Source organism: Podarcis raffonei, chromosome 7 (genome assembly GCF_027172205.1).
Source record: "Podarcis raffonei isolate rPodRaf1 chromosome 7, rPodRaf1.pri, whole genome shotgun sequence".
In the NCBI taxonomy this organism is placed as follows: Eukaryota; Metazoa; Chordata; class Lepidosauria; order Squamata; family Lacertidae; genus Podarcis; species Podarcis raffonei.
Window position 1 is genome coordinate 42,434,526 of NC_070608.1, and position 288,358 is coordinate 42,722,883.

General features: G+C 41.3%; 5 protein-coding genes and 1 non-coding gene across 9 annotated transcripts; 3 read left to right on the forward strand and 3 right to left on the reverse strand.

Moving 5' to 3' along the window:
- The first annotated feature begins 6,232 nt into the window (after positions 1 to 6,232).
- B4GALT6 (beta-1,4-galactosyltransferase 6) lies at positions 6,233 to 20,674 on the forward strand. 2 transcript variants are annotated; one of them, XM_053396312.1, is made up of 9 exons: positions 6,235 to 7,247; positions 12,184 to 12,300; positions 13,129 to 13,242; positions 14,264 to 14,388; positions 14,695 to 14,811; positions 16,168 to 16,355; positions 17,826 to 17,948; positions 18,932 to 19,033; positions 19,777 to 20,674. In XM_053396312.1, exons 1-9 carry the CDS (start codon positions 7,133 to 7,135, stop codon positions 19,922 to 19,924), a joined length of 1,149 nt encoding a protein of 382 aa, XP_053252287.1. In that variant the 5' UTR covers positions 6,235 to 7,132; the 3' UTR covers positions 19,925 to 20,674. The 2 variants fall into 2 exon arrangements, with proteins under 2 accessions (XP_053252288.1, XP_053252287.1); XM_053396313.1 differs by lacking the exon at positions 17,826 to 17,948 and having other exon boundaries at positions 6,233 to 7,247.
- A 3,669-nt stretch (positions 20,675 to 24,343) lies between these two features.
- Positions 24,344 to 28,312, reverse strand: TTR (transthyretin). Its single transcript, XM_053396314.1, has 4 exons — positions 28,187 to 28,312; positions 26,778 to 26,923; positions 25,919 to 26,054; positions 24,344 to 24,625 (listed from the first exon to the last, which is right to left on the reverse strand). Exons 1-4 carry the CDS (start codon positions 28,253 to 28,255, stop codon positions 24,518 to 24,520), a joined length of 459 nt encoding a protein of 152 aa, XP_053252289.1. The 5' UTR covers positions 28,256 to 28,312; the 3' UTR covers positions 24,344 to 24,517.
- A 15,257-nt stretch (positions 28,313 to 43,569) lies between these two features.
- LOC128417524 (desmoglein-2-like) lies at positions 43,570 to 73,950 on the reverse strand. Its single transcript, XM_053396316.1, has 15 exons — positions 73,606 to 73,950; positions 61,730 to 61,765; positions 60,452 to 60,574; positions 59,459 to 59,620; positions 59,181 to 59,325; positions 57,423 to 57,589; positions 56,576 to 56,710; positions 56,286 to 56,471; positions 55,056 to 55,318; positions 53,669 to 53,811; positions 52,108 to 52,335; positions 50,656 to 50,883; positions 48,962 to 49,092; positions 47,709 to 48,053; positions 43,570 to 46,499 (listed from the first exon to the last, which is right to left on the reverse strand). The coding sequence occupies exons 1-15, from the start codon at positions 73,642 to 73,644 to the stop codon at positions 45,552 to 45,554; spliced, it is 3,279 nt and encodes a 1,092-aa protein (XP_053252291.1). The 5' UTR covers positions 73,645 to 73,950; the 3' UTR covers positions 43,570 to 45,551.
- Positions 73,951 to 83,601: 9,651 nt separating this feature from the next.
- On the reverse strand, positions 83,602 to 210,098 carry LOC128417525 (desmoglein-1-beta-like). 2 transcript variants are annotated; one of them, XM_053396318.1, is made up of 17 exons: positions 210,012 to 210,098; positions 206,817 to 206,868; positions 104,926 to 104,964; positions 104,321 to 104,449; positions 102,697 to 102,852; positions 101,621 to 101,768; positions 100,869 to 101,032; positions 99,607 to 99,741; positions 97,822 to 98,007; positions 96,572 to 96,855; positions 95,335 to 95,477; positions 92,809 to 93,030; positions 90,788 to 91,495; positions 88,924 to 89,075; positions 87,344 to 87,407; positions 85,895 to 86,106; positions 83,602 to 85,324 (listed from the first exon to the last, which is right to left on the reverse strand). In XM_053396318.1, exons 4-17 carry the CDS (start codon positions 104,423 to 104,425, stop codon positions 84,284 to 84,286), a joined length of 3,720 nt encoding a protein of 1,239 aa, XP_053252293.1. In that variant the 5' UTR covers positions 104,426 to 104,449; positions 104,926 to 104,964; positions 206,817 to 206,868; positions 210,012 to 210,098; the 3' UTR covers positions 83,602 to 84,283. The 2 variants fall into 2 exon arrangements, with proteins under 2 accessions (XP_053252293.1, XP_053252292.1); XM_053396317.1 differs by lacking the exons at positions 206,817 to 206,868; positions 210,012 to 210,098 and adding an exon at positions 117,213 to 118,059.
- A 3-nt stretch (positions 210,099 to 210,101) lies between these two features.
- LOC128417526 (desmocollin-2-like) lies at positions 210,102 to 235,637 on the forward strand. 2 transcript variants are annotated; one of them, XM_053396320.1, is made up of 17 exons: positions 210,102 to 210,199; positions 217,695 to 217,779; positions 218,821 to 219,023; positions 219,717 to 219,827; positions 220,315 to 220,470; positions 220,974 to 221,118; positions 223,104 to 223,279; positions 224,119 to 224,253; positions 224,653 to 224,838; positions 226,273 to 226,532; positions 227,331 to 227,470; positions 228,931 to 229,143; positions 229,241 to 229,489; positions 231,116 to 231,243; positions 232,654 to 232,923; positions 233,478 to 233,523; positions 233,605 to 233,717. In XM_053396320.1, the coding sequence occupies exons 1-16, from the start codon at positions 210,122 to 210,124 to the stop codon at positions 233,511 to 233,513; spliced, it is 2,571 nt and encodes an 856-aa protein (XP_053252295.1). In that variant the 5' UTR covers positions 210,102 to 210,121; the 3' UTR covers positions 233,514 to 233,523; positions 233,605 to 233,717. The 2 variants fall into 2 exon arrangements, with proteins under 2 accessions (XP_053252295.1, XP_053252294.1); XM_053396319.1 differs by lacking the exon at positions 233,478 to 233,523 and having other exon boundaries at positions 233,605 to 235,637.
- Positions 235,638 to 267,887: 32,250 nt separating this feature from the next.
- Positions 267,888 to 267,970, forward strand: TRNAT-UGU (transfer RNA threonine (anticodon UGU)). Its single transcript has one exon. It is a non-coding gene; the product is annotated as a tRNA-Thr (tRNA).
- The last annotated feature ends 20,388 nt before the right edge of the window (positions 267,971 to 288,358 follow it).

Genomic DNA, 288,358 nt, shown 5'->3' on the forward strand with positions numbered 1-288,358 from the left:
CTAATTAAAAAATATAGCTAGAGGGGTTGGGGGATCCACATGTTGCTTGACTCAAACTACCTTCAACCCCAGTCAGCATGGCCAATGGCTAGGGGTGATGTGAGGACCCACAATATATGGAGGGCCACAGGATCCCCAGTCTATGTAGTGCACTTCTGAGAAATAGATTCTAGAACAAATTCTTAATAGTAATTATTATTCTCAAAAAAATTCCCTACTCTGTTGTATTTTCCCCAGCTCACTTGAAGCTCACTAATTTTTCACTAAGAAAGCTACAAAATATACATTCTCCAAATCTGATAAATGGCAATGAGAAATGCCCCATTTATTTTTGTACACTTTTGATCCCAACAAGTACTCCTGAAAGCCTTTCAGATAAGAGAAGTCTGATAGATCATCATGCTTAAAACTGCTTTGTGTTCTCAAGGCTGCTTGACTTCTTGTTTATCTTTGGCAATGAACAGGGGAGATCACGCAAAATGAATTCAGTTGGAGCATGACTGTACTCATTTCCAACAAGAAGATGTTTATTATGATTGTCTTCCTTTTTCTGGAGAGATGCACTGTGTGTGAAAGTGAGGCCTCATGTGACTTGATTTTGAACTTGTTACTAATCTTAGCCAGATGGTCAACTGAGAGAGGTTTGCAAAAAGGTTGATATGTATCATTTGTTTTTATTTAAGAAGCAGGAGATGCCGACCATGAAAGCCAGAAAAAACATGGCATGAATGTTTAGTTGCTCAAAACTTGAGAATTAACTGTGACAGTTAGAGGCTATAAGTGCTAGAAATTGTGCTAAGGGCATGGAAACTAGCCCTTTCCTAAATTTCAGTAGTCATGATTCTTGTGACTGATCTAATTTGATCTGCCATGTACTGATTCTGCAGTCTTGCTAAATTAAAGAGAGGTTCTTCAGTGGAGTTGTGTTGATTTATATCACAATTGTATGTTGCATTTTCCACATTTTTTTGGCCCAACGAAAGGGAAAAACTCAAAAGGAATTTTGCAAAGAGAGACATCCTGGTACAAATGATTGCATCAACTGAAAAGGGATACATACACACATAGCCCTGTTTGGTATTCATACCAATAAACAATCTGGTGTGGCATAGGGGAGACTAAACCCAGCTCTTCTGCCTGAATTAGCTCAGTGTTAGCACATATTCTCTAACAGAAGAAGAAGAGTTTGGATTTGATATCCCACTTTATCACTACCCGAAGGAGTCTCAAAGCAGCTAACATTCTCCTTTCCCTTCCTCCCCCACAACAAACACTCTGTGAGCTGAGTGGGGCTGAGAGACTTCAGAGAAGTGTGACTGGCCCAAGGTCACCCAGCAGCTGCATGTGGAGGAGCGGAGACGCGAACCCGGTTCACCAGATTATGAGTCCACCGCTCTTAACCACTACACCACACTACACCACATGTGGACAACCGTAATAACAGAATAAGGGGAGGAACTATAAACATGGCACCTATCTCCATTGGCCGGTTATTCTTCCACCTAGGAATATGCCCACAGAAGTGTCTTTTGTGAGCATATACTTCCTAACTTGATCAGGCACCAGGGTCAAGAAGGGCAAAGAGAAAACTTTATGCAGAAATAAGCAACCCCCCCAACCCGCCCCCCCAACCCAAAACCTTTCTGATCTACAGATAGGCTATGTAGACACTATACCTTTAAAGTACATTCAAGATATTTCCCCACCCCCTTTAAAAATTCTGGGCACTCTAGTTCACCTGTCACATAGTTACAATTCCCAGCAACAAACTACATTGCCCAAAATTCTTTGAGGCATAGGAGCCAACTCCCAGGAGCCAAGGGAGCTCTGCTCTCCCAATAAAATATTTGAGGGAGTTGAGCCCCCCAAAGTTGATGGACTGCCATTTAAATGGTGTGCATGCACTGTGTCATGTGATCCATTATGTATGGCGAGGGTTACCTGGGCCCCCCAGTGTTTTGTTCAAGTTGGCACCCCTGCTTTGAGGTAAAGAATGTGCTTCAAATGTGCTTTGTGTTGCGTACACAGCAATAAACAGCAGATCAGGCGGCAATGCTGTTTTTCGTGGGGGAACATGTGAACCTTCACAGTTTGAAGGGGCATTGCTGAGGCATGGGTTACCAGCTCAATAGCTGGATCCGATCTGATCTATAGATTATTTATTTATTTAGGACAGCTCATGGTTATACATATATTCCTAATTTACAATACTTACAAGAAACAGCCACTCAGTCACACAGCAGACTAACAAACGCAGGGACTAAACCTAGCAACAAGCCTACATGCTAACTCTGTCCTCACATGTACCCAGACAACTCTGCTACAGGATCTAGTAATATTTGCTACAACATTATTCACTTTCAGATGGAATACATGTTATCACCTGCCAGCCTGCATTAAACAATAAAAAGATACAAGTCAAAAGAGTAAGACACAAATCTCACAATGTAAATTGTAATATCAAGAAAGCATGGTGAGACAATTTCAGCATCCCAGTACACACCAAAACTGATCTGAAAGCTGCCATTTTTTTAACAAAGGATTTTCAGAGGGAGATTCTAGCATGGAATGACTGGATTTAAATGTATTAAGTACTTTGGCAAAATATTAACAATATTTATTTAAGATTATTATTATTATATATATATCCAGCCTTTTGTCCAAGGAGCTCAAAGTGGTGTACAGTACATGCTTCTCCCCATTTTCTCCTTACAACAGCCCTGTGAAATAGCTTATTCTTGCCTAATGCCATCATGTGGTGGTAGTGGGATTTATTTGGCAAACAATGGATCCTGGGCTGGCTCAGCCCCACCCACTCCCTAACTCCAGAAACTCCTGACTTCATATCACCGTACGGTAGCTTTGTAGCCAATTGAAACAAACAAACAGCCCATAATTTATATAAATTCCACTATTCATGCAACAAGGAAGGGTGAGAAATCACAGTGTAAATGTCATAATTCAGCGCCACGTAGAGATGGAAAGAGAATATGAGTGAGCCTTAAATCTTTTTTTAAATTATTTTTTATTCATTTTACAATACAAAAATATAAAAACACATAACACAATTTTTCACAAATACATTTTTTGGAGTTCCCTCAGCTCTTCTGCAAATCCTCCATTTTAGTCCTTCTTCTGCATTTCTTAATCTAATATTGCCTTTTATTAAAAACCTCCTCCCTCTTATTCCCTTTTTTACAATATTTCTAATATTATTTTCTTGCAAACCTACAAACCATCGCAAATACTTTTCAAATAGTGTACAAATTTACTCCAGTCTTCAGTGAATCTCTGGTCTCATAGGCCTCGGATCTTTCCTGTTAGTTTATCAAGTTCTGCGTATTCCATTAACTTCATTCTCCATTCTTCCATCGACGGTAATTCTTCTTGTTTCCATTTTTGGGCTAGCAGTATTCTTGCCGCTGTTACTGCGTATAGAAAAAGCTTGTAATCTTTTCTGTTTATTTCATTTCCTACCATTCCTAACAATAATGCCTCTGGTTTCTTAAGAGTGAGCCTTAAATCTGACAAGATTATCTTATTGTTTCTTCAGTGTTCTACTGTGCCACTTCACATAAGATTAATTTCCTGCAGTGAAGACACTTCTATGTAGGAAACTGCAGGAATCATAGGTGAAGACTGATCACAGGTGACAAATCCATGTGCAACTATTTCATTATGCACACTGTGCTATGTGTGTGGTAAAATATCTGTCAGATATTTAATGCAGGGTGAAGCAGACCCCAGCCTTCTAGTGCTCCGAAGAGCACAAAATGCTATTAATAGAAACTCTGCTTCTGAATAGATGTGGATAAAAGCTGAATGAATTTGCTACCAGGAAAGGCCTTGCCTCTTTCATGTTAAGGAAGGTTGTATTTTCTCTCCTCCCACTCATGAATTTAAAGGTTGCCTTCCGGTTCTTGCATTACTTTTATCCACATGTCCTCTGCTGGAGGAACATTTCAGGCAGGCACGTGGAGCCACCTGTCACTTGTGTCGGATGGTGGCTGCTGAATGAACGTCACAGCCTATGAAGTCAAGGCACATGCTCAACCTACATTTCTCCTCATGGATAATTAATAAGTGTTCTTGGTAGAAAAAAGGTTATTTATACCCTGCCTCTCACTTGCATGTCAGTGAAATCTCACGTGTAGGCAATTATGGGATACTGTCATGAGCACCCAGAGATGTCTGCTCTCAATGGAAAATAAAAGCCTTCAGGAATTTACTTTCTTTTTTTAGCACTCCACTAGGGACTAGCTGATGATCTCCAGTTGCAAAGCTCACGTGGAGTTGGGAAGTACGAAGGATGTTGCAGATGAGAAACTTTAGTTTAGAGCCGTGCTTAGAATAAATGAGTGCATCTTGTCTGACGGTTCTCCTTCCAGATTTTCAAGGAATAGGTTGTGTACAGGGCTGATGTGGCCTCAATGGCTAGAAATGTCCTTTACCAGCTGTGCCTGGTGTGACAGTTGCTACTGTTCCTGGACTGAGAGAGCTTGACCCCAGTAGTTCAGGTACTGCTGACTTCAAAATACCATTGCCATTATCAGAGAACAAGGGAGGTGTTCATGGTGAGTCCTGCACCTCTTTAAAAAGAAAAAAGGGGAAATGCGCTGCACATTACCATCCCTTTTGAATGAACTTACAGGGCCTTACAAAAAGTGAGTGCTGCCATACTCACATCCCAATAGATAAAACCTCTGTTTTCTTCAATGAAAAACACAGATTCCCACAGCTCAAAATTCCAGAATGTCTATTATCTCCTCTTAGTGCAGAGTAACCAGAGGACTTTGGGTTGCAGAACTGTCTGTGTCAGTCTCTATCTTCCTCCTGTCCTGTCACATCATTTCTTAGAGTTTCATTTCTTATAAGCAGCATGCGAAAAAGGAGGGCTGCATATTTCAAAAATGATTATCAAACTACCGTATTTTTCGCTCTATAAGACGCACCAGACCACAAGACACACCTAGTTTTTGGAGGAGGAAAACAAGAAAAAAAATATTCTGAATCTCAGAAGCCAGAACAGCAAGAGGGATCGCTGCGCAGTGCAAGCAGCAATCCCTCTTGCTGTTCTGGCTTCTGGGATAGCTGTGCAGCCTGCATTTGCTCTATAAGACGCACACACATTTCCCCTTACTTTTTAAGAGGGAAAAAGTGAGTCTTATAGAGCAAAAAATACGGTATATAGATCTGATCTTCATTTGTATGTGCTGACAATAGTACTGCTTTGATAACTACAGAAAAGATTACTGCAAGTTTTCAAAGGTAAAACAAAACATATTGTTCTTTATAAAACTTTGGAGTACGTATGTTAAAATGGTGACATCTAGTGGTAGTATCAAATATTGGCAATGCTTTCAATCCTAGCTGCCCAGTTTCTGTGGTATTTCAGTCTGTTCTTCCTCTCCTTCTAATTAGAAAAGGTAAATTGATCAGATTGACGTCTTAAGCACTGCTTACCCCTCTTCAAGTGTTCCAAATGGGGTTAATTAAACACATGATAGGTAGGCAGTGGGAATGAGTGAGTTAATTCTTGTCTAGTGTTAGGAGCCTATCTTCAGTGGGGAAACTTTTCTATCTGTGGGGGCTCCACACACATTTTTTTGTTGGTTATAGTCATGCTAGTACAGTGCTACCTCAGGTTACATACACTTCAGGATACATACGCTTCATGTTACAGACTCCGCTAACCCAGAAATAGTGCTTCAGGATGAGAACAGAAATTGTGCTCCGGCGGCGCGGCAGCAGCGGGAGGTCCCATTAGCTAAAGTGGTGCTTCAGGTTAAGAACAGTTTCAGGTTAAGAACGGACCTCCGGAACGAATTAAGTACTTAACCTGAGGTACAACTGTATATGTGAAAACCTTCTGGTTTTCCATTGCATCCTCCCCAGTCAGTGAGCTTTGCATACTCATGCATACTGAGTATACTTAGTCCTCACTGTGACGTTTGGGTCCCCACCCATTCTAAGGTTTTCTTTTCCCTATTCTTTTTTTTTTTTAAGTAGTTTTTAGTGCCTCTGCAAAATCTTGTGCTGGGTTCTGCTTCCAGGCTCCCCACAGGCATTTGGTTCGCCAATGTGAGAACGGGATGCTGGACTAAGAAGGGCTCTCTCTCCTTTCGTCGCAGGTTCCGCATTGGCCCGGGGAGCGGGCCGGCGCGCGCTTCCTTCCTCGCACCCGCCCGCCTTTCCAACCCACGCGAGCGTGAGCGGCGCGCGCTCCCCACCCCCATCATCCCCCGCCGCCACCCGCGCGACACGGAGTTCTGCAGTTCCCCTTCGTCACGCCGTGGAGCCCCCCCCCCCCGCGCGCCACCCCGGGCACCCCGCACTTTCCCTCCACCGCCGCAGTCCGAGAGAGACCTGCTGGTGGGAGGAGGCGGTCCTCGGGAAAAGGGAAAGAGCAGCAAGCCGAGCGGAGAGAAAGCGGCTAGGGATGCCCGAACGCTCCCAGCCTGCGGCAGGATGGCGAGGCGGGCAGCGTCGGCCAAGGAACCAGCAGCGGGGGCTTCCGGTGGGCTGAGAGGACCCGGAGCCAAACGGCAGCAGCTTCCCCTCAGGAGGCGTTGCTGAAACACCTCTCCTTCCCGCCTCACAGGGGGAGCGCCAAGTTCGGACTGCAGGGAGGTGGGGGCGGCCTAGAGGGACCACAACGACACCCCCTCCCACTTTCCTCAGCGTCTTTCACCTGCGTCATGAAGCATCGCCCTCCTCCCTTCACGGCTGCGGGCGCTCGCCCTTTTCCTTGACGCCTCCCTTTGGGGTGGCGCGCGCTGCCCCCCTCCCCGCCCTCCGCTTCGTTCTGTGCCCCCCCCCAGCGCGCCGGACCTTCTCTCCGTCCCCAGGTTGGCCCATCCTGTGTGGGATACCCTCGCCCCGCTGACCATGCCTGGGAGTCCGTCCCCGCTGGTGGGGCTTCCCGCTCTCCCGAGGCCTCGCTCTTGGCATCGCGGTCTGTCTTAGCAGCTGGTGGTTTGGCTTGGCATCCAGTCTGTGGGCAGCCTGCTTTTTCTTTATTTTCATTTTGGTGGGGGTGGAGTTTGCACCTTCAAGCCTGGGAAGCGCAGCCGCCACTTGCAGCCGGTGGGAGGGAGGGGGGTGGCCTGCCTCTCTGCCCCGGAACAGGAGGATGTCTCTCTTTACGAAGGCGCTGCGAGTCTCCAACCGCTCGATTTTCGTCTTTCTCTTCTTCTTTTCCTTCTCCTCCTCTTGCCTGTATTTCATTTATGTGGCACCCGGAATAGGTAAGAAGGGATCCCCGGCTTGCGTTTTTTCAAGGTCGGTGGGTGGGATTAAAGGGCATGTCGCTCCAAAACGGCTCCAAGGATTCACCAGGGACTTGGTTCATTCATACATGTGCACATGCGTGTTTTTTCTTTCCTCCTCACATGCGATTCTCTATTGAAAAACATTATGTTTGAGATTGTACTAGGAGCCGATGATCAAAAAGTCTATGTTGTTTGATCTTGTGGTGGCTGATCTCACACTTGCAAGTCATTATTACCTGATGCTGCAGGTGTTGAGTGAGAAATGCACAAGTGTGAACTCATAAATTGACATGCTACACTGATGCAGTTTCATTGTGTTGGGTGAATGGCAAAGCATACGGTGGTCAAACATTCCTGTGTGTACACAGTCAATAAATGCATTTTGGAAGTACATATGTTTTCAAAGGGATGGATTGTTCTTGTCCTTGTGTTGTGAGAGATGCACACTTGTCTGTTATAACATGCTATTACAGGAGTAGGGCTTCTAACAAAAGAAAATACCAGTTTTACCTGCAATCCGTTTTGTAATTCTAGTTGGTGATGAAATCCGATCCACTCTTCTGCTCATTATGACACTTGAATATGTAAGACTTGTGAGTTATGGGAGTGTGTTGGACAGTGCTTGTGACATAGTTTCTAATGCGAACAGTCCATGCAATTATGCTGAGAGAGCTTTGGACAATTTTACATTTTATTTCTATAAAGCCTGAGTTCTCAGCCTTTCCACACAAATACTCTATAGCAGTCATTTAAAAACAATTCCTTCTGCGAAAAATATTGTGGCCACATCTACTACTTTAATCCACTTGTAGATGATTTGAAAACTTCACTTGGTCCAAATTACAACAGCAAGATTACTGGGTGGGGTTCCATTTAGATCTCTCATAACTCCTGTTTTAAAACAGCTGCACTGGTTGCCATTTCACTTCTGGACTCATTTCAAGGTACAGTCGTACCTTGGTTGCCGAATGCCTTGGAACTCATATGTTTCGGCTCTTGAACGAAGTGAGTGTTCCGGTTTTGGGAAGCTGAACATTTGGCGTGGCTTCTGCAGCTTCTGATTGGCTGCAGGACACTCATGCAGCCAATCGGAATCCGCACCTTGGTTTTTGAACAGTTCTGGGAGTCAAACAGACTCCTGGAACGCATTCTGCTCGAGAACCAAGGTACGACTGTACTCTCATTAGTTCCTAAATTCCTAAATCAGGGGTGGCGCATCCCAATTCACTACTTGAGGTGAAATGGAAAGTTCCAATTTGCCTTGCTGCTGCTGCTGCTCCTGGCACCACCTACTTGGCTCCTGCTGCCCTATCTGCTCTGCTGCCACCACGCACCCTGCCTCATCTGACATGGGTGGAGAAATGGCACAATTTTGGGAAAGATTTTGGCCAAAATGGCTTCAATTTTTCCCCAATTCAGCCCCGATGGTGGAAGTGGCAGGGCAGGGAGTGCTGCCTGGGAGGCTTCTGCTGCCTGAAGCAGTTGCTTCACCTGCCCTGTCTGGGGCAGCTCTGCCCTAAATGACTGGGGCACCAAATACCTGAAAGACCACCTCCTTCCCTACAGACCCCCTTCAGGTGTTAAGATCAACAGAGGGGCCATATTGGTTCCGGATGTGGTCTCCCAAAAGAGGAAATTCTCTGTAGCAGCGCCTAAGTTGTGGAACTGTCCACAGAGGTGCATCCAGCATCTTATTTGTACAGCTTTTGGTGAGTGCTGAAGGCAATACCTGTTTAGCCTGGCTTTTGACATATTAGATGAGAGTCTTTTTAAAGAGGTGGTGCTCCACTGTCTCTTTAAAGGCAATTTCTTTCTCTCCCTTCTCCAATGAAGTATTTGTCACTCCATGGATCCACCCTGTCAATCCCCTAGGGCAGTATTGGCCAAACCTGGGTCTCCAGCTGTTTTGGGACTACAATTCCCATCATTCATGACCACTGGTCCTGTTAGCTAGGGATGATGGAAGTTGTTGTTCAGAAACAGCTGGAGACCCAGGTTTGGCCAACACTGCCCTAAGGCTAGCTCTGAGAAGCTAAGGTGGGCCACCTTCTCACAGTACAGTAATCTAAACTGATCCAGTATAGATGGAACTGACAGTGCTCTAGATGCCTCCATTGGACTGGCTCCAACTCTGACTGTAGTCACCAATCCTCCTGTGTACCTGAAATACCAAAGTGATCTACATGCCCCACAGTAATGGCAAGGGCATTCAGGAGTGATTGTTTTGGTGGTTCTACTTCTCATCATTCTACAGTAAGACAAGAGCCTTGAAAGGGGCACCAGCCATGTCAGCCAGAAAATCCCCCAGGGCACTCAGGAATCCATCTGGTTCCATTGGTCTTTGAGGGTGAACTAACCCTTGCGGAGTGGAGTTACTACATTTAGCTCAACCCGAGAATGATCCACCCATGACAACAGACTAACAGCAAGCCCCCAACCTGCTCTATGGCAAGACTAGGTTGAGAGTGCCCACCCACATTTGTTGGACCACTGATGCAGTGAGACAGCCCCATGGTTGTCACAGAGGCCATGTGGTCCTTAGCTGGCCCATTTGTGGCAGCCTTAGCCTGAATATTAAGTTTCCCAACACCACCATAAAAGGGTTCTCCAGCACCACATGTCAGACAAGCTATGTGAGTTTAGTTAGGAAGGTTGAAGGGCAGTGGGGTGGATGGCACACAAAAAAAATCCCCTCTTTCTGGCCCAGCACCACAAATTAGACTACACACCTGCAGTAGAGGACAACAAACATCAGGAGAACATCCACTAGTTGACACTTTTAAAAAAATGGACATAAACTACCTTCAAACAGAAGTGATTACTTCATATGCTTCTTGGTACAGTTAAGTAGGAAATCTGGAAATAGATTTGGATATGAACTTGTCTCAAAAAGGGAGAATATAAAATTGAGAAGATCCTATATGATTTAGGATGTATCAGTATTCATGATAGTGCATAGTGTTCAGTAGGAAAATGAATCTTTCTTTTCTGGCATAAGTCCTAATATTTACTTGCACTGAACTTTCATATTGTGGAATGGCTACCTATTTTTAAAATCAAGTTCACATTTCTTTATACAGCACCCTTTAATTACTAATTGAACAAAATTGATTTCACGTTGGTTTCAAAGGGAATATGTTTCCTTAGAGGATGTCTGCCTGTGGATTAAACTGCAGTGCAGTGGTGCAATAACAAGTTTAATTGATTTAAGTAACAATAATCTAGTTGTGAAAGCCTCATGACTTTATAATACCTCCTTACATTTTCTTTGGTTGTGATGTGTGATTTGGTTACCATATTGAAGTGTTTTACTGTGGTAACTAAGGAAGAAATTCATTGTAGTGCTATGGCAAAAGTTCTATCAGCACAAGCGTTTCAGTTTGCCAGATGGAATGATCCTCTGTCTCCTCCCACTGTGTGCTGTTCTGGGGGTTCTCCTGACCCCCTCAAACTAATTTGAGGTGTGTGTGCAGGGGGCTCACAGGGGAATGGGGAGAAAGCCCTGTTACGCTAATGGAAGTCCTTGTGCAGGCTTCCATTCACATGACTCGTGAGTTGAATCCAGACCTAAATTTGTTGCCATGTTTACATTCGGGATAATAATTCTGGATTACAGGATATCTAAAATGACATGGACCAAACTTACACATGTCCAACTAGTTTATGTGATATTTTGCATTCTTGATACTAGCATTGACATTTCAACTAGCTGAAAACACAGTTCGAGTTCTTCTTACAATTTATGTTACAACAAAGGCTGCTTTGGGTAAATAATATTTTTATGTACAGTTGGGCCTGATTCATATCCAGCTTTTGCATGGTTGTCCTGTGGCATGCCAGTAGCCACATAAATCAAGCAACAATGTGTTTTTTTCTCTTGGGAAGATAAAATGGCATAAGAAGAAATCATGACAGCGGGTTGGCAAACTTATTATGCAGGTTTCCCATAAGCATCTGGTTGACCACTGTGAGAGCAGAATGCCAGACTAGAGGGACCCATTGGCCTGATTCAGCAGGCTCTTTTCATATTCTCATGCTTCCTCATTATAATGTCACTGTTGTATCATGATACAGGGGCATGCAGAAGCACATCTGATGGTATGGCTCTCTTCTCTGCTTTCATATACTGTATTTTTCGCTCTATAAGACGCACCTAGTTTTTGGAGGAGGAAAACAAGAAAAAAAAATTCTGAATCCCAGAAGCCAGAACAGCAAGAGGGATCGCTGTGCCGGGCTCCCTCTCACTGTTCTGGCTTCTGGGATAGCCGTGCAGCCTCTTCAGGGCAGCGGGACGAAGGCTCCCCGCTGCCCTGAAGAGGCTGTGTGTGGCTAAGCCAGAAGCTAGAACAGTGAGAGGGAGCGCTGCGCAGCGATCCCTCTCACTGTTCTGGCTTCTGGGATAGCTGCGCAGCTTGCATTCGCTCCATAAGACACACACACATTTCTCCTTACTTTTTAGGAGGGAAAAGGTGCATCTTATAGAGCAAAAAATACGGTATATTATTTGGCAGAATGTGCCAGCATTGTCAATGCTGACTGCATCCATCACTTTTTAAAACAGAGAGATGCCAGATGTCAGGCTTATAAGTAATTCCTCCTTCCTTCTTTCCTTTGCATAAAGTAAGTTCAAAAAATATATTACCATGTTCTCATATTTAATTGATTCTTTTCAGAGTTAGTGAAGAAAAAGACAGGTACTCTACACTGAATATTGAACTTTGTACATTTCACTTCCAACTGTTATCGAGGTTCCACAGCTTTCCCCCTTTTTTTCAGTGCCTTAATTTATATTTGGAAATGACTATATATATTATTATATTTGTCAATCATGTAATTGTGCAATAATGAGTAACATTTATAGTTTCAGTTTCAAATTGAAGCCAATTTTGAATGATATTTCATCTCTCAACAGCAAATACGTATCTATTTATGGTTCAAGCACGAGGTATAATGCTGAAAGAAAATGTGAAAACAATAGGGCATATGATCAGGCTGTACACTAATAAAAATGCTACTTTAAATGGCACAGGTAAGAACGTTATGCTTTTCATTTTTTATCTTAGAACATTTTCATAACCATCTGTTGAGTGAACCGTAGATTACAATGCTTTTGTTTATTGTAAAAATTTCTAAAATGGCCATGAAATAGATCCTAGAATAGCGTACAATAAGATTGGAATAAGAATAGAATAAGAGCAGCAAGAATAGAACCCAATAAATGCAAAACATAGAAGAATACAAACTAAACAACAGCAGCTGAAAACAAATAAAGACAAACTAAAGACAAATGTAAACCTTTTAAAATGTCCAGACAATCAGAAAACCTTAATCTGGCCCCAAAAACATTGTAATGTCAGAAACAGATGATTAATAGAAAGGAAATTGTTGATGTGGTGTAGTGGTTAAGAGCACTGGACTCGTAATCTGGGGAACCGGGTTCATGTCTCCGCTTCTCCACATGCAGCTGCTGGGTGACCTTGGGCTAGTCACACTTCTCTGAAGTCTCTCAGCCCCACTCAGCTCACAGAGTGTTTGTTGTGGGGGAGGAAGGGAAAGGAGAATGTTAGCCGCTTTGAGACTCCTTCGGGTAGTGATAAAGTGGGATATCAAATCCAAACTCTTCTTCATCCAAGTCATTTATAAAGATATTGAACAACATCATTCTCAGGACATAACCCTTTATCATTCCGTTGGCATTTTGTTTTTCTATTGTATCTTTCTGAGTTCCTCAGAAAGTATATGAGAGAGATGTTTTAAAATTAAATAATATGCAGATGGCAATGCTACCTTATAAACATAGAAACAATTCTGTTTTTTCTTTCTCTTTTAAATTGAAATTGTATTTCTTTCTATGAAGATTACCCTGAAGGCAACAATTCAAGTGATAACCTTGCACAAACTGTGATGTACCTTCCAGAAAATTTCACTTACTCTCCTAGCCAACCTTGTCCGGAAAAGTTGCCCTACATGAGTAAGTTCACCTTGACATATGATCTGTTTTACTACAAATTGCTTTGAAATAGTCTCCTTCAATAAAGTGTATTAAAATTATTTCCTAGATGAGTATGGATATAATTTATATTAAAACTATTTCTTAGATGAATATGGATATAATTTATATAACTAGAATCCTCAAAGTAGAAGAAAAACAGGTTAGATTTATTTATTTTTAATAATGAAAACTGTTTAGTAGAAAAATAAGTTTTGGAAGTTCATACCACAGTTCAGAGCTGGCTACGAGAATTCATTTTTTGAAAGCAGTGCATTCAGGTGCAGTGTTCTTTTCAGTTAGAGGATTCTGTCATCTTGCAGGAGAGAACTTTTACCCATTGCTGCAATTAACCACAATTTATTTTATTAATTAATAAAAATATTTATAAACCACTATTCATGAAAAATATCAGAGTGGTTTACAAAAGTTATACGTACAGAAGGCCATACAGTGAAAACCATATGATTTCATTTTTTTTAATCAGAAATCAGCTAATTATTATGGAAATTGCCTGATGGAATAGAAAGGTTTTCAGCCCACCTTTCAAAATTGAAACATTCTGAAATAGAATGATCCTGTTGAATCTCTATTGGAAGAGTGTTCCACAAGACTGGGCCGATGACACTAATAGCTTGAACTCAAATGGGGACTGCAAAGGAAGAGCCCTGCTGTAAGGGGGTTGCAGTTGGTGGCAATAAGCTTTCGGAAGCTCTGGGGTGGATCCAATTCTAGCAGGGCTTGCATTTGCTGCCAAACATTAGAAATGTCAAAGAAAAATAAGGAGTGCTCTTAAAGGCTCCCAATTGTTCCTTTTGTAGCTGCATTTTTACCTGCCCCACACTTAATTTGGCCCGTATTTCAGACGTTCCCCATGCCTGACCTATGGAGTTTATATATTTTAGTTTTATCACAGTAGTGTTCTATTTTAAGTGATAATTATTAATAACTTCAGGTTGGTTTTTTAAATTCACATTAATACTTCATTCTTTTCACAACTTAGGAGGCTTTATTGATGTCAATATGAGTGAAATTGGTTTGGATGAAATTCAGAAGATATTTTCAAAAGATTTAGACATTGAACCAGGTGGTCATTGGAGGCCCAAGGACTGTAAACCACGGTGGAAGGTGAGGTGAAGGTGAAGATGATATTTTATTAACATCTAAAAATACTTCTTAAATGTTTCAGTCTATGTGAAGCATGATCTAATAAAGCTAGGTGATTTTCTCAGTCTTGACATGGTTTTTCTTTTGCAATACTGGAATACATCTTCAGAATGATATAGAATGTATATGTTATGTATATGTATAATTTGTGTTTTTCAGACCAGAAGCTGACATTGAACTGTAGTTTAAAAGTAATACTGTATGTATGATAGATGCAGGGTAACAAATGCACACATACTTATACACACTTACTCATTGTATTTGAAGGTTGCAATACTCATTCCTTTTCGGAATCGCCATGAACATCTTCCAATATTTTTCCGACACCTGATACCAGTGTTACAAAACCAAAGGCTGGAATTTGCTTTTTATGTTGTTGAACAGGTGAGCGGCTTTATATTTGTTTTAGAATGAATTCAAATATATTATTGTAAATAATGCATTGTATCTATGTTAATCATGGTTTCCAAGGTGGAATCTACACACATATAAAAAACGCTATGAAAATGCTTTTTTAAAATAAATGTTTTGAAAAATACATTGAATTTTGCATAGCTCACTGTCACCATCTAGTGTCAGATTTGTATATTGCACTTTACAACACATTTAAAACGTTTTATTTGCAGCTGTGTAACTGAGTCCCGGCTGGCGCTGTGGTCTAAACCACTGAGCCTAGGGCTTGCCGATCGGAGTGCTGTGACGGGTTGAGCTCTCATTGCTCGGTCCCAGCGCCTGCCAACCTAGCAGTTCGAAAGCACGTCAAAGTGCAAGTAGATAAATAGGTACCACTCCGGTGGGAAGGTAAACGGCGTTTCAGTGCTCTGCTCTGGTTTCGCCAGATGTGGCTTAGTCATGCTGGCCACATGACCCAGAAAAACTCTCTGTGAACAAATGCCAGCTCCCTCGGCCAGTAAAGTGAGATGAGCGCCGCAACCAGAGTTGTTCGAGACTGGACTTAACTGTCAGGGGTCCTTTACCTTTACCTTTTAGCTGAGTCCCAAGAAATAATACTCTTGCAAGGTTTGGGCAAAATCCCTTAAAATGTTTCCTTTAATCAGGTGAATTAAAAACTAATTCTTTTGCTTCAAAATATTGTCTCTTAGTTTATATAATTTTAACTGTGGCATTGCATATCTGGTTTTGTGGGTTGTTCCAAATCAGCTGTGATCAATCAGTCAGTAGAGCATGAGTCTCTCTCAGGGTCATGGGTTCCAGATCGGCATTGGGCAAAAGATTCCTGCATTGCAGTGGGGTTGGACTAGATGACCCTTGTGGTCCCTTTCAACTCTACAATTTTATGATTATATCATACTATGACTTTAACAATGTTTCTGCTACTCTGCTGTTAGAAGGAATGTAGCCAGGGGTGTCAACTTGATTAAAATATTTGGGCGGGGGTCCCGGGTAAGCCCTGCCCTGCCCAATCAATCACATGACATGTCACACACACCATTCAAATGGCAATGCCCATCAGCTTTGGGGGGCCTGGACTTCTCAAATATTTTATGGGAGGGGGATGTTTGCTATGAAGTAGCAAACGTTATATATTAAGAAAACTTTTTATGTTAAAGTTTTGTATATATCTAGCTTATGTCAATAGTCAATCCTTTTATGTCAGTTCTTATTTAACACATTTACAGCACTATCCTAACCATATTGCCTAGAAGTGCCATAGAATTCAAAGGTGCTTACTCCTGGGTAAGGATTACAGCCTTAACCTCTTCCCCCCCTCTTATTAAGACTGGGACACAGCCATTTAACCGAGCAATGCTCTTCAACATTGGTTTTAAAGAAGCCATGAAGGATGGTGACTGGGACTGTGTAATTTTTCATGATGTGGATCACTTACCTGAAAACGATCGAAATTATTATGGATGTGGTGAGATGCCACGACATTTCGCCGCAAAGCTGGACAAATATATGTACATGTAAGTAATGAATTCAATTAATTTGTGATTGTAGAAAATTCATTCTGAATCTCTATAGTTATAACCAATGTTTACAATTAGACAAAGCTTTGCCATTAGGAAATGGCACAACACTGGAAAATAAATATTTAAGTCAGTCATTCCTCCTGCTGTCCCACAAGTATGGGTTAAATTTAGTACTACTAGACATTCCTTGAAACAGTATAAAACAGAAAAGTTAGTATATGTGTATAACAAAAGTTAAGCAGTTCATGCAGATGATCTATGGATTAAAAGGCTCATGCATTCTGTATATCTTCTATATATGACTATGGGTTTTTAAGCTTTGGCATAGAATTTGGTAATTATAAATATGGATATGGCAGTGAAAGTGTTTTGGACTGTAACTACTTTGAGGTACATCTCATATCTCAAAAGTTCAGCATTAACTTGCAAATGTGAAGGTTTTAAAACACTTTTAATTGACAAAATATGTACAGTTTTATTACCTAGCCCTTTACTGAGGCAGTTTCCTTTCTATGAAATTGGGCTCTCTAAGAAGTTTCCTTGTTAACCTTATTGACATGTATTGCATTGGCATAGCTATGTAGTTACGTTGTTGTGCAAATAGACTGAAAGTCACTCCCTATCATTCTTTGACAAACAACCCTCCCATAATAAAACTTGCTTACTAGATGAAATCACAAAAAACTATCTCTTCTCAGTGATGTATGCACTTCTGACTACATTTCTCCCTTACCTAAAAATCTGTTCCCATGGCTTAATCTTGCAATGGCCACGGCAGATTTAGTTTCTATCTTCTAAAGCTCCTGGTCTTTGTGATTCAGCTGCCCATTTACTCCATGGCTGTCTTTTATTCCTATGGCTCTCAGCCTACATTTTCCCTCACACCTTGCATATGTTTATTGCTCAGCTGCTTTATATCATACCTCCTTGCTCTTCTTTTCTTGCATTTGCAAGGTTGGGTTCTATAGGTGCATACCCAATATGATTTTTGCTTCCTCCCCTATGCTTTGTAAAGTAGATTCTCATGCCATATCACAACCTGCTTTTGAAAGTCTCTTTATTTTTGTTTTAAATACATGTGAATAGGGGCTGCTCCTAAAACATCACTGCTTTCATGGAGCTAGTTGTGCCATTCTATGAATCCCAGCCCATATTTCCAAAGCTTTATTTTACACTTATATGCCTAAATCCAACCTCCTGACTGTGTGGTTAGTGTTTTCCTTGTGTGGTTTCTATGAGATGGTGTGTTTGTACACAGCTGTAAGATGATCTTATAGAAATACACTTGGCCTCTGTGTTTATTGAATTGATTTAACAAAATTGTGAAGGCTTTGATTTTAAAAGGTGTATTCATTTCTTCAAAAAGGTTAATTGTTTGTCAAATGTGGAAAGTTGTAGGAAGAAATATTTTTTTTTTACCTAAATGCACTAAAGAAAATGAAATTTGCCTGCTGTCATTTTCAGTCTTCCATACAATGAGTTCTTTGGTGGTGTAAGTGGACTAACAATAGAACAATTCAAAAAAATCAATGGATTTCCAAATGCTTTCTGGGGATGGGGTGGAGAAGATGATGATCTCTGGAATAGGTGAGTGTTTATAGAATGTATAGGTTGATCGCCTAGATGGAAGTGACTTTCAAGTTATCTTCTGGCATTGAGATAGAAGATTTATTCAGATGTGCAGGTGCCTATTAGACACTTGTAAATTAGTATCTAACAGTCATTTAACATCATGCTAATTCCTATCACTTTAATGGCACATCAAAGCATTTTCTATTAAGTTATTTGTTATTAAAATTTATATGCTGCCCTTCATTATAAAGCAATCTGAGGATGGGGCACAACACACAACATTCTACATACAAGGCATCCTATTAGGCAGTCCAGATGGTAGTCTTTTTTAAAGAAACAACTAGGATAAGGATAAGTTTTAAAAGTGAAGTAAGCTCAGAATATGTTTGGGAGAATTTTCTTTAGTTAATAAGTAGGCTATAAACAAAAGAAATGTTTCATCTGCTCGTGTTTTGAAAAGTGTGACTGGATCTGCCTGATGGAACTGATGCCAGCATGTTGGAAAACTCTTCCATTCTTTTGAGTGTTCCTGCTGTCTCACTATTGTTTTTCCAGTTTGCAGTTGCAGTCAGTTGGAAGATGTGTGTTTTTAAAGACTCTTTCCAATGTTTCTCTCATGACATTTCCTCTTTAGTAGGTTGTCTAAAAACATTTATGTGATCTTCAGTATAATCCGAGAGTGAACAAGTAAATCAAAGTTTATTACCCTTCCCTAACAGCTTAAAAATAAATAAAAATAAAGACATACATGTTCTGTATAGGTCAGAGACAAACAGACATGTTGCAGGATGAATCTTGCACATTCCGATGTTTTGCATAGCTGACCAGATAAGCTATGTTCAGTTTAAAAATGTCTGACTGTGGTGGATATCTCAAAGATACCTTGCATCCACAAGATTTACTCCCGTTTGTGCAAATTGTTCGTAGGATTGCAACCACAGTCAAAATGGCTTTACAAATTTTAAGTTTTTCTTACCCGTTAACTATTTCAATTGTAGGGTTCACTATGTAGGATACAACGTATCAAGACCAGAAGGAGAGCTAGGGAAGTATAAGTCTATTCCTCATCATCACCGAGGAGAAGTTCAATTCTTAGGACGGTAAGAAAAATGACTTAGTGTCAAAATGCTCACAGGAGACTTTGTTTTCAGCATATTATGCTGTTAGCTGCAAAACATAACAGTTGCAACTATTCATGTATATAGTTTCTTCACATGCAAAACATGTCTCAGGTTTATCATTGTGGAATATATACCATTGTTATTCCCGGTGTGATGAAGATACGATTTAAAACCCTGAATGATCACAGTTCTAATTCCTGTGGTGATCTTTCATGAGAAGAAGAGGACCTCCTCCTCTTCACATGAGTGGAACTCAAACTCACGGAGGGCTGTCAGCACAATAAAGATGGCATGACAGGACCTGCCCTGTTCTTGGGTGTGTGGACAAATATCCAAGTGGGGTTTATGTCTTGAGTAACACCATGGTTGGTCTAGGATTTGAATTGGTTGGTTCTGATGTCAAAATAAGCTCTAAATAGCATTAGCTTATTTTGTGTTCACATATTCCCAGCCATAGGCCACTAGCCTATATCTGGAAGTAAGCCCCATTGAATTCAAGAGGACTTACTTCCTGATAGAGAGGTATATGGTTGCACTGTTGAAGTTGTTGTGCTGTGTAAGTATGTTCATATATCATCAAAGTTTTTTTAATTTTGAATATGTTTACATTTGATAAACAATTATCTGCTTGTTTAAAGGCTGAAAATCACTTTCAGATTGTAGCCAATTAAACATGACTTTCCATAGCTTTTACTTTTACTCCTTACTTTTGCTCTCCACAGGTATAAACTATTAAGATATTCCCGAGAGCGTCAGTACATTGATGGGTTGAATAATCTGCTATATACACCTACTGTCTTAGTCAGCAAATTGTACACAAATGTAACAGTAAACCTTATGCCAGAACTAGCTCCTGTCCAAGATTATTAATGGAACAGCAGAATAAATGGATCAAACGTTTGAAAATATTGATTTAAAACTGCAAGTTAAAGACATCACATCAGATATTTCTGAAGACTTAACAAAAGAAGTCAAATGATTGTATGTATGACTTTGTGCCAGTTTGTGAAAAGAAACCCGCCTAGTGGCTGCTACTTAAAATGTTTACGTCATGAAACCAACACTATTCAAGCCTTGTTTGGGTACGTTTTTCACAACAGAAACCACTCGTCTCAGCTGTAATTAACAGTCGTGTTGCTTGTCTAGAAGCCAAGAAAAATCATTTTCACCCAGGAAATATGCTTTCAAGAAATCACAGTTAAAATGAAGTTTTTAATATTTTTCATGTTATGTAAATATCTTTTAAATTAACATGCTTTTGAACATGGTAGCATTCAAGAGTTCTGTATGTGCTTGAGAATACTTGTGTTCAGTCTCTTGGATTTTGTTTATTGGCATGAGATAACATGTAAGCAGTTAATTCTGGACAAAGACTTTGATTGGTTTACAATGAAGGACCAATTTGCTGCTTATGGTTGTAAACTATTTTGAGCTCCTATATACCTACATACGTGATTTTACCACTAATTTTTCTGTGAATAATCTTTAATTTTTTTATTCTATTTATTACTTAGGCAATGCCATGATTCCCTGATTATGCTTGAAATAATATTGTTTATGCATATTGCATGTACATTTTGGGAATCCATCAAGGATGTTACTGTGTGCCAATAGTGTTGGTATCAGTCTATTTATTAAGATATTGCTGCTTGTAGATTTCTTTTTAAAACAACTCCTTCCCTCCTCAATGGAAAGTGCAGATATATGTGCTCATTAGAAGAGATTAATGAGTGATAATAGAAGGGGAATGATGGCAAAAAGACTTAATATGAACAGAATGAAATTTTCAGAACATTTGCCATTGGTTCAAATTTATTTACATTAAAGTCGCTGGAGCTGGAGTTACCCCAAGGGGGAATGTTTTGAAGATTTCTCACGTAATAATTGGCATTAGTGTCAAAAGCTTCTCTTTTTATAGTTCTGTGCATTTTCTGCAACAACCTAAGACTCTTTCCTTCATGACCTCTAGAAAGAATGAGCATTCTCTATGTTCTCTAATTTCACCAGTTTTTGTGGAATGGGTGAAGATCACCATATTATGTGCTATTATTTAGTATATTCTTATATTAGTGCAGTTAATACCACATGAAATTACTTCTTTAGAGCCTCAGCATATGTATTTTTTTATTATATGCTGTGCATAGTTAAACTGTGGCACTTGTTCTCCCAGGAGGCAATGATGTCCACCAACGTAAAGGTAAAGGTAAAGGGACCCCTGACCATTAGGTCCGGCCGTGGCCAACTCTGGGGTTGTGGCGCTCATCTCGCTTTATTGGCCGAGGGAGCCGGTGTACAGCTTCCCGGTCATGTGGCCAGCATGACTAAGCCGCTTCTGGCGAACCAGAGCAGTGCACGACGCCGTTTACCTTCCCGCCGGAGCGGTATCTATTTATCTACTTTCACTTTGAGGTGCTTTCAAACTGCAAGGTTGGCAGGAGCAGGGACCGAGCAATGGGAGCTCACCCCGTCGCGGGGATTCGAACCGCCGACCTCCTGATCGGCAAGTCCTAGGCTCTGTGGTTTAACCCACAGCGCCACTCGAGTCCACCAACTTAGATGGCTTTAAAAGAGGATTAAACAAATGTATGGAGGAGAGGGATGTCAATGGCTACTAGTCATGATGGCTATGCTCAACATCCACAGTTGGTGGCAGCAGTGCTTCTGATTGCCAGCTGCTGGAAACTACAGGAGGGGAGAGTGCTTTTGTGCTTGAATCCCACTTGCTGGTTTCTGAAAAACACCTGGTTGGCCTCTCTGAGAGCAGGAAACTGAACTAGATGGGCCCTTGGCCTGATCCAGCAGGCTTTTCTTATGTTATGTCCTTATGTTATGTTATGTAGATGTTGCAAGAGACACCTAAATAGTATGTGAAATTCAACTAGGCATTTTACACAGTTAAATATGAAGAGTTCTTGCTGAAAAACCAATGATGTCAGGAAGACATGATGTAAACCGGGCATTTAAAAGAGTATTTAAACTTTATCTAGATCTCTACACTGGGTGTTCTTCTTTCCCTCACCCCCAATTCATTAGTGGACTTTTACGAAGTTAAACATGCCACACGTTAACCACATTTAATATGGCCACATTATTTGAATGCAAATGCTTAACTTTAAAATGTTGACAGCTTGTTGCATAAGTTTTATATAGGTATATATTTATAAATATATTATGCCTTCATTTTTAATCTATTAAAAAAATCCAAGATACATTGTACATTATTTCCTGGTTGAACACACCATTCTAGAGCAGATCTTAATATGCCATGTGCCTTTAAAGTAGCATAAGACTGGAGCTGGGAGCCGTTCATATTCTTTATCCATGGCCTCTTGTAAAACCCCTAAAAAGTTGAATTTGGTCTCTGGTTTCCAGTAATTGACAATTAAAAATGCCTGTATTTGGAAATATGATTTTTAAGATTAAAAAGAGAAATTATAATTAAACAAAGTAATCATGATAATCATGTCACTTTGAAGTCTGCTGAGAATACTAACTTTACCCCACCCCACTTGGTCCTTTAATATTTTGGGCTAAAATTAGAGGTAATTGATATATGGATAATAAAACATGCTTTTCCCCTTGGATCTCTGAGTCTATTTCGGAATCTTGCTAAAGAGTTGAGCTTGTATTTTTTCATGTAAACTATGTGAATTGTTAAAAAAAATGTACTTGCAGCATATCAGAGGGAAGTGTACTTAACATTATTTTACTGTTCCAGCTGTGAGATGCTCATTTAATGCACTGAAAACTAATGTTGGAAATTGTAAAGAATCATGCTATGACATTTTATTTTGCACATTAAAATGTTTGTACTTTTAAAATACGTTGTCTCTTGAAATGTAGTGTGCTAAAAACTGATGTACTGTTACTTTTAGTATTATAGCTTTTATTTTGTTTGAAATAGTTTTGATATAGCTTACACAGTGTATTCCTTCAATTTCTTTTCTTTTAAAGCACAGGTTTTAGGAGAGCTCTGCATCATTATGTTCTACAAAGTTTAAATGAAAAGAGGTTTTAATCTTCTATTATTATTTTTCCTTAGAGTGGATTCCGACCAAGTCATATTCAGAGTAGATCCACTGAAACATGTGTTCTTATGTGAGTCATTTTTACCTTAAGTCTCTTGATTTCTAACTTAGTCACTGCAAGCAACAACACTTAGTGCCTGGTTTTAGAAACATGCCCTTAATTACCCAATATACAATTCAGTTCATTGCTCATGCAATTCCTCTTTGCGTGCATGCCTAGCTATCTTCAGGTTCCTGAAGGTGCTTCTCAGGTTAACTTTTCCTAAACTACTGGTAGTTTGAGCACTGATTTTACATGGGAATACAGTGGTACCTTGGCTTTAGAACAGCTTAGTTTATGAACAACTTGGAAACAGAACACTGCAAACTCGGAAGAAGGTGTTTCAGTTTGTGAACTTTCCCTTGTAAGTGGAACATGTTCCGCTTCCTGTTGAGTGTGTTCCGTTTGTAAATTGAGTCCCCTGCTGCTAATCAGAGGCTTCCTGTTGAGTCTGTCGGCTGTTGAGTCCTGAGCACCCATGCAACACAGAGGTGATATTTGGAACTTTTGTTTTTGCTTTTTTTGCGTTTTTGTTTGTGTGGCTTTTTTGTTTTTTTGACTTGTTCTTCATGCATATCAGTGCACATAAGAAAAAAAATAATTTTAATTTTTGTCATCTACAATACCGTCTTATTTATTTTACAGTACAGTACATTGATTATTGCTTTCATTTTATGGATCAGTGGTCTCGTTATATAGTAAAATTTATGTTAAATTGCTGTTTCAGGGGTTGTTTTTAAAAGTCTGGAAGGGATGAATCCATTTTGCATTCCTTTCTATGGGAAAGCATGCCTTGGTTTTAGAACAGACTTCCAGAACGGATTAAATTTGGGAACCAAGGTACTACTGTAATGGCTTGGACCCTACATTTTTGCTCCTTTCACAGAAGGCGAGTTGCACTCATAGTGAAAACTATTTTAAGAATTCATTCCATTCTCATGTGTGTGTGTGTGTGTGTGCATGTGCATCACTAAGAGCACTGAGTGAGATCTTCAGTACAATGTCTCCTTCCCTGCCACTTCCCTCTGCCTTAAGTGTGACTTATGTGCCAATGGCACTGCATTCCTCCAGGCTTCCTGGAGTGAGCATAGGTGTGCCAGCAGCTTGATGTGCAATGGGTATAGACCCTATAAAAATTGAGAAAGGACCGTGGGTGCCTCATGAGCTTTTTAAAACAAAACCGGAACTTGTTTCGTAACACAGAAAATGACGCTGAAACTATTTAGAGAAGAAATATTTATTGATGCATTAAAAAAAAAAAGTTTTAGCCAAGATGTTAATGCTAGATGCTACTTTAGCAAACAAGCCATGGGTTATACAAATTAACTGCTGCCTCTAATATAATCCTACAAAAGTGGAATAGTAGAGAGAATGTTGTGAGAATAAAGTATGATGTCATTCCTTTGGGTCGCTGACAACAGCTGTGGTTGAATAAGAATAGGGACTAAGAAGAGCAGCAATGGTGTAATGACGATGACCAGAATCGTTAGCAGTAAAAACCACCTGCAAGAAGAAAATACTTAAGTTGGTCATACAATGCTTTTTTTCTGTAAAAACCTGTATTAAAAATATTGATTCATCATAAGTTGCCTACAAACTGTCCAAGTGCTCTGATTTGTCTGGTATCCTTGGACAGGCCAATTCATTTCAATAGAAGGAATACATCTGTATACAAAAAAAAAAGAATATAAAGATTGACTTCATCTGTTAAAATGAATGGCAAACCTTTGCAATTTGGGAATCATTATGTGCACATACTTGTGAAATAACCATTGGGTAGGGACAGCTTTGTTTAGATTTCAGTTAAGAAGTTAATGAAAATGCTGGAGGGCATTCAGTGTGATACGGTGACTCCATAAGCATACTAAATTTGGTTGCAAAATTTACAGCGACTTTTTAGTTCTGAGAATCATCTTGTCATTGATCGGTGAAGATATGCTTTTAATGTGGTTAGTTAATTAAAAACCACTGAATGCATTGCACAAAAAACAAGTTGTTTTTATAGAAGTTTTAAGGAGTGTCCGGCTTTAACCAATATACATATTGTTTCTTTCTAAAAATGCATGTGAAATTAGAGAGGCACTAAAAATATTTATGCTGTTTAACAAGAAGCACCATAGAATCTTAGAGCTGGAAGGGACCCAAGGGTCATCTAGTCCAACCCCCTGCAATGCAGGAATATTATACAATGCAAAGAATATTATGACTTGGGGGCTTTCCTAATGTTTTGCACTTTGAGAACCAGCAGAAAAACTGATTTGGCAGAATCCACTTGTTAAGTCATGATGGCCTATTTTGTCTACATTTTTCAGGCACTGTGCCCTTCCTTATGCATGTGTGAGAAAGTTAAGGTAAGCCTGTAAGCTTACAATGTCTAACCAACAGAAGTTGGATTGTAACATTGTTTTAATTTTTTAAAAAAGTTTGCTCACTGTTTAAGGAAAGTATACTTGTAGTTCAGCTGGAAGTTCATGTATACAAATGCAAGATTTATTGGTTTTGTACAGGTTGAAGTTCTGATAGATTTAAGGGCAGATTTGGAAGTGGCTTTTTTAGGGGATCGGACACTTAAAATGCAGCCACTCCTGTAGTCTACACATACTGAAACCTTCAGCTTGCATCCTCTTCTCTCCCCAGTCTTGCTGCATAGTCGATAGCAGTAATTACCCAATCAATTGGTCCCATGATAATATTTGACTCCGAAAACTTACTATATTGTGGGATTTTAAAAACTCTGCCAGTGGTTTGCATTATTGGGGGGGGGGGGGAACGACGACGACCCCCCCAAATACTCACATCAGCATATTCATGAAATGGAGCAACGCCAGCTGCCTTCCAGTATGTATTGGTGTCAAACTGGACCTTGTACAAGCCTTCTGTAAATTGTTCATCTGTTGTAAGCTCATGGATTTCCCCAAATTCATTTGTTTCCCTGTAATACAGGTGCGTAAAAGTAGTAAGGATGGTATCTTTTTATGTACATTTTTTCCCCATACAAGAAGTGGGTTGGGGCTGCCATGGAGCACCAGATTTTCTCAACAAGATTTCTGTGTAGTCATGTATAAGACTGCTTTAAGTTGCAATTCAAAGTTCACTTGGAAATTCATTCAGTTTCATTTCAGAACTAGCCAGATGTCAGGGATATGTGCAGTACCGGCACCTTTTTTTACTAGAAGAAAAGCACTGCATCTCCCTCTTATCGGCTGACAAGGCTCTAGGTGTTCTAGAGTGGGTGAGCAGTTTGCAGCCCTGTCTCCATACGTAGCTTCCTGTGAGGATATTGAAAAGGTTAGTTTTGATTCTTTTTAAGAGAGCAAACATCTAGTCTTCATAGCTGCAGAGACATATGGCTTTCAAATGCAGACTATAGTACTAGTCATGTTCCTAGGAAGGTGTTCTGTGGTAGGTCATGTAACAAATAAGTTCACTTTACAAATACAGGATGGGTGTGATGGTGCTCCACAGTGATACGGCAGAAAGTTGTTCCTGTTGCTGTGAGTAAACATATATTATCTGTATAAACCCTTGGAAATAACAGTGAGGCATGGAACAGAAACTTGGTTGGTGGTAGTGTTGTGGATTCACACAATTTGGAGGTGCCGTCTCAGCAAGGCTGACTTGCTCCTCAAGGCACTTTGCATGCAGGGCAACTTACCCAGTAGCAAACTCCTTCCAGGTGCCATCTTCAGCTCTTTTGGACACTTTTACCAGTAGGCTGGTAGCTGGTCTTCCTTTAACTGCATCCAGGACTTTCACCATAAGAGGACACTTTGAGTCAATGGAGCCATGGGAAACCTTGACCTGGCAGAAGAAAATATCTATCAGAGTGTCTGTGGGCCATAGCCTATTTCATGGGCATAAGGAACACATTACAAATTCTTCAACAGCCTGTACACATCCAAGCGCTGTCAAACAAACAAACAAATAAGCTTGGGCTAGGAGTTACTGCAAACATCATTTATATACACATAGACATGGGATGCAGCTTAGAGAAATGGTCTGTTAAGAGTATTTAAAAGCAAGCACAAAAGAAAATGTTATGCCAGTTCAAGCTTTGCTTTTAACAAATAGATATTCCTCTTATTCCTCCCTCCACACTTTACTCTGATTTAAAGGTTCAGTGGGTCTATCATTATTAATGAATATTCAGCTAGCACAGCAATATTCTTGAAGTTGACATACATTTGAGCATTGCACTATTAATTTTTAATTATTAACTGTAGTCAATTGAGAATCAAACTTTACAACTCACTGTAAATAAAAGTAAAAATGATTTTCATTTTACAGAGTAAGAAGATGAGCTGCAAATAATTATCAGATTTGCCACTGTCACAAATTGCCTTGAGGCATTTGCTGTATATGGTAACATATTGCATGTTTTTAAATAATGATAAAAAATAATGAATAGTGTAGTAAAATGGAACAGACCTCTTACAAACACTTACCTGTGCGTAAATCCCCTTGAACCCAATGGGACTTACTTCTGAGTAGACATGTATGAACAGAATTGCACTAACGGTTGCTTAAAAAGCAATAGCCTTGTAAGATTTTATGGTAACATACATTTAGACTATGCATATATGAAGAACAAATAGAGAGCTATTATTTTTTTAACGACAAACTTAACTAACAGATATAGTTTTCTAACTATAAATGGCATGTGCTAAAATTTTCTGCATTGTATAGTAAGAAACATTGGAATTTATGGGTACCTTTCCTCCAAACAACCAATATCTTGAAACGTGAAATGGTCTGCAATTCCTAAGAGACAGCCATGTATCACACTGTGGCAGGCATGTGACAATATCTTGGACTACTATTTTAATTTCTTCAGCATGATTAAATTACCAGTTGTCAGCAGTTTGGTACGTATTATTTTACAAATAGAATGTGTCTCCAGCAACCTGAAAGCCATTCTAAAGTACCTTGGTAAACGATGCAGCCATCAGAAGATATGGACAGTTCACTATGGATCAGCATATGTGGTACAAATTTGGTAATAAGCTTGCAAGAAGATTGTGCTCCCCCACCGAGAAACTGCTGTACCACTAATGCAATACTTACCAGTGGCGTAGCTTCAGTGATGTACACCATTGCAGCCAAGCAAACGAGAAGCAGAGAGGAGGAGGCCATGGTGTTATATGTGTGTGTGCAATCAGCAAAACCCTGCCAACAGCTATAGGCCGGTGAGGTTTGAGTTTTTATACTCCATCCTTCTGCAAAACAGCCTACTTATCAAGTGCCCGTATGACTTTAAACCTGCTGATTCTGATTATTTACTTAGTAAGCAGTCCAGCTGGGCAGTACTTCCATCCATTGGCCTTTTGCAGAAATCCGTGGGATTATAGTATATGGAAGGAAAGACTCCACAGGCACTGTGAGTAAGCCAATGAGTAACCCACACAAACATGAACCTTGCCTATTGGGATTAGGATATTTGGACATAAGTGTGTGTGTGTGTTGGTGTTGTGGGGGGCAGGGAACTCTTAAGCAACTGTTGTTTGCTTACATTTTACGGGCCACAGAATGTCCATTGCTTGTGGAAATATCCAACTTAGGAGTCAGTCTTCCTTGCATTCTTACCTGTAATGGGCCATTTGGGCATGATAGATCTTGCTTTTCTGCAGTGCGCCAAGTACTGTCATGATTCCTATCTGCCATTCTATAAAATTCTGGGGTTCTCCTTGGGGCTTGTCACTGCTTGTCACTGCAAGATGTTTAACTGTTTTAGTACCTGATCATTCACATTAGGAAGCAGTCTGCATTGCAGAAGCTGACAGTTACCCCCACCAAAGCAATGATGAGCTGATTGTGGCCGTGTGTCTCCATTAGTACCAATATGTAGCACACATGGGATGAAGTCTAATATGTAGAAGATATGTGTTCCCTGCGATGCAGAATGCTGCTGAGACTTACTAAGAGAGATTCTCCTGCCATGGACAATGGAACTCTTTCTCCATGTCCTATAATTAGCAACTCCTCCCCTACTCTCTTGATCCACTGCAGTTTAACAGCATCTGCTGCTGCTGCTAGCAGGTGATAATGGTTATTTACATGCTGTGAAAAGCTCTAGCTGATGATTTTGTAGATCAAGTTGTTATTAAAGGCTCAACATCAAGTTAGGCTTTTATCATATTTTGAAATTTTTTTTTTAAAGTTGTTATTGTACAATACAGAAATAATTTCTATAAGGTTACAGTAAATAAAATCCATCATACGGTTGAATGGTGTTTATCATTTTCAAACATAGAGAACATAGCCCATTTCTCAAATTGCTTAGGTTCTGACAGAAGAAGCATAGTTATGTCACAGGCCTTCCTTCTATAATCTCCCATGTAGAGACAGATGATTCAGTGATAACCTATACGTATTTGTGGTTACAACATTATTTATTTGAAGTATTTTAACTGCAATCTTTAACCAAAAAGGGCTCCTAAAGCAGCTTCTGAGCTTCAATAATAAGACAATCCTTACTCTCTAAAAGACATGGCACAAAAAGAAAACAGATTTGGAGGAATGAGAAAGAAAGCAAACTTGAGCACTAGATCTTAGTTACAAAGTGCTTATAATGGCCAGCTGGAACTGAAAAGGTTTAAGTGAAGGTGGAGCTAGCAGGTGTTGATCTTTCATCAGAGTTGATAGAGCAATACTGCTTCTCTCCCTCCCTCCCTTCCTCTCTGCTGTAGCTTGATGGCAGCCTGCTGCCAGGTGACATTGATGAAGGGAGGACCCTGATTGAGCTGGCTTATCAGCTGATGGTGGCCCTCTTCCCTTACCCCTCTCTCTCCTGTAGTCTGATGCAGTGGCTGCTCTCCATATGATAGCTGAGGGATGGGAGGCCCAACAGAGCTGAACTTTCAGCACAGCTGCTTGAGGCCCAGCTTCTCTTCGTCTGCTGTAGATCAGTTGCAGCTAACAAACAGCAATCCTTCTCTTGCAGAAATCCTGCAGGATTCTACACAACGCCCCTGGTTTCATTGGAGAAATGTTGAAGGCCTTGGAGTTATGTGATCCCCGAGCCAAGGAGATAAGTAACTCTATAACTTTTAGAAGATATCTGAAGGCAGCCCTGTATAGGGAAGGTTTCTTTAATGTTTAATATTTTATTGTGTTTTTATATGTTGGAAGCTGCCCAGAGTGGCTGGGGCTACCTTGTCAGATGCGTGGGGTATAAACAAAAATATTATTATTGTTGCTAAAGAATAGGATGTCCCTATTTTCATCAGAGAAATGTTGGAGGGTATGGAAGACTCTCTTTTCCACCTCCCGTCCCTTTCTTTTTTCCCTTCCATGTCGCTTAGAACATAATGTAATGTAGGGGTGGAGGACCTTTAGCTCCCACCAGGGGGTCAAATTTGGCTCACAAGGCCTTTTTCAGGAAAGAGTGGCCACCTGCAACATCACTTCAATGGAGGGTGACAGCGGCAGATTGGCATGGTAGCGGGGATTGATTCAGCATTAGCTGCTCATACCAGTTGCCCTGCTGGAAAATAGTGCACACAGCCACAGCAGCAGGATTTAGTGCCTGCTCCCTTTGGCTGTGCGTGCCTGTTCCCCTGCTTGAAGCAAGTGTGCACAGCCAAAACTCAGTGCAGGGCTGTTTGAAAGCCCTTTTGCTGCTCTTTGAACCTCTGAAAACCAGAGCACTGGACAACACTTGCTGGGCTTGGTGGGCCTTTGAGCTGACTCAGCAGGGCTCTTAAATTTTATGATATGCTATCACTGAGTATTTGCCGCCAGCTTTAATGTTTGTATATGTAAGTCTTCAGTCTGACACTTTAGTCCTTTCCACTTAAAATATTCCCTTAAAAATATCAGACCCATTTTTGTTTCCTCACACTGAGTCTGTTATAAATACACATCTGGTTGGATTGTATATGGACCAGATAGAGAGAAAGCTGGCTGAGCTTGCATCCTGTTGAAATCTGTGGAGTAAGTTTTGCTTATGACTAACATAAGCTCCATTGATTCAATGTGGGTGAGCATATTCTGAACTGGGGCTTTTACTGGGTGTGCTGATGCAAGTAGAACCAAAAACAGGATCCAAGTTGATCTTGACAGGCTGGAGAACTGGACAAAACTAGCTAAATTTGGGAGTCGACAGAATTAGGATAAGAGACATTCAAGGAGTGAAGGCTATGAACGGCTAGTAGCCTTGATGGGTCTGCTCTGCCTCCACAGATGGAGGGAGTATGTTTCTGAACACCAGTTGTTAGAAGCCACAGGAGGGGAGAGTGTTCATATACTCAGGTGGGCTTCGCATAGGCATCTGGTTGGCCACTGTGAGAGATCCAGCAGGTGGTTCTTATGTTCTTAAACAGGGATACATGTAAATGTCCACACTTAGGTCTGATCAGATGCACAAATACAGGATGGGCAGTACATGTAAAAGGTCTTGGAGCTTAATCTAAACATGTGTCAACAGTATGATGTGGCAGCAAAAAAGGACAGTGTAATTCTAGGTTATATCAATAGGTGTATAGTTCCTATATCATGAGAAGCAATGGTGCTGCTCTATTCTGCTTTGGTCAGACCTCGTCCAGAATCTTGTATCCAGTTCTGGGCACCACAGTTTAATAAAGCTATTGCCAAAGCAGAATGTGTACAGGGCAACAAAGGAGTCCTGGAAACACAAGCAAAGTCCCACAAACAAAGGCTGAACAAGTTGGGTGTGTGGTTCACATGCAGAAGGGGTGATGGGAGTTGTAGTTCAGCAGCCAAAGTTTCCCCTCACCTGCTGTAAGTAGTGGATTTCCAGATTAGGTGACCTCTGGGGGTTCCTTTCAAATATATCACTCTGTAACCCAGGTTGTACATGTGATTAGAAATCTGGAAGAGGTCAGTTGTGTTTAAGTCTCATAGAACATAGTGGGGCAATTTAGCAAATTGTGTGGGGCAAATCATATTTTCAAAGCAAACCTCCATTTGGGCTCCCATTTGTGTTGGCTTGGTGCATGCAGAGGAGAGCATAGATGGAGTTAGTTACTTGTGCTGCTGAAGTGAACAGGGAAGCCTTTGTGGTTCAAGTGTGGAGCTTCCATGCAGATAAAAGGAACCCTAACATTACGATGTGCTAACTTTGATTCCAGTACTCATAAGAGTTACCTAGATTGTCAAAGGAAGTGTCAGTTCATAGTCTACTTGTTGCAAAAGGTGGCTTAAATCAGTGCACCTGGGAATGTGACAAAAACAGTGGCCTGTTGGGAATCGGACGAAAGCAAAGTATTAGTTTGTATGTCGGGAGTCAGCTTACTCATCGGGCGAAGGAGGGAGTATTTATGGAAATATTCATTATTGAAATAATCCACAAATATTTAAACACGTAGTGGATTATCTAGATTCCAAAGCATTTGAAGTCCACCTGCTGCTAGTTAAAGTAAAAAATTCTAATAACAGGACCTCCCTAGAAGTAATTTTTGTTCTTGAAATGAATTCTTTCCCTTTTCTTTTGGTTAATTCTCTTGTTTGCATCAAAGCTGTTTTGCTGTTGCTATGTACTTAAATCTCATATCTCTCCCCCACCCCACAAGTAAGCCTAGTGGCCATTTCTCATTGCAGTTGTTTTACAAAGGTATTATTTTGTATGAATAGTTTCTAAGATGACGATAGTAAGATGCCTGCAGCAGACTGGAGAAATAGCATAAGCTATACTTATATCTATGAAAGGTCTTGGAGTCAGGTTCTTTTTTGTACCTGACATCCCCCAAAGTAAGGTTTCCATCATGTTTTGTTTTAACATAGTTATGTTTCTTATATATACTTTGTATTTTTATTTTGAGGATTTAAGTTGCTCTCAAAGTAAATAAGGTATCAGACCATCGAAGGCTGTAGTACTGTACCCACTTAGCCAAGTATGGTAGGATTGTGATGTCAATCAACTTCAGGATGCATCAGCTTCAAAGAGACTCTGGTCTTATCCACTCTTTCCAGGCATGGCTCTTTGACACATGGGATAAAAGTGAATGTGGCACAAGTCACATGTATAGGTTTATTTATCAAGGAGTTTCCGCCCTGAGATTCAAATGTCAAATTTAGATTATGATGAAAAAAACGAACAGGGTTTCTGCCCCATTGTTAGTTGTATACAAGAGGGAATTTCAGCTGGTGTGTGACAAGCTACATGAAAGGCAGTGGAAAAATGAAATGAAATGAATGAACAATTAAAGGTGCGGCAGCTCTGTTCTCCCTTTCACCTGGTTCCCCTGTGTGCAGCCTCATCTTATGCATATTTGCTTATGTGTAAACCTAAGTTAGGAGTAAGTCCTTAATTGAAAGGGGCCTACTCGCAAGGAAGCATGCACAGGATTGTAGCCAATTTGGGCTTTGGTGTGTTGAGACTTGTACTTTGCTTGTTTGTGCTTCTTGCTAAGATCATAAACTGCTTAGTCAATGGATCTGTCTCAGGCCCTGTTCTGGTGCTTAAAACCACTACAAATAGCAACGTGGAAATGGCTGTCTTATTTGCTAGCACTTGAGAGTTCTGCAGTTTATCTTGATGCATCTTTAGACCTTGTGTAAACAGTGCTGTTAGGCTGACAAATACTGAGCCACATTAAAAGCCATCGACACAATTTGCTGTGTGTGCAAGAGAATGTTCTGATAGATTACAATCAGCTGTATGATAATGTCTTGGTCTCAGTGTTCATTCTCATAAAGCATAGCTGAGAACAAGCTATATCATGTTGTATGCATAACCTGTACAAGTGGTCAAAATAAGGTGTATGTGTGTGTACTCATACCCAAACTATAAGGTAAAGGTAAAGGGACCCCTGACCATTAGGTCCAGTCATGACTGACTCTAGGGTTGTGGCGCTCATCTCGCTTTATTGGCCGAGGGAGCCGGCTTACAGCTTCCAGGTCATGTGGCCAGCATGACTAAGCTGCTTCTGGCGAACCAGAGCAGCGCATGGAAACGCTGCTTACCTTCCTGCCGGAGCGGTACCTATTTATCTACTTTTTACCTATTTATCTGCTTTTTAATATCTATATGAAGCCGCTGGGAGAGATCATCAGGGGGTTTGGGCTGGGTGTTCATCAGTATGCAGATGACACCCAGCTCTACCTCTCCTTTAAATCAGAACCAGTGAAGGCGGTGAAGGTCCTGTGTGAGTGCCTGGAGGCAGTTGGAGGATGGATGGTAGCTAACAGATTGTGGTTGAATCCTGACAAGACAGAAGTACTGTTTTTTGGGGACAGGGGGTGGGCGGGTGCGGGGGATTCCCTGGTCCTGGATGGGGTAACTGTGCCCCTGAAGGACCAGGTGCACAGCCTGGGAGTCATTTTGGACTCACAGCTGTCCATGGACTCGCAGGTTAATTCTGTGTCCAGGGCAGCTGTCTACCAGCTCCACGTGGTATGCAGGCTAAGACCCTACCTGCCCGCGGACTGTCTCACCAGAGTGGTGCATGCTCTAGTTATCGCCCGCTTGGACTACTGCAACGCGCTCTACGTGGGGCCACCTTTGAAGGTGACCCGGAAACTGCAGTTAATCCAGAATGCGGCAGCTAGACTGGTGACTGGGAGTGGCCGCTGGGACCACATAAACACCGGTTCTGAGAGATCTGCATTGGCTCCCAGAATGTTTCCGAGCACACTTCAAAGTGTTGGTGCTGACCTTTAAAGCCCTAAGCAGCCTCGGTCCTGTATACCTGAAGGAGCCTCCACCCCCATCGTTCAGCCCGGACACTGAGATCCAGTGCCGAGGGCCTTCTGGCGGTTCCCTCATTGCGAGAAGCGAGGTTACAGGGAACCAGACAGAGGGCCTTCTCGGTAGTGGTGCCCACCCTGTGGAACACCCTCCCTTCAGATGTGAAGGAAATAAGTAGCTATCCTATCTTTAAAAGACATCTGAAGGCAGCCCTGTTCAGGGAAGTTTTTAACATTTAACGCTGTATTGTTTTTAATACTTGATTGGGAGCCGCCCAGAGTGGCTGGGGAAACTCAGCCAGATGGGCGGGGTATAAATTACTTGCACTTTGACATGCTTTCAAACTGCTAGGTTGGCAGGAGTAGGGACCAAGCAATGGGAGCTCACCTTGTTGCGGGGATTTGAACCGCTGACCTTCTGATCGGCAAGTCCTAGGCTCTGTGGTTTAACCCACAGTGCCACCCGCGTCCCGAACCCAAACTGTAAGCAAACCCAAATCAATTCAGACTGGTGACTATGTGTTAACACACATACTGTACACACATCTGTCTGGTGAATGGTTGAACTCATCATAACTGCCCACCCATAGCCCAAATTGCCCTTCAGACTATAGAGATAGTAGCAATTTGTTCAACCTATATTATGGAATATTCATGCTTTTTTAGCAATTCCTGCATGCCTTTTTGCTGCCCTCTGTCACTTGTTAGTGGTTGGGATATTTGCAACAGCATGCCGAAATGGAGTGGCTTGGATGTACAAACAAATAAAGCGAATGCATGCACATTTAACCAGTGAGAATGTATATACAAGTAAACAGACATGTATACAGAAGGATTCTTCACATGCTGTGTTCACATATAATGCAGGGGGCATGGCAGGACAGAGTGAAATCATAGCAGGAAGCCCCACTTCTGCCCCTACTTGCATTCACATAATGTGAAAGAGACAAGATGCATATAAACTGTAGACATGTAGGCTTTTGCATGTGCAGAAGGGGATTCTACCTATTCAAGGCTCCCTGATCCCTTGTGTACATTGCCTACTCGCATATACTTTTAGTGTACGTAAGCTGTTTCACAGGATATGCCACACATGTGCAGGGGCAGGAACAACAGGAAGGACCCTGCTCCCCATTTGTAATGTAATATGTGAAAAAGTCTGAAGAGTACACATGTTCCGTGTAATATCTGTACAATGTACCTTCAGTAGTCACACCCGTGATAGCTATTTGGATTCATCTGAATGTGGTCTTCTGGTAAGTCAGAAGTCTTGTTCTAAAATTAATTTAAGAATGCCAGTCACTGACTAATCACCCTGTTGATCTCCTTAAACCCTTCTCTCAAATATTTCTCTGCCCTACATTGCTCTAAAGCTATTGGTCTTTATTGCATACCACTGGCAATTTGAGCAAGATATAGTGGCAGTTTCTGGACTCAATGGTCCAAAATGAGGATAGAATTCGTGGGGGAAACTTCACGTGTTGAATTTCTGCATGTCATGGTGTTGAAGTCTCATGAGCTCTGCCCCAAAAGCTTTTCCAGGGAAAATGGCAGGGCAAACAGAAAACCACTCAGACCTGCACTTTCTAGTCATGGGACAAGCAAAGTGTGGCTGGGCCCTGGGAGGGTGGCTGGGGAGAGAGAAAGACAGATACTAACTTTTCTGAGGTGTGACACTTAAGTCCCTTAACTGAAGGACTGTCACTCATAATTTGATTAGTAGTATGTCAAGCTGTTCCTTTCAGGTATTCCTCATTAAGACAGATGTGTACATTTGGCAACATGTATGTTGCTGTTGTGGAGCAGAGATTTACGAACAGCAAAGCTAATGAGGAAAAGTATTCACGAACATGAATATAGAGGCAGGAAACATCTGAGAAATGTGTTTTCCCTCAAATACCAATTAAAGATTTTGACTTTTCACAAGTTTTTCTAAAAAGCTTGGTCGTAGCTTTTTGAATTGGTCCTAAAGCTCATAAAGCCTTTCCCCTTTACCCAAAAGTAAACTTCCAAACTGAGCCAGAAAGCTAAGAAATGATCAAATCCATTCTAGATCACAATGTAGCCCAGAGATAGCCATTGGCTGGACAACAACTCCCATCATCCCCAGCCATTGACTATAATACCAGGGGCTGATGGGAGCTGTAGTCCAACAATGCCTGGAGAACACCATTTTGTCTACTCATGTGTAGCCATTAAAAAGAGGGAAAGAGCAGCAAATATGAGACTGTAGAGAATGTCTCCAACACATTCCACATTGTGAAGATTCAGCTCTCCTTATTCCTACTTGTGGTTATCTGTGTGAAAAGGTGCAATCTACATTGTCTAAACCAGGCATAGGCAAACTCGGCAGCCCAGATGTTTTGGGACTACAACTCCCATTATCCCTAGCTAACAGGACCAGTGGTCAGGGATGATGGGAGTTGTAGTTGGCTCCAGCCTACCCTCTCTTGGACCATGCTTTGTTCATTGCTGCGGCTACACCTTTCTTATCTTTCCTTCCCTACTCCTTACTTGCTCTTGTGCTGCCCCCTCAACCATACTGAATGCCAATTCTTACTGACTTTTCTGTGCCCAATCTACATGCACTTTATTGTGCCTCCCCAACCTTGGTTTGAAAACATTAAACCTCTGAGAAGCGATCAAACTAGCTTAGCTACAGAAGGCAACACACTTGCACTCCCCCCCCTTTAAAAAAGGATTACAGTCATTGGAGGTGAGAGGTTGGCGTTTTTATTTTCATTTTGATTTGCAAAACCAAGAAGGGAGTACTGGGTAATTTTTATTTTATAATACCAAATTTGTTCTATGTTTGCCAAATTGCCTTTGAATTTATTGTTACGTTCTGTAAACTGCTTTCTCCTGCGACCTCCATAGAACACATGTTTTAAATGTAATGATAAGTGGGTGTTTGTGGTAAGCTGCTTCGGGCACAAGTCACTGTGGAAAGGCTACATAGAAATAAACTCGGTCAATCATCTAAAAACATCTTTAAGGATCTCCTTGGAGACAGCAACCAGAGGGGTAGACATGTGCAAGGTATTTTAGAGGTTGGACCAACCACAGAAAAGGCTTTGTCTCTGGAACTCGCCAACCTAAGAGCTCTCACTAGTAGACCAGTAGCAGGGTCTCAAATGCTGATCTTAAGGCTTGGGCAGGCGTATCTACACATGGTGTGCATTATCCCTCCTACCCTTTCTTTTTGTGGTGGACAAAATTGTATACAGAGTTTTTATGGATGCTTTGATCATATGTGATGGTTACTGCTCAGTGGAGCACATGTATGAACGAGCTTTAACCTTGCTCCCATGTTGCACCACATGTACAGAGTGTGAGTCTTGAGACGGAGATGTGTAACCGATGCTCGGTCAGGTAAAATGCTTGTGAAATTGGCTTATTTGCAGGGATTGAGTATGTATAAATAAATAAAATAAAATCCGCCTTGCCGGCTTCAATCCGTAAGCCTGTTCCTAAGTGCTAGCCAAATAAGATTAACAGATCATAAATTGAATTAGATTGGCAGTCAGTACCTTTGAGTAATTATAAATTTCATTTGCTGTTTGCAGTCTCTCTCTCTCCCCCCCCTAATAAACATTTCTCACTTCCCTACTGGGATAGATTAATTTTTCTGGCAGTCAGCATGACTTCTCTATTCATTGCCCTCAGGACTGTTACATAAAATGCTTTTCTCCCCCCCCCCCAGTTTTTTTTTAATATAAAAAGGGATGGTAAAACTATTCGGTCTTATAACCTCTATGCATGTTGTTATACAGTACTTGCTGCCTGCCTGGAGCTTGTGGGGCTGCACATGGTCTATTAGTATGTTTAAATCTGAAATGTGCATAATGTTAACAGCAGAGCCATTCTTTCACTAAGACCAGGGTTCCAGAATGCTCTGGGCCAAGAATAGATTAGTCCACCCCATGACTTAGAGTAGGGAGATGGTGAGTGGGAAGGAGGAAGAAAGGGAATTTTGGAAGGAAGAACACCAGAAGGACTGAACAAAGCCTGGGAGTGGCTAGCCATTCTCCCTTTTGCAGAAATATGGAGAACCGAACTTAAGATTGGGGGGGGGGGGAAGAACCTGAAAGAAACCAAAATTGACAGATTTGCCCACCTTTAGTTACAAGAACTGTACAGTAACTTAACATGTGTTTGAGCTTGCTCCCCCCCTTTCCAATTCCTCTTTACTTGTTTTCCATGCCTTCTTCAGTTGTGTGCCTGAGGCAAGTGCCATATTGGAAAAGTTTTTATAAGTTGCTCTGGGAACTTTTTTGGATAAAGGACAGGATTATAAATGCCTTATATGAATAAACTTCAATGCCTCCGTATTTCCAATCTGTCATCTTAAAAGTATGGCACCTGAAACAGGGCACAGGACTCCATATAAGGTCTGCCTAGTGTGGAATAAAGTGGAACAATAACTTCTCGTGACTTGGAAACTATGATTCTATTAATGATGCCTTAAATTACATTAGCCGTGTTCACAGCCCCAACATGCTGTTAGCTCATGTACAGCGAATATGTCACTGGGTCAAATCTCAGCCTTCAGAAAGATGAATGTATCAGCATGTAGGCATAATGCCACTACCTTGGTGCTCTTGAACCTCTTGCCCCACTGTCCACTCTAAGTACAAAAGATGTTTCCAGGGCTGGCTCATGTTAGAATCCTAGAATTGTAGAGTTGGAAGGTACACCAAGCATCATATAGTCTGACATCATGCAATGCAGGAATCTCAACTACTAGATCATATATGATGACTATCCAACCTCTGCTTAAAAACCTCCAAGGAAGGAGAGTCCACCACCTTCCAAGGGAGTTCATTCCACTGTTCATCCCACCTTTTACTGTCAAAAGGCCTTCCTGAATATTTAGACTCTCCTTTCTTGTAACTTGAAGCCATTGATTCAGGTCCTACCGTCCGGAGCAGGAGAAAACAAGCTTAAAGGTGGCTATCATATCTCCTCTCAGTCTCCTGTTTTCCAGGCCAAACATACCTTCCTCACTCAACCGTTCCTCATAAGGCTTGGTTTCCAGACCCTTGATCATCTTGGTTGCCCTCCTCTGCACAAGTTCCAGCCTGTCAATATCCTCCTTAAATTGTGGTGCCCAGAACTGGACACAGTATTCCAGGTGTGCTCTGATCAAGGCAGAATAAAGCGAGACTATTAATTTCCTCGACATGGACACTATACTTCTGTTGATGCAGCTTAGAATAGCATTAGTTTTTTTTGCTGCTACATCACACTGTTGACTCATATTAAACTTGTGGTCTCCTAAGACCCCTAGATCTTTTTCACATGTACTACTGGCAAGCCAGGTGTCCCCCATCTTATTTTGGCGCAGCTGGTTATTCCTGCCTAAATGGAGAAAGTTACATTTGTCCCCATTGAAATTCATTTTGCTAGTTTGGGCCCATTTCTCCAATTTGTTAAGGTCATATTGAATCCTGATTCTGTCTTCTGTGGTATTGGCTTGGTATCATCTGAAAATTTGATGGAGCACCTCTTCAATTCCTTCTTCTAAGTCATTTTTAAGATGTTGAACAATGGGCCCAGGACAGAACCCTATGGCATCCCATTTGTCACTTTTTTCCAAGATGATGAGGAACCATTAGTGAGCACTCTTTGGGGTCAGTCAGTCAACCAGCTACAAATCTACCTAACAGTTATTTTGTCCAATCCACATTTTGCCAGCTTTTCCGCAAGAATATAATGAAAGACATTGTCAAAAGTCTTACTGAAATTCAGATACACTACCATCCATAGCATTATCCTGATCCACCAAGCTTGTAACTCTTATCAGAAAAAGAATTGAGATTTGTTTGGCATGACTTGTTTTTGAGAAACCCACGATGGGACATAGTAATCACAGAATCCTTTTCTAAGTGTGCACAGACAGTTTAATTACCTGTCAACGTCAAGCTCACTTGTAATTTACCTGTGTCTCATCCCCCTGCCCTTTTGAAAATGAGGACATTTGCCCCCCCTCCAGCCTGCAGGGACTTCACCTGCTCTTCAGTAATTCTCAAAGATTATAGACGGAGGCTCTGAGATTATATTTGCAAGCTCCTTTAGTACCCTTGGGTGCAGCTCATCAGGCCCTGGAGATCTGAATTCATTTAAAGTACAGTCATACCTCAGGTTAAATACGCTTCGAGTTGAGCGCGTTCGAGTTGTGCTCCTCGGCAACCTGGAAGTAACGGAGTGTGTTACTTCCGGGTTGCACCGCTTGCGCAGACGCTCAAAATGATGTCATGCGTGTGCGCAGAAGCAGCGAAAAGCGACGCATGCACAGATGTGCCGTCGCTAGTTACGTTTACCTCTAGATGCGAACAGGGCTCCGGAACGGATCCCGTTCGTATCTAGAGGTACCACTGTAACTAGTTGTTCCCTTACCACCTCTTTTCCTATCTTGGGCTGCAGCTCCCTCCTTGCACCATTTATTCTGTTATCACCAGGTTGGACACTGCTTTCCTAATGAGTGAAGTCTGAGGCAAAGTAGGTGTTGAGCAGTTCTGCCTTTTCCCTGTCATCCAATAGCATTTTGCTATCTTCTCCATGCAGAAAACCTACTACTTGATTGTTTTTGCCTTAAACTCTCTTGCAAGCCTGAGCTCATTCTGAGCTTTGGCCCCCCTGACCTTCTCCCTGCAACTGTTGGCTACTCGTGTATATGCCTCCTCTGTGAGTTCCCCTTTCTTCCATTTCTATACATGCCCTTCTTAAATCTCATCTCATCTGTAAGCTCCTTATGCAGTTTCCTTAGATGCTTCCCACATGGCTTTAATTGGAATTGTCTGCCTTTGTGCCTTCACACTCCCACCCATCTTGGACCCCTTTCTCTTTGACTATTTCTGACCTTGAGATCTCACCCAGTAGTGTCTTCAGCTTTTTAAACCGGCCTTCTTAAAGTCCAGAGTGCATATCTGACTATACTAAGCTTTCCCTCGCCTATGTATCATGCAACCCAGGAGGACATGAGCACTTCCTCCCAAGCTTCCCAGTATTTCCACTTCGTCAATCAGTTCCTTCCTGTTGGTGAGGATCGCTTCTTCCACCTTCTGGCAAATGAAATCATCATGCATTATTTGCTTCAACTTTTTGCTTTTGTTATCTTTCACAATGGAGCAGCTCCTGTTTCTTATTCTGCCTCCCTGCTGAAGGTTGCTTTGAAAAACAGGGCATTCCTTACATATAGCTGTGTGCTGCAGATTGCTTAGGCTTTTAGGCACAAGTCCGCCTCTAGTATCCTCCATAGTAACTCCAGCAAGCATGGTAATTGTGCCATCTAGTGGTGCAAACTAGGAAGGATGGTGATGTGACAGGTTTGTATTGAGACCGAGGAACTTTGGTGAATGAGGCTTACTACTTGACTTTGGCCTAATTTATTTTATCTCCAGCTAGAAACACAAGCAACCAAACCCTGAGAGCTGAAAGCTGTTGCTCTACTACTGCTTGACTAAGAGGCATTCTAAGAAACGTATTTGAGGGCTGTATGCAACTCTGGATGGCTCTACCTGACATCCTTGCCCCCTAGGGATGCTTTCAGATAGAAGGCTCTTTGGAATGCTAGATGTGTTTAGTATGCCTGAGACTCATAATCCATATGGAGTTTATGCTGATCTGATCATTGCTAGTCCTGCCTAGTTCTCAGCGATGTGACAAAATATGACTTGGAAAGTGTCTGCCTGTGACAAGAAATGTATTAACTGTGCAATCCTATGCATGTTAATTCAGAAATAAGCTCCTATAAGTTCAACTGGGCTTGCTCTCAGGTATTATTATAAATAATATTTATTAAACTTTTATACCACCCTTCATCCAATGATTACAGGGTGGGTCACAACATAAAAATACAAAATGAAAACACAAAATACATAATAAAACAAAAGCAAAAAAACCCAGTAATTCCCCTGCCATAAACACAATTAAAAGACAATCAGCCGAAGGCCTAGTTAAAAATACATGATTTAGCCTGGTGCCAAAAGGTATGTAATGAAGGCGCCAGGCAAGACTTCCTAGGGAGACCATTCTACCAATGGGGAGCCACTGCAGAAAAGGCCCTGTTCTTGTGTTGCCACCCTTCAGACCTCTCCTGGGGGGAGGGAGTCCTTCAGGCATTGCAGTCCTGAGCCATTTAAGGCTTTATAGGTAAAAAGCAGCACTTCAAATTGAGCCCAGAATCTAATTTGCAGCCAGTGCAATTGGTTCAGGATCAGCTGAATATGCTCAAACTATCTTGTCCCAGTGAGCAACTTGGCTGCTGAATTCTGCACCAGCTGCAGTTCCTGAACTGTTTTCAGAAGCAGATATACATATAATGCATTGCAGTGATCTAACCTAGTAAACCCCACTGAGGAAAGCAGGACTCCAGTTCAACCAAAAATGTATTGAATTCCACTGATGTGAAATTTGTGCACACTTTGTCAGTCACGGGCTTATCATACCAGCTGAGAACTAGACCCACATCTCAACACTTTAATCAATAATTGGCTAAACGTTCAATTTAGTTTCTCAACAGAAAATTTATTTCTCCCTTGTGTATCGTTAATTTGCAATTCTATCAGAAAGCAACAAATTCTTCCTAAGGCTGCAATCCTGGGAGCGAGTCTGATGAAACTCAGTGGCACTAATTTCTGACATGCATAGAATCTGGTTGCATGTTATTACGTTACTTTCAACAATGGGCTCAGCAGTGACTACTAACCTTTGGTGAACTGTCCTCAGTAATTGTTACAGCTGTCTGAGTGGTTAGATAGGGTGCATTTTTAACCAGTTAAAATAACTGAGCAGTGCAATTATAATTTCCCCCTTTTATTTGAAATTCCACAAAAATACATAATGTAATCCATTGACACCTCAAACTAGAGATCAGTGCAAAACCACAGCTTGTTATCTAAAATAAAAATTTACCGCAAAGCTCGAGATCTGCAAATTCCATGATTAACCCTTGAAAATGAACAGGCTATACTCCCATTCCAAATGGAAAGGTACATGGGAATTAACTGTAAACTCTGCAACAGCTACCAGTGCAGTCTTAAATCTCAGTTCATTAGATACAACTCTCCACAGGTGAAACTGTGAATTAAAACCAAAGGAAAGCTTAAAATAAGCAGTATTTCTGTCATATAAAATGTTCCTTAAATGTAAGTTTATCTTGTCCAAAAAGATTAAAATACATTTACCATTATATACATTTTCATCCCATTCATTTTTGCTTTTCTTTGAATTATAAAATAGATATGTACAGAATAATTGACGGAGGAAAAAGGGACTAGGGCAACATACATTTATAGCACACACCCCCTGCCAAGAATCCTAGGAACTATTTGTTGTGAATGCTGGGAATCGTAACTTTGTGAGAGACAAACTACAGTTACTGGGATTCTTTGAGGGTGTGTGTTGTGCTTTAAAATGTATGGTGTGTATGCAACCTAGTTCAGTGGCAGTACACCCAATCCTATTTATTGCTTTTAGCAAAAGGGCCTGAGAAAATGTAAGATACATATATATAAAATATAAGGCACTAGGTGGGTTTTATGGGTGAGTAGGGAAGGGGTCTGAACGCAGTCCTCCTTGGTCCAAGTCCAATACTCTCTCTGCTACACCACATTGGCTGTACTATACAGATATACACAAAATTACTTACTGCACGATTGTGGCATTTGAAAAAGCACCCATCCTGCATGGGTGGGTTCCATTCATTTCAATGGATGAAGCCAATCACTGAATATGTGAAAGGATCAGCTGCCTCCACTGAAATGAATGGGACAGCCCTTGTGGCTAGTAGAGTTGAATGAATACATCAGAACTCTTAAGGATCCTGATTCAGAGATGTCAGATGAGCACATGTGTTTCTGGTTTTAAGTTATATTTTTGTACTGTCCAGCAGCTGCAACTTGGGCTAAACCTATGCTTATCCTACATGTTGCAAAAGGAGCACAATGTCTGCTAAGCGTAGGAAGGAAAATTAGACTGTGCATTCCTGTTTTCACTCCACCTCTTTTTACACTCATCTTTGCTTTTTTTTATGTAGAAGGACATTATTTTGAAAAGCAACTTAAAAATGAAGTGAAATACCTACCCTTCTAGAGAACATACGTATTTCCTGTTGATATTAAATAGCCCAAGCAACAAGCCATCTCAGCTGTATTGTACATTTAAAGCTGCAATTCTAACCACATCCGCCAGTGAGTAACCCCCTCTGTGTTCAACCTGACTTATTTTTGAGTAAATACATTTAGGATTGCACTGTTTGACAACTTAACTTTGAAGTCAATATGACTAATTAAGTTAATACTTTGCTATTGGGCTAAACGCACAAGGGAGCAAATCCAAGAGCGACTTAATCTTGAAGCAAGGCATTTAGGATCACACAGCTAGTTAAAGTTTGCAGATAACCAACTAAACCAGTTGGACTGCCACCCAGGTTCTAGCAATGTATGCTAGAATACAGAGGCTCAGGATGTTAGCTACAATCTTTCTGGCTATGCAGCTGGAGTAGTTCCTTGTTACTACAATCCAAATTCTTTTACACTGCAATGCTATGAATCTTATACTCAGAGGTGCTACTGTATTCAGTGGGGCATACTTCCTAGAAAAGTCTGTTTAGGACTGCATCCTTAATCTCGGTATCTCTTCTCTGGGCTTTGTGTGAATTTTCTTGTACAGAAACTACTGCAAGGAAAGGAAAGCAATTCATTTAGCCCCTGAGAAAACAAACCACTAATCCCTACCACTGTTAAATGCAAATAAAAACTTATGGATGAAAGCATACCATCTATGAGCGTGTGTACTGCACAGTGCTGTATTTAACCCTTGAGGACTTGCTCAGGGTAGAACCAGGGGGAGGTGCTTCCTGTGTGCTGCCTTGGTTAAAGAAAGCATCTGCAATCAAGATTTGTCCCTGTCTATCACTCTCAGGGTAGGTGGCTTGCTCTGATGTGCCCCACATGCCAGGGGTGGGTGTAACCACCCTCTCAGTCACTACCACATTCTGTCCTCCTGCTAAATTGGGGATGCTCAGGGAACCCTTTAGCTCAGAACTAGGTACAAGGACCCTCTCCCTTTCCCTTACAACAACGTAGTTTGAATCTGTAAGGTCTGGAAAGGCTCCAGAAGGCATTTCTAACACATCCTGCAAGTTAGAACCTGGAGCAAGCACTCTCTCTGTCACTACCACATTCTCTTTAAACTGGGGGTCAAAGATTACTGGAGGGGGTATTGCCCCATAAGATGTTTCTGTCACGACAACATTGCTGCTGCTGCTAACCAGAGGGTTGGGTATACGTCTAACTTGCTGCAAGCCAGGTGTAGATTCAAAGGTAGTCTCAGTTACTGTCTCCTCGGCCACCATTTCTGAACCAAAGCCTTTTGTGGCGTCAGGTATTTGGTTGCCAGAGCCTGAAGTATAGGTGTGCTCTGCATTCTGCTGATGCAAGTATTGCACATCAGATTCACTTGCTGCAAGAGTAGGAGTTGGGTCTTTCAGGCCTTGAGAGGTGTGTAGTCCAGCTTCCATGCCAATGCGTTTGCCCATGCAGATCTCAGCCAGAGTCTTAAATTTATCTCCCAAGTCATCCAGGTAATGCTCATCAAAGTCGCCCTCAATGAAACTGCAGCAGCCAACAGAACCATGGGGAGAATCTCTTTCTTCCTCCTGAGAGTAAACGAGTAGGCAGTCTTTTGCGAGGTGCCCTTCATCCTCGTCGGCAAAAGCATCAGCTTTCTAAAAATGTGGAAAAACAAGAACTGTGAGCGCTTGTGTTTCGGAAGATATAATTTTCTTTAATGAAACAGCAGTCAGCTTGGTTGGGTGTGACACAAACTCCTTCTGGCAGAAGGCAGTGATTTGGAGCCTTTTAGCTTAGTGAAAAGGCAACATGACAGAAGTGTATACGATTATGCAGGGCATGGAGAAAGGGAATAGTGAAAAGATTAGCCCCTTTTCTCATTCCTAGAACTCATGGACCCCTGTTGCATCTGGACATCAAAAGAGTCAAGACAGACAAAGGAAGTGCACAGCCAAACTTTGGAATCTGTTCCCACAAGAGGCAGAGATGGCTACCAACTTGGGTGGCTTTAAAAGAGGATTAGATAAATTTGTGGAAGATAAAACTATCAAACACCCTGCTGGTAAGCTTCCCATAGGTATCTGGTTGGCCACTGTAAGAACAGGATCCTAGATTAGATGGGGTCTGATCCAGCAGGCTCTTCCTATGTTCTGGGATGGGCATTTACGGGAGAAAAGTGACAGCTGAATGTCTGCATCTTATCTTCCCCACCTCCACTCTGCTTTTTAAAATTGTAGTTTGCCCACATAGTGGTAGCTCTCATTACTTTTGGAAAGGAAAGGGTAATGGGAGAAAGACAGCTATGACACTGCTTGCAAGCTCCATGCCCCAGGGAAAAATATGCAATTTCCCCCTCCTTAGAAATTGATGACAATGCCATCCCACTTCTGGGTAATAGAAGTGGTGGCATTTTTGGCTTAACTCTGTCAGAGACAGCAGGAGCAGTGATGTAGGGCAGAATTTCTTTCCCCCAATGCTTTATTTTTCTATAGAAATTTCCCCCTTTTCATATGTTCCTTAGTAACAATGAATGAATGCCCATTGCAAATTAAAGGTAAGCATGGCAGTCTTCAAAGTGTTTAGATTTGTTTAATGAACACAAGTAAAATAAATGTGCTATATTAGATCACTTTTGAGGACATTGGGAAAAATCCTGATGCAAACTGAGAATGTTAGGGAAATGGTGATAATTTGCATAGGGAAATATTCACATTTTCCAGGAAACCCACAACACTGCATGTGAGAGATGCCCAAACCAATCCTAAAAAAATGAGTGGAAAATACAAAGGTCCCAGAATTAAACAAAACAGGGGAAGGGGAAGTCAACCAAGAGAGGAAGCATCTCACAAAAGTGGAAATCTTACTTCAGTGAAGTAGCTCCTTAAGAATTCTTCATTCACAGCTCCAGCATGTTCCATGTATCTGCTATCCATTGTCAGGATTTTCTGTGCTGCCATGTCTCCCCCTCCTACTCCTCTTGCTCCTGCTATGGTTGAGCCCCCTCCAAAATCCATGCCTTCATGATGTGCATGAGACGTACGGGCCTCCTCCCAGCGCCTTTCGATGGTTGTGGTGTTACGCTGTCCAAATGCAGAAGAGCCAGAAACCACAGCGCCTCCTGCCACGCCTAAGCTTGACGATGCATTTCCATTTCCCATCCCTGAGGCCGAGTTGTTCACAGAAGTCATGTGGCTTAGGCTGACGGCAGCCTAACGTCAAAGAGAAAAATAAAACTGTAAAACTACATTCATTTAAGGAGGCAGGCTGAAGTCACAATCAAACAACATGCAGCAGGCTGGGCTGGGCGAAGCCAGCTAGGAGACAAATGTGATTCAGGAACAGATAGTTTATTTGCTTCCTACTTGGAGAAAAGGAAGAGCAGATTTGTAATACGCGAGAGGAACAGATCCCAAAAGGTTTGGCTACTTGCATGGGTGTCTGCAGGAATGTTACCAGGGTGGGGGAAGTAAAGTATGGAGTGGCCCAGTGCATACTGTCTCAGATTTCAGGTTCTACAGATGCTAGAGATCTATGATTTAAAAATGAAATCTGAGAATCTGGGGATTATGGTTCATCCAGCAGGGGACAATGTCCCCCTTGCTAGAGCACCACCCCATATACAGTTACTTGTGTCCCCCCCCCAAAAAAGCTCCTTTCAGAACAACAGAGTTTGTAGTTAGGCAGCTTTCCAGGTCAATGGGAATATCTGCTGGATAGCAGAACTTCTTAGCAAACTTCCTTCCCAAATGTACAGCTGCATCAGAAAAAGTAGCCTGAGAACAGCTGCCTCAGCCAGATCCTGCCTATTTACAAGCCCAGAAACTGCACACTCATCCCACCTATGTTTGTACAACTGTTTTTACACACACACTTTTTAATTATGTAAATTAATTACCCCATACCTATTTAAACTGATAAGAGAGTAAGTGCCATATTGTTCTAAGTAACTCAGCCCATTGTTGTCTAAAGCAGACTCTTCTGCTGCAGCCCTACATGCCCGTCCTTGGAAGGACATCCTATTTAACTCAGCAGGATTTAAGTCTTAGCAGACATGCATTAAGCAGGATATCAACATTCCTTGGTGCCAAATACAAAATCAGGGCAAAACACAAGATACCTTGTCTTCAGGGGCTGCCCCTTCATTGTTCCATATTCGCAACATTTCTTCGCTGTTATCGGGTATTGCCACAAAGCCTTTTGAGGCACCTGATCCACCAAAGCCACACGCCAGCAGTAAGAGAGGCACCACTGCAAAGGAACACGGCAGATCAACGAACCGTCAAAGGTTGAACTTGCAGAAGCAAATCCTAAATATCCGTCCATAGCCCATTAAATATAACAAAATACTCCAAAATCCATTCAAAATATTACAACGTTCTCTAAATAGAGCCATGTAATGCAAACATTGCACCACAAACAACAGGCTGTGTACCAATCCTGTACTAATCTACACTTTCTGATGGCTTAGCACATTTTAAAATTCCAGTGAGGTGAGAGCACTGGAGAACCAAACATGAACAGCAGCAAGCAACTTCCATTTGCTTCAGCTTGCAGGCCTCACACATTCAGAGCTGTGCATGTTCCACAACATTACCATGAAAACACAGGATTTAGGTACAAATTTTGGCAACTTCAGGTTTTTTCCCCTAGCTCTCAGACAGTGAAAAGAGGCTTGCAGCTATGTGGGAAAGCAAGCCTGCAAGACTCCAGCAGAGGGGCTGAGCACCCTTTCCAGTGATTGGCGGGGTAGGCATTATAGTCCCTTGCATTTTTAGCAAAAACACAATTTTGCTAGGTAGGCAAACATGGGTAAATCAATCCCCCAGCTGCAGTGGTTGCGAGTTTATTTCCAGGCCAAATTCATGGTGCCCACCCCTGGGGTTTAAAACCCTGAATGACTTGCGCTCCAAATATCTGAAAAAACCACCTCCATCCCTACAGACCGTCTTGGGTGTTAAGTTCAGTTGAGGGGGTTCTCTTAGTAGTTCCGCCATCCGTATGGCAAATGTTGACTCAGGAAAGGACTTCCTCTGTGGCAGCCCTTAAATGCTGGATCTCCCTTCACACAGAGGTATTCCTACCATCTTCATTGTGTAACTTCTGCAGTATGCTGAAGATACACCTCTCTCCCCAGGCCTTTGACAATTAAAATATTTATGTGGGACCCACCTCTTCAACCTTTACTGTCCTGCTCTGTGGAATGGTAACAGCTGCTTTAATAATTGTACAAAATGTTTTACTTGTTTTTAATAGTACAGTTATAATGTTGTAACCTGAGCAGGGGCCTTGTGAGGGGTGGGTAATAAATCTAATAAATACTTTGCAGAATTCATTGCTTCTTGGAACATTATTTTGATTATTATTTTAAATGAACAGTGCTCTTAGTCCAGACTTTAACTAGCTGCTCCTAGTTTGGAAGGCCTCGTGGCTTGTTGCCTGTTTTTTGGTCAAGCTGCCAAACAACATTTCACCTCATATGAAAGTTGAATTTTTGATAAAAGATAGGAAGAACAAGGATCAAAAGTTTTAAAAGAAGTGGGAAAGGTGTATCAGAGACAAATAAAATTTTAACAAAGTTCCTTAAATGTATTGCTCTACTCTTTACTGCACCATATGTAAAAGGTCAGAACATTAAGCTCTCTCTTAAGTCCTATTGAGTCTAATGGGAGAAAACCACAAGGGGCTTAACTTTGGTTGGTTCATGCCCATAAAACTTGCATGAAGATTGCAAGTCCCTGCAAGGAGGAGTCATTGTGTCAGAGTGCACAATGGAACTCTGCCAATTCTTCTGGAATAATGCTAGTTACTTACACAGCAGCAGCAACAATGCCAGAATTATCAGAGCAATCGCTGCAGGTCCTAGAAAAACCGATGAGCCGACGATTGCTGCTCGGCAACCACCACCTTCTGCACATTCACAAACATCCAGTCTTAGAGTTTGATACTCGGGACAGCTCAGACCTTGGTTATCTTTCACCAGCAGTGGAACTTCATATGATCCAGGCTTCAGATTCTCTGGTATAAGCTGTACTCTAGATCCTTCACAGGGAAAAAGACAGTAACAATAAATATAAAGCAATGTAATGTAAGTAGCTGAATGTATGACAGAACTGTGAGCAGATACTGACTTTAGGGTTACCCACTTGATGTTCTGAAGTAAATAGTTATATTATGGAGACAAACACATCAGTTTCTAGAGTACCTAATTGTTGTAAATCCCCTTTGGCAACTGTATTTTTGGCACCAGGGATGGGAACCTGTGGCCCTTGAGATGGTGGTCTACAACTTCCACCAATGGGGGCTATAGGTCCTCTTATATATGGAGGGCCACAGGTAGACCCCCCAAGTCTACACAGAGACATCAGCACAATGTTTAAAGAGCTAAAATGATCAATGGGTACTAAATAGTCTTTAAAGGAACATCCCTGGTGTTACAGCAATTCCACAAGTACCCAGTCTGTCAACCAGACAGAATATGAAGAACAGTTTTCCTAGATGTGTGTTAATTCCTTGCAGTAGAAAGACCACAGAGGATTTCTCTTTCTCTACAACCTGTGCCCAAATGAGGAGAGGGGTGGTATCTTACATCTTTTTCAGGTATAGCTGAAACATTTCCACTGCCTTTCAATGGATGCTTCAGAATCTGGCTTAATCTGAAATGAAGTCGCTCAACTTTCAGATAGCAGTAAGTGCAGAGCATTTCTGGCATATTTCAGTGGGAGAGAAATCTTGAGAGAGATGCTCTCCCAGCATGAGAACTGACCACGAGGATCTAAGCAACATAGTGGTGGCTGCTCTTCAGACAAATAATCTCAGCCACTCAGCTTCAGATGTTTTATTCTCTGCCTCTGGTGAAGCTAAGCCCCTACTTCTGAAGCTACACTTCAAAGCAATGCTACTTTGGCCAGCACATGTTATCCAAGAGAGGATTAGCCAAGTCACAACTAAAATAACAGGCTTGTACCCAATGGTTGTGAGTTTTAAGCTTGGTTTTAATATTGGTTTTAATGCTGCAACCTGTCTTGGGATCTAAGGGGCAAGTAATAAATAATCATCATCAACAACAGCTGTCCTTCCGGTTCATGGCTCTCCGCTTGCACAATGGGACTGCCCCCCCCCCTAAATCTGTTTTGGAAATGCACGGGGGCACACAGGAGGCAAAGATGGGTAGGGTAACAAATGCAACTCTTACCTAGTACAGTCGACTAGTTCCTGCACACCCTCACCCCTGCTGTAAACCATGTCATAGTGACTCATACTTACCATCCACTCTGATTATCCTCCACTTGTCTGACACTCTTTCAGGCTCATCAACAATAGTGAAAGTGAAAGGGCCACGATTTAGATAACCTCCTCGATTAGTAACAGAGACGTTAACAAACTTTGCATGGGTACAGACAGTTTGACGTGGAGTCACAATGGTCGGGCAGTAGAGAGTAGTATTCTGTACCTGAATAACAATGGTACCTGTAGCCGTTTTTGGAGGCTGGTCTGCAAAATATGTAAAGTAAAGCATTTGTATTTCACTGCTTAAGAATGCAAAAACATAGTTTTATCAATGTAGAATTTCATTTGCTTCTTTGAGTGTATAAAAGGTTTTAATGTGAATTCAGTGTTCGATTTGCAATCCATTTCAACAACACAATAACTGAATATAGGATGCAATTCAAACTCATGGAAATGTTTGCTTGGCAATTATTTGAGTTGCTGGAGATGACTACCATACTGTTACTCCAATTCTTTGGGCTCTGTGGACCGTCAGACACTTTATTCAAGACTAGCAGCCTTGTATCCAGCGTTTCTAGGAAATTTTACAGAAGCAAAAATATCAGTGCAATGTTGAAAGGTCCATTCTGCCATCTTAATCCCAAATGGCATCCAACTGTATCCAAACATAGATGGAAACCTGCTCCTTTATCTTGGGGACCATCCTGCAAAATTGTTTACAATATCTTAAAGAGTTGTCCATGTGCTAGCGAATAAACAACTTTCTAAAATACGTATTAGATTACAGGGACTCTAATGTGAAAAGCAGATACATGTGTGTGAAGTTTGCCTCCTGGCCTTGGATTAGCAGCACATAGTGATGGAGCATTGACATTTTTGTGGAATCATGTTCACATCATCATGCTAATGCATGTAATCCATCAGGCTTTATTAAAAGCCTCTCTACCACTACAACATTTCCCTAAATGCCAATGGTGTTCCAGGTACTTACTGAAGGAAAAACAGGCTCAGTCCCTACCATCTACTCAACAGAGGTAAATGACCCTGGTTCTCTGCCCAGTCGTGAAAAGCAACACCACTCTCTCCTTAGCATGGAGAGAGAATCCTGATTTTTGCCTTCTCCTTATCCCACCTCAAATGAGGGAAGAGCCTGTATGTCTCCCAAGCCCCCTGTGAATGCCAGAGGATTTGAGAGAGGCAAGACAATTGATTGCAACCATGATTCATGTCTGGCTAGTAAGTGTAGCCAAGATTTTTGGAGCTGCTGGTCCCTGTTGGGAAGTTGCTTTATACAGAGACAGACCAGTGGTCCATCTAGCTCAGCCTTGTCTATGCGGACTGGCAGTGGCTCTCCATGGTTTCAGGTAAGGTTCTCTCTTAGCCCTATCTGGAGACACCATGGAATGAAGCTGGGACCTTCTGCACGCAAAGCAGATGCTGCACCACTGAGCCACCACCCTTCGCCAAAGCTTACAGGTCAGATGGTTGCTGCCACTTTCCAAATCTAGCTTTGGGCTTTAACAAATTAAGATGTGGAGTATGAATGAAAAGCCTGATGAATTACTCTTAAGGAAGAAATGGAAGAAGCATCACTTACCCTTACTTATAGCCAAAATTGTTGCAGTGTAAGTACCGTTGACAAGAAAAGATGAGTCATAGTCAATCACTCGGTTAAGTTTGATTTCAGCAGTCCTAGAGTCTACTGTAAACCAGTTCGCAATGTCCTGGCCTTTAACATACCTGTGCAGATTTTTAATGTATGTTAGAATGGTCACAACAATCGGTGTATAAAGAAAATACTTTGCTCAAAGACACACATGGAACCAGGCAGAGGGCCTTCTTGGTGGTGGCGCCCGCCCTGTGGAACGTCCTCCCATCAGATGTCAAGGAAATAAACAACTATCTGATGTTTAGAAGACATCTGAAGGTAGCCCTGTTTAGGGAAGTTTTTAATGACTGATGTTTTATTGTATTTTTAATATTTTGTTGGAAGCCGCCCAAGGGAAGGGCGGGGTATAAATAATAAAATAAAATAATAATAATAATAATAATAATAATTATTATTATTATTATTATTATTATTATTACTACACAGGCTTGGTGGATGGTGAAACATCTTCATTTAGTTTCATCCAACAACTCAGAGCCATTTTGCACATTAAAAAAAATCATAGAAACATACGTTTTATGATGCATGTCAGTGTAGCACAAGAAGATAACACAGACATACATTTCTGATGGAAGTCATGCATTTATAGGAGATGCCTGGAAACTTCATGTCATCCTAAGTCTGCACAGGAAGAATGTGAATTCATGTCATTTCTTTTGCTTCCCCATCAGGTCCCCAGCATGCCAGAAGACAGAAATGGGGAAGAAGGGCCACATCCTGTTCTGGGCAACCTTCTGGCGGCCACTTTTGCCTCTGGCCCCCTGCCCATTACAGGGATGTAACCAGGGGCAAAAGTAGGCAACGAAACGAATGAAAAATTCACCTTTATACAGCAGGCTAGTTTCTGTACACATTCACACCCCTGTCTCCATCCAGGTAGACAACAGGCATTATCAGAGTTCAAGGTCACCTTCCTTCCATCCAAGTGAAAACACTTCCGGAAAGGTGTGGATTGGGGTTGGTGAGGGATGTGGCCTGGGGAGAGTACGAAGGACCAGGCAGAGAGCCTGGAGGACTGCATTTGGCTCCTGGACTGGAGATTTTCTACCCCTGTCATAAGATGTACAGATGTATCATAAGATGACATGGGTGGGTGCAACAGAAATAGAGCCATTCTATGCATAAAATCATTGCATCTTGTGGGTGCTGCTATTTGTTTCTTAAGTGTGTGACTGCGACCTACAGATACTGCAAGCAAAAGGCAGTGGCACAAATGAGGCATAGACTGAGGCCCGTCTTCACTCAAACTGAATGCTGCAGTTAAGCAACTCTTCAGTGATTTGCCTTGGTAACAAAGAAGAAAGGCATCTCTTACCTGATGTTTTGTGCTATCTTTCCGGTATCTTCATCATAAGCTTCAAAGCGCCCAATAACCTGGTTCACTTTCATTGTTCTATTTGCTTGAATTGTAACTCTGTTGGGCTTAAATACAGGGCCTTCAATCACATTTTCCACCTTAATTTTAACTGGAATTGGTTTTGCTTGGAAGCCCTTAGCAATAATTGATTTGTGATATGCTGCTTTGTTAGAAACAACAATATTCAAGTCAATGTTCTGCAGCTCTTCATAATTAATTTCCTGTAGGGAGAATGGAAAAAAAACCCCAGCAACAAGTCAGAAAAGGTGCACTCTGTATTCCAAGCTGGAGAATAAGCGTTAAGACTTCACTTTCATTATCACCAGGGGAGGCCCTGCTGGAGTGTCACCACCTCCTGCAGTCCAAAGGGCAGCAGGATATGGGAGGGCTTTTCCTGGCTAAGAACTCCCTTCCCTTGGACTTGCATATGGCACTGTCCTCTTTTCATTAGTTAATCAAGATGCACCTCTTTGCCCAGGCAGATGAATGATTTAGAACAGGCTATGATTTCTACTGATGACTTAGTTATGGTTTTAAGTGATGTTTCAAGGAATGCACATATCCTGCTCTGGGACCCTAAAGAACACATAACAAATTCAGTCAGTCAGTCAATCAATCAATCAATCAATCAATCAATCAATCAATCAATGCTCCATGTGTGTGTTTATACCTGCTCTGGTTTTGGGCCAGTTCCCGGACAAGTGAATGATATATGCCAAAGTCCCTAGATGTTTAGAACATTATAAAATATATTTGTATTTCTTTGGTATTCACAGTGGCATCATGGAAGTCCCACATACACCCTCTTTTCTTCACAAAACATTAAGCTCTGGGCATTAGTGATCAGAGGAAGCTGCATTTTCCATTTGTAAGATTTTGTCCTCTTGGTAGAATGCAAACAAAGACAATATATCTATGGTTGCCACAGCAGGCTTTATCACAGGGTTGTGAAACATTCGCTCCCTTGACTAGAAGGCAGTATTAAGCCTCTGGATTGGCCTCACTGAGTATATGTAGCCATATGGTATTACAGCCAGTTTGGAAGTATATCCTGACTACTTTAGGTGCAGAAAGCTTATCCACATCAGCTAGCACCCTCCCTTTCAACATTTATTCATGCAGTTAATTTTGCATGTCTGCATTGGGATCAATGATTCAAAACACAGCCTCCGCAAACTAAACACTAACCTTAACCAGAATCAAAACTCCTTCATTGGTATGCGAATCTGTTTCTATACGGAAATAACCTCCTTCATTGCCAGACACAATGGTGAAGTTTGCCAGCCAGTTATCAGTGTACTGCTCATCGTCGTCAAAGGCCCTCAGTCGCATAATCTCCACATTAGCTGTATTTTCTCGGACGCTTCCATCATACTGTAAGTATACAAGATTTTAAATGTCTCTTCCATGTTATCAAGGCAGTAAAGGCTGTTTAGCACAAATGCATGCAAGCCTTCCAGTCAGATCACTTCACTTACCATGCTTTTTTCAAGATAAGGGATATTGTCATTGACATCCAAAACCTTGATCTGTACCGTTGTCCGTTCACCAAGCCCTATTGCATCTCCATCTCGGTCTCTTGCTTCTACAATTAAGGAGTAGCTACTTTGCACCTGCATGATATTCAAGCAGCTATGCGTAAGTGAATGCAACAGCATACCAAAATAAATCAGTATCTACCATCAGTTGCCAAATAACCATCGTTTGGAGCCAAAAGAGATCACTGCCCAAGACCTGGGAGGCTCCAAGAGCCAGGTAGTGGAGGTTTATGTACAAAAATATTTATATACCATCATTTATATATAACAATATCAACAATAATTGTTACTGCTCTTTTAGATACATTTTGCTGAATTTAATTTTTTTGACTATTTATTATTAGTAGACATGTCTGATGAACAGCATTTCTGTGTGCTCTGGCACTCATCACAGTGTCCCGTTGCGCCAGAAACGGTTTAGTCATGCTGGCCACATGACCCGGAAAGCTGTCTGCCTCGGCCTGAAGTGAGATGAGCGCAGCACCCCATAGTTGTCTTTGACTGGACTTAACCATCCATGGGTCATTTACCTTTATCTTGCCTACATGCTTGATACCCTCCCCCCATTGCTTTTGTATGCTGCCTTGAGCATTTTTAGAGTAGATGGGCAGTTTATACTATTTCCTAATATCAGAATCAAGCAAGCAAATCAGTTGATCAGGATTACGGTCTTAAAGTTTATGTTCTTCTGAGGTAATTTATAAAGCAACATCAGTAGCATTTTTACCACATAAATGAAAAACTGGATAACACAGAAGAGGAATCCAGGACAGGAAAAAGCATTTACCTCCCTGTCGAGTTGAAAATGTGAAGTCCGGACCTCGCCTGTTGATCTGATAATTTCAAATGCAGGCGGATTGCTAGGTTCTTGAGAAATAATCTTGAAAGCAATTTTGGAGTTGAGGTTGCCTGGCTCATCTGCATCGGTTGCTTCTATCTTTATCACAAGAACACCTAACAATTCAAATTAAACTTAATTATAAAGTCCTATTGGACAAATTATATTGAAATGAAGGTTTCCAAATGCCCCAAATACTGTACTGAATTTTATATGGTACACTCAAAGATTTAGCTCAGGTACAGATGCTTGGTCGAATAACATACACTGGACCAGGGATAGCTCTCCAGGTGTTGTTGAACTCCAATTCCCAACAGCCCCAGCAAGCATGGCTAATGGTCAAGGGTGATGGGAAGTACAGTCTAGTAGAATCAGGAGGACTACAAATTTTCTGTTCCTGCACTAGACCAAGACATCTAAGTCCCAAGGATTTCTACAATTTAAGATTTTATAGATGAAATTCCCTTGGAATAAATTATAAAGAATGCACTAAAATTGTATTTAAAAATAAACACTATGTTAATACCAAGACTGAATAAAATAATATTTATCCCATGGTTTGACTAGTGCTCATGGCAGTGCCAATTTTCCTCCTCCCCCCCGCAACATTGTTCTCAGCTCCTTATCCCATAGCTTCCTTCTGATAAAGATGTTAGAAATAGATGCAAATCAATATCCTGTCCGAAAGAGCTGAGCTAATACTACTGTGGCTTTTCAAAACAGGCAGATTTAAATCCCTAGCCATGGTAGTGGGTAACAGCTTGTCTTTCCTTCCTACCCATTTGGCATAGCTATCCTGCCTCCGACACCATTGTTCTACTTGGGCATTCTCCCTCAAGCAACCGCATGGCCATGCTTGTTGGCCCCACCCCACTGTCCTGTCCCTGTTGTGCTTTCCATGCATTGGGAGGGAAAAGGTCTGAAGCAGAGAACCTGCCCTAAGCACACAGACTCCCTGTACTATTTAGAGCCCCAAGTTCTAAAGCACCATTAATGACTGGCTTGCATGTAGGGTGTTGCAGTTATTTGGGAGTGCAGACCACGATTTTCTTAAGACAAACCACAGCATGTAAGCATGTAGGAAAGGTGCACTCTTTCCCCTCTGCCATGAGTAGACCTTGAAAAAATGTCCTAGTCCACCCCTATCCCCACTATGCAGCGAGCTCTTTTGTCCAAGGGACCATTACAAAAAGAGACCTGCTAGCTGTAGTCGGAAGTGGCACAATTCAACATTCTCATTCTCCAGGGGTAGATAATAAAGCCTGCACAGTCAGAGTGTAAGGCAAATGCACTCTGCCTTTCCAAACTACCATAATTTTCTAGGCAGCGTCACATAACAAAAGAAAGCTTTGGTTTATTTTATCATTCGTCCTGTGTGACCAGGGCAAGGTAGGATGCGAAAGAACAGGGCTCTTGCATCTTTAATAGTTTGCAGAAGAAAGGATTTCAGGGGTACCTTGCACTATTAATCTCTGCTACATTTTCCAGCATCTTCCCCTCTGACAACCAACCTCAGATCAAATGCGTGTGATGTTCCTAATCTATTGCAATACCATGACCCTGCACATCTGCTACTAAGTACAGGATTTCAACCATAAACAAGGGACCAAGAGATAGGGTAGTTCGGAAAAAGTACAAGGATATGCACAGAAAACAAAATTGCTATCAAGTTAGAATGAAAGTATTAAATAAAGCTCCAGGACTTACCTACTTCAGACAATTCTTCAACAGAGCCCATAAAAACTGACTGTGAAAACTTTGGGTAGTTGTCATTTATGTCTTTAACTTTAATTCTCAAGTCTAATGGTTTTTCCATGTGATTACCATACTGATCCATTGCATAACCTTTCAGCTGGAAGAATATAGGCAGAAAAGTAAATAATCCATATGTGTGAATTCAAATCAATACAGTAAAAGTTGAATGATGGCAATTGACATCAATCTGAGTGCTTAATAAGAAAAGGAAGTCTAATTGCTTCACTTACATAGAACATTGGCGTTTGCTCCCGATCAACTATTCTTGTTATGTTCAGGTCTCCAGTTTTTCCATTAATCACAAACAAATTATATGGTGGTTCGGTGACTCCTGTGCCTGAAATAGTGTAAGTAATAACTATCCCGGGTTCACCTTCATGATCAGATCGTATCTGTAAGGAACATGATTAAAATAATGTTCAGAGTTTTGGGGAATTAAATGCCCCTGTACAAATAAACAAGATAATTTTTTTATAAGTAGAATATCTTGTGCACCTTGTGCATTAGAAGCCTCTTGAGGACCTAACCAAACAACATGGGAAAGGTAAGGGGGATGACATACACAATCATGCTGCGGGTTGGGACAGCACATGCTCCTGCTTTTAACCATCACACTATCAGGCAAACACCTGAACATGGCTAAAGAGGTGCGATTACATAGGAATTGTCAGAGAAAACTTTAGGTAGAAGGGAGAAATGTGGAGCTCAGAGAGACAGTAGGAGGAATGGTGGCCATAGTTGGGATATTTATTGGGAAGTAAGGGTAGGAACAGGCTTTAAAGTGAGGACAAAGTTAGTGGAGGGTGTGATACCTCATGTCACCATTGAAATGCTATCAGTACAGAACAGTTTGATGTAAAATCCAGTATTTAATCAGCAATCAATTGACTCGCGTTCCCTATTCCTTTGTTTACCTATGCTGCTTTCTAGAGCAAAGCCCACACAAGGTGACTATAAAGCAGTCATAGGGTTACAGCCAACCAAGTTTTACCCAGAGTAGATCCATTGAAATGAATCAACCTAAGTTAGTTATGTTAATTTCAGTGGGTCTTCTCTGAGTAGGACTAGCATTAGATACAACCCACAGAAATTAACTACCGGTATTTGTTTTTGCTAAGAAGACCAGGAAGGAGGTGCTATATGATGTTGTCAAAGAGATACCCATTTCCATAGCAAGCCTGCCCCACATCTCTCAGGATTCTGTTCATTTGGCTCTGACTTACTTTAGCAATTGGGTTCTTATTTTCACTCTCTTCGTTGAGGAGGGCAGGTGGGACAATCCATTCCCGCTTCTGTCTAATGTGACCATCCGAATGAAGGAGCTGCTTGTTTCTACCTCCAGGAATCTGTCAGGAAAGCATATATTTTGATTAATTTTATGTCCATTAGTTTTTCCAAGTTTGTTTCTGTCAGTATTTTTAGTGAATATTTTATATTATTCTATATGAACCGCTTTGAGGTTTTCGTTGACTAAGCAGCATATAAATCTTGTTAAATATAAAAAAGATGGAACACTGTGTGCATGTCAACATCCTGAATGAACATCTATAATGAACAAGGCTATTTTAAAAGTGCATTTTTGTATTTTTCCATTTAACAATAATGTGGGGCTCGTTAGAAAAAACAGATGAAACTAATATACTGCGCAGACTAACGGCACAATCCTATGCACATTTTATCAGAAGTAAGCCTCTCCTGGCTTTTAATACCATGAAATGGTTTCCAGTGGGAACCAGCCATGTACTCTCCACCCTCTAGTATTCAATGGTAAGGTCTGAAGGGGCCTTGTAATCATTCTTGTTTGAACACACTTACAAACGGCCTATGGAAACTTGCTGCTGAATGCAGCAAAGTCAGGAGTAGAGGGGATGGGGTCACTGTGCACAGCCCCCCCCCCAACTGAACACACTTTCAATTTAATGATGGACCTCACTGACATGTTATTGCATTTTCAGTGAAGCCCTACAGATGGCAATTTCAGGGAGGAATTCAATGTTGCATTCTACTGATGGTTCCATTTCTGCTTTCCAGATGGAATGATGCCCCCTCTCCTCCCATGTTCTGTTTTGGAGGTCCTCACAACCGTCCAGAGAGGATTTGGGGGAGACATGGTGGGGGCAGGAAAGCCCTATTGTACTAATTATGCTTCTTCTAATATGCTGGGTTAGTTGAATGTGGTGCCAAATTATTTTCAAAAGTAATATATTTTATTTTTTGTATACAATACCTGGAATATCTTATTTTGTAAATAAATGCAACAATACTTTTCCTTAAGGCTTGAAAAGCTTCCTGTGTGTTATTTCAGTGTGTTTATTTATTTTGTGGAAGTGGTTAGACATTTAACATTCTTGTTTCCCCACCAAAAACACCACCATCCACGCAAGATGACACCTTATGTACTACATATATTCCCTCCTAGCTCAATTCATTCCCCCCCTTTTTGCAGCTTCATTTTGGAAGTATTTTTGTTCCATTCATTACAATTTCACACAATCTCCTACCTCTATGTGAAGTCCATTCCCAAAGATGGCACAGCTCTGAAAATAATAATAGAGAAATGTATTTTTTTAAAAGCTACAAAACAAGCATGAGAGTTAAAATAACTGTGCACAGTGTCAGAGAAATTCAGCAAATACATTCCTCCTTGTTTGTCCACCCAGTAATGTTAAAAATGAATACAATAGAACAAACAGTAAAGCTTAAAGATTATCTTATTAAAATCCATCCAGGTACCAGCTGGTCCTGCTTAGCTTCCTGGGTCTTGCTAAGTGTAGTATGGCCAAATTCAAAACAGGCTTAATTTAATTTCATTCCACATTTAAAAGAGTCATGAGACAAAACACTGCTATTTGGCTTATCAATTCTATGAATAAACCACCTTTGGAGACTTTGCCCTTGCTTCAACTCAAGCTTGATACGCATGTTACAATAAATGAACAGCTGCTGCAAAAGTTTACAAAATGGCAGCCTTATACCAAGTTCCTTCCTATAACAAAAATTATAGAGATGCTAGTATTAGAGAGATGTAATTATGGATGGCTCTCCCCTTCACACAACTGAATGATTATAGCTTAACAAGCTGAGCCAGGATGTTAGGCTGCAGTTCTCCTTGGGCCATTTCCCATCCTGGGCAACTTCTCATCCTCCATCCAGGAATGCTTAATGATTTTCCTGCCACTTGCAACATTTTTAATACACTGTGCAAGATGCTGTGTGATATGTGGCTGTATTTTTATTGCTTTTCTTATATTATTTTTTATGGTATTACAATTTGAATTTAACACAGGAAGACAGAACACAAGAATCAAAAGAAGCAATAAAAATACATTTACAAATCAATATATTTCATACAGATGTACTGTGAACTACCTGAAAGCTCACAGACCACTAACGATCTGTCAGCCACAATTTGGGAACCCTGGTATGATTTATCAATGTTTTAAAATGTAAATTGCTAACAAGTGATTAATAAATGTAATTTATTATCATCATCATGCTGCTCTTTAATGACCTTCTGCCAGGTGATGGTTAAAACCTTTCTGCTTAGCAAGGCTTTGGGGACATAAATGATGTTAAGCCCCTGCACTAGACTAGGTTTTAACTGGCTGCACTGAATTGTTTTCATTGCTGAATGACGTCTAAAATAGCTGCCTCATTCATATATTTCTATATTGGGCTGCTTTTAGAAATGTAGATGAGAAAGAAATATTTAAAACAAATAGATGGTGTTTTGTTTTGGAGAGCTCAGAGTGCTTTATACCCAGAGCAATAAGATAAAGTTGGCCATTTTATTACCCCTTTTTTAGGTGGAGACTAGGGAGGCCATCATGACAGAGATAAGATCTGAACTAGGGACTTTGAACTATGCAGTAGTATTATGGCTGTATACTTCCTACAACAAGCCCCCCCCCCCACAGAGAGAGAGCGCTGAACAAAGAAAGACCATTATTTACAAGAATAATTTCCTGTCAAGTCCCACGTTTCCATAACCATCTCTTGGCAAACTTTACATTCAACAAACCTGCATTTGCCTCTCCATGCCCAGAAGTAAGAAACAGGGCATGGGTGCTATGTGTTAACACTGATCCAATCAAACTGAATTTCAACAGGCAGGTGAAGACTTCTTCAAAATCTTCTAGTAACCACCCTAGAAGCCTGTGTTGTAGCCCTGAGCTGTGGCTCCTCACATAAGAACCAGGAAGGAAAGACTCCTTCATTGCCAAGTAAATCTTGGGTATTGTCCCCACATGCATACCTGGCCTCCGCTGTACGGCGTTCACCCAGATGTGCACCTGGTCAGGCCTCAAGGAGCACCTTCCAGGATAATGCACTGGCAGAGACCTGAATTGGTGCCCCCAATCCAATTCTGCTTCAGTAAACCTAGGCTTTTTTCTGCTTCCTCACCTGCCCGAAACCAATGCAAATCTGGCAAGCAAGCCACACCTCTTCCTGAATGCAAATTAAATTTGCCCCACAGTATGGAGCAGGCAAAAAAGGAGACCCTGTGATAGGGTGCTCCCCAAATCCTACTCGGCCTACAGCTCACACTGCTTAAACGGAGGGTAGGCACTTTGAATGCAAAAAGGATGAGGTCAGTGGAGGTGCAGCCTTAAAAAACCTCATCCTATTGGCTCACAGGGGGCCATGTGACCACCCCCTCACCTTTCTCCAGGGAGGGGTGGGGTCAAACACTCTCCAGCTAAATTGCAGGAGTGACATTCTCCTATTCTGTATATCAAATCCATTTATTCATTTCTGCCAACTCCTGATACATGGATAGCCCTGAACTGGAAATTTTCCGTGTGGTTTGAGAGTCTACTAGCCAGCAAGTCGTGCAATACTTGCTTAAATAGTGTTTCATCCAATATAAGCTCTATTGTGGCACCTGAACCTGCACCAACCTTGTGGTTTGTGTACTGGCCACCTGTGTCAGCAGCAAGTCAGCAAAGTAAGATTAGATTTCACAAAGAGAATGGAAGGCAATCCATGCACAAGTCGCATTTACCACATGGCAGTATGGTCAACAACATGCATCTTTATAAAAAAACAATTTAAGTTAATCAGCTTTCATTCATTCAGATCATGAGTTCTGCTGACTTTTCTTTCAGAACGGGATCATAAACATGTCAGGGCGAAAACAGAACTTTCAAATAAAAAGGAAGAGCTTATTCCCATATCAACGTTTCCTGATGTTGGGAAATATGCTTTACATTCAGACTTTTAACATCAGAAGACACACACCCTTTGTAAGCAACTGTAAACTGTGTTGCAGGAACTGGCAGCCTATACAATAAGTATTCATTTGGGCAGCTCCCTAACTTCAATGGAGACATTTGTGTGTGTCCATATTAAATCATTGTTTTGCAAGTCCCAGCACGCTTTCAAGTTGTGTTTTTAACCTAGGGGAGGTTTCTGTTCCAGGGTGGATTTCTTTGTTTTGGGTGAGAAATGCATTTTCTTTGTCTTGTGTGAAAGCTACCCTGCCCTTGCATTACTAAACGTTCTGTCATAACACAGTTAAAACTGATTCATGCATTTTCTCGGGATTGTACAGGTATGAACCAGAAGAAGGTTCTGTAAAGCCTTCTGAGATTTAGCTCAAAATGGAAGTGCTTTAAGTACACAGACGACAAAAATCTTTTTTTGCACACATAGAGAACTTTGCACACCTTTCCTTACAGACATTTCTTATGAGATAAAATAAAGCAGATGTAAATTGGGATTTTAATCCCACGAGCAGGAGTGTTCTATCATGTTGAACCAACTTGGGAGTCAACATTGCAAATAATATTTGTACAGTTGCTAAACATCAATGCCAAATGGGCTGGTCAGACTAAGCTGTCACACAGATTGCTTTCCGAAGTATTTCCACTATCTAAAACAAACCAGAAAGCAGCCTTGCAATGAAACAATAAAAGCTCCACCACACACTACAGTTCTCTTTCAATGCACTGTCCTGGCATCTGACACTTTTCCTTTGTTTTTTACATGCAAGTGGCTCTTGAAGGGCCAATCTAGAGAGGCAGTTAAATGTGTCTGTAACATGCATGTTTTAAAAACAACAGCAACAGCATGAGGCTGGTGTGGACTGATGAATTATGAAGATCACAGCAGACACACAGAGAGAATTTAACACTTTCATCTGTACTGCATTCCTACAGAAAAGTCCTCTTTTGATGCCAGTTTTCTGTTCAGGGTGGGAAGGAAAGGCATCATTGGGGGATTTCCAATGCAAACACCAATTGCAGAGGAGAGATTAAATGCAAGGAAACTTCTAATGCCTCATGTAGATAACCATCTCTCCTCCCTCTCTTTTCCTTCCTTTTTACTTTCCTCCCTAAGATGCCTGCAGACTTACTGGCTAAAGATAAGGGCAATACATGTCTTTATTTCTTAATTTTTGAACAGAACCTAGCAATTTTAGGTGCCTTCTAAAAACAGCAAGGGTTGTACACATACAAATGCAGGATGCGAATGATACAAATGAATGTATCAGACGCATGAAGAGAACCAGTATGGCTACAATTTTGTCTTGAGCACATATATACTTTGTGGCAAGCAGGGGATCATGCTGCCATGTGTTATGCCAAGGGTGGGGCACCTCTGCTCCATGAGTCAAATTTGGCACGATTCCCAATTTTGGCCCATGAGGCTGTTTTGCCCAAACCACACCCACCTGGCTCACACCTGATAGGTGTGGGGCAGACAGAGAAGCAGGTGCAAAAGAACAATTGTGAATCAGCCCCAATGGGTTTGGCTGTGCTATGGATTTCCTGATCAGGAATGCAGCCATTCTTGCCCAAGGTACTAACAGCAAGTTGCCCCAGTGGGATCAGCTGTGCTACCGAGCTCTCAAGGAAGGAGACCTCCCTTCCCTGCCCAGCTGAACTTCTGACTCTTACCTGCCTTTACTCACCATTCATGGAGTTGCCAGTGCTGGCACTGGGTCCAACTGAAAGGCTACAGCTCAGCCAAGGGCTCCATGCAACCCTCTCCCTCGACTTAACCCTCTCTCAAAACAAGTTCACACTAAGCATGTGTTTGGAACACCCTTATGAATTCCCATTAACCTCAACCACGAAAAATGCCTTTTAAATAAAAACTACAACCATGTAACACTACTATTGGACAAAAGCACATACTAGATTATCTCCTTGACTTTGCACAACCACTTGTTTCCCAAATCACACAGCACAAATGGAGGAATCGTTCCAGAAAAATTAACCCAGCAAATTCTATGGAAGTAAAACACACACCGTCTGCCAACTTGTCTCAAATGTTTAACTGGTTCAAAATAAGCCAATTCTTATCCTTTCCACCCCAAATTTGGCACGGACCATCCTCAAACCCACCACTCATAAATTGACAAGTTTCAGATCAGTCCACTAAACCATTGACCTAACTATATGCCATAGAATACGCCCCCCTCGATCTCTAATCATAATGGTGGCACACAAACCAGCCGATTCACTTTATTAACATAGTGCCATAACTGTAGCCCTAGAATTACCATTCAATAAATTCAAACATTACTATGCAACAAATACAAAAAAACAGTGTGTTTGACATTCCCTCCCTAGTGGGAGGTCATGGGAGCACAGAGCATGTGCTCTCTCCTCATCCTCATTTAGTTTCAAGCCTTCATTTATCTGCACTGTCACTGCCTTGCTACAGATTTATGATTGTTCAATAAAGTGTTCCTTTTATTCCATTTTATGCATCATGCCTACATTTGGGGGTGGGGATATCAGCATGCCCCTTGTCCTCACATGATACAGGTAAAATCTTGTCTGAGGCAGGAAATTAAGGTCTGCCTATATGCAGGTGATGTAGTATTAACAAATACTGAAGCTGAAATATGCCTAATAGAATGTTTAAATATTGTTGATGGATTTAAGCAGACAACAGAATACAAATGACAAAACTTTTAGCCTTTCATCTTACAGATGAAGAACTGAGAGACTTAGAAGATAAAACAAAAATTCAAGTTAATAATAGATCATTTAGGGATTGCCTTTTCTAAAGCAAACAAGCAATTATTGAGATGCAAACTATAGACTAGAGGGCAAGATCAAGGAGAAATTAGAGAGGAGACATTTACATTTTCTGGAAGAATTACAGCAATAAAGTCAAATATTCATCCACCCCCACCCCCCACATATTACTTTAGCAATAAAATAAAATTGGATTAATGGCAACAGCTGATAAAAAAACATGAACAAAACTAATGTGTATAAACAGGAGAAAAGGGACCCTTTCTTTACTGGATATGAAGCTACTTTCAAGCTAATTGTCTAGTATGGATCTGTGAAGTCTTTCTTCTGTAAGGTACTTAAGATATTCTATATCAAAACCACAGGAGCAGGAAACACATATATTTCCCAAAAAAGAAAAGAAAAGAAAACACTGGTTGTCGTAGAAACAGATCAAATGTTAGTGTCGACTGAAAACTACCTTACCTTTTATAAATAAATAAATATAATTGCCATTTTACATTAGCAGTTTCATCTTTGACCTGAAGAGTGACCTTTCCATGTTGGCATGCAAGATATGAGTTTCTGTTTTATTAAGCATTTACATCAATGGCATGGCAGGATTAAATGAAGGTCACTTGCCACATATCTTCATGTAAGGATTTACGGGATAACTAAATGATAGGTAATTAGACCCAGAAAACTAAAACCAGACGGAGAAGTAAATAACCCTGTGCTGTGGAAAAGGAAGTGAAACAGTTCCGTATTTACTGAGGAAGGACTTGCATCTATGCATATTTACTCATGAGAATCACTACTGTAAGTTCGAGAGTAAGCTGTAGTGAGTTCAAGTGAAGCCTCTGAAAGCTGCCCCTGCTATAACAAGAATGTCAAAGAAACCCGCAGGAAATGAATATCAGAAGGGAGCAAAGAGATGTGTGTATGTGCATATGTATATAAATGTGGGTGTGTGGGTCAACTGAGTTTTTTACCAGAGTGAAAGAAAGCATAATTTAACCCCTACAACATGGTAACCAACAGTAGGCCTAGATGCTCTTGCTGTGTATAAACATATCAGACCTCAGTAGCTGCCATGGAATAAATAATCAGCAACATCTCTTGAGCAGCAAGAAGTTCCAACCACTGACCTTACAAGAAGTATCTATGAACATGATTAACATATAGCAAATGGAAATCACAACATTTCTCTAGAGCAGCCTTTCTCAACCTGTGGGTCCCCAGATGTTGTTGAACTACAACTCTCATCACCCCTAGCTAGCAAGGCCAGAGCTCAGGGATGATGGGAGTTGTAGTCCAACAACATCTGGGAATCCACAGGTTGAGAATCGCTGCTCTAGAGCATGGTTTTCCAAATTGGGTCTCCAGTTGTTTTTGGACTACAATTCCCATCATCCCTGGCCACTGGTCCCGCTAGCCAGTCCAACAACAGCTGGAGACCCAAGTTTGGGAAACCCTGCTCTAGAGATAACACACGGACTAATGTGCCAACTCTCCACTCTTAAGTCAAGGGGGAATTCCAATACTGGGGAAATTACATAAAGGCTCAGTTTGCACCTAACGCTAAGCACAATTGTGAATGTGAGAGCATGTAGGCTCTTGGGGAGGAAGGTGCAGGCACTTTGCTCCTCTCCTCCAGTCCTGCCACTGCTGTGAGCTAAATCATGCTTTGGCTTAGTGCACTGGCTTAGTGTACTCTCCTCCAGACAAACCATGAGCTGTAAATCAGCTCATGGTTTGTCAGGAGTGAGATAAAGAGTGAGCCTGGGTTTGGATGACACACAAAGCTAAATTATGGCTTAGCTTGCAGAAGTGGAGGTGAGTGCGAAAAAGGCTATACTGTTTCTCTCAGACTGATACTCAATCCATTCCTAGAACAATATGTAACATGTAGTTTGCCCTTAAGCAAGTCAATGGCATCTCAGCATTATCAGTTCCAATACTGAACATATGATGTATGAAGAGGTCTACTGGAGCAGATCTAGGCTCCATCTAATTCAGGCCATAGGTTTTCCATCCCTACAATAGCTTATCCACAGTTGCTCTCCAGCAACTGCTGTTCCGTGACATAATACCTCTGCAACTGTGGACTCTATTTAGTTATAGCTACTGTACTAGTCCTCCATGAATTTATCTAATTGGCTTGTAAAGTTGCTAAAGATAGGACCAAAAACACACCTGTCGCAGAGAATGTGATAATAATTATAATTAAAATTATCATGTCTTGTGTGAAGAAGTCCTTCCTTTTGTCTGTCCTGAATCTAAGGTAAAGGTAAAGGTACCCCTGCCCGTACGGGCCAGTCGTGTCCGACTCTGGGGTTGCGCGCCCATCTCGCTTGAGAGGCCGGGGGCCAGCGCTGTCCGAAGACACTTCCAGGTCACGTGGCCAGCATGACAAGCTGCATCTGGCAAGCCAGCGCAGCACACGGAAACGCCGTTTACCTTCCCGCTAGTAAGCGGTCCCTATTTATCTACTTGCACCCGTGGGTGCTTTCGAACTGCTAGGTTGGCAGGCGCTTGGACTGAGCAACGGGAGCACACCCCGCCGCGGGGATTCGAACTGCTGACCTGACGACCGGCAAGTCCTAGGCGCTGAGGTTTTACCCACAGCACCACCCGCGTCCCAAATCTACTTCCAATGAATTTCAAGGGGCTACTACAAATTATATTATAGTGTAAGGGGTGGGGGAGGCAGTCTATGCCCACTTTATCCATATCATGTATACATATTTTTATTGAAATATTTACAAGCTACACTTCCTTAAAAATTCAGGGTGGTGCACACCATACAGATGTTACAATAAAACATTCACAAAATGTTAAAACAAGATTAATAATAATAATAATAATAATAATAATAATAATACATTACTCATACCCTGCCCATCTGGCTGAGTTTCCCCAGCCACTCTGGACGGCTCCCAACCAAGTATGAAAAATGCTTTGAAGGCCTGTCTAAATAACACTGTTTTTATGTGACATCTAAAAGAAAGCAGGAATGAAACCTGCTGAATCTCTATTGGAAGGAAGTTAGAAAAATGCAGTCACAAAAAATAAGGTGGGTCCTGAAAATAGACATTTCAGGTGTCAAAGGGCAGTGGAGAATCATCATTCCCATCAGCAAGTTGCAAGAGTGACTTGTCTACAGGTAGGGATTCTCTGTATATGTTGGGAAGTATATTCTGTTCTTTATCATTACATCATTTTTTCTAGGGCTGAACCATGACATCAGTAAGATGTTCCAGGGCAAGTTGAATGAAACCAGTCAGACAAATTCCCCCAGGGCACAATTTAAGGAATGGTGGTTGCATGGTGTCTATTGCTTCACAAGATGTGTAGGAACCAACACCATTTTCTGGAATCTTTGTCATTTCCTCAAAGTTTTATATGAGTCAGGACAAGCCTGGGTTCAGTTTTCCTATGCAAAGTACACCACTTGAGGAGGAGGAGGAGGAGGAGGAGGAGAAGAAGAAGAAGAAGAAAAGTTTGGATTTGATATCCCGCCTTTCACTCCCCTTCAGGAGTCTCAAAGCGGCTAACATTCTCCTTTCCCTTCCTCCCCCACAACAAACACTCTGTGAGGTGAGTGGGGCTGAGAGACTTCAAAGAAGTGTGACTGGCCCAAGGTCACCCAGCAGCTGCATGTGGAGGAGCGGAGACGCGAACCCAGTTCCCCAGATTACGAGACTACCGCTCTTAACCACTACACCACACTGGCTCTCAAGAGATGTTTCCAGACATGTAGATACCGAAGTGTTTTAATCTGCTGTATTTTCCTGATAATTTTAATTATTTTAAAATGTTTTTAATTGCTTTGAACTGTTTTTAATTGGCAATTCTAATATTTCTTGTAAACCACATGCTACTATCAAGAGGTATATGAATTTTGTAAAATAAATAAATATTTGCAAAGCTGACAGAAACAATGATTTATTATTATTATTATTACTTTGAGGAAGGAGTGGTTTCAGTTCCAAACTTGTCTATTTCAAGATGATCTTCAATAAGATAAAAGATGTGGAACTGAGTGTCTGGTATTTCCAGCAGTAGGCGGGCGAGGAAAAAATTATTTCTTCTAAGAGAGAGAGAGATCTTGAACTATCTTGGGCAGCATAAGCCAGAGAAAACACTAATTGCTTTTACAATGATCTTGCAAATGCCCATAAAAGTAGAAACAGAGTTGGAAGGGAATCCAAAGGCCATCTAGTCCAACCCCTTGCAATGCAGGAAATTCAACTAAAGCATCCACGATAGATGGCCATCTAAACTCTGCTTAAAAACTTCCAAGGAAGAAGAGTCCACTACCTTCTGGTGGAGTCTGTTCCACTGTCAAAAAGTTATTCCTGTTGTTTAGTCAGAATCTCCTTTCTTGTAACTTGAAACCATTGATTCAGGTCCTACCCTGAGCAGGAGAAAACAAGCTTGCTCCATCTTCCATGTGACAACCCTTAAGATATTTGAAGGTGGCTATCATATCTCCCTCTCAGCCTGCTGTTTTCCAGGCTCAACATACCTGACTCACTCAACCGTTCCTCATAAGGCTTGGTTTCCAGACCCTTGATCATTTTGGCTGCCCTTCTTTGCACATGTTCCAGCTTGACAATATCCTTCTTAAACTGTGGCACCCAGACCTGGACACAGTACTCCAGGTGTGGTCAGAAAAAGGCAGAATAGAGTGGTACTACGTATTACTTCCCTTGATCTGAACACTATACTTCTGTTGATGCTGCCTATAATAGCATTAGTGGTTTTTGGGTTTTTTTGCTGCTGCATCACACTATTGACTCATCTTAAGCTTGTGGTTCACTAAGACCCCTTTTCATATGTACTACTAGTAAACCAGGTATTAGTTTAAATGATTAGCTTAAAATGTTTTACTGGTTGCTAGCCCACATATTGATTCTTAACCATAAGAACCTAAGAGAAGTCCAAAGTGAACCAGACCAAGTGTTCATCATCTAGTCTGGCATCCTGGGTTGTATTCAACTAAGCCCTACTCAGAGCAGACCCACTGAAATTAATAAACCTGAGTCGTGTTTATAAAGTTCAATGGGTCTACTCTGTGTGAGACTAGCATTAAACACCACTCACTGTTTCCTGCAGTGACCAACCTGATGATTCCACCAAGCAGCTCACAGAGAGGGCATGAAGGTAACAGATTTCTGCCCAACAGTGCCCTCTCCGTGCATACTGCTTCTGAATATGGCCATTCCATCACTTAAAAAATAAAATATTTACATTTACATCCTGCCTGTCCTCCAGGGAGCCTGCATGAGACTTCCCCTCCATTTTCTTTTTCACAACAACCCTGTGCAGTAGGATAGGCTGAGAGGTCATTCAGTGAGCTTGCTGGCCAAGTGGGGATTCGAACTTGGGTCGTCTCCACTCTAAGGAGCTACCTTTTACTGAACGGGACTATAGTTCATCCTAGTACTGTCTGCCCTGGCTGGCAGTGGCTTTCCAAGGATTCAGGCAGGAGGAGCCTCTCCCAGCCCTACCTGAAGGAGCCAAGGATTGAACCTGGGCCCTTTCACATGCAAGGCAGATGGCTCCTTGGCCTCACACAACCTAACCACTACACCACACTGTCTAATGCCTGGCAATAGATCTCCATGTCATGCAGGGAACACCACAGCTATAACAAAGTAAAACAACAACAACTCCTACAGTTACTTTCCTATTTACAAAGACTTTCCTTCATAGCTACCTGGCGGTGACCAGACAATAGATTATTATTGTCGCTCCACCCCTCACCCAAAAAGGCTCTTGGCGGAACTGGGAGAGACGGCCAAACTAGAGGCAACTTGCCTGGAGGGCTTCAGCTCCCGCCACCCAGACGGCAAGTCAAGTCCCCCGCCCCGCCAAGTCGAACCTCTTGATAGAACCTTCCTCCTGAAGTTGGTTGAAATAAAAGCAGGGCTCCAGGTTGCGCTTTTTAGAAAAACCAACGAACGCGCGCGTGGGGAATCCCCTTCCCCCATGCGACGGCCAAACCTCCAAGCCACCCATTTCCCAACATTTCCCTCGAAGGCGAAGTCTGTGACCCCCGCAGGCCGGTTGTGACCCCGAGAGCCCCTCGGTGAGGGGCGTTTCCGGGCGGGCGCGCAGCCATTCCTGCCCCCGCGCAACCTCCTCGCCTAGGTTCCCGGGCGTGGCGCGCGCTTCTGCGCTCCAGGAGCAAAAACCCTTCCGCCAAGCAGCCGCCAAGCATGTTATTCGCCTGCGGGGCGACTTTTTCCCTCCCTATGCTTCGAAGTGCCGAAGAAAACTGGGAAAGTTAAGCTCTCTCCACACTCACTCACGCACGCACACACATACACACACCCATATATATTTCTCGGGCAAATCTGATCGTGGGGAAACTCCGGGTGGGCTTCATAACTCACCACGAGCAGCAAAATCCCAGGTCCGAGATGGCAAGCCATGGCGAGAACCCTTTGCTGCTCCCCTCCGGCTCCGAATCCCAAATCAGCAGAAGCAGCGGCCCGCCCGGAGAGGAAGAAGTCTCGGTGCCTTCTTCGCTGCGGGCGTCCAGCTATCCCTGCTCCTTCCCCCGGTGCTGGTGATAAGAAAATGGGGCCGGCCGCAGCTCCGGCAGGAAAGGCGAGCCGGCGAGGGGCGGAGTGTAGCGCTTTGGGAGGGTTCACCTGGAGGGTGCGCGGAGCTACCTCGCCCTCTGGCTCTGTGTGATACGGCCCTACCCGGTGCAGAGGCTTTTGGCTCCGGAAGGCAGCCTTTCTCCAGAATCGTTCCCGCCTTTGATTTTTTTCCGAGGGAGCGAGAAAGTGAGGAAAGGGGTGTTTGTCCGCCCTTGGATTCGCAGCCTAAGACCTTTTTGCATCCAGCAGAGCCTCACTCTGAGAAAACCTACGCAGCTCTCTCTTATTACTCTCCCAAATTCCAGATCACCAACAAAAAGAAGACCTTAAGCTTAAGGCACTTTGATCTTTCCCAGAAACATCCTGGCATCTCCTCCCCACTCCTCGCCTTTAACCTTCCAGCCGGAGGAAGAGTTTTGAGGAATCCCGAAGCTTGCTTACTTCTTTGTGACTGTATGTAGTCCCAGGAAACATGCAGGATGTGAAGGAAAGAAGAAAGCAGAGAAATTGCTGTGAAATGGGTAACACTGGAGTGACTCTGGACCAGCCACACTCTCTCGCCCAACCCTATCTCGCAGGGCTGCTGGGAGGATAAAATGAGATAAACCCTTTGCATGCTGCTAAGTGCTCATCTGAGGAAGTATGAGACACAATTTAAATTAATAGAAAATGAAAGAAAGAGGAAGAAAAGTGAATAGACTGGAGGAGGAGGAGGAGGAGGAGCAGGGAAAGAAGGGTGTTCAAAAATATATATATAAATGACAAAGGTGAGGAATATTGATGGATGGGAGGATGCTACTGTGCTTGATTATGCATGTCACATTTTTGTAACACATCAAGGGTACACTGATAAATGTATAATATTGGTTAAATGTTCATCAAGTATTGTATCACACAATCCTAGCTGAGTGGTTAGAAGGTGGCTGCAGTGCCACCTTCTGCCCATCTGCTGGGCCACAGGACTTCTGCCACAGAGAACAAACCAGCCGTTCGTGCCTCTTGCAGGCTATCACAGTGGAACAACAAGTAAGGCTGTCAGAGTCCCCAGCCAGAGACCCCTGATGCCTTACGTAGGCAGGTTTTTCCAGTAGCTTATAGTCAAGAGGCCTCCAAAGTTTACACAAATGTGCACGGCAAGTAATTACAATAGTAATGTACACTACTGTTTTCAATGCTTGCATCTCACTCTTGGTTCACTACCCCATGGAATCAGAACTGCAGGGGGCGAAGTTGAGATCAGTTAAATTATAAACTCTGAAGCTGTTGGAATAAAAGATTATCATTTTGTTACCATGTAGTATGTATAACAAAGAACCCTGTGTGATCACTGAGTGTGTTTAGTCTCACAGCCATTGTCTGAATTGTGCAGGCTGTGATAAAGTTCTTTAACTTCATGGCTGATTCACCTTTATTCTGGCATTTGAGCTTGCCTGGGGCAGGTGCATGTCTGTAAACACAATGAAGTGCCGGGGGCTGAGTTCAGTGGTGTCTGTTCCTTGGTGTGTGTTCACTGTTATGTTCCTGAGTGCTTGGAAATGAATGCCATTCCTTCATGTGTGCACTTAACCACCACAGCAAACTCTCCTTATAAGTAACTGATGAATAATGTATGGGTTGGCCTCAGCCTCAGAGATTTGCAGGTGCGTAAATGACAAATGGGACAGAGTAGTGAACTCCCTCCCCTAGTCACCCGCTAACCACCATTTAGTTGATGAAATCTTGTGTTTCAGACACATGATTCTTCTTCACAAGTGTTCAACTGGATCGCTTCAGTAACATTCAAAGCTCTCGTTCATGGGTGGGCAAACTAAGTCCTGGAGGCCGGATCTGGCTCAATTGGCTTCTAAATCTGGCCCACGGATGGTCCAGGAATCAGCATGTTTTTACATGAGTAGAATATGTCCTTTTATTTAAAATGCATCTCTTGTTTATTTGTGGGGCCTGCCTGGTGTTTTTACATGAGTAAAATGTGTACTTTTATTTTAAATGTATCTCTGGGTTATTTGTGGGGCATAGGAATTCATTCATCCCCCCAAAAAAAAATATAGTCCGGCCCCCCACAAGGTCTGAGGGACAGTGGACTGGCCCCCTGCTGAAAAAGTTTGCTGACCCCTGTTCTAGTTGGTTAGTGACTCTTTTCTCCCTGTTTTTATTCCTGCTTGTTCTTATAACTATTGTACCTTGTTGTTATAATTATTGCATTTTTACCCATTTTTATACTGCTGATCTATTACCATAATAAACTGATTGATTGATTGAATCTTAAATAAGTTTAATAGGAGTGAATTAGTGAACTTTAACAGGTTATTAAACTTAAAAGAGCATTTGTAAATACTATTGTAAATAGCAAACTAAGGTAACTTTAGACAATTGTCTTACCAGGGCCCCACTCTTAAGATGGCCATGTGCATCACTTTGCTTATTTGAAAATGTAGCAAGCCATGGATATGCCTGGTAAGTTTAAAGTGAAAAACTGCAAATGGGCATAGTGTTTCCTTTTTCTTTTTTAAAGTCAGGGTTGACAAACTGTTTAGTAATGTTAGGAATGTAGGAACAGTGGCAACACATGGGATGGTGTGGCGGGGGGGGGGGAGAAAAGAAAAATGTGTGCTACTTATGAAGGCTGTGTATACACTATACCTTTAAAACCCATCATTCTTGGCACTGTAGTTTGTTAAGGGTTGTTGGGAATTGTAACTCTGAGGGGGAAACTACACTACCCAGAACTGGGGGTTCCCTGTAAGACCATTAAATCCAGGTTCTACTTGTCCCACTGCCCCAAAGTCTTACCCTGAGGGTACCACTGATAGACTGGGCTTAAAACTCAAGTTCAGATAGATTCATGAAATGGGCCCTGCTTATTTCTGTTAACTATAATGCCCACCTTTTCTATCCTCTTGAATCTCATACACTCCAACTTAGCATTAACAAACTAGCACAAAAATCAAACCCACATCTTTTCACTCGCTTTCCCAAAAGATCCATTTGTATTGGCTGACTTCTCCAGTCTCAGTGAGACCAGGTTAAAATTTAATATGAAGGAGCCTTTTTTGCATGGAAAACAATTCCTGCTTTCCACCTCAACTGCAAACATAATGGTGAAGTCATTTTCTTTTATGAATGCAGATTGCTGTGTTGTGACTGAATGCTTACAACAATCCTTATATTCTCAGTGAAACTTTTGCAGATCGTCATTCACAAATGCCACACCCGTCTCTAGCTGAGCAAGCCAAAGAAATGGCATTTGCCATCACGTAGATATGATTACCGGTAACTCCTTCTCAGGGAGCTTGGGAAAAAGACCAGGGCATATCTTAGACTGACTCACCTAGTATCTGATTCTGATGACTCTGAAAGGGGGGGGGGGATGAGTTTAAAGTTCTAATCTAGGGCTACATATGCACCAACCCTTTAAAGTATATTCAAAGCACATCATTTCCCTCAAAGAATTGTGGGCCCTGTAGTTTGTTAAGGGTTGCTGGAATTGTAACTCTGTGAGGGATGAACTGTAGGACCCAGAATTCTTTGAGGGAAAAGAATGTGCCTTGAATTGTGTATTCCCAATTTGAGCTTCTAGCTCTCTCGTTTATTACTCTATGATTATTTTATCCTGTTTCTAGCTTATTATATTCAGTGCTATTTTTCTAGAAAAAAGTGCCAGAACTCACCATGAACGCCTCCCTTGTTCTCTTATAATGGCAATGGCACCCACCTGAGAGATGCTGGAACTAAATTTTATTGAGTTTTCCTTTTTTACATTTCAAATTAAACATTTTGCAAACTTTGAAATATCCAGTGACTTCCCTTCTTCTCCTTCCATGGTTCATATTACATATCATACTTTCCTGCATATTTTATTCTAACCATTTATATCAATTTTCCACTTTTACATCAATCAAATATTATTTACTCTGTTGAATTTATCTTAATGCTGCCTGTGTTTTCAGCTGTGTACAATTATTTTCCATATATTCAATAAATATTTTCCACTCTTCTTTAAATATACATTCTTCTTGCTCTCTTATTCTATGTGTTAAACCTGCAAGATCTGCATATTCTAACATCTTAAGTTGCCAATCCTCTTTATAAGGGACCTCGCTCACTTTCCATTTTGGGGGTAACAAAACACAGGCCACTGCTGTTGCATACATAAATAAACTTTTCTGGCACCTGGAAATTTCTGTCAGGGTTATTCCCAACAAAAAGGACTCTAGTTTTTTGGGGAAGGTAAATTTAAACATTTTTTCAACTCATTATAAATCATTTTCCAATATTCTTTCACCTTTCTACATGTCCACCATGTGTGGACCTTTCCCAGTTTCGTTGACTGCTAAAACCTATTTTGCTTTCACTCAGTTTCCACAGGAATTGGTACATGCTGCTTAAGCTGCCTGTTTACCAAACAAACATTATCTACTACAGTGGTACCTCAGGTTACATACGCTTCAGGTTACATATGCTTCAAGTTACAGACTCCACTAACCCAGAAATAGTGCTTCAGGTTAAGAACTTTGCTTCAGGATGAGAACAGAAATCGTGCTCCGGCGGCGCGGCAGCAGCAGGAGGCCCCATTAGCTAAAGTGGTGCTTCAGATGAAGAACAGTTTCAGGTTAAGAACGAACCTTTGGAACGAATTAAGTACTTATCCCAAGGTACCACTGTATTGCTGACATGCTGCGTTAGGAGCATGTTGTGTGTTGCGCTTTTGGGTGTATGGATGTATGCATATCCCCATCCACCTGTGACGTGATCCATACATGTGTCCTATTGTTCTACTACCATTGACATCACTGGCTTGCAAAAGAGATCATACTCATTAGGATTAGCATATATTGCTCCATCGAGATCCTCAGGCCAATTGAAATTCATGGCATATGCAACTCCATTGCATCATGTTAGCCCTGCTCCCACCTTTCTTAATCCCTTTTAATTCATCATTGAACTCATTGCCTTTCCTTCCTGGAAGTTACCCTGGAAGTTGCCCAAGCAAAATTGCCCTCAGTCCATACCTCAGTTTAGCCCTGCGCAGATATGTTCTATGTGTGCTACCTTTCAACGTAGTGTGCTTGTGTGTGTGTGTGTGTGTGTGTGGATATGTGTCCTCATCAGTGTTTGCCTGCTGGTCCCAAGCCCTCACAATGCCTCACCTGCACATGGTCCTCATAGGGATACATGTACATACACCCTGATGCTCCATTTAAAGGGGTCTTGGGGTCCAAAACCAAGCATGCTGCAGATAGACCATAGAGCTTCCAGTGGCAGCCTTAGGTCGGCCAGTTCAGTAGATCAGTGTCTTGGGGAGGCCACATTCCTTGGCACGTCCCTGAAAAGGTTTCAGCCCTCCGGCAAGAGACTGAAACGGATACAATGCCTGAACCAAAAATTCTACCTACACCTGTAATCAATAAAGTTGTGGCCATTTTTAATCCAAATCGTTGTCTGTTAAATGTTGTTCTATCACACCTCACTTGGGTCATTTGCTGGGAGGAGTGGCACTGCGACTGGAACCAGGACTCTCCCTCTCCTTTTTGGACCCCCCTCCTTTGCTGCAGCTCTCAAGGTTGGGCTTAGCATGTTGTCTGTAAGGTGTGTATGCAGTACAGTAGTACCTCGGTTTTTGAACAGCTTAGTTCTCGAACTACTTGGAACCCGAATACTTCAAACCCAGAAATGAGTGTTCCGGTTTCCGAACATTTTTCGGAAGCCGAACGTGATCCGATTTGAGTGCACACTTCTGTTTTGAGCGAGCGGCTTTGCCCCAGCAGTGACTGCAGCTTCCTTCCCTTTCCTCTGCTGGGAAGCGCCTCTTTCCTAGGTACAAAGTGGAGCTGGACGGCTCCTCGGAATGTAAGTGACTCCAGAGTAGGGAGACTTGGAAGCTGGCGACTCTCCCCCATGGCGCAGAGAGGGGCGGTGGTTTTTTTTTTGGGGGGGGAGCGTGTGGTGGGGGAACTATGCTGGGCAAGTTGACCTTCCCGTCCCCTCGCCTTTCCTCCTCCCCCGCCGTCCCAAGCCCGACCCCATGCGTGGTCCAGGCAGGCAGTGTGGGCACCGCATTCCCGAGCAGGCTCTAGCCCACCTGGCTCAGCGTCTGGCGGCTAGGAGCGCAGCCGAGAGCAACCGCCTCCACCTCTCCACGTTCCGGTGCTGCTGTCGCGTCCAGGTGCCACCGTGCGAGGGACTGGGCAGATCATGATGCCGGAAAACATGCAGGAGAGAGGAGGGGGATTGGTTTGGGCGCGGGGAGAGAACTTTTGCCTCCCTCCCCGCCCCACTTAAACTCCATCCTCTCGCCCGGATCCAGTTAGCCACCTCCTTCTCCACACGCACTCCACGCGCTGCTCGTTCCTCCAGTTTGAGTGTTTCCACCCCTCCACTTAAACTCCCCCCTCTCGTCTGGTCCCTCCAATGGCAACTGGTAGATCACTGCCAGTTTCTGATACTGGTAGATTGCATGGTTTATTGCTTTCATTTTATGGATCAATGGTCTCATTAGATAGTAAAATTCATATTGAATTGCTGTTTTGGGGGTTGTTTTTAATTGTCTGGAGTGGATTAATTCATTTTGCCTTACTTTCTATGGGAAAGCGCACCTTGGCTTTGGAATGCTTTGGTTTTGGAACAGACTTCTGGAACCGATTAAGTATGAGAACCAAGGTACCACTGTATGTCTTATCTCACTTTGTAATTTCCTTCAACACCCTTTCCCCTTAGAGTATGAATACCTTTCCCACCCCCTTCTTTGTCTTACAGCCATTTTTACTCTTCACCCAAGGAGCGCGGGTGGCACTGTGGGTTAAACCACAGAGCCTAGGACTTGCCGATCAAAAGGTCAGCGGTTCGAATCCCTGCAATGGGGTGAGCTCCCCTTGCTCGGTCCCAGCTCCTGCACACTTAGCAGTTTGAAAGCACGTCAAAGTGCAAGTAGATAAATAGGTACCGCTCCTGTGGGAAGGTAAATGGCGTTTCCGTGCACTGTTCTGGTTCGCCAGAAGCGGCTTAGTCATGCTGGCCACATGACCCGGAAGCTGTACGCTGGCTCCCTTGGCCAGTAAAGCGAGATGAGCACCGCAACCCCACAGTCGGTCACAACTGGACCTAATGGTCAGGGGTCCCTTTACCTTTAAGGAGCTATTGGTGCTGGCATTGGCCTGACTGAAGATGTATGACATACATATATGGGGCAGGGCAGGCAAGTGAGAATATGGTACTGTGGCCCACCTGCAAGTGGCCCAAGGTCCAATGTTTAAAAAACATTAGGGTTGCAGCACAAGTATCTCTTTAGACTACAAATCACTTCCGTCAGTAAAGAAATCAAACAAGTTTGGCCAGAAGTTTTTATTAAACCGAATATTATTTTACATCTTCAAATATAAGCTTGTTTGCCAGTTTATTGTAACCACAGAGCTTCAGTGGTTTACTCACAAACAAAGCAATTCTTAAAAAAACAAAACAAAACCCGATCACAGCAGAAAACAGCAATAGGGGTTATTACTAACAAGTGCTTTAGGTACTTGAAGGGCAATGTTATTGCTAGTTGATAAGTGAAAAAGCAAGTGTTAAAGCCTATGTTTGCTAAGTATTAAACAGTTCATTTCTAAGGCGTATCAGTGCATCGTACTATAGACAGACAAAAACAAACCAACAAACCCTTCTTTCATTAAAAAAAGGTTTTGTATTAGGATTATTTTTATTCCCAGACAGTAGTTTCAATAAACATGAAGAGAAGAGTGAAAAGTGACTGTGCTAATTACAGCCATGCAATTCTAGGGTACTAATATTTTAGACCAGCTTAAAATATATTGTGTAAGGAAGTACGTTTTTAAAAATAAAAACACCCATGTGCTGATGTCTATTATCAAATGAGTGCATGTTTCTTACTTTAGAGAAGCTTATTTGTTACTGGCAGTCCTTGTGGTTAACACACAAAAGAGAAAGAGTTGCCTTGAAGTTTAGCTTCTTCGGGGCTTCCTCATGTGTACAATTGTGGGTTGAATGAAGACTGCTCAGCAGCAATTTTTAATAGCAGCAAATTTAATAGCCAACTAAATATTTTAAATACAACATAATTATTCGGACAGAATGGAACAATCTTGTACAATTGAAATATGCCAAAATGGTGACTGTCTCTGTGGGCATAACTGCACTCACAATATATTTGCTCTTTCAAGGAATTATTGAATCAGTAGTTTTGTGCCATAGAGCGCTAATAGAGAATTCTCAGGCCACCTACTCAGCTATAATTCCCAGGATTCTTTGGGTGAAACCATAATAGTTAAACTGGTCTAAAATTTATAGTGAACATTTGCCCTTGTAAGTGCTGAAAGCTACTGAAACTGAATAGATCCAAAGAAATACAAAGAGAAATTAAGTTCTGTTTCTGATGTTTTAAAAACCTGTGTTGAGAAGTAGCCAGTAAATGGCTGAAGTGGAATGACTTTGTAACATAAGAAAAGTCAAATATGAGGACCAAATAATGTTGCAGGAGCTTCATTAGAAATGGATCCTGTATTGACATGACAGTGGTGGTATGGTAGTCAATGAGGTTAATCCAAGGCACCGTCATTGCTAATTGGAAGCTTTTCATTTTCTGGCTGTTCCTCTACACACATTTATAAAACAACAGAAGGAAACGAAACACTGGGAGCACCTTTAAGCAGCCATAAAAACCAAGGTCCTTAAATTTCTTTAGATGTCTACCAAATATAATCAAGGCACTTCCAAGGTAAAGAGAACAGAGTATTATAATCTGAAGGGGGGGGGACAATAATTGAAAAGAACAAATATATTTACATTACAGAGCATGTTGTCGATGCTGCAGTTACTTTCGGCTTACATATGGTAAATAACTAAGCATGTGAACCAGAACCCAAATAACTTTTCTAGGGCCTTTGCATGCCCAGTGAAGCACCCTATGCCACATTTCCAATAAACATGTAACTGTCAGTTGAACCAACAGATGTGCCTTTACCTTCATGATCATATATAAAGTGTTAGTTTGTGATACAGCATAGGGATATGGTGACGAAGAAAGAAAAGCCCAATGTTCTACTGGGTGCATGCAAGCGGGTTCCCTTTGGCATTCCTGAAGAAGCTCTTTGAATCCTGGCCAATATAGTCTATATTTTCAGTATTTTATTGACTCAGCTTTGTGTGCATTTAAGCTTCAATGAAAGCAGTAAACAACATATAAAAGATTTGGGTAGTAGTGCAATCTTATGCTTGTTCCACGAGTAATCCATGGTTCAGTGTGGGGACTTACTCCATGGCAGGCATAGGATTTCAGTTTTAGGGTTTTGCAGCAGCTTGAAAAAGTTAATAGCAAATATTTAGCTGGAGATGTTAAGCTTTAGTTGAAATACAGATTTATCAGAGCAGGTTTCTTCGGAGAGAAACCATTCAATAATCAAATTTGCTTTTGAGATATGATACAACAGGCTCGCTTAGTCGTATCTGTGCTCTTGGCTTGTTATCATTTTTTTTCAACATTCCCAAGTATGTTGTTCCTTCTGCCAGTGGGCCATGCAATTTAAGCTCTATAGGAAACTAAGTAGAGGGATGGTAATGTATACTGTCAGAAAGGTAATTGTTTCATGACCAGAGTGGTTCCTGTAGCTGGCCATTCATCATATACAAAGTCATAAAGAGTGGCTGATATGTTCTGAGAACTGATGGCATGCAATGGGGTCTTAAACATGCATCATTCATCAATATTGCAATGACCTGTAATAATTTTGCTTAAACCAGATACAACCTGGAATCCTCTGCTGCTAGGGCTGTGTGTTGTCCTTAAAAGAGCTCTTAAGAGCCTGCCATTCTGACTGCGATATCACACAGGATTTCAGTCTGTCATACGAAAGTTGATGTATTTTGTTTCTTTCCTCTTTCCCTCACTTTGTTACCTAGCGCCTTCATGTTTGCCAGCTAGAGAGTTGAACTGTGCATTACATCTGAAGTTACTACTTGGAAGAGATTCTATGCAAGCACTATTAAATACACCAAGCAGTTCCAAAACTGAGTGAAACAGTCTGGCCAGTGTTCCTAAAGGGAGCTGTTCCTAAAAGTCACCTTGAGCACAATTCCATTTCCCTTCCAGGCTGGTAAAAACAATTGAATAATGTGGCGAGCAAATACAGGGTGTTTTTAGCAAATGACATTAGGAAGGCAGCACGATGGAGCTACAATGCTCCCCAACACCAATGATGTATTAAAAGTCTGTGCCATTGGCTCCTGCATTATATTCACTGCCATTTGTGGATGGGGGGCGGGCAGGGTGCTAGAGTGGTCCTATATTGGCAGTGATTCTGCATTTCCTTTTTGGTCTGCATAGCTTTAAGAGGTTTTCAGGCAAGTCTCTTCCCCACCCCCCATATGATTTGCTATGTATAAATAATAACATTGTTCAGTGGCAAATCTCTCTCTTTAAAAAAAGGAGTTTTGCAGCAATATGTAATTGCAAGAGGCCTTATTGATTTGAATACTGAATAGTGCTGTATTTTGTCACCCGCCTTCGACTTGTACCAGGAGAAGCAGATCCTATTGTTTGGCTAAGGAGATTATCAGGACTCAGCATTTGACCTGTGATGCCACTCATGCTGCCAACGCCGCCACTCATTCCTGCCCCTGACACTACTCTTTCAGTAACAACCACATTGCGTCCACCTGATAACTCAGAAGGGATGCTACTCATGCCACCAATGCCTCCACTCATTCCTGCCCCTGACACTACTCTTTCAGTAACAACCACATTGCGTCCACCTGATAACTCAGAAGGGATGCTCAAATTGCCCTGCATGCCTGCAACAGGTCGAATCACTCTTTCCGTCACCACTACATTTGACCCCTCAGATAGGTCAGGAATACTCATGGAAGGGGGTATCCTTGCATTTGGAGCAATCACCCTTTCTGTGACCACCACATTGGACCCATCTGGTAGCTCTGGAATATCTATCATGCCATGCAAATCAGTGACCGCGCCAGGAGCAAGCACCCTTTCTGTTACCACAACATTTGATCCACACAGAGGATCGACATTCATTGTAGGAGGTTTCATTGTTGGCCCAGTTGTATACGTCTCAGTCACCACTACATTGCCTTGGAGCATAGGATCAGGCCTTGGAGGCTGTACAGCAGAAGTAGTCGTGTAGGTATTTTCAGTAACAACCGTCGTGCTGCCAACAGGAGGAGGTGGAGTCATAGTTGAAGATGTATTAACAACGATGGTAGTTCCAGGCGGTGGCAGGCTTATATCGAGATCAGGATTGGGCAAAGATGGCCAATTCGAGTCAGTATCTGGGAATGGCTCAATTTGCACACCCAGGCAGATTTCTGCCAAGGTCTTAAACTTAGGTCCCAGTGTATCTAGATAGGTGTCATCCAGATCATCACCAATAAAACTGCAACAGCCAATGGAACCAACAGGAGAGCCTATACCCTCATGATCATATATCAGGAGACAGTCATTTGCAGGTCTGCCTTCGTCTTCGTCAGCATAGGCAAACGCTTTCTAAAAATGAAGAAAGGGGAAGACAGAATTGAAGTCCTTGCTTTCTTGTGATCAACATGGAGAAGAATATAAATCTATTAGTAAGAGATGCAATGCACTGCTATTGAGCACCAGGCAGAATATCAGTGGTTAAAAAATGTGCAATTGGAGTGATTAGATTTGTTCAGATAAATTCCTTCTGCAGTTAGCCAAAGGTCAGGCGTGCAGAGCTTATGTTGAGGGCAGAAGGAGAAATTGATGTGCCTAGGAAATGATGTGGCAGGGGCAGATGTGGTCAGATACAACCAGCAAGTATAACTTCTCTGCACCCAGAAATACATTTGGTGCAAAGCATCCTAAAGTCACCACCTTTCCCTACCACCCCTCCAATTTGCCAAAGCAACTGCATTTAGCAACTTGGATAAAAGCAGTTTGGACTTCTCTGACCCTGAATATATTCCTGTTTACCTGGGATTGAAATTTGCCCTACATATACTGGCAAGGACAGTTGCATACAACCATGGTAAGGACTTGTCCCAAACTGGCACATTTAGTAAACTGCCTGTGTTGAAAGAGATGAACATGGGTTACCTCCGAAAAATAGCTGTCCAAGAAAGCCATATTCACGCCACTCTCTCTGTATTCTTTTATGGTCCCTCCATATGCTTCTTTTCTTCCTGTTGTTCCATAGCCTGTAGTAGTTCCATAATCAACATTCGTTCCATAGCCTTTAACTGCTCCGAGTCCGATTGTTTCTTCAACTCCTGTACTCACTCCACCTTTATACTTAGTTGCATAGATATCTGAAAATTAGAAACAACAACAACAACCCATATTATTTTTGCATGATGCTTTCGGAGGAACAGTGGTAATTTATGTAGTCCCCAAACATCCTGGCCTACTAGCCAATGCGGAGATGAATTCAAGCCACTTTAAACCCCATTAATATGGGCAAGCAGTAGTGGCTGGTGCCCCTTGGGTCTGGTTAGGCAAAAGGTACCTTATTTTTCCATCTATAAGACACCCCATGTATAAGACGCCCCCTATTTTGGGGGACTCAGATTTAAGAAAATTGGGGAAGATGTATCCGTGTATAAGACGCCCCCTAATTTCTGACATTATTTTTTAGGAAAAAACCTAGTCTTATACATGGAAAAATACGGTAGGTAGTGCTAGAGGTAATGACAGACTGAGCTAGCTAATTCTAGTTTTGCACCCATCCTCTTTGTTTCTGAGTTCTACAAGGACAATCTTGAGACTTAGGAGGAGGAAGCTGACAGCCAGTGCCACCATCAAGAAAGCAGGCAGAGTGGGGCTGGTAGAGGGCAGATTGAAGTTGTTGGAGCAGTGCATCCTAATAGGCCAACTTCTACTACTGCTCATATACAGTGGTACCTCGGTTTACGAACAGCCCTGTTAACAAACTATTCGGTATACGAACTCTGCAAAACCAGAAGTAGGTGTTACAGTTAGCAAACTTTAACTCGGTCTACGAATGGAAGCCGAACGGTGGAAGTGCACTGGCGGTGGGAGGCCTCATTAGGGAAAGCGCACCTCAGTTTAAGAACGGTTTTGGTTTAAGAATGGACTTCCAGAATGGATTAAGTTCGTAAACCAAGGTACCACTGTATAGGTGTTTCCTCCTCCCCTCCTCTTCTTCTTCTACTTCTTCTGTGAAAGCCACACGGCGAGCAGCTTATCTGTATGGATGAACGCCATATGCACAAAGGAACATCTGTTGATCTCTGGATTTCAGTGGTATGGATTTCAGTTAACGTTGGAGGTGCTAACAACATCTAAACCAAGGTTTGCCAAACTTGGGTCTCCAGCTGTTTTTGGGCTACAAAAACAGCTGGACACCCAAGTCTGGGAAACCCTGATCTAAACTATAGTAGGTGAACACAGTCTGTGGAGCTGGGTTATGCTTCTGAAGCTGCCCTGTCTCTCCAAGCCTTTTGTATTATCCCTCCATAAATCCATTGGAAGGAATAAATATGAAAAGTATTATTTACCGAACTTACAATCTCCGTTTAGCCTTACCTGAGGAGTCACCATAGTCGCCCATGCCTGTATTTGCTACTTGCCCGCAAATATTTGAAACGTCCTAGAAGAAGTGAATAAAAATAAATTTTAAAAAGCTAGTTTAAATATGGATTTTTTAAAAAGAGATGTAAATATAAGGTTTTTGGCCTGATTCAGAGGACCACAAGCACAATGGGAAACTAGACAGGCATTAGCAGCAGATGTTGGGTTGGAGTGGGAGCATTTGCCTAACCTCCCGGCAGCAGAGCTGCTGCTGTTCACAGGGAGTGAAGGTGGGACAAGGCAGTGGAGGGGGAGCCAGTTTGCATAAGGCTGACCCTGCTGCCTGGCCCCTCCCCATCAGCAGCAGCAACCCACCTACCAGGAGGTCAGGTAAGTGATGGGATTACACTTCTTCTGAAGGAGTGGGTATGCAACTTTGGAGTACTTCTGGATCTGCTGCTGTCACTTGTGGCTTAGGTGGCCTTGGTGGCACAGAGTACCTTCCATCTGCTTCAGCTGAACCCCTGCCTAGACAAGGATAGCCTAACATTAGTTGTCTGTGCTCTGTTAACCTCCAGTTTAGATTACTGCAGCATGTTATACATAGAGCTGCCTCTGAAGACAGTTTGGAAACATCAGCTGGTGCAGAATTCGGAGGCCAGGTTGCTCACTGGGGCAAGATGGCTTGAGCATATAATGCCAATCCTGGCTCAACTGCACCGGCTGCCAGTTAGTTTCTGCGCCCAATTCAAAGTGCTGCTTTTGACTTATAAAGCCTTAAAAAGCTCAGGACCATGCTACCTGAAAAACTGCCTCTCCCCATATGAAGTGAGCTGGACCCTGTGATCACCATCTGAAGCCCTTCTTAGTGTGCTTCCTCTGTGAGAGGTCTGGAGGGCTGCAACATGAGAATGGGCTTTTTCTGTAGTCACTCCCTCTTAGTGGAATGCTCTCCCCAGGGAAGTTCACCTGGGCTTTGGTTACATATCTCTAGGTGCTAGATAAAAACACTCCTCTGAGACATTTGGCTAATTAAAAAATCTATGACCTTTTAAACTGGGGGTGGATGGGGGGAGAATTATTTTTGCTTGTTATTATGGTATGTATTTTTGTGTTTTTATATTGTAAACCACCCTGTGATCTTCAAATGAAGGACGGTATAGAAATTTTAATGATGGTGATGATGATGGTGATACTGCACCAACCTCCCTGCTACCTTGCTCCTCCTTCCCAGTAAACAACAGTGGCCCACCTGTCAGGAAGCTAGCACAGCAGTTCCACCCCACCTGGTGAGCTGCTTCTGCCTGAGAGACTTGCCTCAGCTGATCCTAGCAGTTGGGCAGATCAATATGGAGGAAAATAGTCAACCAAGTAATATGTTGTTTTGCTATGCTTATTTTGGTTGCTTTTATATTACTTGGGAGTCGGCTCGGAGTGAAAACACTGAAGAGTGGAATACAAATGTTGAAATGGAATAGATGGGACAGACAATAATGGTTGTGCTGGGAAGTCTGACAGGTCCATCATTGTGTTAGAGGCTTCATATTGATAATGGGATAGAGCCTGTAAAGCTTTCTGCAAAGTTATGAACCAACCCGGTCTTCAGGCTGTGCTCCTTCAATTCCCCATGAATGAATAGCTCCTTCTGAACATTCAGGCACAGGCTCAAATCCAGCCCCAACGCCACCAGTAGGACCAGATCCACAATAGCCGCAACAGTCACTCTGTGACATCAGAATTGGAACCACTAATAGAAGAGGTAAAAGAAATTGATGCCGTTTTTAAGCATTATGGCATATATTTGTCTCCAAATATAAATACGCAACTTAATTTGCAAGGAATGATAAGTTCTGAGATCCAAGAGGAATTTTAAATTAGACAGAACCAAGAATCCTTTGATTTCTAACCACTTTTATGTTTCTTTCTTTCTTTCTTTTTTCTTATTTACTTTTCTATTATTTCTTGTCGACAACACATACTATGTTACAGTCATGCACAAAATAATAAGAAAGATAACAGCATATATATAAAACACGAATTACAATAATAATAACTTATCTATATTCATCCAAATTACTATATATCTTTACTTTTACTTCCCTTCCACTCTTTCCATGGTTTCCTATTTACTGTCCTTTTAATTGTGTTTTCTTACTGTTCTAAATTATTTTCTCTTATCATCTATATTTCCTAATCTATTTGTTTAACCACTTTTATGTTTCAATGGTGAGCATTACGAACAACACATTATTTCTATTTATCCTTCTTTACGCGAACAGGCATGGCTGAGACAGCATTAGGTGCCAGGATATAACTCTGATTCAAGCAGACCAGTCAGCCTACTGGTGCTGGGATCCAGTTTCTGGATTACTGATTCCCATTGCTGATACGGCAGCTGCCCTGGCAGCTACATGAGCAGCACTCCTATGGCAACTGATGCATCTCTGGATCTGCTTTGCAGGTGTAGTTGGGAAGAGCCATAGCTGAGTGGTAAAGCATCTACTTTGCATGCAGAAGGTCCCAGGTTCAATCCCCAAGATTCCCAATCCCCAATCAATCTCCAGGCAGGGCTGGGGAAAACTGCTGCCTAAAACCCCAGAAATGCTACTGTCAGTCAGTGTAGAGACAATACCGAGCTAGATGGAGCACTGGTCTGAATCAGCACAAGGCTACTTCCTATATTTTCATTGCTGCACCCAGAACTATCTGTTGATGAGGCATCTTAAGGCTTTTTGGAAACAAGTAAGACAGCTATTTGGCCATTGACTCTGCTTAAAGGTAAAGGTAAAGGGACCCTTGACCATTAGGTCCAGTCGTGGACGACTCTGGGGTTGTGGCACTCATCTCGCTTTATTGGCCGAGGGAGCCGGCGTACAGCTTCCGGGTTATGTGGCCAACATGACTAAGCCGCTTCTGGCAAACCAGAGCAGCACACGGAGACGCTGTTTACCTTCCCGCTGGAGTGGTACCTATTTATCTACTTGCACTTCATGCTTTCAAACTGCTAGCTTGGCAGGAGCAGGGACCAAGCAACGGGAGCTCACCCCGACGCAGGGATTCGAATCGCCAACCTTCTGATAGGCAAGCCCTAGGCTCTGTGGTTTAACCCACAGTGCCACCCGCGTCCCTCTGCTTAGCTTTGTGCATTAAGCTATGGTAGCACACATTTCTGTGTTAAATGCAGCACTTGATACTTCCTTCAAGGCTAGGTTGTGATTTTAAAGTGTGTGAACATAAACATATAGTTAATGGGACTCCAAAATCTTCAACTCTCCTCTTGTCAAAAATCCTCATTTCATGGGAAGGTGCACAGAGCAGCTTTCATTAATGCAATAATGTTATAGCAAAATATTAAATAAGAAAGATCAGCAGTCTAGTTCCTTTTAAAAAACACACAGAATTCCAAAGAACAAACAAACAAAACAGAAATAGTTAATTTAGTTTCAGTAGAATACTTACACACAAATATTAGTCCTCCGAGGAACATCAGGCCAATGGCTGTAGCACTAAGTGTAGTTTCTGCGCCTCCTTGTCTGCCCCAACCATAACCATCATAACCACCATAGCCACCATAACCACCATAACCACCAGTGCCACCATCACCATAATCAATAACACCACCAGTGCCACCACCAGTTCCTCCTGTTCCGTCATCTCTTCCTCCTCCTGTTCCTCCCCAGCTGCCTGCTCCCTCACCGGTTCCTCCTCCAGTTCCTTCTCCCCCAGTTCCTCCTCCACCAGTTCCTCCTCCACCAGTTCCTCCTCCGCCAGTTCCTCCCGCTGTGCTTCCTCCCCAGCCAGTTCCTCCTCCGCTGGTTCCTCCTCCACTAGTTCCTCCCCCAATGACTCCTCCCTGGCCACCTCCACCAATAACGCCTGTTCCACCTCCTGCCATTCCTCCTCCTCCTGCTCCTCCTCCTGCTCCTCCTCCACCACCACCAGCACCACCACCACCTCCACCTCCTCCACCAGCACCACCACCAATAATAGTAACAGTGATTCTTCGAGTGGCAGACTTGACACAGTTCCCATTGCGGTCACAATGACAGGCTTGCAAAGGAATAACCAGTGGCCTATCACAGCTTCTGCCACTGTTGTCGAACACTCTAACTTGGACCTCATGAATGACAAATTCTATATCCTGGGAGAACAGTGCTGCTGAGGTATCTGTTTGGGGCGGGGAGAGGGAAGAAACAAAAATAATAATTTAGATTAAGAATTCTGCTTTGGAATCTCTGCTCAGGGTCAAGTTCATGTTCCTAAATAAAGTTAGCAGTCCTTATGAGGGCAGCCTAGACTACATTAATCTCTCAGGGTCACCTCCAACATAGTGCTGAGTGAGTGTGCTATCAGCGTTAGGATTTCCTCTTGCACAATGGGATTTCCTCACCCTCTCCTTCCCATGGATGTTCACTAAATCTGTTCTAGGAGTTCTGTCAACCCTCAGGAGCAAAGCTGGGGAGGGCACAGGGAGCATGTGGGGGTAGGAAGAAGGGGGAAGTCCCGATGAGCAAGCAGAAATCAATGTGCTGATGGGAGCCTAATCTTGTGCGATGTAGGATACAAACCTCAGAACCCATCTGGGTGCATTCAGAAAGCACATTTGAGTTTCTTTCCTGCAGCACAGTGCAGCTATGTCACTGACTTCTCTCTTTGCTTACCCTCCCATTCCCTGGGCTGATGAAGTTAATTAGCAATGTCTTGTAAGAATTGGCCATCAACTGATAAAAGTGAATGGGGGCAGGTACCCAACAGCTACATTCATGTTGATCACAGAGAAGCCAGAGAGCAGGTTATTTGATGGTCATGCTTGGAGAACATGTCCTCTAGCAAATGCTTTGAGCAGCCTTCCCCAGCCTTCACACACCTGCCCTCTAGATATTTTGGACTACAACTTCCATGAGTCTCAGCCAGCATGGCCAACAGTAAGGGATGATGGGAAATGTAGTCCCAAAACCTGGAGGACATGAGGTTGAAGAAGGCTCACTCTCAGGGATGCTTTAATTGATTACAGATCGTGCAAGACATTTGCATTATATTGAAGCTGAATTACATAACATTACACAGTTGTACCATGCCTTTGCCCGAATGTCTTTGTTTGCTACAAACTCAATAGATGTTTCTCCCTTCCTGTGGCCCAGATGCTCAAACTCAGGCATCCCCAATCTGCGGCCCTCCAGATGTTTTGGCCTACAATTCCCATGATCCCTAGGTAACAGGACCAGTGGTCAGGGATGATGGGAATTGTAGTCCAAAACTTCTGGAGGGCCGAAGGTTGGGGATGCCTGCTCAAACTGTTGTGTAGGATTCCCACATGCCCAAGTTGAGAGTGACCAGAAAGCACACCGATTCTTACAAACTTACCATACAAAGAAATGGTTGGTGCAGGGATAGGAGGGAGGTGTTGGAAGGTAAAACCAGCTTAGAAAGTCAGGCAAGCATTGACTGGCAAGGTGATCTCTACATATAAATGTACTCACCATTCACTATTCTGATGTTCCACGAACTTCCTGGAGACTGTGCCACTATTGTAAATTTAAAAGGTGGACCATATGGATGGCCATCTAGATCATGAGCTGTGATTACCGCTGTTGGATTGTCCACACATACTCTTCTGATTTCGTCTGTTACAGTAGGGCAGTTGTCATTGACATCATCAATAGTAAGCACAATGGTACCAGTAGCTGTTGTGAAAGGACTGTCTGTAATAAAAGACATCTATATGAAGATGGTGGGTGGGTGGAATCAGGTGCCTCTTACTAGTCTATGTTGCAGAAGAAAAATACTCCTGGTAAGCAAACAGCATGGCAAAACTACATTTGTACAAATCAGAAAAGTAAACAAGCGGTTGATTTTATTGTTTGAAGTTAAACAGCTGTTAAATACTCAATGGCTGATAATGGGATAAAAAGTGGTGGGGGCTTTGGGGGCAGAAGGCTATCTACACACAGCATTTTATTCTAGAATCAGTGGAGACTTAGTACATTGTCCACACACAATCTAGTTTTATGGGATACTTTTTGGTCCTCAAAAGTGCTTCTTGAGAAACTGGTTTCATTTTGAAACTAAAATCTCATTGCAGATTGATTCTGCATTACCCTGCAGTGTGTTCATTTGAAAACTGGTAAAAATAAATGTAGGCAGTCCCAGTAATGGTGTATCTGTGCAAGCAGGAACATTTCCAGATTCAGAAAAAACTACATTTTTGTGTCACAAATGGGTTAGCAAGAGAGTGGGAATAAACAGGCAGCTCCCACCATGGAGGGGTATAATAAACTGTATCTCCCAAGGGATTGGGAACAGTGATTTTAAAAAACTTGAACTTGGAGTTAGGGAGGTGGCCAGGTTTATTGATGGCACCAAATTGTTTAGGATGATAAAATTAAAAAGGTGGATTGCAAGGAGCCTCAAAAGGAGCTCTCTGAACTGAGCAAATGTGCATTAAAATGATAAATGCAATTCAATGTAAGTAAGGGCAAAGTTCTGCACACTGAGGGCAAGAATTCCTTAATTGACATTTGTGCTAAAAGGGTTTGAACTGGCAGGGACTGATCGGGAATGAGACCTTGGGATAATAGTGGATAATTCAATGAAAATGCCAACGTAGTGCGTGGCAGTTGTGAAAAGGGTGAATTCAATGTGTGGGATTATAAGCAAAGGAACTGAAAATAAAACTGCTATACAGCTGCACAGTGGGACTGCACTTGAAGTGTTGTACACTGGTCACTTTCTCTTGAAAATCATATTTTGAAGCTGGAAGAGGTGAAGAAAAGGGCACCCAAAATGATCAAGGAGCTGGAACTACTCTCTGATGTGGAAGGGTTGCAACATTTGGGTCTTTTTAGTTTAAAAAAATGGCAAGTTAAGGGCAGAGGACATGGTGGAGGTATATAAAATTATGCATGGTTTGAAGGCAATGGATAGAGAGACATTTTCTTTCTTAGGATTCTAGAGCCTCTTAGGATTCTAGGACCTGAGCTCATCCAATGAAGCTGAATGATGGAAGATTCAGTAACAAAAGGAAGTAATCCTTCACAAAGCAGATTTACAGAATTTGATTCCACAAAATATATCAATAGTCACCAGCCTCAATTCTTTAAACAGGGTCAGGGGCAATATACTTCTGAATAACATTTGCTGAGAACCACAAGTGAGGAGAGTGCTTCCAGGATTCCAGTAGGCATCTAGTTAGCCACTGTGAGAACAACATGCTGGAATGGATGGGTCTTTGGTCTGATCCAGCCCCTGCTTCTTATATGATCAGTACTAGTTCACATATGGTAGTTTACATGCCTCTTATAATTTGGATAGTTTAAACAGGATATCCTTGGATATCAAGATCAACACTACTGAACAGCAGCACTGAACTGCCAGTAGGAGAAATCTTGTAGAGCCCTGTATCTCTTTAAAGCAGGCATAGGCAAACTTGGCCCTCCAGATGTTTTGGGACTACAACTCCCACCATCTCTAGCTAACAGGACCAGTGGTCAGGGATAGTGGGAATTGTAGTCTCAAAACATCTGGAGGTCCAAGTTTGCCTATGCCTGCTCCAAAGCCTCAAAAGTCCCTCAGCGGCAGTTTGTGTCTCCATTCATTTGAAAATATGGGTATCTTTGTAAACATTCTGTTGCATGACTGAGCAGCATGCATTTATTTTGTGCTTTCAATTTCTACTGTTGGAAGCTGAAGAAGCTGAGACAGAAGAGAGTTTACAGAAAGAGGAACTTAAGAAGTGTGGACTCTTCAGAGGTGATTTATGGGGAATCAGTTTCATGTGTAGATTTGAAACTACCACACCAACATTTGGGTGCAGTTGTTGAAGGGGGCATATTTGTATATTTAGCTATTTGAAACCCACAAAGGCTACTTTCTTCACTAGCTCAAAATGGACTACGAGATAGTTGGAGGAACTATCTCAATTTGCAGAATTGCATTTCTTCAAGCTGTTGCAGACTTCCTGTAAATAGCAAGGAAAATTATATTTTAAAAACCAGCTCTTTTCTTACCTCTAGTAATAGCTAGCAGCTCTGCAGAGTATACCCCATTGACTACATAGATTGATTCCCGATCAATCACTTTGTTGAAAGAGATGGCGCCAGTTGTTGGGTTGACTCGAAACCAGGCGGCTGGATCACGTCCCATGACGTAGCTGTTTTTGATTAGCAGAAATGAATTGGGCTTCATTTTAAGATGTAACAGTGCTCACATTTGCACAAACTGACTGATTTTATTTGCTCAGTTTAATAGGAGAAAATACTGTTATGTGAGAGCAAACCTTTTTGTTGTATCTTAGAGTTTTGGTTCCACATATTATGCAGAATGAGCAGAGGTGACAAGACTTTGCTGAAGGTACTTCAGCAGCCATCTGTAATAGGTGCTGTAACTGTGTCCTGCAGGGTCCAGAGCAGGGGTTGGACTCAACCTAGAAGACCTCTGATTGTGCAGTTCCTACTTCTGCTATATAGCAGGCAGGCGCAATCACTGTAGGTAAGAATAATGAGTCTCCAATTTCCATGTCACCAGGAACTCCTCATGTCTGGGAAGGGCCATAATAGAACATCTGCCTTGCATTGGTATTCATACTAAGATAACACTATTTTTATTACTCTGTGATTTGCTATTTTAGGATTAATAATGTGCATTATTAGCACCAGAGGCCTCAAGGTTTTCCCCACCAAGAATATAGATGAGTACCATTAGTGGATTTATTTATACCACAGTTATTTGGAAGTCTCTGTATCCTCAAAACGTTGACATTTGAAATTCAGAACTGTAAATGCATTCCTTTAAAAATCAACCATATAATAGCCACAATTCATTTTTGACAAATGCAGTTTAAAGAGCAGAGAAAGATCAACTTTGAAGGTCACCTATTGTATACTAAACGCAGACCCTCCAATGTCCCAATTTTGCAGGGACAGTCCCAGAATCACAGAAGCCATCCTGGTTTCTGATTTGATCCCAGAATATCCCAGTTTTCCCTTTCCCTTCTCTCCATATCTCAGAAAACAATTAAAAGTGGTGGCGAGAGCAGACCCCCACCCTCCATCCTTTTTGGAAACAAGAGCTTTTGCTTTCTCTCTCTGTGTGTATGCATGTCTATGTGTGGGTGCAAAGATGGAGTCCTGCTTATACTGAATACACACACACACACACACACACACACACACACACACACTCTGTTAAGTCTGAATTCTTGGGGTGAGCTACAAAGAAGAATCCTGAAAACAAAGCCTATCTTACCGGACGTTAGTGGCAATTTTCCCAGTATCCTGGTCAATAGCTTGGAATGTTCCAACGTCATAGGTAAGTATAGTTTTAGTTGTTAAGCTTTCAGGTGCAGACACTTTTATTGAAGTTGGATAAAATGCTGGTCCTTCCACTACATTGGTTATTTGTACTGTAATTGGGGTACCCTGAGAAGCTGCTGAATATTGATATTGTGAAGCCACTGAAGAATGGAAAGGAGCTATGTTTCGCACACCAATACTCAGTGGTATGCTTGAAAATTCTTCATAGTTAATTTCCTAAAACAAAGAAAGAAACAGGATGTAATGCATACAAGGTATTATGCACATCCATTTATGGATAGTAAAATCATACACATAGCATTTTTATTGTTAGAAAGCCATTCGCTGGAAAGTATATTGTATTAAAATCATTTGCTGCTTGCATAACAAGACTCTTCCAGAAAAGCTGAATGCAGCGAAAAGGAGAGCCAGCACATACAAGTCAAATCCAAATAAAGCAGTCAAACGATCTTATGATTATTCTGTTTTTTAAAATCTGTTTAATAAATTCCATAGATTACATATGACTCAGGAAGTTTCCCCAGATGTGCTTCAGACAGAGCACAGATGTTGACAGATGACACAAAAAATGCAGGAAACATGAAAAGCCATTGTCAGTCCACAGTCCTGTGTGGTTGATTAAGAACCTGACACGTGGCAAAACTGCATTTCTAGCCCTGGCTCTTGGTCATACCTGCAAAAGAGCAGCATGAAAATCTGGGGAGCATCGCTGATATCACCCCCAGAATCATGCATATCACTGACCCCACACCTTCTACATCCATACACTGAGTGTGAAAGTCTGCAGATAAGTAATGTAGCCATGTCCCATGCAGGACTGCTGATTGTGTAGATACCCCTTTGCAAACATGCACACTTGATGTGTGCACAACACGGAGATGAATTAAGGCACTATATAAAGCAAAGCTGAAGTTTGGAGATGGGGAACCTGTGGCTCTGCATGTGTTGTTGGACATGTCCCATCAGTTTGATGGGCAGGTATGATGGGAATTGTAGTCCAGCAACATCAGGAAGGCCCCAGTTTCCTCACCCCCTGCTCTAGAGCTTATTTTATTGAGAGACTACAGTTATCTCTCACTCTGTGTTTCTTGGACAATATGAAAAAGAGTGGATATTTTCTACTTTCAATAAACAGTTATAGGATCAGAATTTGACTTTCAATGAAAATAGGAAAATTCATACCTTTATAACCCTCAGGATACCCTCGTTAGTTGCTCTGTCTAGGACTATGTCAAAGTTGCCATTTTCATTTCCGGAGATAAAATAAAATTCTGCAAACCAATTATCTGTATACTCTTGATCTAAATCAAAAACTTGTATTCTCAGAGCCTCTTGATTGAGTGTATTTTCTACAATGGTAATTGCGTACTAGAAAAGAAAGAAAACAATTGTTGACACGCATGCATGGGTTTCCCACTAACTCGAAAGGCAGTTTGCACATGGCTGCTACTCATTTTAAACTTGCTATGAACACTAATGATCTGATATGTATCATTTGTCACTCATATGGATACAATTAGCTGTACGGAATGAAAGAGTATCATGCTTACTTATGGCATAGTGCACAACAATCTATGGGTGACTGGGATAACCACAGCAAGCTGAAGAAAAGTGTTTTTAGAAGGTCAAAGTTCTCTCTGATAGCTGTGGGACACACACAGGTGGTGCTGTGGTCTAAACCACTGAGCCTCTTGGGCTTGCTGATCAGAAGGTCGGCAGTTCGAATCCATGCAATGGGGTAAGCTTCCATTGCTCTATTCTAGCTTCTGCCAACCTTGCAGTTTGAAGGTGTACCAGTGCAAGTAGATAAATAGGTACTGCTGTGGCGGGAAGGTAAATGGCATGTTTGTGCACTCTGGCTTCTGTCATAATGTCCCATTGCGCCAGAAGTGGTTTAGTCATGCTGGCCACATGACCCACTAAGCTGTTTGTGGACAAACGCCGGCTCCCTCAGCCTGAAAAGCGAGATGAGTGCCACACCCCATGGTCATCTTTGACTGGACTTAACCATCCAGGAGTCCTTTACCTTACCTTTTTTACCTTTTGAAGCACACTGAGGACTTTATTTTTTTTTAATTGGGAAAAATAAACTATAATATATAAATGCAATGAATCAAAACACAACTCAGCTTGCTATGGTAATCCCACCGATCCATTTTTTGTTTTGCATATTTTGTTGTTCTCAGCAGCTCAATATAGAGTAACTCCCCTCAACTCCCTCCTAGTTATTTATTTTCTTTGGTTCTCTGCCATATGATTTTAATCCATAAGACGGGCAGCAGGAACCTTGAAGTTGCCCATCAACAGTTAGTATGTGTAGACAATCTCAGCTCTCTTCCATGTAACTCTGTATTTCATTTCCTGTATTTACAAATCAGTTCGTAAATCATATGGTTTCAAGCATGCAATCACTATTAAACTTTATTTTCCTTTGTTTTATTTAGAAATATACTGTATACCTATTCTTTTAGGTATGCAGTTGAAACGCTAAATGTTTTTATGTGCAAAATCCTTTATTTTGTGTGAACACGCTATGAAAGGTCAACTCCTGAGAGTTGGTCTAAAACAACCTTCCCCAACCTGGTGCCCTCCAGATGTTGTTGGACTTGCATTTCCCATCATCCCTGACCATCAGCCATGTTGATTGGGGCTGATGGGAGTTGTAGTCCAGCAACATCCCCAGCTTGGAGAAGTCTGGCCTCAATAGTTGTCAGCTTAACATTATCGCAGGTTATACGACATTAGTAGGGTGTTCCTTTCAGTGAAATACAGATTCATTTTCCATTCATTTTATTTTTTTGAAGGGAAAGTAGAAACTAGGCTCATAGTCTGGACTGCTTCCATTTCTACTTCCAAAGGCATATAAACCCACCCCTGAACACCCCTCTTCTAGTTCCTGCTCCTAGAAGGTATTGCAGAATGTGGAATTGATTGTTGCTGGTGATACTGCTTTAGTCAATAGCTTACCGAGCTCTGTGCACACGTTGGAAACTGATCATTTACATCAGTTACAGAAACCTCACAGGAACATTCAGATGATATTCCATCTGGACCTCCATCCCTGTCTGTGGCTTTCACAACCAGACTGTAGCTTGCATGTTCCTATATAAAAGTGAGGGGAAGGAAGGAAGACAAACGTTTAAACATTCACATTAGTGAGAAAGCACACTTCTACACTGTAGTGCTCTTTAATCTCATTGTGGAAAGTGTTTTACATGGACCATATTTTGTGGGAGGGATTTGGGTGTGTACTTGAACTTTAGGTAAAGGTACCCCTGCCAGTACGGGCTAGTCGTGTCCGACTCTAGGGTTGTGCGCCCATCTCACTTAAGAGGCCGGGGGCCAGCGCTGTCCGGAGACACTTCCGGGTCACGTGGCCAGCGTGACGAAGCTGCTCTGGTGAGCCAGCACCAGTGCAGCACACGGAACGCCGTTTACCTTCCCGCTATAAAGCGGTACCTATTTATCTACTTGCACTTAAGGGTGCTTTCGAACTGCTAGGTGGGCAGGAGCTGGGACTGAAAGACGGGAGCTCACTCCGCCGCGGGGATTCGAACCGCCGACCATGCGATCGGCAAGCCCTAGGCACTGAGGTTTTACCCACAGCGCCACCCGCGTCCCACAATTAAAGTGGACTGAAGCGCTAGTAAACAAATCTCTCCCCCCCTTTTAAAAAAGAATCTAACTTATTGTGCTTGAAAGTGAAGGGGGAAGTGCATTGAAAAGTGTAAGGATGAATTTTCATTTAACAGCCCTGCAAACAAATAAGAATAGTGCCTGAATAAAGAACAGAGGATATAAGTGAACCTCAGTGTAAGGTTTGTGCAAGAAAATCAGGACGAATTCTCAATAAACTGGTCTGGAGGGATCCTATGATGTGATGTAATGGGAAAAGTTATGAAGCATTTTAAGAGTCTTGTTCGTCTCTATTTCATTGACATCATTTTTCGCAATCTCATTCAATTTTGATGCAGAGTTCAATGGCATTTACTCCCAGGTAAGCATGCACAAGGTTACAGCTTTCTGCATATCTGTCACTTCAACCCATCTTATCTTTCTGATCCCCCCCCCCCGGCTGATTTTCTCGTCTTGAATAGATGCACAATAGCCAATTATTTTGTGCTGACTTTTCAGAAAGCTTTCTTAAGTCCTGAATAGCTCTTTCCCCTAGCATACAAACTGCGGTATTTCTCAGGAAAAGCAGTGGACTCATATGCATGTATTTTTACCTCTCTGTCAAGGATATTTGCAATGTGAAGTTCTCCAGTCTGTTTGTTCAAAATAAACTTTGATGGACCTCCAGGATTTTGACTCACAATCTTGAAGGCAATTTTGGAATTCAGGTTATTTGGCTCATCTGCATCTGTAGCAGTTATTTTCATCACCAATGTGTCTGGAAAGAAGGAGAGGACCACTCAAACAAAAACCTTAAGAGCTGCACTTCAGTTTATTAAAACTGTAAGGATGCCATAATTTGTGAATTCTCCAATATCTTACTAAGAGGCATTTTCCAAAATGTTAGGTATGTTTCAATGAAGTTCCCCAGTCTCTGCTAATCTGCTGCACTACAAATGTAGCAAACTCTGATGTGCCTTTAAAATGCATCATTTTGGTTATTTCTCTAAGGAAGGGACAGGGAACTTCTGCCCCCCCCAATGTCTCCAGCTCCCATCAGCTAGCATGGCCAATTCTGAGGAATGATGAGAGTTGTAGTCTAGCAATCACCTGGAAGGACTACAGTTCCCCAGATCCCTACTCTACAGACACAGGGTTTTGGCCTACAATCCCAAACCCACCCAAGAGCAGCCCCCATTGAACACAATGAGGCTTACTTTTGAGTAGAAGTGCATAGAAATGGGGAAAGGGCAACCGAATGAGGGTGGGTGAGGAATCCCAGATTGAAATGGAACATGATGAGAAAGACAGATGCATACTTATTTTATCCAGTGGCAGAAATGGCTACAATGTGTAATGTACTTACTGTCCATGCTGCCCTCTGAAATTGACCCTGAAAACACACTTTGTGTAAATACGGGTGAATTGTCATTTACATCCAGAATCCGGACTCGAAGGTCAAGTGGTGTTTCCACTGATTGTCCGGTCACAACATTTATAGCAAAGCACTTAATCTGCATTAAGAAATAATAATAAAAAAATCAAAGATTAACTCAGAAGGAGTATGTAGTATTCAAAATACTTAAAACTATTCATTTGTTAGATAAAAAATTTAATCTAATTTAAAAATACTGCAGGATTAATAATAATAATAATAATAATAATAATAATAATAATAATAATGTTAACAACAATGTATTATAAAATACAGTCTGCCTTTCAAGGTGAATACCAGTGAGAAACAACAAAGCAAGCATAACCAACAAAATCAGCACTAAAAATAAAATGAGTGACAACAGCAGATTGAATAATAAAAAACCTCCATAATAATTGTCCAATAGTCACTTATGTTATAAAATCATCACCGTTAGTCTACAACAAAGGAGTCCCAGAAATTACCATATTTTTCCTTGTATAAGACTATATTTTTTCCTAAATTTTTGAAGTTTAAAATAAGGGGTCATCTTATATACAGATAGTGCATAGTGCATTTTCTTAATTTTGGGTTAAAAAAAATAGGGGTCGTCTTATACATGGGGACGTCTTATACACGGAAAAATACGGTATGTGTTGCTCCTTAAAAGGCCCTGTAGTTCCCACCAGATGCATCTGCTATGTTAAGGGATGTAAGAACAACCCAGCTGGATTAGCCGAGTGGCTCATCTAGTCCAGAAGCCGGTTCTCACAATGGGCAGCCAGATGTTCGTGGGAAGCCTGCATGCAGGACCAAGTTCAAGAGCACTCCCCCCTCCATCTTGTGGTTTCCAGGAACTAGCATTCAGAAGCATACAGTGGAAGTAGAACATAGCCATCATGGTTAGCAGCCTGAGGTAACCTTAGTAAGTAAATAGACTAATATGGGAAGATAATGCCCTTCAGATATTCTAGTTCTAAGTAATAGAGGGAAAAGACGTTATAGTTTTGCAAACACATAGTACTTACAACAAACATTGGTGTCTCCTCCCGGTCTACTATTTTTGTTATATTAATTTCCCCAGTCTTTTGATTAATGATAAACACTCCAACGGGATGCTGATCAATTCCTACTCCAGAGATTCTGTATATAAGTGACTGAGTTTCTTCACAATCTGATCGGATCTGCAACAGAAAACAAAAAACAAAAATTAGCTATGTTTTTCTCAACCCTAGATTTACTTATGTATTTATTTATTTTTTATTTAAATGTGTACAAATGGCTCTATATTGAAGGAACATTCTCGTGAGATGGCCTACTCATATCAGCAGCGTAGTGAGAAAAAAAAAGGGAAGATTTTGCTACTTGTTTCATGAAGCTGGCATACTTTGGTGCTGGTTTAGATGTAGACCTTGGCTTAATAAACCATGGTATATTAACCTAGGAGCAAGTGTCATTCCTGCAGTGTCATCCCCATCCTTCCAATCCCCCTTTCTCCTCACACACCAGCTATGACATTTTGATTGTTGTTTCTTTAAACCATGGTTTCCCGCTATCTCCAAAAAGCAAACTGTGGTTTCATCCTGGTTTCTTCATCAAAATGTGAAACCAGGATATAAGTGCATGAGAGGAGAGGATGGGGAGGTAGCACTAACTTTGATTATATCCCCCAAGCCTCCAGGGCAAATTGAAGGGGCACAATGAGTTGTAGGGGGATGGGGGAACAGACAAGAGTTTCCTCTGCTCCTTGCACTGCAGGAGTGGAAGTCTGTGGAGGGGCTTCTCCTGCCAGCAGCTGAAACTTCAGGTTGTTAGCCAGTATCATTTATTGCAGGCCCGTCCAACTCCCTAGAGACTGCAATCTACTCCCAGTATAAAACAACTGGCAGTGATCTACCCATTGTCATGGGGGGGGAGAGGGAGAGTTGCTGAGCTTTTTTAAGGAGAGGCTGGAGTTCTTGTGCTTTTTTTGAGGGGGGGAGGTCAGAGATGCTGATCTTATTTTTAGGGGGGAGGGCAGAGTTGTTGAGAGACACTTTTAGTTATTATTACGCCCGCCCCCCCGGACTCAAACTTGAAGAAGAAAACAGATTCCAGCACTGTGTCTTGTTACAAACCATTACGGTAGCAAGTCAACTAAATTTTACTCAGAATAGATCGACTGAAATGAATGGATTAAAGTAGGCCTACACTGAGTAACACTTAATTGACTCCCACCCTAGCAAAGGGGGATGGGGGGCAGCTGTCCCCCCAATCAATAAAAAACAATACAAATCTGAAGTTCTGCCCCCCCAACAAAAGCCTGCCCCCTAACAAAAATCCTGGCTATGCCCATGCACCCTTAGTCCTACTCACAACTAACCTTGATTTTAAAGAGAGAGTGTGTGAATTAGACACCACACTTTCCAAAAAAAGCTCCTAGACTGTAAAAAAACAGTTGTTGGTACTTTACGTTTTTCCTCATTATCAACCTTTATCAGATCTTTGCTGTAAGTTTCGCACACTGAAACTGCAGAGTCATTTATTTAAGCCCAGTGGACTTTGCTACTTAGTCACTACATGGGAGGATCTCTGCCTTGTTTGCTTGGTCATCTACAAGTGTTGCTTAGTAATTTACAAGTCTTGAACTCTTCTGATTTGCTTGGAACTTACCCTTGCAATTGGATTCCTCTTTGAATTATCTTCCCCTTCTCTACAGGCTGCAGCAAATTTAATCCATTCTCGTTTCTGCCTGTGGTGGCTTTTCCATCTCTCCATGCCTTTTTCATCCCATTCTTTCACCTTGAATAAACAGAACATGAGCATTAAAAGGATTAACTGAACACCACGAGGACCAGTTGTTCTGAATATTGAATGTGGTTTGATGGAAAAGTGGGTGACTCAAGGTCAGGGTTCTGAAGGAGACAGGAGGAACATGTGAAAATAAGGCCCATGTCCAGGAAAGGATGTGTATGGTGGGTAAGAAGAGCTGGAGGAGGGCTGAATTTCATGTAACGGTTCAAAATAGGGTGTTTCGTCTGCAAGTCTTTGATTCATATGTAATAGATTTGTGGGACGCACCAGCAAATAGATGCTTTACATAGTGATCCTATGCTTTGAAAAACAAACAAAACCCACAGAAGTCCCACTGTACTAAATAGACCCTACTCCCTGATATTTACACATACCTGGGAGTAAGTCTCATTGAGCCTAAGTCTCATTGTCTAACTAGATAAGCATATGATGTGCTGCTAATAACACTGTGGTGATTAAATTACCTGAACATGAAAAGCAGCAGTGCTGAACTCCAAGGATACCTAGAAGTGGAACAAGAAAGAACAGTCAGCGTAATGCTCACCTTAATTTCCCCCCACTTATAGAGCTCATAGAAACCCATCTCATCGATATCTTTCAAAGTTTGCATCCTCAGCCTTCATATTGCTAAAATGTATACAGATTAAAAGTAAGAATCTGATTCCACAGTGCCCTTGCACAGGTCCATTCCCTCTCCTGTATAGTTTCCTTCACATTACGGCCACCTCTTCAATTAAACCAATGCATTTCATGCACCTCTCACTACTAGGGAATGCAATATGTAAATATGAATTTGCAAGCATCTGTATAATGAATAGCCAAAACAAGAACAATTTCTCATTTTATTCATGAATGTGAAATGCAAGTCAGTGAAAAACTCCCTAAATCTATATTGTAATATATGCATCAGGTTACAAGCAGATTTTTTAAGGGCCTGTCCTCATGTTGGCTGCATATTTAAAAGCAGTACACTGTGCAAACAGATATCTTTATATTCACACCAGAGATTTTTACAGAATGCAAACATTAGATGAAAATGAGATCATGCTCATGTGACCATAGAAATTTCAGTCAGCCATGTCTTAATCTACTAACAAAAATAAAAGTAAGTCAACTCCAAGAATTTCATTAGTGATTTTTTTTGCACACACCATCCTGGGCACCCACAGGGTCCCCTACTCAACAACAACAATTCCAATTGATAAGTCACCCTTCACCCACAGAGGCCGCCTGAGATTCCAGTGACAGTGACATCAAGGAGCGCTCCCAGACTATGGATCTGCTCCTTCCAGAGGACTTGGGACACATAACACTTCTCTCTTTTCAGGATTCAGCTGCAGGTTATTGGTCCACAGGTAACCCATCACTGCCTCCAAGCACTGGTTTAACACCTCACCTGCCTCTCTTGACTCAGTTGGAACAGAGTTGGTGTGTCATCTGCATATTGATGACACTCTGTAATGAATAGAATAGGTTGTGGGGAGTGCTTTGTTGCAGTGAGGTTTCGGTGGCCAACAACAGTTTCCCCAGCTTTCAAATGTGGCCACGGGTCCAAAAAGGTTAGCAACCCCTGTGTGTTCTTCACACGTGTTCAGACAGCTGCTTCCTCCTCTTTAAACGCAAGCCATTGTTCTTTGAGTATCAGATTGTATTGGAGGGAATGCTTGCTGAGTGAACTAGGAGAAACACACAGCCTTTTTATCACCCGTCTTCAGACAACTATTCAGCTCATTCTCTTACTGACCTTCAGTTATAACTTTGCCCCAAAGCCAAAGGACAACATGCTGGCATCGCACACAACAAAACTTTAGAGAAATGGTGGAGAACTTCAAGCTCAGGAGGTCCTTCTTTCTTTTTTTTTTATAAAAAATATATTTATTAAGATTTTCGAATTTAATACAATACAAAAAAACATAAAGTCAAAAAGAAAAAAAGAAAAACAAAAAACAGAAAAAATTAAAAACACATAAAGTTCACAAAACCTATTTTTCAATAACCTATTTCCCTGACCTCCTCATACCCCCCTTTCTTGTATTCCAATTCAAATTGTTAATTCAGCAAATCCTTATCCATAATTTTTAACCTATTTCTATGCTTAATTTAACATATTATTATTTTACTTTTTCTCTTTCATTCATTTCCTCAATTTATTTTTGCTAACCTTATTTTCCTTTAATTTAGTCCGTTTTAAAACAAACCAATTTTACCTTATCCAAACTTCAACATCAACACTTGTACCTCAATACACATTCTTAAAACATTCTTTCTAAAGTCGACCCAGGTTCCCTTCCACGAATTTCCCAAATTTCATACACATTACCAAAACAAAATGAAAGTAAAAACACATTATAATTATGTACCCTTTGGATTCCCAAGCCCCTCACCCCCCTTTCCCGGTTTCAGTCCCCCACAAATATCCACCAGTCTTAATCTAGTATTAGCCTGGAGACCTCACATCCGAGGCTCTTAATTCTCTCTCAGTTCCTCTCTGCTGGTTTTCCTGATAGTCCTTAAAATTAAACACCAAATCTCGGAAACGCTCTGGCCCTTCAGGATCCATATTTCTTCCAACCAGTCCTCCATACTTAAAGGTGGGGCCCAAATCTTGTTTCTTACTCCTTTCAAAACCAAATGTCCCCAAGGCTCCAACCTCCACCTTAAGCAAATTTGTAATCCTTAGGTCTTCAGATCTCCACATAAGGAGATCTCTCCTTTTTTCCATCTCCAATTCAGGCCAGATTTTCCATATCAAGTTCTTATTTTCCTTCATTGCCATCATGTCAAACCTCAAGTCCTCTTTCATCATCTGCAGAATTACAGTTCCTCCTTCCTTTTCTTCAGGGACAACATATGTCTCCTTCTCCAAGTACTCAATATTGTCAAGTTTCTCTTTCTGTTCAGTTGGATAAACTTCCTGATTCAAATCCTTATCAGGTTCCATGATATGGTTTACAGCTGAGTCCAGAGTTGTAACATTTATAGCCAAAACATCAATTTGGCCTTGTAACTTTCCCAAGAGAACAAAGACTCTGTCCAATTCAGCCTGAACTCTCCCTCCTCCAGCCATTCTTGTAATGTCCCAAAACCCCCTCTAGAGGGATTTTGGTTTCTTAATGTTCATTCCAGTTCAAATCCAAAAATCCAGTTAGTTTGTATCGGTTCTTCCTTGTTTTCAACAAATTGTAACAAAAATTGTAACAGATATAACCAGCAGAAGCAGCAGAAACAAAGTTCTCTTTTTCTGTCTTGACAGCTACTTTGACAGCTGTCAAGCTCTTTAGTACCTCATCAACAGGCTCTCTCGCGGAACACTCCCGGGTCCGGGAGGGTGACACTTCAGCTCCCAAAATTAGCTCTTTTATCCTCCAGCAAGATTTCTTATACTGCCAAACCGTGAAATTAAAGTCTTTTACCAAAGACGGAAAAAAGAGGTTCTCTCGACCTTAGTTAGCAGGTCTTTGCTTTAACTTGTTTACAAGACGGGGAGGCAGACTTCCTTTTTACACCTTCCCCGATCGTGCCTAATTCTTTAAAAAAAATTTTTTTTTCTTTACGATGCCAATTTCCGTAGTACTCACGGGTTGTTACTTTTAGAGTCCAATTGTTCCAAAGAAGAAGTCAGCGCTCTCCGACCATGGCAATGCAGCTTCACTCTGCAGGAGAAGCAGTCAACTCTCAGCACCGTGCCGCTCACCCCGTCCCCCGTTCCGAAGCCTTTAAAAAGGCTCTTCACAAGTCGGGGGGGCGCAAATGGTGCCCGCCGAGTCACCAGGTTCACAGGCTTCACCGCCTGTGATTTTTAAGGGTCCCCACGTCACCGCAGCGGCCAGACCCGATCCTACAGAGCCGATTCCCTCCGGAGCTCAGAGGGAATCCGCCATTAGTCGATGGCGCTAACCCGGAAGTTTAGGAGGAGGTCCTTCTTTCTGACCCTGGGGACTCTCCCTAGACCACAACCCCTCCGCAGGCCACACCCCTCACTAGTGTTGTTCCACACCCTCCTTGAATGTTTTAACCTGGCTGGAACAGGCCCTTGCACTGTGAAAATGCCACTTCCTTGCATGAATGCAGGATGGAGTTATTTGCTTATAGAAACCCCTGACTTAGGTGTGGCTGGAATGTAGCCTATGATGCAAAGGTAAGAATCACCATCACTGTTCCCCTCTACCCCAAACACTTTGGATCTTGCATGTGCCCACCACAAGGTTTTCCACAAGGGGATGTGGCTCTTGGGATGCTTTAGAGGTTCTACCTTCTTCCTGACTGACAAGTCACATCTCAAATGTGGTAGACCTTTGGGAGCACTCTCCAACAAAGCATGAACAGATGTTCAGGGAGAAGCATCTGGTTGTGTATATAGAGTACTTTGGATTCCTGCCTTTTCTATTAACTTCAACTAAATTTAGATCAAATTCTTTTGGGCAAGATTCACTGAGTCTGGGACTTCCACTTGCATAAGGGGCTTCTCCCCTCATCTCCCTGTTTGTTTCCTGCACCTCCAAAATTGACATGGGTGGTGTCAGGCAAAACTCCAGAACAGCATGCTTAGGAGAGGATTGTTCTGTTTGGCAAAGCGATATGTTTGCCCTGACAGAATGATCAACATAGCACCATGTTGAATTCCTCTATTTGAGTGCACGTGGACAGGCAGATTTGCCCCAAAGTTCCCATCATCATCAATTTACTTAGACTGCTTTTGGCAGGTTAAAAAGATTGGGAACAAAGAGCAAAAGGACAAATGTAGATGATGATGGGGGGAACCCAATGTAAATTTCACAGCAAACTAGCAACAGTAGACGTCTTTTAAAATATATATGAATGAAAGTCAAATAAAACTCTGTTTTACAGGTTACATAAAAGACAGGTTAGCTTTATGAGAAACACAGTCATCTGAGCAGCTGTATGGATGGTAATTTTCCAACAATCATCCTCAACATGGTGCATTCAGCTTCCATCACTCTGGCCAGGGGTGCCAACTTGAATAAAACATTGGGGGATCCAGATAAACCCTGCCCCACATAATCAATCACAAGGCTCAGCACACACACCATTTGAATGGCAATGGCCATCAACTGGGGGGGGCTCAAATATTTTATTGGGGGGCGAAGGGACCTCACCCCCTTGGAGTTGGCTCCTATGAGCCTGGCTGGGGTTGATGGGAGTGGTAGTCCAAAGCAGCTGGAGAGCATCACTTGGAGAAGGCTCATTTATAATATGTGGGCTGAGGTGTGTGTGTGGGGCATACAATTTAGCTAATAATAAACAACTACCTGACTTTTAGAAGACATCTGAAGGCAGCCCTGTTTAGGGAAGTTTTTAATGTCTGATGTTCCAGATGGGTGGGGTATAAATATATTATTATTATTATTATTATTATTATTATTATTATTATTTCTGATATGTTAGCAAGTCTGAGTTGAAAGAGATTGAGGGGAGGAATTAAGGTTTTCTTTCCAAATTAGAGATATAAGTTTCAGTCCTTCTGTAGCCAAAGTGTCAATATCTACTTGCAAGAGGCGAGTTTTGTATGCAGAATTATAAAGAGCAATCTTCAGAAGGGAAAGTCCAAGGGAATTCCCCAAAACAAACTAATGAATAAGACTGAGCATATTCAATTATGGCCTGGCCACAGAATCCTGACTGACCGTTGGGGTGGGTGGGGTGGAAATGGAATGCAGTATCACAGAGAAGAGCATGGGTGACTGGATGTAATCATGAACACCAAAATATACAGCACTGCAAAATGTTGCTGTTGCAGGTTCATTCTATTTCTGATGTTCAGGTGCCATTGCTTATGTCGCCAAAACAGACTCACCAGGTAATTAGCAACAGGCTTACGAGAAACCCAAGATTTGCAGAACTACAGAAAACTTTTGGGGAGGGGAACTCTAAGGGGCAGGAAACCCACAAGCAACCCAAGGAGAATAATTATCCAAATAGCTCTGAAGTGGTACAGTCCAGGACCCACTCGCTGGATCATCACCTTGTCATGGTGAGTGGGCTTGAATGTTCCTAGGACCCTTGTGAGTGAAGCTGTTGGGAATCTCGCACTCCCAGCAGGGTCACCGAAGGCGGTAAGGTCAAAGGGAAGGAGCTAGACAAAGAATGACTGAAGAAGTCCAAAATGGCAGAACAGGTGGACGATAACAAGCAGTATGTTACAATGGCTGTGAAGGCGAATGAAGGCTGCAGAGTCCTCGAACTCAGGACGCAAAGGGGAAACGTGCTATGAGGAAGGCACGCTTGGCAAATCCACACCATTATCAACTCCTGCCCAGAAACTAATGTCCCCACTGTGGAAGGACGTGTGGATCCAGAACTGGCCTCCACAGTCACTTACAGACTCGCTGTTAAAACCGTGTTTATGGAAGACAATTTTACTTGGCTGCAAGTGACCGCCAAAGAAGTAGACAGTCCAGGAGGGCTGTATTCCAACAGATGGTATCAATGACTACTTCATAGGCAGGCTAAGGGGCAGCCCCTTTTGAGTCTGCACTAACTACTTTCTTCAAATATTTGAATGAACAGAGCACAAAAGATGACTACTGACACTCAGACACAGTTTATTACCTCAAAGAACAAAGGCAGATCTACTCCACCTATAAAGATGGGCCTGGTCTGCATTTAGTAAGCACTAACCTATTAAAATTCAGCATGTGGTTTTGCCTCAACACCCCATGAGAAAATTCTAGTTTGCACCTCCACTTTTCTTCTACTGTGGTCCAGGCAACATGAATGCTTGCTATGACTGCTAAATAATTTAGCACTTCTTATTTCCAAAATGGATGGTGATCTTTCTTAGCTCCGTTGCCATGACAAACTTATGATATACTTTATTATCTGTTTATTTAACAACATTTTTATACTACTTAAAATCATCAATAAAAATAAATATTAGAGGGGGAAATGCCACATATGTAGGTGTTTTGAGAACCATGTACAGCCTTAGGGAAGAAAGAAATGGTATTGGGAGCTGGAAGATCTTGTACCAATACTTCCCACTTCCCTAAGGCTACACCTGGTTCTTAAAAGCCTACATATGTAGTAATTTTCTGCAATATGTTCAGAGTTAAATTCAGAGTGTGGTGGTGGCAAGCAGACAAAAGGATGTCAAGTAGGGTTGACTTTTCCCTTTGGGTACTGTGGACTGAAATAGTGAAAAGGCCTTAAGTGCAGTGCAAATTAATGCCAAATAATCATGGACTTCACGGATCTGATGCACATCAAAGTGCATTCCAAATCATCCATTCCACAGATATGCCCCCTGTCAGACATTCATTGGTTTTCCTGTACAAGTGTAGGAGTTGTCTGAAGTCATCGTTAGAATTGCTACAACTGCTGTTAGAGACTCACATGATTTACCCCATCCATACAGTATGTGTCTCTTGGAATGAAACGTTCTTACTAGTCCTGTTGAGTGTTACTTTCTAATGGAAATATTCTGGTAGAAAGTTCAATGGAACTAGCACATAGCTTTAAGACTGTCTATAATATAGCCAATGTTGCCATTCTTAAATCTATGAATTACAGTTACATCACTGCAAGTTTATAGTAAAAAGCCACTGGACTGGGATAACTCATATAATGAAGAGAACAATCCACCGAGAACTTTTCCTGCACAAATTCCTTTGAGAGGCATGGGAGCTACATATAAAAGCATCATAATGTTTTCATGGATTTTGGTGGGGTTTGCATAGGAGATCTTGCTAATGGTATTTTTGCCCATTTTCAACAGAGACACACTAACTGCAACTCATGAGTATGCATTATTTTTGCTATCTTAGCTAAGAAATAATTTGGGGAAACATATATGTGTTTATTTCTTCTTTTGCAAAAAGCGAAGAAGATTGTTTGCTGCCAGTTCTGCTTCTGGAAAGGAGAAGAATGTATATATTGAAAAAACCCCAAAAACTTCTCATGAACATTGTCTATGTAGTGGAACTATCTTCTCTTTTTACTTATGACCACTGTAGGTCTCTCATCATTGAGGGATGAATGATTGTATCTATCTATGTATGTAATTACTAATATTTAATTTTTATGTGTATATCCCACCTTCCCCCAAGGAGCTGAAGACAGCCAACATGGTTCTCCCTCCATTTTATACTCACAACAACCCTGCAAGGTATGTTAAGCTAAGATATATACTGGCTGGCCCCAAATCACCCAGTAAGCTTCATGGCTCTTTGAGAATTTGAGTCCAGGTCTCCCCAATCCTAGCACAACATTCACCAATGCACCAAAGGTCATTAGTGAGCCATCAATCAAGGGCACAGTTGGTTGCAATATGCAGCAGCATGGTGTGGGAGAAATGTTCCTTGATCTGAACTTAATATTTGATATTTTTGCTCAATGTGGGGGGTGATTTATTGTGGCATATTAAATTATGTGCACCAGGCCAAGAAATAAGTCTTTTGCTGCATTTGCTTTGATGCAAAATTTCTCATGCCAACAAGGTCAGTGGTAAATTCAAGATGCTCATGTGGATTTTGAGAAAGGAAAGTGGACACTCTAGAAACCAGCAAACCAGTCAAGAGTTTCCTACCTGCCTCTCAAAGTTTCCCATGCATTTCAGTGGATGGAAGTTAAATCAGCATGTGCATTCCTTTGTGGGTGTTGTTCAACTCTCTCTAGTATAGTGATTTATTCCACTGTTCAGACAGGATTTCTGAAGTTATTGATCTTCTGATGCTTGAAGCTGAAATCCTAAACACACTTAATTGGGAGTAACCCGAGTTGGACTCAGAATGACTTACTTCCAGGTAAACATGTATTAGTCCATGTGTTGTTTAAGGGATGAATTGGGGAAAAAATTGAATGTTTTAAATGTTTGAACCCAGATTCCCAAAGTCTGAGTAGTTATTTCAGATTTGCAAGACTGCAAAAGAGATCAGCTTCAGAGTTCCATTACTTTAATATGCTGCTCCACAACTTCTACTTCAAAGCCATTTACAAACATGAATTAATTAACTACTATCAGTGCCAAGGCAATATTATATGCAATTATGGCATACTCCCTGCTCCACCTACTTGAATCCAAGTGACTGAACATGCCCTTAATTCCTGATCTGTTCTCTTTCCCAGAGCTGTTCTTTTTAGGAGTTGAGCCTGTCTCTTTGAAGTCAGGCAGGGTATTGCTGTGAACAGGGCTGAGTATTCAAGCGCATTATAGTATTAGTCATCTTTGTGCCATTGTAGTGTGCAGTTGTGTCAGCATTTTGGACTATGCATTTTATTCCTGCGCCAAAACTCCCACTGAAGAAGATTAGATCTTTCCTTTTATTACATTTATTTCCAAAGTTCTGTAACTTTGCAGTCGAAATCCTGGCAGATGGCGTCTCCAAGCCTAAACACCATTATATGGTTAGAAATCCCACAGAAGTCAACAACTCAAACAGGATGTGTATCCATGTAATTGCATTCATGATTCAGGCCTAAATATCTAGGTACCTGGTATCTGTCTTCAAGTAATGTTTCTTTTTTAAAAAGTTGATGTTTAAATCCAAGCTAAGTCATTTCATTCATGAATGTTAATAGCTTCTTTGTTTTGTTTTTTAATTAAGAAAGATAATTGTATTTCAAGGATACCTGCAGAATTATGGGCCAAATCCTAAATTCCAGAAATAAATTTGCCAACAATTTTCAAATTTGTTTTTCTTCCAAGTTTAGGTAACAAGTCCATATATGTGACACTTGTTTCTAATTATGTAGAAAGCCAGCACCACCCCTTTGAGCTAATGGATGTAGCAAATAGTCAGCTTTGGAAACCTAGGATGACTTTTATTCAGAGTGAATGGGAAGAATCTATATTATTGCTTAATAGATAAATTGTACTTTTCTTGGGCTGCAGTATAGGGAATATGCAGGGTCCCTAAGGATAATTGAGTCCTTAAACAAATTGGCCTCTGATCACATTCCAGAAGTTCAGCTCACAATAGGAAGGTTTGTGGTGGCATCATTAAATAACCCATTTTTTTGGTGCATGACACACCACCCATGTGCCAAGTGATCTTGTAACTGAGCTCTGAGCATGCACTAGACTGTAGCCATTCAGGTCAACATCCAGACTATCTTTCAAAAGGCTTAAACATGCTGAACTCTTAATACAGTGGTACCTCAGGTTAAGTACTTAATTCGTTCCGGAGGTCCGCTCTTAATCTGAAACTGTTCTTAACCTGAAGCACCACTTTCGCTAATGGGGCCTCCTGCTGCTGCCGCACCGTCAGAGCACGATTTCTGTTCTCACCCTGAAGCAAAGTTCTTAACCTGAAGCACTATTTCTGGGTCAGCAGAGTCTGTAACCTGAAGCGTATGTAACCTGAAGTGTATGTAACCCAAGGTACCACTGTACTGGATTGTCATCACAAACCTGTATGCAATGCCTCATCCTGGATAAGATTACTTAGTCTCAGTTTGCTGTGACACTTCATTAAAAATACATACAAGTAATCTAGCTTTTTATTTTAATAATTGGAAGGGAAAATGAAGGTGTCTGGGTGAAACAATGAACAAGAGAATTGGCCAAGTGGAGATGGCATAAATTAGTTTTCATCAGGCAGGTGGTAAAGAAAAAATGCACTGCCTTCATGAAGCAAGCCTATACAAGTACTATGAACACAGCCCAAACAGAAAAATCAGTATTTTGCAGTGAGTACTCTTTGGATCAAGCAGGTGTTGAAAATTCAGATCAGATGGGGAAATATATACTGACTCCCTCCCAGACCAGAACATTTGTTTCAAAATAAAATTGCTAGTTTTAACTTTTGATTTTTTTCTGTTCTTCTGTTATCTAGAATATTAGCACCGGTTCACATGCATATCATAATAGATATTGTGTGTGTGTGTGTGTGTGTGTGAGAGAGAGAGAGAGAGAGAGGGGGGGGGAAGATTCTGTGGTTTGGGAAACTCCACATTATGAAGAGATTTCTCTTACTTCTGCCTGTGAAGTCCCCTCAGTGATCATGCTCTCAAACAAAGATTTGGATATGCCGAAGAGCTTGGGAAATGCCGGTAAGATTACTGGCCTTTCTCCCCTCCACACTCAGGCAATGCAAAGTTACAAACTTCAAAGGAAAACCCCATTCACTTTAAAAGACCCACACCCCATTGGGTTCATTGGAGTAGTTGCACAGTTATTTGGATAAAGGCCTCTACAGACGACACCTGTGTTTATAGACATTTTCTCAGCTTTGTCAAAAGACGACTAAAAACAGACCTGTTTCATATGCTAAAAGAGACACTCTTCCCAAATAAATGTCAGAGGGCACACCTAACATATAAATCTCTGTACTTAAACCCCAGCCTTAAGAAATGCATGCTATTTAATTATTGGGTCTTGGTCTACAGATAATAATGAAAAAGATGTATCAATGGCCCAGTCTAATTTTTAAGAGCAAGCAACATTCCAGGCTTTGAAGAGACCTGAATGTTGAACCAAACATGTAGGAACCGATTCACTGCTTTGCTTTTTGCCAACCCTTAAGTTATTCACTTGGCAGCTGACTTCATTGATTAGTTCTAATTTATCAAGTGTGAAATTGTTAATTGGGCATTGCTTCTTTCCTTTGAGCAATGAACTGCAGAGTTTCGCTCTGCCACATCATCTTAGAAAAATTTGATACATTACCAGTAGGAAAGGTGGTGGTGGTGGGGAATGTGCCAATTTACATTTGGTCTGAAGAAATCCTATTTAAGAACAGATTGCTAAGAATTCTGTAGCACGCTTAAGATTATAAGGTCACTTGCAACTGGTGCCATATTTGTGCCACAACTCTTCACGAACACCTCCACCATTCACTTAGAATGGCAAAGGTGCCCATCTGAGAGGTGCCGGAACTGTTCCAGCAAGTTCCAGCTCAAACCCCCCCTGCTTGCAACCATTCTAAGTGCAAGAAAAAGCAATACAAATTACGATAAATGGAGTTACATGACAATATGGACGATGCAGCAAGGCCTCCAAGGCCACCAAGTTCTGTCCCTATAATCTCTCAACATTTGATTGCTTCAACATGCCTAAATGTCGTTTCTTCCACAGATAGCACTTTCCCGTGTATAAGAAAAACAAACGCAGCCCAAAGCTCTTACATAAAGAAGTACCATGCTGACGAATTTTCCTGTTTGCACATGTATCTAGAAGCAGGTTTTCAGTGACAGACTGGAGAAATCTAACTCCGAGGGATTTGAGCATCAAATCATAATAATAAACAGCAAACTATACAATCTTCATGCAGTACAGAAAAAACAATATATGCCTGGATAAAGATTGAAAAGTTTGTCCAAATGTTTCCACTTTTTTGCTAGAAAGCATACTAGCAAAAACAGATAACAAGGGATTGCTCGTTATACAGAGTGGCTTTCAACTAAGTCATACTTGAACTAGACCCTTGACTAACACATCCATTGATTACAATGTGCAATGAGCCCTCTCCCAGTAGCATCTGGCTCTCTGTTTTGGATATTAAACATCTAAATAAATGGATTTAATTATATTTAGAGTAGATGGGTGGTTTTGTTACTGGGCAATCCCATGATCGTTTGCTCAGAAGTAAGCTCGGTCAATTTCTATGGGATTTACTCCCTAGCAAGTTAATACAGAATTGTAACAAAAGTCTTCCTCCCCCCTTCCCCAGTCTTCACTTCCGATTTACAATGCAGGAATAACCAAAGCACAGAGAATTACCAGCATCGCCAGCACAAGAACTTGAAAAGTAACACTGGGTTTGAAAACAATTCTCTTAAAATCCATTCTTACCGTTAAAATGAACAGCACAGCAGCTGCTCTGTAAGGAAGCCAATCCATTGCATCTGTTGTCTCTTAGGTCCAAGAAAGGGACGATAACACTCCAGGTGGCTGTGCCCTTCCCCCCCCTTGTGACAGTGCCTGTAAAAAGACACTGCGTAGATGTTCTTTCACCCAGGCTTTGGAGGAGTCTCTGACTTCCTCAGATCAGAGCACTGAAGATGCTGCTTAACCAAGTGTGTTCCTCCACCCAAAACCTTTGGGCAGGTCTTGAAATGCTTGACAATATCATTATTGCTCCAGGGGGAAAGCCAAAGACACACCTTGATACTTTTTGCGATGAAACACTTTGCTGGGCACCAAGGAGAGCATTATAGAGAGAAGCAAGACAGGCTGTACTGGGGAACTACTGAATGAAAGTCAGAATTACCCATTACCACTACACAAAAAGCTGCACTTGTAAATTTTGGGCAGGTCCACACAACGGCAGGATCCCAAGTTAAATCCTTAGTTTCACAAACCAATTTGATATTGCTGCTCTAAGTCCTAGGAGCCTACTTCCTGTGGGCATTTGGAGGTCATGTTTCCACCTCCCTCCAATAATATTCTTATATGGGTTCCTCCAGCCATTGGTAAATGATGGAACTCTGGAGAAACAGAGGGAAAGAACAAACACAAACTTTGGATTTGTTCCCTTTCCTTGAGATCATATAGATCTTTCTGGTGCCAGCTTAACTGAAGAGAATGCCAATAGCAGTCTTCTGCTTACTTCCAGTTTTGAGAAGCAATGTGAATTAAAATCGCCATATAAATAAAGCAAAGTTTAAAAATATTAACCCCCTGTGTTCTCATAGTAGCTCCCCCGCCTTCAGATTTCCCCATTCATTTTAATGCCTGAGGACTCAATATACAAAGCTGATCCTTCATTGAAGTCCTTGGAGTTATGTAAGCATCGTAGGCCCGGTGCTCACAGTATATAGCTCATTAGGAATAAATGTGTCTATTTTGTTTCTTATTGTATTTCTTATCTAGTTCCCTAGATCAGCTTGATATTCTTTGAAAAGAACAGTGTTTTTAAAATGTATTGAAAAGCTTATTTGGTTGAGTAATCTCACACACAGCAAACAGGTGTGACAAGCAGAAGTCTATCCTTGACCAGTTAAACAGGGAGCAATGCAACAACTTTACTGTCTTACTGATGATTTGTGGGATACAAATAGAGGCAAGTGGAGTAACTCAGTTTGGACAGAGTGTGGATGACCACAAAAGTGATGGAGACTGACTGAAGGCTTTCACTCTTCCTAGTATTCTTCTTGGGACAGATTTTTACCCTGGACTCTTTCGTTTTTTTTAAAGAAACCGAAGGGTATGGCTCCAAAAGTCACAGCAGAATCAGTAGTGTGTGAGAAGATCTGATGTCATGCCCTGTCACTTCTCTGTATCAGCAATCTTGCAGCTGCATTCATCCTGTTCATCCTGAGGACTGTGTTACCTCTTGGGCAAGCTTTTGGGGCCGACATGCCAGTTACGGGCAGGGCCAGAGGCAAAAGAGGGCAGAACAATGGATGTGACTCTTGCATCATAGTACCACAGTAGGTTATGGACAAGCTGGATATTTCTATGTTAGCTACGTCTCTTCATCCTCCATGCAGGCCCTAATTGGGGGCAGAAGTGATTTTTGGCCCAAACTGCTGTGAAACTGAAGTTGTGGGTGTTGCTTTGTGTCCAGGAGCACTGACCTGTAATGGATCAAGCCAGCCTCTTGCTGCATTGTGTTGAATTCCCATTTGCTTTATTTTGCTATGGTGCCACTTCAAAGAGTCATGGCTTCCCATAAATAATACCCAAGGAATTCTGGAAATCATAGCTCTGTGAGAGGAATAAGGGTTTCCTAGCAACCCTCAGCACATTTAACAAACTACAGCACCTATAATTATTTGGGGATAGCCATGACTATTTAAAGTGGTGTCGTAGTGAGATAAAATGCATGGTGTGGTGGTGGCCCCATTCTCACTAGGATTGCAGTGGTGAATAGCAAAGAATGGAGGGCGTACTTGAATGAGAATCTGGGCATGTGGCAGCCATGGATAAAGTCCTTGGCATAAAGTATGTGAAGAATCTTACCTTCTGAGAATTCTTCCTTCTGGGAGCCATAAGCCTGGACGCCCACCTATCAAGAATATCCAACACTCTCAGAGGGACTTTCGGGGACCTTTGCCACTATATGATTCTATGAAACTAAGTTGAACAAACACTATTCTCCCACTCAAAGGCAGAAGCGCACGAGTGGAGAAAATCCCTAGGAGTGACCAATAGGCAGCCAAGTCTTACCAAATGCACGAGATACTAAAAAACTGACAAAAAATCATTTCTGCTTTTAATTTTACTGAGGACAAACATCTGACACTGGATTGGTTGTTAACACATCCTATAAACATATTTTTATATTTGGAAGAAAATGGTATGAACCTAGGGTATTATATTCAGGGAAGGTATTATCTGTTTCAAAAGCAAGGGATTATAATTCAGTTGTTGGTTGGCATCCGTCTGTCTTGGGAGACAATGGAGGAGTGTGTCTTTGGGGGTGAAATCAATCTGCTGGAAGGTTACAGCGCCTGCTGTGGCTGTAGAGAGACATTTCATTGCAGCTAGGACAGGTGAAGGCATTCAGTTGTGCTGCTGCAGATGCACCATGGTGTTTCTTCTCTCTGTGCTCCTCCCAGCAGTTATTCCTCCTTTGGTCACTGCTATGGATTCATGACCTGACTACCTGTCTCCAGGCACTGTGGTCATCTGCAAGGGATTCCCACATAGCAGGGTTGATGTTGCAAGCCTTCATGTTATGTTTGCAGAAAAACTTTGAAACACAGAGTTGGTCTGCCAGCAGGCCTTGTGCCTGAAGCCAGCTCCCAGTAGAGAATGTCCTTGGGGATCCAGCCATCTTCCATTCTTTAGACATGACCAAGTCAATGTAGATGTCACTGAGAAAGGAGTGCAAACATGCTGGGGATGTGGGCTTTGGAGAGCACATCTTTGTTTGAGACTTTGTCCTGCCATGTGATGCCCAAAATATTCCTCACTCAGCGCATGTCAAAGTCTGGTAGACCTTCAACTTTGTATTGGTCATTAGCATCACATTCTCCCATATCCTTTGGGAGAGGTAAGCCATTGCCGTAGTTGCCTTGTCAATATGTTTGTCCAGCTCAGTGTCGAGGGAGAGATTGCTGGGTATGGTGGAGCCCAGGTAGACAAAATCATCTACCACCTCAAGTGTGTAGTCACCAATGCTGAAGCATGGAGTGCTGGTGACATCCTGATCCAGAACGACACCAAGATCCTACAAGTTTTCAAACCTCAACCATATAACAGATTGGATCTCAAAAAGACTTTATTACAATTAGAGTCCAAGTGGATTTTCCACTTGGAAACTGTCATTCCAAAGGGCTTAAATTTTAACTTAGAATTGAGTTTTTTTAAATTAATCATTCCTATTGATGGAGAAGATTGTAATTGGAGTCATGGCCCCTTTAAGCGGAACACACAGCTGTGTCTGCATCAGCCCTTACAGAATGAGCAGAATGCCTTTTCAATTTTATGGAGCTGACTTTTCTATTTGAGCATATGTTTTGCTGTCATATGTAAGTGTAATTCCTTGAATAATTTTCAAATGTAAATTTATTATATTGTATGAAGGCTTTTATCAGCATGTTATATATAATTCAGCATTCCATTGCAGGCCAACTGGAAGAAGATATTCAAAACAGAGATTTGCATCCAGTGATCTCGCCATCAGAGTTCTGCTTAGGATTTCATGCAACTGGGCCACGGCCACTGCGATTTGAGTGACTGAGAGCAAAACTACAACACTCCCAGGACAGCTTTTTCCTGGTCTGTTGATTATCCTTTAACAACAAGTATACAGTCATACCTCGGGTTGAAGTAGCTTCGGGTTGAGCGTTTTCGGGTTGTGCCCTGTGGCGACCCGGAAGTAACAGAGTGCGTTACTTCCAGGTTTTGCTGCTTGAACATGCGCAGACACTCAAAATGATAGAATCATAGAATCATAGAGTTGGAAGAGACCACAAGGGCCATCGAGTCCAACCCCCTGCCAAGCAGGAAACACCATCAGAGCACTCCTGATATATGGTTGTCAAGCCTCTGCTTAGAGACCTCCAAAGAAGGAGACTCCACCACACTCCTTGGCAGCAAATTCCACTGTCGAACAGCTCTTACTGTCAGGAAGTTCTTCCTAATGTTTAGGTGGAATCTTCTTTCTTGTAGTTTGGATCCATTGCTCCGTGTCCGCTTCTCTGGAGCAGCAGAAAACAACCTTTCTCCCTCCTCTATGTGACATCCTTTTATATATTTGAACATGGCTATCATATCACCCCTTAACCTCCTCTTCTCCAGGCTAAACATGCCCAGCTCCCTTAGCCGTTCCTCATAAGGCATCGTTTCCAGGCCTTTGACCATTTTGGTTGCCCTCCTCTGGACACGTTCCAGTTTGTCAGTATCCTTCTTGAACTGTGGTGCCCAGAACTGGACACAGTACTCCAGGTCATGTCACACGCATGTGTGTAAGCGGCAAATCATGACCCGTGCACGCGCAGATGCGGGTTGTGTTCGCTTCAGGATGTGAACAGGGCTCTGGAACGGATCCTGTTTGCATCCAGAGGTACCACTGTACTTGTAGAGATACTTTTCTCTTTATTGAATGAAGGAATATTTGGATGGAACTTTGGATTTGAGAAATCCTGTATTGCACTTGGATATGATTTTGGTATTGCACACATTAGGTTAAAGCTATATTTAAAGAAACAGACACTTGGTTGAATAAAAATGTCATATGTATATTTGATGTTCGGAAAGTTCTATATAATTGCATAGAGAGTTGTGTGAGCTGCATTTGGTAGGCTTCATTTCCTCAGAATATGGAACTACACCTGCAAATTGCAAATTTCATCCACTTCTGTCAACGTGTGTGTGTGTGTGTGTGTGTGTGGCCATTTGAACCTTTTCCCATATAAACCAATGCAAATATGTAAGAAGCCTTGACCGTTCAGATGTGAGATTCTGATTTAGACAGAGCAAGTGCCTTCTGCAGTGGTCCTAGCCAAATCAACCCACTTTCTGAAGCATCAAAGCAGAATCCAAACTGAATCATGTCTTCAGTGTATACCCCTAGTTAAAATTTATGTTGATGAAAGTAACCTACACATCTCAAAGTAGCTTGGTTCCAGTCCTTATAACTTATTGCAGCTTTTGAGATCACCTAGTATCCTCCTGACTCTATTTTGCCAATCTAAATAGGAAGGAAAGCAACAGAAATGCTATGGAGCCACTGCAAGACCAGATGTTGTTTGGCTTCACCTTCTATCAGCCTTAGCCAGCATGTCCAGTGGTTCGGAATAATGGCAGTTAGAGTCCAGAAACCCCTGGAGGGCCAGAGGTTAGCCAGGCTTCCTCAAACTCGGCCCTCCAGATGTTTTGAGACAATTCCCATCATTCCTGACCACTGGTTCTGCTAGCTAGGGATCATGCGAGTAGTAGGCCAAAAACATCTGGAGGGCCAAGTTTGAGGATGCCTGGTGCAGACAGTGCTGAGTTAGCAGGACCAAAAGTCTGGCTTGGTGTTAGGCAGCTTCCTATGTTCTTTCCTAATCATTTCTGATTTATCCAATGAATCTTCCATTCTCTTTAATGTCCTCTCACTATCTCATCCAGTTTCCAGTGCTCAGTTCCTCAGTATCTTACCAGTCTTTAAAATATCCTTCTTCAGTTATTTCCCCCTCTTTACACACGTAGGCCTTTTTAATGCAAATCTATGTGTTAGGCCAGGCAACACTCATTCCCAAACCATCCAAATATTTCTTGAGTGTTCATTGGCTGAATTCCTCTAGTGCAGGTGTAGTTAACCTGTATTTGATGAGGCAATGATCAGGGATGATAGGAACTACAGTCCAACAACATCTGGAATGCCATAGTTTAGCCACCTCTAGTTGCTATGCCTCTAGTTCCCCAGGTCACACTCTTCTTAAAGAATTTTGCCGTACAGCATGGTAAAATCTACTCATGCATTATTCTTTAGTTCTAGTCTCCCTTGACAAACTGGAACATTCCTTCTCTCTTCATACTCTTGCTGTATATTTCAGTATTAATTCTTTTAAATGATCTCCTTCCCTTTGCCTGCAGTCTCTCTTATCCCAAGATCTGGGCTCATTCCTTATAGATGAATGTCTCCGATCAATTTAGAATGAATCATAACTCAGCTCTGCTGAAATCAATGGGGCCAGTTAGGCCTCCTCAATGGGCTTTCTTGTTCTCATTTTGACCTCCCTAACTTTGCCTCACTCATTACAACAGGGAGGGTAATTTATCTTGCTAGGCTGACCACACCTTCAGTCTCTCCATCTCTCCCTTTACCTCCAGCACAGACTTGTACATTTGTTCATGGGTATGTCCTTGCTACCTTTCTTTCATTTGCTCCAAGACTTTCATTCTCTACTATTTCCTAACCACAGCAATGTCTTTAAAATGGTCATTTACTTTCCAGACTTCAAAGTTTTGCAGACTTTTTTTTTTGCAACTCCCTCTTTATTTCACAGAGCTCCTGCCAACGACAATTTTACTATATATACAATTCTACTTTATTATATTTGCAGAACTCTATACAATTGCAACTGACGCACTTGGCAAGGTAATAATGCAACCAGGCTATGCTGGGTTGACACAACTCCTCTCAGGGCAATTTGACCGTCTACATAGGCCAGGGGTGGCTAGCCTGTGGCCTTCTAGGACTTCACCTCTCATCAGCCCAAGCCAGAATGGCCAATAGTCAGGAATGATTGAAGCTGGAGAGCTGCAGGCTCCCCATTCCTATAGACCCACAACATCACTTTCAGAAACCTCCCCAGGAATCCCCAGGAAAATATGATGAGTGAGCACAATCCCTGTATCTTTTAGAAATAGTATGTGTACACACACACACACACACACACACACACACACACATTGGGGGGAACTTCCTCCCTCCTTCTGCCACAACATAGATGTCTACAATTGCTGTATTTTAAACAATTCAAGTTTCATCTCATTGCTCATGAAAGCTAAAAATTCAGAAAACAGTATGCGTGGGCTAGTGGACAAAGTATAAAAGAAGTCTGTTAGCAGGTGAGGCCATGCTTATCAAGACTATGGGAGTTATAAAAGGTATATAATCCTTTCCACATTAGCTGGTTTGAGCGACTGAGCAATTACAGTGCGAAAGGTTTGATAAATCTGTCTTGGGAAACTTGTCTGACTTGATTTAGAACTAGGGAGTGGCATCTATGTTCCAGTGCCTCCATAGAAACTAGTAGTTTGAAACCAAGAACAAAGTCAGCCAAAGCTCCCGCTACTCTCCTGGCAGCACAAAATTAACTGACGTGCAAAGATTAAGGCATGTTTTTATGCATTGGTCTGAATCTAGCAACAATCCCAACAAATTGGATTAAAAATATATATATATTCTGGAAACAGCATGAAAACCCTTCAGCTCTTTTCTTTTCTTTTCTTTTCTGTTTTTATCAGCATCTGGTGCAGACTTAATGAAAAAAATAATACTAACACAGTCATAATTTTATCATTTTATATTAATGAGAGTCTTTTATAATCTGAATTCTCTTGCACATTCTGAAGGGGAGCGTGTTCTTAGTAGAAGCTTTAAAGAAAAAAATGAAGTATCTTAAACTGGAAATTGTACAGACATTCTCAATAATCTTGAAAAGTCACAAAAGTCTGATTCTCACTATTTTATTTATACCAGGCCAAATTTGACAAGTAAGTAAGAAGACCATGTACACCCCAAAATTGACCAGGGGAGGAGCGGTCAGCAGAACCCACAAAACAGCATGTGAGGGAACAGAGGGAAGAACATTCCACTGGGCAATGTGTCATAGAGCGTTCACCTTAGTGCAACATTGAATTTCTCCCACTGTTATGTATGCATTCAATTAGAAACAGATATTAGTTATTTCATTTATTATAGCTATCACTCTTGCTATTTGACCAGATTCTTCACTGTTACAATATTAAAGAAAGGATGAAGAACCTGGGGCCCTACGGATGCTGTTGGACTCCAATTCACATCATCCCTGACCTTTGGCCATTCTGGCTGGGGTTGATGGGAGTTGGAGTCCAGCAACAGCTGAAAGGCCACAAGTTCCCCATCCCTGTGTTAAATGAATGTTTTGCTGTACTTCATTATATTAATGCATATTTTGTACCATGTTGAGCCTCTGGGAAAAGTGCCACCACCACAGTTTCATTACATATACAGCTATTGGGTGAAATTACTTTACAGTTTACATATTGTTATATGAACTCAGATCACCTTGTGTTGTATTTGTTGAAAGCTGAAACAGAAATTTTTGTATCAGCATAAATTTAAGTCAACCTGATGTGCCATAGAGGAATTACTGAAGGCGATGCATCTGTGGTTAGATGACAATGACAACTGGGTTAAACTCTCATTTCCTCCTCCACTCACGTTAAATGTTCTGTTGCACTTGTTGCACCCTGGTGAGTTGTCTCTGAGTATGGCTACATGACTTCAGCTGTTTCTGAACTTAGATGGGTGGAGATTCATAATGATATGGCCTGCAAATGATCAAGGACAAGCCCTTGATGAATGCTCGGACTAGGCTGGGTTCCTAGTGCAAGTCCAATAATCAGACAGGGATTAAATGTGAAAACTGAAAATGTCTAGAAGCATCTAGTGAATTTGGCACCAACGAAACATTTGCTCCCTTAAGTAAACACAAAATTCTGACGTATACTTTCATTGTGTGAACACATCGTATATACTAATAGCAAACTCATAGCTTACATACACATGATTTTAACAAAGCAATCATCAGCAATCATGTCATGTGTTTTTAAAAATTAAATACCAGACTTGGAGGGTAATATCAAGATTGCAGTTTGGGAGCAAGAATATAAACACTAATATATTCCTTTGAACCCACTTTCAAGCGTGTTAATTGAAAAAAAGAACAGTACCATAGAGCTGACCGGAGGAAACCACCACAGCAAATATGTTCAATTAAAAGCCTATTACAGTGCAATCCTTTACATGTCTGCTCAAAGGAATGTCTCAGTGGGGCTTATTCCTAGGTAAGTGGGTATGGGATTTCAGCCTACGATAACTGTGCTAATATATCAATGCTAATGTAATGAATCTAAAAAATCTTTCAAACCCCCAAAGCTTCAATAGCTTCAGGAAGGAAGGGAAACCAGAAAGAAACCAGAAACAAGTATGAAAATGCAGGATACAATGCTGGGAAAAGAGGAGAAAATCCCAAGGTTTTCATGTAATATGAATTATACTTTAAATGCACATATTATTATACTACTAAATTATATTAATATAATGTTAACTGCAACAACCTAGGTTGAATCAGTGTTGTATTGAACTTAATCCTTCAATTCTGTTATCTGGCATATTTCCATGTGACATTTGCAGTTGTCAGAGTTATTTACCCAGGGACTTGAAACATCTGCTTCATTATATGCACCCAGGTCAGAGTTAATTGTGCCTAGACATAAGATTTCTACATAAAGAGGGCTGGTGATGTTGTTGTTGTTTGTTTGTTTGTTTGTTGTTGTTGTTGTTGTTGTTGTTGTTGTTGTTGTTGTTGTTGTTGTTAGAGTCACAGAGGCTTTAACAGGTTATTTCCTACAAGGTGTAAAATAACAGTAATTTCTCATCCTGAAAATCACGTGAGTCAGCCAATCATTTTACTTTATCATTACATTTACCATTCATAAAGTCTTCCAGGGAAAACACTAAAACAGCCAACATCAGTATTTGAATGGTGAGATGTTAAAAAACTACCAATACAGCTCACTTAAGGCCACTGAGTCTTACTAACTTTATTTTGGCTTAAGTGGGATGTAATTTTGCCTACTGATCCTTTTCATGAAGTGCAATTGAGTGCGTTGTCTAAAGGCAGCCATCTCCATGGTGGCTGCCATACAGTCACCTCAGGAACAAATGTGACCACCAGCAGGTTGCAAAGAAGCAACATTTCCCCTGCAAGCACCATTCCATGGTACGGTATCCCCACACTGTAAGCACAATATAAGCACAATGACTTTTTCATTAGTGGCACTCCCTGCATTTAGGGGCAGCCATGTCCCCCACCCCATACAATGTCTTTGGGAAGGTTGGCATAAAATGATGTTCCTTTTCTTCTAGAGTGGCCTATTTTCAATGCATGTGACAGCAGCTGTGTTTTCTGGCCACTCAGAGCAGCTTTTGCCAGTCAGGAAGGGTTTTTATTGGACCACCTTAGACAATTTGTTGTCTGAGGTGGTCCAATAAAACTGAATTATGCTTCAATCTGTAGATTAGTCCAGGAGCTGTGGATCAGGTGAGTTCACTTTGACATATGGACCCAATGAATTCATTGAGCATCCCTAATTACAGCATAAAAAACTGCTTTATAAATCAAGTTATTTATTTTTATTTAATGATGGTTTCCAAGGTCTCTCTGCCTGTGACCTTTTTCTCCTCAGGCCAAAGGAAGTGAGTGTTCCTGTCCATAACTAATTGCTGATTCATCCCAGGAAACAGAACACAAGTTTTTCTAGTGGGTCTCTTGTAGTGGTATATCCTTTCTCTTTTGAAATGAAAGGAAATGGCGAAGGGATGTTTTTGCCCAGTTCACCCATTCCAGGTATGGTCAGACTTTGTCCTACAGTCCCATATAGAGCATGTAGAGCATGTAGTCCAATTCAGATGTAACTAATCACATAGGACCTATTGATTGGCCTGTTGAAGTATTGTTTAAAATGACTCTTGATTTACTTATTCCTGCCATGTCTTGTAATTACTACTGAATTCTCTTGAAACGCTATATTTTATTGCATGTCCCATTTTGCCCTTGTTGTAAGGGGCTTTGAACAGGGTTTACCACAGAAAAGTGGCACGTAAATAAACTGAGGAGAGACAACACCCAAACAATGCAGTAGTACCCTTGGTGACATTCAGCAATGCTAAGCACATTGCAGTGTGCCCTGCACATGGGAATGGCAGGTCCACGAGTGCCTATTATGCTGACACAACCCTCCTCCACCCCAGGAGTGAAGTAGACACCCAGTGATTCAAGGATGCATTGGTGTGTGTAACGCAGCTACATAAAACAAAATCATTTTAGAAGGCTTAACTGACTTATTGACGCTTATAAATAAACTGATGATTCATTAGGGGAAAATGTGATGTTTCAAATGCAAGCTATCACTTGTCAGCTTCTTAAGGTTATCATGGGTTTTGTATAATTGTGCAGTCAACAAAGACAAGGAATGAGAGTGAGAAGTAAGAAGACATGAGAGGTTGGCCATTACAGTACATTGAGACAAGAGATACATCCACAGTTAGCATCCTATCACCCAGGAAACCAAGGCACAGTTCCTCCATAAGGTGGTAACAATAAACCCTAGTAGTTCCAGCTATCTTCAAAATGACCTTTCAGAAACCATAGGGACACTTTAAAGCCCTGGAGTTTGGCTGGATCCTGTGTAAAACCAAATGTTAGTAAATAGGCATTTTCTTTGCAATGAAATTGCTAATAACCATCTATTATTACTTTATTCGTCAATGCCTTTATCTTAAGATGCTTTAAAATCTCAGTCTATGATTTGTTTTGTGCTATTTTCACATTCTTCCTAATTATAGCACAAGGAAGTAACATTTAGTTCAGTGATGTTTTCATGTAGCATGTGTGTGTCCTGGGAAGAGTCTCATGAACCAGAAAGAGAGGGATGAAAGGCTACCTTTGGCCCCTGGGCTTAAAGTTCACCATCCTCACAAAAAATTAAATCCATCAATACAACTTAAAAGTGCTTCAGGTGGATCATGCCCATCATCTGGCAGAAAGAGACTGTTTGAAAGTTACCACATTATTGCTGCTGATCTGCTGAAGTATGCGATTAAGCCATTTTTAAAGCCATTTTTTTAAAAAAATATATTTTTAACAAATATTAATGTGAGTTACATTGATCTCAATCAGCAGATGGATCCTCTTCTAAAGATTTGCTCTAGTTTCAAGGTGGAAAGTCTGAAAATAAAGTTTCAAATTGAACAGAGTCTAGCTCCCTGAAAGTTTATGATTCCTTTATCCTTTTCCAGCTTCAGGTTCATCTCTTCACTTGTCTTATGCTTAGTTTTTAGGGTACAGTAATGCTGTTGTCGTTTGCAATATTGAGGAACCAGTCCCAGGTACTACATTTTTCTTCTTTGAAAAATGCTTTACACACAATACAGTGGTACCTTGGGTTAAGTATTTAATTCGTTCTGGAGGTCTGTTCTTAACCTGAAACTCTTCTTATCCTGAAGACCACTTTAGCTAATGGGGCCTCCTGCTGCCGCTGCGCCACTGCTGCACAATTTCTGTTCTCATCCTGAAGCAAAGTTCTTAACCCGAGGTAATATTTCTGGGTTAGCGGAGTCTGTAACCTGAAGCGTATGTAACCTGAAGCATATGTAACCAGAGGTACCACTGTATTAATTCATCCCATGTGCGTTTTTAGACATGGGAGTCATTTTGAGGCATGCACACTCCCATGTTGTAAAACAGCTCTTGTGGGAAGCAGATGTAAGCTGTCCTGTGAGTTACCATGCAATGGGGTTTCTTGAGGTGTACATCCAGATGTGGCCTCTTGTGTCAAAACTTTATTTGGAAAGGTCCCCAATGATACTGCCAGAACCACCTGCTCACTTATGTTAAGTATGCACAGCCATTTTGCTGGCCTCCAGTAATGATATTTTCTTAAGAGGGTTTTAAATGCACACATTTCTTGAGACATATAATCAAACACTCAGCAAAGTCGCCATTTGGACAGTTTTTCAGGAAAGTGTTGCAGAAGGAAAGCTGTAGCAAGCAACTACTGTAGTCCATTGTTGCAATATACTAAGGAGACAATCCGAACTTTATGTTGCTGTTGTCAGAGCTTTGAGGAGTGGCTGAGCCACCACTGGATCTGCAGCTCTGCACTTCTCAGCAGCCATGATGGAAGGGGAGAGAACAGGACAATCAGGCTAGTGCAGCAATCAGATCTGGTCTGGTCCTACTGCTGGCTGACGAAAGGTGTGAGAAGATCTTGGGATCAAGCAGATCACAGGCTGGCTCAGCCCCACCTTCCAAATGCCCTGCTTGGGGCTTTCCACTGGGCTCCACCTAGCAGGGATGCTGTGAGTAGACTTCCCACAAGTTTTGCAGCTGACGGGAGGCCATCTGAGCTGGTAGATTCAAGGGAAGGGATGTATCTGCTCAATCCAAACCTCTCACAGACTATTTGGATTGCTCTGTTAGTTTGTTTTAAGATTAATACTCTGCATTTCTATTAAAGCAATTAAAAAGTGGCTTACAATAAAATGCAATAAAACCTTGATTAAGCTAAGCACCTCTTGATCTGGTCAGTGCTTGGATGGAAGATCACACAGGAACCTTTAGTTCTAATGTGGGGGAAAGCCATTATGTAAATGTACTTCATAATAACTAACTAACAAAGAACTAAAATTAAAACCACACATTCCTTTCAAACAAAAGCCTCAACAGCTAAAATAACGAGAGGCAGCAGTACTAAAAGAAAGCCTTGTTGTTGAAAGAAACAATGAAAACCATTACATATAAATATGCACTCTACATTTAACCCTTCATGTAGTGTGGAACATATGACCCTCCGAACGTTGTTAGACTACAACTCCCATTATTGCCAACCACTGGTAATGCTGGCTGGGACTGATGGGAATTGGAGTCCAACAGCATCTGCCTCACTCCTGATAGAGCCTCAAGAACCGAGAAGATGCAAAATTCCCTGTTCCTCATATGAATTTCCATCTGATATCAAGAAAACTGGGAAGGATTTAGCAGATTTAATCAGAGCAATGCATCAACATTTCAGGCCCCTTGACATGTGAATGCTTTCACTTTTTCCTGACAGCGTCTTTACATATCATGTATGGCCCTTGGGGCCTCCTGAAAAGGTAAGAATAGGTTATAAGGGTGGTATTCTAATTAAACTTTACTCAGAGTAGACCCAGTGAAATCAATGAACATGACTGCTCTGAGTAATACTTAGTTGAATACTACCCTAAGTCTGCAACAGCATTTGCAGGAAAGGGGAGCCGGGGGCAGGCTGAGCACACAGCTGGGCCAGAGCAAGGCGGAACCTGGGATTTTGAGCCACCCTCTTTCTGTCAGTCATGGGATCCTCAGAAGGTAGACTACCCTGCCAGACTAATTTTGCTGACTGAGGATATGCACAGTGGTTCCACGTCTCCACCTAATCATCATACTCAGTTTGCAAGTAGCATCATGCAGTGAGTCAGGGATGAGGGGAAAGCATTTTGCCTCTCCTCATAAGCAACTGATGGAAAGAAGCTACTTGTGCATATACTGATGGGTGCCACTAGTCAAGATCTTCCTCTCGAAAACTGAACATGGCAGAAGGGACTCCACATTGCGTTTATGTTTGTAGGCAGGTACACTAGTTGTTTACGACCATTTTAAACATGTATTTTCTGGTGCCATGAATGGTTGATTCAGAGAGTATGTTCTCTGTGTTGTAATCCATAGACTACTCTGCTCTCTCATCATGAACTGAAATATCTGATTTGCAATCATTCAATCTTTCTTGCTCTCAGGCATTCCTGGCCACACCTCTACTTAATGCACAAGTCGTTCCACAGGACAAGCTACAACAACGACTAGTTCCCTCTCTCACTTCACAAGTCTGAGAAGTTCTCATCCCTGACTGGTTATACTGGCATGATAGTTGGTTTTAAAAAAAACAACAGCCAGTCATACAATAGACATCTTTTTCTTAAAGGTGAATGAGCTACTTATTTCATGCAGAAAAATGCAGAATCTTTCTCTCCTCCCCCCCACTTTCTCACACAGAGGGCTTCCCTGGATGAGGAAGTTTTAAACTAATGCCCAGTGGCATGTATCTCCATTTGGGGCAAGGTGCTTGAGAGGGTGGTGGCAGTTGCGGTTCAGCTTTGGGCATGCTTGAAGGAGACTGAATATCTGGATCCATTTCAGCCTGTCTTCAGACCTGATCATGGCACTGAAGCTGCCTTGACCACCCTGGTTGATGACATTTGTAAGGAAAGAGATGTGGGGAGTGTGAACCTGCTTGTTCTTCTTGACCTCCTGATGGCTTTCAACATCATTGACCATGGTATCCTTCTAGAGAGGCTCATGGAATTGGAGCCTGGAGGCACTGTACTTCAGTGGTTCTGTTCCTATTTCCAGGGCTGTTTCCAAAAAGCAGTTGTGAGAGGCCCAGAGGGTTCTTGTTCTCCATGCTATTTAACATTTACATGAAGCCACTGAGAGAACTTTTGGAACCAAGTGTCACCAATATGCTGGTGACTACCTGCTCTATTTCTGTTCCATCTACATCAGGAGAGGTGGCTGAGAAGCTGGATAGGTGTTTGGAGGCAACAATGTGCTGGGTATGAGCCAAGAAATTGAAACCGAAACTGTACCCTGAAAAAACAGGTGTTATGTATTCCAAGTTCTTGAGTCGAGGATGTGGGCAGGAAGATGGCCTGTTATGAAGAAGCTTGCACTGCCCTGGAAGGGGCAGGACCATAGCTTGAGGGTATTCCACTCAGGTGGCCTTGGTAGCTAGGTTTGATTATTTCTAGCTCTGGCTAGTTCACCAAGTATGGCCCGTTTTGGACAGAGATGACTGGTAATCCATGCTTTGGTAACTTCTAGACTGGATTATTACAATGTGTTTGATGTGCAGCTGTCCTTGAAGCCCCCAGAAATTTCACTAGTTCAAAATGTAGCTGCCAGATTATTGACTGAGGTTCTATTTAGAACTCATATATAAACCCTGTTCTAAAACCATCATTGACTGCCAGTTCATTTCTGGGCCCAATTTAATTTGCTCACACTAGCGTTTAAAGCCCTAAATGACTTAGGCCCCAAATATCTGAAAGATCACCTCCTTTCCTACAGATACTTTTGGATGTTCACAGCTGCAATAGGGGCTCTCATTAGTTCCACAGAAGGCACAGGAGAAGGCATCCCCACAGAGGTGCACCTGGCATATTCATGGTACAGTGGTACTCCAGGTTAAGTACTTAATTCGTCCCGGAGGTCTGTACTTAACCTGAAACTGTTCTTAACCTGAAGCACCACTTTAGCTAATGGGGTCTCCTGCTGCTGCTGCGCCGCCGGAGCACGATTTCTGTTCTCATCCTGAAGCAAAGTGCTTAACCTGAAGCACTATTTCTGGGTTAACAGAGTCTGTTATCTGAAGCGTATGTAACCTGAAGCGCATGTAACACGAGGTACCACTGTACAGCTTTTGGTGAATGCTGTAGATGCAGATCTTTATCCCAACTTTTGACACCTGAGGTGTGTTTTCAGGACCCACCCTATTCCTATAACCGTAATTTGTTTTAACTATTTTTAATTCTGAATTTTAAATTGTTGTAACTCACCCTGGGACTTGAAGTTAAATGGCATGAAATAATTTGTTGTTGTTGTTGTTATTAATAATAATCCAATAATTAAATAAGGCAAAACTGTAGAAAAAATACTTCATAGGGAAACATGAATAGGTTCCCTGCCTCACACATTGCCAAACCCCACACAAAATTAATATGCTTAAAAACAAAACAAAACAGTTGAAAGAGAAATATTCTGCCCAGTGTTGTTTGGAGAAGCTTTTTTCTCTGCAGAAAAAATATGAACAATTCAGATGCAAGGCATGTCTGTGAAATACCTGAAGAAAGTTCCCAACTGGGTGTGGACTATAATTTGCTCCCTTGGTTCTTTATGCTTGGGAAGCAGCCAAAGTGAACACCCACGTTTCAAGTCAAAGGAATTTTTAAAAACTCTTTTGACCCAAAGCTTTTATTTCCCATGAATGAGCTGCTATTCACAAAGTGCTTTGAAACTCAAGAGATAACTACAGTTTAATTTAAAAAAATCAAAATGCAGTTGATTGCTATTAGTAAAATGAATACTTCTGGGTGAAGTTTATAACCAATCAAACCAGAGGGCGTTCCTTCCCTGTCCCCAGCTCTGCTGCCTTGACTTCATTGGTTGTGGGTTGCAGCTCTCTCCACTGCAATTCAATGAAGGTCATACAGGGTTCCATATATGGATCAGCCTTCTGGGTAGATATAACCCAAATGTGCAACAAGCTATGGGCGAATAAAACAAAAACTGTACTCAGTGCCCCAGAGTATATGCACGTATTATGCTCCTGCACCATATAGGCAGGTCAAACAATCCATACTTGTCAGTTCAGATGGTGCCACTTGGGCAATGGTGGAATTAGACACTGGATTTCATGGGTTTACTTGGGAAGGAGGGTGGAGAAAAGGTGAAAAGGTGAAATATGACTTGTGGTCATTTTTGACATGGCACCATTTTTGACACTTGTCCTTTTATTGCTTGTTTGCATTTTTCCATTTCTCTAAACTCTTAACCAACAAATGAATATTTAGCAAATATTTATTTGCTTATGTTTATTTTACCCAGGTAAAGGATTATTTTTCAATATTTCGCTGAAGTACAAAGCAAAACTTCTAAAAACAGAACGCCATAAGGGCTAATATATCCAAACTCTACAACTATCTGTATAAAACAATGTGTAGTTAAGTAGGTCTAAGTTCAGGAATTATGTTAAGAAACTATTTTAGTAATTGTGATGGTAGCAGCCTCCACTAAGTGAGATAATAATGGCAGAAAAAACTGACAATTTACTTAACTCCTACTAATATATTTGCGCATGTACGTTTGTTCATATGTGCAGATCTTAGCTTTGCTAAACTCTTATATCAAGACAACCAGGAATAGTATGAGCCCTGAAGGATAGTTTACAGCCATAGAGATTACAAATATGCAGAAAACATAAATCAGCCATCATCACTACAATTTTTAAAACACACAGGACACTGTTTATTATTATTATTATTATTTTATAACATACTCATTACATATATATTTCATTTGGCAAAGCCCAGTATTCAAACACTGTAAAACCAGGAGCTGGAACAGAGCAATAGTACAGCAACATTTATTCTGGCTACACAAGCCTGGCCGTGCATCCTCTATTCATTTCAAAGAGGCTTGGATGCCCAACAGCAGGACATAGAGAACTGATTCTTCTGCTTACGTGTGGAACCTGCAGGTTCTGTGCAGGTTCTGCCCCTTTCAATGATATTCAATTGCATCCTCCTACCTTTTTTTTTTTAATCCCACCACTGCTATCAATAGACACTGCGGCCACTGACTCTGGCCAGTCCTCAATGGGCTCTTGGCAATGGGGGGGGGTTCCCCTTTTAGGGTATTTTCCTCACATTGTTTTTACTTTTTCAAAACTTATGGCTACCCTAAATGTGCCACTAACTCCCTCTTGTGTGTGGATGGTACAATTTTGGCTATATAAAGAGTACATCATCAGTACTGTTGTAGATTTGGGCGGATTGGTTTTGATAATGCTTGCGAATCGCCAACAAACCTGTGTTTTTTGTATCTACAAGATGGGGGCCTGTAGTAGCAGGAACTGCTAAACCCGTCATACCAGTTTCTGTGTTTAGTTGATGGCCTAGCTGGCACAAATAACTGCATGACTGAAGTGTTTGCTATGTTGCCATAGATACAAGTGAGTTATGAGGAAGGGGTAAGCCATCTCCCCTCTTACCTGCCTGGATGTCATGTAATCCTAGAGTTAGGAAAACAGTGAGCCATGGAACTAGTCTTGGTGTTTAGTCTGAAGCTGGAGAGGGAAGCTGGAAAGACAGACATGTCTTGATATGTGCTGGATCCAAAGCTCTGGCTTCTGGGACCCTCCCTCTCTCCCCATAAATCTAATGAGGAGACAAGGACTTTTAGAATGTTAATGCTCTGAGCCATTCTTCACTCTCCATCAATACAATTAATACAAATAAATGTATTGGAAAATTATCAAAGCAAAACAGTTTTTGTGTAATTCTTCTGCACTCTACAGCCTTCCTAGTTGCCTTCCAGTGGAATACACCAGGAAGAAATTCCTCCCATTAGACTTTTTCAAATCAGGAAGTGTAGGCAGCCAGGGAGGTTGCAGAGTCCTGGAGAAATGTTTGATGGAAAGGAAACACACCCATACCACCCCTGGCCACCGTGCAACTGTTAAGGTCAAAATCTCACATTCACATAAATTCCAAAGTGAGAATGAGAAGAAAGGACACCTCTTTCACAGAGGAAGAAAACTACTGAGAAAATGGAGAACAGGTGTCAGCACAGCCCTACTAGCAGCCATTCAGTGGCCTAGCATCAAGTGTAGCATTAAATCTTGCAGACTTCTGTGCTACAAAAAACTGTTTAAAATAAGTGGGGGGGGGGAACCATGCCAGCATACACATGACGCTTTATTCTAGAATCAATGGAGACTGAGCACTTGTTTTTACCCATGTAGTCCTCATACAATTTAGATCTATTGCACTACATCTCAGTGTGTCCATTTGAAAACAGATGTAGGTGGTCCTGGCAATGGATTTGCCACAGCTGTGCAATGATGCTGTGGGAGGCGCACATTACCATTTCCTTCTTCATTCATCTGGAGCATGTGCAGGGAGGAAAAGGTTTGGATAACTTAATCAAGGGGAGGGTTTCCAAGTGCACATCAAGTCACCATGACCACCCTTTGTGGATGGCAGGTTCTAGAAGCAATCTAGATTGAAAGAAGCACGTTGAGGATGAGCACGAATGATTTTGCATTAGAAACAAGTTGGCATGCACACAACCTACATGTTAAATACAAACGTGTGCGAGGAAGCCCTGATATGTCAAAATGGAAAAATAATAGGCTTGAGGGTATACTAATTTTGAATTAGAAACGGAGTTGCACAGCCTGTGTAACGCAGCAGTTGGGGGGTTGGACTTGGACCAAGGAGATTTAGGCTCAAATCCTCCCACAGCAACAAAGCTTACTGGGTGACTTTGGGACAGTAACCATCGCTCAGCTTAACCTATCCGACAGGTTTGTTGTGTGGATAAAAGGAGAAATATGTATGCCACTCTTAGCGCTTTACAGGAAGCATGGGACAAAACCTTTTCATAAATAAACAACCCTTTTAGCCGCCGGTTGTTTCCCCATGCAGAATTGCTCCCCAGTCTGCTGCTCCCCTCCCCTTCACAGGGTTCCAAGTGCATATTTACAATGACAATTATACAATGGAAGGACAATTGTGACCTGCAGGGAAAGGGTTAGGCACCTGGTCTCTGTGTTACTCTTCTGCTCCAAAGCACAGCCTCCCGAGGCAGCTTTTCATTAAAAACAAAACAACAACATCACTGTCTCCAGAGGCAGCTTCTCATGAAAAATAGCAGCAGCAGCAACAAAAACGTTGGGGCTTTTGCTTCATGTAATAGCATGCAATGTGTGATTTTTCCCTTAAAAGATATCATTTGATTCATTTTTTTCTATCTTTTATAGTTTGTAAACCACCACAATTTATATGTGAAGCATGTAATGGATTTCCACAGCAAATACAGAAAAGACACATCAGGCATGTGAAGCTCCAAATGTACATGGATTAACTTTAGTTAAACATTCGGTCCTGTACTTTGAACTAGGTTACTGATAGCGTAGGAATGCAGCTCTGGTCTGGATTTTGTTGAAATTAATGGGAAGCAAAACAAATCCTGCGCTCTAGGTTGGCAATAAATGATTACCATTTTTTTATTTGTTTGTATTTTTTTGTCAACATAATATTTTTTTTAAAAAATGTAACATACAGTAAACTTACAATGTCATTCTGACAGGGCAGGGCCCCAACTTGGCCCTTCAGTTTCTTCCCAGCAACGAATAACGTGAGATCACAAATGAGGACAAACAGAAAGTAATTTTTCTCTGTGTCTATGGCTGTCAGATATATTTCCTCTTGAGAAGTCTATTGCCACCTCAAAAGTCAGGAGTACAGAACTAAATATTGAGAATGACAGCATTTTCTGGATTACACAAAGCTTTGCTACCCAAAGACTATCCTTATTTGTGATTATACATAACTGTGACATTAATGGGCCAAACTTCACAGTTCCATATTTAAAGAATTCCTAACCAAAACCAGATTTAAACATATTCAAACATCAAATCACACAGTTTCCAATGACCATGCTGCAAGAATTGCATGGACTGTCAAAGAAGAGACGGAAAAGATGACTAATTGGAGTTTGGAGACAAAGGTGGCTTGATTCCTTTTGAAATATAGAACCACACCCCAAATGATGGGTGTGCAGCCAGCCCAATTATTGATAAGAGGATAATAACTTACTAAAACTTATTGCATTCTAGTATGAAAGAGGAAGTGCAAAGGAAATAGACACACTTGGGTTACAGCATCATGTCTACACCAAGAGTTTAATTACCAGCCAATTTAAAGAAAGATTCTTTATCTCTCAGAATTTGTTTAAATGCTGGCAGAGTGGTCAAGCAATACCAATACCCACATCCACATACAGCCTGATGTGTATATGCGAAAAGAATGATCACCCCAAAGCACAAACTGGAGGTGTTATTGAGATTTCAAAAAATAGGAGTGTGAGGACCTCTATACAGTCACTTAGCAATTAATATCTTTTTCTTTTTTTTATATAAAATATTTATTAGAGTTTTACAAAAAGCAGAAATTTACAGAATAGAAAGAAAACAAGAGAAAAAAGAAAAATACAAAAAATACAAAAATACATAGAAAAAAGAAAATACAAAATACAAAAAAAGTAGAAAAAGTTAAAAACAAATCCATTTTTTTCATATCTTGAATTTCGTTTGCTTATTTCCTTGACCTTCTCACACCTCCCTTTTTTGTATTCCCGTTCACATAGTCAGTTCAGCAAATCCTTACCCTCTTTCATTTATCTTAACTCTATATCTCAACATATTATAACTATATATTTTCTTCCATTATCAATCCATTTTTACATATTCTTATTGACCTTGTTGCTAATGCCACTTAATTTCAATCCAGCATCATTTTAACATTCATTAATTTTACAATATTTCTGCAAATAGTCTTTGAATTTCTTCCAATCTTCTTCCACCGACTCTTCTCCCTGGTCTCGGATTCTGCCAGTCATTTCCGCCAGTTCCATATAGTCCATCACCTTCATCTGCCACTCTTCCAGGGTGGGTAAATCTTGTGTCTTCCAATACTTTGCAATAAGTATTCTTGCTGCTGTTGTAGCATACATAAAGAAAGTTCTATCCTTCTTTGGCACCAATTGGCCGACCATGCCCAGGAGAAAGGCCTCTGGTTTCTTCAGGAAGGTATATTTAAATACCTTTTTCATTTCATTATAGATCATCTCCCAGAAAGCCTTAATCTTTGGGCACGTCCACCAAAGGTGAAAGAATGTACCTTCGTTTTCTTTACATTTCCAACATTTATTATCGGGCAAATGATAGATTTTTGCAAGCTTGACTGGTGTCATGTACCACCTGTATATCATTTTCATAATATTCTCTCTTAGGGCATTACATGCCGTAAATTTCATACCTGTGGTCCACAACTGTTCCCAGTCAGCGAACATAATGTTATATCCAACATCTTGTGCCCATTTAATCATAGCAGATTTAACCATTTCATCCTGAGTGTTCCATTTTAACAGCAAGTTATACATTCTTGAAAGTATCTTTGTTTTGGGATCTAGCAGTTCTGTTTCCAATTTTGATTTTTCCACCTGGAAGCCAATTTTTTTGTCCAAATTATAAGCCTCCCTTATTTGATAATAGTGAAGCCAGTCTCGCACTTTATCTTTTAATTTCTCAAAACTCTGCAATTTCAATTTGTCTCCTTCTTGCTCCAAAATTTCCCAATATTTCGGCCACTTGGCCTCCATATTGAGCTTTTTCTGAGCCTTTGCTTCCATCGGTGACAACCACCTTGGGGTTTTATTTTCAAGTAAGTCTTTATATCTTATCCAGACATTAAACAATGCTTTCCTGACAATATGGTTTTTAAATGCTTTGTGTGCTTTAACCTTGTCATACCACAAATATGCATGCCACCTAAAAACGTTATTAAAACCTTCTAGGTCCAAAATGTCTGTGTTCTCAAGAAGCAGCCATTCTTTCAACCAGCAGAATGCTGCTGATTCATAATAAAGTTTAAGGTCTGGCAGGGCAAATCCACCTCTTTCCTTTGCATCAGTTAATATTTTAAATTTTATTCTGGGCTTCTTTTTCTCTAAGGAGCTCAAGGTGATGTAGATGGTTCTTCACCTCTCCATTTTATCCTCATGACAACCCTGTGAGGTAGGTTAGGCTGAGAGACAAGCAACTGGCCGTAGGTCACCATGTGAGCTTCATGGCTGAGCAGGGGTATGAACTCTGGCTGCCCAGGTCCTAATTCAACACTAACCCCTACATCATACTGCTTTCTTAAAAAAGAAAAGAAAAAAAAGATGTCAAGCAAAAAAAAATAGCTTGGCATATGCAGGGCTCCCCAGGCTGCAGATATCTGCCGGGCGCAAGGGGCGCTCTGCTTCAGGGCACCCCGCGCGCTGGGCGGCAGGCTGCTATCCGCAGTGTGGGGAGCCGTGCGGGAACTCCCGCAGGGCTCCCCACGCTGCGGATGTCTGCCCGGCATGCAGGGCGCTCTGGTTCAGGGCACCTTGCACGCCGGGCGGCAGGCTGCTATCTGCAGCGTGGGGAGCCCTGTGGAAACTGCTGCAGGGCTTCCCACGCTGCAGATGTCTGCCCGGCGCGAGGGGCGCTCTGCTTCAGGGTGCCCTGCGCGCCGGGCGGCAGGCTGCTATCCGCAGCGTGGGGAGCCCTGCGGGAACTCCCGCGGGCTCCCCACGCTGCAGATGTCTGCCTGGCGCGAGGGGCGCTCTGATTCGGGGCGTTCTGCGCGCCGGGCGGCAGGCTGCTATCTGCAGCCTAGGGAGCCCTGCGGGAACTCCCGCGGGCTTCCCAGGGTTGCTGATAGCTTCCTGAAGCCTGGAGAGCGAGAGGGGTCGGTGTGCACCGACCCCTCTCGCTCTCCAAGCTTCAGCGAAAGCCTGTATTCGCCCCATAGGACGCACACAGATTTCCCCTTCATTTTTGGAGGGGAAAAAGTGCATCCTATAGGGCGAAAAATACGGTAAATACTGTGATTTTTTTTGGGGCAGCCAAACTAATAAAAAGGCATTGGTAACTATAGTTCATATTCTATATTTTAAATTGCACAAGCACATTCACATTGACTAACTAGGATGTTCACATGTATCTTCTTGAGCTAACCATATATCTTCTAACTGTAACATTACTAAAATATAGGTTGTACTTACTTACTTAGCAGAATTTATTTATTTATTCATTGCATTTATATCACACCTTCCACCCCACCCCACAAGCAGCTCGGTGTGGCATATATGGTTCTCCTCAACAACCCCTCTGCAGGAGGTTGGGCTGAGAGGGAATGATTAGCCCAAGGTCACCCATTGAGTTTCATGGCCATGTGGGGGTTTGATCCTTGGTCTCCTGGTCCCTAATCCAACATTCTAACAATACACCAAGGGGGCTCCCATCAAGTACATTGGAGCTTACTCTAGATAAATGGGTACAAAATTGCAGGCTCAATGCATGATTTCCATTCTACGTATAAAATAACCTCTCTTAATTTCAGGATATTATCTGCCAGGTCATAACAAATACATCCAAAATGCCTTAGTTTTGTTGTTGTTGTTGTTAATTGGAGGTTTCTCTTGCAGGACAATTTGGAAACAGAACCTTGATTTTCTGGAGAATCACGCACACGTACACACATTCCATGTGTGATGTAGTCCAGAGAATGTTATGAATATCTAAATTCCATAGCAGGATTTAATTTTATTACAGCACTCTGAAATATACTGATCTTAGTCAAATATAGTTATAACTTCTTTCTTGAAATTGTGTGTGTGTGTGTGTGTGTGTGTGTATACACACATACATATACTGGAATTAGGACAGAATCAGATTAGCACGGGGAACTTCTGGCCTGTGGATCTAATAAGGTTTGCCAGGCCATTTTAGTCAAACCATGCCCACTTGCCCTATGTTGTCAGATGGACTCAAAGCAGGGTTTGCACTCAGGCCCCACCAAACATAGAATCATAGAATCATAGAGTTGGAATAGACCACAAGGGCCATCGAGTCCAACCCCCTGCCAAGCAGGAAACACCATCAGAGCACTCCTGACATATGGTTGTCAAACCTCTGCTTAAAGACCTCCAAAGAAGGAGATTCCACCACACTCCTTGGCAGCAAATTCCACTGTTGAACAGCTCTTACTGTCAGGAAGTTCTTCCTAATGTTTAGGTGGAATCTTCTTTCTTGTAGTTTGGATCCATTGCTCCATGTCCGCTTCTCTGGAGCAGCAGAAAACAACCTTTCTCCCTCCTCTATATGACATCCTTTTATATATTTGAACATGGCTATCATATCACCCCTTAACCTCCTCTTTTCCAGGCTAAACATGCCCAGCTCCCTTAGCCGTTCCTCATATGGCATCGTTTTCAGGCCTTTGACCATTTTGGTTGCCCTCCTCTGGACATGTTCCAGTTTGTCAGTGTCCTTCTTGAACTGTGGTGCCCAGAACTGGACACAGTACTCCAGGTGAGGTCTGACCAGAGCAGAATACAGTGGCACTATTACTTCCCTTGATCTAGATGCTATACTCCTATTGATGCAGCCCAGAATTGCATTGGCTTTTTTAGCTGCCGCGTCACACTGTTGGCTCATGTCAAGTTTGTGGTCAACCAAGACCCCTAGATCCTTTTCACATGTACTGCTCTCAAGCCAGGTGTCACCAATCTTGTATTTGTGCCTCTCATTTTTTTTTTGCCCAAGTGCAATACTTTACATTTCTCCCTGTTAAAGTTCATCTTGTTTGTTTTGGCCCAGTTCTCTAATCTGTCAAGGTCGTTTTGAAGTGTGATCCTGTCCTCTGGGGTGTTAGCCACCCCTCCCAGTTTGGTGTCATCTGCAAATTTGATCAGGATGCCCTTGAGTCCATCATCCAAGTTGTTGATAAAGATGTTGAATAAGACCGGGCCCAAGACAGAACCCTGTGGCACCCCACTAGTCACTCACAGCTCATTTGTGGCCTGGGCAAAGCCATTTTGGTGCCTTTGGAATGATTCTGGCAAGTGCCAGAATCATTGGTGCCTTTGTGATGATTTGTAATTGCTGCTAATTAATAATTTGTTAGACTAATCAATTAACAACAACAACAACAAAGTGTTTATGTGGAGGAAGTCTTTCCCTGTCCCTTCAGAAAGATTGACTCACGTGCAGACTTAATTAATTTAAGGCTGCAATACGATACACTTATCTGAGATTAAGTCTCATTGAATTCACTATAGTTTACTTCTGAGTAAACATTCATAGGATTGCATGATACTTGATTCACAGTACAATTTTATGCTCATTTAATCAGAAATAAGGGCCATTGTGTTCCACGGGGCTTACTCTCAGGTAAGTATGCATAGGATAACAGCTTAAAATTCATACCACTCAAATACTAAGTATGGTATTCAGTGCTAGGACCAGTGAAATTAATAGACATGACTAGCTTAGGTCTACTAATTTCAATGAGTCTACTCTGAGTAGGGCTTAGTTGACTACAACTCTTATGGGAGGATCCAATGTTACTCTTACATATGGCAAATTCACTGAAATTAATAAACATGCTTAATGAACTATTTTCAGTGGATCCGCTCTGAATAGGACTAACATTGGAGACAACTCTAAGATATATTTAACTTGGTGACAGTTCTGATTTGGACTGACGTAATCAAATATTTGCACAGCATTTTCAGATGTCAGACTTAGATCACCTCTGAGCCTCTTGCACACTATTTATGCTAATATGTCACTTGCCAATGCAGAAAAGAATACAGAAGATATGCATTTGGAAAGTCAGTTCTCCAGCCAGCAAAGATTTTAAATTTATATTAGGAACCAGAATGAAGCAAAAAGAGCTTTGACTTCATGTTTGGAAGTCCTGCTGTGTTCTGTGAACTCTTTGAGCTATGAAGCATTTCTGTCAGAATATCTCCAAAGGTGTTATCCTCCCCTCTTATGTTAATAGTTATGGAAACAGGGAGGTTTAGGCAGAAGTGATCAAAAAGATAATCAGCACCCGAAGAGCATCACTTCAGGCTTCAAGGGTACAGAACTAGATGGGAATGCCATGATATTTGTCTGAAGCAATTGGATCAAGCAACTACTGGGAACAAGTTGTCCACTGTTACTTTTCAGACTGTTTCAAATATAGCTTCGTATTCTTTATGATAACAATAGGACCATGAACTTGGAACAAAACTAAAAATGCTATGAGGATTCATCATTAATCCACTGCCACATAGACCACCAAATGCCGTCTGTAGCTATTCACAGAACAGGAGAGAAAAGCAATTTTGCAGACTCTTAAAGCAGAAATGCTCCCAAACGTGAATACTGAAGTTCCTAAAAGAGATAGCAACCAAACCAACTGTTTGGATGCTTCTGAGGACCAAACTAGGCATGCACTTATATACATTTCAGACAGCTACATAACTTGTTTTTTTTCTTAACTAATTACGGGGGTGGGGGAGCCCAATTCTTAAGGTGAAGGCAGTGCATGGGCAGGGGGACCTTCTGTCTTCACTCCCTCATTGAGGTTGGAATGAAAATCATCTGCCCTGCCTTGCCCCCAGGACTAAGCAGCCTTAGAAAGATGTCCCCAAATGCTTAAGTGCCACTACATGCTATATATTAAATTGCCCCTCTCACCGCCACAAAGGTTATTATGTCATCACCTAAGTTCCAGCAGACCTTTCTCTCTCTCTCTCCCAGGGGGACACCCTACAGCTCAGACCAATCCCCAATTATACCCTTCAAGCTGTTGCATCCTGATAAAATCTCTCCTCAAGAGCCAAGGAGGCTGGAGAACTTGAGATAGATTCAGTTCCTACCTTGGAGTCGCCACTATTTGCATATTATTTTAGTAACTGCATGGCATATGGAAGTGCAACAGAAGATGCATCTCCTGGCTTACAGATGCAGGAATGATAGCAGCCTGTCCCACTGTTGTTGTTGTTGTGTGTGGGAGTAGATAAGGTTAAGGGTGTTTATTGTCAGGGACATGCCACAGCCATGGGCAAGTGTACTTGAATTTTAATGGGGGAAGGTGTGTTCTTTAGCTCAGGATCATTGAGATAAGCTGCTGGAGCTGGCACCAGAGAGGCTGCAGGCCGGGGATGGGGAACATTTCTAGCCTGAGTACCACACTCCCTCACAGACAACCTGCCAGGCCACATTTGTGGTGGGTGGGCCATAGAAAAACATGGGTGGAGCAATGGAGGTGATTTGGTCACACTGGGCATGGAGCTTCAGGGGCACCACAGGGGGCAGCACAACTATGATGTAGAATGGAAGGTGAGAGGCAGGTGGGAGGATTTTGGCACCACACAGGGCACCGCTGAAATTTGAGACCCAAAGGTCTGCCACTGGGAAAATGTCTGGAATGGAAAGGGTTCAACCCAGTCCACACATGGCCTCCCCATTCTGTTGCTCACAAACCTCTAAGGACAGTTTGGAATAAGTGCATCTCCAGCTAAGCCTGGGTTCAGCCAGGGTTATGCCAGCCAAATTCCCCTGCCTGGCTCAGCTGGAGATACACTGGTGTAAGTCTTCCATCCTAGCTCAGCTGGCTCTCATCTCTCTTTGCGAAGTCTGGCAGAAGTCCTGAAAAGGGCCGTTTTAGATGTGTGTGTGTGGCAGTGGTGGGACAGGGCAGGGGGAGACTTATTCCTATTCCAAACTCCTTATATCTCAGTCATCTGACCCAGCAACCCAACTGAAGTTACACTGGCAAAAATGATGGTGTGTGTCAAACTCTGTTTGAAAGTTTTGTTTTTCTTCTGCCTGGCTTCGACCGATTCAGCAGCCTCCCTTCTGAGCAGGGTTTGGAACCGGGGTAACTTTGGCTGGCTTATGATATTTTGGGCTTTTGTTGTAGCTTTTAACAAAAGTTAATTGGAGAGGTTTGCCCTCTGACATCTAACTCTTCTTTTATAGCTACTTACCTATATTCTGGGTTATTTAGAATTATATATTTATTAAAAATATATACCCTGCCCTTCATCAACAGGTGATCTCAGGGCAGGCATCAGAATAAGCAAATACACACTTTCTTTTATTATTTGGTCCATTGTCTTTGCCCCCCTCTTTTGCAACTATATATTTTTTGACAGGTATCTTAAATACAACTCTCTCTATGTCTCTAGATATGACTTAAAAAGGAAAGTTACACACATGTAATTGGGCCATGAAACAAAACACTATAGAGACCATTCTACTCAGGGCCATCTTAAGCATATCCAGTCCTGTGGTGCAAAGATCCCTCCGGCACACCTCCCCCATCCGTTTCCCAGAGTTGTCAACCTTTTTTTAGGGAGACACCAGCAGCGGTGGAGGAAGCCTCTTGGGTCGGGACGGTGCTGCCAGCAACATGCCCAGCTTTGCGGGGCTGGAGGAGGCGGGCAGCAGCTGGAGGGTGGCTCCTCTGGCAGGGAAGAGACAGAGGCTGGACATGGCACCTCCCGGCTCAGCTGGCCACTTCATGCTGCAATGGTCATGGCAGGCGGAGGCTCCGGGCGTGACGCTCCTTTGGCGTGGCATGGCGGAAGCAGGTGAGGGCAGTGAGCGGGCCCGGGGAGCCGGCCCCGTGGATTTCCATGGTGCCTGATACCCGGCTCAAAGACAAAGATGGCTAGCAGGAGGGGCACTGTGCATGCCTGTGCCTCAACCTGTTGGGCGAGCAAGCATACCGAGCGAGCGGGCCTGCGCAGCTCCTGCCGAGCATCAGCTCGGTTTTTCCCCTTTAACCTTCTGGCTCCCCACAGAATTCGGTGCCTGCAGGCTAAAAGGAAAAAACTGAGGCGACGCTTGGCGGTAGCGGCTCACGCACCCTTGCTCACTCAGTGCGCTCGTTCGGTATTCCCTGGACTCTCGCCTGGCACCCTCCAGAACTTGGCGCACCGCACCACTAGTGTCTATGGGTAAGACGGCCCTGACTTAGTTTTTGTGCTTAGTTTTTCCCAATGAACATTTACTGCAGCCCTTTAAGACAGGACTTGGGAACATTTTTGAATCAAAGGGTTGCATTATCTTGTGGTAAATCTCTTAGAAGCCACATACCAAATATGGGTGGGACTGAAGTCATCAGTGGGTGGTGCCAAAGCCAAAATTAATTGGGGCCAGAGCTAGTGATGAGACACTCTTCTTTTTTCTTCTAGCCACCCTTTTAAGTTTCAGAAAAAAATGATTATAGGATATGAGACTTTATATCCCTTTTAAATTCCTGTCTTAGATTAATGAAGTAGAAGACATTAGCAACATTATCATGATTAGGCTATCATAATAGCTCATTAAAAGATTTGCCTTTCTCTTTAACACTTTAAAATAAGGCTGTCCTTTAAATAAGACAAATTCAGACGGTGTGTTGCAGGTATTCTTGATGGCGTTATCACAGAAGTATGTGTCATACAATTTTGGATTCTTGAGGTGGGGCTGAAAAGAATAAGAAAGTTCTCATAGTGGAGGTAAATACCAAAGCATTCCAAAGAACCTGCCACACCAAAACGAAGTATTGGGCTTCCAGCACAATTAAGCTGACGGCTTCAACAGCTGTACTGGCACAAAAGAAATATATATACACACATATATAATAAACAGTGTCAATGCTTTGATCATGAGAATGATCAAGATTGTAGCATCCCTGTCATAATGTGGTTCCAGCAGTGAGAGGAGAAATCAGAGAGTCAAGCAAGGTGTGGCTCTGGAGTTTCATTGCTCAAGGCTAATTATTCACCCAAGTCCCCACCCGAGAAAAGCTGCTTGGCAGGTTTGGTGTTGCAGACAGCTGTCAAAGGAGACCAGCCAAGCCAAACTGTTTTTGATGAGGTTGCCGACACTGTACCTTTAAAACACATTTTAAGCACATTTCCTTCCTCAAAGAATTCTGGCCACTGTAGTCCATTGAGGGTGGCTGTCTACTGAAGCTCTGCGAGGGGTAAACTCAAGTGCCCAGAGAGGGGAAATGTGCTTTGAACATGCTTTCAGGATACAGTGTGTATGCAGCCCAAGATTGCACTGCACTCAGCAAAATAATCCCATACCTTCTGGCACACATTCAGTTCTCAGCCATTATATGTCGTATTATATAAGAAGATGTATTTTTTAACATTTAACCATATGTGTCTTTAAACCCCACAAGGCTAATCTTTTTTAAAAAATATAATTTTGCTCAAGAAAAATGTACAGCTGTGGGCATTTCTGGACATCCCATTACGGAATATTTTACCATTTATTTATCCAGTTCAGAATATTTATTTGGTGGGATAGGGAGAATAGCGGAGCATAGAGAAGCACAGCTCTAAGTCCTATTTTTCATAGTATGGGTGATGCTAATAAATTTGGTATTATGTACTGCTGCTGTTTGATGTATAACTGCCTGTATTTTTGGATTCTCCTTGTGAACACGGCAATGGGGGTTGTTATTATGAGCTCCTGAACTTAAAGATGTACTACTGTGCCACTGGGTGGGATGCCAACAAGAAAATCTGCCACATATTCCTACACAAAATCCCCAGACATTGGTCTTGATGCTTAGAGGTAAGCAAGAGCTACTTGAAGTTTTACGTCTTCTGAAGGGAGCTATGCAGAACCCTGGTTCTGCAATTCCCCTCCCAGCGCATTAGCCAGTGCCTATGAACTACAGCAGAGGGTGCTAATATAGGTTCCCAGAAAATTTCTTCCTTACTGGGAATGTCTTGCAGGTGCTTCTTATACTTTTCATTAAAGCATTATTTGGTTTACAGTGCTTGAGGAAAACAAATAGCTAAATGGCACCTTAAACCTCGGTTATGGGAACAACAATGGAATGTCTAGGCGTGTTTTTTTTTTTAATAACAAAAATACAAAGCTAAAAATGAATGAACTACAGCTAAAATATTATGTTAATTTTTCACATGGTCTAGTCCTTCCCCTGCCCCACCCCCTATTCTTAAGAGGCTCTCTTCTCCAGAGAGTAGCAGGAAGTAGAGAGGCAGAAAAAGGTCCTCCTTTCCATCCACTCTGCAGTTTTAATCTGAAATTTTAGGCACAGTACTGTGCCCAGAGCTCAGAAACTGCTTGCCCTAATGAAATTCCCTGTCACAAAATGCACCTAGAACAATGGGAGTTTTGAACACTGCAAACACCTATAATATATTTCTCTCCTAAGGGACAGAGGAATGTAGTATGCACAGATGTACTGGTTAGTGGTGTCTATACGTAATATGTAGCATTGTATATATAAAGTAATAGCAGCCTCATACTTGGTGTCACTCAGGAAATTTGAGAAGTGAAAAAAATAAAAATTAGTTCAGTTTGGAGAAGTTCAGTACACTAACTTGATTCAAAATGGCATCAACTTATATCCAAAATTGCTCTTTCATCTCAGAAATCATGCAAAAATGGATTTTGATATCATACGAGGTGTCCAAATGCATCACAAGCTAACAGCTTTCCAAAAAAATATGGAGTAGATGGAAGTCAGAAATGGGATAGGGAAGAATTTTATGTAACATCTGTTTTACAACTGATTGTTCTTAATGCCTCAGAACGCCCCCTCTTTTCTTAAGGGGTGAATTAAATGCCAGTAGTGTGTGTTTTGTGGGTGGAGTGGAATGAAGACTACACTGTAAATAAAAACACTGCCGGTTGTAAAAATTCCAAAAACAGGTATTTTTAGCAACCGTACTGGAAGAATTTAACCCATCAAATAAAGTAGAAGCTGCAAAATTAAAGCCAAGCACTTGTTTTCATGAGCTTCTGCAGCAGGTACACCCTATTTTAACCAATCATTATACAAATAATCAGCTGCAGAAATAATTGCTTCCTTGGCTAAAGGACAAAGGCATTCTTCTTTCCAGTGTGCACACTGTTGAATCCCTAAGGCACTGAACATGTCAAGACTAATGCTTTGTACTTAATATCTAGCTTCAGAGTGATAGTTCTCAGATCTACTTTGGATATGAAAAATTGGGGCTTGTTCTTAGCACAAAAATCCAGTACTCAGAGCTCACAGCTTCATCTCCCTCAATCTCATACAAACACAGAAAACTATGCGTAAAATATGTTGGAAAAATATATCCGTTTGGACATGAAAATACATCAGGACCAAAGAGACTTTGAGGTTCCATTTGTTTTATGTTGCTTTGTGATGGATGGTAATTATTAATCAGGGCTGTACCAAGACATTTTGGCAACTGAGGTGGACCACAAGTGGCACCCCCTTCCTCACCAGGGAAGAAGGTGTGAGGGAAGATCCACATCAGGAACTGGGGGTTGGGGGGCGGAGAGAAAGCTTGACACTGGGATCTGCTGTCCTTGTGGATTCCGCTGCCTGAGGTGGTCTCCTCACCTTGGCAGGCCAGCCCTGTCATTAATGCAACTGTTGCAGCTTCTTAGATTACAATCCCATTCCTTCTTACCTAAAGGAAATCCCACTGAACTCAGTGAGTCTTTATTCCAAGCAAATACTGTATGTATAAGCTTGTGCAGTGAGAGTCTTAAAAGCAGTGGCGTAGCGTGGGGGGTGCAGGGGGGGGCCGGCCGCACTGGGCGCAACATCTGGGGTTAGGGCAAATCCACGGGTTAGGGGGCGCAAATCCACGGGTTAGGGGGCGCAAATTACTTGCCTTGCCCCGGGTGCTGACAACCCACGCTACGCCACTGCTTAAAATTAAAGAGAAAAGCATAAGTGTTCTAGCTGACACACAAGCTCTCTTTGTTCCTGGAATGGAGAGAGGTATCATAAACTAAACTTCCCCTCCCTTTTAGCTAGAACAGAAAACTGAGAGGTTTATCTTGCATTTATAGTGGCTTGATGGTATTTGTTGTTCCATGGATTTTTTTTTAAAGTATATAACCACCCACTGTTTTCAGTAGATGTGGTGTTACATATTGCTTCCTTATGTGTGTGAGATCAAAGGTGGATTCTGATGTGACAGAAGCAGCAACCTCTTCCATGTTGTCTTCCAACTGTACACAACGAAGGCGTGGCACTTGATCAAACCTCTGCCCCTGTCACACTTTGATTGTTGGAGTGCACAAAACCTATGATTTCTTCCCCTTGTCTCTTTGCTGTCGAGAAGATAGTAGGCCAAGCTGGAATTTGGAAACAAATCAAGAGAGCAGAGAGAGTTTTCAGCTACAGATAGCTGAACTAGAAGGAGCCAGGCTGCGAGGGCCCATGATCTTCTTTGGGGAATTTGAAGTGGGATCAGTGGCTGTGCTGCATGCTTTTGGAATCTATCTTGATTGTAGTATGCTCTGCTTTGAAAATTACACTCATATTATAAAGACACCATAACAAGTGTTCTCTCTCTCTCTGTCTCTCTGACACACACAGACACATGCATCCAAGGGCTTCACTATGTCTAATGAGATTTTTGATGCTTTCCTTTGCATAGGCGATATCTGTGCTATATCACAATTCTTCCTGAAACACCCCACAGTTTCAAAAAAACAATTTAGCATACCACATGGGAGGTCTGCTCTTTGGGAAAATAGAAGTCCAAAATCCCCTTGGGGCATGTTGAACTAGTCATAGAATATTTATGTGCCGACTAGAGGCTAAAATAGGTGTAGTTGCACCTGTCTAATCTCTTAAGTCCAATCATAATATTAGGTTAAGGCAATAAGTCACCACCTTCTCCATCATTTATGAGTCTTCTGCGTGAAGTTTCAGAAATTGGGTGTGGAGAGTGGGCACAGCAACCCCTGGGGGGTCATTAGGCACATCAAGGAAATTTTAATAAATGAAAACACAAAAGCTATCAGTTATAGCTAAATAAGGATAATGAGCTACTATTAGAATAAGCTGTTCCTCCTTCCGTTAAAGTATGACCTTTAATCTTGGGCAAGAACTACACCCAGATAAAAATCAATGCGCTAGGACTACCTAGGTAAAAATGACTTTTTTCTTTCCCATATGACTTTTGTTCTTTACAAATCTCCTTGTTTACATTTCAAGAACTTTTAGCACCTGATGCATTTAAATTTGCTTATGAATGCATTATTGCCTTCTTCCTTTCCAGAAGCCAACTGTTAATAATGTGCAGGAGTATTTGTGGTAGATGGATTCCTGCCATACGTATGTATTGCCACTAGAGAGTTATTTGTGTTGGTGGATTAAAGATTTGCCAAACAGAGAGAATGTCAGGGACGTGGCTGAATCAAATGCCTGGGAAGAGTCTGACTCGGGAGATGAAGGATTGCCAGTACAAAGAGAGCCAGAGTCTGACTCTGGAGATGAAAGAATGCAGACAGAACAGGAGTGGGTGAGCTCGACCCCCTTTCACAAAGAGTTCCCAGACTCAGCCAGAGCAGCAGACTTGGACAGTTCTCAGGAAGGAGGAGGGGAGAGAGAGACGGCATTGAGGGGGTTGCTAGGCAACCAGCAGAGAAATAGCATGCAGAGAGTTCTTCTTTTGAGAGCGGGGAGGGGGGAGAACTCCACCCGCTTTCTCCCCGAGCCAGAAGAGCTGAAAGGGTTAAAATACAACTGAAGTGCAAAAGAGGAAGGACTGGACATTGGCACCCTTCTTGCTCTGACAGGCTTGGAGACTTAGAATGACCAACTTGTATCAAAGAGCGGCAGGCTAGGAGCCACGCTCTGGGTGTAATTTGTAAATAAATGTAACTAAAAGTGCCAGAGAGTTGTTAATTCTTATTGGGACTTGCCTGCCTGCCTGAGATCATTACAGAGAAGTTGCTTTGGGGGGGAAAAAATCCTTGTCAATAAAGGGCTCAGCTCCATTGTTTCCTTCAGCAAACATGTGTGTCGTTGATGACATACTGGTGTGCACTGTGTGCCTTGTGGCACTGTCTAACCAAACATTTTTCCATACTACACAGAATTCAGCATATTGTGGCTCTGGTCCATCCTATCCCTTTGTGCAAGACTAGCAGTGCTCCCTTAGGGAGCAAGCAGGTAAGTTTGTCCTGTCACGTAGGTTCCCAGGGTGCCACTCCTGCCCTCAGAAGACTCCACTGCCCCAAATATTCCATAATTAAGTCTTCATAAGCTTTAAATTCAAAATACTCCAAGGCCTCAAGACTATAGGCTTATTTATTTATTTAGTAAAGTACTTACATTGTTGGAGGCCAGCTACTATGATACACCCAAATTACAGATGGAAAAAAATACAGTGCATAAACATTAGGGCCTACGTCATAGCCACTTTCATACTGCCCAAGGAGTTGATTAAAGTAAGTAAATCAGTGCTCATCAGCCACTTTTTCATTCAAGTTAGAATAATAAAAATATGAACATCTCACAAAGGGAGCAATCTACCAAGGAATGCTGCTCTGCAACCACTTCTGATTTCAGGGACAAAACTGGCCTCAGGGCCAAAGTAAGCAATGGCTTGGTTTGCATGACCAATGGTGCTGGCTCCTGAAGAGGAGCTCAAAGTGGCTTTGTTCCTCTGCAGTCCTTTCTTGTTCCTGCGCTGAGCTAAGCCATGGTGTTGTCTGAACCTGGGCTTGTGTTTAAGCTCTTTCTTCACTAGCCACAAGCTGCAGCCAAGCGAGAAGACACAAGCCCCTGTTTGGGTGATGCAGTTATGCCACACCTTAGCTAAGCTGAAGGCCTGGGGAGAAACAAAACAGCTGTGACCTCCTCTCTGGGAGCCTGTGAGTTTATGCAGTCTTGGTAAGCCATATTGTGTGAACCGGGCTTATATATGAAACGTTTGATTGCATTATACATATCTGTCCTGCTGTTGATTGCATGGCGAGTTCCTGTCCCCCCCAGTGGAAATAAAGACACATGACAAAATTATTTAAGGTTATTGGGCTAAATATGGCCACAACTTTATTGGTTACAGGTGATGAGCGGTATTGGCTTAGGCATTGGTCCTATCCGGCTTCAGCCCGTCTGCTTGAAATCTGAGAAGGGTTAGCCACCAGTAGGGGGAGTCCTGCTGATGCACATCAACTAGGAACTCCCCCGGGGTCACCGCTCGGGGGCGTGCCTTAGGCCCTACATCCATAGGCTTTGGTCAGGGCCACGCCCCCCGGAATCCTTTATCGGACTACCCTTCAATATGCAGGGCAGGTGATGGAGCTTCCATTTACAAGACAATACCAATACCAATGCCTAACCGCCAATACTAAGAAAGTTGTGATGATTTGCTATGAGGTAGGCGAAAACCAAGTGGCTGGTGCCAATTTGCCAAGTGGAAAAATTCCTACCAGGCCCCTCAACGGTGACCAACCAAGGTCCATAGCAGGTCAAGGAACGAAAAGCTTAAAGGGCGGGAGGGTGGGAAACAGGAACAGCTGGTATGCAGGAAAAGAGGGAGATCCCTGGCCGCGCCTGCATTTAAATCGGGCGGGCCATGCCCCCAAAGCCAGCCGAATGGCTGGCCAGGGGGTGACACGGCCGGGGATTTCCCCAATCGTGTGGGGGCTGGGCTCCAGCCACTGTGTGCGTGGTGGGGCCGTGATGCCTGCAATCCCACCTCCTCTGCAGAGTGAAAGTAGCTTTGTCAAAATAACAGCTCTGACGTTAAAGTGCATTGAAGTTGTAATTAACCTCAGGAGGAAAGCCTGCAAATGGTAGTATTCCTTCCAAGGTATGTAGCAGTTGGTGGGGAGGATTTGTATTGGAACTGCAGTGCATGGGGAAAGAGTTAACCTTCTCCGTACATGCCACAATTCTGATCACAACCCCTTTCCATGGCTGCTATTTATTAACAGATATATGTGCAATACAGTAATGCATTTCACATTCTGTCTAATTTGGACCTCATATGGAGACACATGATGGTTATGCTTGGTAGATCACACCCTTGCTTATACATAACTGAGGTCTCTTTTAGATTTCTTCTGACAGTAGGTCATCTACTTTTACAGCATCCAACCTGAGACACAGCAGATTAGTAATAATTATTTAAGTACTTTGCATGGACAATTTCTAAATATATCTCATGGCTGCTACTTATATCAATTGTACACCAGGAGCATAATAATTATTCAAACCGAGTGTGTTTGATGTGGATTTTGAACATTACAGTTTCCTGCCCATAAAGAATAGTGATGCTTTAAGAATTAAAGACCTTTACATTATAAATATATGTACTCACAAATAAGTATACATGAACTGTATTCTATAAGAGCACACAGCTCTAGTATGGCCAATTTGGAACCTATGTACAAGAAATATGTAGTCAAGTTTATCCATTAAGTCAGCTGAACAAATGCTTCAGAACAAATTGCATCCTTGGCATCTTTACATTATGTTACCTGGAAAATCTTGAGTAACTGTGATGCCACAGATCGACGGAGAAATTATGTCACATTCCCAATCATTTAGGCATCCGAATAATTCAATGTTCAGCACCCTTAACAAACCACAGTCCCCAGGATAGCCTGGGGGAAACAAAATGATATAGTTCAGGCATAGGCAAACTCGGCCCTCCAGATGTTTTGAGACTACAACTCCCATCACCCCTAGCTAACAGGAACAGTGGTCAGGGATGAAGGGAGTTGTAGTCCCAAAACATCTGGAGGGCCGAGTTTGCCTTGCCTGGTATAGTTTAAAATGGTAAGATATTGCTTGAAAGCAGCCCTTCTTCAGAGTGAATGCTCCAGAGATTGTCTCAGTTGCTACAGTACAACAATTGGGGAAGAACACTTACACATACAACAGCAAAGGTGACAGTTGTAGCATGGCAGCAGTGCCACCCACAACACCCAGGATGAGAAAGGAGGCACAGTGATAGATGAGGAGGCAGTGGTGTAGAGGAGGCGGAAGAGGCAGTCCTCCACACTTGCACCAGGCCTGTTATCCAACATCGTTTTATTCAGGTCTTCTTGATGATTGTGCCATGTCTCTGCAATTCTTTCCCCTTAAGAGTCATGGATGGTAATGTTACTAATGGTCTTCCACTGTCCAGTCAATATCTTTTCTCAAAAGCCTTTGGAGCAACTGACCAGTTCTGCCTTTGGGCTTTGGCTGTCTGTATTGCCTTGATGCTGTAATTAATATTTGTATTGTACTGTATGGATTTTATTTTAATTGATTGTGCTTTGTAGATGACATTCTTTCACAGTCAGCATACACTTTGGGACCTTTGGAAAAAGATAGTTTATAAATTCTATGAAGTAAATTATAATAATTATTTTTTTGCATGGTGTCCTTCAAGATGCTTATGCCATATTTTGTTTTATCCTCATCTCAATCCGGTGAGGTAGGTTTGGCTCAGAGTGATGGAGTGCAGTGGGGTTGCAGTAACTGGGGTGGTGTCAGCAGAATCATCCCTGTTCTCCCCTCACATGCAATTGCAGTTAGGCAGAGGGGAATGCCAGATATGGCTATTTAGTTGAGCTTCTTGGCAGAAAGAGATTGGGTCTCTGTACAGTTTACCTGCTGTGCTACTTTAAATCAGCATCCAATTTTTAATGTCACATTAAAAAACAAAAACACACACCATCCTTGTGGTAAAACACCACAGAATTACTACAAGAGAAAAAAATATGCTTGGACAGTTACTATGAAGTAGTGTCTGACCTCATCACAGGATGATTCATTGTTCCTCTGCCAGAAAATGAATGGGATGTGAGGATGCATTCTGAGGAGCATCTCCCTCTTGAGCCAACAAGCAACATCACCTTGACTCACTGGGGATCTCAGAGTGCAACCTTATTACTTTTATTGTACATGGAGGGAGGAGGTCAGGAGAGGGTGGACCCTGGGTTTGTGGAAGTAGAAGGCATCCTCATTCCATAGCTGACAACAGGCCAGCAAGTCTGATCAGTGCAATTTCATGACTAATTGTGACAAACTCTTCAAGACAGCTTGAAGTTGTTACCAACTGCCTCTGAAGGTTCACGTCAAGATCAGTATTCCAAATTTTATTCCACTTTAATACACCTTCAGTTTTGCTTCCCTCTCCTCCTTTAAGTCACTGCTTGAGATTTAATCAAAGCCTTTCGGGAACTAGAGCTACTCCAATAAGCTACACCTGCTCTTTTATTGCCTACCTCACCTTGCCTATCCCTGTTATTCATATGTCATTGTCTGCCTCGTCCTGGTTTTCTCTCTTGCTTAACAGATCTGACTTAACATACCATCAGCAGACTCAGACTGTGTACACGCCAACCCTTCTATAGCACAAAAACGTAGGTCATGCTGATCCTTAACATGCTTCTTTTGATCTAGATTGATTCTAGATCCTGCTATTCTCCAGAGTGGGTATGGTTACTTGATATGTGTTTGAAATCCCCTCCTCTTCGATTAATTTATCCATGCCTTTTCCTCCCTGCCCATGCCCAAGGCAAATGAAGCAAGAAATGATCATAATTTTGATATATACCCACTTACAACACCATTGGGCAGGTATGGATGCAGCCCATTGTCAGGACTGGTGGCATCTGCTTTCACCTGCATTACACTGCAGAATAATGCAGAATCAATCTACAAGGAGCTTTTATTCTTAAAATGAAGCTTGTTTCTTAAGAAATGACTTTCAGGGTAAAAAAATAATGCACTAGATCTAGATTGTGTGTGAACTACATAGAAAAAGCAAGTACCCATTCTCCATTGATTTGTAGATTGGCATTAATTCATCAGAATTTATTTTATTTCATAAAAAAATTATACCACTTGATTGTAAAAACAACAATCTCAAAGTGGTTACTGAACCTGTAAAAAGACACTACAGTGGTACCTCCAGTTATGAAAGGGATCCATTCTGGAGGCCCAGCTGTATCCCAAAAATTTCGTAACCGGAGGACCACTTCTGCGTACACGCGAGCAGCAAACCCACTTCCGGGTTTGCTGTGGCCGTAACCTGAAGATGCTGTAACCTGGAGGTTACGCAACATGAGGTACCACTGTATAAGTGTTTTAGACAAGATTTGTGTAAATTTGTTTTTTAGATTCCATGCAGCCTCAAGCACACCTGATAGTAAGTAAATAAATGGAAATGTTTAAGATGTCTGTGCTGCCTCTTTCTCCAAAGGCACTAAAGGAGCTAACAAACAGTAATAAAAACAGAAATAAAAACAGATTTATTTTTTAAAAATGATCATTACCTCACAATACATGCTCAAATAATAAGTTAACAAAATCCGAGCTGTTCAGCAAATCCTAGAAGCACAAAAGTAACACTGAGGCAAGATGAGAAGTGCTGACCTAGCCCTGTTGAAGCATCTCATACCTAGGTTGCACAGCAGTGGCACAAAGCACCAACACTGATGCCAACCTCTGGCGAGATCTAGCAATATTTTAGTGAGATCTTGCTGGAAGTTGGCACCATTACTAGTGCCGCTTCTCCACCAGTGTGGTACTTTTTGCACTCAATATGATATCCTGCCAAGATCATGTGACCACACAGAGCAGCTTGATTTGGTCTTGAAAAATGGTTATGTGATGAAAAGTCAAAGAAAAGGAATGCAGACATCTATGAAAATCCAAGTGGAACAGAAAGGCCATGTCCTCAGAAGACACCGTCCCAAAGTATTGTCTCAAGAGAAGTTAACTTAGACTATAATGGGTGGAGGGTGAGTAGGTGAGGCAGAATAGATTTGTCTTCACTACAATGGCGTCTATTATTCTGATCTTTCAGGATTTCTATTTTGCAAAGAAGTAGATAAAACTGGGGAAAAGGGAATCTTTGGCCTCCAGATGTGGACTCCCATCATTTCCAACCAGCATGGCCAATGGCTAGGAATGATGAGAGCTGAACTTTAGCAACATCTGAGGGGCCACAGGTTTGCCACTCCTGGCCTGAATGTGTTGAAATAAAATGGACAGAACCACAGACATCCTATTTAAGGCACAGGAGAAAAGAAAACAGCTGGCTTTGAACTATTCAGAAATGACAGATTTCTCCCCTTGAATCATAGTCTGGGAGGTTGTTACATCTTGTAGTTGGGTCTGTAGCTATTTTAGCTCAAGTCAGCAGTGAGTCATGAATTTGAAGACAACCTGTAGAAATCAAATTTCTTAGGCCTGACTTTTTTCTGGGAAATTGTGCAAGACAGAAACACATAAATGAAAATGGGAAAATGGACGTGATAAACCTCTGACCGTAACCTTTTAAATTCCTGCTACAGAATGCACATGCTTTGACTGGTGAGTAGGGCCTCCCTGCATGCATTCAATTGACATAAGGAGTGAAAGCCTGAAAAAGCTATTACTTTGTTTATGCACAATTACTGATTCATACATCCAATTTGTATCCACTTAATATAGCAGGTTCTCTAAGCAATTTACATAAAATATGCAAAATATAAGCCATAGGTAAATATTAGGGAAAATACCAGTATCATTTATTTATTTTTCTTTATTATATTTGTCAGTCACTTTATCTTGTCCAGCAAAACCCAAAACGACTTGCATACAACAAAGCAAATAGACAATAAACCCCATTTAGATACATTAAAGCCAAGAGGAAAGAGAAATACATTAAAACATCCCTTATGTACTTAATACAATAAGATTTGGTAAAAATTATATAGACTGAGTAAAAATAAATAAATCCAATGAGACTATATGAAATTAAATGAAGCTGAACAATGGAAAAATAAATAAAGAAAGAATTAAGAGTTAGAGTGTGGGACGGCCTAGGTAAGCATACACAATTTTAAGACGTCTTTAAAGCTCTTTGTTGTCTACGCCTCCTGAATTACTCGAGGAGGGCATTCCAAAGCTAAATTTATTTACACAGTTATCTGAGGATAAGATACATGTCATTATACATTTTCTCAATTCCTAGGCCTGGAATAGAGTGCAGTTACAGAAAAATTGTATGCTCAAATATGTTGTGGACATCTTCAGGGAGAGAGCTTTAGCACCTCTCCATGAGCAATTGGGGTATTAGATCATGTGGAAACCTTCACGTCCACAGTTGTACATGTGAAGGCTCCCCTTCTTGCAGAGGCATGTGCTGTAACATGTGGACTCCCAGAAAATGCTACTAGTTTCAGCACATGATGTCAAAGGCAGGGCTAGTTGGCACTGATAGCATGTAAGCAGTAAGGTAGGGAGAAAGCAGACTCTAGCTCCCCTCTTACACATGCATGCTTTATTGTAAAAATTATACCAGCACCACAAGCTAAGGTATAATGAATAAAACCACTAGTTTTATACATAAATGGTACAGCCATGTGAATAACAAATGTCATTGGGCCTGAGAATGATTGCATTCAAAATGCAGGAACAACAGAACACCAGAACATCCTTGCTGGATCAAGCCAGTGGACCACCTTGTCCAGCTTCCCGTTCTCACAGTGACCAACCAGATGCCCACAAACTAGGATTTGACTGCAACAGCAAGCGGCCTTCCTGATATTTTCAGCAACTGGTATTGAGAAGTGTACTGTCTCTGACCCTGGAGGCAGAACATAGCCTCTGTTAATTTGTCTAAGCCTCTTTTAGAGGCATCCAAGGCAGTGGCCAGCATTGCCTCTTGTGGGAGCAATTTCCACAGTTTATGTGCTGTGTGATTTGCAACAGGGACATTGGGTTGCAGAGGCTTTTTACTGGTTGCAGGGGACTGCAGGGGGGAGGAGACGAAGAGAGAACTCCATTGCATGAACTTACATGTGTTTGGAATTTTACTACATGGCATTGCAAAGGGGAGGCAGTGCAAAGAAGGCAGGTTTCTTCTTGTATAAGCTTCCTGAGAAGTTTTACAGGAAGGTGGGAAGTGTTGACGTACATTGTCAGTGTCGATGTCGTTAGCTGAAGGCAAGCGGTAACCTTGTGTCATTTGAGAGATGGGTGGAACGTGGTATTTCCCAAATGCTATCAGATTATTCACAACAAGACAAAGTAATTGGTGTCATTATCTGAAATAATAAAGCTGCTGTTTTCTGCTTGTCCGAAAGGTTTTGTCGCCATGATCAAAGAGGGCAGGGAGAAGACAGGAAATGTCAAAAGGCATCATATGCTAATTGCCTATTGTAAATACATAACCCAGATTGTCAGACTGGTTAAAGGTAGTAGTGCAAAGACCCAATTTGTGCTCACACTTACTGCAACAGCATGGACAAATTAGATAAGGATGGTGCATTATCACAGGGACAGATAAGTTTGCATACACAGTTTCCAGGTTACCTCCCACATTAAAAAAATTAATTAAAAATGTGCGACATCCCACATACAAAAACCAGCCATGTCTTTTGCAGAGCTAAATGTGTGAGTTGAAGATCTGTCACATTTACAGCCAGTAAGGTGTGAATAATATGCTAGACTTGGACTGCAGAGACATGAGTTCAAATCCATGCTCAGGCACGAAGCTCAGTGGGTGAACCTGCAACAATTGGGTCTGTTTTTAAGAGTCATGGAGAATTCTGGGACCTTTAGTTTGTTAAGAGTGCTGTAGATCTGTGAGGCCAGCACCCTTAACAAACTATAGTTCCCAGGAAGGCAGGACTGATAAAGTGGTATAAGAGTGCATGGTATGGATATGATACCTCATAGGATTGCTCTGTGGATAAACTGGCATAACCCTACATATGACACCCTGAGGTCCATGGAGGAAAAAGTGCTATTTTTGTTAAGACTAATGCATAAGAACAGGGAGTGCTACAAAGAATGCGGGTGCTACAAAGTCCACTTCCACTGGCCAGGGCTTGGGCAGCAGAATCTTGTGGGGCAGTGAGTGCCCCGCCCTCCCCTGTTCATCAAACCCTATTCAGCTTGCCAGCCAGGTGCTTGGCAACCCCCGCCCCCAGCTTTTGCAGTTCTAGATAGGCAGTCAGGGTGTATGGGGTGTTAGGGGAAGGGTAGTACCTCTGGTGTGGGGCACATCATGCTGCTTCTGGGGTAGTTTGTCCACCTTTGGTCTTTGCATGCATTTGTCAACTGTGGCTCCTAGAAGCTATCAGCATGTGACAGCGGCCACATCCCAGGAATGGCTCTGACTGGCCAACTAAACCATGTGAGGGTAACTAATGGGTCTCAAACTCTTGGTGAGTTAAGAACTTCCTCTGCATGCAAAGACAAGATATGGCAGATTGAGCAGACAAGACTAATACTGGGTTCAATGGTCAAGAAGGCACTTTTTGCACATATGCTAGAGCAGCCTTTCTCAACCTTGGGTCCCCAGATGTTGTTAGACTATGGCTCCCATTATCCCAGCCTAGCAGCACCAGTAGTCAGGGATGATGGGAGTTGTAGTCCAATAACATCTGGGGACCCAAGGTTGAGAAAGGCTGCACTAGAGGGAAATGAGGGGCTGGTGGGGCTCATCAACCTGGGAAAGTAGCCCATTTAGGAGAATGATAATTCTGGTCCTAAACCTCTGTTGCCTTGCACAATATATTCAGGAGAAGAAAAGACTAAGGAATAAATACCACACAAATCTGGACTGGAGTCACTAAAACGGCTGGATGGTACTTTGTACACCTCCTTTTGACAACTCCATCAGCCAAGCTGGTCCGAAATGTATTGCTCTGCTTTCATTTGGTCCACATCAGTGAGGCTGAAAGGGGAGGGGGGGTCTTGTTGTCTGGGCACCCCAGGACCTCCAGACACACTGCCCAGGCTTGCTCCCCGAGGACATCATTTTTGTGCTGCTAATGCAGTGGTTTGACTTCACCCCTGGAGGCACACTCCATTGTCTCCCAAGACATATGGATGCCAACAAGCCACGGGAGGGTTCTTGGTGAATTACCATATAGGGTTTGTGGGCTATGCTCAGATTGACAAGTCACAAGCTTGTTTTAATTTCAGCTGAAGTATGCCTACAAGATTGGTCTGCAATAGTACATTTTACATGCTGCTACAGTAGTGCCCTCAATGTATCCATGAAGTCCTCACTTATCTTCAAATCTGCAGGATATTACAGATGTAGGTTAATTCCAACTCCTGGGCCTTTCCTGCTGGAGCTTTATGGAACTTTATGTTGTTTATTGTTTTGAGATGGGGTTGGAAATTTAAATGTATTGTTTCTAAATGGTTTCTTCTTGCTAAGCAGCAGAGTTGAAGCTGTGTGGAGTCAGTATGAATAGGGCTGCAGTCCACACAGCTGTGACGCGGGTGGCGCTGTGGGTAAAACCTCAGCGCCTAGGATTTGCCGATCGCATGGTCGGCGGTTCGAATCCCCGTGGCGGGGTGCGCTCCCGTCGTTCGGTCCCAGCGCCTGCCAACCTAGCAGTTCGAAAGCACCCCCGGGTGCAAGTAGATAAATAGGGACCGCTTACCAGTGGGAAGGTAAACGGCGTTCCGTGTGCTGCGCTGGCTCGCCAGTTGCAGCTTGTCACACTGGCCATGTGACCCGGAAGTGTCTGCGGACAGCGCTGGCTCCCGGCCTATAGAGTGAGATGAGCGCACAACCCTAGAGTCTGTCAAGACTGGTCCGTACGGGCAGGGGTACCTTTACCTTTACCACACAGCTGTGGAAAAGTAGAAAGGGCAGCTTTTCCCGGTTTCCAGTTTAGCAGTAACTCACCAAACCAGCAATGTGGGAAGCTCATGAATGGACTTGCCTTGGGTTAAGCTGTTTGGTAGGGACTAAGGAGTTAACAACAGCCCATTGTTGTAGCTGCCTCCCTCTTCTCCCCCTCCCTCTTCCCTTTTCCCCATGCCAGACTAGTTCAGAGGTACCTGGGGCAGTTGGGACATTATATCAGACTGCCTCTTGAAAAAATGAAATAAAATGACAGGTGACATGTAGACACTTTCTTTCTAAGGCACGGGCATGTCCTTTTCTCTTAACTGAAGCCTGGTTTCTTTATTGTTTAATCACAGGCTATGACAGAAACAGAGGGAAACCAATCTGTGTTTTCCCAGTGCCAGCTAACTAATGAGTCATGGCGTCTTAGCCAAGCAGGTGTGACATCTGATACAATATAAGTACGCACACCACCCTCCCTTGAAGCGTTTCTTTACCCAAAGGAGGGGTATCTAAATTAACTTGTAAACTCAGTACCAAGCCCTCTTTTAATTGGCAAGCGGAGTGTGTGAAAATGCTGACTGAATGCTATTCATAAGTGCTAGCATTTTAGAAGGACATACTTGTGGGTGGGGCATGTGAGGGAAGGCGAGGAGGGGGAACCTCCCATGAATATGGTTTCCCTACAGGTTTAGGATTGGCTGAAAAACTGTGCTTTGAAATTTATTTGGCCCTTTGATATCTGCCCACGGAATATAGTAATGAGAACTATGGAACCTGGAACAAACTCTGTGAATGCAACTGAATGAAACTCCTCCTCTGATATCAAGGGTGGACTCAGATGACACAGCATTGCATGACTGCTGCTTGCAACCTCATTGTGCAGAGGATTCCAGAGGAGTAGCCTGTTAGTCTGGAGCAAAAGCAACAAAGAATGGGAGTCTGCAGCCACAGGGGAGCCAATTATCTTTAATGAGACCCAGCAGCAAAGAATGTGTGAATCAGCCAAGAAACACCAGCTCGTTCAGAGATTTATCTATGTATGTGCATATATGTATATAAGGAAGGAGAGAGGTGCACACACATGCACACACATGCACACCAATCACATATAAAATACAGCAAATTTAAGACAGGGAAGTATCCTGATCTAGATGAGCAAAGGTAAAACACAGAGCAACAACAGTTTTACAACTCCACCAGCAATAGCAAAATAAGAACAGATTGGAATACTAAGTTTTAAAGGTTAGTGTAGAAGCAACTAAAAGGGGTACAAAACACACCTCCTGAGAGGCGGAGGTCTATGGAGATGGGACCACCACCAATAAGGCCTGTCTCTTGTGTCTACTAATCTAATTGATCCTGATGACTAGCCGGCAACAAAGGTCTCTGTAGCTGATCTTAGGGCCTGGGCAGGTTCATTGCAATGCAAGCAAACCATCAAATACCCAGGTCACAAGTGATTTGTGGCTTTAAAGATATCCACCTGCACTTTAAATTGGCCTGAAAGTGCATCAGCAACCAACACAGCTTATGCAGAACTGTGACTTATACTCTGACTACTTGGTCCCCACAAACAGCCAGGAAGCTGTGCCTAGCCAAAACTTCTGAACCATCTTCAGAGACACTCCCATATTGTACATTACAGTAGCCTAATATATGTGAAACACTTTGAATTTTTGAAAAGTTCCTTCTGGAGGAAGAGCAAGATATAAACTGAATGAATAATAACATAAATGTGTCTGACTACAGGGTGAACTGAGTCTACCAGAGCTGAAAATTATGAGGTTGGGGGCAGAGAGAGGTATTAAGTACTAATTCAGGGCAGGGAAAGAAAGAGTAGGCTAATTACCATTGTACATACTTTGAACCCTCAGGATGGAGCAGACTATGTGTCCAGTAAAATAGTTTGAAAGGCTAAGTGAAGTGCATTGTATTTCTATACACACAGAAAGCATAATTTTGTCAGTTGTTTGAGAATTAGCATGCTGCATTCTAGCACTGCAAAGAAGAACAGCACAATTTCTACGGAAACAGTCTCACTAAAACATTAGATACAGCAGGAACTTGGCAGTGTTCCAGTGATTAGGGTTGCCATATTTCAAAAAGTAAAAACAAAGACTTACCAAAAATGTGATTTTTTTATTGCCTTGCCTAAAATCCAGAACAAAAAATCCCCCCTGGACGTCATTTCTACCATTGAAATCCTAGTAATGTCTGGGAAAATCCAGATGTATTGCAGCCCTACCAGTGATGGATAAGGGGGACAGGAAACTACAGTCAGAACTGCAATCAAGGAAGATTGGTGGAGGGATTAGACATATTGTAAGCTGATGGAATAGTATCATCTCAGTTGCATCTATTTATGGGATGTTGTTGGAATTTAGTGAGTATGTATTTTAATCAACCAAGGCCTAAACTAAGGTTTATCTTTTGCAGACTGTTTTGAAGGAGTTGTATTATGCTAAGTACTTTCCCATGGAAGCATTTGACATGATGAATTTTGTCAAGTGTGTGTCATGGATAGGAGGAGGATACAAATGATTATTTGGCTTGGTTATAAATGCCAATCTCAGTGCAGTCATCATTAAATCTACACCAGTTTCATGAGAAAGCAGGAAAAGGCATGTTCTAGTGATAGATCCAAGGGTAACCATCTTCTCAAGTGGCTTTTATGAGATAAAGCTATACAAAGGACATACAAAAGTTTACAATGTGAAGGATTAACCTCGGTTTCTTCCTTTTTCTCCTTCTCTAAGCTAAATAATACATTCCATTGATGTCAATGTATGTGCATTCCTGCCCATGTGGGATTCTGTTCATGTGCATCTAGTGCCATTCTGCTCATTACTACTTTAAACACTTGTTTTGTAAGCTACATGACTTTGGAATAGATTATAAAAGGGGGCTAATTCACATAACCTTATTTTTGCCTTTTAAAGTCACATGGAAGTGAATTTTTGAGATTTGCATTTATTGAGATGGTTTGGTTGTGCCAACCAAGCTCAGGTATATGCCCTTAAAAATACAGACTAAACTGCATACCAGGCCACTGCACTCTTGTTCTTTTGAACTTCTGAATGAACTTCCCCCAAATACTTAGTATCAGCTGGTTTGGACAATGTGTTCTGCATCTAATGACAGTCCATGACATTTGACTGTTCCATAATTACAGCTTTAAATGAGAAGATATTTCATGGCAAATGTTGCTGGCATCTGTCTGTCTTGAGAGGCAATGGAGTGTACCTCCAGGGATGAAGTCAAACCCTGTAGTGACCTCTCCGGGGCACAAGCTTGGACAGTGTATATTGTGCCACTAGTTTCTGTAAGGACACATATATAGCTGACATTTGCACTTACTGGGTGTAGGATCTATGAAGTATTACATGTGTCAAAAGATGCATAAGACTTAAATCTGCTTCCAATGAAAATGTGTATGTGGAGGGAATCTATTGCTTCAGTGAAAATGCCTATTAGTTTCACTACCTTAACATCTGTCAATTCTTTCTAAAGGACTCATAATCCTTTGCCATTTCTACATAAGATCCAAGTTAATTTCTTAAAGGGAGCTTTGTCTAGACTCTTTGCCTCCATTAAAAAAAAAAGTAACTGCTGGCACTCGGTAGCTTGCAAGACTAGATAGTCAGGATGAAAACCTGTGTAGTAAACATAGCACAGCAATTAGGAGGAGTTAAGTTGCATTGCTCAAGGGAGGAGCTTCAGTGGAACGGTGTGTGGTATGAATATCCTTGGTAGTGCTTCTGAAAAATGCAAAAGTAAAAATCTATAGATAGACAGATTGCCAGATATGTAAACTAGTAACTTTGGTCACTTCAGACACCTGTGAGTCTACTCTCATGCAGTTTACAAACATTAAAAACAGTAGACTGTCTTCTGCATTATAGAACTACCATGTTGTCTATCTTCTCTCTCTGGGAAATAAAGGTTTACTTTGAGATAGGTATTTTTTTATATAGCAGATTGTATTGTTTGCCACATTAAAATGTCTGAGAAGCTTGTTCCATTGGGAGTTTTTCTTGGAAAAGGCAGGGACCAGGTGAGTGCTTGAAGATAGTCCTGTTTTCTGCAGGGTGGATGGGGTGCTTGATGGATTACACATGTTCCCTCATGAAGAGGTTGACGAGTCTTAGCTAGTTCAGGCAACTTGGCAGATAAACAATGCTGGCAACACATAGCAGAGAGGTTGGCTTAGGGGTTTGCATTGTTAAAGCCTGTGTTTCGTTTTCAGTGAAACATGGTCAATAAAGCATTTAACTGTGTATTTCAACTCATAGCTATCTTAAAGTGTGAACTATGTAATTCACAGGTGCTTAGCACACATGCCTTCCTTAAGAAGCACATGTGCTTTAATATCTGGCTAATTAGGGTGGATCCTCATGCTAGGTTTGAAGAACAAGAGTGCTCAGATCAGGATCACAGCATGAGGGTAGGAGAGCTTTAACCCTTTGCCACTGGTTGACTGCCCCCCCCCCACTGTCTGCTGTTAGCTTTGGGGGAAAGCTCCTTGCAACTGTAATATACTTTTAGAAAGCCACTCATGCAATCTGCTAATTGTGCAAATGGCATCAAATCTGGTTTGACCTTTGGTGACCCTTGCCCAAAGGATGTTTTTCTGCAAGATGCTTGCTTAGTTTTCTCCACACATTTTCCATTTAGCACAAAAGACATAAATGAGGGTATAGCTCTCTTCAGGCTTTTTGACTTATTTATTTATTTACTTATATTACATTTAGATGTTTCGGCAGACAGTCCAAAGCCACACCTTAGTTTCTGAACATTTTGGAAGTCGAACAAACTTCCAGAACGCATTCTATTCGAAAACCAAGGTACAACTGTATGCAATTTTGCTTAATATGCACATTTCTGCAAAGCGGTTTTACCTAATATAATGCATTTTTGTATGCTACTATATGCACACTTTACCCAGGTATATGCATTTTTGTACACATTACTTGGGATGTGGGTGGCGCTGTGGTCTAAACCACAGAGCCTAGGGCTTGCCGATCAGAAGGTCGGCGGTTCGAATCCCTGCGACAGGGTGAGCTCCTGTTGTTCGGTCCCAGCTCTTGCCCACCTAGCAGTTCGAAAGCATGTCAAAGTGCAAGTAGATAAATAGGTTAAGTAGAGGGAAGGTAAACGGCATTTCTGTGCACTGCTCTGGATCGCCAGAAGCGGTTTAGTCATGCTGGCCACATGACCCGGAAACTGTCTGCGGACAAATGCTGGCTCCCTCGGCCTATAGAGCGAGATGACAGCACAACCCCAGAGTCGTCCATGACTGGACCTAACGGTCAGGGGTACCTTTACCTTTACCTTACACATTACTTGGTTGGAGAACTGCATTGCAAAATTCGGAAAAGTGCAAGTTTTGAAGAACCATCTCTTATTGTTTTGCAAGGTAAGCATGCTCACCTTTAAATGCAACCTGAATCCAATTTCTTCTTCATCCCTACCTACAATGTCCATCAGTTCCCAGACAGCTCTGTTTTGTAGTCCAAAACATCTGGAGAGCTCCAGGTTGCTGAAGGCTGCTATAAAGCAATGCCTGATCACTGTATTGTCATAGTGTCAAATTTTCAGTGGAATCTAATTTTCAGAATCTTCAGTTCTGCAGCCAAGTGTAACATCAACAAGGAATAGAATGCTATTTATGGAAATCAGTTATTTTTCCTGTTCAACAAAAATCGAACAGCAGCAGTTACTGAACAACCTTCTGTGTTTTTACTGGATAAACATTTAACTTTCCTTCAGCTGCCTATGCCAACACCCACATTGTGTGATGAGATAAATATTTTCACCTAGACTTTCCAAGCACAACACACACTAAAAATACCCCTACATATTTGTATCAGCCACAGATATTGACATAGCTAGAGCATTAAGGAGCTGCCAAGACCAATTTCCTGTGTTTTCAAATAAGGAAACAATTGGAGATATTCTGATTAGAAGTCAGACAACCAGATCTGGAAACAGCCATTTATCTACCGTGATAGAAATGGAAGCTTGTACTCCGGCAGATAACATGATATTCTGCATGTTAGCAAATAGGGCTGAACCATAAAACACTTCCCTACTAACTACTGAGAAGGAATGTTAAAATATTCTTTATTAGTACACGGCAATATCTCTTACTCTTTTCATTTCCTTTTAACATTGACATACTAACCCCTTATTATGAAGGCAATTGTGACATTAGATACACTTGGAAATGCAGATGGCTGTGTGTTACTATGTGTTACTAAGTGTGTTGCTATGACATGTAGTGTCCCTCTTCCAGCTTCTGTTGGCAAAGAGGGATGTCATGACAGCTTCAAACCCCAGCTTTGCCGACTTGGGTAGAAATCTTCTGCTGGTGGTAGCGCTGCTGGCAGTAACTGGCAGGAAGGCTTGGAACAGGGTGTTTCAGGATGGGGTGGTGTGGTGGTGACTTTAGATAACTGGATCCTGTAGATCCTCTGAGGGGGGCTATTCTTGGGCACTTGGACTATGCCAGCCTGGAGGTGGTGTGGCAATAAGAAAACAAAACACTGCCCCCACCTTCTATATTATGAGAACCAGCAGGACTTGGGGTCTAGCAGTCCACTACTTCCCATCCCATTAGGATTGCTCTGCCTGAGATCTGAACCTTCTCATGCTTAGAGTAGTCTCATTTATTTCACTGGGATTACTCTAAGCTTCCATCCAATATGTTACTTGTTTTTCTTTTTAAACCACTAAGTTGTGGTCAAGGCACAATTCATTCTTGTTCTCACAGTCTGAAACAATCGTTTTAACACAGGTGGGGTTTTGTCCTCACTTTTGAAGGTAAGGTATTGTTTTGTTCCCTTGCTTATAAATGCACAGATGGAAAGAGTTTAGCTCTTTTGTACTGTGGTTTCTTAATAAAGTAACCATGACAATCAGTTGCTTAGCTAAGGTACCGTCCTCTGCTTTACCTTCTTCCACCAGAATTTTACAGCATATTACTAATTTTAATGAAGTATTACGTGAACTATGCAAACCTTGATAAGTTGGTAAATGTATCATTGGCTATGGCCATTTGTTTTTGGTTTTTGATGATATAAACCTTTGATACATTTATTACAAGCTAGCTGGTAATAAATATAATATTTGTTAGTAGAAACGGCAATTGGGTTTTTAATTATATAAATCTGATTCATATGGAACTAGGAACTCTTGGCAGCCTATGATAGTTGGACCACACCTATAGAAGGAATGGTAGTTGCCACTGTACTGGTTTTATTTTGGGGTGTGTGTGATGGTAATATGGACCTCCATGTTTTCATCTTAATGCCCATCATTTATTCATTATTTACCAATTATCTAGAGACATCAAATAGTTTGCTGGTTAAGAGGTAACTGTATGCATTTGCTCTTTATGCATTTGAAATTCCTCAGAAACCACATCACTGGTGAGGTCCAAGCTTTCAAATTGGCATGACCTGGCTTGCTGTGTGGAACTCATCATAAAGAGTATCGTTTAACACATTATTCATAAGGATGATACAAAAATTAATACAGTGGTATGTGATCAAATACAGAGTGCCCAGCAATTAAAATTGAGCACTATACAATTGTTTATTATAGGACAATTTTATTAGCTGGTAGGAGGAGTGTTTTGTATGCTTGTGAAGCTTTTTTGGGGCATGATTAAGGAAGGGGATTGAACTATTTTGCTGCACAGCCTTCAGGTACTAAATGAATCACTGTGATAAAAGCTGGGAATGCTTCCTACTAAGGCCACATCATTCCCGTGATTCCTATGACAAGAGACATTTTCCACTCCTTGCATCACTCCATGTACCTCCACTGCTGTCCCACTGCCACTGCCACTGATGTAAAGGAAAGAGAACATATGATGGGCATAGCATGGCTGTTTTTTGTGTATGGATGAGAGAAATAGAGATATACAGATTCTTATTTCTGAGAAGTTAAGAAAACCCTTGGTTATACTTTGGATTGTGCCCAACTAAGTTACATTCAGAGCAGACCTTTTGAAATAAAGGGTGCTAAATTATTCATGTCCATTTATTTCAATGGGTGATTGGGATCAAGACTGGATACAACCCTTTATACCTTGTTGTTTTGTTCTTTCTTTCTAGCAATATGCATCATACAGCAAAGGCATCACATCTAAAAAACCCACACAAGCCATTCCAACTTCACACATTCAAACAAACAGTGTTTGCAGGAATGGGGGAGAAATTTCATTAAGTTTGCATTTAAAGGTGACCTTATCTAACTTGCACTTTCTGAAACGAGATGTGAATGGAAACACAGCAATCCTTTGAAATTTGCTATTCTTCGTTTTTATAGTGCAGTTCTCCAGCCAAGCAATGTGTACAAAAATGCATATAATAGTGCAAAGTGTGTATGCAAATGTGAAAATATAAAAAAATGCACTCTATTAGGAAAAAAAGGTTTTGCAAAAATATGTATACTAGGCAAAATTGCACATAAATTTGTATATTAGGAAAAGTTTGCACTGATAATTATTTTTTCAAGAGAACCCTTAAAAAACTAAAACTGCAAGCTCATGTGGAAATGTGGAAAACTGAATGTAAGTTTGAAGAAATGAGAAACTTAGAGAAACCAAAACTGACATATTCATCCATCGCTAGTGACCTGCCTATCTTATTTTCATACTTCTTGCACAGCATGTGCCATGGTGAATCAAACATCTCTCCTGTGTTGAAATGTGTTCGGGGTGCATGTAGAACCTGCTCATCTCATGAGGCATGAATTGACACTCCACACATTACACATTATTCAGGAATTGCAAGCAAACCATAAGTACTTTTCTGTTGCTTAAGTGACTCCAAAAGTGAATGCTACATAGCAATAAGGTACATGGAGGTGTGGAGGAACTCAAGTCTGCTGAGAAGCTATATCCTTTGACCAGGAAGAACCACAGATGACTGGGAAATGGATGCTACTCAGAAAGGGGAGAAAGTGTTTCAGAATTTGGAACAACTATATTCTGTATCCTTAACTTCATTTATCTGAACCCTGTAATTAAAAGCAAGTTCCACAGCTGAGATCTGGAAGTTCTTGCTGAGATTAACTTCTCATACATAAATCCTTAGGATGGGGATTGGGAGCCTGTGACCCTCCAGATGTTGCTGGACTACAATACCCATCATGCCTTACCATTGCTGGAGCTGATGGAAGTTTTGAGTGAACAGCTGCCTTAGAACTTTCAGTGTACATCTCCAGAGTTCCTATTCACTAGACACACTGTGCTATCCTTTGTGTCCACTCAGAAGCAAGCCCCATTGAGTTAAGTGAGGGTTGTTCCCAGATAATAAAGTATAAGTGTGGTGTAGTGGTTAAGAGCGGTAGTCTCGTAATCTGGGGAACTGGGTTCGCGTCTCCGCTCCTCCACATGCAGCTGCTGGGTGACCTTGGGCCAGTCACACTTCTTTGAAGTCTCTCAGCCCCACTCACCTCACAGAGTGTTTGTTGTGGGGGAGGACGGGAAAGGAGAATGTTAGCCGCTTTGAGACTCCTTAAAAGGAGTGAAAGGCGGGATATCAAATCCAAAACTCTTCTTCTTCTCTTCTATAAGATTGGAGCAGGACCACAGAGAACTGATAATTCGCTTTTCATTGCCAGTGAGAACCACAACTGCCAAGCATTGGGAAGATTTACAAATTAATGTCCTTGAATATTGATATAAAAAGTTGTGGCACATTGCCCTGGTAGAGAAACTCACACAAAAGGTGATAATTGCCAGGGTACAAAGCACACAGTAAACACATGATAAGTTCACTGCTGTATGGCTTTGATTTATTGAACATACAGGAGTTGGTTGTCCCTCCCCTCTGCAGCATATGCTTGTTTGTGGTTATGGTAATAACTGTTGGTTTGGGAGGAAGTAAAGGGTAATCTGGAAGCTGTAAGTAAGATGCTTATTAATTTGAAATTGTCAACAAGCTATATTTTATTTATTTGCTTGCTCATTTTCCAGTTGATGAGGTAATAGTTTGGTTCATTTGTAACAATCCTTCACCCTACTTTATGTTTTGTGATTTGTTTTGTACTGATTGAAACAGTTTATTTACACACACACACATACAGTGGTGCCTCGCAAGATGAAAAGAATCCGTTCCGTGAGTCTCTTCGTCTTGCGGTTTTTTCGTCTTGCGAAGCAAGCCCATTAGTGGCTTAGCGGATTAGCGCTATTAGCGGATTTGCGGGCTTAGCGGATCAGCTGTTAAGCGGCTTAGCGGATCAGCTGATAAGCGGCTTAGCGGATCAGCTGTTAAGCGGCTTAGCGGATCAGCTGTTAAGCGGCTTAGCGGATCAGCTGATAAGCGGCTTAGCGGCTTGGGAAAAGGGGGGAAAAGGAAAAAAAACCCGCAGGAACTCGCAAGACATTTTCGTCTTGCGAAGCAAGCCCATAGGAAATTCGTTTTGTGAAGCACCTCCAAAATGGAAAACCCTTTCGTCTAGCGGGTTTTCCGTCTTGCGGGGCACCACTGTACACACACTTTTTTCTCTCTTAAAGATTGAAGCAGCAGTCCCTTTTCTGATTATGTATCCCTGATAAATCCCCCCTTTAGAGATGCCTTGTTAAAATGTTGTCTGTTTGAGTTGCCAGCATTGTTGTTCTTTGGGGTTTACCTAGGGTGGCCTTACGCTGGTTGTAATCCAATGACGCCTGAAGACCTAAGGCAAAGAAATGGTGAGCTGGGTTTTTTAGATGTATCCGAGTGCAAGGATTAACATATACAGGACATCATATTGTATTTTTAGACCACCCTTCATCCCAAGGGATTCCAAGGTGGCATGCAACAGCACAGCATCATATAACACATGTATTTAAACTATAAACACTACCATCTCAGAAGTTCAAAAACAAACAAATAAACAAAACAATCCTGCTGTGATCCAAACAGAATTTAGCTCACCCTTCCCGGAAGGGAAAAGTACCGTATTTTTTGCTCTATAAGACTCACTTTTTCCCCTCCTAAATAGTAAAGGGAAATGTGTGTGCGTCTTATGGAGCGAATGCAGGCTGCGCAGCTATCCCAGAAGCCAGAACAGCAAGAGGGATTGCTGCTTTCACTGCGCAGCGATCCCTCTTGCTGTTCTGGCTTCTGAGATTCAGAATATTTTTTTTCTTGTTTTCCTCCTCCAAAAACTAGGTGCGTTTTGTGGTCTGGTGCGTCTTATAGAGTGAAAAATACGGTATGCCTTTGCTTGGCCATAAAAGGATGATGAAGGGGACAAATGGGAAGGAGTTCTACAACCAGAGTGCCATGATAGAGAAGGCTGCCATTTCACATTGCTTTTTGGGGAAGTTGCAATGCATCTATCTGCCTTTCATGTAAAATGTGTTGGATTTAATCCGTGCCGTCTCGAAGTAAAGTCTGGGAATATCCCCTGCCTGAAATCCTGGAATGCCATTGCCAGTCAGTGCAAACTATAGGCTTCAAGCAGTGGCCATGAGGCCCTACCATGTGGGTTGCAAGGCAACACTATTTGGGTCACAGCAAAGCTTCCACAGCCACATTGGATTCCAGCTGACCAGACCAAAGGAGCATTGCATATGGGACTGGACTAAGATGCACTCATTTTATCAATGTCCACAAATGCTGCAATGTGACAGGAGAAAAGCTTCAGCCATTTTAAAATAAGATACATATTTCTGGCCAACTACATGCTCGCTCCTTTCCGTTGCCACATTGCAGCACTGTTTTTCATTTAATAGTATTGCTAAGGTATATTGCATTGTGATTTGCCATTTTAGTATTAATAATATGTATTATTAGCACTATTATGTATGAAGAAAATGTGAAGGTGGGTCTGATGTTGCAGCTTGGGAGTGAGAAGTGGGTCTTGGGTGTAGACTGAAGGCCACTCTTCTAACACAATAATGACCTACATAGACCAATGGCCTGATTGAGCATAACACAGCTTCTTATTCAGGGCTGTAGTTGCTATAGAAAGTGTTGAATTGTGGGGCACATGTTCTTCTGGTATTTCTTTAACTCAAAGGACACTCACCCTCTGTAAATCATGGAAGGACAGGATGCTGCACACACAAAAAGAATACAGTATGAAAACAGGCAGAGTAGAGCCTTCAGGCATGTTACAAGGAGAGTTGGCTGTTCAGCAGCAATTTTTCATATAATGGTGCTCCAGGTGTGTCACTATTTCCCTATTTGAAGTGTTGGAGGGTTATGATTCAATGATCTAAAATGGCTATCAATGATAAAGTTCTAAAGCCCTAAATCAAATTTTATAGGTTCCACAATCAAATTCACGCAGCATATGAAGTTCTAACAACCTAAATGCAATCTTCATGCAGAATTGAGCCAGCTGCCCTTTGATTCCAATGAACACAGGGTGTGTTGGATACCATGCAAGTCTTTCTTTTCCTTTGCAGCCACACCAAAATATTACTACCTTCTTTTCTTAGACATCATTTTCTGAGTCATGAGGTTGGCCTTCTCAAGCTTTGACACTACCAACCTGAAAGTCATGGTCCTTCAAAGCAAGGCAGTCTAAAAAGCACCCCTTCTTGCTTATACTGCTCCTTTAGAAATGTTTCTACTGGATGGAATGAGGCACACCCATCTCCTTAAGGGCTGAGTTACCCAAACACACCCAGTAGATGAAACAAATCCAGATTAGGAAAAGAAGCAGCAACTCTCTGGGCAGGCCTAACCTGCTCTTCTGCTCCTTGCTTAACCTAAAGCCTATTTTATTTTTTAAAATTATTATTATTAACTGTCATGTTTCTGTATTGTCATGTCCCCATCCTCTTATTCTAAAAATACATAAATCTCAATGTTCATGTAATGTTAAGTTTGGAAGGTTAGCTGACAGTTATTGGTTGCTGTTGTTATTGTTTTGCTTTAGTTTTCCCTGCTCCTTTTAGGTACCTTTTGAAACTTTCCTGTTTCAAAATCCATGGAGACAGGCCAGGGTGAGACTGGTGTTTAAGAAAAAGGGCGGTTCTAAAATTCCTCTGGGTTAATGTTAATTTACATGGAGTTCATGTAAATGAGCTCCTTTTCCAAAAGGTACTGTATTATGTTGTAGTAGAATGGTTCTGGATCACATAAGACATGAACCCAGATCATGAAACTGCAGTAATGCTGTGCCTGTTTCATAATTCTTGAACTATACCTTAAAAGAATTGTAAAACACAATATTAAGGCAATGCACTGATGCAAAATGCAAGTTAATGTATTGTTGTTGCTACTGCTGTTATCAGAGGGGGAAATTCTAAAGGTATTATATTACTTTTAAAAGTATTGGATTACTCCTATTACAGAAGTAGGTTTTTTTTTTACATGAATGACCTAATGATGAAGCATGACCTAATGATGGGTACCAGTTTTATAGGTAACTTTCTTTCTTCCCTGAATAGGCTCATGTGCTCTTTTTTTATCTCAAGCACAGAGTAAACCCATGCATATTCACTTAGAAAAATGTCCCTCAGGTAAATGTGTATAGGATTGCAGGCTCAATCACACAGAAAACTGAATATAAATATTATATTTAGCAAATGCCCTTAATAGTGATGCTCAGTGCTTTAATTTCACCCAGCATTTGCTCCAAAGGCTCTTGAGCAGAGGTGATTAACCTGTGGCCTTCCAGATGTTGTTGGACTCCAGTGTCATCTGCTCCAGCCAGAAATGCCAAGTGGTTAAGGATGATGGGAGTTGAAGTCCAGCAAAACATGGAGGGCAAAGGTTAGCCACACACGCTCTAGAGACTGCATCTTCTAACTCATAGAGAAAGCAATAAAAAAGTTCCAGTCTTGAATTTAGTGTTGAACTTGGTCAGACATTTAGACCTACTAGAGTTAGTAGTACTAAATTTGCTTTATTCCTAATATATCAGTGTTGGTGGATTATTGATTGAGTTGTATGCATCCCACCACTTTACAGACCAGGGTTGGGGGAACCTGTAGCCCTGTAGATGCTATGCAAGGGTCTTCTTTTATTGTTGCTGATCCCGCCCCCCCTTCCCATAAGATGCACACCCTGTACTGCATTGCATGCCATTCTGTCTTTTCAGACAGAGCTGCACCAGAGATGTGGAAAAGACCCATTGCATAAGTAGAATTGTGCCTGCAGTTGTTAGGCTCCAAGCCCCTACGTATTCATTACTATGAAATGACTGTTTATCATGGGTAAAATCATGCATGTCTTCTTTTATTTTGTAGACACAAAACAGAAGGTCACAGAAAACAGATTTCTAGCGACACCCAGTCTCAGTTATCTAAGGATCTCCTGGAAGAAGGCTCCAAATCAATCACTTCCTGATGTGAAGTCTTCTGGAACATGGCCCCACAAATCACTTTCATTTAGTTTGCTCAGAATCCTAAAATCAATATTGTGGTTTCATATTCAGTCCAAAACACACACACACACACACACACACACACACACACACTTCAGTGGTACTTGCTTAGAAATGGATATGCTTATGAGTGGAATGTCAACGTACTGTGTATGGACTATGAAGATTTACTGGACAAAAAGAAATGAAATATGATAATAAGAGCAATCAACTATTCTTTTAATGATGATAAAGACTGTCCACAAGAGATGTATTATCTATATGTATAACACCAATCCTCAGTATTCCACCATTCTCTAGAAGTATCACAATTCTAGTATCCTATGATGAAGAATCATAGGCCATAATATAGCTATGCAGAACCAAGAATAGGGCTCTGCAGACAGGAACGTATGATAATATCTGGGATCCCCAGGAAGCAAGGAGCAAATTTGGCCTCTTTTACTAGTGTGCCCCATACATTCCTCCTGTTGCAAGAAGGAAGTGCTATTCTCTCCAGTCTTAAGCACTGGGAATGGGAAATTAAGCACTGTGCCCAGGAGCACTGAAGTAGAGGTTGAAAAACACATCTGACAGTAGGTGATGAGTTCTCACTAGAGAGAATCTGGGGCAGGGAACTTCAGGCAAATACCTTCCATATTTCTTATCATAATGGCAGGAATGTTGCTGTTGTTGCTAGTCTCATATAAATGATAGGAAGCAAGAATCATCAAACAATTAGGAATTCATGGCACAAGCTATGTATCATAATGATTTCAGAAAGCATCTAAATTAATAAATATGAAATCTGTGCTGAAACCAACATGCACAGGCAAGTTTGAGCTTAGGTAGGATATGGATCAATTGCAAAGAACATGTCAAAGAAGCTAGTAAAATAATATACACAGAACCACACCTTTTTTCGAGTCTTCAGATACAGATGACATACATGGCACTTAGTTCTATGTAAGTCATAAGCACAGTATTTCCAGTGAATAAATTAATATTGGGAGAGAAGCTCAACCTCCTTCTCCTCTTCTTCAAACAATAAATCAAATGAACCAGCTTATCTAGCTGGTTGTAATACAAATAAAGAATGTCTGTTCAAGATGCCTTGGATGAGCAAGATTCACCTCCAGGCTGGATTACTGCAGTGTGCTCTATGTGGGGCTGCTTTGAAGGCTGTTCAGGAACTTAGAATCATAGTTGAAAGAGACCCAAGGGTCATCTAGTCCAACCCCCTGCAATGCAGGAATCCCAACTAAAGCATCCTTGACAGGTGGTCATCCAACTTCTGCTTTAAAACTTCCAATAAAGGAAAGTCCATAACCTCCCGAGGGAGTCCATTCCACTGTCTAACAGCTCTTACTGTCAAAACATTATTTCTGATGCTTAGTCAGAATCTCCTTTCTTGTAACTTGAAGCCATTGATTCAGGTCCTACCCTTTGGAGCAGTAGAAAACAAGCTTGCCCTATCTTCCACCTGACAGCCGTTAAGATATTTGAAGATGGCCATCATCTCTCTTCTCACTCTCCCTTTTTCCAGGCTAAACATACCCAACTCTCTCAAGGGTTCTTTTTAAGGCTTGGTTTCCTTGATCATCTTGATTGCCCGTCTCTGCACACGTTCCAGCTTGTCAATATCCTTCCTCAATTGTTGTGCCTAGAACTGGAAGCAGTGCTCCAGGTGTGGTCTGAGGCAGAATAGAGCGTTCTTTAACTTTCCTTGATCTGGACACTATACTTCTGTTGATGCAGCCTAGGATAGCATTAGCCATTTCTGCTGCTGTATCCCACTGTTGACTCATGTTATACTTGTGGTCTATTAAGACCCTCAGATCCTTTTCACATGTACTACTGGCAAACCAAGTGTCTCTCATCTTATATTTGTGCAGATGGTTATTCCTACCTAAGTGTAGAACCTTACATTCATCCCTATTAAATTTCATTTAGTTAGTTTTAGCCCAGTTCTCCAATCTGTTAAGGTCATATTGAATCCCAATTCTGTCTTCTGTGGCATTCACTACCATTCCCTGTTTGGTGTCATCTGCAAATTTGATGAGCACCCCCTCAATACCTTCATTCAAGCCATTTATAAAGATGTTGAACCACCATGAGCCCTGGACAGAACCCTGCAGCACCTCACTTGTCCCTTTTTTCCAGGATGTTGAGGAACCATTAGTGAGCACTCTTGGGATTTAGTCAGTTAAACAGCTACAAATCCACATAACAGTTATCTCATCCAGTCCAGATTTTACCAGCTCCTCTGCAATTTTATTATGGGGGACTTTGTTAAAAGTCTTACTGAAATCAAGATACACTATATCCACAGCATTCCCCTGATCCACCAGGCTTGTAACGCTACCAGAAAAAGAAATGAGCTTTATCTGGCATGACTTGTTTTTGAGAAACCCATGTTGGATCTTAGTAATCACAGCATCCTTTTCTAAGTGCTCACAGACTGACTGTGGAATTATGTGTTCTAGGATCTTTCCTGGTATCAATGTTAAGCTTACCAGTTGGTAGTTACCTGGGGCTTCTTTCACTTCCCTTTTGAAGATGAGGACAACATTTGCCCATCTCCAGCCTGCAGGGACCTTACTTGTCCTCCAATAATTTTCCAAGATTATAGACAGTTCTGCTTTTGATCTTTGAAAACCATATACAGTACCGCTCAGGATGCTTGCACCGTCAGTAGAGCATGAGACTCTTAATCTCAGGGTTGTGGGTTCGAACTCCATGTTGCGCAAAAGATTCCTGCATTGCAGGGGATTGGACCAGATCTCCTTATCTGTGAATGGCAAGTTAACCAAGTAATTTTCAGAGATATATGCCTTTCTTTTGCACATACTTCTTGCAAAATAAGCAAATGGGTGTGTTTTAAATGAAAAATATGTGGTGGTAACTAAGCTTCCTGGCCTATCAAGTGTATTCTACATATTTTTCCAAATGGCTTGGAAAATTTGCATGGAATCTGCCTTAGATGAATCACATCTCTTGCATTTATCAGTGCTAGTTGAGTAAAGCTTAGTTGGCTTGTGCACCATTTGCTTATAAGATTCATTAAGTTAGGGCATGTAATTAACAGCTGAAATTCAGATTCTGTTTGTAAATGCCTATATTTAAGTATAGCTTGATTTATAATATGCCTTAGCTGAAAATATTGGAACATCTGGATAATATACATTCATTCTATTCTTTACTGTCTCATACGATATCACATATTTTTCCATCACCAAAATTTGCAATTAAGTTAAAGGTCATTGTCCTACTGGACATATGATAAACCTTGTAATTTGCAAGTTTCTTTTACAGTGGTACCTCGGGTTACATACGCTTCAGGTTACAGACTCCGCTAACGCAGAAATAGTACCTAGGGTTAAGAACTTTGCTTCTGGATAAGAACAGAAATCACGCAGCAGCAGGAGGCCCCATTAGCTAAAGTGGTGCTTCAGGTTAAGAACAGTTTCAGGTTAAGAACAAATTAAGTACTTAACCCGAGGTACCACTGCAGTTATAATTCTTTCCTCAAAATGTAAAAATTTGCATAACTTATACTTTATATTGATGTTAAACTAACTTTTGTCCCTCTTTACTTCCTTGTATAATTTTGATATTTTTTTTTTTTTTTAAAGTAGGCAAGATATGTAAGCCACAAAGAGAGTATTTTACTGGGCCATTTAACTTCTGGAGGGAAAAAAAGCCTTCCATGTGTATTTTAATATACCGTAAGCAAATTATCTGTGCAAGTAATTAAGTAAGATTTTTCTGTGCAAATCCCATGGGAGTGAAGAAACAACTAGTGCCATCACCCCTAGTGGGACTTGTTCTATGTTCACTCAAGGCATGTGGGGCTAAAAAGCCCTGTATGTAAGCTGCTCACTCTATTCCAAAAGTTTTAAAGAAAAAATGGGGGAGGGATGAAAGATGCATATAAGCTGTTGGCCACCACAGAAGTACTTTTAAATGTTTTTTTTTCAGGCAGATTTTTAAGGATGTGACATCAAAAATCTGCCTTGAAACAGGTTGAGGCAGACTGTATTCTATCCCCTCTGAGATCTGAGAAGGACCAGACTTTAATGGGTCTGGTGGTTTACAGGTGGTTTATTCTCTACTATTCTAATGTTAATGCCCTTGTCTAAAACTATTTGAACCATGATTGTTTTGCCAAGTGTATGTACGTACAGTAATTTTTAATTTCAGAGCAGTCAGTCATATTTTTTTTATGAAGTGTTTGTTCCTTCTCCAGCAATTATCTGAACCTAGATAATCCAAAACAGGTTATAAAGGAGATATGTGCATGCTTAATAACCACTTATTACAGTGCCATACCTTTAATCAAAGTGAAATTAAACAGTTTTTGGTAATTTTGGTAAATTGATTCTATCCCCTCACAGTGTTTTATGCAATGGAGATTTTAGGGGTTCTCCTAAAATTGCAATACTGAGGAATCTGGAGTCCATGTCCAGTGTACTAAAGTAGCATTCATGGCTCATAGAAGATGTTCACATTTAGAACCAACAACCCACCCCTATTTCTTCAGCATGAAAATCCTTTGCTTGTTTTTTTTTCTTATTTTAGATATACTTTTATATAAGATATTGCCCCTTTTTGATTTGCTGGTTTGTTATCCTAACTGAAAGAGTCCAATTCTTGATTTTTTTAAAAAACCAATATTGGTATGAATACCATTTTTACCATAGTTATTCTTCCTGGAAAGTAGTTTCTCCTAGTGTATTATAAAACCTTCACACTCTTTATAAAAGGATTCATGGTTATTTGCATGGCGACCACAAATTCAAGATCATTCAGTTGAAAAGTGGGATATATGTGCATTTATATGAATGAATAAAATTTCATTCTCCTCTTACATTTATAACAAATGGAATTGTGAATATTTCGTGCTTTGATAATATAACTGCCAAATGCAAAGTCCCTTTACAATGGCCAGGTATGATAGGAGTTGTTACCCAAAGTATCTGGAAAGATCACCAAGGCTGATTTAGTTAGTGCTCTGAAGCTCCTCTTTTCTGAAGCAAGGAACACCCACCATCATTTACAAATCAATAGGTTTATAAGGATGATATTTAAATTAATCAATGTTCTTTGAACAAAGGACAACTGAAAACCCTTGGTGATGAAAAGGAAGGCTAGAGCTTCTTCTATAAATAGAAAAGAATTGTTTTATATTAATTTAATTGGGATCCCGGCAATCAAGAAAGATACGGTAGATGAGACAAAGAGGCATGGCTGACTGGGGAACATGGTCCTTGAATGGGGAGCCCAGAATCTTTGCACTGGGTCTTGGCTGAAAACTCATTGCTTCAGCCTCCAGCTTAAGATTCTATGAAACCAAGAATTATCTCTGTGAAACCAAAAACAATTTAGTCCTAGGCAATTGGGAAGGGAAGGGCAAGCCCAGGAGCCCAATCCATCCAACTTCTCCCTCTCCCCCAGCATTTCACCAGGGCAAGGAAAGTCTGAAATGAAATAGAGCACGTTCCACAAGTCTCTTTCAGGACAAGCCCCATGACATTTAGCAAGAGAGCTGAATTAACAACCCGGCCCTTCTTAGACAGCAAAAGCTTTAAGTGAAAGGGAAGAAAAGGAAGAAAGTTGCATTCACTTTTTGTACCATATACTCGCTGCTGCTGCCTTGCAGTGTTTCCTTTCACCCTGACTCCTCTGGGGACTATCACCAGACCCAGCAAGTCAGTAGCTGGAAAATCCCTGCAGCCCATTGAATTTCTATACTGGAAATGGTGCTACTAGCTGAAAGATGGTCTAAAGGCAGCATCTTATGTAGAGCTATCTGGCTACAGCTTCTCTTCAGTCTACTGGTGAGTAGAACAGAATGTTGAATTGGTTGTATATCAATAGTAAGTAGTCAGAATTCATCATGAAATAAAGGGACCAAATAAAATCTATGTAGATATTTGTATTTAACTATTCTCTGCCAAAGACTACAGCCATTATAGAGCTGTTCTCTGGAGTATGGTGAGAATAGTATGTGCTAAAATAAAGAACATCTGCTTTATTTTATGTAGCTGATGTAGTTTTAAATATGTTGCATGTCTTAGTACAGGAGACATCCCTTACACTGACTCTTGGCAATGCTGAATACGAAACAGTTGTTATTATTATTTAAACTTCTTGCAACAATTCCAGTATGCCTTTCTAATTGTCAAAATAACACTGAAAGTCTAAAGATCATTGTGGGGTCCTATTTATTGTTTTTAAAACGGTATGCTAATAAGCTGATTACATTTAAAGTATTGATGCATGGAACTGTTTGGTACAGTTTACTGGAATCACTGTGTTCCAGCATCAGGGATATTAATTTTGATTTAAGGAACTTTAATATTCTGATATCAACAAACTTTTGAGAGGTCTGGAAAGTTACCATCACAGAAAATGTCTAAGCCTGAAATCCTGTGCCCATTTATCTGGGAGTAAGCCCTAATGAACTTAAATGAATTTACTTCTGAGTAGATATGAATAGAATTGTGCTCTAAGTATTCTATATTAATTTCTTTGCATCAGGTATTGGCTCTCTTTAGAATTTTTTAGAAGGGGAAATACTCAGTACAGATAATATCAGCAGGATTGTTTCTGCATTTGTACTGAAATATTATAATAAGGATTATGCTAAAATAAATGAGTTTTTATTTGATTCTTTGGGCAAAGTCCTAGTTAAATGTGTGTGTGTGGGGGGGGGGGGACGACAATTTCTGGTTTTGTTAAATTCTCTTGTATTTATTTCTTGTGGGAATTTATGGTCAGTAAATTATTGCTGAGATCCTATCCTGGCTATGTATTGGAAGTGGTTTGTAATATTTAATAAGAATATGATTGCAGATAGAGATATTTATGGTCATTCTGAACAAGGAGTCTGTTATGTTACTGTATTTACATAAAATAAAAAAGGAGAAGAAAAAGCAGAGAGGGTGCCTCCAGTTCCCATCAGCCCCAGTAAACATAGCCAATTGTCAGAAATGATGGGAGTTGTAGCCAATAAAGGCCACAGATTTCCTACCCCTGAGGCAAAGGAAATGAGACTGGGGCCAGACCACAAATCAGGAGAAATTTGTTTCGGTATTAGAACTTTGTACGAAATAAAATAAAACAAAAAGTTGGAGATAAGGAATTTATGGAAAACCTGGCCATGCCAGGGTCACAACAGGAGTGCAATATGTAATGCACATCATCACATTTAGGAACTTCCAGGAAAAGACTCACATCCTTTCACTTCACTTTAGGAAGGCATATGGTATAGGTCATATATGACTGTACAACTTCTGAATGAATGTGGGGCGGGGGTTGCTTGTTTTTAGTTTTGGCTGAGATCTGCAGGTTTGTGTCTGACTCTTACACCTTGTTTGGGCCTTTGGATTGGAACAACTATTGACCAGTTGCAAATACACCCTTTTGAGAGAAGGTGATAGAGGCTGTGGTGGAGTAGCTGCACATTTTTGGAGGACACAGATTATCTGGGCCACAGAACCGAGTTGCTCTTGGTCGTCTTGATGGATGACCTCTGCAGAGAGTGTGACTTGCTCCTGCTTCTTGATCTCTCAACAGCATTTGATACCATCAACCAAGGTATCCTCCTGGAACAACTCCAGGGAATTGGAATTGGAGGCACCATATTACAGTGGTACCTTGGTTCTCAAACTTAATCCATTCCAGAAGTCCGTTCCAAAACCAAAGCGTTTCAAAACCAAGGCACGCTTTCCCATAGAAAGTAATGCAAAATGGATTAATCTGTTCCAGACTTTTAAAAACAATCCCTAAAACAGCAATGTAACATGAATTTTACTATCTCATGAGACCATTAATCCATAAAATGAAAGCAATAAACAATGTACTGCAGTCACACAATCAATCAATCAGTAGCTGAACTGGGTTCCACACAGTCACAAAAACAAAACAAAAAAGCCGCAAAAACAAAAATGCAAAATAAATAGCAAAAACAGACAGACCTCAGCATAACACTCAAAATGGAAGTGTGGCACTCAAATCATAAGTGTAACACTCAAAACAGGGCACGTTTGGCTTCCAAAAAATGTTCGCAAACTGGAACACTTACTTCCGGGTTTGCAGTGTTTGGGTTCCAAGTTGTTTGAGTACCAAGGCATTTGAGAACCAAGGTACCACTCTTGATCTTAGCCAAAAGGCCGAGAAGCGATTGTCGGCCAAGGGGTGTTAAAGACGGATATAACCTTTTTTATGTATGCTACAACAGCAGCTAGAATACTTATTGCGAAGTACTGGAAGACACAAGATCTACCCACTCTGGAAGAATGGCAGATGAAGGTGATTGACTACATGGGCTTGGCAGAAATGACGAGCAGAATCCGAAACCAGGGAAGAGAAGCAGCGGAAGAAGAATGGAAAAAAATTTAAGGACTATTTAAAGAAATATTATAAAATTAATGAAAGTTAGAATGATGTTGGACTAGAAAGTAAACGGTTACTATTAGTAATGGTTAAGACAAGGAGAATAAGGAAGATTAAATTAAAATTAAATTAAAATAAGGGAAGATTTGCTGAAGAATTGATTAGAATCTGGAATACAGAAAAGGGAGGCATGAGGAAGTCGGGGAAGAAAGGCATAAGAAAATAAGATATGAAATTGTACTTGTTTTTTGTTTTGTTTTTGTTTTTGTTTGTTTATGTATTTGTTGTGTTTATTGTAATGTTAAGTTATGTTTTTGTGGTTATAAAAACTTCTTAATAAAAATACTATAAAAAAAAAGAGAACCAAGGTACCACTGTACAGTGGTTCTGAACCTACCTTTGGGACTGAGTTCAGAGAGTAGCATTGGGAGATAGCACTGGCTATCTTATCTCCATTGCTATTTAACATCTACATGAAGTCACTGTGAGCAGTCATTAGGAGTTTTAGAGTGAGGTGCCATCAGCATGCTGATGACGCTCAGCTCTACTTCTTAATAACATCTGAATCAGGAGAGACCATGCAGTTTCTTGGCTACTGCATGGATACAGTGGTGAGATGGATGAGGCAGAACAAGCTGAACTTGAATCTTGGCAACGTGGAGACACTGTGGGTGAGTAGTTCCCGGGTCTGAGAAATTGGCCAATGGCCTACCTTGGATGGGGTTGCACTCCCCCTTAACAAGAAGTAAGGGGGTGGCAGGATCTACAGATCTGGGCTCCGAGGAATGCATCACCTATTGCTGCTGCTATAGTGCCACTGGCAGTTGCAGAATACTCATTGGAAGCTGGATCTTCCTCCTCCTCAGCAGTCCCCCCCCCCCCGCCTCCACAGCGGCTCCTCTAGGAGGCACTGCTGGTCTCCTTCCACCCTGCTCCCAATGTTGCTATTTATCTCACCCTTGTTCCTGATGTAGATCTTCACTCCCTCATCTTCCCTGGTGATGGGAGGGGGGCACCATTTTGTGATTTGCCTCAGGTGCCAAAATGACTTGGGCTGGCCTTGAAGCAGCAGGTCCACAGTTTGGGGATGCTTCTAGATCCAGCTCTGTCACTAGAGGCTCAGACAGCCGCAGTGGCTAGAAGTGCCTTTTACCAAGGGCAGCTGGTTCAACAGCGACGGCCATTCCTGGACCAGGAAAGCCTTGCCACAGTAGTTCATGCACTGGCAACTTCAAGACTGGACTATTGCAATGTGCTCTATGTGGGGGCTTCCCTCACACTTGATCCTGAAGCTGCAGCTAGTGCAGATGTTTATAAAGTTTGTAAGAGTTTTAATATTTTTAGTCTTTTATTGTGGTTTTAACCTTTTTATGTTTTAAATTACAGTTGTATAATTTTTAGTTACAATTTCATTGTTTTATCCTTTTTGTAAACCACTGGGGTGTTTTCTACAAGCAAGCAGTATATAAATATTATGAAATAAATAAATAAATAAACATTGTAACACATGGTTTACAATATATTTCCCCCCAGTCCATTCACACATCTTGAATGTGATTAGATGCTGAATGATACATCATTTACTTTATACCAGAACTAATATTCTCTTCCTGCATTTGCTTGCTTTAATGATGTCTCTTGCAAGTGCAATACAAATATTGGTGGCTTGTTATCAAAGCAAACTAACCGCTGAATACTTTTAGAATTTAAATAACAAGCCAATCAATACAAAGTTTGTATTGAAATAATTTTGTTGCTTCATGAAAAAAAAGAATGATTTAAGGTTTTGGTCTCTCTCTCTCTTTAAGGTATTGAGTTTATCTTCTGAAGCTTGCAAGAAAGTAACTTTTAATGTCCCTCCTAAACTAAAGGCAGGGGCATTTGTCGGCCAAGGTGAGAATCCAAGAATGTGTTATTGCTGTCGTTGTCAAATATGTACTATTTGAAAACCAATAATATATAGGCAAATTAAAATTTAACCTGAGTTGTTTCCAGATTCTGGAGTTCAAATTCTAAGGTTACCTAAATTATCCTACATATTATGTGAATTGTACAGATCTGGAGGACAATAGGCTATGGGGAGTGCCCAGACCACCTGTGCCATCAACAGCTAAGCAATTTTTGGCCAGGGCAGCGGGGACTCCTCTGCCTGTATATCATAAATTTGATTTGGCACTAAATACAGTTTTAGACACCTTTGTTTGGAATTACGTCCTTGTGAACTACTTTTCCTCCTCATTTCAACTAGTCCTTTAAATTTATATTTTCCTACAGTAAACATGAAACAGTGTCTTAATCATTCTGAAATTATTTACTCAAACAATCCCAATTTCACAATTCAAGAAGATGGCTCATTGTATACAACAAGGGATGTTTCCCTGACTTCCCATGAAATCATCATCACCATATTCCTTAAAAACAAACATGAACAGGAACAAAAGAAGATACATATTAGTTTGCTCACACATTCAAAAAAGGTAAACATATCTGATTTGCATCAATATATCTTATCCTGCTTTTTCTGCTATTTTAATTTCTTTTAGTGCTGCTGTTTTACTTTGAAGGACAATTTACATGGCTCTGTGATCAGAATCTGAATGTGTATTGTTGGAATCTTCTCCCAAATTACTGCTAAATATTCCACTAAAAACAGAACTGATAAAGCACAGATAAAAATAGAAAGTTATAACCTTGATCAATCACATAATACAAATTCAACTTGGAAGAAAAAACAGAATTTAATGGACATAGCGCAAGGACAAAAATATTTGATTTGTTTCACGTGACATAAGAATGCTACTATTCCCATATGCTACAGTTATCCTAGAAGCCAGGAAATCTTATTAACTGTTAAAACGTTTGTAATACTAGCAGAGAGATAGACACAGAGGGACTGAAAAATAAAGTGATGCAACACATAGGGTGGCATCCAACTTAATCAGAGGATACCCATTGAAATCAATGGATTTAGGTGCCTTGAGTATGACTTGGCTGAATACTGCTCATGATTGCTATTGTTGTTTGCTTAGTTATCTCTCCCGTTCTTCTAGGTCCCAATAGCAAAGGCAAGACATTTAAGAGATACTTTTCTTAGACGAACTAAACGGAGATGGGCTCCCGTCCCAACTATTTTGATGGAAAACTCACTTGGACCTTATCCAATGCAAATTCAACAGGTATGTTTTAAATTCACTTCTTCATTTTTACTTTTCAAATTATCAGTCAAGGATCTTTGAGCAGCTTGGCATATGTTATAAGTGATCAGTAAGAGAACTTCAATCAATAGAAACTATGAATGAAAAAAGCAGCCTTCAGATACACAGCATACTCTCTGCACCCCAATTCTTGCTAGGCAGCCAAGAACTTTACTGTTAAACCCATCGTTTGTGTCTATAAATGATTGCCCCATCTGGTAAACTCATCTGTCTGCTGGAATTGTTTGTTGCATCACTGTTGCTGATATATACATTGCTGCAGAAATCTGGGATTAGGGAAACCAGTTTGTCTTTGCTCACATCTTTTGAAGAAGCTTGTAATTGCAATGTAAATATCTAAAGTCAGCTATTTGACACCAGAGATGGAAATCCATTTAAATGCTCCAGCTTTTGCCTGGAAGTATGGAGGAAACAACAGCTTGGGTCTGATAGGAGTTCAGTACAAGGCTTTTACATTTGTAAGAAACTAGCTATGTGGAACAGCCTAATCATATGAATTCTCCCTACTCTCACCAGGAACATGGTAAGCAAGTCACAAGCATTTTAGACTTTGCATGGAACTACTATCACATGAAACATTTATTTCCTGTGTCCATAATATTTGAATTGATGTGTAAATATTTTGTTTTTGCATCTTGGGATTGCTAACGGATTCTGAATAAATAGATAAGAAAATAAGATTTTGTTAATTATTATTTCTGTTTCAAATTGGTTTGCATTTACACAGCTGCTTTCCGACACATCCCTAACATACGATATCAGATACTCCATAAGTGGTCATGGTGTTGACAAGCCACCATTTAATTATTTCTACATAGAGGAGGACACTGGAAATCTCTTTGTTACCTGTCCAATCGATCGGGAAGAATACCCAGAATTTCAGGTATAGGTTTCAGACTTCTGTTTATTTACTGATAAGTAACAATTGGACAGATTCATGGTATTTCTTTTACTAAAAGTTTCTCTGAACAGGGCTGCCTTCAGATGTTTTCTAAAAGTTGTGTAATTCTTTATCTTCCTGACATCTGATGGGAGGGCATTCCACAGGGAGGGCCCCCACTGCCGAGAAGGCCCTCTGCAGTGTAGTCTCCTCAAGGTAAAGAATTAAAAATGAATGAACAGATGCAACAATTATCTGTTGCAGCTGTCTGTATGTTACTTTTTGACAAGTAACTGCATGATTGAGGGAAACACACAGAGAAGTGAGTTTTCAAACACTGTATCCACTACAGAGAAGCTGTTTTTGGTAGCCTCGCAATGTTTACATTACTCCTCAGTTCTTCAATAGAAGGTGAGAGGGATTTGGTTGGTGAGCAACATGTAGAATCATCAGCAGGCCATGCATAGCATCAACTTGCCAATCAGCGCCAGATGTTCCTGTACATGTAAATAGGTGGGGGGAGAAGACTGATTTACTGGCTACTAGCAGTACCAAGGCACTCAAGGAAACCTGAGAAGGCATTTGTGGGTTTTCTGACAGATGAAAGATAGCAACCAGCCTGTCCTCACCCCAGCCTATTATCTTCCTTTACTTCACAGCTTTCTGATAACACTTGCCCACTCATACTAGTGAAACAGTTCAGGAAAAGGTGAACAGGCAAGCAGACACAAAGAACACGATGCTTGAACCAGGCATTTGACTGACTAGATGTCTTTCCTCCTAAACTGTTGTTCTGGGCTGCTTTGTTGATATTTTGTCATTGGCTGTATTGTGGTTTTATTTTATGATTTCAATGAAAATTGTGCTTCCTATAACCATTCAGTAAAGAGGAGACTACAATAATAAATATATAAATACTAACACTCAAGGTGCTCCGGCAATTGATGGGGATATATAAGAAAACTTGTCCACAAAGATGGATTATAGTTGAACCAGCAAAAAAGTGCTTGCCCCACCTTCCCTTCACTGTTCTCATGTGGTCTTTCCCATATCTCCTTCTTCCTTCATCTTTCCCTTCCATGGCCCAAATGGCTGTGCCTAGTCCCTTATTTGTTTCCTTGCCTCAGGCCCCTTGCCTCAAGGCACACAATTGCCTTGCACAAGTCCTTCTTTCCCAGGCCATTCAATGGACTACTTTATTTGACCATTGCTTCCTCTGTACTTCACTTTGTATGACGCACAACTCCTTTGTACCTCCTTCACATGGCTCTTGGACTCTGTCCATTTCCTCTTATGCCACTTTACCTCATGTCCCTGCCTCCTTTCTTTCTTCTTCTTAGTCCAACTCAACTTTAGCCTATCCTTATGTCTGTTTTTAAATGCATATTCTCTGGGAGATCATGGAGACACAATGTCCCATGCTTTTCTGGATGTACAGGTGGACTGCTCACCACAACGGCCACACACAGCATATAACAGCCTGTTCACCTTGGCAGATTCCTGTATAGAAACTTGGACTGAAGTAATTGTATCCTGATTTGTTAAAAATATATTTTTTTCTGCTTCAGATCAACTAGCAAATAAAAGTTTGTTTGTTTGTTTGCTCTCTTTTATACAGTTGATTTGCTATGCAATGACAGCAGATGGATATACACCAGAGATACCGCTTGTGCATATAATTAGAATAGAAGATGATAATGATAATGCCCCAGTGTTTGAGCAGGACGTTTATACTTTTCTTGTCTTTGAAAACTGTGGAATTGGTAATTTTAAAAATCTTTTCTTTTTTAAATAAATCATGCTTAGTTTAGACAGCAATATTTTAAAGTACTAATTAAAAACTGAGGTGCTGTGAATTGTATGTAAGCTCCATATCATTTTTATTTCCTATAATTCTGAGCTTATATCTGAGTTCAGAAAAATAATAATCTACATATAGCCCTATTCAAGGATTCTGATTCTGGTTAGAGTAATCATGTGACAGCCCCCATCCTCAGTCATATGGGGATGAGAGGCCTACCTCCATCTCCATAGTCATCATTCTTGTTACCCTCCATAGGAGCCAACTCCTAGTGGGTGAGGGGTCTTTGCTCCTCCCAGAAAATATTTGAGGGGGTCAGGGGCCCTAAAATTTATGGGTATTGTCATCCAAATGGCTTCCATGTAACGCGACATGTGAAATGATTATGCAGGGCAGGGTTTACATGCCCCCCAATATTTCATTCGTTGGCACTCCCTGTTGCTCTCCATGAGTTAGAGGGCAACTGTGTGAAATGGGGAGCCTTCTATACTTGTGGAGCCTCCCCATGCATTTTAAAATACTGATTTTCCAGGTGTCTACAAGCCCTACAAATACAGTAGGTTCCCTGCTTCCCACAATTGCTCTCTAACTGATGAGAATGATGATGAGTAAGCATGATACTGGTAAATTCATCTCCAGAGTGTACCTATCCCCCAAATGAGTTGTTGCTATAACCAGCAGGAGAACTTCGGTTTCTCATCAAAGAAAGGGTGGTGAACCACTGTTCAACAATGCAGTCCTAAAATAATGAACTTCACTATTTATGCAGTAGGAAGTCCCCAACAGCCAATCTGTTTCAAATAAGAATATAGAAAGATGCATAGACAGATAGACAGATATATCTGTTTCATTGATCAAATGTTAAGAACGGTTATATTTCTCTACAGATGTTTTAAAATAGGTATACTTAGGTATACAAAAGTGATTTTTTAAAAAAGCATTCTGACATATATGCCTGGATTTACATGTTTAGATTAAGTGAAAAATCACCCCCTCTAAATAATTATTTTAAAACTATCTATTGAAGGAAAGCTGGAAATTTAAAGATGATGTCTTGTACATGCAGGGACGCTAGTTGGACAAGTGACTGCAACAGACAATGATGAGCCATACACTTTACATACTGAAGTGAAATACAGAATTGTGTCCCAGGATCTTCAAAGTTATCAGAATTTAAGGGTATTTGCTATAAATCCAGATTCAGGTTCTATTACAGTGGTAACATCACATCTGGACAGAGAGGTAAATTTCCTGTGCACCTAGCCTTTATTCACATGCCAAAACTTTGTCAAGAAGGGCAACTTGGAGCTTTTTAGAGGAAAGATAGATTATAAGAGAAATAAATTGGTACATCGCCATGCAATTGTTGTTTAGAAACAGAATGTGAAGTCATTCTTGCTCCCTCTTTAAAAAAATACAGACATGTGTTTGATGTTGCAAACAGATCATTTAAAGCATATATTTCTCAAATGCTATTTTGTAGGCTCAAACAATGCCAAGCTGTTCTTTTTCAATGCAGCACCCATCATCTTGGCTAATATTATACAAACGTGTAACTATCTGAAGAACTGGGCAGTCCCATGGTCTCTGGTTTTCCTTTTCATAAAATCTTGGTGATTTCAATCAGAACAGGGAAATTATGTTTATATATTCCTTTTAATGCAGACAACACCAGAGTATAAGCTACAAATTGAAGCAAGAGATATGGGAGGCCAGGAATTCGGTCTGTGCACTACAGCACAAGTTATAATTACAGTTGGAGATGTAAATGACAATGCTCCACAATTAGAACAAAATGTGGTAAGTTTGTTATTGTTAAAATTCAACAGAGCTTTAAAAAACGTGGGTACCTCCTGAGCAGCCAGTATTTCCTATGGTGTAAATGTAATCATAATAAATGTTAAATTAAGGGAAAATACAATTATTTGCATTTTAACTATAGAGAATTCCTTCCCTGGCTATCAGGATGGAACACGTATTTACAGAATCATTGCCCAGACTATTCTATTTCTCTGAATCTTTCAAAAGTACAGCTTTGTTATAGTGCAATCCTACAGATATCTGCCCAGAAGCATGACCTATTAAATTCAGTTGGGCTTACTCACTAGTACATGAATATAGGATTGCAGCCCAAGTCCCAAAGTAGCAAAAGTATGTGTCTAACAGATTCTACTCTGTTAGATGCATAAAGGGTTAACCTCAGTTTGCAGCTATATAGACATGTGGGTAAAAAAGAAGAGGCGGGAGTGGAATGCTATTACCATGTGTGGCCAGGAGGCCACCAAAACAAGAGATGCGTGTGTCCTATTACTATGGTAACTAAGATACAAATGCAAACAAGGCATAGATGCAAACAAATTCCCATCCTAGGGGTAAAGTATCAACTCAAGAGTGGATGTGCCTAATCTCCAAAGATAATGAACAGGAAAAGCAAAATGAATAATACAATGGTACCTCGGGTTACAGACGCTTCAAGTTACAGACTCTGCTAACCCAGAAATAGTACCTCAGGTTAAAAACTTTGCTTCAGGATGAGAACAGAAATCATGCTCGGCGGCGCGGTGGCAGCAGGAGGCCCCATTAGCTAAAGTGGTGCTTCAGGCTAAGAACATTTTCAGGTTAAGAACAGACCTCCAGAACGAATTAAGTTCTTAACCCGAGGTACCACTGTATATGTAAACACCAAGGGACAATCACATCCTGTAGTGAGCTAGCCATTCCCAACTGTGGCTCAGTTCAAGTCTGGTAGTGTCAGATCTGCACAAGGCTTGAAACTCTGCAGCTTCACCACTGGAGTTAAAGTATTTTATTGTTGCCTTTGGAAAATCATTTCACTGTTCTAGAAGTGTTTATTAATTGCTTATTTGAAAACTTCATTTCAGTATGAAGTGAAAATATATGAAAACGAAGAAAACATAGAAATATTGTGCATTCCTGTAAGAGATAATGATGAACCTGGGACTCCTTCATGGTTGGCTGAATTCACAATTATAAAAGGAAATGAAGATAATGTTTTTTCTATGAATATTGATCAAGAGAGGAATGTCGGGTGTTTACTTGCTTTAAAGGTAAATGCAGATGGGGAAAAATTGCCTATGGTACAAAGGTATATTACTAATGGGAATCATCTAGAGTTTTTTGGAAATTATTTGATGGTATGCAACATAATTTTAAACCCTGAAAGGCTGTTCTTGAAATGTTATATTTGTAACTATTTTTCAAGGGTTCCCAAGCTTGAAATGTTTCCCTAAAGGAAATTTATCCATGGTTTATGCAATTTGGGGGAAATAAGCAAGAATGAGGAAAAGGAAGGGTGGCAAAAAACTTAATGAAATTGCAAAATACCAATTGATAACCATTGTGTGGAATCCAAAAGGTGTCATTCCACTAATGGAAGGAATCCACTATACCAACAGGGAGGTAATTTTTGAAGACTCCCTATGCAGCCCACATCCCCTTAATCTACTCTGCAGGGTCCCTGGCCAGAGAAATCACACACACACAAAAATAAAAATTCCCCTCCCTGTTCTGCTTATGCATGTCTTCTGTCAGCAGAGTGACAGCCATTGGATTCCACTCATTATTTTTACCATATTTGTTCAAAGTTTATAACAGCAATCCAGTAATAAATATTGTGTTAGTTTTAACAGAAATGTGTTTGTTTCCAGGGACTGGACCATGAAACTTCCAAGGAGAGAAGATTAGAAATTGTTGTCAATAATGAAGCACCTTATGTCCTAGCACCAAATTCAAGAGCCCCATCAAGAAACCCCACCACAATTGTCATTGAAGTTATGGATGTGGATGAGGGGCCAACATTTGGCACTGAATATATTATAACTTTAAGGGAATCTTTCCCAAAAGGAACAGTGGTTGGAATCTATCAAGCATATGACCCAGAAACTGGAGATAGCACAGGCATAAGGTACACTTTTAATTATAACACAGTAATCTGGTTTATAGATTGTGGTTAAAAACAGGGAACAATTATAACTGGTTTATATTATCACATTGTACTAACGGTATACAACCCTCCTAAAATGTTCTCAATAGTTACGGAATAATAAATGACCCATGCAACTGGATCACCATTGATGAAACAGGACAGCTGATAACCACTACAATTTTAGACAGAGATGTATTAAATGAGGAATACAGTCAATGCATTGTAACAGTCTCTGCAACTGACCAAAGTGAGTAACAAATGCTTGTAAACTGCTCATTACGCTATCTACATATTTGCAGTAGTATTTTGTATCTTACTTTTTAACCACAATTTAAGATACAAAGTATTTTGTACCTTACTTTTAAAGCACAAACTCCATCTTCTGTTGCTGAACTGAATTCCTAGTTTGTTGCCCTGTTGCCACAGAAATAAGTCTAAAAGCTAGCTTTAATCCATGAGAGAGAGAGAGAGAGAGAAATTCTTATAATTTTCTATATTTGCGGCAGAACTTTTTTCCACTACTACACATTTCCACAGATTAGCTGAAGCCTGCTACTGTGTCAGTGTGTGACTATTTACAGCATTAAATCATGAAAAACTTCCATTTTCCAGGTGGTAAAACAGGTCAAGGGAAAATTGTGATAAACATCATGGATGAGAATGACAATTTCCCAGTGATTACGACAAAGAATTACACCATGTGTAAGGACAAAACACCAATTTGTATTACGGCCTTTGATGCCGATCTACCTCCTTACACCGGACCTTTCCATTTTGAAATAGAGAATCAAATGGGCTTAACATGGAGGCTAACACCGAATGATGGTATGTACATGGTTTTCCCTGTCCCACTTCTGTAATAATAACTGTAGCTAACAGAACAAATAATTTAAAAATGTTCATCATTGCACAATTTGTTTTACAGATGAATCAGCATTGCTTTCACCCATGGAAGATATTGACTATGGCTATTATATAATACCTGTTAGAATATATGATAATGAAGGAAACAGTGGAATAAGTGAAATAACAGTTCACTACTGTGACTGTGACATTCCAAGTAATTGTTCTGAACGCAGCACAGTCGCCGCTCTGGAGAATGGGGCAATCCCTGCAGATCGCGTTCCATATCAAGCAGAATCTGCTTTTGGTCCCTGGGGCATTGCTGCAACAGTCCTTGGATCAGTATTATCACTGTGTAAGTATCTCTCTCTCTTATAGATGATATACAAAATGAGCCATTAACTCCAGTCTGTTGCAAAACTGCTTCTCCCTTGACTCTTCCTTGGAGTTCTAAATGTTCACTTAAGGTGGTTTAGTCCCATGTTTGTGTATATAGGTATGTTAAATGGAAAATGCACATAGCAATTGGCTACTGTGCACATTCACCAGGTGTCATGGAAAATGTGCACATGTCCATAAAGATGTACTTCTGCTGCACATTTCCTGGTCAATTTGTAGAATCCACAACAAGCTTTGGGCATTGTGCATGTATCAGCTACATTAGGTATGTTCTCTGGCCAATATGCATTATCTCCAACAGGCTTTGCAAAACGTGCATATCTCAACTGCATTCTGTACATACATGCTGACTGTTTGCTGTTTGGGAGAACTAGGCCTCTTTTCCAGAGCTATCAAATCTTCCAAAGGAAGAAAAGGGGGGGGGGGAATGCCCTGAATTGAAAAATCATGCGTAGCATTTTATTATTAGAAGTATTCATTAGATTTGTACACCACCCTTCATCCGTAGATCTCAGGGTAGTTCAGAGCATAAAAATACAAGCTAAAGACACAAATAAACATAATAAGAACAAGAACAAGCCAAACCAAACCAATAACCTCCTCCTGCTCCCCCCAAAACATTTAAAAGGCTATAGGATGTTAATCAGCCAAAGGCTTAGTTGAAGAGGAACATTTTCACCTGGTGCCCAACGGTGTATGATGAAGGTACCAGCTGAACATCCCTGGAGAGAGCATTTCACAAATGGGGAGCCACCTTTTACTTTGAGTATTGTATTTACTTCCCCAACCCTCCACTTCCTGAGGTACATGCCGGCCTCTGATGCTATTTGCTTTATAGAAAATATGTAACAATTTACTTATTAAATTCAGTTCCCTTCATGCATGACTTTGAATCACATAATTAAAAACTAAAGCTCAGATTATTTGTATTTCTTTCTACAGCGGGGATGATGGTACCCTGTGGTTACTGGCTCCATAAAAGAAATTCCAATACTGAAGAAGCGCCTGGAGAAGCACCTGGAGAAGCGTCTAATAATGCAGCTTTTGAGAACTTAATGATGTCAAACACAGAGGCACCAGGTGAAGAAATGACAGTAAGTAGCATTTTTTGGCTAAAAGTTATGAAGTTCCGTACTGCATTTGCTTTCTAAAAAGTGGGGTGTGGGTGGGTGGGTGCACACTAAATATTAGAGTTGCTGTGTTACTATAAAAGGGGAAAAACATGCTTGCAATGTTTTATCTTTTTAGTGTGTGTACTTTTGAGCTAACTCCTGCACTGTGGGTGTGAGAGAGCGTGTGAGTGAGAGACAGAGAAAGGTGGGGGATCAGTAAGAAGACTGCTGAGCACCCAAAAAATTCCAAAACATAAGGTGGTATTCAACTAAGTTTTATTTGGAATATACACATGGAAATTAATGAACATGGCTACGTTTCTAGGTTCAGAAAAGATTGGGATTCATTTTCTTGGGTTTGGAGGTCAAGTTAAGCCAACTCTACTTGCCAAATAAGATGGTGGGCAGTAAGTTAGCTGCAGCACTTTATCATGGTTATAAGAGGACCTACAGGTTGTTATGTGGCCTGGTGCTGCAAAATGTATTTCTGGATCCTGGAGTGGCCTGCAGGCAAGAGAGTTGCTGAGTTGTGGAGATGGTAAGGCCCACAAGTTACTGCTTTGAGTTGGTATGGGATATGTATACATAATGGGGAAAATAGTTGGTTTCGGTTCAGGCCCTGTTTTTCCGAGAATTCAGGAATCTTATCTCCCAAACTATAGATGGTAAAAAGAAACTGCTGCTTCTTTTACAAAATTCTGCTGTTATCTTTCTTTTCAGGTTCTAAATATACTTCCAGTGAGCACACTGAATACAGCTGTAAGCATGGGCACAGTTGCAGAGAAAACTGGAAAGCAGGAAAGTTTGGAAGTGATAAAAGGAGAAGGCCATCACCCACCAGAATTGGTCAAAGGTGGAGGAAATAAACTGGCAGCATCTTTACATGACATCAGAGGGCAAAGCAAACCAGAATTGGTCAAAGGAGGAGGAAAACTCTTGGCATCATCTTTACATGATATTACAGGGCATCACAAACCAGAACTAGTCAAAGGCAGAGGAAATATCGTGGCAGCATCTTTACATGATATTAGAGGGCATCGCAAACCAGAATTAGTAAAAGGCGGAGGAACTCTATTGGCAGCATCTTTACATGATATCAGAGGGTATCGCAAACCAGAATTATTCAAAGGTGGAGGAAATCACTTGACAGCATCTTTACACAATATCAAACAACCCATACGGAGTTCCTCCAGAGATTTGTGCTCACAATGGCAGGAATTTACCAATCCTCATTTAGCTAAAGTAAGCATACTGATACAGATTTCCCATGGTTTATGTTTGGATTAATGTTAAGACTATCCACCGTAGTGTGATATATTTCAGTTAAGTAGCTACAGTTAGTTCATATTCTGGATTTTAATATTGGCTGTAGCTCTCTAGTTATTTGATACACTTAGGCTGTTCTACTGGAAAGATCCATGTTGTTCGTGCTTGTGAGGTGTTTGTGTGGCCCACAATTATTAATTTATTTCCAAAAAAGAATCGAAGGTCACTCACAGCATAGCATAGCATAAAACAAGTCAATACCATCAACGAATGCCTCATACAAGCAGTATAAAATAGTACCAGTCACTTATCAAGCAAGACAACATAGCCCAAAGAGTGGGGAAAACCAGACCACCTTCCTTTGGGATGGTGTTTCAGAGCTTTGGTGCAACTACTGAGAAAGTCCTACCTATTCAAATGCTTCCATTATTTGAATGCAGAGCCTAATGCTGATGCTCAAGGTATCCCACAGTGTGATGTGGAGGCTAATAAAAGGTAAAAAATGTAAGGGTAAAGGACCCCTGGATGGTTAAGTCCAGTAAAAGGTGACTATGGGGTAAAGAACTCATCTCACTTTCAGGCCGAGGGAGCTGGTGTTTGTCCACAGACAGCTTTCTGGGTCACGTGGCCAGCATGACTAAACCGCTTCTGGCACAATGGAACACCGTGACATAAACCAGAGCACATGGAAACACCGTTTACCTTCCTGCCACAGCAGTACCTATTTATCTACTTGTACTGGCGTGCTTTCGAACTGCTAGGTTGGCAGGAGCTGGGACAGAGCAACGGGAGCTAATGCAATCTTAGGTTGCATTTATAGCAGCACAGTGCTCGGAAAACAAGATTAAAGAGTTCCATTCTGGTCTGCACTAGTCAGGCCAAATGTGAAGTCCTCTGTCTAGTTCTTGCCATCAAAATTTTAAAAGGAAATTGATAAAAGAAAGCAAGCCCACAGATTCTGTACTGACCAGGAAGGGGGTATTTTGTTCACTGCCCAGGCATTCTGTTGAATGAAGGGTGACATAAAAGCACAATAAATATTAATAAATAGGCGGCTAGAAAATCCCTTTCAACCCAGTGATTCTATCCTGTGTAGTATGGGATAGATTGACACAAGAAGCTGATCATTGCCTTTAATAAACAGTATGCAAACTGCATTGTTATGCTTTATAGAAAGGGATTTAAATAGTATGAATCATATACATGAATTATATTCTTCTTTGTATGCAGGAACCAGTTAGAAGCTCTGATTTATGTTTAGGTGCATTTAAGAAAATGGTTAACGTGTACTTTCTTTGTGTGCAGAAGGTGTTTTTGTGTGAACAGGAGGAAGAACGTAAACGTGTCGGCGAATATGTACACTCATATAAATATGAAGGAAAAGGATCGCTGGTTGGTTCCCTAAGCTCCTGTACTGGCGAGTCATCATCAGAAGAACTTGAGTTTTTAAATGAGCCAGAGCCTGCTTTTAAGACATTAGTTGAAGCCTTTGTAATGAAGAAGCATGCTTCCATTGGTTCTGAAACCCACCTGCACAATTCTACAGGAAGCTATGTGCTAACTTCCACAGTTGGAGGCAGCAATGCTTCTGAATACCAGCTGCTGGAAACCACAGGACAGAAGAGTGCTCTCGTGCCCAGAACGTGCTTGCTGGTTTCCCAAAGGCAACTTGTTGGCCACTGTGAGAACAGGATGCTGGACCAGATGGGCCACTGGTCTGACACAGCAGGCTCGTCTTATCTTCTTAACTCCATTGAAATGAATTAATGTTCTTGTACCTCCCTAGTTCATCCCAATAGGATTTGAGCAGGAAAGCATGGCCTACTGTAGGCTGTCCCCATTCACATGTCTCTCCCCCCCCATTTTTTATTTAAGTAGGCTCTAAAAGAGTTGATTTAGTGGGTTTTTTAAAAATAATAATTGAGATTCTGAAATTTGACCTAACTGCACAAAACAGTTTTAAGCTCAGGTGCCTAATTTTATATTTTTAACAAAATGTAGTTTCGTCCTTATCTTTAAAAACACCCTTTGGAAACAGTAACACTCTATTATTTCAATTTCAATATTATCTGTCACATGTCTGGTAAATAGAAAGTAGTACTTGGTTTAGTGTCTCTTTTCAAAAACTTCTAGTAATAACTATGAAATGCTACTGGTGTGCATGTTAAAGTATTTTCTTAGTTTCTTACTTATATTACCGGTAATTGCTTATTTATATTCTTTTAATTTCTTACATATCATCTGTGTACTGGGTTCTGAACTAAGCCAGCGCATAGTTGCCTAGGAAGTCCAGCTGAAATCAACACAACTCATGTGCATAACAATGTACTGGGTACAACCTTTAGATTTTATAGCCTGAACTGTGGAAATAAGATTAAATTGGAAAGCAGCACTAGTCCACTAGCAAATATGGAGGGCATTAAAAGCCCTCCATACTTTATCTCTCTCCACACAGCAGTTGTAAACATATAGGTTCTCCATTTATTTTTCTGTAGCTCCTCCTGCAATGAAATAAAAAATAAAGCCCCCATGCCATGTGTGTATGAGAGCAAGCATGTGCAAACTGCTGCCAGGCCCACACATCACATGCTATTTGCCTTTCAGATCCTTTTTCACTCTTGCCTCTGGCTTCTGTCCACCCAGCAGAGCTGATCAATATGTTGAAACTGCATATTGATTAGATTATATGGCTTGGGGCAAGTGCTTGAAGAATCATAGCAATAACAAGGACTACTGATATGTCTAAAATTTGCCTGGTGCTATATTTGGTATCCTGCCCACAAGGTAATTGAACTTGAGCATAAAATGAAGATCAGCTAACCAAGCAAAAAACTAAATTTCAGATGCATTACGTATTTTCTAACACACACACAACATGGTAAACAGTGAGGTCAAGAGGCCATGAAATCAAATTCAAGAAGTTTTGTATGCAAAGCTCAGGTCAGTGAATACACCAGTCTTTGCCAACCTTGTGTTTTCCAGATGTTTTGGGCTACTACTAGTTCCCATCATTCCCAAACAACACTGATGGGAATCATAGTCAAAACATCTGGAGGACACCAAGTTGGCAAAGAGAAGTATGCAAGACTGGCATAGCAACCTTTCAGAAATAATCTTTCTTAATATTCCAATATTCTCAATTTTATCTAAGCTTTACCAAAATGCATTAAGGCTGTTTCCATACATTTATTCCAGAGATGAGTGCTGTTCTGGATTGAAATTAAAGAGAGTTATTGATATTTCATCAACAAGGTTACTTTTGAGAACTGCCCGGTTGCTAGCCTTTTCAGACCTTTAACCTAAACATGCATTTAGAGGCCAATTTCTTAATTTTATACAGTGCATTTATGTGGTGATGGTAGTGCTGCTGTTGTGACCCAGCAGTGAGTCCTGACCCACTGGATGAAGACAAATGGCCTAGTTGAATATAAATATTTCTTCCTTGCTGATTACTTTAAATATCTGATAAAGTGTTGTTCTTTCAAAAATAAACTGGCATTTAAACAGGAGCTCATTTTTTTGTATGCTAAAAATATTAATATATTTCTGTATAATAGTCACATCATGAATTAATGTTGTACAGTATGACTGAAAGTGACATGTTATGATTGTAAGCTGCTTGCGATAATGGAAAATGCTGAAAGAAGAATATGACAAAGTTTCTTCTCATGACACTTCTGCAGTGAGAAGGAATTAGAACACTGCCCTGCAGCCTCTAGGAACATAGCTCAGAACTGTGCCTCCCATACTGGAAATACTACCCTGACAGGGTAAAGTGTAGCTCCCAGGTGCCTTGAGAGATGTTTAAGGCATTGTTTGCACACTTTTACATGTAATTTATTAATTGCCCAAATGTCAACCCTAACAGACATGCATGCAAACGCAGCAGTCTTCTTCTACTGTACTACATTGGGCTGCTTTCATGTTGCTGAAATTGAGGCTTTTCCTGCTGGACCAATTATCTGCTTTGACAGCGCTGATGGTTTCGGAGAGTAGAAAAAGCTGATGACTGGAATAAGAGCTGTTCAGTGCTGTGGGCAAAACTCCCACCCAGCTACACTTACAGCAGATAAAAATATGGGGTAGATTTCCATGCCCCTAATCCAGATGGGTGAGTTGTGTGCAGAAAACACGATTTTTTTCAACTGCTTCCTTGTTTTAACTACCAAAGAAAACAGCTATTTGGACTAACATAGCTAAGTAGACCATTAAAATCTCTGCCTGTTTTGCATCTTTACAAAATTGTGCTTATTTGTTATGATAGCCTATAAAAGGCAGGAAAATGTAGTAATATAGCCCCAATCTGTGGCAAAATAGTTGATCGTAAAAGCAGCTGGGATCCTTTTGCTGTGATAAAAAGGGTGCCTGTGCACACTTAGCTTCTCTGATCTTCTGCTATAAGAATATATTGTTTTATATATTAAAGCTTTCATGTTTTAAAATGAGGCCTAGTTCTCTAAGACTGTGTGGTATAAGGACACATTTGGGGCAGATGTGTCATGTGAATTAATCCTCTTCTATTCACAAAAGGGTCTGGTATGTAGAAAACAAAGGAGTAAAGCAGGCACCCCCAAACTTGGCCCTCCAGATGTTTTGGGACTCCAACTCCCATCATCCCTAGCTAACAGGACCAGTGGTCAGGGATGATGGGAATTGTAGTCCCAAAACATCTGGAGGGCTGAGTTTGGAGATGCCTGGAGTAAAGGTTCTAGTTGCCCCTTGCAGAGAGGAAGAGGGGAGGGGAGAGGGGCAGATTGTGGTGGAGCCAAGCTGACAGTCCTGCTACTGTTTTTCTTATGATGGTACAGCTATTTGGGGAATTTTTGTGTAGGAAAGAACATTCAGTTGTGTGGACCCCTACCGTCAATATGAAGAGATGCAGTCTTCATATATAGGTTCACTAGCCCATCTACTCTACATGACAGCTAGGCCCATGACTGCCTTTTATTAATGCCAAAGTTTGTTTAGAATTCAAAACTGGTCAGAGAAGGGAAAGGTAAAGCATATAAATGAGATTACACAAAACACGTCAGAGCTTATTCAGCACCGTTTTACACATACACCTAAGCTTTCCAGGTGAGCAGCTAGCTAAATGTCCCTGTTGTCGCCCAAACAATTAACACAGCAACCATTGTGCAAAACCACCATAGTGTCGGACAGTCATTATAGTATGTAGTCACCTCTTTCTTCTCATGCTTGTATATTACTCATCATCCAAAGTGTTTATAACCTAATAAGAACCCTTAAAGAGAGATAAATTTGGAAGGTTGCATTGTACAGACTTTTAGGCTGCAAGTCAATATCCTCTTTCCTGTCAATAAGCTCTGTTGACTCAATATCCGAGTTGAAACATGCAGGATTGCACTGTTAGTGTCTTCCATCATTGTAAATGTGAGAATACAAGACAGATAATTTCCAGTGATTTCTGAGATGCCTATAACATGTATTCCAAATGTATTGTTTTAGGAGAACAATTATGAAAGAGATTTACTTTTTAGGCACTGACTGTGGTTACAGAGAAATTGCAACAATGCTTTGAAAAAAATGTATACAATCGAAAGACTTACAAGCTACTGGAAAAACATTGCAATAAAATATTGTTAAAGACACTTTGTTATAGATCTGAATGACAACAGCACCATGTACGCAGGCAGAATTGGATACAACATTTACACAAATTTTATTCAGGTAGTAATTCTTCTATGTTCTTAGCAGTGACTCCTATGTTATATCATAAATTAGCTTTGAAAACCCCAATTTCAAAAGCAGTTTGCCATGTGGAATGGGTGGCTTCTCTCTGAGGGAAAAACCCTTGGGCTCACAAAACCACAACCCTGAACCAGCAAATAATTGTTTAAAATAAGGAACAATTATTGCTGCAGTGGCTGAAGCTCCTCATAAGATCTTAAGAAGAATGTTGTTGGGTTAGGCTAAAGGCCTATCTAGTCCAGCATCCTGTTCTTATGGTGGCCAACCAGATGCCTATAGGAAGCAGGCAAGCAGGACCCAAGTGCAGGTCTTCCCTTGCAATAACTGCCTCTGCCCTTTGCTGGCTACCCCACAGTTATGACATTGCATCCATGCCCAATATAATAGTGCTCAGGCAACGCTATTCATACTCCGAAGCTTCCCACCCATACCACATTTGCATTAATAACAGGTAGTTGACTGGTACTTAATAATAGGATTGAAAATAATAGCACAACAGATCATAGATTGTTCTTCAGATACATTAGTGCAACTCCTTTCTAGTGCAACTATTCCTATATGGAATGTGAATCCTATGTGGTTCATCAGGACAGGAAAAAAGAATGTGCTATAAAATCACTGTGCCAATTCCATGGTCTATTCAGTCATGGAGTCTAAAGTATGAATAATAACTGAATAGCACATAGGTTATTATGGGTAATTATTCTCAAAACAAAATACAAGTTGTGTGTCATCTACATGGACGGGATAACCATAAATAAAAATAGAAATAAATAGTGGTGCAAATCTCTTAGGCAGGACTTTATTTATTTGTACATTGTTTATTCGGTTTTCATTTTGTATATGGGTCTACCTTCTAAATAAAAGGGAATCTTTCAACAATATGCCCACAAAAGAGAAAAATCAATTCAGAAATAAAAAAAAACAAGCATATAAGTACCAGTTTTGAGTATGGTAAGCATTCTAAATTCTTGTTTAAATGGCAGTAAAAGAACACAAATGAAATATGTACTGAACTCTGAAGAAATTATAAATAGTGTTTTATATATAGAGAGAGAGCAAACAGCAAACAGACCACAGAATCAATAGTAACACTAAAAACATATAAACATCTGCACGTCCATGGAGACTGAAAACTTTAGTCCTTGTATCTTCAGTGAGCAGTATATATTCAGATAAATTAACAATCATAGATATTTTTAAAATAAAAAGTAAGAAGTAATGTAGAATTACAATATTGGAAGTATCATGCCTTACCTATTTCACATGCATCCAATATAACTTGAAAACCTGCTTCTCTTGGTCTAGCCTGAGTCTAGTATTGAATAAAAAAGATGATTTAGTTAAAAACACACACAAACACCTGCATCACCTCCCGCCATGTCTTCCAAAGCATGTTCATTTATTCATTAACATTTTACTTCATACTTTTCATTTTCATGCCTCGATATATGGAAGTTGATGCCTATGGCAGCTTTACCAGCAATATACGAAATGCCATTAAAATGCTACAAACATAATACTCTATGCACACGCACGCACGCACGCACACACATGGCTGTGCCCTTGGTCACTAAACTCATCAACCCCCTCCCAGGTTCTGAATCACCCCCTGCTTCCTTCTCCTGCTTCCCACAGCAACTGTGTTCTTTCCCCCTGCTGCTGCCCAAGTGGAAAGTGAGAAAGCTTGCATTTTGCAAGCCCACCCCACACTGAACCTTTCAACACCAGGCATCAATTGGAAGGATCAGTGCAGGGGAGCTGAGACCTTCTCCTTAGCACCTCGTGCTGCTCCTGACACTATGGATCCTGAGTCTGGCTGGCTGCCACTTTGTCGTTTTCCACCTCGTGCCACTATGGATCATGAGGCTGACCAGTGCTTATGGGCATCTTTTTCTTTCCCATGTCACTCCTCATACTACTAACTGGTGCTAACTGGTGGCCAGCTGCCGAGGATGAGGGCAGTCAGTAGTGGTGCCAGCCTGCTTGAGGATCTGGATCCTTGGGGCAGGGCCGCTGACACTGGAAAGTGGAGGAGTCAGCAGCTGCATATTCTGGCTGCCCCTCTGCAGCTCCCCATGGCTGCCCATCCACTGCTTCTTGTCACACACACTGTAGTTTGCATCGCCATCTGTTACCAGCTGTGCGAACTACTGCATAATGGTGGGCAAGTGCAAATACACACATGCACACAGAGAGTTCCCAACAGAACTGTAAGAGGGCCAAATACTTTCCCCTATAATTTTTCTCATTGCCATGGTTAATTCCCACTGTATGTGTTAACATGAACCTCTTATGGTACCATAACTCCAATCTAACTCAGATCTGGATAATCTTATTTGGGTGAAATAGCTATCTTTAGAAGGCCTTACAGGTTTGCATTATTGGCCATCCTGTTCTGACAGGGCTGTGACGATATGGAATAGGCAACATCTATTTTAAATACGGACTTGCCCCCACTGGGGGAATATGGCACCTCTCATTGTATTAGCATTATTGTCAATACAAAATTCTGGGTGGTGGGCAACCTTGTTGTAGTTGAAAATCACATTCCTTCAGAGGAAAGACGTCAGGGGCTATATAGATCAGAGACTATGCACCCCTTTTCTCTCCATCCATATATCTCCTCCCTCTCTCACACATAGGCTTTTCCAAACCCTACTGGCCAGCCTCCCTATCTCCCTTTGGGGTTATCTTCCACTCACCCTTAATCTTTCTCTCATTAATTCACTGTGCACTCTCTCTCTCTGTCTCTCTCTCTCTCTCTCTCTCTCACACACACACACACAAACACCTGCCTCCCTCTGGGTCCTCCAGCCTCTGCTTAGTTCCTTCCTCTCTTCTATTCATTATTTTATCTATTCATTTATTCTTTCTCATACACATAATCACATTGCTCCTTTATTCTCTCTCTCTCTCTCTCTCTCACACACACACACACACATTCACACCAACACTGGGTAGTCTCATTGTGAAATACAATTTGAACTGTCCTGTTGTGCCAAATATGACACCTATTGTATGCTAAAGACTGCAGTGTCAGAGGATCGCCTTGAAAAGTTTCCCCCCCTGTCATAGTAGCTGGTATTTCACAACCCAGGAATCTGACAACTTATGATTGCTCAGTGATAGCTGCTTTTTTCTGCAGCAACTGGTTTGCCTTTCCATGCAATCAAGGAAAAAAATAAGTATACTTGTATTAACAGAAGTAAACAGTGGTGGTCGGTTAATTAGTAATCTAAAAAAGTGAGCTGTGGTGTAGAATAGTATAGGCAGAATCCCTTAAAAATGTTTCCAGATTACAGTATAACATACACTTCTCCATACCATTCAGAATGCATGCTTGTGCAACAGTTCCCAAATGCTAAAACGTTTCCTAATAAATCAGGTGGTGTTCTGCCACCCCGAAAGGTGCTTCTCTGTGGGTACCCCCATTTTTCTTTATTGTGTTTCTTTCTCCTCAATAAAAAAGATCCCATCTGTACTGGATAAAATGTTTTAAAGGCGCCTATGCTCGTCTGTTATGAGAGTAATCCTGTTTAGTACTACTCAGTCCACAAATAATTTTTTACAAATAATTCTGTTATTAATAACAGAAAATGAGCCAGGCGCAGACTTGCATGCTCTCTGCTCAGCAACCTGTGCACCATGAGAGAAAATAGGGCGCGGCTGCAGGACGTCGCTTTGGCCTGCGAAAGCAGAGAGCGAGAGAGGAATGGACGTATTGAAAGCGGGTCTAGCAAAGCGAAACTAGACTTCGTAGGGACTTTTTCCCTGTTCAGAATGAGGTGTTTGTTTGTTTTTAAAGACAGCTATGTGAACTCCTGATCTGAGTGTGGGCGAGGACGCCTGCCTCTGCAGGGTCTCCCCTGGTGGTGTCCCAGACGTCCATGGAAGCAGCCCGGGCTTGCCTGGAGAGGCGGCCCTGGACATCCAGGGCAACCTGAAGACAGAGGCCGTGACGTCGCGGCCCGCCTCGCACCTTTGCCCTGCCTGCGCGCGAGTCTCGCTCTCCGGGCACAGTCAGGGGCCAAGCAGCTGGGAACGGCGTGTGTTAATCCTCCGCGCATCTCCTATCTGCCCAGCAGCGGGGCGGGGTCGGGGCCAACCAGGGTGTCTCCCGCTCCACTCCCTGGCCGAGTAGAAAGAAAGAAAGCGGGGCGGGGCGAAGGGAGGGAGGGAGGAGGGAGAGAGAGAGAGAGAGAAAAGGAAACTTAATTAAAGGTGCTCGCTCAGAAGAGCCGCTGAGGTAAACTCGCCTCGCCCCACACCCTCGCTCGGAGCCAAATCCTCCAGCGGACGGGAGGAGACTTGAGTTAACAGAAGAAGGACGAGAAAAAAAAATCACCCGAGTAGGAGAAAACAACCGTCTCCGCCTCTCTGCTGATCCACTATCGCTGCCGCCACCACCCTTGCAGCTCCTGCTGTGGAGACAGGCGGGTCGCCTCAGACTCACCTGGTCGCTCGTCCAGCGCGCGCGCGCCGCCGCTTCCGCCGGTCCCTTTTTTCCCGCCGAGCCCACCTTCTCTCGCTCGCGCGCGCGCCCCCAGTCCGGCTGCAGCATGGCCCCGCTAGCGAGAGCGCGGCGCAGGGGGGGCTCCTGGACGGACGCCGGCCTCCGGGTCTTCGTCGGCCTCCTGGTGAGTAGCAGTAGTAGGAGTCGCGCCTTGTGGAGAGGGAGAAGGGAGGCAGAGGGTGGGCTGAAGGGAGAGAGGCGCGGGAAGTCTGGGCGGCGGCGGCGGCCACAGGTAACGGCGCCGAAGTGGGAGCTTGCGGGGCGAAGTTCGCTGGGTTCGGCCTGGCGGACGTGCCGCGGGGCTCTTGGGCGGGAGGCGCTGCTGTGGCGGGGGGGGGGGGGAGGGGGAGGGGGCAGCGCCCACCTGGATTTTCCAGGGACGCCTCTTCGGAAGAAACAAAAAGCCGGGCTCTTTATGCTATTTGCGCACACCGAAAAGTAATTTTTCGTTCTTAGGCTTTCGAAACCGGCTCGAAGCTGGGAAAAGCTTCCCCTCCCCAGATTCCGACTTGCATATTCGCAGAGAGAGAGAGAAAATGGGTGGGGGGTTCTCGTAGGAGTTGCGAAACTCTGAAGTTTTTAAAGTGGGAATGGGGAGACTTCATTGTGTGTGGCGAGGAGAGAAAATGCATGGACTCCTTTAAAAAAGGAGAGACGCGTTTACTCGGAAGTGAGCTCAGTTTTTTCCCAAGTAGCTTTTTTTCACACGGTGACTTCAGGGGCGTTCAGGGTGGCAGTTTCGTCCTGGAATTTGCTGTGGGGTTTTTTGGGGGTGGGGAGAGTTAGGATCCGATGGAATATACCGTGGGACAGGCTTCTTAAAATCGGCGACGCGCCTTGGCTAAGTGGCGTTTGTGTGCTCTGCGGGTTTCGCCCTGCCCTTATTAACTCGTGCCTTTGATCTGCCTTAGTCTTGCCCGGGATGGTTCCCACTTTGAAAAGGAAATGTGCTGGTTAAGAATTGACGGCATGCTTTTATTATACCTGTGAGATGGTTAATCTGTGTGCTTACATATCAGTATTAGACTTGGGAATATATTTGCCTTGAAGAGGTCCTGAAGTGGGGGCAAAACTCTCTAGAGGCATAGGAAATTCAGTACCTCCTCTTCCTACATTTCTCTACTGTATTTGAAACGGATTATTTGAGACTGGGAGGAGGCGACTTTTAGGTTGCTTTTCATTTTTATTATGTACAGTGGTACCTCGGGTTATATATGCTTCAGGTTACATACCCTTCAGGTTACAGACTCCGCGAACCCAGAAATATTGCTTCAGGTTAAGAACTTTGCTTCAGGATGAGAACAGAAATTGTGCTCTGGCAGTGCGGCAGCAGCAGGAGGCCCCATTAGCTAAAGTGGTGCTTCAGGTTAAGAATAGTTTCAGGTTAAGTACGGACCTCCGGAACGAATTAAGTACTTAACCCGAGGTACCACTGTATTTTGTGTTTTCATATTGTGATTTTATGTTGTAACTGCCCTGAGACCTGCAGGTATAGGACGGTATACAGATTTAATAAAAAATAAAAAATAAAAATTTTCTAGCCATTTGCTATCAGTAAACTATTGTTGTTCTCTGAGTTTGGCTTCTGTAGCCAATGGGTTTATGTTCACCAGAAAAGCTGTAAGCAAATAGGAGATTGGAAATATTCCCCCCCCCCTTGTCAGTCTTGTAGGAAATAACAGCTGCGGTACACTCTTATTGCAGTGAATTTGATTTGCATGTTTCAAATAATAATTCTAAGGTTGCATCTAAGAACATAAGAGCTCTGTTGGATCAGGCCAAAGTCCCCTTCTAGTTCTCACAGTGGCCAACCAGATGCACCTATGGGAAACCCACAAGCAGGACATGAGACAGTACCCTGCTCCCCAGACGGTGGTGTCACATATCATCCAATGCTGGAGGAGCACACGGAAATCATGACTAGAAGACATTGATGGGTATAGCCTTCTTGAATTTGTCCAATTCCACTTTAAAGCTGTCCAAAGTGTTGGCTGTCTAGTAGAAAAAAGAAGCTTATATAAATTACCAACCCTTTGTCAAATACAGACAATGGGTTGGGTCCAGATTTAGTCATGCTGGGAGTAGACCCATTGAAATAAAAGCCACGGCTAACTTGTCCCCTTGGTTTCAATAGGCCTGCTTTGCCTGTATGCTTGTCTGGATCCAACCCACAAATGGGGAACATGATTAACAGTGTGAATATCCTTTTTAAAATCTATAAAAACTAGCGATTGTGCAGACATAGATATGTTGGTTGAAATTTGAGCTTCTAATCCTTTGTAAGCAATAGGCCAGTTAATATGAATAGGCTCATTTACACAGCCCAGAGTCTCTATATGAATTTTATTTTAAGAAATGTGTCTTACTTCCTTTGTCCAGTATCTTCCTTTGTCCAGTATCATGTTAGACTTATGGAAAACATTGGGCTTCCTTTCTTACTGAGATCTTTATAGACCCCATAGCCTTTCTGTGGCTCCCAGTACCTTACTGTATTGAGTTATGGTTCGGAATTTTCTCTCACAATTGTTTGTATCATTCCTTAACATCAAAAAAATTGGAGTAATGACTGTAGTCATGTGCACATTTGCTTCAGACTAAGTCCCACTCTGGATTATTTTGATATCTTTTAAAACTAATTAAATCAACATTCTAATTTCTTTCAAGGTCCTCAACCTAATTCTGTGATCCATACAAAAGCACAACCAGAGTGCTGCTCAGATTCATTTTGAGAGCATGCACATTTATCAGATTTTCGTTTCAAGATGCAAATAGTTCACTTGCCCCTTGCCTTCAATACATTAATAATAATATAACTATTAATTGGTGGCTCTTCTAGCTTGCCATTTGTGGCCAGAAATAGCAAGTAATTTAATTTCCTAATTGATTGGTTTTACTTCCCCTTCAATAGACTTTTCCTGCTTTTTTTTAAAAGTATCCTCTGCTGCTGATGGTATTCAACCTGCACTCTAGCCTTTACAGCATTAATTTCATTATTTATTTTTGGAATATCTAATGTATAGTAACTGCTTACACTCACTCCTATTCTATGTGAATTAGTTGACAGTGTATCAAATTGACTTCCATGGAACCCACTTGTTTCAATTAATGTTGCAGTATAGAGAAACTTGCACTCTTCCATCTAAGTACTTCACAATTTTAGATACAGTATTACTTATAAGGCCTGCTGATATAATTGTACCTTGTTTTCAAACAAGGTATTTAGGAACAGGATGTTTAATATGTTTGAATCCCATTGAAATCATAAGATTTATACATACCACCCAAGTCCCATTTTTATAATGCTTTCATTGTGACACAATACTTTAAAATAAATAAAGCCTATCTTATTGGACAGAATTCCATTGTTCTAAAATGCAAACACTTCAGAAAAAGTTTGCTATCTTTTTTTGGATGAAAATAGGAACTTCTCAAATAAAACAATGAGTTAAAGTATTTGATTTACAAAACAGAGCTCTGTAAATCCCATCCCTGGCACTGGTAATTCTGTGAATGTTTAGAATGTTTGTATGTGTTTAAACCAGTTTGAAAGTGTGCTGAATGTGTTACCTGAATTGTAATATACAAATAAAATCTGCAAAGTGATTTTTAGACTGCAATCCTACTATACACACCTCTGAGTAAATCCCATGGAATTCAGTAGGACTCCTTCTAAAAGGCCATGCATAGAAGCACACGGCTATTTTCTCTCTTATTCTTAATGTTCTTTAAACATAGCTAGGAAGCATGGAACTGTGCTGCATATATGAAACACTTGATTCTCAAATTGACATGAATTGCTTTCAATAAGATAACTCTACACTAACTTTAACTGGTTATTGTTTGGTGTGACATATTCTCTTTGACTTACTCATACTGAATTTATTGACACTCCTGTAATTCCAAGACCATTTGTAGTACCTTTAACAACCTTTTGCAACAATCATAAACCCACTTATTCCAGAGTAGAAATAATGAAGCAACGTGACGTCACTAGACTTTTGTAAAAGTATAAGACAGTAATGGAAAATTGGAATGCGGGAAAAATGTCAGCACTTTTGCTCTTAAAAACTTTAATCCATTTTACATTTAAAGTGGTAATTTAATCTACATACTATTTTCCTGGGCACTTTTGTTAGAAACCCAGTAATACCTTTTAATTACCTCACTTTCACTTTCTTGCTACTTGATAAAGGAGTGCTCCTAATCTGTATTCTGTTGCATCCCTCCTTCCCACGCCCAAATATTAGTAGTTCCATGTGAATTACCATTATTTATAATTTGCCCTGAGCACAATGGAAGGATGGGGTAAAAATTAAATAATAATAATAATAATAATAATAATAATAATAATAATAATAATTGTACATATAGATAAATCTACTGCAGCAGCAGATACATTCGATACTCTGTGATTGTGACTCTGTAGGTGTTCAATTTATCAAGTAGTCTTCTTTTATGCCTCTATTATCAGATTCTGTTATATCTGCCACTTTATTATCATTAATTTATTATCTTTTTATGTCTCTATTATATTGCCCCAGGGAAGGTCACAGCAATTTAAAACACAACATTAAAAATAGTTTTAAAACAAATTACAATCACAGTGTTTCTCAGTTTGGTCTTAAGGACTTAATACAACATGATGCTTAACAGCTTTCCTACAGAGGGCAAAGTCACTATGGAGAGGAACCATGAGAGTAATGCTTCTGTGTTAAATGGTAGACTGAAAAACGTCCCAACAAGTGAATATTTATTTCCCCGAGCCCCGTGTGCTGGCTCCCTCCAAAGCTTCTCCTAGCCATGTAGCAATGGCACATTCCTCAGTCACTGAAGAGGTTGCAGTGGAATCTGTTCCTTATCAAATGAAATCTCCACTTGAAAAGAATGATATGCTCAGAGATGCATCTAGTAATGCCAAACCTTTCATCAGTCGCTCCAGTAAGGCAATGTCTACTGATGTAAAAATAATAAAAAGAGGAGAGGAATAATTAAAAACATTTATTTGTGTGTTGTTGTTTTTTGAGACTCCTTGATTTAGGGGATTGGCTGATTCCAGTGAAAGGGGGCATATGGTAAGGGTTCCAATTTTTGGAATTGCCAGCACTGTTAGCCTCAAAGCTGTTAGGAATAAAATTCTGAAAACTTCTGGGCACTGTATTCACAGGTTCCCCATCAGTATCATAATAGAAAGGATCTTAGAAGGTGTGTTTTCTTAACTACCAAGCTGAATGCTTGCCTGTTGAACTTAGGACAGAAGCTTCCTCAATTTGTATTTTTTTAATTTTTTTTAATATATAACAGCCAATGAGCCTTTCTTACTACAATGGTACCTCGGGTTACATACGGTTCAGGTTACATATGCTTCAGGTTAGACTCCGCTAACCCAGAAATAATACCTCGGGTTAAGAACTTTGCTTCAGGATGAGAAAATAAATTGTGCTCCAGCAGCGCGGTGGCAGCGGGAGGCCCCATTAGCTAAAGTGGTGCTTCAGGTTAAGAACAGTTTCAGGTTAAGAATGGACCTCCGGAACGAATTATGGTAAATACTTAACCCGAGGTACCACTGTATAAGTGACACCACACTCATCTGATAACATGGTGGTAGGACTGGATGACAACAACTGCCTCAAGATGGGTTTGATCTGCTGCTGACCCTCTATAACCAGATCATGTGTATCTAGATTTGTTATAGAGAATATAGACTATCAAAAAGTACCTCCTTTGAAGCGTGGTTTGAATCCTAAGGTTTTAGTATATCCACCTGTTGTTTTGACATGCCGTGTTGGCAAGCTTCTGAAATGCATGATCAGCATTCATGAATCCAACAACATACTGGCAAATACTCAATATAGTTTCTGCAGACACTTATCACCTGATTAAGCTGGAAATCAGATCAACTGATAGTTCACTTAAAAAGAAGAAGGAAAGGCTTATGAAATATGAAATCAACAGAAAGTCTTATAATTTTGGATTAAGAAGCAATCTCCTCATCTTCATACAGATCCTTTTGAGGAAATGTGCATTCCAGGTTCATGTTAGTTTTGACTTTCAAGTGGGAGAAAAGTGTCCCTCAAGGTAGTGTTCTCGGTGTGTTTGTCTTCTCTGTAAAGATTTGTTGCAGTGTGATATCATATCTTATAGCATACAGTTGCCTTTTTGCAGATAATTTCCAGATGTTATGTAGGTCTTTTGTTACATGGTTTAATGAAAGATAACTACAACAAGCTTCCCGCTCTCTCAATATATATCGGCTGTACTTTGTGACTATACCTTTCTCAAACCAAAATCATTTGTTTGTACTTTTGCTGAAGGTGTAGCTTACATCTTGAAGTTACATTGAAATTCCTAGTAGTTTCATACCTAGTAGTTTCAGAGTGTATGTATCTAGGGTTGAACAAGACGCTCACATTCTTACTGCGCATTAACTTCCTAAAGGTGTTATACATGAAGGCACTGAATGTCCTGTTTTGCATTCTTCAACCACTTCAGGAACAGACTACACTTATATACTGCAAATCTACAGGGTGTTGATCTACTCCAGACTAGATTTGGGGCTCCATAATGTACAGTTCTGCAAAGCTGTTTGCACTGAAGAAACTATATCCTGCTTATTGGGGAATTAAATTGAGCATTGAAGCATATTACACCCCAACTCCTTATAGCCTTGGTACAGACTATATGCAACAATTTGTGGAATGTTTTGAAATCTCATTGATTCCCACATATCTCTGAACTAATTCCCATGGTTAATTCCAGCCACAGGCTCATTCAGCTATAGCTTACATCTGTTATTTTTTTGTCTTTTTTCCCATTTGAAGACTGCCTAGAAAATTTCATGTTGTTTTTGCTGGGTTCCTGGGCATGCTGGAATTAAATTTGGTTGCCCAAGCTGCTAAGATGGCAACTCACCTTGCAACTAAGATTCCCATTTAGTGATTCTCCCTCCCCCAAGCTAAATCAATGGTACAGTGCCAAGAGCTGTGAGACAGTTGGAACAACAGACTTTGAATTCAAAATCAGTATTCCCATCATAAATACTTCCCTAAAAGAGCACTTCTCAAGAATTGCATGTCATTAACATTCCAGCAGTTCCTTCTGAAGAGAGAGGGCCTAATAGTGTTGGTGCTTGCAGCACTTCCCTCTGTCAAATATCTTTTTATCTGCTTGTCAAAACTGTCTCTAAATCCAGCCATCTGATTGGCACCACATGAGCCTAACTTCATTTTCTGGGTGAATACATTAATTAATGTGTCAATTTTCTGGTTTGCTGCCAATTTCCTCTGGTTTGCTGACCAGAAGATGCTTTATCAACAGAACATAACCTTATAGGTGGCTTACTGAAATGCATCTTGTGCACATAACAGTGCAATATAGCCTAGATGTTGTTGCATCAAAATAATCTCAAATCCTTCCTCATATTGACATCAGATAGTATGAAGGCTTGTCAACCATTCTTAATGGGGGAACCTGGAAATGTATATGTGCAAATTTCAGTCATATTAAGGAATATTACAATCTAATTCATGGTTAGATCACTATGCTATATTTCGGCCTATTGTTTATAGTTCTGTATATACAAAAATAACAAAAAATAATAATGCGATTCTTTTACTCCTCAGGTACTAAGTTTATTTTGTGAAGCTAGCAAGAAAGTGACTTTTAACGTGCCTTCCAAACTAGAAGCAGGAACATTAATTGGCAGATGTGAGTAACAATTACTAGAGCCTCTTTCTGTTGCTTTCACAATGATGTTCTGTTTTCTCCCTGCAACCCATCTCATATTTATAGCGCACTCCAATGCACATTATTTTGGAAGCCTATCTGTGTTCAGTGGGGCTTATGCTTAGTTACAGTATAGCATAAGCTTACAACTTCAATCCTGGACACACTTAATGGGCAGCAAACTCCAACTGAATGGGGTTCCTTTCAAATAAATATGCATTGGATTGTGCTGCTATGCTGAAATCTTATGGTCCTTAGGAGGGTGCCCATGGGGTCATAGGAAGCATTGGATCTCACTTTCTGAAGGCAGAGAGAGCGCTCTGACCTTGGAGAAGGAGATCAGATGCTAGATTCCCCCATCCACACCACTGTGAAAACTTCATTGACTCAGTGTCAGGGCTCAGACATCAGTGGTGGTGTAAGGGGTAGAAAAGTAGAAGTATTGAACTTGAAGGATCACATGCATTTCTGCTCTCCTAACATGCCCCCTAAGCATACTAAACACCCCCTGCCCTAAACCCAACCCCAGAAAATGACAGAGGAGTGCAAGAGGGCTCCTCTGCCCTTACAGTTGAAGCAGATGAACTGCCTCTAGTTGTGCTGCACTCTGCCATGCCTTAGGCAGCATGGGATATGTATTTCATTATTGATTGTAAATAAAGCTTGCTTTTGAATCCTAAACCAACAAAACCACTAAATAAGTTTTTGGATTTTGCATCTCATTCTCATCTGTAACCAGTTTATTTATAAGCTTATTCACTATTTGTTCATTTAATTGTTCTTAGTTTGAGTCATAGCCTTTTTCCCCAGTTGTGAAGGCTCTGGGTGGATAAGATCGACTTATTACATTCATACTAGAGTGTCATGATCATGCTCTAGAAACTTTACCCTGACACTGCAACTAGGTACAAATTTTAAAATTGTAAGCATGCAAATATAAATTTAGGACATGAAATTGGGAGTTGTTCTTTGCTGCTTTGTTTCTTGGTTTACAGTTTTTACTGTTTTTGTTTTGTTTTACAGTAAATCTGAGACAGTATCTTAGGACATCTGACCTGATCAGTTCAAGTGATCCTGATTTCATAGTACTAGAAGATGGTTCTGTATATACAACAAATGCTGTTTCTTTGTCTTCTGAGAAGAAAGCTTTTACCATATCGCTTAATGACTTGCAGGGTCATCTGCAAAAGAAAATACATGTCAATTTGCTATCACATCCAAAAAAGGTAAGTGGCATGCAATTTTTTTTAGATCAAAGTACGTTTCAGTTATCTTCCTCGTTAGGCAAATATAGATGTTATAGGTACTGAAAAAGAGGTGGGGTTTTAGGGCGGGGAGAAGTAATGCCTGACATGACAGAACTGCACTGAAAGTTTCCTTGCCCCTGCAAGCAAACTTCAGCCATTGAAAAGGAGTGAGAACATTATGATTATGTCATATATACATTCCAGTATGGATGAGAGAGAAGGAGGATACATAATTCTGCTTCTTTTGACAGCAGCTGTGCAGTTCCTGTAATGTCTATTTTTGGCCTTAATTGACTGTCAACAGAACATTTGATTTAGCATATAACTTAAGCTCTCACTTCAGGTGAAGAGGAGGGCTGAATCTGTCTCTTTATTGCCCAGTTAAAACTGATGTAGCAAAAAAGGAATTATCTTCATCAAGGACATTAGAATTCCAAAAACACACACAAACATAATGAAAATAGAGGCATGAAAAACTGAAAACAGTTATGCAGGGTTGAAGTACTCAAAAATCACCATACCAGAATGTTATAGCAATTCATGGAGAAAAAGATGGATACCATGGTGAAATGCTGGAGAACGTTAATAGGAACAACACAGTATAGGAGAATGGAAAAAGTAAGGAATTACTAGAATATGTTACTAATGTTCGTTTCTATTTCCTGAACACAGGCTCATAAAACAGGAGAGACTGTTCTTAGACGAACTAAACGAAGGTGGAGTCCTCTTCCAACCCTAATAATGGAAAACTCACTAGGACCTTTCCCAATGCAAATTCAGCAGGTAACGTTTAATAAACCAGCCTGATTACACTCTACGCTCTAGCAAATGTGTTTTATGAATAAGATGAGTAGAAGAAACCTATGTAAGTTATGATCTTAGGATAATTTTAATGACTTTTTGAGAAGCCTTGAACATGAAAAAGGAAACATCAATGATATCAATACTGTTAATGACTAAGTAGTTGCTGGAGAGTAATTTGTACCAGATAGAGTGATCCTAAGCACACTTGAAAATCAGTTCTATTAAAACAGGACTTACTGCCTCAGTGTGATTATGATCTCACAGCCTAAACAGTGTGTACTAAATTACACTCCTGTATAAATGGTGAAGGATTTTAAATGAACAAATATTTGTCATGTTCTTCAGGAGTCTGAACTAACTTTGGTACCAGAAAATTAAGAGACAAATTGATACTTTAATTCTGAGATACTAGCTATAGTATGATGACTTACGTTTTTCTGTTTCATACATCATTCTCTTTATACAGCTGTCTTCTGATACAGCCCAAAAATACAACATCACATATTCTATAAGTGGTCGTGGAGTCGACCAACCACCACTAAATTATTTTTATATTGAGAGGGAAACAGGAAATCTCTTTGTTACTGTCCCAATAGATCGGGAAGAGTATTCAGAATTTGAGGTAAGAATGCAAACTTTGTCAGTTGTAACAATTATAATATGAAGCCAAATGTGTTGTAAGTATAAAATGATGTGTTTTAAACAATGGATCAGTAGTGTTCATTGACACTTTGTTCATTTTGAGTATTTGAATTGGAATGGTAGGATCTGCAACCTTGTTCTGCTTTTACTAGGCAAAGCTTTTTCTGAGATACTGAATAGAACTTTATCTGATAGATGTTAATGATGGAGAAGTTTGACAGGGGAAAAGAATGTATAAAGTAAAAAGTTTGGATGTCTTTCTGATGAAACACAGAAATGTACTTGAGTTTAAGAATTCTACAGAAATATGGCTCTTGGTAAAATGGAAACTGTAAACCTGTCAGTCTTTCACTGTTAAAGTATAAGAAACGTAAAACATGGGAAGTTCTTGTGTTTGTTCAGAAGCAAATAGCAATGCATTACAATAAAACCAATTATCCTTACATAGGTAGCTACTAAAAGTGTTCCCTCTTTTTTTTACAGATAATTTGCAATGCAAGGACATTAGATGGCTATACTCCAGAGGTACCACTTAGACATGTAATCCGAATTGAGGATGATAATGACAACCCACCAATGTTTGACCCAGTTACTTGGGCTTTTAATGTTGTAGAAAACTGCAGAGCTGGTAAGCAGCTAGAAATTTTATAATATCATTTCAATTACGTTTATCCAATGAGTGAAATCTAATGGTAGAAGAAGAAGAAGAGTTTGGATTTGATATCCCGCTTTATCACTACCCGAAGGAGTCTCAAAGCGGCTCACATTCTCCTTTCCCTTCCTCCCCCACAACAAACACTCTGTGAGGTGAGTGAGGCTGAGAGACTTCAGAGAAATGTGACTAGCCCAAGGTCACCCAGCAGCTGCATGTGGAGGAGCGGGGAATCGAACCCAGTTCACCAGATTACGAGTCTACCGCTCCTAACCACTACACCACACTGGTGCCCTTCCACCAGTGGAATGAACCTTCACATGTGCAACATGACTTGCTCTCTTTCCCCTCCTCCCTGCAGACCTCTGTGTACTCCCAAAATCTTTGCTGAAGGATTGGCGAACCATCTGGAGCAGATGGGGGAGCAGTAAAGAGGAAGGGGGGGGGAGAGGAAAACCTGGATGTATAATCAGACATCTATTTGCCTGTCATTGAATGTGGCCCAGTGTTAAGATCTTTAATCTTCTTACTGGGATGTTATATAATGGCAGATGTTAAGCCAGTGTAGGTTAATATTAATTTGTTTTACTATACTGTGTCGGATTTTAAAGGTATTGACTGCACCATGGGCAAACACACAAATACATACAATTTCACTAATTATGCATGAATGTGCCATATTATTATTATATTGAGCATTGATATATATGAACACACACCAAGTCAAATGACTAGCCCATCTAGTCCAGAATTGTCTACTCTTATTAGCACCAGCATTTTAGGGACTGAAGCAGAAATCTTTCCCATCACCTGCTCCCTGATCATTTAACTGGTGGTGCCTGTGATTGAACCTGGGAGTCAGGACCTTCTGCTTTCAAAATATGCATTACCACTGAGCTATAATCCTTCCCACCACATTTTTCAAAAGCTTTCAGATTAGACCATGTATTTGCATCCATATTCATTTCAATGACTCTTGATATAACTGGTCTGTCCAGTTTGAAGAGTGTTTTCATTTATCTGTGTATGTTTGTAACTGGGTAAACCTTTGCTCCAAAATAGTGAAGATATTATTTTCTATGTAGAATAAAAGTTGTATCTCATCAAAACATGTTTTCATCATTCAGCATTTAACTGCTGCTTATGAAGACAGGGATAAATGTTAGATGGTCATTAACAAAATGAATGTAACACGAACAGCATCAGTGAGAAGATCTGCGCCTACTGTACGCCGAGAATATCGTTTGACAGCAGCAATTGCGCACATGCTTATTCGGTGCAATTTCATGTAATAGTTAACTTAACAAATTTCCATAGGTATACATGGGGAGCAAGTGATTGTAAGACCCCTTTGTAGACATCGGCCTGCATAGATTTATCAGAATATGATAATATGAAACCGAGATTATTTTCTTAGGCAATGTCCTCCATTAGGAATCTCTGTGATTCAAAATCTGTAGATCATTACAAATATATGTAATTAACTGAAAGCTCAGAATTGCTTCTTTTTAAAAAACACATAAACAGTGCAGGGCTTCTTCATCTACTGCTGCATATCTTCTGTTCATTTCACCAGGGCTTGGGCTGGAATCCCTTGCACTAACCCAGGCATAGGCAAATTCGGCCCTCCAGATATTTTGGGACTACAACTCCCATCACCCCTAGCTAACAGGACCAGTGGTCAGGGATGATGGGAGTTGTAGTCCCAAAACATCTGGAGGGCTGAGTTTGCCTAGGCCTGCACTAACACAAATGAAGTAAGGAGAGGTTTCAAAGCAAAGCAGCAGTCCATAAGCTTTATTAAGGGTGAAGTTAACAACCATGTATTGTATTTTCTTTTCGAGTACTTTAGGTGGGGGTTGCATGTGTGCCGTATTATTAGGCTAGATCTCCAATGATAATTTGATCAGTATTTTATAGTATAATCTTAAAAAGGTTACAATGATAATCTGTGTATGCAGGTACCGTGGTTGGACAAATAACTGCAACGGACAGAGATGAACCTGGTACACTGCACACTAAACTGAAATACAGAATTGTGGGCCAGAATCCTATACCGCTTCAAGGTTCCAATACGTTCTCTATACATCCAGATACAGGTTCTATTACTGTGGCATATCCAGTTCTGGACAGAGAGGTAATTTTATTGAAAGTCTAATGTTGTTATTTAGCATTATGCCTATGAGTAAGGCAGAATTTGACGGGGAGGCGGGGAGAGGACACATGAATCTCTGGGGAATTTATAGTTTGCTTGCTTGACAAACTCATTATTTTGTTGTTGCCATTGACACCTCCCTTCTCTAAATCCTATGCAGAAAAGAGAGTTTGTGTTAGTGGCAGGTTGTTGCAGGAGATACAAGCTGCTGCTTAGTCCTGCAAAAATACAACAGAAAGGGAGGTGACCTATCTTGTCTTTCATCAAGGGGGGAAAAAGGGAGATGTTCTCTCTCTTTCCATCACTTTTTTGCAGGAGGCAGCAGTGAGAATGAGAGAAAGGGTACTTGATGGACTTCTGCATAAGAAGCCTTAAAAGCATTTGTTTAGCTAGGAACTCTGGTGGTTCTCTCTGGTGAAGTTCTGGTGGTTTCCTCACTACGAGAAGTGAAGTTACAGGGAACCATGTAGGGCCTTCTTGGCAGTGGTGCCCACCCTATGGAACACCCTCCCATCAGATGTCGGTGAGATAAAGTACTGCACAACTTTTGGAAGACATTTGAAGGCAGCCATGTATCAGGAAGTTTTTAATGTTTGGCGTTTTACTATGTTTTTATATGTGTTGTAAGCTGCCCAGAGTGGCTGGGGAAACCCAGTTAGATGGATGGGGTGTAAATATTATTATTATTATTATTATTATTATTATTATTAGACTAAAGAGAGTCAGTTTTAAGAGGATATTGTGTTCCATTGGCCTTCCCCTCCCATTACTGTGTTTATATTGTACTATATTCATATACTGTTTGCTGTGTTCTTTTTCAGAAAATAACGACATACACAATACTGGTAGAAGCAAGAGATATGGGAGGTCAGCCCTTTGGTTTGTGCAATACTGCAACAGTTGTAATTGAAGTTGATGATGCAAATGATCATGCACCCATGTGTGAGCACAGCATGGTATGTTTGCTGCCTTCACACTTCTTAGAACATTACTCTTCATTTTAAGATCTTCTGCATTCTCTCTCTTTTATTTTCTTTTTGTCATTTGCATGAGTTTCATAATTATGTGTCCAAGCCTGCAGCTTTTAATTCTATTCTGATTGCATCAGCCCTGGTTAAGAAGCTGGACTCTGTTTCCTTATCAATAAGAAGGATAAAGACACACACTTTGTTTCAGTTGCTGGCAGAGGTTTAATCTCATCATTGCATTATATCTTAAGCATTAATATTTTAAGGCTATAATTTATCAACCCATAGCAATTTGCAAAAACATATATGACAGCATGTGCATAGAAAACTATGTTGTGGTGACCATATGGTTTTGAAACAAATTTCTGAAAATCTTGTTCATTTCAGTATGAAGCATATGTTAGTGAAAACACAGTTGGCGAAAAAGTAATGGACATCGGTGTCGTAGACAAAGATTCACCTGGAACACCTGCCTGGCATGCTACCTTCAACATTATAAAGGGAAATGAAGATGGTGCTTTCAAAATTGTAAAAAATCCTGATTCAAATATTGGTACACTATGTGTTGAAAAGGTAATTACATTTCACAGCTTTTCTATATCCAATTGAATATAGTTTAAAAAGTATTATGATAATTTCAATCATACTGAGCAATACAGAAGTGGGTAATAATTTTCAGCAGAGTTTAACACCTCTGACCTTCTGTGGCAGCACCGAGGTCCCTGAATTTAAATTTATAATTATTTCTCAGCAATGATTTTCCAATCTGTATATTGATCACATAGTGGCTGTGGTTGCATGACACGCTAAGCCAAATCTTGGTTACAGTTAAGAGCATAATCACAAGCCCCGGTTCAGAAGACACACTAAGTTAAACCTTGACTTAGCTTAATGTCGCACAGCAGCAAGAAGTGCTGGGTAGAAACAAAGCAGCTGTGAGCTTCTCCCTGAGAGCCTAGATGCTTACTTGTTTGTGGTAAGCCAGAGTGGAGCGTCTCCACCCCCATTGTGCAGCTCAGACATTGTGGTCCAGCTCGAAGAGCCTTCTGGCAGTTCCTTCATTACAAGAAGTGAAGTTACAGGGAACTAGGCAGAGGGTGTTCTTGGAAGTGGCACCCACCCTGTGGAACACCCTCCCATCAGATGTCAAACAGATTACCAACTATATGATTTTTAGAAGACATCTGAAGGCAGCTCTGTACAGGGAAGTCTATTTTATTTTTGAGCTTTTTAATATTTTGTTGGGAGCCGCCCAGAGTGGCTGGGGCAACCTAGTCAGATAGGTGGCATATGAAATAATAAAATAATAATAATAATAATAATAATAATAATAAAAAATTATTTATTTGGTTTAGCATGTTATGTGAACCAAGCCATTGTAGATGTTTTATTCTTTTCATTTTAAAGTAGATGTATGGGAAAGTAAGAAACTCACAATGCATTTGCGTTACGTAAAACTGTACCATCATTCCCAGTGTTCAGGTTTTGAGTGCCATTGCTTATGTCGTCAAAATACCACCACCTCTGTACAAGAGGGAGGTATTAACAGGCTTTTCAGAAGCACAAAATCTTTACATAAAATGCTAAGGGAGTGGGTCACAAAAATACGTTGAATCTTCCATAAGGCTCACTATCGTCACCTAGTGTCACATTGTATATTGCAATTAAAACACACTTAAATCGTTTTATTTGCAGCTGTATAGCTGAGTCTATGATGTCATCTGTGGGGAAAATGGCCTCATGGACCTAATTTGGCCTGCAGGCTGTGGGTCCCTTATGCTTGTTTTAAGGCAAGTGAAAAGGTTCAGGGCTAGAAGTGGGCTTCTGGTCCAGCAGACAAAAGAGCCAATAAAAACCCTTACTTCATTGACAAACCTATCCGGGAGGCAGAGACATTCCATCCACAACCTGCTTCGGAATAGGGAATCATCCCCCCATGATTGTCTGTTTTTGCTGTGAATATTAGAAAAATCTTGCAATTGACACACACATTTATTTATTTTCCAGGGGCTAGACTATGAAAGAAACAAGGAGAGAAAGTTGGAAATTGTTGTAAATAATGAAGCACCTTATTTCCTCCCACCAAATTCAAGAGCAGTTTCTACAAGTACTTGCGTCGTTGTTGTCAAAGTGCGGGATATGGACGAAGGCCCTGTATTTGATCCTTGTGTATTTTTTTTGAACATCAAGGAATGTTTGCCTGCTGAAACGATGGTTGGCCAGTACACAGCAAGGGACCCAGAAACTGGAAATTCTGAAGGCATAATGTATAGTATTTTGTTGCCTAATTCATGTTATACTATTGGTGTTAGTATTAATACAACCATCTGATTCACAGATGTAGCAGCTGACAGAGCAGGGTGGGAGCAGGCACTGCAGTGCTTTCCAAGGGAGAGTTTGCCGCTTATAACCAGGGGAGAGGGGTGATGTGGCAATGAGGTCAGCAGGTGTAAGCTCAATGGCAGCAGCATTGGCTTGGCTCTGCCACTGTACCTGCACTGCCCAAACTTCCCTCCTACCTCACCCTCCCCTCTTTGTTAAAAGCAATGACCTCCATGTTGGGAAGCCAGGCAAGCAGTGCTGTTCTTTCCCAGTCTGCCAGCTGTTACTGGTGATGGATAAACATTGTTGTACCTCTGTTGTTGCACCACTACACTGGGGGATATCTGCACATTACACAAGCAAACCTTGTTCTGTTACATAGGAGTACATGTGGGTATCGGGTTCATTCTGTGAGTTTTATGCTGGCCTGATGGTACTGCCATTCTCATGGAGTATAGCCAGAAATGCCAGTGGGGAGCAGATCAGGTTGGAAGAGCTAAGTATACTCTAAATTTCTTGGACACCAGCACAGCAGGGAAATGCTCTGAACTGTAGAAATGTCTTACGTATATATTAAAGACTACTACCTAGTATGAGACTGCTTGAGAATCTATTGCTTTGTGATGGTGCAACACAGAGATTTGTACCAGCTTATTTAACTGCACCAGGCCTAAAAACCATTAAGATATAATAAAGCATATATTTTGGTGTTTGTTTCTAACATCTGTATTTATTCCTAACAGTTATAGAATAATAAATGATCCCTGTAACTGGATCACCATTGACAACGCAGGTCAGATCAGAACCACTAGACTCCTAGACAGGGAGCAACCACAAATGCAGCTCTACCAGTGTAACGTAACAGTCTCTGCAACGGACAGGAGTGAGTATTACATACTATAAATAGTTTACAAAGTTCAATTAAGTAGCCTACAAAACTACTGAATATGTATGTGGCAGAGCAAATACCACATCCCAAGCTGTGTTTGCTAGCTTCAGCTGGGGTGGGAAGTGTGTATATGTGGGGGAAGCTTTTTCTTCCATTTATTCTTTCTCAACCCTTCCTTGACACCAGTGAGAGAGAGGGAAATCACATTGCTAGTCCCAGGGCTCATCATTTTGGGTCTTGTTTTTCTTTTGCCAGGGGTGGGGCTTATTTTTTTTAATTTTTTTTATTGGGTGTACCATTGCTCAGTATGATCACTTTATAATACTTTTGTCTATACCATCAAACCCTTTTCAAACTAAGTTAAATAATGAACAATTAGAGCCAGTACTCATGCCATCCCATGCCTCTGAATGCTTAACCACAATTAAGAAATTAGGATTAACCTACAGACCCATGCATTCATTCCTTGGCCTTCCTTTGCTGATTGTGGATTCCCCCCTGCCAGCATTAACCGTGGTTAAGCTTAACATTGGGACCAGTGTTAACTATGTTTGAAGCTAGCCATGATATTTTCTTAACCAGGTTTCTTAACAGTTTTTTAATGTTTATATATACATTAATTAAATTGACATTTTAAAACAAATTTGTACATGAGTTATGTAAATCATAAGGCCACATAGAATATTACACAACATCAACAAACTATGAAACGCATTAAAATGAAATCCACATAGAGGTTTACAAAGCAAGGGAAGATTCAGGCAGCACTGCTCTCCTCATAAATCGGTATAAAAATATAACTGCCATACTTTACAAGAAAATATTGCCATTCAGGAATTAATTATTTTGTTTCCAGAGGGGCTGGCATGGGTGCTCAAAGTCTTTTGTGAATATCCCAAGCCTCTGGATTTGCTTTCAGTCCATTTACATGATGTGGACACATGCCTTGCTCTTAGGGGTGCACACAACTTTCCCAGGCCTCTGTGTCAAAGAAAGGAAGGACCCGGTTCACTCTTTTAAAAAGCAATGCCTTTCCTCAGTGCTTTTTCCCCCTAAAAAATTGTTTAGGGGTACTCATATTTTCCTACTCATATTGAAATACTGCCCCTCAATGAGGCCAAACTTAGATTCACAAAATGCGTGCCCCCAGAAAAAAGCATTGCCTTTCCTAATGAATGCTAGTCAAAAAATGGAACATCAGCCTGGAAATGCTTTGTAATTAATATTGAGTATGTAGGGGTGGGATCCATCTTGGGCACAGGCTATCTTATTGAGCCCATCTCAGATTCCATTGTTTGGGTGAGTTTCCTTGCAAGTATTTGCTATGAACTGCTGTTGGAAATAGTAAAATTAATAATTTCAGAAGTGTAACTTAAGAGTAGGACAAAGATATGTTAAATCATGGAAACAGCATTAAATTGCAAGGCTATAACTCATTCTTTGTTATTTCCTAGGTGGTAAAACAGGCACTGGAGTAATAGTGGTTAATCTATTAGATGAGAACGACAATTTCCCAGTGATTCCCAAGAGAGAGTACATAATTTGCAGAGACAGACAACCAGTTTGCCTTACTGCTGTGGATGCTGATTTACCTGAACACGGAGCCCCTTTCAGTTTTACTCTTCCTGACCGCATGATCCCACAGTGGAAATTGACACAACATGATGGTGTGTGCTGCATTCCTAAATTTATTGCATCTGCAGTAATTAATGATTTTGAAATAATGCTCGTCACTGAGTTGTGTTTTTGTTTCATTTTTGGCAGAGAACTCTGCATACCTGGTACCAGCAGAGAATTTGCCATTTGGCGCTTATGAGATCCCTGTGATGGTAACTGATCGTGCAGGCAAAGGTGGAATCACTGAAGTTCGTGTAATTATGTGTGATTGCACCACCCCTAGTGATTGCCGTTACTGGCCACGGGTGGGGCCACCGGTTGCACGTCAGACTCCTAATGTGACTCTTGGTCTTTGGGCCATCCTTGCATTGATTGGGGGATCCTTGTTGCTATTATGTAAGTATGTTATATATGAAATGTAGCATTTGCCATGAATGTCAAGTTGAAGGGCTATGTTATAAGATTGTTAAGACTGCTTCGGACACCTGAAGTTTGCAAAGCTGTGAAGATGGCTTATTTAATCCATTTATGTAAACAATTGTCCATTAAATACTGCGTTGAAATGATACTATAGGCAATAAAAGAAGTAATAATTTTTAAAAATGTCAAATGTACTTCAGGCTCTTTAAGTCCCATAAAGGTTCTTTTCCTTAAATGCATAGGCACCCCAATACAGCTAGCATATCTCTGCATATTGAAGTAGGTTTCTATAGGTGTATCCCTAGCTGGATAGGGATGCACCTATACAAGTAAATGCTATGTGCCTGGCTAGTCCCTCCAAGTCAGTTGCCAGGACTGAGTGTATGGAGTCATTATTTAAATCTAGAATTCAAGCAATTGACATTTGGGAAGGTGGAGCAGGGGGCTGGGGTCCCTTTGCCTAATTATTTCCTTCCAGCTAGTGAACATATTGGAGAAAGAGCTCATATGGTTTCCACTGGATAAAATTGTGCATTTAAATGATTTTTAGACATCCAGTGGATTATGTGACTACTCTTGGCTTTTGCTTCCTATATGTACAGTACTGTGCCTTGATTTTAACTAGAGAGAAGTGCTGAAACTTGTTCTGATTCTTAAAATACTGCAGTAGTTTGTGGTGGTTGCTTTTGAATAGTAAAAAAAAGAAGAAATATATTGTATTTTCTAAGTATTTAAACTGCATTTTATGGCAAGGTGACTTATATCAGTGTCAATTGCAATTAAACCAGAACACTACTGAATATGGACTGGGTGAGGTAGATTTTCAGGGAAGTACTCACTGTCATATCCAGGCCCTTGGGCAAGACACCCTCCCTTCATTCCCCTGCTCAGTGAGGCTGCTTCATGTTGGTAGGTCCACCCTTGCCGGAGGGTGGGCTCTTGGCAAGTATCCAGTCCTGTCAACCTTTGATGCCAGTTCTGTTAGTATTTAACCAACACATTATTTGACTTGCTCATTTACTCTAACAGAGTGAATGGCACTTCTGTGTCTTTCTTACACATACTGCTTAGGAGCAAGTTCAACTGAAGCTGGTCTGGAGCTTTCTTGGAAGCAAATATATATATATTATGTCTAAGTAGCGGGTTTTTGTGATGGTACTCACTGGTATGGAGTACTGCCACACCTCTTTTTTGCTGTCCATGGCAGACATGAACCCGCAACACTTTTATCAAGTTATGAATACCAGCACCTCACTTTTAACCCCAAAACACTAGGTCTGAGCATTCATAAAGAAAACCTGTGTGGGTTGTAGTTAAGAGTGCTGAACTTAGATTGGTGAGACCCAAGTTCAAATCCCCAATCATCCACTGGGGGATTGCTAGGTCACTTTGGGCCACTGATTTTCTATTCTCTTTTAAACTATCTCATGAGCCTATTGTGGGGATGAATGTGGGGGGAGAGCATAGACTGCTGATGACGCCATCTTGGAGGAAGAGGGTGGTAAAAATATTGTTAAGAAATAAAAGGCTAATAATAATATGTAGATGCCCTGATGCCTTATTGTATCTGATTCTTTTTCCTCTCCCCATCCGCTTTTCCAGTAATCCTGATAACACTTTGCGGCTGTTGTGGTGCTGCACCTGTGAGTAGCAGTAAGCATGTGTGTGATGATTTAGCTAATCAGAACTTGATCATTTCAAACACTGAAGCACCTGGTGAAGAAGTAATGGTAAGTTGTTTTATCTGCTCATTATTTCTTGGGCAATAGGTGCCATACACACACACATACACACGGCTTCAGAGCAAGTGGAAGGAGGGGGAGGGAACTTGATTTGAGAAAGTGAAAAGATTTTAATATTGTTTAAATGCTGAAGCAGAGAGGGCTAGATGGGAACAGATCTGAAAGTGAAGGCATTCTAATTATGTGGAATGACAAGACATAACAAAATATATGTTGCGTTAAACAACTTTTTTTAAAAAAACAAAAACTGGCCTTGCACTGGTATTCTATCAGCCTCCTGGCCACTATTTACCCCTAAAGATGATGTCACAATCCTAGGGAACAAATAGTAATGGGGAAGACAGTTTTTGGCATTGGATTCCCAATCTGTAATGGGAAAGCAGCACTGCACCAGGACTGCCTCACGTTCGAAATTAAATGCCGCCAATATACATGCTTTTCAAAAGCTATTAGTTTGGCTTTTAAGGGAGATAAAGAAGGAGAATGGGACAAAAGAAGAGACTATATATAAGGTGCTGGGGAAAAATATTAGTTGTAGTTTGAATGCTGGAACTAATATAAATCCCATGGTATCTCAGCCAATTAATCTCAAGAATAAAAAATAGGGGTAATGTATTGCTGATTACTGTGTTAATTTTTAAATCAGAGTTTAAGTTCATATATACACCACAGTATATAGTGGATTCTTATTCATATAGTGGATGGTAATAAGCATTTGACACTTTATTCTTAACTAGCTTGGATGAGAGAACTGAACTTAGCTAAATGTTACATCATGCACACAAGTATAGAATATTAAGTGTACTTAGTATTAGCTACCATCTTTGCTTTAAGGAAAGCTGCTTATTATTTCAGTTAAAAGTATTTTAATGGCTCAAGCAAAGAAAATGAGACACTGAACAGTTCAAGTTTTCTTTATGCACATACACCCATTTTAGCCAGAATTTAACAGGTCAGGTTGAGCTGCACTTTCTAGGCTAAGGTTAATTGAGTCATTTCCTTTTCTGAGTGTTCATCCTCCACTGGGGAAATAGTTATGATATTTTGCAGTGGGTAACAGACAACAATTACTCCAATCCTGAACATCTGTGTGTGTAGGGAGGACTTCAGAGTTGGGGTATTTTGAATTCCATTTATCCCAGGGCCACAGAAGTTGCCTATGTCTGTCACAAATGTAAGTGGAGGAGGATAAACAGGAGCTATTACTTGATGTTAAGCAAAATCAGGGATAGTTAATTGGATTGGCTTCCATTGTATACCTACTGGAAAGACTGAATACCCAGCAGGGAATACAGAAATCCAAATGGCATTCCTTGTTCTCATGGTTTCTCATAATGTACAATTCCTTCTTCCTAAGCACCCTAATGTATTTCTTTTGCTGTTTTTTTTTCTTTTTAGGACCCCAATATACTTCCTGTGAAAACAGGAAACATGGTTACTTGTGATCAAGGAACTCTTGGAGTGAAAACTGGAGGACAGGAAAGCTTTGAGATGGTCAAGGGACACCAGACACTGGAATCAGTCAAGGGTGGAGGACACCACACCTTAGACTCTGTTAAAATGGGGCATCAGACATTAGAAAGAGGAGGATATGGACAATCTGCGATGGATGCATATAGATACAATTATTCAGAATGGCAAAATTTTACACACCCTCGCCTAACCGAGGTAAGCGCTGTTAAACATACTTTTATTCAGAGCTCACATCATCTTAGCTGGATATAATATTAATGGCCTGCAACTATAGGTGATATTTTCTGAGCAAATGTTTAGGATTTACTTTGAAATCACCCTGCAGCTTGGAATGTGAAAAGCAATCCTTTAGTTTTAGTGTTTGGATTTAGAAAAGGTAACCTGACCAGGTATTTGTTTCGTATATCTGTGTTGTTTTAACTTGTTTTTCCTGTAGTGATTCTCTCCTGCTTTGACCTCATCTCTCATTACTCCTCCAGTATTGACCACGGTTGATAGTAATGGCTGTAATGTCGCCCAAGAAACTGTATATGTTATGAACTGGGCTCCTAAATCTGAGCCTGCCCTGTAATAAGCAATATATAACTAGGGTGTCCCCACCCCCAATTTATCTGAACATTGTTTTTTTAAAAACTGATAAGGAAGTTCATTGCATTTGATTATTACGTATGTGATCAGTAGGTCTGATTTTGTTAAATTCGTCATAGAATGAATGATATAGACCAATCATGTGCATTTTTTGTATATAGGAACCCATTAGAGGACACACTCTGATTAAAAATTAAACATTGAAAGGTAAATCCACGAAATCATTTTTATGTCATGTTCAGGTTAGTTTAAGAAAACAAGTAACACCCAGTTTTTCCCCCTATGCAGAAGGTATATCTCTGTGGACAAGATGAAGAGCATAAGCATTCCGAAGACTATGTCCTTTCATATAATTATGAAGGAAGAGGATCGCTGGCTGGCTCTGTAGGCTGCTGCACTGATCAGCAAGATGAAGAGGCGCTTGACTTTTTAGATCAGCTGGAACCAAAGTTTAGGACATTAGCAGAAACCTGTATAAAGAGATAAATGTGCTGACAACAACAATGCAGAGAATTGTCGCCCTTTCCACAGGATAGCAACTTGAATACAAAATATTTTTATGTCCCCCCCCCCCACTTTTCTCGTGGGAATAGTTAATCAGAAGACATTCTGACATTAGGTTTGTCAGTCTCAAACTTTCTGTTCTTAAACCTATGGATACTCTGTGCTATTTGACCTACCTACATGTGTACTGCCTTAGATTTACACCAAAAAGTATTTTTTTAAACCAAATGTACAGTCAATATTGTAGTCGCATAACTTTTCAAAATAGCAACAGGGTTTCTAGTGTTCTCTGCATCTACCGTTACAGGGAGGCAAAATGCATTCTTTATCATTTTAAGAACTGAGCTTCAAAAATTTCTGGCTGTTTGGGTCTGGGTTATAGCAAGCATGGTTTGATTCATATGAATCTATCCTTTAGTTTTATAGAAATAAACGCTAAATACTACTGCTGAATGTTAAAATAGTTATTCATTTCTTACATTCTTAAGAAAAACAGGGTTTCTAAGTATTTTTTAAAATGGGATCTGTAACAAAATTTGCAGCCAGCCATGACCTTTTCTAGAATACTCCATACATACCCCCCTACAGTCCCAGTTCCCCCAAAACACAGCTTATTGTGGCTACTGAGCATGCATGCATTGGGCCGATTTGATTCTCCCTTTACATTTTTCTTTTTAAGCATATTCACTAACCTAATGAGTACCTCCTCCTTGAGTATGGACAGTGTTGCTTTGATTATGTAATGATTGATACTCATAGAATGCGTTCATTATTAGCAGGGCTTTTTTTCATCCTGAACTCGCCGGAATTCAGTTCTGCCACCTCTCAGGTGGGCGCCATTGCCATTCTATTAGAATGAGGGAGGTGTTCGTGGTGTGTTCCGGCATCTCTTTTCCTAAAAAAATAGCACTGATTATTAGCATCTATGTAATGGCAGAGGGGAGCTGGCCCTGCGAACGCTAATACTGCTTTAGCATACATGAATGGAGCACAGTGGTAGTGAAGTCAGTCTGTGCAGGTGCACTGGCAAAGCTCACCCGGCACAGCTCCAACCTCACCAGCTGCAGTGATTGATACTGGTGTTGAGAGGGCTACACTGTATGGACTGCCTAGATGAGTTTAATTAGGCCAAAGCTCTTAAATTAGTAAATAGAGAAGGAAGAGAGTGAAATGTTTTAATGTATATATGTACACATTTTTCTTTGTACTGAATTTTTGTGTTCACCAAATCTGACAGCATTTGTTTGTATGTTCAAATCCACTGGAGGAATAAGTATAGAAATTAAAATGTGACATTGAAAACATTTGCCAAGGCCACAGTTTCCACCCAAAAGACTTTAGATTAATTCAAAGTATAATACTTGTATTTGCCACTCTAATACAGCTGAGTGTTAAAATACTACGATAGGAACTGGAGAAAATTGCTAGTATTCAGGCACAACTTATTGTTGACTCCTCCCATCTCAGGAAAAGTGGGGAGCTGAACTTGGAGCAACAAAGGTATGATCTGTGCTGATTCTGTTATCACGTAGTGACTGGTGCTTTGCACTTAACATGCATGAATGTGCCTATTGTATACGGTTCTGATGGAATAAACGTTGACTGATATTTTTTATACATCTGTATACATACAGTTTGTTTGGGAAATCAAGAGAAATGTATTGGAAATTTTGAATTGTAAATAAAGGGAAGGAGGTGTGCTGTAGCTGCTGTTTTGATGTTACACATCATAGTCTTCTCTTTAATCAAGTGGATTTAAAGATATGCATTTAAAAAACTGATTTTAATAAAGCAGATGTTTCTTTGCTAGAAATTAATTGACCTAAAATGAAAGGTTTTTATTCTCATCAAGTTGGTATTTTAGGCTTTTCTTTTGTGCTTTATTATGCTCATGTCAGTGCCATTGAGCAGAGAATAACGAGTTTGTTTCTTAAACACTGAAGATCCTGTTACTTTGGTGAAATTGGTATATAGTCTATTTTAAATAGGTTTTTTTCCTAGTACATCTCATATTAGTCTTCTCGCCTTTTATGCTATAGACATATCTCTCTAGATCTGCAGAATCCAGAGAAGATATTTAAAATGTTGCAAAGCATTACAAGGTCTTAACTTACCAATAATATAGCTTTTAGGTTCAGGGTATTTTCAGGGGTTGGGTTTCTAATGCACAGACTTCTGAGGTCACTTCTTCACACTTAACACTCACTGGCTTACATGGGTGTGTTATTAAAAAAACAGGCCCTACTTTGAACATCAGAGCCCTTAACCAAGTTACAATCATGATGAAGTCTCATTGAAATAATTGGGATTTAATTTACACATGAGTACCTTCTTGCATTTGCTTCAGTGGGTCAGACATGGATGACTGATTAACCTTAGGTAGATTGTAGCCCCCATACAAAAGACAAAGCAAAAGTAGTAAAAACTGATGGAACAGAAAGAAGATGAATGAATGGGCTGTATCAAATACTACATTCTTGGTATTTTTTTCTGGCAATAATAATATAAAAAGAAAATGGAGAAATCATGGGTTTTGTGGTTTACTTTTAAGCTTTGAGAAAAAGTAAAAACAGAAATACAGGCTTCTCTGTTTGTATTTTACACTCCAAATAATTCATATACCAATGTATAAAGCAAAATCTAAGAGCAAATTAAGTATATAGTATTCTGAACTAATTCTGCTAAATTGCAAGCTTGCAAAAGTAGCAGCTACGCCTTATTGAGTAAGAGTTTTTGTATGTCGGGCTAGCTTACCCATCAGTTTAAATCTGCCTAAGTAATGTTGCAATGTTAATGGGTGTTGCACTGAGTCACAACAGCTATAAATCTGATGCAGGGGCTTTTGCTGAAAAGAAAACACAGTATGGCATAAAAGTACTAACTGATGAGCTATCACAGAAGGTTTCAATTCAGCTCTTTCCCCTCATTTGTGTAACATTTAAACATCTAAGAAGAACCTGTTCAAAGTTATTGGAGAAGATGGAAGTCTCCAGAAGAATACTTTACTTTGAGAAGTTTTCTGTGGTTTTAAAATGGAGACCAGCTATGGGTCCCTAATTTGTCACTACCCACCCCCCGCTAATCCTGAGTTGTGTCAGTGACTGTATTTATTGAAACCAAGGTAGTCTTATAAATCTATTTTGTTTTTTAAAACCATATAAATTGCAAAAAGCCAATTACAGTATAAACTAAGAAAAATGCTGCTATTTCTATTGGTTTTCTTCTAAATACGAAATGCCATGAAATAAAATATGAACTCCAAATCATACACTATATTTTCTGTTTCCTTAATTTAGTTCATGTTTATAAAAGGAACCCTAGAATCATAGTGTTGGAAGGGACCACAATGGTCATCTTGTACAACTTCCTGAAATGCAGGAATCTTTTTGCCCTGTGTGGGGCTCAAACCCATGACTCTGAGATTAAGAGTCTGATGCTCTACCAACTAAGCTATCTCTCTCTGATGAAGAGTGCAATCTTAAGTGGGGAATGAAGTAGTGGATGATATGCCACTAGCAAACCTTTGCTGGTTTGTGCTGTTGGGCAGGGGTCGGGTGTAGATTATCTATCTGCACACACATGTCCTGACCTTCTCAAGCCAGTGGATCTGGGGTTAGGATTGCTCTGAGCAGTTGGAAGTGAGATGTGCCCAGTTAAAAGCTGAACTTACCTGTAAATTTACTAGAGGCAACCCAATATCTCTCAGATCCCTAGATTACAACTGGTGGGCTAATAGTGCCCTCCATATTACTGCTGAGGCACTCTGTGTAAAGTCCTTTGAGCACTGAGGCAAAGTGCTGTAAAGTAATGCAACATATTAATAGGTAATTGTTTTTAGCATTTTGCACTGGGTTCTTTCCTCTGCCTCTTAAACCAGTTACTCCCTATTTGCTTGCTCTGCTTTTGGGTGCAAACTATTAGAATCTCAAAGATGACAAGTATCTGTTTAAATTTGGCAAAGCGCGAATTTAACTATGTTATTTGTAATGTTTCTTTGTTACTACAGTGTGCAAATATGGTGCCTTTCCTAGCTGCATCTGTTTATCAAAGAGTCTTGGAGGACCAATAATGGTGGATAAGCCTCTCTAAAAGTCAGGGTGTCAACCACTATTCATCTTCCATTGCAGTGTGCAGCTGAAATGGAGCATAACAGACCTTGTTTGCATCCTGCATGAATCACATGTGTACCTTAGAATGTGGCCAAACACTTCTTTAAACTGCATCAAGCTTCTGTGGCAGTCTGCTTGATATAGAAAGGCTGCCTGACAGCAGAAATTGTGAGAACCCCTGTACCAGGCAATCCATAGAATTATAAAATTTGCTGGCCTGGAGAGATAAAAATGTAAAATAACGTATGATTATCATGTAAAGTTGAGAGATTTGTATTAAGTATTTATAACTTTACAGGCTATAGGTGTCTATCATCTTTTATGTTCTTTACCTCACCAACAAAATGCTTTGACTCAAAATGAAAAATGATTTGTTCTTCCCAATGACGTTCTTCTCAAGAATTGTCTCATTGTGTAAACATCTTGTTTAATTTCGTATTTTAAATACATTTTGTACAAGAGTAATAAAGTTGCTTTTATTTCAAAAACAAAGGGACCTACTATAGAATTTGCTTATTTCTTATGTGTTCTGTCTGATGCTCATTGGCAGGTACTGTTGCAAATATGGGCTGAGTTTCACCAGGGGCTCATTCATTGCCTAGTCTATAGCGCTACTTCTTTCTTCTAAGTTGTCCAGGTGGCAACCAGTACCCATTTTATAGATGTTGGGCCATATAATATCCTTGTTTTTCAGATATAATGACTTACTAGGCCCAGTTTCTAGCCACTGGCAACATGGTTGGGCAGTTTGTAAGTCCTGCAGGTTTTCTAGATTACACTTTTCATCACAACAATGAAAGAAGCTTTTAAAATGGTAAGCTGCCTAATGTACTGTCTATTTGGAAGTAAATGGAACAGATAGGATGGAGAAGATATATAGTAGTCATTGCAGCAAACTGATGGATGTGTGTAAAGACAACACATGGGAGCCTCAAAAGGATATTTCCCAACTTTGTATAGTTCTATACCAGAAATACAATTGCTGCAACCTTAAATCATTCAGAACATAAAACTGCATGTATCCCAAAAACCTCAAACATTTGACAACTTCAAAAGTAGCACCACCTACTATATGGAAAAAAAATCAGTAAGTGGATAGGAAAAAATGTCTCTGCTTTGAAAGCTGTAATTCTTGATTAGTAAGGTAAAGGTAAAGGTACCCCTGCCCATACGGGCCAGTCGTGTCCGACTCTAGGGTTGTGCGCCCATCTCACTTAAGAGGCCGGGGGCCAGCGCTGTCCGGAGACACTTCCGGGTCACGTGGCCAGCGTGACGAAGCTGCTCTGGCGAGCCAGCACCAGCGCAGCACACAGAAACACCGTTTACCTTCCCGCTATAAAGTGGTACCTATTTATCTACTTGCACTTAGGGGTGCTTTCGAACTGCTAGGTGGGCAGGAGCTTGGACCGAAAGACGGGAGTTCACCCTGCCGCGGGGATTCGAACCGCCGACCATACGATCGGCAAGTCCTAGGCACTGAGGTTTTACCCACAGCGCCACCCGCGTCCCTTTCTTGATTAGTAGGATCTCTCTAATGCTGTTCTGGACAATATCTAGTGCTGTTTACAGAATCCAGCAATACAAGCCTGATAAGGCATAATCAAAGGGACTTTTTAAAAGGGTTAAATCAAGCCCTCAAGAAGAGCCAGGGGCCAAGAACCCTTTGGCTCATGCATCTGGGTGGGTACCTCCCACTTAAATACCTGAGGGGGAGGAGGAAGAAACACAAGCTCAGGATACAGACTGAAGTTCCCAGGTGTTTCCCTTCACTTCCACACCACACCAACTCCCCACTCCCTGAGTTGAAATGAGCTGTTCTGCTGAGGCAGCACTTCATAGGAAAAGCATAATGATGCTGGCATAAGCTCCAGGGATCTGCCAAAACTTGTCCTCCAAGTTCTTCAGGGTTTTCTTCTCCTGCTTAAAAGAGGCTTCTGATTTTGTTCTCTCCCTCACTTGCAGGGTGTTTCAGAATTCCTTTATAAATATGGCGAGACATTCACAAGGATTCCCATCTCTGTTGGAAATCCTACATGTAAGCCAGCTTGCTTTAGGCCACAGCTTTCCAAACGGTGTGTCGTGACACATACGTGTGTCGGCTGCAGTGTGTTCGTGTGTCGCGTGAATGCTTCCCATGTTCTTCCCATGGCTGGAAAGGAGTTTAACCTCTGGTTTGCTAGTACAATGGTACCTCGGGTTAAGAACTTAGTTCGTTCTGGAGGTCTGTTCTTAACCTGAGGTACCACTTTAGCTAATGGAGATTCCTGCTGCCGCCACCGTACGATTTCTGTTCTCATCCTGAAGCAAAGTTCTTAACCGGAAGTACTATTTCTGGGTTAGCGGAGTCTGTAACCTGAAGCATCTGTAACCCGACGTACCACTGTAAAACTGCATTACTGTGTTGTGAAATTATGCATGTCTAAAACGTGTGTCACCAATATGAAAAGTTTGGAGAGCTCTGCTTTAGACTAGTGCCAATCATACATTAACCTGGGAGTCTGCCCCGTGTCTCCCATGTCAGGCCTTACTGGTGCATTTTTGCTCATAAGGTCAAGCTGAATGCCTGAAAAAGGGCAAGAGTTTTACAAAAAACCTTGGCTACAGTACCACAACATAGTGTTTCTATGTTGCAGCTGCGATCTTACACAGGCATTTTAGTACAGTCAAGGATGCAAGACAGAACAAAGAACCGAAGAGTTCTTTTCAAACTCTTGTTTGTGTGAAGCACTACATAAAGCAGTATGTTCAACACAGTGGAATGGCTGAGAAAAGAGGTCATCAGACAAATATGGAATTGAAATGAAATGAAATAAGTCATATATAAATCTACCAGACTCTGTTTCAGAGTGATGCATTCTTGCAGAACATGTTCTAAGATGCAGGTATCGGTACATGATTTTTCATGCTCAGCATGATTCAATCCTGTCAGCAGAGGAAAGGCACATGGGAATGTTCAAACATGTTTTATCAACCCAAATGGTTGCACTGCAAAATTTCTGAGCAAGGGTTGCAAAACACATTTCAACATGACTCACTTGCTGACAAGTTCAAACAGACTCAAAGGAAGGAGCAACGGGTGTGAGCATTGAGCAACTAATTCTACCCACTGCCACGTGAGATTTTTTTTATCAAAGGCATTTTTTTAAACCTTAAATTATGCCAGTTTCTAAGATTCTCATGTCAATGCTAGGTCTGGGAAACAGGACAGAAGACCAAACATATTTCTGGCTTTCAGTAGAATCTGGGTGTGGAAGAGTTCAGAAAGACAAAGAGAGAAACTGATGTAATTTTGCCAACTGAGCAAAGGGAGGAGACCTTCTGATGTATATATACACGTGCGCACACACTAAATTTATAGACTGAAATTAGCATAGACATCTTCGCCTTAGCTTGCTCAAATGCAAATGGGTATCATTAACACCCCCCTCACTTTCACTTCCTCAGTGCCAATATATCTTACTCTATCAGTGTTTTGCTGGCTCCAGTAGTGGTTTCGGGTGCATATACATAAGTTCCCACTCACAATACCTTGATATGGAAGCTCCACTTTTAGGGATCTCACAATCTGGAAGCTTGTGTACAGCCTGGTCTGGACTGGGTCACATTCTCCCACCCCTAATCCCAGGGCAGGATGTTCATATGTTCAGGATCTTCAGAATCTGCCTCTGGATACTCCAGGGCGGATGCTGCCTGAGCAGGTTCTGGTGGCAGCATAGTGCCCTGCTCAGTTGCCTCCTTTAAAGCAGGCAAATTAGAGATAGGGGAGCATTAGGGATAGAAGAAGAAGAGTTTGGATTTGATATCCTGCTTTATCACTACCAGAAGGAGTCTCAAAGCAGCTAACATTCTCCTTTCCCTTCCTCCCCCACAACAAACACTCTGTGAGGTGAGTGGGGCTGAGAGACTTCAGAGAAGTGTGACTAGCCCAAGGTCACCCAGCAGCTGCATGTGGAGGAGCAGAGATGCGAACCTGGTTCCCCAGATTATGAGTCTACTGCTCTTAAACACTACACCACACTGTTTGGATGTGCACTTATCAAAACAATACAGGGATGGAAACACAGCCATGCTTTGAAATTCACACTTCTCTGAATTTAGCAATGCACTTCTCCAGCCAAGTAACACACAAAATTGCATATAGTGGCGTGAAGTGTCCATAAAAATGCACATATGAGTAGGGGAAACGTACAAAATGTCATTTTAGGTGAAATTGCTCTGCAAAAATGTGTCTCCACCTGGTGTTTGGGGGTTCAATCTAAAGTAACTGCAAATGCACATACAGGGTGGGATCCGATTGATGCTGTTGCACTATTGGAAGGGTGATCCAGTGGGTGCCTCTGCAAACAGAAAAGGGGAAGAGATTTATTTATTTTTGGCTAATTTTCTTTCACCTGGTGCCCCCTAAATTTCCCCCATGCAGTTAGAGGACCTTCCAATAGAGTGAATGCAAGGGCATTCATGAGATCCCACCCACCGTCACTTATACATAGCAACAGAAGGCCAACAACAATGTAAGTGGTGTTGAGGCATCTTGGTCAAGCCTATTCTCAAGGTCCGGGTTTACTTGCTAATTCAAACCTGCCATCTTGAAGCTGAACCAGTAGCAGACAAAGAATACATACTCGTAAGGAAACCAATTCATTGCTGGAAGGCTACATTGGGAAGGTAAGAGCAGGACGTGCATGGATATTAAATTAGTCTCACACACTGCAAGTGTTCCCTTCAGGGCAGTGCTGGATGGATCCACATTTATGCAGGTAGCATGTGATGAATCTTTCCCAGATTCAATCTTATACCATTTATTTCAGAAGTATTTTGCTTTCAGACCGTTTCCCAGGTTCATATAAATTCAGTAAAATGATAGCTCATGTAGACTCAGAGTAAGAGATACATTAGCACCTTTGAGACGCTCCTCATTACTGCTGTAAAAGGCCTGCTTCGTATTCTACAAGCTGAATATTCCACAAGGAAGCCATTTCCATGCAGAAAATATTATATAACTTCTTTTAGGCCATCACATATGATGAGAGTACCTCATTCTTTCTATTATAGACTCCCAATGTGCCAAAAGCAGATAAATGTGTATTATACACATGCAGTATTCATGCAATTTTCTCTGCAGAAGTTAAAATTCATTGGGTGTGAAATGGGCCTTAATGCAATGCTGGGAAAAGCCTTAAAGAGTTATGCAACCACAGCTCTGCCCATACATGCTATTTTTTTTTTCTTGTTCAGCAGCTCTATAAGCCTGAGAAAAAGCTATTGACTGACAACATGCATGAGCAAATTATTTGGATGGGAGGGATAGTTTCTTTCTCTCTTTTTTAAAAGACACGTATTTATTCCTAAGTGACAACCATTTCTGAAGATACCTTAAAATAATTTAGAGGTAGTCAAATGGTATGTATATTAGCTCATACATTAAAAAAAAACTTTGTAGCTTCACAGTGGCACTCCTTTTCTGGTACCCATTTGTGTTCTTTAATAGGTGTTACAGACCTCTGAAAAGATTTAAAACACGAAACTGTCCAAATTTTTTCCTATGGAGTTATGAAGAGCTCTTGTTTTGCTGTTGTTGTTAAAGCAGAGAAACATAAGATTTTAAAACATATGAAATGAAGCTTTTAACTTTAAAAAAAGTACAACTCAACCCTTTACTGCTGCGTTTTAAAAAAGATGAAAACTATTAATACAGAAGAAAAATATCCATTGCTCTGCAGGCAACAGGTGGGATTGTCTCACTTGTTGTAAAGCCCATGGATCAATATAGAGCTGTAGGGTACAGAAGTGTACAGAAAGAACGGATTGAAATAAGGCTTCATTGAGGCCCTGTTCCAATTGAGGTGGATTGTTGACCTGGGAGTGGGGAAAGACTCCCAAATAGCCCAACTTCACATTGTTACTCACCTGCCCCAAACTGATACCCCAAGCTTCTACATGTATATGCAATGCCATATTCTTTGTATTTTATACTTTACATATTATATTTACATTATGAAAATTAAATTTAGCTATTTTTTAAAAAAATCCTCTGGGTCAAGATGTTATAACAGTTTCTCTGAATTACATATGAAACATATGCCCTGTAAGCGGTACAGAAGCTCCGATAGATAGTCTACTTGATGAGACCCTGCAGAGCTATTCTTCTCGAACAGAAATTTTCCACAATAGAAATATAATCTGCTGAGCCTATTTAGCTTAGGACAAGGCTTAGACTTCATAATTCATAGCAGGCAAAGTAGTACAGCTGCAAAGGCAGGAGGCTTTCAAAAGTCAGACCCTAGTAAACGTCCTTTAAAGGGATTTCTTTCAGTCAAAAACAACAATTGCCTCATCTTTGAGTGATTTGTGCATTAAGGTAAAGTCAGCATTGTACAGACATACTATCTGCACCATATGTGGGGGGCCTTTGGCTCAAGATATGTCATTGAACTACTACTCTTATCATCCCTGGTCATTGGCTATGCTTGCTGGGGTTGATAGGAGTTGTAGATCATATAAACAACATATAACTTAAACAAGAGAAACATCTGGAACTCCTATGTTGGTCTACGCATCCTGTGGCTATCTTTCCATGCTAACTGAAATATACTCGGAGTCCTGTAGTGATTTCATGCTCTTTATTGCAGCTAGTAAAATAGTGATTGAATTGCCCCCCAAACCTCAGGCTTTTATATACATTATTTACACAATGAGTCCTGTCTGATTGGCTGATTCTGCTTCCCTCCTGGAGCCTGGTTGGTCTTTTCCTGCAGGCCAATCAGTTGTTGCATTCTAGGATCCTACCAGCCTAATAGGCTGATTAACTTCTTCCTGGAGCATGATTGGTCTTCTCCTGCAAGCCAAGCAGTTGTTGCATTCTAGGATCCTACTTGCCTATTGTTCTAGGATCCTAGGTTAGTACATAATACCAACTGTGGCATCTGACCTGTGGATTTCAAAACAAGGCACTGGGATCCCCAGGCTTGCATGTTTTATCGGTTGAGAATATATCCAAGCTTATGATCATCATAATTTGTGTTGCACCAGGTTGCTCCAGCCCTTTTTGGTCATGTTTACTCACAAATGAATTTGGAAATATGTATGAAATTCTGCAGTTGTTTTTCCGACATATTGCATCTGGCATCCCGAATTTTTGCATTCTATAACATACACTGCATTCCTGGGCTTGCAAGTGATAGTCTATCATGCCTGTCAGTCTGTGTTGGAAAGTGGCAGTTTTCCAGTTTTAATGGAGGTGGCCGTAGTCTGTCAGATGTGAATACTGCAAAGAAATCTGCTACTGGTTTATTGGAATGTGAAGAGAAAAAATGGCTGGATGTTTACAGACAACAACCTAACATCACATGTTCTTAATGTGGAGGATAATATTTAAACTTTTGATTCTTAAAACAAGCAAGCAAAAAGAAAAACAAATGAAAACAATCAAAAACTTTCCCCCACTTGGTTAGCAAATGTTATCTTTGGGAGAGTTCTTTCCATTTTCATCCTACTTAGGTCTATCACACTGGACAGCATGCTTGGTTGGAAAGCCAATGAAATTAGAGATAAAGGAGGAAGCTGAGAGATTTAGCTAAGGTTGAAATCCTGAGCATGAATTCTAGGGAGTACGTAGGTCCTATGACACTCAGCAGGACTACACTGAGTAAACGTGCTTAAGATTGTGCTTGCTTTATCAGTTATTTATATAACCTTTTTTGTTTGTTTGACTGCATCTTGCTAAGCTCCTGAGAAGCACTTTTTAGGGTACCACACACCCCTGATCATAGATTTAGGGAACACTCTAAAAAGAACTAGAGTTTTTGTGTGTGGAACTAAATGCGGTGAATCCTTTTATTTTTATTTTTAAATGAACAAATTAGCTTAGCCCTGAAACAGAATTTCAAATAATTTAGTAGAACTGAATGATGATTTTGTTAAGTATAGTTAGGAATATCCTAAGATGATTGAGTGGCCTGGGTGTACCACAGTTTGCCAGTCTGCACACACTGTTATAACAAGGGTTGGCCACAGGATGTCAGCACATAATGCAAAGTTGAAGGCTTCCTCCCCCTTCTTGCTTTCCAAAACATTATAGCCATGACTAAAAAAGAAGAGTAGGTATATGCATGACCACACACAAAAAATTGTGAACCATGAGTCCGAATAACTTATGAGCAGAATTGTAAATTCATTACCTGATACTAAAAAGCCCAAAGTGAAGGACTGGGAGAGTAGTTCAAATCAATATGTCAAATTCCGAAACTCAAATTCCAGACCTTACCAACTGCTTCCTTTTTCATCCACCTGAACTTCTACTAGGTTCTTTACCTCACTTTCTACTTTGACATGTTCCTTCAGCTACCCTCACACTGGGAATCCTGCTGTTCCTTAACTTCCCTGCCTTTGGTGACTACTCCTTAGTCAATTTCTTCAGCTCCAGCCCTTACCACAAACTCTCCTATCTATATGTGAGGTATTAATCCCATAAAAACTTGAAAACTAAAACTAAAAATCTTCTGTTGCAAGTCCATCTCTGAATTGCTGTGATGTCACAAAATGTGCGCAGCTTAGCCAATAGGGGCCAGAGGGCCCAGGTACATAAATGAAATAGAATACAGATTCCTGTTTTGATGACATTTTCAGTTTTACGGTATCATTTTTGTTGTTTGGTCAACTGAAAAAAGGAGAAATGGGTACCTATCAATAGAGAGATAAGAGCACAAAAATAAATGGAAAGGCAAGCAGTCACATATATAAGGAGGGCTCTCAAAAATACCACAGGCCATTTTCAAGCTCCTACTGACTGGACGCTGGGGGATGTATGGGACTGACTAGCTGGTTAATTTCATCTATTTTGTTACTGGATCTCTCATGCTTTCTGCCAACCTTACTAGTTCCAGTCACTCACTCCCCTGGAGTTGTGCACATAAATAGGGTCTATGTGAGCACTGCTGCCTCCATGCTTGCATGGCAGCACACAAACACAGACATGAACTACTGTGGGGTCAGTTGCTGGAGGAGATCACATCACAGGAATCAATGGGACATGAAAGCAGAAGCCCCCAAAGAGCTTTTTTCAGGTCTCACCTTTAAGATCAGTAAAGACAGAACATCCAAATGAACTGGAGTTATATACAGAGAATCATGCTGCTTTCAGAACAAAAGAAAAAGAAAACGCCATCACAAAAATGGAAGATCTAGATAACTCTCCCTTACATACTTTCTCAAAAAGATCCAGACACACATTCCATTTTGCCAAAAAAAATAGCCCAACTGTAGGGAAAGATAAAACCTGGGTGGGTACACAAATTTGAAACAGTGAAATAGGAACCTGTTAAGCAAGCTTCTTCAGAATTCTTCATCTGGGTATTGAACAAAAGGGATGAAGGGGGAGAGAGTGTTTAACCGCCTCCCTTCCCCAGTTGCTAATTGATAACAATATTGAACTGGAATGCAGGAGGAATTTTACAGACAAAATTTAATCCCTCATGGTAGACGTCTGATTGTAAGACTACAAGAGCGCTGAAGACAATGGGTGGCAATTATACATTTTATAGTTTCTCCATGTCTCTCTTAACATTTTATTGGGAACATGGTGCATTGCATCAAAAAACCTCTATGTTGCATAATCTGTCAACCAAAAGAAGCACTATTATTATCACCACTACTACTACTATTACTCACTTATTTCACCATTTTCAAAGGCTTACATTTTTATTCTACCACAGCAAGCCAATATACAGGATGTACTGCCATCGTGTGGTAATTTCATGAATCTGCAGAACAATAACATGTAAAACCTACGTATTTTGTCCAGTATTATTTTAGTAGATCCACAATATGTATGTAGTACTTTTTTCTAAAAAAATGTTTGGAGGGTACTCTCATTTTGACTCAAGAAAACCACCATTTTATAGTTCAAATCAGGGAAAATAAATAGAGTAAATGGACAAAAGTACAAAGATTCACAAAATGTTTAGGGGTATGCTTACCCCTGCCCCCCCCCAAAGCACTGTCTGTCTGTCTGTATGTATGTGGGTTGCTGGTGTGTATTTGAATAATGGAGCTGATTCCTCATCTCCATCTTTCTGTGTCTTTGTCACAGAAAGAAACTGTCAGTCCAGGTAAGGTGGTTTTTGGTTGATTGTGCTAATTTGTACTTAAACTGCATTAACTACCTTATTTTTCTGTAACAGCTGGAATTCCCTCTTGGAGTGCCATTTAGGCTTTGTACCTACATAAAAAAATTACCTGAAAATATTGCAGCTCTGTGGTAATACATGTTTGTGTAGTGTATGATAAGAGACACCTGCAGGCTTGGCAAAAAAGAAGGAAGAAAGGAAGGAAGGAAGGAAGGAAGGAAGGAAGGAAGGAAGGAAGGAAGGAAGGTTTTCTTACTGTATTTGTAAGGGGGGTAAACCATGAAACACGGTCCAGGAGTGGTCCAGAATCCAAAGGTTCTGTTGGGAGTCAGTCTAACAGGGCCAAGGCAGGACACGAGGCAGGAAACTAGGCAAGGACAGGTGCAGGATCTAGCATATAACAATGTTGCTCCAGCAACATTTGTTGGGGTAGTGGCTGGTCCTGATCCCCCGGTGACTCACCTCCCTGTTTTGCCCAAAGGCGAGCACTCGTCCTGCGAGTACTCAGGTCTCTCCTTCTCTCAGACCTTAGTCTCTGCAGCTCAGGAGACTTCTGAGGGTTACTAGACTCAGGGGCGGCCTCAGCCTGCCCTGACCAAACCGGTAGTGGAGCAGCTGTAAGTGATGGCCCAGCTGAAGGCAACAAGGTAATCCCCACACCTGGAGCCAGGGCAAGCTCAGGCCCCTGACTCGGCCCAGCTGGTGTTTGTTGCAGGGGAACCTTTGCAGACTGGGACTCTTCAGGATCAGGCCCCAGACTTGGTTCAGATGACGCCTGAGGCAAAGGATCTGGTGCATAGCTGTCAAGTTTTCCCTTTTCTTGCGAGGAATCCTATTCGGAATAAGGGAATTTCCCTTAAAAAAGGGAAAAGTTGACAGCTATGATCCGGTGCAGACTGAGTCTCCTCTGGTTCTGAGTCCAAGCCTGAGTCCCAGGCCATCACAGTATTTCAGAACAATTAGGCCAAAGTCATGCCTCAGATATTAAACAAATTCTCTTACTTAGGCAGAACTACACCACCCCCTTCTATTATGTGTTATATAAAATGATGGTTGCTTATCAGTATCTCTCTGTTGCTAAATAAAATAATCATCAAGTTGTTTTGTGTAAATAGTCTCATTGAGCTGTATTTTTCTTCTCCACTGTTCCTTTCCATCATAGATATATATCTTTTTATATGTAAGATACAAGAACTCAAATTTACCACTTATATCTGCCCCTGTTTATTCATCACTTCCTTGAGAGGAAAAACTCAGACTAAGTAACTGGTTCAGATCTCACTCTTCAATGTAAGAAAATAAAAAGTATTCTAAAAATTATTGATAGTGTATTACCACAGCCCTCATCAGAGACAACTGCATGCCAAAGCATAAGGAAGGTGGCTTATTGTTCTCAGGACTGCTAAGGGGCCAGACAAGATATTTGCTTAATACATAGTATGTAGGATTGCCATATTTCAAAAAGTAAAATTCCTGACAACTGCAAAGTTGTTGCTTTTCCCATCGTGTTGCCGTACATCCAGGTTTCCCTTGACATTTTGCAAATTTGCCAAAATTCTCCCCAGATGCCATTTTTACACGGGAAAACCAGCACATGTCAGGAATTTTCCTGATGTATGGCAAGCCTAATAGTGTGCAGCTATGCAGGAAAACTCTGGTCCTAAACCTCTACTGTCTTGCAGGATATTTTTGGGAGAAGAAAAGGCTGAGCAGTAAACCCTACACAAACCTGGAATACAGTCCCTAAGACAGTTGGATGGTGGATGGCACACCTCCTTCTGGCAACTCCTGCAGCTAAGCTGGTGCCAACTGTATTGCTCTGCTTTCCTTTGGACAAGATGAGCAAAGCTGAGAGAGGGGTCTTGTCGTCTGGGCAGCCCAGGACCTTCATCCTCATGGCTCAATGCAGCAGTTTGACTTCACCCCCAGAGGTGCACTCCATTGTCTCTCAAGTAAGACAGATGCCAACAACAGTTACAGGCATGGGACAGGGGGTGATGCAGGGAGCAGAAGCTCATCTTCTCATACAATCAGAATGGAAACCACCCCCAAACCAAGGAGCCTTACAGAAAAGAACCCTATTCAACATGCTGGCAATCCTTTCAGTGAGCCTCTCTGCAGAGTGGAGAGAGAAAGGGCTGTATTGTCCTTCCAGTGCCCAAAACAGCTTTATCCCACCACCTTCCCAATTGACTGTAAAGGTAAAGGTACCCCTGCCCGTACGGGCCAGTCGTGTCCGACTCTAGGGTTGCGCGCTCATCTCACTTAAGAGGCCAGGGGTCAGCGCTGTCCGAAGACACTTCCGGGTCACGTGGCCAGTGTGACATCGCTGCTCTGGCGAGCCAGCACCAGTGCCGCACACGGAAACGCCGTTTACCTTCCCGCTATAAAGCGGTCCCTATTTGTCTACTTGCACTTAGGGGTGCTTTCGAACTGCTAGGTGGGCAGGAGCTGGGACTGAACGACGGGAACTCATCCCGCTGCGGGGATTCGAACCACCAACCATACGATCAGCAAGTCCTAGGCACTGAGGTTTTACCCACAGCGCCACCCGCGTCCCTTCTCCCAATTGACTGACCTATCTATAAATACATTCAGCCCTCAATTCCTAGAGTTCCCTAGGAAGATGGATTGACTATTAAACCACTCTGATAATGCAGCACTGCAGGGGTCTCCTAAGAACTCTCAGCAACGCAATAGAGTGCCCAGGATTCTGTGGGGAAAGCCGTGGCTGTTTAAAGTGCTAAGATAGTGCTTTAAACATATGGTGTGGATATGGTCTGTAAGTGCAAATAAAATTTATCACAAAAATGGCACAGGACTCCAGTAACCTCTTTCCAAGGAAGCAGAATGTTTTAATTCTGGAGTTCTCACCACTCAGAGAACTGGGATGCATGCAAAGATTTGTAATGGCAAGCAAACAGTCGGTTGCTGATTGGCTCTGTCCCATCTTCTCTGCTTAAGGCACTGCTTAAACTTCAGTAATGTAAACCCCTTTTGCAGCCCACTGAGTTTGGGTTGTGTGTACAAAAATGCAGGCATCTCATCCATTACAGCTATTTTTTTTTACTGCAGGAGGAATAATACGATATACCCTGCCAAATCAATGGGAAATGAAAGCACTAAATGGCAGCATGAAAAATAAATATCATAAAGCAATTCCCCACCCATGATTCAATTATCTCTATACCGAGTTGGCTTCCCTAAATGAAATTAATTAATTTTTCCAAATGAATTATGCAAGTCATTTTTTCTCCCTGTTAATGTTTTCTCATAATCATTAAGGTTCATCAATGGACCAAAAAAGGAACCTCTGGAATTTTAGTCTAGCCTATGGATGTACATGAGCTTCACTTGAACACAACAAGTTTTCTGTATGTAATCAGATTTGAATCTGTGAAATCAGTTTATTTGTGATTGCCCTTTTGGAAATATATCTGTTTAGATGGTTGATGGAGGACCCTGGGTGAGAGACAGGGAAACGCTGGTACCCCAGGGTGAGAGTCTGGGAGCAGCTACTTTCCTCTGTGGGTGGTAAGGGCAAATAATTACTTTTAAGAGAGGACTCTGTGCTCTATGTATTTGTTTTAGTTATAATTTTACTGTATTATGGAACTTTAAAAAAATTATTAATTTTAAAAATGAATAATAAAAAGGTAATGTAGCCCTTTGATAAGAATTACTTCTTTGCAGAAGAGTAGGAATTGGAAAACTCAGCAGTGGCCAGAGGATTGGAGAAGATTAGTTTACATCCCAATCCCAAAGAAGGGCAGTGCCAAAGAATGCTCCAACTGCCGCACAATTGCACTCATTTCACACGCTAGCAAGGTTATGCTTAAAATTCTACAAGGCAGGCTTAAGCAGTATGTGGATTGAGAACTCCCAGAAGTGCAAGCTGGATTTAGAAGGGGCAGAGGAACCAGAGATCAAATGGCAAACATGCGCTGGATTATGGAGAAAGCTAGAGAGTTCCAGAAAGACATCTACTTCTGCTTCATTGACTATGCAAAAGCCTTTGACTGTGTCGACCACAGCAAACTATGGCAAGTTCTTAAAGAAATGGGAGTGCCTGATCACTTCATCTGTCTCCTGAGAAATCTCTACGTGGGACAAGAAGCTACAGTTAGAACTGGATATGGAACAACTGACTGGTTCAAAATTGGGAAAGGAGTACGGCAAGGCTGTATATTGTCTCCCTGCTTATTTAACTTATATGCAGAATTCATCATGCGAAAGGCTGGGCTGGATGAATCCCTAGCCGGAATTAAGATTGCCGGAAGAAATATCAACAACCTCAGATATGCAGATGACACAATCTTGATGGCAGAAAGTGAGGAGGAATTAAAGAACCTTTTAATGAGGGTGAAAGAGGAGAGCGCAAAATATGGTTTGAAGCTCAACATCAAAAAAACGAAGATCATGGCCACTGGTCCCATCACCTCCTGGCAAATAGAAGGGGAAGAAATGGAGGCAGTGAGAGATTTTACTTTCTTGGGCTCCATGATCACTGCAGATGGTGACAGCAGTCACGAAATTAAAAGACGCCTGCTTCTTGGGAGAAAGGTGATGGCAAACCTAGACAACATCTTAAAAAGTAGAGACATCACCTTGCCAACAAAGGTCCATATAGTTAAAGCCATGGTTTTCCCGGTAGTGATGTATGGAAGTGAGAGCTGGACCATAAAGAAGGCTTTGATGCTTTTGAATTATGCTTTTGAATTATGGTGCTGGAGGAGACTCTTGAGAGTCCCATGGACTGCAAGAAGATCAAACACATCCATTCTTAAGGAAATTAGCCCTGAGCGCTCACTGGAAGGACAGATCGTGAAGCTAAGGCTCCAGTACTTTGGCCACCTCATGAGAAGAGAAGACTCCCTGGAAAAGACCCTGATGTTGGGAAAGATGGAGGGCACAAGGGGAAGGGGACGACAGAAGACGAGATGGTTGGACAGTGTTCTCGAAGCTACAAACATGAGTCTGACCAAACTGCGGGAGGCAGTGGAAGACAGGTGTGCCTGGCGTGCTCTGGTCCATGGGGTCACAAAGAGTCGGACACGACTAAATGACTAAAAAACAACAAGGAATGAAGACTCAGAAGATAAAAATTAGTTGGATCCAGACTAACTATTGGATGCTCCTATCAGTGGAATGGGGTTATTTTTGGCTATTCTCCCTTCCCCCTGAAGTTCTCTCTGTCTCCTAAAAACCTTCTTCAGAAGTTTGGGGATCTTTTAGAACAGAGTGGGGTATGGCATGACTTCAGAGGCCTTTGGCAAATGACATACCCTCCCTTCTTCCATGGGTCAGTGTCTCTTCCCTGAACTAAAGAAGCCCTTATATTTGTGGAAGTGCATGCATGGATCCACTTAAAAACATGCATTTGACTTTCATAGAAATAACATTTTCTTGGAACAACTCTCAATGATCTAAACTAGAGTTTTAAAAAAAACGATGGCTCCGGAATGAAATGTCTAAAACCAACCACCCTACTCTGTTTGTTTTAATTTGTACACTACCATGGTTCTGAACTGAACTGCAGGGAGTTCATCCATTCCATCTGTGAGATCCTCAGGGCCTTTGGAAATGGGCAGGTGAACATTGCAAATAAAAAACCTCTGAGTCTAATGCCATTGGAAGTTCAGCAACTTTAGAAAAACTCCAATGGCGACCTAAATGGCTGAACCAATCAGAACAGAAAATCTAATGCAGTAGCCTCCAAGACTTCAATTAGTTGATATTCCTGGGCTCAGGTATTTTTCTGTCTCAAGTCACTGAAGTAACTTCAGATGTAATGGCAAATTATGGTTTACTACTACATGCTAGTTTCTCCTTCTCTTTCCCTGTGTGGAATGTAGGTTAGTTGCAAATCATAGTTTGCTATTTTAGACACAGTGGCAAACTATGGTTTGCTGCTAAACAGAAGATAAAACTTCTAATCTCCTATGATATGTTATATCTGAAGGAATATTTAGCATCTGTTATCCAACTGCATAATGGAAATACTGGTGACCTGCCTCCCTGTGTTGCTTGAGCCCTGAAACGCTTTGTAAAATTATGGTGAAATGAACTCACCTTGCCTGTTGTTTATTTGTGATCTATTTACAAAACCTCTTTAGTACTCCCAATCCGTCTAAGTAAGTCATGGAAAATTGTTTTTTAGCTCATTGAGTAGATGAAGCATTTTTAAAAAGATGAATAATGAATAACAGACACTTTATTTTCTCATTAGTTTCCCTTCGTTTCATGTGATTGTAGAATTTCATTAGAGTCACCATCCTACAAACATTCAAGTGTGACCCATTCTCATAAAGACAATGCTAACAACAATTTGGAAAATAAACATGCATCCGCGAGCAGTATTGGGGCAATTTTGGATACACATGGTTTGGAAATACAGAGCATGTGAGTGACATTTTGAAATCCACTTTAAGTAGGATACAATGGTCTCGTTGTACAATATATAGAAAACCCCTGAATACTTTGTATTGCTATTCAACGATTCCTACATTGTAACTGCAGTACTATCAATATAACACAGAAAATATACTGCTCAAATTACTAAAAACAATATTGAAAATGCCAAGAAAAATATGTAACATCCCAGTCAAGCCTCACTAAGTTTCACCTCTGTTTCAATCCCTGCTGAACTGTTGTAAAACAGGTCTGTTTTTGCTGTCTTGTCCTGGTATCTTCCTGTGGCTCTTCTAGCACATATAAGAGCCTAACATTCCAAACTTCCTCTCATTTCTTCTCCCTCTACACTGAAGTCAGGTTCTCCCTTTGCCAAGTGATTCAGCTACCCCAGATGAGACTAACAGTGGGTCAGAAATGTTTGTTGCTGGCATGATGTGAGATGTTCCACCATTTTTCCTAGACAGCAGATGCCATCGTTTCATCTTGTAATCCACAAATAGCCTCTACTGGTATTCAGTCACCAAACATGCAGCTAACACGACATATTAGCAACATTCAGTCACCTAGAAAACAATTTATTTAATTTAAAGGTCTCAAAAAGGGCTTAAATCCTCTTTAAGTTCCCCCTGAACTGCAATTGCAGAATATACAGAGGATGTACACTATTAGCTTTAACTATTAGCTCACATTACTCACAGTAATTATGCAGTTACCATTGTGTTTACTGTGGCACTAATTTGATTATAAATGCTAGACATTACTGTGATAAAATATTAATTTGCTTGTAATGGCACATTTAGGAAAATCATAATTATACTAGAACTTCCTATCTTGCTATGTGCCTACACAAACCTGCTGGGGAGGGAAAGGGGCACTAAAAGTAAACACCCATTAGAATATACTTGCCAGAAGGTGTTCTGTTCTATTTCATTTGGAACCCCCCCCCCCAATTTTAAACAATCCTTGGAATCATGAACCAAGAAATAGCATGTGAAATATTTAAAGAAAACTTAAGCGAAATCACCAGAATCCATCTGAGGATTGGAGCATCTTTCCCCACCCCAAGTATGCAATGATCAAATAATGAGCAAATCAAGGACACCCGATTAATGTCACGGTTAGTGGTAAGTTTAATGGTAAGATGATGATTCCACTTATGACATATATGAAGGTGCAACTAAAGTACCAAAAAGAGGCCAGATTCAATAAGTTACTAGTAGTATGTAAAACTCAGCAGTTTGGGACCAGTGCACTTGAAGGAAATCCTCACTCCATATGTGTCAATTCAATAATCAACTGGCACTTTTACAAGCATGGCGTATTTTTCATTCTGCACTTGCAAGGAATCACAGCTTCAGGACAGCAGCACCAACTTTCTGCCTATTAATATGTTTTAGGCACCTTTGCTGTACAGTTTTTGTTGCCTGTTGAAAACATTTTAGTTAAGGCAGGTAATTTATTTTGATTTTGTCTATTTGCGTGCATTTCTTTAAAATAAAAAAACCTGTTGTTTTTATCTATATGTGCTAAATTACATTATGTTTACTTGTTTTTAAAGTTTGTTTTTATCATTATTTCCTTATGAACATTTTATATTCATGAACCCACTCTTTTCTGATCAAGTGGCATATAAATCTTGTTAGATAAATAAATATACAGCTCAACAGTCACTCTGAAACAGGAAGTACCTATGTATGGAGGAACAGGCTTCTGCTTGCTTGGTGGATTAGAAGCAAAAAGTTGCAGAATTCATGGCACAATATTTTGCATTTGTCTTTCAGGGTTCTTTCCTTTAAAATACAAAACAAAAAACAACTCCAGTTCACCATGGCATGGAAAGTGTTTGTTAAATGTAGTCTAACATGGTTCTAGTCCTCAAGACCATCTATGCCTCTCAAGACCATCTATGTGTGCACACCTATTGTGTGTGTGCTTTCCTTCCGAGAAGCCCAGCCCTCTCCACTAAACTGTCAAATCACTTTTCTCAAATCCTGCTTGCAGTTTGGCGAGACACAAAGACAAAAATGAAAGGGGAAAGAAAAGCTTGGTATGGGCACATATGCACCTTCTCTTGGGTGCCCACCAGTGACATCTCTTGCCCCTGGCCACTGCGTTATGTCATTATGAACACTGAAGCCTCAGCTTGTCCATTGCAAGCTGGCTGGAAAGTTCATTCATGCTGAAAAACACAGTTGTACAATTCTCCCCTCAGTCATAGAGTTGGACATTTTATAAAGCTTGACAGTCATGAAAACCACCAATCATTTAGCCTTGCCTCAGAGTGTCCCTCGGGATGCAAAACTGCAATGTTTCAAAGCACCCCCCTCCCCCGCAGGTTGCAAACCGTATCAAGAAAATCAGCTGGGATGGCAGCTTTATTTAAGAACACCCTGCAAATCGAAGGCCAATATTCTCCAGGGATTATCCGTTGAGCTACCCCAGAAGCTGTACAAATAAAATTCCTAAAAATTTCCTTAGGGCTAGCAGGTGCCCCAGAGAGGGCTGCTTTGGTGATGGAACGCCTTAGAGGAGATTACTTAATCTTTCCACTTTGCTGCTGGGGGAAACTATACAACAAAGGGAGTGTTAGGCATGCTCTCGAACAGTTCATGCAACTCTCTTTCTAGCTGAATATTAATCCCCCCTAGCTCAAAAAGTTTTGATACAATAAGCAGTTGCACCCATGAAACCCATGTATTCATCTATGCTGTACTCAGAAGAGACTCACTGAACTCAGCGAACCAAAGTTAGCCATTTTTAGACAACACGTCTAAACCACTGAGCCCCTTGGGCTTGCTGATCAGAAGGTCAGCAGTTTGAATCCATGTGACAGGCCATTGCTCTGTCCATTGCTCTGTCCCAGCTTCTGCCAACCTAGCAGTTTGAAAGCGTGACAGTGCAAGTAGATAAATAGGTACCACTGCAGCGTGAAGGTAACCGGGGCGCAGGAAGGGGGGTGCGGGGGATACAGTCTGCCCTGAGTGTCATCCTTGAAGGGGGTGACAAAATGGCACACCGCAGGGGTCGGCACTTACCGCGGGGCCTGGCCTGCAGCGTGCCCGAACCACATGTCTCTCCCGGGAGTGATGCGGTGGCTCAGGGCTCTGCGCTGCCCAAAATGGCAGTGTGGGGCTTGCGTCCGCCAGGCAGACTACGTTGGCAGCTCGCCACTCCCTGGGCGAATCACTGTGGCATCCCCATGTGGCGCCCCCGTGGGTGGCTTGCCCTGCCCCCACCGCTCTGGGTGCCGGAGCCACTAGTCACACCCCTGGAATGTAAATTGTGTTTCCGTGTGCTCTGGCACTTGTCACAGGCCCCCGTTTGCCAGTAGCGGTTTAGTCCTGCCAAACACATGACCCGGAAAACTATCTGTGGACAAACACCGGCTCCCTTGGCCTTAAGTGAGATGACTGCCACAATCCCATAGTTACCTTTGACTGGACTTAACCGTCCAGGGATCCTTTACCTTTACTCTGAATAGCACTAGTGTTTAATACCATTCACATTATTTTCTCCAAACCATTTGCTCTATTAATAAACTGCATCCTTATCGGTTATTATTGACAAGCATCTAAACATTTCACACTGTTATATACTCCCTGCTTTTCTGAGTGATGGAGGCTTTCAGGGGCAGTGCTACTGGGCTGAGTTTCTTTTGGATGAGAGTGCACTGGGGATTTAAATAAAGCGTATTTGTTTTATTAACAAATATACAACTAGAATTGCTGCTACACTTTAGATCCCAAGTGAAAGTGTCTGTGTTCCCATGGTGCTGCACTGCACTTTCAGCCAACTCTTCTGTCTCCATCTGAAGAACCACTGGCAAGAGCTGCATGAAGGCCAAGCTACCAGTTAGCTTCTTAATCCAAATATGATTAAATGTGAACCAGTTACCAGATGAATTAGACTGCCACCTGGCATCTTGATGTTTACAGAATAAGTTTTTATTTAAGAAGGCTTTCCCTGAAGTGCCACTCAGCTGTTTATGGGAATAAAGCATACCTTAAAATAAAATAAAATAAAATAAATGGTTTCATTGTTCCCATTGCTTCTTCTGGCCATTCACACAGGAGCAGTGAATGGACATGTTTTCATTCGTCTGATGTTTATAGTGTCCCAACTGGAAATTGAACTCCACTGGTGCCAGGCAGCAGTTTAAACGCTTGGGACTGTAACATCAGAAGCTGCCAAGGAGAATGCAGTGTGTTCACAAATGCATCCAAACAATGACCTATAAATCATGTTCACATCTTTACACAGCTCATTGTCAAACTATGGTATTTGCTTCTGGAAGGAATGAAGATTGTTGCTTTTTCATAATAGGGTCAAAAGGCCTCAGATAGTTGCAGTATCTGAGCAGAAATTGCAACAGCTAAAAAACCCTCCACAGACTTGCTTGGGGACTTATCTTTACTGGCTTGGGGTTAGAATGCCCCAAAACAGGGTGGCTTGCTGCTAGAAGGTGGTTTATCTAGACCTTCAGCAGGATAGGAATCGTGTACACCTAAGGGGTGGTCAGGGTGTGACTTTATCGCTTGGGTAGATGTGCAAGAGCATAGGAACATGCTTCCTTATTTGGGCAAAAGTAATTAAGGGTGATGGTCCCTAAATTCAGAGGATGGGAGATGTCAAAAGAGGTGGAAAATTTAGTATTTTAATTAGGCGGCTGTGATAGGCTGTCCCAACCAATGGGGAGGCATGGAAGGGAACTTTGCACTCGGTTGACGGGATATATGTTTGTGTTTCACTGAACTGGAGTGTGCCTGCTTTTGGGACACCTGCTTCTTGCAAGAAACGTCGGTAGATCAATAAACTCCTTGCTGCTTCACCAGTTTTGCTCAGATCTTATTTTTAGGGTCCCAGGACCCTGAGTCTTGGGACCTGTGTTATGTATCTCACACTCCCTTAAGAGGTAGTAATGGCCACCAACATGGACAGCTCTGAAAGAGGAGTAAACAAATTCATGTCTATGTTCAACTTCCACTGTTGGAAGCAATGGAGTACTCTGAATGACGGTTGCTGGGAATCCCAACTGGGAATCCCAAGTGCTGTTGTGCTCAAGTCCCATAGGCCATTGTAAGAATTTGATGCTGAACTAGATGGGCCCTGGGCCTGATCCAGCAGGGTTCTTATTATGTTCTCAATCTTGATCCCATACCTATCAGAATGCAGTTCAGGTGTCAGTGCCTGTTAATTCTGGCACAATAATTCAATATCCTGAACCACAGAAAATGTCCCATCCTTTTGAGATGCCAACCATTGTTAATGCACTAATTAAGCAGGGGCCCTGATTATAGGGGGGGGGGTTGCTGGATGGGTGCTGCTATTGCTCCTCACCCCATGGACTGCTGCTAAAAAGAGGGAACTTTAATTCTAAGAAGGCCAGCTCCATCTCACATGCGCCAATTTCATGTTTTAACCCAAAGGGTTTGAGACAATGTGAAGAACCTTGTAATAGAAGAACTGCTCCAGGCTACAATTTACAGTTAAAATCCAGGAAATTAATATTTATACCTACAGGAGTTGAAGCTGCAGGAGTGAACGTGCTTCAGCACACTATTATTTTTATAACATTATATCATTTATATACTACTTGCTATAAATCTTTGCAAGCACAATGAGACAATCTGCAGACAACTAGATCTTTTGAGGGCCTAAAGTTTAGGCAATACCTTTTAAAACACCATCTCACTTCTAAGGCTTCCCATTAAAGGCAGAATCCCATGCAGTTCTGCATGCTTAAAAATTAAAAATAAAATTTGCTTCTAAGACATTGTTCCTGTGCACCACCGGAGTCACTGTTTAACATTCCATCTCCATGTACTGCCGGCATTGTTAAATTGCTTGCAACTGCAGAGCAGTCAAGCAGTACACAAATTAAGCCACAAAGTAATCGGATTTCAATCACTGAATATGCACAGTTCAATTAAGTTATTTATTGAAATGTTTGTCTTTGCTGCTGAATCCTTTGCATATTTATTGCCGTTCTAAATAAACCTTTTCTTTCTCCCATTAAAATATCCTGATGCGAAAATAAAATGTAACATTTGTTTCATAATTCAGGTTATGTCCCCCCCCTCCAGGTATTTAAGAAGGAACAAAAAGTCAATTACCTTGAAGTTTGCCAAGGGTGTGATTAAGCACACATAATCAAAAAAGAATAAATTGCACTATTTTTCCTCAAGGAAGCTATATTAAAAAGTGTATTTTGGGCAATCTTTCATCCTACCGTTCCTTTTAAACCTACTCCCTCATGTGTTAAAATAAAAGGCGCTGATCAGTACCAACCAATTCAATCTGCTGGAGGAGTCAAAACACCCAGCAATATTGTTTTGCTGCCCTGGAATCCTATTACTAGATTATATTGTCCAAATTCCATTGAAAATACTGAAAGATTACTTTGGGGCAAGGAAATGACATAGACTTTAGTCCACACACAGTCTTTGCTACCTTGCTAAATGGTGCTGGGGGCTATGAGTGGAATGATAAATGAGTTGCAATGAACTTGTGGCGTTTAGAGCATTACTGAATCAAGCGTATTACCTGGAATTCTGGTTAAATCTACCAGCTACCACTGCAGGAAAGTGCAATGAATATTTAAAATAGCTAGACCTGATTTTTGAACTAAACAACACAATGTTTTTGTTTTACAACAACATATTTAATTGAATGTATAGTGAACTGGGGACACATCCACCAAAGGCACATCTACACAGGTAGCTTTAGCTCTCCTGTTGAGAGTTTGGGGATATGTGCTCTCTCTCTCTTTCAAAAAGCTCAGCTGAAGCAGACCAAAAGTCCATCAAGTCAGTTGCTTCTTGAAAGCCATCAACATGGCATGGTCAACATGGCCTCAGAGTTAACCCTTGGCAACATGCATTCAGAGGCTTAGTTCCTCTGAACCTGGAGACTCTGTTAATCTCTCATATTTAATGATGTATTAGGGGTGGAGAGGTGGAGGCATAGCCCTTAGTATACTTCTGTAAAGAATATTCATGAGCATGGATTAGCAGAGCAAAATATCACGCCTGCAGTGTCATCTGCCATTTGATGCCTTAATGTGCTTTTAATTACTGTATTGCTAAAGCTGTTTTTAAAAAGAAAGAATTCCACAGCCCCACACTGAGCCCGCTACTTCTTTACATTCAGCTTTCATCAAGAATGGCAGAATTTTAATACCTATTCACGGGTTGCAAAGAAAGGAGTAAGACTTGCACACAACTTCAGAAGGCATTAATCCCATCCTAATGCCACAAACACATGGCCTTTTTAATATTGTTATGGCTCTGCTCTTTCAGATCTAGCACTTGATAGATTACACTGTGTGGTTTACAAGCTATAAATCATCTTGTTGTTTAAACAGAATAAGGAACAAATGAAAAGATGTTCACAGAGGGATGAAAAATCTCCTCCCCTCCCAACCACCCCTGCTCTACTTAAAGCCTAAAAGAAAAAAATTCTCGGTCATTAATAATTACAGAAATGTTTGTAGCAGAATTTGGAACAATAAAATGTGCAAGTGGGACACAAGGAGGGAACATCCATTGTTTTTATAGGTCATCTCTTATGAGAGAAACATTAGAACCAATCCGTACAGTATACTTTCATCTAGGCATATAAGAAGGTTTGCAGTTTGTAGGAAACAGAGTGGCCATAGCAGCATACCCTGCTATGGTCACCACCATCAGTTTTATAGCATTAGCCAAGGCTATAGCATCTCAGTGCAAAATTAAAAGCCCTGGTCAGGCAAAATAGCAAACATTGGAAACTTCAGATCTGGTTTGGGATTAAGGTTACCACCTCCCAGTCCAAAACTACGCAAATAAGATTTCCAAATCTCTTGATGTGGCAGGAGACAAGGCACCTGGGGCTCCCTTTACCTTAACCCTGGCAACCCTACTTGGGAACGGGCATTGCCAGTGACCAAGCCAACATTCATCTGACCATCTGACGAGTCTCATTCTAAAATGGTTTCTTGTTTATCTGCTGTGTCTAAAATAACAGGCGGAAAGAGCCTTTGCAGCTCTACAACCCAGAAATACTAAAGCTGTGAATTCAAAGAAGACCAGCCCATAAACTAAAAGATGAAGCATGCACAATGGGATTGGACAATTGGGAAGTTTCTCTTGCCCAGAACACCTGTGCAAATGAAGAGATCCACATCAAAGGGGAAGTGTGGTTAGAGCAGAGGGCGAGGACTCTCACCCTGGCAGCACCCGAGAGGCAGCACTGAAAAAGAAGAGGAGGAAGAAGAAGAAGACGAAGCATCCCATCCTGCTGCTGCCCTGTTTCTGACTACAATTTTTTAATTGCATTTATGCTCCAGCTTTTTATCCCAGGATCTCATGGGTTCTCCCCCTCATCATTTAATCCCCACAACCACCCTCTGAGGTAGGTTTAGGTGGAGAGAGACTGGCCCAAGGTTACCCAGTGAGCTTCATGGCTGAGTTGGGATTTGAACTCTGGTCTCTCAGCCCCTAGTCCAGGCATAGGCAAACCTGGTCCTCCAGATGTTTTGGGACTACAACTCCCATCATACCTGACCACTGGTCAGGGAAGCCTGCCCTAGTCCATCACTTTAATCACTACACCACACTGGCTCTTCAGTGTCATGCCTGTCAGGAGTTCAGCCTACACTCGAGTAGCACCCTGGCACTCGAGCCCGACTGGCATGTTCCCTCCCTCCTGGTCATTTGTTCAGGAGCTTCAAAAGCTTTCTTCTGTCTGAACATCACAGTGACTGATGCCAACTGACACCAGCACACTTAGGGATCCGCAGAGTCTGCGCAGTTGTGTAACAGACCTCAGCAACTCAGCATTTTGGCTTATCTACTTTATTTACATCTAAGCACTGCAACATGGCTCCCTCTCTCTCTAGCATCAGACAGCAAAGAGAAAAAACAAAGGACAACAGTCCCACTTCACGGAACACAGTAACACAAACATCCTGTCTCCGTCACTTCCCACTCTGTGGAGTCAAAACACATATCGTCATGTGATAGACAAAAATCCCATGACTGCAATCATGGATCAGGAATTCTAACAATGCCATCCCTAACCATTGGCTATGTTGGCTGGGGGCTGGTGAGTACTTGGTGCTGTACAAACATGGAAAATGTCCTAGTTAGGTTGCCTGGGTAGAAAACCTAGTTAGGTTTTCACTATCCCCAGAAAAAATATTCACAAACACACTTCACACTACAGTAATTTAGTATGTGCAGGCAAAGTAATTTGGAGACTCTGTGGACATATTAGGATGTTTAAGGCATATTGTGCAGTTAATTAACTGCACACAAAAACAGGAAAAGAAATTTCCTACCAGCACAAACCTGAGTTACAGTATGTTTGTTGGTATACTTGTTCATTTATTCCCAGTCAAGTTCTCGCTGCCAAGTGACATATGATGGCCTCAGTGGGGCCAAATTTTATAATCTTGAAAGAAATGAAGACGTTAGGACAGGCATAGGCAAACTCTGGCCCTCCAGATGTTTGGGACTACAATTCCCATCATCCCTGATCACTGGTCCTGTTAGCTAGGGATGATGGGAATTGTAGTCCCAAACATCTGGAGGGCCAGAGTTTGCCTATGCCTGCGTAGGGCATTGCTTCTCTGCCCAGCTAGTGTTTTATTCTTGATTTTTGCTCTTTCTTTAATCTGATTCCTTCAAGGGCTATCCATAAGATAGTCCTAAATAACTTATTGGAGTGGGAACAGCGTTTGCCCACCAAATGCCTGATGGAACAGAGCACTCTATAAGTTATGGATCAAGATCACTGGCCCCAGTGGGAAAAAAAAAACCCTATTCACAATTAGAACTTGAAAGGTTCCATTCATATCTTTATGGCAGACATTGGTCATACAGTCAGATCAGAAACCCCTCCAGGGTCTGCTGGGAGAGACAAAGCCAGTAACCCAAGGGCACCTGCTAGAATCAAGAAATGAGCCTTGATGTTGTCTGCATATGACTACAGATTTGAATATGAACCAGGTCAAGCCAGTGGGTAATGTTGATGCCCTTAGCAGACTTCCACTACCAGATAAACCAAAGTTGGTACCTCAGTGGCCTGAAACTGTTCATGTTGAACTGATGTCCACATCCCTGACAGATGCAGCAAAGAATAAATGGGAGAATGAGCAAGTGCAAAGAATGGCAACAAAAGGATGGACTACGTGGGGAAACACAGAATGACAACCTTACTATTAGTGCAGGGCATCCTTGAATATGCAAGAAAGATGGGGTCTCAAGTAGCAGTACCACCAGGGAGTTGGTCTGCTGTAGTGAAGCTGTTGCATGGTATGGTTGAAGGAATTAGTATGTAGCTATGTGTGGCGGCCAGAAAGAGACCAGTGGATTGAGTCTGTCGTGAGATAATGTGGGGCTTGTCGATCTACACAACATGCTGCTCCAAAAGCACTCGTATACCTATGAGAATGCCCACCATGATCTTGGTCAAGGCTTCACATCAAGGGCGCTGGCTCCTGGGGACTGAGGCACTATGGCCCCCAACTTTTTTTCTTTTCTTTTTTTGAGGTGGCTGGGCTTCCTCAATATTCAGAGGGTCTCATGTGCAATGTCAGGATGTCATGTTGGGCCCCCCAAAATCATCCAGAGAAATTTGCACCCCTGCTTCACATACATTTATTATGCTGGCCCATTTGTGGGAAAACGTTCATAATAATAACTGATTCTTCCAAATGGTTTGAAGTTCATATAATGCTATCCATTACCACACTTAAGTGACTGTTGATCAATTCCACTTTTCTTTTTCTGTTTTTGAATTACTGGAGGTAATGGTCAGTGATAATGGGCCACAATTTACAGGTGCAATTTTCCAAGAATGTATGGAGAAAAAGCACATCAAGAATACAATATAAGAATTGCACCACATCACTCAGCTTCCAATGACCTAGAAGAAAAAAACAGCATGAACTGTTTAAGAGGGACTTTAAAAAAAGGCATGTGGCACCTTAAATAATAAGTTAGATTCTTTTTTCAGTATTGTGTCACACCACATTCTACTACAGGGAAATTGCCAGCAGAACTGCCAATGGGTAGGAAATTGCATACACACTGAGACACTCATACACCCTGATGAGGCTGTTAAGATGTGCAAGAAACAGGGAGAACAAAAAATCCTGCTATGGATTAAAAGGAACATCAAGGAGACAAGCAGTGGAGCAGCTAGTTGGTGCCCTCAGTTTTGGGAATGGATTTCACTGAGTGGCAGGTTGCCTCACAGCACAGACAAAGCCTCTTCTCATGGGCGGTGGAATTGCCAGATGAAATTCAGTGACGTCATGATCAAGTGTATTCATAGCATGAAGAAGGGCTTCCTGCAGAGGTGGATGAGTGAATCAATGTGGAGCTATTACCCTGTTCTTTTCACACAACCAGAGAGATGAAGGGTCCACAGTCCCTGAATCAGATCATACTACTGCTGAGCCATATTCAGAAAGAACATCCATTGCCACCTGTGGATGATCCAGGAATATTTGCAGTATGCCATTTAAAAAGAACCTCCAAGCCTAGGAGAGGCTGAATTTATAACTGCAAGAGATTTTGAGTGTTGAGACCAATGTGTCTGATATATCTATATATACACAGAGAGATTACTACTTGTTTTTTCCGTTTCTCTCTCTGTACTTATTGCCGCTATATAGATTATATGTTGGCAGTATAAACTAAGGGAGGAGGAGTTTAAGATATGTTTATGTGGTTGCCATCTAGTGACCAAATAAAACCAGCTACTATTTCAACTTACTGGTATAAACTACACACTTTATAGGGACCACACCAACACAGCAGCTCCCATCAACACAGGGTGCCACGAAGGAAGCAGCAGCTCAAATGAACATTCAGGCTCCAGGCCTCTCAGCCCCTTTTTTTTTTAAGGCCACATAAATAACAATTATTTCTCTCCTAGGGCGGAAAACTGAAGAAGAAAGGGAAACTTCTGGGAGAGAGCTGGGAGGGTCAGCTTCTTCCTTTGTGAGACACGTGTTAAGATCTACCTGTGAGAGTAGCATTCTTCTCTCTCTCTTTTGCTTTTATTATTGTTTAGGTTAGTTTGTTTTTTATTGTAATGTGTTATAAACAGTATTACTAGAATCTTACTTAAAAATATGTAAACAAAATAATAATAATAATAATAATAATAATAATAATAATAATAATAATAATAATAATTTCCTCCCTTTATTAAGACCAATTTGTTCATATTCTAACTCAGGATTATCAAAGAGCCTTTCTTTTCCAGACAATGAAACTTGTTGGTCATTTGCTTATGGTACCCAACACTCTGGCACAAGCTCAATGCCTTTCTAGATTGTGCCAGAAAATGCTTGTACGAAAACATGGTGGCTAAAAAAAGGACCTTCATTCAGAGCATCTTTGGATAGAGAGCAGTTTTTGGATGCGATACAGGATATCTTACACATAAATAATGACACAGAAGGAAGAGTGTGGCAGGCGGAAGTTTCTCCCTCCTGTTGCTGCAACAGGAAAGCAGTAACAACTCCAAGTTCTGTCTTCCACTGAGCTGTTAACAACACAGGCATCCTGTGTCACGTTGCATCAGGAAATCTCATCTGTGCTTGATAACGCTTAGCAGAAATAATGAGCAGATTCAAGCAAAGCCAATACCAATTACCGACATTTTGCAGTGAATTAACAGAAACAGCAGAGGGACATCTGAAGACATGGATGGCCCAACTCGCCACATGGTAGCTGTCTGCCGGAGTATGGTGTTTAGTTTGAGTCTAAAAAGCCAGGGGATTTGGTTTCTTGTGTGATCTTTGATTTGGTGACTCTCTAGTAGTATTAACTAGATGTATGTCTTAACGTCTAAAAAAATATATCATTTGTGATAAATGGAGATACGTACAGGGAGCCGACAGAGAGTATGAGAGGCAGGCCAGAGTGGTTTTTCTCAGGGTGGGACACTGAGGAAGGAGAAACTCTCCCAGGGAGGTGGGAGGGTTCAAGTCTCTGTATGTGTGGAGATTAAGATAAAGCAGCTTTCCAGAATTTCAGGCAGGAGCATTTCCCAGCTCTACCTAAAGCCAGGAATTGAACCTGCATCGTTTCCCAATCTCTGACTGTTAGCAGTTCTCCAGGCAGTATGGAGTATTTGAAAGTACCCAAGGATTGAAAGGGAAACTCTCTCTCTCTCTCTCTCTCTCTCTCTCTCTCTCTCTCTCTCTCAGGTGCAACTTTCTGCAACCCCAGTGAGTCCCTGCAAAAGACAGTCCTAGGTTGTGGAAACTTCTTTGCAGCCTATCACCTGGCAAAGGAAGCTACCTTGTCCCCCTCTAAATTGCCCTACTAATCTCCAGTGGAGTATAGCCTGTTTACTTCCTCGGTGAAATCCAATGGAGTAAAATTGCTTGAGAAAGGGAAAGAGGGATGCAACAAAAGCTGGGGGAAGGACAAGTCTTAGCTCAGTGGTAGAGCATCTGCTTTGTATGCAGAAGGTCCCAGGTTCAATCCCTGGCATCTCCCGGTTAGGTCTGGGTGAGAATCTTGTCTGAAATATTGAAGAGCCGCTGGGAGTCACTGCAGACAATACTGAGCTAGATGGACCAATGGTCTGTCTAAGGCAGCTTCCAAGGTTTCAACGAACACCTCTTCCCTCTTTACAGAGGTGCAATGTTGGTCTAGCATTAAGCCACTCGAATGGAAGGCCCTGCGTACCCAAAGGAAGTGTCTGAGCATGGGCATGGTTATGGAAGACTACGTCTCCTTAGCAGCTGTCCATCAATCTGGCCTGATGTGCTCAACCTCCTTCCCTCCCCACATCTCTGCTCTGCTGAGTAGCTTCAAGCAGGGAGGAGGATGGAGAGGAGGCAGAAGTTAGAAGAAGGAAGGGAAAGACCTGGAAAATGCAAAATACATTTAATTTTTAGGGTATATATATACCTGTAATGCATTTCCCATGAAAAATGCACCACTACTTAGTACTGGCTGTGTTTGCTCATGAAACTTTTAGCTTTGCTGAAAGAGAGTCACCAGGAAGGGCAGAGTTACAGGAAGTCCTGTTGGGTGATCAATGTGTATACAAAACACAAAGGGCAACCATTTCCCTCCCCAAGCCTACCTAAATGGCACCACTGTTACGAGATCTGCCTGACACATAAATTAATATCGTTATTAAAATTACCATTTACACAGTATGCAGGAAAAAATTCCATAATATTAATTTCCCTCGGCAGTCATTCTGAGTTAATTACATGGCAAATTAATTTATGCTTTGTGTGGTTAGGAAATCTCAAGAGAATAGTCTTTCACCGATCAATAGATATCTGATGCACAATGGCTGTATACTATAATTTAATTATGGAGTTTCAGCACACTCATTTCCTAGGTATTTCATGTCCAGATTTCTTAATGTGGAGCACATCTCCTAAACAGCGTCCTCTTATGACACAAGGACCCCACATCCACTGAGCAGTCATCTGTTTAGGGACAATGAGCCCACTCTCCCTCCACTGGTGTCTTGCCTAATGAAGGGTCCCAATCCAGCAACAGAACTGCATGCACGTATAGCCTTGGCCTTTGGACCACATGGGCAACATCTGTTTGCACATGTGGTTTTTGTGCCAGTTGACTGATTATGCACACATGTCCACCTAGCTGGATTGGTTGATTTAACAATGACTGGCAACACTTTAAGAAATATCAGCTGCTGAATGAAATGTCTGGGCCTTGACCACTGTCATGCAGTAAAACAGGTTTTCACAGTCCTGTGTGGTTGCCAGTATACTACCAGGGTGCAAGAATTTTTATATTCTGGGTTCCTCCAGTCTCTTACTTTGCAAACTGCAAAAGACCTGCTTGTTTTTAAGTTGATTTGTTGCACTAGGGCGACAGAACACTTTAATCCACTTTAAATGCATAAGCAGATCCATACTGAGGCATCTGATCAAGGCCTGTATTTTAAAATGAGCTTAAAGATTTGCAAATGTTTTATGCCAGGCAGAAAACCAGCTGGCTAAGGACTTTGGCAGATGTTTATCCTCCTGGACACGGCCCCCCTGATTTATAGCAGGAGCCAAAATTCTCAAAGTTGTAAAAGGGAATTACAGGCTGGGAGCAAAGGTTACATTGACCCTACATATTACAGAATACAATCAAGCTGCAAAAACACTAATTAAGGGTTGGTAAATAGTAAGATTTATTGTTTAACAGAAAATAATACCATGTGCCTCCCATTAGAGACTTTAGCCACATTTTCCTAAGGTTAAAGGGCAAGAGCTAATGGGAAAAGCAGCTGGCCGGGAAAGGGGGGTGTAAACTGAAGAGGTTTTACTTTGAAAAGGATCTATGTTAATGTATGAGATTTGTTGGCTTAAATGTAATTATGCAAAGGATTTAGAAAGTAAGAAATGTTAGATTCTTATGTTAGATTCTTATTTCATTGATGGTGTGTGAGAATGTGAACCCAAGATCTCTGTTTAAGACAAAATGTAAGACCATGAGCCATCTGTTTTAGCCATCTATTTTGGAATGGAGGGGCAACAAGGGCAAAAGCTGATCTGGTAATTAAGGTGCCTTGTCGAGGCAAATGTAAGATATATGGCTACTTGTCTGCCATTTATGGATAGAAGGAAATATAGCTCTTTGTCTCCCATAAAAGGTAATAGGAAATGGGTGTATCTTTTATGATTGGTTCTAGCAAACAGCCAATAGGAATTTCAACCAGGCTGATTGGACAGAGGCAGCCAAAGGAGGAGCAAGGGGGCTGGGTTGAGGAAATATAAGTGCTGGCCATCAGGGCTGGAGCATAGGCAGAGCTTTGGTAACCATATACCACTGTGCCTATCATTTATTTGTCTGACAAATAAATTATTATTTTAATTTCTCTATTGCTGCGTTGAATATTTCATTCCAGCTAAGCGTTAACCACAAGCAGGGTGCTACAATACCATCCATTTAAAACATATTCAAAATGCATTATTATTATTTATTAAATGTCTATCCTACCCTTCATCCAGAGATCACAGGGAGGTTTACACATACACATTGTTGCACGGTACCCCAATCTTGAGCGCCACAAGATTCCACCAGGTGCCTACCCAGGGTTCGTGTTTCCTTTGGAATGGGGTACAGCAGCAACTGTGGTGTCTTTATTATTTATGGTTTATTTATGCATACAGTCATACCTTGGAAGTTGAACAGCTTAGTTCCTGAATGTTTTGGCTCCCGAACATCGCAAACCTGGAAGTGACTGTTCCAGTTTGTGAACTACTTTTGGAAGCTGAATGTCCGACGGGGCTTCTGTAGCTTCTGATGGGTGCAGGAGCCTCCTGCAGGGTCCTCCCTTAAAGAGGGCACATATTGCAGTGAGACCTGGAAACCAACACCCTGTGTTGTGGGTGGGTACGATTGGTCAGCCACAACACCCGATTGGTAGGTCCCTCGTAGCTGGGTGCAATCTGGTCAATGGGACGCAGTCCAAACAATTCAAGGGACCTATTTATGCCCATGCATATGCCGTCATGCATCATCTGTCGTTGGGACAGGGGCATGGGCAGGAATTTCCCCCACTTGGCTGATTGGCTGTTGCCATTTGGGTTTCGCCTGCCACATAGCAAATAATCACAACTTGTAAGGTTGCAGATAGGCTCTGGTTCAGGTGATAGGGATGGGAGAATGCTCTCGCCATCCCTATGTGAAGGGTATTCCGTTAAAGGAATCCAGGGACTCAAATGGTTTGGTCAACCCCTGAGAGGGGGTTGTACCTGTGCCAGAGTCCAGGGGGACATCTGGGTGGCAGACATAGTCTGTTCCTGACTTTTCGCTTATCCAGGTGTTCACCCTTGGCTGACCTATGCTGGAACCCTGGGTCAGCACTACCTGCATGATAGGGAGCTAGTCGAACCAGAGCCTATGGAACCAATCACTTTATGTAATCCATAAAGTTGTGGCCTAAATTCTGCTAAAAACCAAAATTTGAGTCAAGTGTGAATTTATTTAGGGGGGAGGTTTCTGGGTCTGAACACGCAAAAGCCTTAGAGAAAACAGACCCTCAGGTAAACTCCCCCTTCCAAAAGAACCAAAACAAAGCACTAGGTCCATGAGCAAGCTTAGTGATCATGGAATGCTGATTGACTGTTAGGGGAGGGGCAAGGAGAAAAAATGGGATCTCAGGAAAGGGCAGTGTTTCACCTAACCAGCCATAAATAGGAGCACTCCACACGGTAGCATTTTATACTTATGGATTCTGTCCTTGGCAAAAAGAAAAAAAAGGTTAGCACTTTTCTTTTTTGCAATCTCAGCTAAAGCTACTTTTCACAAAGGTATAATCTAAATGCATGTACATGAAGAACATTATTACTTGGGTGCTAAAAAATGAAACTCTTGATGGTTGTTCCTTGCACATCTCGCAGCCCCCATTTTCAAGAGGGACTGAGGCTCGTGGGAAAGTTATTTTCATTTTTTCCAAGTGCTCTGCTTTCAAGGAACGCTGGTGTATAAATGAAATGCAGCAGTCACTTGTGCTACAGACCATGGGGCTTCAATTGCTTCTTCTTCATGCAAATGCAATATTAATTTGCTGGCATTTTACCTTTGACATAATTACAACTTCTTACGTGGCATGGTTGGAATAGAAAACATTCCCCATATAATGAAATAGAGTGTAGTGACAGCTTTCAATCAAATACTAGTTTACGTTGCACCTAGAGACTTGAAGGACTTGCTTTCATTTATGAGGAATAAGCAAAGTGCATGAAATATTAGTGCCAGATATCATGACCAATTAAGATCAGATGCCACATATGATCATAAGCAGTAAGGAAAGGGCTGTTGCTCAGTGGTAGAGCATACAAGACTTTACACACAAAAGGTCCCAGGTTCAAACCCCAGCATCTCCAGGTAGGATCAGGAATGTCATCTGTCTAAAACCCTGGAGGCCCACTACTGGTCAGAGTGTGGACAATACTGAGCCAGATGCACCCAAGGTCTGACTTGGTATCAGGTAGCATCCTTTGTTCTACAAAATAACCATATTAGAGAAAGACTTATTAATAACCTGTTCCAAATGTTTCTTTTCTGACCATCACCACACCTTCCCACCAAACCCGTTAGCTATTGCTAAGAGAAGATAGTAGATTGATGAGGCTGATGTATAGTACATAAATGATTTCCCCAGTGCACATCATATTGGGTACCTGCAGATGATTATGGGGATTGAAAAGAACTCAGAATTGGAATATATTATGAACAAATTCTATCACCACATTATATTATATTATATTATATTATATTATATTATATTATATTATATTATATTATATTACATTACATTACATTACATTACATTACATTACATTACATTATTATAATTTGTATATCACTCTTTATCCATAGATCTCAGGGTGGTTCACAACATAAAATTACAAAAACACAAAATACATAAAAAGAACAAAAACAAACCAATAATCTCCCCTCCCAAACCTGTATGGCTTTTACTGGAAAATTATTAGCCAATGAGCAATCCAAAAGGTTTAATTCTGAAAAGTGGCTTTCAACTTACCAAATGATTGAAATGAAAGCTTCCGGTCACATTAGAATATCTAGCTAGTCATATATCGGATATATTTCTGAAAGGTGGCAAGTCAATATTTTTTTAAGGGTTTTTAGAAATATGGCAACCCTACCAGAGACAGTAAAATCCTTCTTCCAGAACTCAAAAGAGTGACAGCTGAGATCTCCAGTTAAAACAAAAACCATTCTAAAATGTATCCATTCTGTTGGAACCCCGTACAGTTATCACAGCTCATGTTAAAGAAAATGCATAGCTCTTCCAAGTTCTGAAACAATGGTGTTCTAAGTAGGGGAAAAAACCCCACACTGTGTTTTAGGGCATAGACATACTACTAGCATCATGTTTGAATTTAGCCTTCCAAGCAAATGAGTCCATGACTGGCCTTTCAGAAGATCAGATAAATAAAAAAATGAAATACTAAAAATGTACCCATACCTGTTTGCATAAAGAAAGAAAAACTCCATCATGGCTTAAAATTAGCCAGCAAAATTATCTGATGTGGTTTGGGAAAGAAGAACTGCAGGCTAAAAGGGAACAGCAGCACATTGAAAGAACAAAAGAGTTATTACATTATATAAGTGTCGGATCATTAATTGGATGCCCTACAGTGTGGAAGAGCTAGTCACCTCCTAATTCTGGAATAGCCTGCTGCCCTTGAACTGGTTACCCAAGCCTAATTATACGTATGTCGCCTTTTGTGGACGCTAATAATGCTTCTTTGAAGATTAGCTGACAGGGACCTCTGAAAGTAATATCTCTCTTTCATAGCATGTCTGATTATACCTGCCTTCAGGGGCAACATCCTCAGTGAGGTTTGATCGCTGCTTGCATGACTGTTTTGTGTGAACTTACTGATGAAAAACAAATAAATCAACCTTGTTACCCGACTCTTAAATACTTTAAAATGGCCCTACGCATTCCCGTCAATCTTTGTTGGCATGGTCTCTTAAGCTGCATATTTTTTTAATGTGGTTGCCCTTGAAATTAATGGTTGAAGACCTGTTTCTCTGCCATAAGACATTGTTTCTGAGTGGGTCTCTGCTTACGCATAAACTCAAATGCTAGGCACAGTCCATCAGAGAGCACAAGCTTCACAATGCTGGTATTGCTGTAGAGTTTATAGGTTACCTTGCTTCAAAGTGACCCTGATATATCATGGGCACTTTAACTATCCCGTCACTCTCCGATGCATGAGTGATCATTTCTGCTATTAGACCAATAAACAGATTGGGCTTCACTTTGATACAAAAACTAGGTTTGAATAGGCTTCTGGGGAAACCATGGCTAATGCACAAAGTTAATGACTTAGCCTCACAATTCTCCAATGGGGGAAAAATACATTTTAGTAATTTTGTGGATTCCTGCTGCTTCTGCCCTTCAAGGAACAAATTATCCCCTGATTCCATGCTACTTGACTCCTTATTATCAGCTAATCTTAAACAAACAGCCCCCTCAGTCCTCTTCTGCAGTGATTTATGGAAGTGCAAAGGTCTGCTTTCCTGCTGCCCTATGGTAACACATTAGTTGCCAAATCCATTCTGAGGAATGGATTTAAACGATTAGGAGGATTTATGTCTTGGTTCCACCTATATTTGAGGGGATAAAGAAGGAGTCAAATCCTATGCCTTCTGCAGGTTAAATGGAGAAGGAACAGTAGAAAGTGGTTGGATAAGTAGATGCAGACCCATCTGAGAAGGACAAAACAGGCTAGAAAGGATTGGAATTACTTTTGAACAGAAACATGTTGCACAGCTGTGGTTGGTTATAAAAGGGAAACACTTTGAAGATAAGTCTCAGGCAAGTTGTTTCTACCTGCTTCACAGTAGATAACCTTGTATTTGTACCAGCCAAAGGATGGCAGCAGGGTCTACAATGCCGGAAGGCTGTGCAACTCGGTTTAGCATGAATAGACAGCTGGCATAAAAATAAGAAGTCTACCTTAAAAGCACCACATACTATTTAGCACACCCCTGGAATCTTCTCAAGGATGATTAAGGAAATACTATAAGCAGGGTTTTTATTAATATCCCACTGTTCTAGGATATCTGGAAAGAGATAAAAGAATAACTGGCCTCAGAAAGAAGTCTCAGTTTTGGAAGAGCAAAAGGAAAGGCGCAGTGGGAGAGCATCGGCTTTGCATGCAGATCTCCCCAGTTTCAATCCCCGGTATCTTCATGTAAGGCTGGGAATGTTGTTGGCATTCATCTGCCTTGGGAGACAATGGAGGAGTGCACCTTTGGGGGGTGAGGTCAAGCTGTTGGATGGGTTGCAGCACCTGCTGTGGCTGCAGAGACTATTGAGGGAGAGATGTGCAGGTGGGGCAGATAAAGGGGTCCAGTTGTGCTGCCACAGATGCGGCCTGGTGCTTCTTTTCTCTACACTCCTCCCAGTAGTCTTTTCTCTTCTGGTCCCTGGTGAGCACACCTTGGAGAGCCTTCCATCTTCCATTCTGTGGACATGACCAAACCAGCGTAGATGTCGCTGAAAAAGGAGTGTGAACATGCTGGGCATGTGAGATGCGAACTTGGGAAAGCCCACCTTGATTTGGAATTCTGTCCTGCCATGTAATACACAAAAGTCTCCTGATGCAGTGCGTATGGAAGGTGTTGAGGTGTTGCTTCTGAAGGTTGCAAGTTGTCCAAGACTCACTTCCATAGAGCAATTCACCCTGTGTAAAACCCTGGAGAGCTGCTTCTAGTCAGTATCCACAGTGCTGAGCAAGATGGAACAATGGTCTGTCTGACTTGGTGCAAAGCAACTTCCTTTATTCCTATGTTCCAAAGACGGTTGCTTTACAGTAGTAACACACAAGCATTTCCCAAACCAATGAGAATACAGGATGCTTTGATGGGTGGCCAATCACATTGTTGCTTTTGTCCCTCGAATTAACTATACAGCACACATTGTATCTGGGAGGCAATGAATATTGATGTTTCTGAATACTACAGCAAAAGGGGAATACTGAACTGTTTGCTTCCATTATGCACCAAAGTTCCAAATGATCAGACTTTTTCTAGGGTATTTGTTATTTTCATTCTCAGATTTTTACCCCATTTTACCCCATACTTAAACTATAACTGCCAATCTGTTATAGTTTCAGATTCATTAACTTGACTATGTTTGCTAATTAATCATTGACTCATCAATCAATCAATCAATCAATCAATCAATAAACTGAAATTCAATACCACATAATCTTGATATATTATAATGGGCCTCTTTCCACAGACACACTCTTCTCTGACCCTCAATTAGATTTGCAGAGATTTTTCTTCAAGCTTTGATACATATGCAAACTGCTGATATTATAATACCTACATAATAAAACACTGTATTATTTGCACAATCATGCACTTCACACTGTTAAAAGCACACTTGAGAATTAAAGTGAAAGCTGGCAGTGCTCAATGACTACCCTTGTAATAAAAGGTCATTTAGCTATGTTTGCTTGAACAGAGAGCAGTATGCCATTAATCCATGTTATGTTCCACATATTACATTCAACAGATAGCTACTTAGGAAGGTTGGTGCTACTGTTCAAATTAGGCTGCAGTCATAAGAATGTTTGCAAGGATGTTCTGCTAAACTCAGTGGGACTTCCTTCTGAGTTGCCACATTCGGCAATGTGGTTGTTAAGTCATATATTTGTTATTCAATTTTGTCTGATCTTCTATGAAAACGTATCATGGGGAAAACATTTTTGCACTTACATGCCTTTGTCCTTTGCTCAACTTTACATGGGGACCTGCCATTTTTCTCCCACTCAACCATTTTAGGTCCCATTCCTAAACACATGTCCACGCTGGCTTCAGATTGCAGTCTTAATAACATTGTGCCATTATGGATATTAATGTAGACTTGCTGTCTATAGAATCTTTTCCACATGTGGGAGACAGGTGTCTTGTAGAGGCTAATTTGATGTAATAAGGTAAAGGTAAAGGTACCCCTGCCCATACGGGCCAGTCTTGACAGACTCTAGGGTTGTGCGCTCATCTCACTCTAGAGGCCAGGAGCCAGCGGTGTCCGCAGACACTCCCGGGTCACGTGGCCAGCGTGCCGAAGCTGCTCCGGCGAACCGGCACCAGAGCAGCACACGGAAACGCCGTTTACCTTCCCGCTATAAAGCGGTACCTATTTATCTACTTGCACTTAAGGGTGCTTTCGAACTGCTAGGTGGGCAGGAGCTGGGACCGAACGACGGGAGCTCACCCTGCCACTGGGATTTGATGTAATAAAGGCTACATCAAGTCTGATCTTGTTGGCCTAGTGTACTTTCTAGGTCTTTAGAATGTGGCCTGTGCTCCAACAATTGACTAGGGAAAGACTATACTCAGAGACCCAAGACCTTGAAGCTCATCAAGCACTAACTTAGAGCAAGAACCACTTCAGTAAATCAGCTTGGACATGTTGCATCACATAGGTCACCATAGGCTTATTAAAGCTTTACTTTAATGGCTGGCTACTGGAGGAAAACAGAAATCTGTTTCTTTTCAGAAATCGTCTCTTTAGGGTCCGTAAGACCCCCCCCCCTTAAACTAAGTAGTATGAAGGAATTGAGGTCATTTGGAAACCTTTGGTGAAATTATGTATTACATTCCTATTAATAACTCTATTCGTGCAAGACAGACTTAAGCAGGCACTAATGACAGCAAAAGCCATTTGAACAAGGGTTAATGTAAGTAGGGAAATGGCAGTGTTACAAATGTTATTCTACGGAACTTTATAATGGGAGTTGAATGCAGAGAGTGACAGATTTAGGAATATATAAATCATGCAGAGCTCACTAATTCCTCTACCCTAGAGACTATTGTAAAAATAGCTTTATAACCTAGCTACTCGCTGCTTCCATTGCAGCTACAAATATGATGGCTTCTATCGTGGCAGCCATTTAAAGAGAGATTAAATCAATATGCCTCTTTTTTCCTGCAGATTTGTCTGCACCGTGTTCTGTTATGTGCATCCTGTTGACACTGACATTGCCACTGCAGATCATGTAGTTCTGTCCTCCATACATGCTAATTTGGAGAGCGGATTTCAGATATTGCTGTGTTAACTTGTTATACCTGCGGTGGTTCAGCACTTCCCTGCCTAGCCTGTAGGGAGCATGAGGGGGGGGGGGGGTCAAAGGCTGCAGCCTTTCATTAGCAGCCTGGCTTGGATATTCAGCTGCAGCAGTGGTAGTCTTGAGGTGTGTGAGTGAATAGGCCTATGCTGCCTCCCAGTTCAACCCCTGACTCTGTTTCCCTTTAAATTATACCTCTCCTCCTTTTTATAATTGTTGCAGCTCTCATTAGTTTCCCCAGTCCACCAGGATTACTCCACTAGAAGAAAAAGGGATCCACTAGGCCTTTTCTAGAGAGAACATGGAACCATGCCACTTATGAGACATTGCATACCAGCTTTGAAACACAAACCTTATTGTGAAGATTGTTTCTGGATTATTCCTTACAAGCAACAATAGCGACGGTCCAGGCTTCCACTTGACAGCATTTTGAAGCGAAAAGCAATCAATAACACCTGGAGCATCTTTTTTTGTGTTAATCAGACTCTGAGATTTCAAAACTGATTAAGCTTCATTTTATGTCTTCCCTTCCTTCCATGCTCTGTCAAAAAGGTATAAATAACTATTCTTAAAAGCTTGGTAGTGGAATAAAGTACATTGACCCCAATATGAACTATTGTATGCATTCTAATGCAAAGTCAACTACCGTATTTTTTGCTCTATAAGACTCACTTTTCCCCTCCTAAAAAGTAAGGGGAAATGTGTGTGCATCTTATGGAGTGAATGCAGGCTGCGCAGCTATCCCAGAAGCCAGAACAGCAAGAGGGATTGCTGCTTTCACTGAGCAGCGATCCCTCTTGCTGTTCTGGCTTCTGAGATTCAGAATTTTTCCCCCTTGTTTTCCTCCTCCAAAAACTAGGTGCGTCTTGTGGTCTGGTGCGTCTTATAGAGCAAAAAATATGGTACTTCATCCTGCTCCTTGGTTTTGATTTAGAGATCAAAGTACTTGCATCTGCCATTCAGTACTGAGCTAGATGAGTCAATGGTCTGACTGTGTGAGGCAGCTTCCTTTGTTGCTGTGTTTTTATTGTTAAAGATCATATCACACACACACACATTAATATATTATTTTAGTTATGTATCAAGAAAATACCATTGCTAGAATACACAAAGCAACAGATTATTCTCCCATTTCATGCCCAGTAATTGGGATTTTGATGGAAATATGGAGTACATGGTTTGTCAAAGGGAATAAACATATTGTATTGTATAACAAGATTGGTTTTTACTGGCACCTTGCAGTCAGAAGGTGGTGCTGTTGATTAGCAGCAGCCGACAGTACAATCTCTCTCTCCCCCTTTCTTTTTGTCCAGAGAAGAGATGATCAATTCGCTATCACTGCAGTCATTCTTTATTGAACTTAAAAGAAGCAGCCATCTGGAACTTATTCCAGTATTTGACTTCAGTTACTTTACCGCTTAACAGTGACCTACAGAGAGCTTTAACCATGTTATCCTTCCTTTTTTAATGTAAATCAGAGAAAACAGCCAGCAAAAATAAGCAGTGGTAAAGCAGTGCATAATGTTATGTTTCAAGTATTAAGTGATACTAAATTCACAATCTGCTATGATATGTGTGTACAGTGGTACCTCGGGTTACAAACACTTCAGGTTACAGACTCCGCTAACCTGGAAGTAGTACTTCGGGTTAAGAACTTTGCCCCAGGATGAGAACAGAAATTGTGCACCAGCAGCAGCGGGAGGCCCCATTAGCTAAAGTGGAACCTCAGGTTAAGAATGGTTTCAGGTTAAGAACGGATTTCTGGAACGAATTAAGTTCATAACCAGAGGTACCACTGTATGTGTGTGCGTGTGTGTCTCCAAAATCATTTTGCTAAGAAGAAGGATGAACTTGGTGATGCTGTGATACGTACAAGGGGTGTGTCCTTCAGTAAGGGTTAGTTGGATCAGTTTGCTTCCAGCCTTCATCACTTTCACACACATTCACTTATAAGTCTGTTCTGCCCTTTTTGTAATGAGAAAAAAAATCAGCCAGCACAAAATTCACTTTTAGAGATGTGTTGAAATATTCATTTTTGATTTTCAGAGAACATAGTTTCTCTCAAAATACACACTTCCAGATGTATTTTATGTCAAAATATGAATTTTAAAATGCATTTTGATACCTTTTATTTTTGAGCCAAGGAATGTGTCACAACATTTGGTGAAGTGTAAAATTAGATGCCTAGCTATGTATGTATTTAGTAAACTTCTAGTCCACCTTTCAGCATCACAAAATCCAGAGCAGATTCCAGGATATTAACCAAAACCAATGCACTGAGATTCTGATCTGCACATTAGTCAGTTCATATCAGAATTTGGGAAGAATGGCTAGGACAAGTTCCTTAAGATTTCCTACCTTCTGCTTTGGAAGAAATTTCAAAGAAATATTGACACACAGAGATGATAAAAACCCCTAAGTGTACCAGATAAGAGGGGTGAAAGAATGTTTAGCACATCATGATGAAACTGAGCTATTTGGCCAATTTATATATGATTTAGGGATCTCTAAATTTCCACTTCTGAAAATCATTCACATACATTAGAGAAAAACCCATGACCACTTCAACCCCCATCAGCCCCAGTCAGGTGAAGGGAGTTGCAGGCTCCTCATCCTTGCCATATAGCAATTGTGTACTGTCTGGGGCTCATTGGAGTTGTGATTAAAGAACACCTGAAGGACCACAAGCTCCCCATCCTTATATAAATGTCCACAGTTGAACATATTTGGCTGCTTACAGATTTTTACCACAGAAACATCAGTTATCTCTGATGCGCCAATATGGTGGTTGGCTGTGATCTTATAATTCCCACAATAGGATGCCCTTGAGCAGATAACTTCCATTAATGGGAAAAAGCAGTTCATAGTAACATGTCAACCAGTCCTTAAGGGGAACATTGGGGCATAAACTCAGTGAGGGAACAGCCAGATGCTATCAACTGCCTGAGGTACCCTAGGAATCAGGGGAAGTCACTGCCACCATAGCAATGGCAGAAGATAGTTGGTGGCAATGGTAAAAGCAGCCTGCTGATCTACATTTAAACAGAGCCTTAGAGTCAACCTTAGATTAGTGAAAAGTCAACTTGGATCAGAGCTCATTTTTTAACAATGCAGAGATACAGGGTTGGAGGGAAACTAAAGGCACCACTTGTATAATCTGCCAAGCCAGGTTGGGTTGTTTCTGTTATTGATAATAATTTTTTGCACCCTTTTATTTTTATTTTATATCTTATTCTAATTTATGTGGAAATGGTGTAACTTGGTTGTGTATTTTTTGATGTTTTATTTGTTTATGACTACTTTTGTTATGTTTCAGTTATGTATTTTTTTCATTAGGTCATAGCTGTCAACGTTTCCCTTTTTTAAAGGGAAATTCCCTTATTCCGAATAAGATTCCTCGCAAGAAAAGGGAAAAGTTAACAGCTATGGGACTGACTGAGGAGGGGGCATAGCTCAGTGGAAGAGCACATGATTTGCCGCCCCACAGCCAGCTCTCACCTCCCAAATGGTATGGTGGCAAATTTCTAAGGCAGAAATTTGGTCCATCCAACTAAGCATTGTCTTCACCAGTGGTAGCCAATGTGAATCCCACCAGAATTTGTTGGATTCCAGGTCCCATCAGCTTTAACCAGCATGGCCAATAATCAGGAATGATGTGAATTATAGCCCAATAACATCCAGATATCTTGTTGGCTAACCCTGGTCTACACTGACTGGAAGTGGAGTACTTTTGAGCTCTGACTGAAGACATCAGGGATTGTACCTGGACGTTTTGTATGGATAGCTATGGCTCTTTATTAGAGACATTTCTCGTAACTTCAGTGTTCTTTTTACATACCCCTTTGATCTAACAATCCTTTCCATGGGCTGTGTGTTACAAGATAAACAAAAAGGAACAAATATATAAATTTTAATTTAATTTAATGAAATGCACAATGAAGCAAAAAAGACAAACCTCAAGCAAGTTGGCTACAATCTGGCATGGAAATGGATCCAAGAAAATTACAGATGTGTCAGCTATATCACCTCCTGTCCCAGGTAAATCGGTGGAAATCATTATGTAGAATGATTTCAATAGACATCTAATTCTCTGCTGGATTGTGGCCAATTATGGGGCGATATTTCTCATTGAATTGGGATGCATTCAAGTAATATGTTTTAAGATTGGCGTTTTATACAAGAATAGAGGAATGAATTACTGAGAGCTTTCCTTTTGGGAAAAGTAGCCAGATTCTGCTTTTCAGTTATAAAAGAGTTGTGTGGCAGGGAGATCTCCCCACCTGCCCCCAGATGCTTTGCTGGACACCTCTAGAGAGTAAAGATGAAAAATGGTGACATTTTAAGGCACTGCACATATCAGAGAGCCTTCAGAGCAAATTACCAAATGTGAGACTGCTCCATCAGGAATCCTTTGAGACTGCTGTTATTTTTCAAAGTGCTTTAAAGTGCTTTCACAAAATAGGATCACCTTATATTTCTCTACTCAACTACTTCTCAGCACTCATTTCCACTTTTCCCTGTGACCCGTGTCTCTGCTTCTCAAATTGGCTTCAACATTATTGTGTGTGAGAGAGGGAGGGTGGGAGCAAGGGACAGGCAGAGAAAATGTTTATAACATGTTTAAACCGTTTCAGGTTTTTTTTATTATGTGAACATAGCATTGCACATGAATCCATGGTCAGCTTGTGCACATATGGAGACACACACACACACACACACACAGCCAAAACCCACAGATAAATGCATGGGTATATTGGCCCAAGTTATCAGGATAAAATAGTGTAATGGGATTTCTGTGAACAGGACTATCGCTGTGTGTTGTCTTAAAGCAATATCTGGCCAAAGGATTTTACTTGATATTCAGGTGATGTGTTTCCATGGGAGCTAATTGTTAGACAATTGCTTCCTGATACAGCACCACTCTGGCTAAGAAAAACTGGTTTTATCCAACTGACTAAATCCTTCCGCCCTCCCCACCCCCAAAAAACTCCTAATGTTTTGTTGGCCTTGATCTTAACTATTCAGCTAATGCTGGCATTGAATACCATCCTTAAGCTCAGAATAAAAAGACAGGTAAATCTTATAAGAACCAAAACACACATTTTCTCCACTATGCCATTGCAGAGTATAAAATAATATACCCATATAAAATTCAAAGCTCAAACCTGAAATTAACAACACTTCTTGCCCATCTAGGCTTCTTTGGCCTCAATGGATACTTTATCATACATCTTATACACAACAAACAAATAATTAATAATGTTGGTGTGAGACTTTGGATGGGAGGGGCTAAATATATTCTCTTGCTCTAATAATAATAATAATAATAATAACAACAACAATAATAACAATAACAATAATAATAATAATAATAATAATAATAATAATAATAATAATATCCTATATCCTTATCAAGTTGTCTCCAGACCCCTTGAAATGTGCTTCTCCCATTCAGGCTTTTTAAACAGGCCAACACATCACTTGAAATCCCATGGAGGTTTTTCAGATGCTCTGAAAGCTCAAGTTATTATTATTTTTTGAGGGGTGAGGCAAGATAGGCTTGTGTATCACCAATTCTAAAAGTAATTACAACTTTTCCTGGTGCTTAGAACAAGGCTTTTGAAAATCACTCAGATACCCATATGCAGGACATACAGAAATCTACATTGACATAAAAGATCAGTTAGGAAATATTTGACCAAGGCTAGCCTAGGGCTTGCTGATTGGAAGGTTGGCAGTTCAAATGCTAGCGATAGGGTGAGCTCCCGTTGCTCGGTCCCTGCTCCTGCCAACCTCGCAGTTCAAAAGCACGTCAAAGTGCAAGTAGATAAATAGGTACTGCTCCGGCGGCAAGGTAAACAGCGTTTCTGTGTGGTGCTCTGGTTCGCCAGAAGTGGTTTAGTCATGCTGGCCACATGACCTGGAAAAACTGTCTGCAGACAAACGTCAGCTCCCTTGGCCAGTAAAGTGAGATGAGCACTGCAATCCCAGAGTTGTTTGCGACTGGACTTAACTTCCAGGGGTCCTTTACTTTACCTTTATGATTCTGCACATAAAATCCATATAAAATCACAGACATGCCAAGCATGACTGCCCGGAATTCTTCATGGTCCCCCAACTGTGTACAGATTGACCTGAATGTTATTACTTTGGTGCAAACACAGTTACGTAAACACATAAATGATCATGGCTCTTATCTGTCACCCATACTATTCAATCCACATAACTTCACATCAAAATTGATCTTTAAATGTGAAGTTAAATATATCAGTTTCAAAGTTCAGATTGTAAAATGTCACCATATTTCAAAGTCTGTTGGGAGAAAAATAGTTCAGATGTGGTACTGCTAAGCTCCATGACAGAAATAAAACTTCTTTCTTCTGTGCCAACAAAATTCTCAGGTCCAACTTACATATACAAATGTTGGGGTGCTGCTTTCTGAAATAAGACATGCAAGCAGTTTCTGGGAAAGATCTGAAGAGCTGAATCTTTGATAATATTTTACATGCTCTGGTTAGTGCTGCAGAGTTACAGCTTGATTTGTGAACACACACACACTCACACTCACTGGTATCATCCTTTCTCAGTGTTGCCATATGCCTGCAGGTTAGGAACTATCTAAACCACTTTGGAAGTCATGAGTAAGGAATACAGTATAATCACTGAGATTGTTTCTAACAGAAATAATAAGCACAATATCATTCAGGCAACAAAATAAATGGGTTTACATGGACCACATGTATATCTCAGTTATTTGAAACCTGAAATATTCAGGTCACTTGCAATATGAAACTCTTATCTCCACAACCTGTCAATTGACAAAGAGCATTCTTGAGTTCTTGTCCATGAGGTGAGGAGCCCGACAATTGCAGCTCACCATGGCAGCCATGGATCTCTCACCATCTATTGTGTGTAATTGTTTTGGGTAACATGTGAGAGTTGTGCCAGACGTAGATGATAGTGTCTGCACCCCATGCCTGTTATCTGCAGACATGCCACCAAAAAGCACATTGTTATAGCACTCATTATAGGTTTTGATGTTTTCCTTTCATGTCCACCTTCTTTCCCAAACTGAGTTGTTCCTATGGTAGCTTCAGCTGTAACTTGACATCAATGGCTATGGTACCCCCAATACCCTCAAAGCATGAAGGTATGCAAATCATTTTAAAATGGTTCACATTATTAAATGAAAAACTTCTGTTAATATAAAGAATACTTACTTTCTCTTTACTTCAGTTACCTAGGAACCTAAGGATGGAGACACACCTGGGCAACAACGGGCTTTTATATTTCCAGAGATGACAAATCTGCCTCTCTCTGTGTGTGTGCATGTGTGTTTGTGTGTTCAACCTGCAATCTGCATAGCAACTTAAAGAGCCTCATTGAAATGTCTGCTACCTCTTCCCACACTCCATCTTAAGACTCTTACCAGTTGCAGATACAAATGTGTACAGCACTAGCGAATTTCACCCCACCTAGCATGATGGGAGAGTTCTGGACACCCTGAAAGCTTGCACATTGTTGTGTGAATTTTTGATTGGCCTCCTACCTAAATATATTGCCCTAATATGGATTTTTGGTTCAAAATTGGGAAAGGAGTATGACAAGGCTGTATATTGTCTTCCTGCTTATTTAACTTCATCATGCGAAAGACTGGACTGGATGAATCCCAAGCCAGAATTAAGATTGCTGGAAGAAATATCAACAACCTCGGATATGAGATGACACACCTTGATGGCAGAAAGTGAGGAGGAATTAAAGAACCTTTTAATGAGGGTGAAAGAGGAGAGCGCAAAATATGGTCTGAAGCTCAACATAAAAAAAACCCCTAAGATCATGGCCACTGGTCCCATCATCTGCTGGGGAAGAAATGGAGGCAGTGAGAGATTTCACTTTCTTGGGTTCCATGATCACTGCAGATGGTGATAGCAGTCATGAAATTAAGAGACACATGCTGGGCCATAAAGAAGGCTAATCGCCATAGAACTGATGCTTTTGGATTATGATTGAATTATGAGGAGACTCTTGAGAGTCCCATGGACTGCAAGAAGATGAAACCTATGCATTCTGAAGGAAATCAGCCCTGAGTGCTCACTGGAAGGACAGATCCTGAAGCTGAGGCTCCAATACTTTGGCCACCTCATGAGAAGAGAAGACTCCCTGGAAAAGACACTGATTCTGGGAAAGATGGAGGGCACAATGAGAAGGGGGCGATAGAAGAGGAGATGGTTGGACAGTGTTCTCGAAGCTACTAACATGAGTTTGACCAAACTGCGGGAGGCAGTGGAAGACAGGAGTGCCTGGCGTGCTCTGGTCCATGGGGTCACAAAGAGTTGGACACGACTAAATGACTAAACAACAAACAATATGGATTTTAAAACTAAATAGGGTTTCTCTCACCTTATTTGGCAACCATCATAGGCAGGAGCTGCACTGTTGCCCTTCTGACCGGGGTCTTGTTGCCTCTTGCTGGAATAGTGTGGGTATCAGGAAATGACATTGGTGAGGTTGGACTGTGTTGGTACACCAGTAGGAGTGTCAGATTGCTTCTGCTGGTGTGCCTGCACAGCCCCACCCCATCCCAGTAAGCAGCAGCTGTTGGGAGGGTGTGGTGTGGCATTGTTCCACTTCACTGGTTGCAACTGATTATAGGCTTTCCCCCTTGAACCTCTCTAACTGGTGCTTCTGACACACTGGAAACCACTCTGCAAGTGTGGTGCTCAAATCTCAAGAATGCCTTCAAATTGCAAATAAAATAATTTACTGTAAGGTTTCAGATTGCCTTCTGGTTTATTATAGGCCAGTAGAGCACACAGTTCAGCCATTGTTGTGGCATTTTCTACCAAAACAGAAGTCACTTTCGTGTCCAGGGGCACCAGGTGACTGGAGCCCCACAGGTAGTAGCCCATATCGTGCAATGACTGGATTTGTCTTCCTGGACTGTTCCCCTTAGTAACTTCTTCTCCTGCAAAGGCATCTATTTACAGCACCTCAGCTTAAGCACTCTTTCATGGTGAGTTACTTCCGCGTTTGCTGCTTGTGAAATAAATAGGAAATGTTTCAAGAGCCTGCATATTAATCTCCTTATTGCCTCTCTTTGAAGAGCAAATGAATATGCACTGCCAAAGACTTAATCTGGATGCAATATTTTCCCATGATAAATATCTCTTCCTTTTCTTGAGCCCTGCAAAAGCACTTTTGTCCTTTATTTGCCACTAATGCTTATGATAAAAAATTAAATTACCGTTCATCCTTCCCATCCTTTCAATAAGTTTCCCTCAGAGAATCCGTGCTGAAGAACAAACATTTAAACGGGACGCAGAAGCTTTAGTTTTATACACAGCCCTGCTATATTATTCATTGCAATGCATTTTTAATGTCACAGAAAGTAAAGTAAAATATATTTTAATTTCTAGAGCTAGGCAAGCCAAGTGATCCGAGGAATCATAAATTTACAAAGGCCGGAGAGAACTGCGTCAGGAGAAAAGAAAAGGCTGTACCCTCTGGTAACCCTAGAGTTTCTGAGAGAGATTCGTGAAAGCTCTTATTGGTCGGAATTCTCCAGAGACAGTCACCATGGCACATAGGCCCTGGAAACCTTTGACCTACACACATTCAATGTGTCTCAAATACCATTTTCTGCCATTGGAACAAAAAAGGTCAGGAAGAGTGAGATAATAAAAAAAACCTGGAAACAAAAGCCCAGCTATTAACACAGTTGTTGCGATGAGATCATGGAGAAAGTTTTCCCTCCCACCAGTGGTACCCAACTCCAATTCAAAGAAAGAAAGAAAGCAAGCATTGTGAGGTGATGGGTTTTTTTTGGCACATTTATTCATAAGCAAACTCATTTTGAATAAATAATTGCTGTGATTTATAGAAGCATCTTTTCTGGCTTCTGAAAAACCTGCGTATTATATTATGAGAAGAGAGAGTGCACAACAGCCTTTTGCTAAGGAATCGTCAAGACTAATGATTTCCTTTGTATGGTATTCTCTTGGAATTCAGCAATTTATCTTCAATCCACAAGCTTCACAACATCTAGCGAAGAATTGATTTACAAACCTCTCTGAACACAAGATTGCAGATTAAACCTTATGGACATTGTGTGCTTCAAACGTGTGCACACCTTTCATGCTCTGGAATAAGGGAAGAGCATAATTATTTGATGTGAGCAAAAGACCGTACAGAATTTCTTGCCTTTGTTCGGCAATTCATGCTAAACGGTTCTAACAAATGTAATTTTTCAGAATGTATTGCAAATTGGGAGAAAGGGGGAC

Excerpts from the sequence above, each read along its gene's own strand:
- B4GALT6 (XM_053396312.1), top strand. The coding sequence starts at position 7,133 with ATGTCTCTCTTTACGAAGGCGCTGCGAGTCTCCAACCGCTCGATTTTC. Across the intron at positions 13,243-14,263 it reads GGAAAAGTTGCCCTACATGA|GAGGCTTTATTGATGTCAAT; the intron begins GTAAGTTCACCT and ends TTCACAACTTAG. Across the intron at positions 16,356-17,825 it reads CTGGACAAATATATGTACAT|TCTTCCATACAATGAGTTCT; the intron begins GTAAGTAATGAA and ends TGTCATTTTCAG.
- TTR (XM_053396314.1), bottom strand. The coding sequence starts at position 28,255 with ATGGCCTCCTCCTCTCTGCTTCTCGTTTGCTTGGCTGCAATGGTGTAC. Across the intron at positions 26,924-28,186 it reads TCACTGAAGCTACGCCACTG|GTCAAGGTTTCCCATGGCTC; the intron begins GTAAGTATTGCA and ends TTCTTCTGCCAG. Across the intron at positions 24,626-25,918 it reads CATTTCATGAATATGCTGAT|GTGGTTTTTACTGCTAACGA; the intron begins GTGAGTATTTGG and ends TTCTTCTTGCAG.
- LOC128417524 (XM_053396316.1), bottom strand. The coding sequence starts at position 73,644 with ATGGCTTGCCATCTCGGACCTGGGATTTTGCTGCTCGTG. Across the intron at positions 56,472-56,575 it reads CTTATCTTGAAAAAAGCATG|TATGATGGAAGCGTCCGAGA; the intron begins GTAAGTGAAGTG and ends GTATACTTACAG. Across the intron at positions 50,884-52,107 it reads GAGGATAATCAGAGTGGATG|GATCTAGAGTACAGCTTATA; the intron begins GTAAGTATGAGT and ends TTCCCTGTGAAG.
- LOC128417525 (XM_053396317.1), bottom strand. The coding sequence starts at position 117,260 with ATGGATTGGCTTCCTTACAGAGCAGCTGCTGTGCTGTTCATTTTAACG. Across the intron at positions 101,769-102,696 it reads AGGAGACACCAATGTTTGTT|ATTAAGTGCTTTGCTATAAA; the intron begins GTAAGTACTATG and ends TTCTTAATGCAG. Across the intron at positions 96,856-97,821 it reads GTATCCTGAGGGTTATAAAG|GAAATTAACTATGAAGAATT; the intron begins GTATGAATTTTC and ends TCTTTGTTTTAG.
- LOC128417526 (XM_053396319.1), top strand. The coding sequence starts at position 210,122 with ATGGCCCCGCTAGCGAGAGCGCGGCGCAGGGGGGGCTCCTGGACGGAC. Across the intron at positions 219,024-219,716 it reads TGCTATCACATCCAAAAAAG|GCTCATAAAACAGGAGAGAC; the intron begins GTAAGTGGCATG and ends TCCTGAACACAG. Across the intron at positions 229,490-231,115 it reads GGGATCCTTGTTGCTATTAT|TAATCCTGATAACACTTTGC; the intron begins GTAAGTATGTTA and ends CCGCTTTTCCAG.